The 261,833-nt window shown below is 42.1% G+C and overlaps 6 protein-coding genes and 1 long non-coding RNA gene across 18 annotated transcripts; 3 read left to right on the top strand and 4 right to left on the bottom strand.

Moving 5' to 3' along the window:
• The first annotated feature begins 4,735 nt into the window (after positions 1-4,735).
• SH2D5 (SH2 domain containing 5) lies at positions 4,736-18,400 on the top strand. Its single transcript, XM_074306026.1, has 9 exons — positions 4,736-4,826; positions 6,301-6,381; positions 7,828-7,902; positions 8,540-8,686; positions 9,763-10,011; positions 14,111-14,285; positions 15,068-15,176; positions 15,462-15,621; positions 18,103-18,400. Exons 1-9 carry the CDS (start codon positions 4,740-4,742, stop codon positions 18,286-18,288), a joined length of 1,269 nt encoding a protein of 422 aa, XP_074162127.1. The 5' UTR covers positions 4,736-4,739; the 3' UTR covers positions 18,289-18,400.
• Positions 18,401-20,878: 2,478 nt separating this feature from the next.
• LOC141564045 (uncharacterized) lies at positions 20,879-23,052 on the bottom strand. The gene is made up of 2 exons (XR_012488564.1): positions 22,685-23,052; positions 20,879-21,817 (listed from the first exon to the last, which is right to left on the bottom strand). It is a non-coding gene; the product is annotated as an uncharacterized LOC141564045 (long non-coding RNA).
• Positions 23,053-23,666: 614 nt separating this feature from the next.
• Positions 23,667-94,778, top strand: KIF17 (kinesin family member 17). 9 transcript variants are annotated; one of them, XM_074306005.1, is made up of 16 exons: positions 23,667-24,023; positions 28,666-28,812; positions 30,611-30,712; positions 51,590-51,779; positions 57,892-58,344; positions 63,592-63,701; positions 65,675-65,822; positions 68,477-69,132; positions 70,562-70,636; positions 72,731-72,957; positions 77,148-77,379; positions 85,995-86,253; positions 87,201-87,268; positions 90,814-90,934; positions 93,902-94,066; positions 94,412-94,778. In XM_074306005.1, exons 1-16 carry the CDS (start codon positions 23,793-23,795, stop codon positions 94,414-94,416), a joined length of 3,189 nt encoding a protein of 1,062 aa, XP_074162106.1. In that variant the 5' UTR covers positions 23,667-23,792; the 3' UTR covers positions 94,417-94,778. The 9 variants fall into 9 exon arrangements, with proteins under 9 accessions (XP_074162106.1, XP_074162108.1, XP_074162107.1 ...); XM_074306007.1 differs by having other exon boundaries at positions 90,817-90,934; XM_074306006.1 differs by having other exon boundaries at positions 87,204-87,268.
• A 1,237-nt stretch (positions 94,779-96,015) lies between these two features.
• On the top strand, positions 96,016-101,997 carry DDOST (dolichyl-diphosphooligosaccharide--protein glycosyltransferase non-catalytic subunit). Its single transcript, XM_074306025.1, has 11 exons — positions 96,016-96,307; positions 97,650-97,760; positions 98,160-98,246; positions 99,091-99,194; positions 99,327-99,421; positions 99,706-99,799; positions 100,142-100,290; positions 100,630-100,777; positions 100,985-101,105; positions 101,456-101,562; positions 101,666-101,997. The coding sequence occupies exons 1-11, from the start codon at positions 96,103-96,105 to the stop codon at positions 101,813-101,815; spliced, it is 1,371 nt and encodes a 456-aa protein (XP_074162126.1). The 5' UTR covers positions 96,016-96,102; the 3' UTR covers positions 101,816-101,997.
• A 474-nt stretch (positions 101,998-102,471) lies between these two features.
• PINK1 (PTEN induced kinase 1) lies at positions 102,472-122,394 on the bottom strand. Its single transcript, XM_074306011.1, has 8 exons — positions 121,867-122,394; positions 116,314-116,595; positions 115,518-115,618; positions 112,313-112,495; positions 110,939-111,102; positions 109,884-110,011; positions 109,088-109,324; positions 102,472-103,456 (listed from the first exon to the last, which is right to left on the bottom strand). Exons 1-8 carry the CDS (start codon positions 122,245-122,247, stop codon positions 103,199-103,201), a joined length of 1,734 nt encoding a protein of 577 aa, XP_074162112.1. The 5' UTR covers positions 122,248-122,394; the 3' UTR covers positions 102,472-103,198.
• Positions 122,395-148,479: 26,085 nt separating this feature from the next.
• CDA (cytidine deaminase) lies at positions 148,480-179,836 on the bottom strand. Its single transcript, XM_074306027.1, has 4 exons — positions 179,493-179,836; positions 164,562-164,673; positions 158,231-158,288; positions 148,480-151,471 (listed from the first exon to the last, which is right to left on the bottom strand). Exons 1-4 carry the CDS (start codon positions 179,668-179,670, stop codon positions 151,355-151,357), a joined length of 465 nt encoding a protein of 154 aa, XP_074162128.1. The 5' UTR covers positions 179,671-179,836; the 3' UTR covers positions 148,480-151,354.
• A 41,154-nt stretch (positions 179,837-220,990) lies between these two features.
• On the bottom strand, positions 220,991-233,691 carry FAM43B (family with sequence similarity 43 member B). 4 transcript variants are annotated; one of them, XM_074306029.1, is made up of 7 exons: positions 233,592-233,691; positions 232,557-232,703; positions 231,701-231,824; positions 225,429-225,503; positions 224,934-224,990; positions 224,526-224,709; positions 220,991-223,281 (listed from the first exon to the last, which is right to left on the bottom strand). In XM_074306029.1, the coding sequence occupies exons 6-7, from the start codon at positions 224,534-224,536 to the stop codon at positions 221,964-221,966; spliced, it is 1,329 nt and encodes a 442-aa protein (XP_074162130.1). In that variant the 5' UTR covers positions 224,537-224,709; positions 224,934-224,990; positions 225,429-225,503; positions 231,701-231,824; positions 232,557-232,703; positions 233,592-233,691; the 3' UTR covers positions 220,991-221,963. The 4 variants fall into 4 exon arrangements, with proteins under 4 accessions (XP_074162130.1, XP_074162132.1, XP_074162129.1 ...); XM_074306031.1 differs by having other exon boundaries at positions 220,991-223,278; positions 232,557-232,706; XM_074306028.1 differs by having other exon boundaries at positions 232,557-232,706.
• Positions 233,692-261,833: the final 28,142 nt, after the last annotated feature.

Raw genomic sequence — 261,833 nt, forward strand, 5'->3', positions numbered from 1 at the left:
CTCTGTGACCCACCATGATTTCAGAGGACTCATGTTCCCCACCTCCTGGTCCTTTCCAGCTCTATTTTAAGAACCAATTCAATTTAGGAACCAATTTCCCTTTGCTGAGGCTTCCTTCCCTCTAAACTAGATCAGCCTATAAGCATCTATTAAGTACTCACTATGTGTTGGACACTGGGGATGCAGAGACCAAAAATAAATAAATAAATAAATAGAAATTAAAAAAAATTAAAGAGTCCCTGCCCTCAAGAAACTTACATTCTAACTTAAGAAACAACAAATACACATATGAAGAATTTAGCATAAATAAATATAAGGCAATTTGGGGAATGTGGGCACTAATAAATTTGGGGGAAATCAAGAGTTTCCTATAAAAGGAGGTGCTTGGTTGTAGGGGGTTCTAGGGTATGACTGGTCATGTTAGGAGAACAAGATGTGAATAGCTCTAAATGCCAAACAGAATTTAATATTTGATCCTGAAGGTAAAGGGAAACCCTTGGAGTTTCTGGAGAGGGAGTCTGATGTAGTCAGTCGGGTGCTTCAGAAAAATCAGTTTGACAGGGGCAACTAGTTGATGCAGTGGATAGAGCACCAGCCCTGAAGTGAGGAGGGCCTGAGTTCAAATCTGACCTCAGACATTTAACACTTCCTAGTTGTGTGACCCTGGGCAAGTCACTTAACCCCAATTGCCTCAGGGGGAAAAATCTGTTTGGCAGCTGAGTGGAGAACGGTGGAGTGGAGAAAGAGCCATTAGCAGGCTATTGCAACAGGCCACGTAAAAGGCTATGAGCATTTGAACGAGGATGGTATTTCTGTGAGTGAAGATGAAAGGACATATATGAGACATATGAAAGAAACTGACAAGATTGGGCATTGATTGGCTCTGTGGGATGAGAGTGAAGAGTCAAGGGTGACAGAAAGGCTGGGAGCCTGAATGACTGGAAGGAAGTTGATACCTTCCATGGTGAGAAGGAAATTTGGAAGAAGAGAGGGTCTAGAGAGAAATCAAAAGACTTCTGTTTTAGACACAGTGGATCCCAGATGCCTCCAGGGTATCCAGTTCAAGGTTATCCAGTGGGCAACTGGTGGTGTGAGACCGAAGTTCAGTATTGAGGGTAGGTCTGGGAATCATCCTCATGGACATTATATCTTGGAGAAGAGATAATGACCCAGACTTCCTCCTTCACCCCAGAGAAATAGGGAAACTATAGGCCAAATTATTGTGGACATGACCAGATGAGGTCTCTACATTGTGTTTTTCTTCATCGGTTTTCCATTGTGATAACGGAAGATTCTCATGAGTGACAAATGATACAAAGCAAAAATAGTCACCAAACACATCCAAATAACCTGAAGGGGTGGAGTTTGACTATCTTGAAGATCATCTTTCAGCTCTAAATCTTTGTTTTTATGAGTTTCCTTGGGGAAGGATTCTCCTGCAGGTGGAACTTTTGTGGTCCCCTTTGCCTCCATTGCCAAAAGCCATCATGTCACCTCTTCCCAGGACTCACTGCTCTTTAATCAGCTTCTGGCCCTTGTTGGGGCAGTCCTGCCAGTGGAGGTTGGGATGGGGAGTTAATTATTTTCCCCAGGCTGATAATTACAGATCCCTGGGCATGTAGAGAAATGTGAAAGTCAGCCCCAGCTTCCCTCCTTCTTGGCTCTATTTCCCAAGCCCTGGAATTCTGGAGCTTCCTTCTAGGGATTGTGTGGGTTGGTTTATCCTCTTTTTCCCCAGGACGGAGCCAGCTCATCTCAGGCTGAGCTCTCACCTGATGACAAAGGCACAGGAAAAGGGTGTGTCACTGCTGCACCCACTTCCTTCCCAGGGGGTGAGTAGGTGCCAGCTCTCTCCGGGGTAGGAATTGTAAGACTTTCCAGTTAGATTTTCCCTCCTTAGAAAAAATTGCAGAGCACTCAGAACCTCAGAAGCATCTAGCCCTACTTCTACCTATCTCTGATAGCCAAGCAATTGACAGTAAACATTTAATAAGCCATTACTACCTATCAAGAACTGTTTTAAGTGCTGTGAATACAAGGAAAGGCAAAATCTCTTGCTCTCTGCCCACAAAAAGCTCACATTCTTTTAAAAATTATTTTTCTAATTAAAAAGCATTTTGATTTTCCTTTATCAACAATGAAAAAACCCCAAACGTTTGTGGCAAATATGCTTGGTCAATCAAAACCAATCCCCACACTGATCATGTCCAAAAAAGTTTGTCTTGGGGTAGAGAGAATCCTTCATCACTGGCTGTCTGAAATCTGTTACATGGGTCGGAGCTCTTTCAAAGTCTGCTGTTGTGGTTTTGAACAATGTTGCCATTACTGTATAAATTGTTGCCCTGGTTCTGCCCCCTTCGCTCTTCATCAGTTCATAGGAGTCTTCCCAGATTTCTCTGAAACTGAAGGTCACTGAATTTCCATGGGGGAGACAACATAGGATCATAGAACTGAATCCTACTGCCTTCATTTTACAGATGAAGAAACTGAGGCACAGAGATCTTAAATGATGCATATTGAGTAGAAGTAACTTTAGTGGGGAAAACTCTCCCAGCTCGGGGACGGGAGAAGGCGATGAAGGAATCAAGGATTCTAGGAGAAAAAGATGGAGAGAGAGGGAATCTCAGGTATGGATAGTCTTGGGGGGAAAATCCATTGAGATGGGCTTAAACGAGGGTGCTGGCTGTGTGAGCCATGATTCTCCCGTCCCTTTGTATTTCCTGCTCCTCAAAGTCCAAACTTGAGGCTAAGCAGAAGTGGGTGGGAGTTAGAGTTGATCCCCAAGAAGGAGGTCAAAGGATCCTTTGGGAGGGATCGTTTCAGTCAAACCAATGTGGGTTGTGGTGGGCAGAGAGAGGGAGCCTCTGAGTTTGAAGTCTTGCTCAGCTCTTGCCCAGTCCTTATCACAAAAATCTCGGGCTGGAGAAAGGCCCAGTTTGGGGCAAGAAGACTCTCTTGGGGCAGTAGAGACACTACTAGGTCTGGGCTATCTCCATCCCTGTTGCCCTTGCTTTCCTAAATAGTAGTTTAAATTCCCCACTCATATTTTTCTCTGTCTCAGACCCCTTCAGGGGATCCCTCCAGTCAAGTCAAGTCAGTAAGCATTTATTAAGCACCTACTAAATGACAGGCACTGTATTAAGTGTGGGGAATATGAAAAAAAATCTTTGTTCTCAAGGAGCTGACAGTTTAATGAAGGAGACAACATAACATAACATAAATAGTATACTTTGTACAATTATGTACAAAGATATGTATAAGATGAATTGGAGAACATTAAAAAGAGAGGGCTTAAAGCATACCTTTCACTCTGATTGGGGTGACCTAACTTAAATTCTACCCCAAACATTAGCTGGGGACAGCGAGGCAACATGGTGTATATAGTGTCAGGCCAGGAGTCAGAAAGACTCATCTTTGGGAGTTCAAATGTGGCCTTAGATATATTCTAGCTGTGTGATCCTGGGCAAGTGACTTTACCCTATTTGCCTCAGTTTCCTCATCTGTAAAATGGGCTGGAGAAGGAAATGGCAAAAGACTCCAGTACCTGTGTCAAGAAAATCCCAACTAAGGGCAGCTAGGTGGCACAGTGGATAGAGCACCAGCCCTGGAATCAGGAGGATCTAAATTCAAATTCAACTCAGATACTTGACACATTAGCTGTGGACAAGTCACTTAACCCTGATCGCCTTGCCAAAAAAACCCCCAAAATATAACACATAATGGCATCATGAAGAATCAGACATGATTAGAAACAATTGAACAAGAATATTAGCTATGTAATCTTGGGTGAATCACTTAGTAATTCTGTGCCTCAGTTTCTCCATTTACAAAATGGGAATTATAATGCTTCTTATTCCTTTTCCAGGTGGTGAGGAAAAATGAAACCATGTGCTTTGCAAATATTAAAGGGCTACATGATTATTAGTTAGCATTATTCCCATGCTCTACCTTCTAACAATATTGACCTTTTATCTCTTATTCTTGACCAGATGTCACCATGTTTCTGCTCACACTCGTATCTGAATTAATTCTTTCCCTTCTTTCATGGTCAGTATTCCTTTCAAGATCCAACTCAGGTGCCTCCTCCTTCAGGAAGTCTTCCCTGATAAGGAGTTTCCCCCTACTCCCTCAGCCTTTTCTCTCATTCTGTTCTCACATTCCACTTTGTAGTGGAAAACTTGGGTTCATTTATGTCTGTCTGTCTGTCTGTCCTTGGGCAAAATACTTAAATTCCCTGGACCAGTTTACTCCTCTGTAAAATGAGAGGCTTGGTCTCCTCCAACACTATAACTATGATCTATTGTTATTCCTGTACATGTTTTAAATTAAATTAAAATTAAAATACAAACCTCCAGAGGGGAGAGATTACTTCTTATTTCATCATATATCTCTAGAACCCAGCACAGGGTATTGTATACAATAGACACTAAATAAATGTTTCTTGAATTGAATTTGAGTTTGTTGATTTGATTTGTGTTCCCAGTATGCTTATTGGCTGTGTGAGAAGCTTTTTTGGGACTCAGTTTGCTCAACTATAAAATGGGAATAGCAGCAGTTCTGGCACCACCTCCCTGACAGATCTGTGGAGCTCCCACATTACTTTTCCTGTAGAAATGGGGACCACAGGGAGTTGTGCATCTTCTAGGCCAGGTAAAGTCTAAAAAGTTAATCCATTTAACCTTTGACTTTTGCAGCTTCCTCTCTTCTGGAGCCTTCAAAGATAGGAGTTCCTGGGGGCCATGCAAAAGGTGGGGGCTGCTGGCCGAAGGGCCTCCGACACTGCCCTCATTCCACACAGGTCAAGGGGCATCACCAAATTTGCCCAGGTAGGTGGAGCCAAAATGGAATCTTCCAGAGGCTGAGGGAGAGGGAGGGACATAGGGAAGAGACCCCAGGGGACCAGACACAGGCAGCCTGGCCTGGAAAAGGGCTCTCTTGGCCCCAGAGGCTTTGGGGAGGGGTGGGTGGGAGAGGACAAGGAGTAAGAGGCAGTTCCTTAAAGAGTTCCCGGGCCTCCTCTGATTAGGAATTATTGCGCGCACACACACATACACAGAATTACTGTGTACTGCACACAAATGCACATTCATGGAATTACTGCATATTATACACCCACACATGGAATTACTACATATTGCACATGCATACATGGAATCATTGCATATTGCACCCACAGAATTATTGCATAATGTATATACACACATGGAATTATTGCATATTATACATGTATAAATGGAAGTATATTGCAGACACACACAAGAAATTATTGCATATTGCACCCACAGAGAATTATTGTACATTGCATACAAACATATGCAATTATTGCATATTGCACATGCATACATGTAATATTGCATATTGTACACATATACATGGAATCATTGCATATTGCACCCACAGAATTATTGCATGATGTATATGCATACATGAAATTATATTGCAGACACACATACAAGGAATGATTGCGTATTGCACATGTATACACATAGGATTATTTTATAGACATTGAGGTTGGGGGAAGGGGGTTGTTTGGTGCCTGACCCAGAGGATGGTGGGATTCCCCAAGAGTCCTCCCAGACCTCTCTGTGCCTGTTGCTGCCCCTCCCCACTGTCCCTCCCTGAAGCTATTAAGTGAAAACTTGCTGTCCATGGTTTCCCCAGAAACAAAGTGGGGCCAGTTCAGGCATCCTCATTGGGCACCTGGCTGCAGGATCACCTCTCAGTGCAGACTGGGCCTGGCAAGGGGGTTAAGCTGTTGCTCTGGGCAGTATCAGGGAGAGCCCAGGGTTGATGCCCAGAGCTCTGGCTTTCTCCAAAGGCCAGGGGAATGAGGGCCACTGGTTGTTTTGGTGACTGGTCTTGGAGAAGAGGATGAGGAGAAATCCCAGGCTTCTGGGCCTGCCCTCCACCCCATGTAATCTCACAGACCTCCTCTGCTTCCCTGGGCAAGTTTAGAGACCAGGGCCACCAAAGCACCTGCCACTTACTGTGAGTCCTCCCCCCACAGACCTCATTTTCCTTCTCTAAGTCCACATGACTTCTGGATCCTCCCACTTTGGTCCACCCTGGGCCAGTCCTCCTCCAGCCTACAGTGGCCAGAGCCGGGGCACCTATGTGGGGGCAGGAGGGGAATCTTTGAGGGGAGTTCGGCAGGGCCGAGGCTGACACAGTGGCTTGTGTCTTCCCTGCCCTCCTGGGGCCCCAAGGTCTTTTGAGGGGCCATCAGAGGGGGAAGTTTGGGGTGGTAGGGTAAGGCACTGACCTCTTCTCTGACACTCGCTTCTCCCATCTCCATCACAGTATGTGGGCTCCTTTACGGTAGATGACCTGGGACTTCAGGAGAAAGTGTGGATGGTCCAGCAGCAGCTATGGGCCTTGAAAGTAGGTAAAAAAAAAGTGACTGGGGAGGGAATAAGCACCTACTATGTGTTAGGTTCTTTTTACATATGTTTTCTTTCTGATCTTTACAGCAACCTTGCTAAGGTCGGTGCTATTCCCATTTTATAGCTCTGGAAATTGAGGCAGATGTTGTGACCTGCTCATAGTCACACTGCTAGTGCCCATCTGAGGCGGCATTTGAACTCATATCTTCCTGATGCTGAGGGCTCCATTCATTGTATTACCAGCTGTCTCTCACTAGGAGTAGGGAACTGGAAAATGAGTTCGTGCAGAGGAAAGGAGAGAAGGAGGGAAACAATCAGTGTCACTCCTTGATCCTATTGTTTTTGTTTACTATTCCCATTCTTAGAACATGCAGTGTGATAACTCTGAGAGGGCCTTTAGAACCCAGGAGGTCAGAGCCGGGAGGGCCCTTAGAACCCGGGAGGTCAGAGCCAGGAGGGCCCTTAGAACCCGGGAGGTCAGAGCCGGGAGGGCCCTTAGAACCCGGGAGGTCAGAGCCGGGAGGGCCCTTAGAACCCAGGAGGTCAGGGCCGGGAGGGCCCTTAGAACCCGGGAGGTCAGGGCCGGGAGGGCCCTTAGAACCCGGGAGGTCAGGGCCGGGAGGGCCCTTAGAACCCGGGAGGTCAGGGCCGGGAGGGCCCTTAGAACCCGGGAGGTCAGAGCCGGGAGGGCCCTTAGAACCCGGGAGGTCAGGGCCGGGAGGGCCCTTAGAACCCGGGAGGTCAGGGCCGGGAGGGCCCTTAGAACCCGGGGTGTCAGGGCCGGGAGGGCCCTTAGAACCCGGGGTGTCAGGGCCGGGAGGGCCCTTAGAACCCGGGGTGTCAGGGCCGGGAGGGCCCTTAGAACCCAGGAGGTCAGGGCCGGGAGGGCCCTTAGAACCCGGGAGGTCAGAGCCGGGAGGGCCCTTAGAACCCGGGAGGTCAGAGCCGGGAGGGCCCTTAGAACCCGGGAGGTCAGAGCTGGGAGGGTCCTTAGAACCCAGGAGGTCAGGGCTAGGAGGGGAGGGGGGAAAGGCTTCAGAACAGGCAAGGACCTTGGAAGTTCATCTAGTCCAATCCCTTCATTATTCCAGCAGAGGGGATCTCACATCCCACAGTATCCCCTGTAGACTGAGGCCTGGGAGATTCAGGCATCCTTTGTCCCAGTCCAGGGCTCTGTCCACTTCACCCCACAGCCTTCCTCCGCCTCTCGCTGGGCCCTCAGGTTCAGGAGGAACACTGCCCACCTAGGGCTATGTCTCCAGTAGGGAGCATGGGCATCCTCTCCCCAGGTTGCATAGTGAGCCAGACCTCTCTGACCCCAGAGCCCTCCTGCTCGGGTCTCTCAGCTAATAGGCCGGAGCCCAGCAGGGCCAGGCCAATGGGAGGCTGGGAGAGCCAGGGTTCCTTGCTCCTTGCCACCCCCTCCTTTCTCCTCCTTTGCCAGGATTGCCCCAGGCGAAGAGCTGTGATCCTAAAATTCAGTCTTCAGGGTGTCAAGATCTACAGTGCAGAGGGGGAGGTAGGTGCTCAGCTCTCTGGGTGTGGGCCTATCTTCCCACTCATCCCTTCTCCCCACTCAGTGACTCACCCACAACCCCCGTTCCAGCTGTCTGGCCCCCACACCCTCCCTGCCTATCACCTCCAGCTCTTTCCCACCTTATCCCTCCCCCTGCTTTTTTCTCCTCTCTTCCCAATCCCTCCCTCCAAATCCTTCTCCACCAGAGCTAAAGCTTCTCTTATTTTCCATCACTTGAATGGTTCTATTTTTCTCATTCCTTATTTCCTTCCCCTTAAAAACAATAATTTTCCTAGCCCTCTTCCTTTTTTAAGAGGTGGATTACTTGGTTCTTTCTGACTCAGGGATTCTGGGAGTCATACAGGGAACATCTGCTTTAGCCTTGAGCAATGGGGCTGCCAGGCTTCTTGCTATTGGCTTGGAGGTTCCTGGATCAGGCTCCGTCTAGTGACTCCCTGAAACAGTGGGGGGGGTGCAGACTCCAGGCCTGGTCCACCTACCATGATTGCTTCTCCTCACCCTTACCCCCCACTTACTTGGCTGGCAGAAGGTCCCCCAGGGAAAAGACACTTTAGAACTAGCAGCTGCCGAATGAGAATGGCCTGTGTCAACCTCCCACCTGTGTCCCCTCCTCCCCCAGACTCTCCTGATGGCTCATGCCCTGAAGCGGATCCTGTACTCCACCTGGTGCCCAGCGGAATGCCAGTTTGCCTTCATCTCCCGGAATCCACGGAGCCCAGCCAGCAAGCTCTTCTGTCACTTGTTTGTGGGCAGCCAGACTGGGGAGGTACTGGGGACTGCAGGGTGGGGCACGTCCAAGAATCCCTGTTCTCTGTCAGTCTGGGAGGAATTGTGGGAATGAGGGGAGGCCCTCAGAGCTCTCCAAGACTCAGTGTCAGGCCGGGCCAAGGATGGACAGTGGCTACAATCAAGGTGCCCACCCACCAACGGGTCAGCTCCCAGGTCCTCACTTCCTGATCCCACTGTACCCTAGCTGCTGGCCTTGGGAAGCCCAAGACCCAAGTCTTACTTAAATGTCAAAGCACAAGAACAAAGGGCAGCTCTCCAGTCACTCAAGCCTGCCACGTGGAGGGCTAACGGGACCTCAGCATGTCTGGAGTGGGCAAGATTCTGCTTCGTCCCACTGAGGAGTTGTGCACAGCTGTCAGATATCAGACCCCTGACTATGTGGAGGGGGTGGGGCAGGAAAGTAAAATAGAAAGCCTCCTCTGCCAGCAAGGAGCTTCCACTCCCTGTGGGGAGGGGGAGGGACGGGGCAGTACTTAGAGACATGAGTGAGCAGGAGGGACCAGAGCGTCAGCACGAAAGGCTTCCCTCCAGAGAGGGCCCATGAGCTGACCCTGAAGAGGGGTTCTAAGAGGCAGAGGGGAGGACAGAAAGCATCCTACCAGCAGGGGAAGCCTAAAAGGCATGTAGGAGGGTTCTAAAGCCCTCCCGGCTCTGACATCCTGGGTTCTAAGGCCCTCCCAGCTCCATACACTATATTCTTATGGATCCAGCTGTGACATTCTAAGTTCTAGGGCTTTAGAACTTTCTAACATCATTTCCAGCTCTGACAATTTAGGATGGGATGTTCTATGATTCTCAAATGGGATTGTCTAGGACATGGAGTGAGGGGGAGTGGGCTCAGTAGTAGAGATGATTCCCATGGGTTAGTGACAAAGGGTGATGTGTTCCAAAGATAGCTCCCTAGATCCTCTTTTACTTGTCCCTTGGTGCTTTGGGGCTGGGGACAGGAAAAGGAGCTGGAAGGAAGCCTTGATTGAAGTCTAATCCATCTCCATTCCTCGTCTCCCCATTTCTCCCCACCTCCCCACTCCCATCTCTGTTTTGCCTCCCCAGGTCCAGATCCTACACCTACTGCTTTGCCGTTCCTTTCAGCTGTCATACCTCTTGCAGCACCCCGAGGATCAGGCCCAGCCTGGGCCGGGGCCCCCTGCAGAGGAGCCCCCCAAGCCGCTGCCCAGCCCCGGGGGTCCTGCTGCGGTGGTCAGGGAGCCCTTTGGCCGAGATCAAGTCTCTCAAAATGTCCACGCCCTGGTTTCCTTCCGGCGGCTGCCAGCCCCAACCGATGGCCCAGCAGGAAGCACAGTGAGTTGCTCACCTTCAGTGTGAACTGAGGCAAACAGGATAGATGGGGTGGTAGGGAGCTAAGAGAAGACTTGCTAGGCCTCCTATTCCCAGGCCTCCAGAGCTGCAGACCACCTTTCCTCCTGCCTGCCCAGCTCCAGGCCCAGCCCGGGGCTCCCCACATTAGGGGGAAGCTTGCCAGGACCTGGAGCAGGTGCTCTGACTGCATTTAAGAGCCTCTCCAGCCCAAGGACCTGAGTTCAGATTCCCCTTTTGTTCCTTTTATTTTCAACAGTGACTGGAGCTGTAAGTAGCTTTAAAAATCTGAACTGTTTCCTTCCTGGTGACAAAAGGGAGTTAAAATTTCTGTCCCATTCTACCTTTTCTTTCTTTTAAATAGTATTTCATTTTTTCCAATTACATGTAATGGCAACTTTAACATTCATTTTTAATTTTTTAAATAGCTTTTTATTTGAAAAATATATACAAAGATAGTTTTCAGCGTTTACTCTTGAAAAACCTTGTGTTCCAAATTTTTCTTCCTCTCTTCTCCCCCTCCACTAGATGCAAATAGCTCAATATATGTTAAATATAACATTCATTTTTAAAATAAAATTTTGTGTTCCAAATTTTCTCCTTCCTTTCTAAGGAGTAATTTGCTATAGATGCTATAAATACAATCAGGTAAAAGACATTTCCATGAGTCATGTTATGAGGAATGGCTCACTTTTTTGTAAGAAATTTCAGGAAGCCACCTCCAGGAATTCTGGGGGTACCTGGCCTGAAACTGAGGAGGATGGGACCGAAAAGCAGTGGTCAGCACATAGGAGGGACCCCAAAAGTGCCTACTGACGTTTGACTAGTAGGAGACAAGGTCAAGATTCCAGCTCTCACTCTGACCAGGGCTCTGAGCCTGCTCTGATTTTTTCTTCCTTTCCCTGAGGTTTAAAGGACAGTTTGGGGGTGAAGTTATAGGGGAAGGGAAAGCAATGGCACATGGGAATGGGGAAAATTTGCTTGGATTAAGGAGGTATACTAAAGTGGATAGAACATCAGCTCAGAGGTCAGGGTGACTAGAATCTTGTCTCAGTCACTTGTTCCTGCAGGACATTGGGCAATTTTCTATTTCTTCTGAATAAGCCTCAGTTTCCTTATCTGAAAATGATGGAATTGAACCTCTGAGGGCCTTTCCAATTTTAAACTTTCAGAGTGCAGTAGAAAGAATGCTGAATTCTTTACTTGTAATTGGGGGGGAAAATTCTATTTACATTTAAAAAAAAAAAGAATACTAGACTCACAAGAAGACCTGGGTTCAAATCCTAGTGCTCAGATCCATAGTTCTCTGTTTCCTCAAATGAAAATGATTAGGTTGAGACTTGGTTGCCTCTGAGGTCCCCTGTTTTTCTAAGGGCCAACTGGGGAGCATATGTTGGGGTGGACCTAGGTCCAGACTCCTTCCATGTACTCTGACCCTTTTTTGAAGGATGTGCATAACCTGTGACTCTGGATTTGAAGAATCATAACCTGGATCCTTTTAGACTAATCCTTCACTTAGAAAACTGTGATGTTCTATTTCTCTAGATTATAATCATTCTCTGGGATCTCTTGGGGAGCTTCTGAAGACAGCCTTAGTTTCAGTTCAGTTCAATAATTCCAAAATGTAGCCAGGAGTTAAAGTCCTTTACTGTCTTTTTCCAGATCTTATCTCCTGATCCTTTATTTTCTCCTTCAAGTCTTGTCTCCTTCACTTGGGGCTCAGCTAGCTTTCTGGAGGCCTTCCTCTCTCTTTGGTTCCCAAGAACTCTTGTCCAAATGTCTCCAGATTCTCGTCTTTCCCAATGTCTCCAGCCAGCACCATGGTGGAATCTTGAATGACTCTCTTGACTCTGAATCTCCTAGAATATGGGAATCAGACTCTGCCTCTGAGAGTGGGCTTGTGGGTATTCCCTGGGCTTGTGGGAGCTCCTTAAAAGTATGCTCTCTTAAAGGTGTGAATCTCATGGAATTCTAGTAAATACATTACTGAACTAAAGAACTGTTAATCACCATGCTAAATTAGATAATTATATCCATTCCAATGACTTAGCACCTTGTAAGAATCCTAACATCTCCCCCTTTCTTTTGATATTTAGAACATAGGGTGGTCATGACCTCCCTGATTTCTCAAGGAGGTGAGAACCCCAAAAAAGAAAGTGATCACTATTACACATAAATTACATAAATTACATAAGCACATAGCAATACAACACAGGCTAGAAATGTTAAATAACATAAATCAACATGAAGAATTTATACATGTCCATAAGCCCTAGAAATAGTCCAAAAGGAATCCATTGTTCATTAGTTCATGTGCCAGGAAGCCAATAATTCCTGCAAGCTTTGAAGTCCTGCAATAACAACATCAACATCCTGCATCAACAATTTTTCATCTCAAGGAAGCCAATGATCCCTGCTGGTTTTCAAGTCCTTTAACAGTCTTGTGTTAGGGAATCCAATGATTCCTGCAGATTTTGTTCTTAGGCCTTCTCCTTTGTTTTGAGGTTTTTCTCTTTTTCTGTCTCTCTCTGATGGACAAGGCAAATACAACTAGTTGGGACACATCTGATTCCTTTTCCACCTGTGGAGATACCAGCAAATCCTCTCCCCCAAGCAGTTAACCGATCTGATTCCTTCCATTCACAACTTTCTGGGTCTCTCCACATCACCTGGCAATTATCTAAGGACAGTGGAGCTGCTTGCACTGGACATTGTCCTTCTGGTGGGTTATAAAACCTGTCTGCCGGAGCCAGTGCATCTTTGTCAAAAATTAAAAAAATAATGGTATAGAAAACCAAATTTAGAAGTTCTCTAGGGTTACCTGTGGCTCCCCCTTTCTTTTGTTTTTGGAGGAGTGTCTTAATGTCTCTGTTTCTTCTTTCTAATATTGCCTGACCTTGCGAATTAAAAGGTATGCCAGTGGTGTGTAAAATCTTATACTGTGCACAAAAGTGTGTAAAATGTTTGGACATACATGCAGGCCCATTATCTGTTTTTATTTCTTGTGGCACACCCATAATTCAAACACTTGGATAAGGAATTCAGTGACCACTCGGGCTGTCTCTTTTGCTATTGGCATTGCAAAAGTGAATCCTGAAAAGGTGTCTACCACAACATGGATAAAAGACAGATGATCAAAAGATTTATAATGGGTCACATCTATTTGCCAGAATTCACTGGGTCTCAAACCACAAGAGTTCTTCCCTAGAGGAAGTGTAAGAGCATGGAAAGGAAGGCAAACTGTACAGCTTTTTACTATGCTCCTAGCTTCCTCTCTTGTTATTCCAAATCGTAAACATAAAGCTCGGGCAGCCTGATGATATTTAGAATGAGATTCTTGTGCTTCTTGAAATAAAGGAGTACTGGCTAACATAGTTAAAAGGCCATCTGCCTTTGAATTTCCATCAAAAATAGGACCTGGAAGTCCACTATGTGAGTGGACATGCAAGATATAAATCTTACCTGGATGCTTTCTCACTTTCTCTTGAAGTTCCTTAAAGAGCTGATAAATATTAGAGGCTGCAAATTTTATTTGGGCTGTGGCAATTCTTTGTACCACACCTACTGAATATGCCGAATCAGATATTACATTTATGTCTCCAGGATAATAAGAGCTAGAATGATTGCAAATAATTCATTCTGCTGAGTGGACTGAAAAGGAGTTCTGACTACTCTCTTTATGATTAAATCATGAGAGTATACAGCACAAATGTTACATTTGGATGCATCTGTAAAGATAGTTGGTCCTTTAAGAGGAACTTTAGAAACCTTTTCTTCAAAAATCCATCGCCAATTATGTAGTAACGGGTTATCTTTAACATCAATATTGTGCTTTCTCTTTATTTTGTTAAGCATTACCACTTTACATTTTAATCTGCTTTGCAAACATGGGTCAGAGCAGGGATTTGAACCCCAGGGCAGTCAGTGTCTTCTGCCATGGCTCCAGAGGCTGTGACTGCGGCAGGAAGGGCCTGTGGGTGTTCAGAGCCAGGGCGCTGACTTCATTACAGGAAGATGTTCAATCTGGGATATCTCTGTCTGTGTCTCTCTGCCCTCCCCATCTCATCCCGGTCCCTGTCCATAGAGGGAAATGTCCGAGGCAGAAGGTCGGGGGGCTGGCCGTCACTCCCGCCTTGGGAACCCTTACTGTTCCCCAACTCTGGTGCGAAAGAAGGCGATTCGAAGCAAAGTGATCCGCTCGGGAGCTTATCGCTGCTGTACCTATGAGACCCAGCTGCAGCAGTCTGCCAGGGAGGCCTGTAAGTGTGTGAGTGTGTAAATGTGAGTGTGAGTGTAAGTGGGGGGGAGGGCATTGTGTATGTCTGGCTGGAGGTGGAGGGGAAGGGGGCAGGGCAGGCGTTCCTGGACATGCAGAGGGATGTTGCTTTCTCAGATTCCTGTGAATATAGCCCCAGAATCACGGGGTCTCAGATCTAGAAGAGGCCTTAGGGGCTGTCAGATCTGACCCATTCCACATCTGACTGGGATAGTCTGAGGTTCTGGATCCATTCTACAGAAGAGAAAAGCAAAAGAGTTAATGAAGTGCTCCAAAGGGACAGTGACTCACCTCAGTGACAGAGAAAGGTTTTAAGGTGTCATTTACATGTCCTCATGGAATTTCATAAACGATCACAGCTAAGGAGCTTAGAACCCAGGAGGTCAGAGCTAAGAAGGAGCTTAGAACCCAGGAGGTCAGAGCTAAGAAGGAACTTGGAGCCTAGGATGTCAGAGCTGGGAGCAGAGACCTCATCCAACTCCCTCATTTTCCAGTTGGCAGGGAGGGTCCTCCACAAAGTCCTCCACAGGTGAGTGTCTCTAGCAGGACTTGAGCTAAGGAAGGGGTTTGTGACTCCAGTTCTAGACTGTGACATAGTGGAGAGTGTTGGGCACAGATTCCAGGGCCTGTGTCCATATGTGGATTGCTACTTCTGACCTCATTTGTAAAATGAGTTCCTGGGGCTGTCCTGAGATTCCAGTGAGAGAGTGGGTGCCAGGTTCTTTGTAGAGCACCACCCACATGTCAGCTCTTGTTATCATGCAGTTCCCACTGCCTGGGAGAGCTGGGCTCAGGGGGCCAGTGGCCTGGTTTGCCTGGTGGAGAGTGAGGGGAGCCTGACGGAGAACATCTGGGCCTTTGCTGGCCTCTCCAGGTGAGTCTCTCTCCACACTCACACCTGATGGGCAATTTTCTGGTTGGAAGTACAGCATTCAAAGTAGGGGGTCTTATGCCCAAAGCAGCTTCGGGCTAGGGGGCAGGGTATTCCCAGAGAGGGACCCAGGTTTGCTTAGGGGTTTGGGGAAAGGCCAGATAGGAGCTTCCTCCCCATTTCTGGGAAATGTAGCTGTGAGCCAGCCTTTGGCCAGGGGGTCCCAGAAAAGTGCTCCCCTGGGGGCTGGCAGTCACCAAAAACACCTCTTTGTACCTTCTGCCCCAGGGCCCAGGCACTCTCCCTGCTCCGAAAAGATGTTCTAGGGGCCTTTCTCTTGTGGCCCGAGCCTGGATCCAGTGGCCAGTGGTGTCTGTCCGTGAAGACACAGTGTGGTGTGGTCCCCCATCAGATCTTCAGGACCCATTTGGGCAAATTCAGTGTGGAAGTAAGTGCTTGGGTTCTGATGCCTCTGATCCCTGCTCACCCCTCACCCCCCTCCAACCTCTCCTCTGTTTACATCCCTTGGAACATCTCAAGGTACCCAGAAATCTTGGGTTCTGAGATGCAGACCTGTGCTGGGAGTGTCTGAATTAGGAGACCCCCGTAGTTTCAGGAAGAAAGGAAAAAAGGAAAGGAGGGAGGGAGGAAGGAAGGAAGGGAGGGAGGAAGGGAGGAAGGGAAGGAGGAAGGGAGGAAGGAAGGAGGAAAGGACGGAAGGAAGGAAGGAAGGAAGGAAGGAAGGGAAGGGAAGAAAATAGAAAAGGAGGATGGAAGAACAAGGAGGAAGAGAAGGGGAAAACAAAGGAAAATAGGTAGGGACAGAGGAAAGGAGAGGAGGAGGAATGAAGGAGGATAAGTTCACTGAAGAAAGGAAGGAGTCCTTTACTAGGTTATCCAGTGTGCTAAGCCCTGGTGATACAAATAGGAAAAGAGAGTGTCCACCCCTTCCAGGACCTTCCTTTTGTTAGTGGAGGGTGACCAGACAGGGGTGCTTTGGTCTGGACAGTCCTAGGGACAGTGAATGGAGCCTTCTGGGAGGTGGATAACACCTTATAGAGCACACAGAGGAAAGTCCTTTGGAAACTTGGAAACACGAGAGCAATGTTATCCCAGTCTTGGCTCCCAACCCTCTCCAGGTGATCTTTCCCTCATTTGCACCTTGATGATAATTACATTAGGGCTGACATTGCAGGGCTCTGATAAGGAAAGTGGGTCAACAAGCATTTATTAAATGCCCATTCTGTGCAGGGCAAAAAACTCTGAAGTCATGAAAAGGGCAAAGGCCCGGCCCCAGCTCTCAGTGGGTAGGTAAGGGACCAGAGCAATGGGCCTGGAGTTTGGAGGAGCAGTTTAAAGCCAGCCTCAGACACTTCCTAGATGTGTGACCCTGGGTCATACTTAACCTCTGCTGCTTGGATGTCCCCATCTGTAAAAGGGGATAACAAAAAGCACCTATCTCCCAGGTTTGCTAGGAGGCTCAGGGATCAACTGAGAAAATATCTGTGAAGCATTTAGCACAGTGCCTGGCACATAGTAGGTGTGATAGACATGCTTGTTCCCTTCTCCTTCCCTCATTTATATAAAGCATTTAGCACTGTTAATGGAGGGTGACCTGACAGGGACATGGTACATAAGACACTACTTAATAAATGCTTATTTCCTTTCTTGTCTCATAGAGCTCATTTGCATAATGGGGAGCTCACATTCTAATGGGGGAAACAACCTAAGAACAACCAAAATTTAACTTTAATTTTAATAAAGAACTTTCAAGTTTGCAAAAGTGCTTTACAGCTTATCTCACTTGATCCTCACAACCACCCTATGAGGAAGGTGCTGTTTTATCCCTATTTTACAGCTGAAGGAGCAAGCTGAGTGAGGTTGTGACCTTCCAAGGGTTACATCTCCAGTTCTCTGAGTCAGGGTTTTAATTCAGATTTTCCTGACTCCAACCCAGCATTCTGGTCACTGTACTGCCTCAGTTATGGTTGTAACTAGGTAATCTCTTCCACAGAGCCATTTTCTCCATTTTGGCATGAGAAATTAAAGGGGAATTATTTGGCATAAAAAAATAAAGGGGAATTTATCCAAAACAAATGTGGAATTGTTTGTTCTGCAAACAAAGGGAGTTTGTAGAAAATGCAGATAACACAGAAGTCTAGATGCTCATAAATGTACAAAATATATGTATAGCATTGTAGAATATCGACCTATTTTATCTTTTAATACCTTAATAATTCAGACTCCTTCTCTGGTAGGAAGGGCCAAAATATTTCACAGGGTTTTCCAGACTTGGGGAGGGGTGCCTCAACCCCCTCCATGTGAAAGGGACAAGTGTGCATATAAGATATGGATGGTATAAATTGAAGAAAATCTGAGAGGGAGCACTAGCAGTAGGGGGACCAGCCCCCTTCCCCCCATGCTCATCAGACGGGAATTTGAACTGAGTTAACTTTACAATATAGAAGAAATGGGGGCAGCTAGGTGGCGCAGTGGATAGAGCACCAGCCTTGAATTCAGGAGGACCCGAGTTCAAATGTGACATCAGACACTTAGCACTTCCTAGCTGTGTGACCCTGGGCAAGTCACTTAACCCCAGGCTCAGGAAAAAAGAAAAGAAAAGGGCATCCATAAAGCCTCAAGGAAAAAAAAAAGAACAATATAGAAGGAATGGGGACAAAATTTGGGCTGGGACTCCTTCAAGCTAAGTCACCAAGGCACATGCTTAGCTTCTCTGGGGCCACTTCCTTTTCCGTGAAATGAAAGGTCGGACTAGGTGATCCTGGAGATCTCTTCCCTCTCAGTGTTATACATCTAATCATGTATCCCAGACTCAGACTGAGCCCATCAGTCCACCAGTGGGGGGTGAAGGAGGCGGCTGGAACCCTGGGCCTGAGGATGATTTTGTTTTTCCTGTGCCTTCCCTCAGCATCTGCCTACAGAATTCCCCACCCTGGAGGCCTTGGTGGAGCACCACTCGGGAGCCGAGCGGAGCCTCTTCTGTCCGCTAGACATGGGACGCCTGAACCCCTGCTATGAGGCACAAGACTGTGGCCGGCCTACGTGGTCCCGTGGCCACCCTAAGCATGAACCTCGGCAACAAGAACTGGGCTAAGGCCACCTTTGAATTCCCTGATGCCCTAGCACTGAGAGAGACAGAGACAAAGACAGAGACAGACATACAGAGGACAGAGAGACAGAGTCAGAAAGACACAGAGAGAGAGAGAGAGAGAGAGAGAGAGAGAGGAGAGAGAGAGAGAGAGGAGAGAGAGGAAACAGAGAGAGACAGAGAGAGAGGAGAGAGAGAAACAGAGAGAGACAGAGACAGAGAGAGACAGAGAGAGAGAGAGAGACGAGAGAGAGAAGAGAGAGAGAAGAGACGAGAGAGAGAGAGAGATGAGAGAGAGAGAGAGAGGAGAGAGAGAAGAGATGAAAGAGGAGAGGGAGAAGGAGAGAAGAGAGAGGAGAGAGAGGGAAGAGAGAAGGAGGAAGAGAGAGAGAAGGAGAGGAGAGAGAAAGAGAGAAGAGAGAGAATGAAAGAGAGAGGGAGAGAGAAGAGAAGAGAGAGGAAAGAGAGAGGGAGAGAGGAGAGAGGAGAAAGAAGAGAGAGAGAGAGAGAGAGAGAGAGAGAGAGAGAGAGAGAGAGAGAGAGAGAGAGGGAGAGAGAGAGAGAGGAGAGAGAGAGAGAGAGAAAACAGGAGAGAGACAGAGACAGAGAGATTAGTATGTTTGTGTGTGTATTTCCTCTGGATCTTCCCAACAGGAGCAATGTCTTCCCTTGGTGCTAGGGCTCAAGGAGCATAGGCCCTTGCTAATCTCTTACTGCTGGTGTCTTGACTCTGCACAACGAAACAGTTGCTTCACTAGCCTGGGATGGCTGCCTGGAGTAGACACCCTCATCAGACATGGTCCAGTCCTGGGGGACGGCCTTTTTGTCCAGGCCCAGGACCCTCCCCTTCCTTGGATGGCTTTGCCCCACGCTCTATTTCAAGCTTTCTTATGAACACCTAGTTTTATTGAGAAGATTTTTTTGATGGATCTTGATGGAGAGGAATCCAAACATAGTAACTGAAAGACACTTGGGTTTGAAGCTCTGTTCTACTACTTCTTAGCTCTGTGACCTTCAGCAAAGTTTTCCTTTCTCTAGACTGGTATAATGGATAAGAGCTAAGGAATACCTGAGTTTAAATCCCATTTCAGATATTAGCTCTGTGACCCTGGATAAGTCGCTTCTAACAGCCTCAGTTTCCTCATCCATAAATATGAGGGGGTTGGACTCAATGATCTAGCTTTAAATTGATGATCTATGATAAAGAGATGGGAATCAGACGGTCCCTAATGCCCTATGATTCTGCTCTTTCTGCTAGTCCTGTATCTGGGGCTGAAGGTACAGCAAGGGAAGTCACTGATCAGGGGTTAAGTCCTTGATTAGAGGGATTACAAAGGATACAAGCAGCCCAGGGGAAGGGAAGCTGGAAGAGCCAATTTGGTCTTCAAAAGCTACTTAAAAAACTGCAGTCCCTAGTTAAGGTAGGAGGGGCATAGGGAAGGCTGCTGCAGAAACACAGGGTGGGCAACCATCTCAGGTGCGAACATCCCCAACTGGCCAGGGAATCTCCAGGGTAACTCAGTGCAATCATAGGATTTAGAACCCGAGAGAGTCTAGTCCAACCTCTCATTTCAAGGACAGAGAAGCTAAGGAAGAAAGAGGGAAGCTGATTTATTCAAGGACACAGTGTAGCTGAAACAAAACTGCCATCAGGTCTGGGAAACTTGAAAGAGGTAGGGAGTGAATTCAGCTCATTGAACTAGCTCCTGGATCTCGAGGCTTTGAAGTTTACCGGGTGCTTCCTTTAAAAACAATCCCCTCCACCCCAAGGATAGGATCTGAAGGGTCTTGTCCTCTTTTAACAAATAGGGAATCTGAGGCTTTGTGAAATGACTTGTTCAGGATTAGGCAGCTAACAAGTGTAAGAAGCGCGATTTGAATGTATTTGCTGAATCCACACATCTTCATTTTCTCAGTCCCCATGTTTCCCTTTCTCTGTCTGTCTTCCCCCTCTTCCCTCCTCCAAATGTCTGTCTGTGCCTCCTCTTCCTTTCCTTTCTCCAGCTCCATCTCTTTTTCTCTGTTTCTGATTATCCCAGTCTCCCAATCAGCTTGATATTTCCACTCTCTCTATATATGTATGTATATTTATCTACTTTGTATATGTACATGCATTTGTTTATGTATGGTGGATATGGTTCTCGACTTAAGAATCAGGAAGTCCCAGGTTGAAATACTGCCTTAAGCACTGTGTGATTCTGGGCTAGTCACTTAACATCTCTGGCCGAAGTTTGCTTAGATGTAGGATGAAAAGGCTGAGCGTGACCTCTGGGGCTTTGCTCTCCCTTGGGCAAGCTAGGGCCCAATAAAATCTACAGAGTTATGGGAAAGAATAGCTGAGACCCCCACAGCCCAGGCTCATTTATGTTTTATAGAATTTGTTCCTCCTCACTATTCTATCACCTGGGAAACTGCAAACTCCAATCTCACCCGTATCTTCAATGGTGGAGCATTTAGGCCCTGGGCAGGGACGCAAGGAGAGGCTGGGGGGGGGGGTTGGGCAAGAACCACTGAGAAGGTGAAAGAATGTGGAGGGTGAGTGGGGCAGGCTGGGGAATCTACATTGAAGAGGCCCGATTTCAAGTATGAGAAGTGCTGTCGTGGGAACGAGGTTTATTAGACTCACACTGCTTGACCTCTGAAGGATGAACCAGGAACAAAGGATGGAGTCACACAGAGGCAGATTCCTAACACTTAGAGCTTTCCATAAGAGGAACAGGCTTTGGGAGGAAGTAGTGAGTGAGTGCCAGTGGAGGCTTTAAGACTGCTTGTCAGAAATGTCTGATATGAGATACTTGGCCCCTGTAGCTTCCCCCATCGGGTTTTGGGTTAGGTTAACAATGCAATCATCCTTTCTTTTAGGTAAACATGGTGGGATCTTTCAGACTTAATTGTGAAAAACATTCATTTTCAAGATGCTGAAATCTCACAGGTACTCTCCCTGTTTCAGTTGGCCTGTTCCTTTATAAGGCATCAAACCTCCCAATGTACCTCCCCTACCCCCAGACCAGTACTGGGTTCCATAAACTCCCAAACCTAGGGACACACAAGGGGAAATCGAGGCACTCGGTCACCGTGTGACTTTGGGCATGTTTCCCTTCCGCTTCAGCTTCCTTATCTGTCCAATAAAGGGCTGAGATGAGACCGGCTCTTCTATTTTCATCATGACAGTTAGTTGACAGTTTGAAATTGAAAGCGTCGCTGATGGCCAAAGGCTGATTTCTGAGTCCAGGAATTAGCACCCACGGAGCAGGATGGGGGGGGGGGGAACGACAGTGGGGGTGGAGGTTCCAAGGCTGATTCCTTTGCGGTTTTCTTTTGGGGGACATTTTCTGGAAGGGTCATAGGTTAAATTCTGAGTCCCCGGATGGAAGAGCATGATTATCAATGAAAACATTTCTCTGACTTAATGAAGCTGAATGGGGAAATAGGGTTGACTTCATGTCTTTTGGGTGGAATCCATTTATTCCATCAAACGAAGAATATGGTAGTTAGACCCAACGCTAGTCGAGGATCCCAGGATCAAAGTTTCCCCCTATTGTGAACAACAAATAACAATAACAAAAGTGGGTCAGAATCGGACTACTTAAATGATGGCGCAAATAGGGAAAGAAGGTTTCAAGAGGATCGTTTATTCGATGGAGAGCAACTTTTCCCAAGCACTTTGACATTCAACAAGTGTTAAGTCCAGGCACTAGGCACTTGCCCCATTTGCATACGAACCACGAATGTACTCATTTGAGCCTCACGGTCCCTTACTGTGTAAACTTCCTGGGAATGAAACCCTAGGATTCTTAAAAAACAACAAAACCCCCCAAACCTCACTCGTACGTTTCCCAGAGTCAGGGACCTTTGGGGCGGCCTTTTCTTCTTGAGCAGGGTGGTCTCTTGTCCCCCACCTCCTGATCTTGAGCCCGGACTCTGTTTTCAGTCTTACGCCCCCGCCCCTCACCGGCCGCTTCCACTCCTCCCCCGCCCTCCCGCCCCCCCACCGGCCGCTTCCACTCCACCCCCGCCCTCCCGCCCCCCCACCGGCCGCTTCCACTCCACCCCCGCCCTCCCGCCCCCCACCGCCGCTTGTTCAGGCGGGGGTCCTGAGGACTGACTTCTTTCCTTTCCACGGTTCCCCATCCCAGTCCTTAGAGGAAAGCCCGGGTTAGGGACAAGGAGGAGTGAGACGGGGTCCTTTCTTTGTTCTTGAATTTCTCCCTTACTCGAAGGTCTTTAAAACACGCCTTTATGTGGCCCGCACCCCTGATGTACCCTCGGCCCTGCCTGGGACTCCCGCAGTCTAACCACCCCTCACTTTCCCGTCTCCTTCCCCAGCGGGTTCACATGCACCCAGCCCGGGGCTCTAGGGCCTCCGCGCTACCTCTCCGGGTCATCGGCGGCTCCCACGTACCCGCGGACCGGTTGCTTTGGGGTGCCTGGCAAACCTCCGGCTGGCTGTCGTGTCTCTGAGAACGTACCAGCCCCGTCTCTCCCCGGAGCGACCCCCCACCTGTTGAGAAGTGACTGGGCGAGGCTCGCTGGACGTGGCTTTGCTTGGAACTTGCCGGCCTCCCCGGGCCGCTGCCTGTGACGCCAGAGCCGGTCGCTAAGCAGCCGCGAACGCCGCGACAGGCGGGCGGCAGGGGCGGCTCCCGGGCTCGGGTCCCTGCGGCGGCGGCGGCGGCGCCCGCAGCGCTGAGCCCCCTCCCCCCTCCCCCCCCCCCGGCCCAGCTACAGGGACGGGAGAGCCGGGGCGGAGGAGGAGACGCAGGCGCCGGCTTCGGCCCCCCACCTCCCACGCGCGAGCGTGCCGGGGTCCCCCGGGAGGCTCCGCCCGCCCGGGAGCCCCCTTCCCCCTTCCCTCCCCCCCCCCCGCCCCTTCGAGGCCCCGGTACCGGACCGCTGCTCCTCCCCCAGACCCCTCCCCCCGCCCCTCAATCTACTGTGCATTTATTGCCGAGCCCCTCGAGGCCCTGGCACCTGGCCCTCGCGAGGAGGCCGGGTCGGCCACCCACCTCCTTCCCTAGACCCCTGCGCTGCCCCCAGGCCCTGCTCCCACCCTGAGGAGCCAGGAGGCACCGCGTCTCCCCCAGGCCCTGAGCCCACCCCCGAGGGGCTGGATCCCCGCTGGACCCCAGGCCACTCCTGCACCAGCCCTGAGGAGACAGGCTAAGCGCCCCCCCTTTCCCCATTCCATCCCCCCACCCCAACTCCTTCAAGGAGTGGACCCTCTACCCTCCTCCGCCCCTCCGGCTAAGCCCCGCCCAATCCTGTCGAAGCCCCGCCCCCAGACCGCCGCCCAGGTCCCGGGTCCCTCTCAGGGCCCGCGCCCGTCCAGAGGGAAGGGGGGCCCTCCAGCCCGGGCCAAGTCTGCCCCTCCCCGACCCCCTGTTCGGGTAGCCTGGGCCTCGGGTCCGGCCCCGCCCGTACCCTGCCCCGCCCAGTTCAGTAGGCCCCCCGGCGTGGGCCTGCCCCAGCAGTCCCGGACAGGCCCGCGGGCCTCCCGCCGCGGCAGCAGCATGGCCTCGGAGTCGGTGAAAGTGGTCGTTCGCTGTCGACCCATGAACCAGCGGGAGAGAGACCTGAACTGCCAGTCCGTGGTGACGGTGGACTGCGCCCGGGGCCAGTGCTTCATCCAGAACCCGGGCGCCGCGGACGAGCCGCCCAAGCAGTTCACCTTCGACGGCGCCTACTACCTGGAGCACTACACCGAGCAGATCTACAACGAGATCGCCTACCCCCTTGTGGAGGTGAGGCCGGGGCCCGGGGCCGCCCTCCCCGCCCGCTGCCGCCCCGGCCCGGCCCGGCCCGGCTAAGCGGAGACCCCCGAGGCGGACGATGCCCCGCTTAGCTTCTCCTCTCCCTCCAAGGCATCCCTCCAACTAGGATTCAGGCCCCCCCCCTGGCTCTGGTCTGCAGGAGCCCTCAGCCTCCCCCTGCTGCGGGGGTGCCTCCGGTCACCCCCAGCCTCCTTGCTCGGGCTCTAGCCTGCCGGTCTCCTGCATTCCCTGGTCAAGCTTCAGCTCCGATCCCACCTTCTAAAAAAGCTGTTCCTGGTCACTCCCTGGCCATGAGAGCCGCTCTGCTCCGACATCACCTTCCATTTTCTCGGTCGTAGCTTCTGTACGTATGTAGATTTACAGATATGTACCTGCAGGAGCATGTTCATGGTGATTGGCTTGTTGTCTCCCCCACCCCCCTCCTTAAAATGTGAGCTCTTGGAGGGCAGGTATGGGGTCTGCTTTTGCGTTTTGTTCCCCCTTTGTAGTATCTGCAGCGCTTAGCAATGCCGGTAAACCCCATTGAGCCGTACGCTGGCTGACAGACTGATCCCACATCACACTCCTACCTGTTCAGGCTCCCTTTTCCGCTCAGACGGGCCTTTCCCAGAGCTCCAGTTCTCAGTACCCACCATCATGGCTTCCCCCTTTCTTTGGTGGGGGTCTTCCTCCCAGGAGTGAGGGCTTCAGCTTTCCTTCTCCCCATAGAAAGACCAGACTTCTTCCCCAAACTTGGAGCCCCAGGCTTACTCTGCTGAAACTCTTCCCATGCCTCCAGCCTTTGTTGATCCTGTGATTCCAGATTCTCCTGCCCACTGAGGCCTCAGCCCTAAGGTTGTTTTTTGAATGTATTCTCTCCGGAGGTCTGGGAGTCAGAAAGACCCAGGCCCAAGTCTCATTTGTGATAATACTGTCTCCTGACCCTGGGCAAAGCATGGCCTTCTCAGTACCCCACCAAGCACATTGCAAAACTGGAATAAATTACTGAATAGTGACTGCTTGTTCTTGGTAGAGGGATTTTCCTTGCCAGAAGTTCTCTATGAAATCACAGACCCTGGTGAAATAAGAAATGGGGCCCATAAAAGAATAGCGGAAGGGGGAAGACTTCTACCCAGAGCTCAGTGTGATCCCCGTCCTGATCTACAGACAGCAGGAGATGAGTTTAAATCCTGAAATAACAGGTATGATTAACCTAACTTGAGTCCGGCCAAAGGCTGTCAAAAGAGAAATGTAGCTGACATTTCAATAAGCCATCTCAGAGAGGTCAAAGGGCCCATGTGGTGGTGGTCAGAGGGCTCACATTTGTGGCAGGTGACTTCAAATATATTGATAGCTCCTCCCTCTCACAACTTTAAACTGAAAGGGACCTAAGAAGCCATCTGCTTCAGTTCCCTATTTTACAAAGAATGACACTGACCACCTAGATCATTTGCTCATGGTCCAGTAAGCATCTGTGATGGGATTTGAACTTAGGTCCTTAGATCCCCGACTCATTGCTTTTTGCCCAGCAATACGGTGATGGTCATTAACAAAGGGCCATTCTAAAATGTGGTAGTGCCCTATTCTGTTAGGGGCATTTCGTCCATGTGGGAGTGGTGATTAAGCTTCTTCTGCCTTGGGGTTGTCTACTGACCTCAGAGTTGCCTTTACCGAGGGAAATCTCAAGATGCAGTTGGCCTAGTCTTAGATTGGACAATTGCTGGTCAGTAAGCTTCCATCTCTGATTCTGACATGGAATATCCCTCAATTCTCCCCCTTATTCAGGGATAGGAACTCACTGAAAGCAAGATAAAAGGTTGACCCCTGAGCCTATTTGTGTTTCCCCTTTTTATCCAACTCCATTTTCCTGTTCTCAGGGATCAGCAAAAGAGTTCATCTTTGGGCATTTTTCATGATGGAATGGGTTGGACAGAGAAGTGAACAAGTCTGTCTTTCTCCTGTCCTAACAGTTAACAGCCCAGCCTTATCTTAACCTTGTTAATGCATCTCAGAGTCTCTTAAGTTTCTTTTCCCTTCAAATCCCAAATGAGTGGTCCCATTCCCACTCCACCAATTGCCAGGTTCCTGCTTTCCCTCAGATCTACTAAGGTTTTGGTCATTCCTTGTTCTATCCTTGAATCTCCACTTTACGCTGTTCCTGATATAGCATCCTCAGACAGCAATGGGGGAAGCCTTAGACATTCTTCTTCTTGGAGGAACAGAGTATTAAGTAGAAATTGCAAAAAGACAAATGCAGAGACTTGATGTCAGAGAAAAACTTCCTAACAATTAGATCTATTCCCACGTGGAATAACATGCTTTGAGAGGTTCTGCATTCTTTCTGTCTATCCAGTGCTCTTGTAATCCATCCCAGACTACCTTCTCGGAGAAAGGGTCACCAAACACTGAAATCTTTCTTCCCTGTGACAGTCCTGTAAATACTTGAGGACATTTAGATGCCTCCCCTTGAGCCTTTTCCAACTTAAACATCCACAGTTCCCTCAACCAATCTCTTTCACAGAACAGGTATTTTAAAAGTATTGTATGTAGCACCAAAGATGCCATGGTGAAATTAATCAGTCCCATCCATTAAATAAGCAGCATATGAACTATGAATAAATCAACAATGATGGGACCCTAGAGTCCCTTGTGACCCAGAAACTGATATACCATATGATCCAGCTGGTTTTACCTTTATAAACTGCCCTAACTCTGAGAGGATCATATTACATGCAAGGGTCTAATACCCAGGGGCAAAAAGACACAAAAGAGACTGTCTCTCCTCACAATTAGGGGAAAAACTATACCTACTTTTTTTAATTTTTAACTTTAAAATTTTTTTATTAATTATAGTTTTTATTTACCAGATATATGCAGGGTAATTTTACAGCATTGACAATAAACTATAAATACTTTTAAATAAATTCAATCAATAAGTATTGAGTACTTACATGTGCCAGGCACTGTATTAAAGTCTGGAGGTACAAGATAATTTTGGGGAAGGGATCATTAATATGAGGGAAAATCTGGCAAGGATTCACATAGGGCTTGGTTTAAGCTGAATTTTGAAGGAAATTCAGGATTCTCAGGAATGGGAGCTGAGGGAAACAGAGAAAGATGGCCTATGGAGGCCATGAAGGCTATTGGGGTATGAAGATGGAATGACATGTTTGAAAAAAAGCAGACAAGGCCAATTTGCATGGAAAGTTAGAATGACTGAAGGGGAGGAATATGGACTCTGTCTGGAAGAGCTTTAAATGTCAAGCTGAGAAGCTTGTGCTTTTTACAGAGGTAATAGGGAGCCACTAGACCTCCTTGAGGAAGGGAGTGACATGATCAGGTCTTGGCTTTTAATATCATTTGGCAGCAGTAGGGAGGATGAATAGGAGAAAGAATCTGGATGCAGAACGACTAAGGGAGAAAGGCATATGGTCGTTTGAACTAGAGTGGTGGAGTTGGGAGTCAGAGAGGGGATGAATGTAAGAGATGTTCAATGGACAGGAACAGTGAGCCTTGACAGTTCATTGGATCTGCAGGTAGGACTGACAGATAAAGACACAGAAGGAGAGAGAGAATGTTGTGAGGTTCTGCTGCTTAATAGCTCTACATTTATGTAATTTCTTTTGGTAAAGTGTAATATCAGAGGCCAGGGACCATCTCATTTTTGTCTTTGAATCCTCATCACCTGGCACAGTGGTACATAGTAGTCACTTAATAAATGCTTGTTGAATGAATGAATGAAAGGATGCTCTGAATCTCAGGTTTCTTCTTTGTAAAATTGAGAAGGTAGAGCTGCATCATCTAGAAAATCCTAACATTCTCTGTGTGAACATGTCCCCCTAGAACAGTTCCACTGGCTAGGGAAGCCCAGAAAGTCACATTATTCCATAAACTTCAGTGGCTCCCAACTGCCTCTGGGATAAAATAGAGAATGCTCTGTTTTACATTCAAAGCTCTTCCTAACCCCCTCCTACCTTTCTAGTCTTTGGACACCTTATTCCCCTCCATGTATTCTTCAGTCCCGTAACACTGACCTTGCAGCTGTTCCATTAACAAGATAGACCATCGCTCAGCTCTGGACATTTTTTCTGGCTGACCTCTCTCTCTCTCCTCACTTTTTCCTCTTGGCTTCCCTGGCCACCTTTAAAGTGCTAATTAAAATTCCATCTTCCCCTTCCCTTCCCTCTCTTAATTCTAACTGTTAATTATTTCCCACAATTCTGAATAAAAAAGATGTCATATATATGTCTGTCTCATTAAATTGTAAACTCCAGGAGGCCTTTTGCCTCTCTTTGTGTCCTCAGCACCAGCACAATGCCTGACACATTGTAGATGCTTAATAGATGTTTATTGATCAATTGATTGAGGAATCTATGACTGCTCTCAAATCCTAGGGCTGTTCTAGATCTCCAGGAACTTTTCCCTTTTACCATAAAGGGTTATGAATAGATGGGGAATACTCCCACCCCCCTTATCTCCCCACCACCCTTGACCAAGGGTCATCTAATGGCCCATCATTGTTTTTGCTTTTCCAATGAATTTTTTCTTTTAATTAACAAAGATCAATTTTTCTCTCCTCCCCTATCCCCCCATGCACCATAAATATCTTTGTCTCTGTTGGTTTTGTGTACAGGGTGTCACTGAGGGCTACAATGGCACAATCTTTGCCTACGGCCAGACAGGCAGCGGGAAGTCCTTTACTATGCAAGGCCTGCCAGACCCTCCCACCCAGAGAGGCATTATCCCCAGAGCGTTTGAACATATTTTTGAGAGTGTCCAGGTATGAGGGTCTGGAGGGGGTGGAACTGGGCTGGGCTGGGCTGCTGGTGAGGAGAAACCTGTCCATGGGTTAGAAATCACCTTAAACCTCCCCTTTCCATTGGCTCCCTCCTGGGAATGAGGGCCATCAAGAGGAGAATCTATTTCTTCAAACCAACTCAACAATTTTTAATTTTTAAATCAAAGAATACAAATATTTTCTCTCCCTTTCACCTCCCCACTGGGAAAGAAAGAGAAAAACAAAATAAGTCCCTTGTAACAAATATATAACAAATAACAAATAAGTAAAAACCCTTGTAACAACTATTCAAGCAAAATAAATTCCCACATTGGCCATGTCCAAAAATGTATCCCATTCTGCATATTTAGCCCATCCCCTCTGTGCTGGGAGTTGAGCATCAGGCTTCATCCAATGTCCTCCGTCAGTCTTTACAGAACTTTTGTACTTGTTGTATATATTGCCCTCTTGGTTCTGCTCACTTCATTCCATATCAGTTCCTCCACATCTTGCCAGAAAATTCTAGTTTTGCAATAGTATTCCAGTCCAGGCTTTCTATTATCCCCCATAATTTGTTCAATTCTTCCCCAATAGAGTACAAGGGATAATGTTGTAAAAAAAAAATTACCTACGCATATGTACTGTCAAAGAAAATGTTATAATTATAAAAATTAATGAAAAAAAAACTCTTCCCCAATAAGGTGGGCACCCAATTCTTTGTCACACATAAAAAAGGTTGCTAGGTTCCTTAGTCAAGGTCAAGGTCAAAGTCCTTCACATTAGCCTCCCTTTCCTATCTGGAAAAGAGAGATGTTCTAGGAAGTTGCAAAGGAACATTTTCCAAATTCAATATGATAAAACTATATCAAGTTGCTTGCTGTCTTGGGGAGGGGGGAGGTAAAGGAAGGAGGGAGAAAAATATTTGGAACTCAAAATCTTACAAAAATATTTGTTGATTTTGAAAATAAAAAGCTTCAATAAACTTTGTTGAAAATTATCTTTACATGTACTTGGAAAAATAAAATACTGTTGAGAAAAAAGGTAAATAAAAAACCAAATGTAATACAGTGGAAGAGAATTGTTTAATCTTAGAAGAGAACATAACAGTTAGCTCACATGTATGTGGCACTTTGTGTTTTACAAAGTGCTTTAAAGACATTATTTCCACTGTGTGACTTGTTAGGGGCTATTTTTATCCGCATATTGCTAAGGAACAAACTGAACCTGAGGGAAATTAAGTGAATTGTCCAGAGTGTCAGAGGCTAGATTTGAGGGGCCTTCCTGGCTCCCAGTGTTTTATCTACTTTTCAGGCTGTTTCTCACTGTGAAGCACATCCCACAAGCCAGGGGACCTTTATAGATCTCCGGGCCTGGGGGCAGGAGGGCCTGAGTTCAGACGTGGTATGACACTTACTGGCTGGCTGACTCTGGATAAGTCACTTAGTCCTGTTGATCTCAGTTTCTTCACCTGTAAAAGGATCTGGAGAACCAGAAAGAGGCAAACTATCCCAGTGCCTTTGCCAAGGAATGGCCCCAAATGGGAGTCAGAAGAGTCGAATATGACTGAATAAGAACTGTGTACATTGGTTTTCTGATTCTCTGCTCTTCATTTGATTTCAAGCTCATGTAAATCTTGCTGAACTTGTTTGTATTTGTCTCACTGAGTCCATTTGTAAATTCTGCTCATTAGGTGCAGACACCCTTTGGAGCATCCTTTCTAAGGGAGTCTCTGGGTGCAATCTGGGAGAGCCTTCGGGCCTCTGCTGGAGAATGAAAGGCACTCTCCATTTCTTCCATACAGTGTGCTGAGAATACCAAATTCTTGGTCCGGGCTTCCTATCTAGAGATCTATAATGAGGATATTCGAGACCTTCTGGGAGCTGACACCAAGCAAAAGCTGGAGGTGAGCACAGACAGGCCAGGGATCATCTTTCAAGAACTGCTGGGCAGCCAGCAGACAAAAGGGAATTATGGCCTTCCTGGGGACCTCAGGCTCATCAGCAGGGAGGGGATTGTGTTTAACAAAATGAACAGCAATCCCTATTGCTCACTCGATCCCAAACCAAGCATTTCTCCCCACTAAGAGCCACAGGAGATATGGAGGCAGAGAATGCCCTCATGAAACTTAGATTCTTCTGGGGGGTTGGGGCTGGGAAGGCGGGGTGGGGAGGCTGGTGGTCCACAGGTAAGGCTGTGGGGATGCTGGGGGCAGTTGTAGGTTAGACCAAACTCTGTCCCCAGGAGCACTTGAAGAGGGTGAAACCTTTCAGCTGAGGCTGGGGTAGGCAGAGATACAGAGGAGGCTTTTGGAAGGCCCGAATGGGGGTCTGGAAGGAAGAGAAAGGATCTCAGCAGGTGGTAATGCAGAGGGAGTGGGTTCTAGGTGTTGGTGTTGGGGGAACAGCTTGCAAAAACTGCACAGGGGAGACAAGTGGTCCTTGATGCCAGTCTGTTGAGGCAGAGGTTGGAGGCTAGTGTTGTAAAGGGCCTTGCAAGTCTAGCCAGAGAATTTCACAGTAGGTTTCCAAGGCATTTTCTTTGCAGACCAATTTCTGTTGTATCTGGGCCTGGCTCTGCCCTGTACTTGTTCACATAGCAAGGTTCTGGACAATTTAGTCACAGAGCTTTTCCCATTTCCCAGGGGACGAGCCTTGGTGATGGTTTTGTGGATTTGGCCACCTGCCCTGTCCCTGATGAGTCTGGGCTGTGGAGAGACAGTGGGGAGAGTGGACTCAGGATTTGGACTCAGTCTTAATTTCCTTCAACTGCACATATGTAGATGTAATACCATCTACCTCCAGAGTGGTTGTGAAAACTCAGTGAGATAAGGGATAAAAAAGCACGTTGCTATGTAACTGAGCTATCACGATTCTTTGCCATATGCTTTCTCTACCATCTGGAGGGGGAGGTGGGCACCTGACCCTTTGTTTATTTGCAATGAAAGTTCAGAAGAGACCTGAGCTCTTCCCTGCTCAGGTAGTTTGCCGTGGACCTCCAATAACCCGTTAAACCTTCCTGGGCCCTCTCTGTCTCCAGGGCTGCCATGCTGCCCTCTCTCCGTACAGCTTCTAGGCTGTGAATTTCCATGGTTCCCTGGCCCCAGAGGATGCTGGTGAACAGGTCAAGAACTGGGAGGGCTTTTAAAGACATCCTTCAGACCTTATAGAGGAGAGAAGGAGAAGCCCAGAAGGCTTTGGGGAGACAAATGACCGCCTCAGTGTCAGGACCAGTAGAGTCTGGGAACATAGGTCCATAGCAGGGGATGGAAGAGCTGGGTCAGTTCTCCCCCTCCCACCCACGTGCCATTTCCAAAAGCGCTTAAACATTAGGTTCTGCCTTAGGTCACCTGCCAAGTGAGTTCTCACTACAGTCAAGAGGAGAGAGATAGGAAAAGAAGTGGTTTCTATTGTGCTGTTGTGAATTAACCTAGAAATTACAGGAGAAAAGGCCTGCCCCCGTACTTAGTCACATATAAATATAGTTCCATTCCTCCCCCATTTTTCTTCAGCCACTTTGCACCCTGAAACCAATCCCAGCAGTAGAAGGAGGGCTGGGCCCGATGTAGTCAAAAGGAATAAAATCCCATCTGGAAATGTGTTAGCTATGTGACCCTGAGAAAATGGGCTCCTTCCCTCCTCCCCTCAGTCTTCTGATCTGTAAAATGGGGATAGTAATTCCTGCACCTAGTTATAGGAAGTGTTTTGGGAAGCTTAACATATTACATAAATAACTTTAATTGGTTGTTAATTATTGTTACTTTCCTCTGAGATGTAACTGGGGGAGGAGAGGGGAGTGCCTTCTATAGGAATTCTTTCCTAATAATCTTGGGGGTCAAGTACAAACTTATCCATTTACTGTCTGTTAGAGTAGCCCTGGAGCTCAGTAGATTGGAAGCTCTTGGAGAACAGGGATTATTTCTTTTGTCTTTGCATTCCCAGAGCCTGGCACAGAGTAGTTTTTGGATTGGATTGGAGGAGGAGGTGGGGTCAATGTGATACAGTTTTAGGCTGCTGCACCGGTGAAATGGCACTGCCTGTGAACAGTAACCCCCCACCCTGCCCTTCCGCATTTGGTTTTCTCTGAGTCTCCTCTCCAATAAACGCCTCCCTCTTCACTCCAGCTAAATTGGATGAGGCAAGTGTCTGATTGGCCGTTGGATTGTCCCAAAGCATCCTCTGCTTTTAAAGAGAACCTGCCTCCTTATACCAGGAAGAATTCCTCCTCTTCTCCCTCTGCTCTCTTCTCTTTCCTTTTCCCTGTCCCTGCCCCTTCCTCTCCCAGTCCTCTGACTGTCTCTGTCTCTGTCTGTCTTTCTCTCTCTGACTGTATCTCTGTGTTTGTTTTTCTGTCTCTTTGTATCTGTTTCCACTTTTGTCTCTGCTTCTCTCTGTCTGCCTCTATCTCTGTCTCTATGTGTTTATTTCTGTCCTTCTCTATGTCTGTTTCTATCTCTGTCTTTCTGTCTCTTCTGTTTGTCTCTATGTCTCTGTCTCTGTGTCTGTCTATCTCTGAGTCTGTTTCTCTGTCTCTGTGTCTCTATCTTCCTAAGTGTGTCTGTCTCCTCTCTCTCTCTCTCTGTATCTGTCTCTGTCTCTGCTCCTCTGTTTCTGTCTCTTTGTGTCTGTATCTCTGCTTCTCTCTCTCTCTGTATCTCTGCCTGTCTCATACTCCCCTCCCTCCTCCTCTCCTTTTCTCCTTCCTTCTCTCTCCCCCTCTCTCTCCCTCTTTTCCCCACCTCCCCCCTCTCCTCCCCTGCCTCCTTGCATTCCCCTCTCCTCCACCTCTCCCCTTCTGTCATAATTCAGCCCTGGCAGTTGGGAGGAGGATTTAATGAGGTGCCTTCACACTTCAGTGACACCGGCTCCTCCAGTCATACACTTCCCAGTCTCAGGCTCCTTCATCCTTTTGGAAAATTCATCTCTAAGGGAGGTCTCTCTCCCCATCAACATTGATTTATCCCGCCCAGGTTGTGAGTCAGTGCAGTCAGTTTGCGGCTAGAAGAGGCTCTGGGAGGGCTGTTGGGGAGATGCTGGGGGTGGCTTGTGTCACTGCTCAGCTCTGCAGCTGGGGACTATTTTCCTGCCCTTTGACCTGCCCCTTCTTTCCCTGAGGGAGACAGCAGTTAACCAGCTGCCTCAGAAGCCCCTTCCATTTTATCTGAGCCTCTTGGGGCTGAGATAGTGATAAATTGTGATGCAGGCCATGGATTGGCTTCTCTCCTTCCCAGCTGGGCCTGGGAACCTTGAGCCTGGGGGTGGGGAGCAGGCTACAAAGAACACTTGATTTTTCCTCTTCTCTTGGTAAGAAGGCACCCCCTTGTGCTTTGAGAGCCTCTTTCCTTCCCCTGATTCTTAGTGTCCCCTCATACTTGGGCAAAGGAGGAAAGGGAAGGGAACAGAGGAAAAGAGATCATTTCTTGCATCTGAATCCAGCTTTAACCCAAGAATTCCTGCAGGGATAAAACGGGGGCTGTACCCAGGCTTAGACCCTCCCCCACCTCCTCCTGTTTGGACCAGGCCCATCTTTGTTTTGTTTTTTTTTATTAATTTAATAATTACAACTTTTTTTGACAGTACATATGCATAGGTAATTTTTTTTTATGACATTATCCCTTGTACTCCCTTCTGTTCCAAATTTTCCCCTCCTTCCCTCCACCCCCTCCCCTAGGTGGCAGGCATTCCCGTACATATTAAATATCTTATAGTATATTCTTGGTACAATATATATATGTGCAGAACCGAATTTTTTTGTTGTTGTTGTAAAGGAAGAATTGTATTCGGAAGGTAAAAATAATCAAGGAAAAAAAATGCTCACAGTTTACACTCATTTCCCAGTGTTCCTTTTCTGGGTGTAGCTGATTCTGTCCATCATTGATCAATTGGAATTGGATTAGCTCTTCTCTATGTTGAAGATCTCCACTTCCATCAGAATACATCCTCATAGAAGATGGCTCTTGAACATGCATGTACATATATTGAATTTAATATATATTTCTACCATGATATTGGATTACTTGCCATCTAGGGGAGGGAATGGGTGAGGGGGGGAAACACAAGATTTTGCAAGGGTTAATGTTGAAAAATTATCCATGCATATGTTTTGAAAATAAAGAGCTTTAATTTTAAAAAAAGAATACATCCTCATACAGTATCATTGTTGAAGTGTATAACGATCCCCTAGTTCTGCTCGTTTCACTCAGCATCAGTTCATGTAAGTCTCTCCAAGCCTCTCTGTATTCCTCCTGTTGGTCATTTCTTACAGAAAAATAATATTCCATAACATTCATATACCATAATTTACCCAACCATTGTCCAATTGATGGGCATCCGTTCATCTTCCAGTTTCTAGCCACTACAAAAAGAGCTGCCACAAACATTTGGGCACATACAGGTCCCTTTCCCTTCTTTAGTATTTCTTTGGGATATAATCCCAGTAGTAGCACTGCTGGATCAAAGGGTATGCACAGTTTGATAACTTTTGGGGCATAATTCCAGATTGCTCTCCAGAATGGTTGGATTCTTTTACAACTCCACCAACAATGCATCAGTGTCCCAGTTTCCCCACATCCCCTCCAACATTCATCGTTATTTGTTCCTGTCATCTTAGCCAATCTGACAGGTGTGTAATGATATCTCAGAGTTGTCTTAATTTGCATTTCTCTGATCAATACTGATTTAGAACACTTTTTCATATGAGTGGAACTAGTTTTAATTTCATCATCTGAAAATTGTCTGTTCATATCCTTTGACCATTTATCAATTGGAGAATGGCTTGATTTCTTATAAATTAGAGTCAGTTCTCTATATATTTTGGATATGAGGCCTTCATCAGAACCTTTAACTGTAAAAATGTTTTCTCAATTTGTTACTTCCCTTCTAATCTTGTTTGCATTAGTTTTGTTTGTGTAAAACCTTTTTAATTTGGTGTAATCAAAATTTTCTATTTTGTGATCAATAATGATCTCTAGTTCTCCTTTGGACACAAATTCCTTCCTCCTCCACAAGTCTGAGAGGTAAACCATCCTATGTTCCTCTAATTTATTTATGATTTCGTTCTTTATGCCTAAATCTTGGACCCATTTTGATCTAATCTTAGTATGTGGTGTTCAATGTGGGTCCATGCCTAGTTTCTGCCATCAGACCCATCTTTGTGAAAGGTATCCTGGGGCAACGGGAGATTTGGTTGTTGGGAGACCCAGACCCAGCACCCGCTTTGGCATGAGCTAAGTGGGAGCCTTTTCCCTTGTGAACATCTAGCTGCTCCTCTGTAGGAGGAGGGAACCAGACTGGTCTCTGATACTCTTTGTTCTCAGGTCCCTCCCAGCTCTGACATTTTATCCCCTTCTGGTCCTTTGGCCCTGATCTTCTAGATTTCTTTGGCTAAGCCATAATGGAGACTTGTTATTAAACAAATCTAGGTTTTTAGTGCGGTTTATTCCCTTCGGAGAGGGGGGACAAAATCCCCACAGGCATTTGCCAGTGAATGCCCCTCCTGGGAAGGAATGACTGTTCCTTTTCCCAAAGACACGCCTGAGCCTGGTAGCTTGAGATTTAGAGCAATTTCTTATTCTGGAGATAGAGAATGTCCAAGGGTTCATTAATCTTTCCCTCTTCAACCAAAGCATGAGACTGTGCATTGTGGGTAATGGCCTTTCCCCCTTCCTTGCTCCCCCTTCAGTTAACTCCCCCACCTTCTTGCCACAAACATGTTCTAGGGATGGGGATAGGAGGAGCAGGGAGTCACGAGACCTCAGAGGTGGGTGTGTGTGGGGAGATCTCTAGGCTTGGAAGCTGCCTTCCAGAAACTCTTGCTCTTTGTTCTGCATCCTTATAATGGGTTGTCATGACAACCGTGAGCTGCCAGCTGGTGGAGCAGCAGCTGGGCAGAGTATGGCAGCTGGCTGGGGCACAGAAGAGAGACTGGCTGATACAGACAGTCCAGTCCCATCTCTCAGCCTCCCGGACCAGACCGCCCTCCTCCTTGGGGGAGCCCGTCTTTCCTAACTGTTGCCTCTCAGTCCAGCTGGGCTGAGCTGCAGCTCTGGGAGGGTCTCCTTCCAGTCTGTTGATTTGATATTCAATCAGGCTTGTTTGTGATCACGTCTCAGGGCTCAGGCTTATATTCATATTTGAGGATCTGGATTCTGGAGATCAAGCCTCCTGGAAAGTTTTCCTTGGAAATTGAATGAGTTAATTTGTTAATGAAATGCTTGGCAAATAGTAGGAGCTTAATAAATGATTTCTTCCTGCCCTAAAATAAAAAGAGAGCTGGTAGGAGGCAACAAGAAGGCTGCTCTGGGGCCGCTGTATTCTAGTTGCTTCTCTTTTATTGTTGCCTTTTTAAATTTAATTTTTTATTTAAAAATTTATTTTTCCCCTCCCACTTATTCCTCCCTTGAAACAAAGAAAAACAAAACCCGTAGAACAGCAAGCCTAGTGAGGTAAAGCCCATTTTCACATTGACCATGTCTAAAAATATGTGTCTTATTCTTGACTCTCTCCCTTCTGTGTCAGGAAACAGCAGCAAGCCTCCTTGGCAGTCCTCTGGAATCCTGGCTGGCCATTGTATTGATAGAATTTTTAAATCTTTAGAGCTGTTTTTCTTTATGGTAAATTCTATGTCCTGTTGGCAGTGGATTTCCTGGGTTCCTCCTTATCCATTGGTTGTGGCACTGGAGAATAGCAAATATAGCCCCTGATTCTGGTGCTGACAGGTTATGTGAGGATGACTAGAGGGGATTACTGGTCAACCTCTGAATCCTAAACTTCTTAATAAGATCATAGATGACCTTAGAAGCTGTGTAATCCAACCCCCTCCTCACAACTCCAATTTTGTAGATAAGAAACTGAGTCTCAACTACTCATCCAGTGGGATTTGAACTGAGATCTCCATAATTTCAAATCCCAGCACTCTGTTGCTGGGCTATTTTTGGAATATAGAATGCAAGATTTTGAAGGAACTGGAAAGGCCATTTAGTTCAAACCCTTCCCCCAAATGTAAAGATAAGACTTTAGCTCAGGGAGGTCACAGCAGAGCTGGGACATGAACCCAGTTTTCTGACCACGGAACCAGGGCTTTTTCCAGGGAGCTGATGGGATGGCCTAAAGAGCAAGGAATTGCCTGGGTGCAAATGCATCTCAGACACTTAGTAGCAGGGTGGCCCAAGATAAGTCATTGAATCTCGGTGGGTTTCAGGTCCTCATCTGCAATATGGGGTGTGGGATTAATGGCCCCTAAGAGCCCTTTTATTTGTAAATCTATTCGCCTTGACCTGACAAGTCATTGTTTCCCCATATGTAAAATAGGATAGTATTTTTTAAAAAGAGTTAGTACTATTTTTTTCCAATTACATGTAAAAATACTTTTCATTTTTGTAAGATTTTGAGTTCAACATTTTTCTCCTTTTTTCCCTCCTCCCCAAGAGACCAAGCAATCTGATTTGGTTATACATGTACATTCATGTTGATTGTATTTCCATATTTGTCATGTTGTGAAAGAAAAATCAGAACAAAAGGGGAAAAATCACGAGAAAGAAAAAATAACAAAAAGTAAAAATAGTATGCTTCAGTATACATTCAGTCTCCATAATTCTCTCTCTGGATGCAGATGGTATTTTCCATCCCAAATCTATTGGAACTGTCTTGGATCACTACATTGCTGGGAAGAACTAAGTCTATCATGGTTGATCATTGCACAATGTTTTTTTGTTATTGTTTGCTTTTTTGTTTGTTCAGCTGGGTTTTTTGAGGGGCCAATTAGAGTTAAGTAACTTGCTCAGGGTCACACAGCCAGGAAATTTGAAGTGTCTGAGGCTGGATTTGAACTTAGGGCTGGTGCTGTATCCACTATGCTATCTAGCTGTTCTTATCATTGCACAATGTTGCACTTACTGTGTACAATGATCTCTTGGTTCTGCTCATTTCACTCAGCATCAGTTCAAGTGAGTCTTTCCAGGTCTCTCTGAAATCATCCTGCTAGTCGTTTCTTATAGAACAATAATATTCTATTATATTCATAGACCATAACTTATTCAGCCATTCCCTAACTGATGGATGCAGGATAGATTTTCACTGCTCACCTCACAGTGTTGTTGGGAGAAAGTTTTGTCATCCTGAAAGCAAGAAAGGAGAGGAAATAGTAGTTGTAGTTACTAATACTATTACGAACTAGCTGAGTGACCATAGCCTAGTCCTTTCCTTTCTCCTAGTATCATTTTGCTTCCTTGTAAAATGAGACCATTGGAGGATAGGATCATTAAGGTCTTTTTCAGCTCTGGCAATATTCTTGAGACTCAGATGCAGATGGAATCAGGAAGATCCGTGTCTAATGCTCACAGTCTTCTGAAGATGGGCACATCAACTTAACCCCCCTCATGCCCTCATGGGAACGAGTGAAAAACACTTGGCGCACTTTAAAGCTGTATCTAAATGTTGATTACTATTACTAAGGGCCCTCCTACCTCTGCCATTCCATGTTCCAGAATTGCCATTCTGTGTTCTAAGATCTCTCCCAGGTGATATTCTCTGTTCTGAGGCTCCTCCCAGCTCTGACATCCTGGGGTCTAACATGCTATACTCTTAGGGCTCTTTCACACCTGAAATTCTGTGTCAGAAGCTAGTTTCTTTTAGTTTTTAAATTCTGTGTTCTAAGGCTGTCTTCAGCTTTAAAAATGTTTTATTCTTAGGCCTTATAGCCCTAATGGATCTAGTTTCTGTAATCTCAGTGCCCCCCTTCCTCTTTCACATGCAGGAAAGATTGGGAGGAATCAAGAGTTTGGTTCTTTCAAGTGTCAAGGGGATTGCACTCATTCTCTCCTAAACCTCTTCTTTCCCTTATAAACCTTTAGGTCACAGCTCCTTGAATCTCAAAGGACATAGCTGTTCTTGCTCTCTCTGAACCAAGCTTTTCTTGTGATTCTAGCTTCTTGGAGAAAAAAGTGTGGACTAGCATCTTTCCCAGACAGTTGTCTCCATCCCAGCCATGGTGTAAGGCATTCCTGGTGTGCATCTAATAGTGTAGTCCACAGACGTAACTTACTGACTCTTAGAATTCTGGATTTGGGGGTCATGGTATTTGAGCTTCTTAAACTTTTTCCACTTAAAACCCCTTTTTGCCCAAGAAACTTTTGGTTGACTCTGCCTATGTAGGTATATAAAATAGGTGTACAAATCAAATATTTAAGGATAATCATAAAGAAATTAAAAAAAATAATTCTTTGGTGTATATATTTTAACACTTATTAAAGATGAAATCAAATATGCATACTAATGAGATGTATGTTTATTTTTACATAAAGAATTAAATTAATATTTGAATATTTTTATATCTTTGAGTATTTCCAAATTTTTTTACAACCCCCACATTCAGTTACATGACCCCAAATGGGGTCTCAGCCCACGGTTTGTCAAGCCCTTTATTTTACAGACAGGGAAACTGAATTGCAACGAGAGGAAGTGATTTGCTTAAGCTTATATAGCTCCATGCCTAGACTTCTGCCCTTAAAATCCTTTTACCATCCCCCTGGAAGTTGAAGCTATCTATACAATATTTCTTATATTCACTCCTTCTTTAGATGGAACTAAGACCCTAGAGTCAGGAGCTTAAGTTCAAATCTAGCCACAGGTACTGTTTGGCTTTGTGATCTTAGGCAAATGACCTATCCTCTATTTACTTCAGTATCCCCATCTGCAAAATGAGGTCAATATTAACACTACTTTCTAGAATTCTTATGAAAATCAAATGAGATAAGTTTTATAAAGCACTTGCACAGGACCTGATACATAATAATCCCTTACCTCTTATTATTATTATTAAAATACAAACTCTTAAAATCCCTCACCAGACTGTGGGAACTGAGTGTGGCTCACAACATAGCATTTTCACTCTTTTTGTTGTTGTTTGCTTACATTTTATTTTCTTTCTCATTTTTTTTTCCTTTTTGATCTGATTTTTCTTGTGCAGCAAGATTATTGTATAAGTAAATACATATAAATATGTATAATATATTATATATAATATGTATACATATATTGGATTTAACATATTTTAACATGTTTAACATATTGGATTACTTGCCATCTAGGGAAAAGGGTGGAGGAAGGAGGAGAAAATTTGGAACACAAGGTTTTGCAAGGGTCAATTTTGAAAAATTATCCATGCATATGTTTGTTGGTTCAATGATTGATCTACAAAACTTATGCTATTGGACCTTCATTATGCTGTAGTCCATTCAGTAATATCAGTCTGGCATTCAGTGCTTCTTAAAGTCTAACCCTAACCTACTTTATCTAATTTAAATCTTCAGGATCTAAATTTCTGGTCCTGGATCTGCTGCTTATTACTTCATGACCTCAGTTTTCCCCTCAAAATCTGTAACTTCCATGATTCACTGCATTTGACTATCTATACAACACTGCCTGGCTATGGGCCCCCACCTGTCCAGTGAAAGAAAGGAAGTTCATTTTCTCATGTCTGGGGCCAAGATTAGTCGTAAATACACAGAATTTGTAAATGCAGTCAGTTATTTAATCCGATGATCTTTTCTCAGACCTCATCCTTTTTGCTAACTCTATAGCCATTGATTCGGTTGGCCATCTCCTTCTCCTACACACACTCTCCTTCCATAGCTTCCAAGACCTTGTCCTTCTACTTCTTTCTCCTCCTCCATTTCTGATCATTCTTTCTCAGTCTTCATTGCTGGATCATCATTCACATCATAGCATCTTATGTATGGATGTTCTCCAAGCCTGTCTCATATACTCCTCTCCTCTTTCTCTGGACTCTCCCACCTGGTATCTTCATCATTTCCCATAAACTAAATTATCTGTATACAAAATGGCTCCCAGATCTCCATATATCCACACCCCAATCTTCCTTCTGAGCTCCAGTGACCAGTATACTGCCTTTACCTGCCTAGTAGAAGTCCCCACTTAGACTTTTCTCAAATTCATCATGTCTAGAATGCAATTATTCCCAGCTTCTTCTCCTAGTTCCCTATTTTTGTTAAAAGTATTTCCCCCTCCCAGTTTCCTAGGTTTGGGACTTCAGAGTTATTATGGATTCTTCCCTTTTGCTTACTTCTCTGCAACCAATCAGTTGCCAAGTCTTGCTGAATCTGCCTCTACACCATCCCTTACACCCATTTCTCTGCCCATTCATATGCTTTCCCCATTAATCCTGGCCCTTAAAATATCTCACCTACCTTACTAGAATAAATTCCTCATGGCCCTTTTTCCTTTCAGGCTCCCATTCCAGTTCATCCTGCACATGGCTGCCCAAGGAATATTTCCAATACTCAGATCGCACCATGTCACTTCTAATTAAGCAGGAATTTTCTTTTTAATGTTTTGCTATTCTTATTTTAATATAATTGATTTTCTTTTTAAATCTGATAAGTTACAAAATTTTATGTATTTAAAAATATTATTCTGTGAATGGGTCCACAGGCTTTTGCCATATTGCTCTAGGGGTCTCTGAAAAAAAAGAAAGTTCAAGAATCCTTTCTCTTGGGAAAATGCACATTTCTTGGCTGATTTTGTTTGACCCCAGGCTACTTTTTCACACTTATTTCACATTATTCCCTTCAAGTATTCTGTCTTCCAGCTAGTTTGGTTTATTTGGCATTCTTTGAATTTTGTGATTGCCCACCTCAGTGCCTTTGTATAGGTGATTCCCCCCTGCCTGGAATACATTTCCTTCTAAACCCCATTTCTCAGAAACCTCTAACTTTCTTTAAGACTCAGCTCCCAAAGGAAGCCTTTGCTGATTTCCCCGGTAGACAGTGTCCTTTTCTTCCTCCTCAAATTATCTTGTGTTTACTAATTTGTTTATATGTAGCTAGGAGGCATAGTGGATAGAGTGCTAGACCTGGATTGCAAATTCAGCATCAGATGCATTTCCTAGCTGTGTAGCTCTGGGCAAAGTCACTATTTGCTTCAGTTTCCTTACCTATAAAATGGGGATAATAACCTAATTCCCCAAATTGTTGTGAGGATCAAAAAAGATAATAACTGCAAAGTGTTTAACATAGTGCCTGGCACATAGTAATTGCTATATAAGTGCTAGCTGCTATTATTGTTGCCATTATTTAGTAGAAGTATTATATTCTCTAGTAGGATATAAGCTCCATAGATGCAGAGACAGATTTCAATTTTTGTTATATCCCCAACACCTACCTGGGTGCCAATGACAGAGTGGCTGCCTAAAAAATGCTTATATAAGCTATCAACAATCAAATGAAAGAATTCCCCAAATCATTTATGACAAGAGAAGTGTGAATTTTTTATTATAGCTTTTTATTTACAAGATATGTACATGGGCAATTTTTCAGCATTGACAATTGCAAAACCTTTTGTTCCAGTTTTTCCCCTCCTTCCTCCCATCCCCTCCCCCAGATGGCAGGTAAACCAATACATGTTAAATGTGTTAAAGTATAAGTTAAATACAATATAGGTATACATGTCCATACTTATTTTGCTGTGCATTTGAAATACTGTACAATTAACCTGTGAAGGAAATAAAAAATGCAGGGGGACAAAAATAGAGGGATTAGGAATTCTGTGTAGTGATTCACATTCATTTCCCTGAGTTCTTTCGCTGGGTGTAGCTGGCTCAGTTCATTACTGCTCTATTGGAACTGATTTGGTTCGTCTCATTGTTGAAAATGGCCACGTCCATCAGAATTGATCATTATATAGTATTGTTGAAGTATATAATGATCTCCTGGTCCTGCTCATTTCACTCAGCATCAGTTCATATAAGTCTCTCCAGGCCTTCTGAAATCTTCTTGCTGGTCATTTCTTATATAACAATAATATTCTATAACATTCATATACCACAATTTATTCAGCCATTCTCCATTTGATGGGCATCTACTCAGTTTCCAGTTTCTGGCCACTACAAAAAGAGCTGCCACAACCATTCTTGCACATGCAGGTCCCTTTCCCTTCTTTAAGATCCTCTTTGGGATATAAGCCCAGTAGTAACACTTCTGGATCAAAGGGTATGCACAGTTTGATAACTTTTTGGGTATAGTTCCGAATCATTCTCCAGAATGGCTGGATGTATTCACAATTCCACCACCAATGTATCAGTGTCCCAGTAGTGGAGTGTGAATTTAAGCAATTTTGAGGTTTTACTTTATGCCCATTAGATTGATGGATGAGAGCTATAAATGATTAATTTTGAAGGGGCTGGGAAAAGCAGGCTGTAGGTTAAATTGTGAATTAGTCTAGCTATTCTGGAAAACAATTTGTATATATATTTAAAAGGTCACTAAAGTCTGGTATGTATGCCATCAATATTAGATGTATACTTAGATTCAAAAATAGAAGGAAAAGTTCCTTAAATTAAAAAACACATAGTATCACTTTTTTGTAGGAGCAAAGAATTGGAAGAAAAGTGGGTAGGTATCCCATTTGGGGAGAGGCTAAACAAATTATGGTATGTGAGTATAATGGACTATTATTGGCAATAAGAAATTATAAATAGGAAATATTCAGAAATATTTGAGGAAACTTGTGGGAAGTAAAGTAAAAAGAATCCCGAGAACAGATTACCTGTTTACCACAACATAGAGGAAAATAGCACCAAAAGACTTTAGAATTCTTTCAGTGGGCTGCTGGTGAAGCATGCCTTTTGCTTGTCATCCTAGAAGTGGTGAACTACAGGAATGAAATGAGATATACATTTTCAGACATGGTCATTGCGTTGATTCATTTTGCTATCTTTGTTATAAGGTGTTAGGATTACTAAGTGAGAACTCAGGTTTTCTGGACAATTACAAGGTGAGAACTCAGGTTGACTTGATAGAGGGGGCAAGCTCATTGGCTGGGGTGGTTCTTCCCAGAAGCCCTTGCATTATCCCACGCCCATTCTCTGGGAGAATAAAAGAGAGGACTCCCAGAGATAAAAAGAAGACTCTGAATTGCATCAGGCTTGACGGGGCTCTCTGCAGGAAGGGAAGTCACTTCTTTGGACAAGAGTTAACAGCAACTGCCTGGAGACAACGGTTCACTACAGGAAGAAGAATCTGTCTGAGAGATTTGAGTAGACACAGCAGATCTCTTCCCAGAGAGCGATCCAGCAGCTTCTGGAGACGACAGCTCGCTACAATAAGGGAGTGGAAGAAGAAGTTACAGAGAAGTTATCACTATTGATTAAAGAAATACAAATTAAAACAATTCTGAGGTTCTACTTTATACCTCTTAGATTGGCTAAGATGACAAAAAAATTAATGATAAATGTTGGAGGGGATGTAGGAAAACTGGGACACTAATATATTGTTGGTGGAGTTGTGAAATGATTCACTCATTTTGGAGAACAATCTGGAACTATGTCCAAACTGTGCATCCCCTTTGACTCAGCAGTGCCATTACTGGGTCTGTATCCCAATGAAATTATAAAAGAGGGGAAAGGACCCACATGTGCAAAAATGTTTGTGGAAGCTCTTTCTGTGGCAGCAAAGAATTAGAAAATAAATAGATATCCATGAACTGGAGAGTGGCTAAATAAGCTGTGGTATATGAAGGTAATGGAATATTGTTGCTCTACAAAAAAATGATGAAAAGGCTGATTTTAGAAAGGCCTAGAAAGTTTACAAGAACTGATGCTGAACAAAACAAGCAGAACCAGGCATGCGTTGTATACAATAACATCAAGAATATGCAATGATCAACTTTGAAAAATGTAGTTCTTTTCAATGGTCCGGTAATCCAAAGCAATCCCAATAGATTTGGACAAAAAAATGCCATCTTCATCCAGAAAAATAACTAAGGAGACTGAATGTAAATCAAACACATTATGTTCCCTTCTTTTTCTAGCTTTTTTCCCTCTCTCCCATGATTTTTCTCTTTTGCTCTGGTTTTTTCTCACCCAACATGCTTCATAAAGCAATATGTATTAAAAATAAATAAATGAAGGGGAAAAAAAGAAAACTCCAAATGGGGTCACAGAAAATCATATAGGATTGAATGAAATAACTAAAGAACAAAAATTTTTTTCTGAAATATATCATTATGTCATTATAACCCCTTAGTTTGCTTGTTAAAAGTTCAACTTTTTTTTTCCTTTTGTAACTTCAATGAGGAGTTTTATTATGCAAGCTTTGCCCTTTCCCACTTCCTCTAAGATAACAGTAACCTCTTTTTGTTACTTTTTCTGTTTTATAGAGGCTTTTTCCTTTTTTAAATATTACTGTCATTTTGCAGTGATCTGTCAGGAGAATCTTCCCCTCTAAAGAGTTAGTACAATCAAGCTAAACAATTATTATACTGGCTATGTCTGAAAATATATGCCTCATATACTTAGGGACTTCCACTTCTCTTCAAAAAGGCAAGAGACACTGCTTTGCCATAGGTTCTCCTATCAGTAGTGTCTTCAAGGTCTTTTTCCAGTTAAATTTAGTTGGCAGACTGCTGACTGTGAGCTAATAGCTCTTTTCCAAGGTTGTATGCCAAGGTCAAACTACCCAAAAGTCCATTCATGAATTCAGAAACAGAGTTGAGCTCATTCACTTAAGCTTAGACCAGTCAGCTCTCCTCAAGTTCAAGACCACATCAAAAAGGAGTCTGATAAGCTATGTCTGTTGGGGTTTCTTCTGTATAGAAGCAAGAACCACCCAGTCTCACGTTATGTCTGCTCTACCCTGGCATAGGAGATAAAAGAAGGTAGAACACAGGCTGGCCCAGAAAGAAGGTCAGAGTTGGTCCTATTCTACTATCTCTATCACCTTGCAACTTAACTAAGTGCTCTATGATAAAGCTTATTTTTGATGCACTGAATATATGTTGGGTTCTATTTTCCTTTTTTGCTGCATAATGGTAATGCTTACCGTGTTGTCCATTTAGAGAATATTTGTTGCTAAAAGTTGGGGAATGAGGAGGAAAATCTCCTTTCCAATATCTAAAATTAGTCTGACAAACTGAACATTTCCTTTGCTGGAACCTTTCCTTTAGATCTCTTGATATCATTGTGTATATATCAGTGGTATATGTTGGCTCTCCATCAGTTATCCCCACATTCTTGATATGCTGTGGCCCATAGCTTTTTCTGATCATGGGTGTTCAAAATTTCTTAATCCTGTTTTAAGTATTTATAGCTCTTAGTGCCCTTCAGTTCTGACATTGTGTGTTCTGTAAGTTCTCCCTCACCCCCAGCTCTGGAATATGGTATTCAAATACTGGCTTTAATAGCTTAAATTGCACTAGGAATTTGAAAGTATCTAATTTTTCTCTGTTATTATCCTTTAAGTCATTGATGCTCACTTACGAGGTGGTCAGAAAAAGCAATACAAGGACACCTTCGAGGTCTCTCTTAAAGAACTTTAGAATTGATTGACACTGGCACAGGACCATCCAACATGGCGTGCCCTCATCAGAGAAGGTGCTGTGCCCTACGAGCAGAGAAGAATTGAATTAACCCAGAAGAGATGCTCAAAGTTAGAGAAGCTACCCCGAATGCTCATAGGGACTATTTGTATCCAACCTGTGCCAGAGCTCTTTGAGCTTGGATGGGTCTGATCAGCCACAGTTGGACACACTGTAACTTGACTCTAACAATGATGTCATTTTGCTTCTCTTTGAGAATGAAGGGCAACATACTTACCAATTAAATTCAAATAGAAACATCCCTGCAAACTACATATTGACTTAGAAAAACACAAATTCAAATTCCATTTTTATTTATTTTTGCTAATCATTTCAGCCAGTTTGACATCTCAGCTTCAAAGCACTTTTCCTGTGTTGTTAATATGTTAATTCATGAGCAATGTGTTGTAGTCTGCTAAGGAAATGGCAAACCAGTCCAGTATCTCTGCCAAGAAAACCCAAAAAGATTTATGAAGAATCAAGCATGACTGAAAAATGAATTAATGTATAGTTTCCAGGCTCCTCTTGATGTCTGTTAGGTGACCAGCAGCTCTAATCCTTCAGAGACTTTGGTTTTCCCTGCCTCAGAGTGGGCTCTGTATCATCATTGGGAAAATTTTGTTATTAAACCGTGGGAGAAGTTTGTTTGAGGGCGATGTTTGGCTTCATTACAAATACTTGACAGTTCCCAAAGGTCATCTGGCTCACTCTTCTTCCATTCAATTCTGGACCCAGTTCTTTGTTCAGTTTCAGTATGTATTCTAAATATATTCTATATATATATATGTGTATATATATGTATGTATGTATCATGTTAATTTAGTAGATGGTCTGTATCACTGCACATCACAGTATCTTGTTCAGTAAAAGAGACATTTTTCAGCCACTTGTTTTTTCATTCTGAATTTCATGAAAGTGTTGCTCATCATTTAACATTTTAGTGCCTTAGGGTTTGCTGCATCAGCACTGTATTAACAGCAAATCTAGAGAGATCTCTAGGGAATTGTTCATTTAGATTCCTCACTGGACATCTTCTTAGCAGTAGTGAGCCTCTTTGGTGATCAAATAAAGCTATCTTTTTGTTTCTTGATTGACAGAAATGGTGCTGGAAAGAGGGCATGCACAAAATGAGGTCATCAAGCTAGATGATTTCAAAGGTCCCTTCCAGTCTCTATTTCTAGGTTGTCTTAAAGGTTCACTCCAGCCCAGATAGTCTGTGCTCTAAGACCCCTTCCAGTTCTGATACTTTGTGTTCTAAGGACCCTCCCAGCTTGGATATTTTCTGTTCTAAGGACCCTCCCAGCTTGGATATTTTCTGTTCTAAGGACCCTCCCAGCTTGGATATTTTAAGGGTCCTCACAGCTCTGACATCCTGGGTTCAAAGATCCCTCCCAGCTCTGATATTCTGTATTCTAAAGGCCTTTCTACTTCTGACATCCTATGTTCTAAGATCCATCCAGTTCTGACATTCTCTGTTCTGGAGTCCCTTCTAGCTCTGATATTCTCTGTTCTAAGGACTCTTCAATAACATTATACTCTGTATGCAAATACTGGTTACAGTTATGGGGGTTTAACTCTACTTTCTGAGACAGTGCCTTTAGGATATTTTATCTATTTCACTAGAGGGAAGGAGCAGCTGCTTCTCCTCTTGTATGCAGCCAGCCTTCTTTAGATTCTGGTCACATTGTAGCTGCAATGGCTAAGTGTAGCTGCAGTGGGTGAGAAGTGTACTGGTTTTTGACATTGTAATGATTTCCACGTTGCCAGTGGAAGGAGCCAGCCAACTGGGACCTCTTGGCAGATAATGTACTCTTGCTCTGATCCTTTAGATATCCACTAGAGTGATGCAGGGTCTGGTTTGGGTTTTTTCACACTTAGAAAATATTATATTTCACAGCTTTTAGTTAACAGCTAAACAGCTCTGCAGCTTGGGAAACGGGCTGGCAATCTGATGATTTATTGCTTTTGCCGCCAGCTATCTGGGATGCTGCTCTCCATCAGACTAGGAAGGCAGGCTCTGTGAACAGCGAGTAACTGATGTTTTGGATGGACAGAGTCACACTAGGAGCTCATTACCAGAGAGTTAAGGACTAAATCTGCCACTCAAGAAAACATCCAATCTAGAGGAGCACAGGGAGCTGTGTTAAAGTGATTCAGACTGGAACACCACAGTCCCAGAGTCACAGAATAGCCCATTCTCTTCCAACTGGAGAAAGGGTTTGTTGGACTACTGGTCAAACTGGTGGTAGTAAACTGGGAAGGCTAGCTTACATACTGTATGACAAGACCCAGAACACCATAACAGGCTAGAACATTGACCTTAATTTACCAAAATGAAATTCAGTAGGGATAAATGTAAACTCAGCTTTTGGGGCTCAAAAAATCAACTTCACATATACAAGAGGAATGCTTAGACAGCATTTTGTCTTTTTATTAAAGCTTTTTTATTTTCAAAACATGCATGGATAATTTTTCAACATGCACTCTTGCAAAATCTTGTGTTCCAATTTTCCCTTCCTTCCTCCCACCTTCTCCCCTAGATGGCAAGTAATCCAATATATGTTAAACATGGTAAAAAAAAATATATATATATATATATATATATGTTAAATCCAATATATGCATACATATTTGTAAATTACCTTGCTGCACAAGAAAGATCAAAGGAAAAATTGGGAAAGAAAACAAAATATAAGCAAACAAACAACAGAAAGAATGAAAATACTATGTTGTGATCCACATTCAACATTCTTCTCTCTGGGTGTAGATGGCTCTCTTCATCACAAGATCATTGGAACTGGTCTGAATCATCTCATTGTTGAAGAGAGCCACGTCTGTCAGAATTTTCTTCATATAATCTTGTTTTTCCTGTGTATAATGATCTGGTTCTGTTCATTTCACTTAGCATCAGTTCAAGTAAGTCTCTCCAGGTCTCTCTGTATTCATCCTGCTGATCATTTCTTATAGGACAGCAATATTGCATAGCATTCATATACCATAATTTATTCAGCCATTCTCCAACTGATAGGCATCCATTCAGTTTTCAGTTTCTTGCTGCTATAAAAAGGGTTGCAACAAACATAGCAGTTTGTCTTAAAGAAAAAGATCTAAGGCTCTTAGTAGACAACAATTAGCAGCTAAACAGCTTTGCAAGCTTGGGAAATGGGCTGGCATAGGAGTCAATAAGATGTTATATATGACAGCAACAAAAGGAAGAGTAGTCTTGGATTACATTAAGAGAAGCATGGCTTTTAGGGGTAAGGGGATGATGTTTTTTCTGTGTTTTCCACCACTGGGTTATTGTGTTTCATTCTGAGCTACCACATTTTGGGAAGGAGGTGGATAAACTGAAGAACTTTCATAGGAGAGCATTTGGGGTGGTGAAAGGCCTTGTGTCCATGCCATAGGACTGGCCTAAGGAAATGGAGATGGACCAAGAGAAACCAAGGCTTGAGAGGATGGGGAAGACAGGATACCAGTTTTCAAATCTTTGATGGGCAGTTGTGTAAAAAAAGAATTGGACTCATTCTGTTTAACCTCAGAGAGTAGAGCTGGGGTTCAGCAGAAGAAGCTTTCTAGATGATAAACCATGTAAAGTATAGAGAAAACAAGAAGGATAAGTATGACATGTTTAACCTATATTGGATTGCTTGCTGTCTTGGGGAAGGAGGTGGGAAGGGGGAGGGAGAAAAATTTGGAACACAAGGTTTTGCAAGGGTGAATGTTGAAAACTATCTTTGCATGTATTTGGAAAAATAAAAAGCTATTATAAAAAAATAAAGATTATTAGAAAATATCAAAAATAGAAGACATTTTAAAAGTTTTTTATTTTCAAAACACATGCATAGTTTTCAAACATTCACCCTTGCAAAACCTTGTGTTCCAAATTTTTTTCTCCCTCCCTTCTTCCTCTTCCACTCTCCTAGATGGCAAGTAATCTAATATATATTAAACATGTGCAATTAGAAGAAATTAAAAAAAAAAAAAAAGGATGAGCACTGAGAAAAAGCCATTGAATTTCAATGAATGAATGAAAAAAAAAAAAAAAAAGAAAAAACTTTCTAATTATGAGAGCTGTCCAGAGGTAGAAAGGGCTGCCTTGGGAGGGAGTGGTGCGTTCCCCCCTACTTGGAGGTTTTTAAGTAGAGGCTGAACAGCCACATCTGATGGGTTGTAATGGGTACTCTTTGTTGGGGTGTATGAATTGGACTAGATGGCCCCTGAAGTCCCATCCAATGCTAAAATTGTGTGATCCTGTCCCATTTGGGGGTGGCTACTCCAGCCAAGGAGGGGAGCCCCGGGAAGGATGGAGTTATGGACACATGGCAGAAAATCTCCCGTGGTTAAGGTTAGGAGAAGGTGGGTGGGAGGTTCTGCAGGTTCCCCTGTGACCCAGGCTGTGCTGTCTCCGGCAGCTGAAGGAGCACCCAGAGAAAGGCGTGTACGTGAAGGGGCTGTCCATGCACACAGTCCACAGCGTGGCCCAGTGCGAGCGCATCATGGAGATGGGCTGGAAGAACCGCTCGGTGGGCTACACTCTAATGAACAAGGACTCCTCGCGTTCCCATTCCATCTTCACCATCAGCATCGAGATCTATGCTGTGGGTAGGTGGGGGCAGTCTGGTGGGAGGGGGACCCCCCAGGGGCTCTCTAGTTCAATCCTTTTCTAGACAGAGGGGAAAACTGAGGCCCAGAGAAGTGTTGTGAAACATGCACTGTTCCTGAAAGATAAGATATAAGATTTAGGAGTCTCCGAGGCCATCTAGTCCACCCCCTTCATTTACAGATGGGGAACTGAAGCAGAGAATAGCAAAGATTACTTAGGTAGTGAGTGGCAGAGCTGGGATTCAAACCCAGCCCAGCTAACGTGGCTTTTTTTGAAACATAGAGCTAGTAAAGCACCAGAGCTGAGACTGACCCAGCGTCCTCCAAAATTTGCCATTGCAGAACCTCATCCAACAAACTCGAGTTCCATAAACACGAATGTCCTCTCCTCCTTGCTCCAGTGTCTTCAGTTTTCTTCCAAGTGTTTTCTCTTGTAGGATTTCCCAGCAGTGTGCTCACCCTGCTGAAAGGATTTCTTTTAGCTTTATATTTGCTTATCTGTATCCATGTTATTTCCTCCCAGAAGAACATAAGCTCCTTGAAGGCAGGCGCTAGGGTTTTTTTTTTTTTTTTTTTTTTTTTTTTAATCTTCAGTAGCTAGCATAGTTTCTCTTACAGAGTAAAAGCTCAATAAATGCTTGTTGAGTTGGATTAAACATCTTGTATCTAGTACACTGGGGGTAAGCGATGGGATGGGTGGTGATTCAAAGATTAAATATGCCATAAGCCTGTGTGGGATGTAGAAGACCCTTACCCAAAATGGCTATTCAGAGATCACTCAAACTAGAAAGCAGAAAGGGTGTTTATTAAACCGCCAGAGGATGAGCCATTCTATCATGAGATAAGAGAAAGAGAAAGTTCATGGTAGGAGGGCTAAAGAAGTAGTAAAGATACACAGCTTTTATACAAGAGATTACATCACAAGTAAGAGAGCATTGAGAAGGGAAGGGGGAAGCATCTGATTGGTTGTTGCTATTTGGAGAGAGTGGAATGGAAGGTTTCTGTTTCCCCGAAATCACCTGATTTCTAGGAAACAGAAAATCAGGCCTTCGGGCTTCAGATATAGCTGGCCAAGGCTCAGGTAAATATGGACCTGCACATATTATACAGGTCACAGGGGAAACACAGAAATAATGAACATAAAATACAGAAAAAGAATTCACACATTCCTGTAAGTTCTTCACCTTCTCTCTCTATTCCACACAAACCCTATGCCCCAAGAGCTTAATGAATAGCAGGGGGACGTGATGCACAAATACAAAATGTTTTCTAAGGTTCTTGGGAACCTTAGGTTTATATAGCAGGGAGAAAGGTAATTATTATTACGGAAGAGGGTGAGCAGAGATGGTGCCCTGGAGGAAGTGGTATATGATTTGGCTTTAAAGGATGGAATAGGAATTCAACAAATCCACAGGGAGGTGGGCTTTTCAGGCAGAGAATAACAAATGTTTCAAGGCAGGAAAGGCTAGGGCACATATAGGGAATAAGTAGTCCATTTAGCTACAGTGTATAGATCAGTGGTCCTCAAACTTTTTAAATAGGGGCCAGTTCACTGTCCCTCAGACTGTGGGAGGGTCGGACTATAGTAAAACAAAACCTCACACTCTGTCTCCGCCCCTCAGCCCATTTGCCATAACCCGGAGGGCCGCATAAACGTCCTTAGCGGGGGCATCTGGCCTATGGGCCATAGTTTGAGAACCCCTGGTATAGATGATAGAAAGACATAATGTGAGATGTTTGTTAATGTGAGTTGGTTGCAAATTGTGGGGTTTACAAGCATTTATTAAGCACCAGCTATGTGTCAGGCACTAAACCAAGTGCCAGGGATACAAAGACAGGCCAAAGGACAGTATCTTCCTGCCTTCCAGCCTAGTGGGAGTGGCAACAGAAAGGGTGTAAAATCCAGACAAAGGAGCTGGAACTTTACCCAGGAGATCTTAGGGAGCAGGTTCTGTTCAAAAGGTTTGGCTGGTGGTATGAGGAATGAGTCAGAGAGGAAGAGAGTCTTAAGTGGAAAGATCCATTAGATGGTCATGGCAATGGTCCTGACATCTCAATAAGACCCAGTGGGAGGATTGGGGCAGTGGAAAGGTCCTTTAGAAAGTGAAGAACTAGTCATAAATCCTTCCCCAGCTCCTGTGGGCTCTAATCAGTGCTTAATGGAGGAGACTTGAGTTCAAATTCTTCTTCAGACACATATTAGCTGAGTGACTAGGCAATTCAGTTAATTTCTTAGCCTTAGTTTCCTTGTCTGTAAATTGTGGGGACTGGACTAGATGACCTTCAAGAAAACCCTTCCAGCTCTAGGTCAATGCTCTCATGACCTTATGGCCTGGAGTACCATGATGTGTCCTAAAGTGAGTCTAATTCCTACCACTCTCTAGCAAAGTTTAGTTGTCCCAGTATAAAGGGCCTTCTTTCCATATAGTCTTAGGGGTGGCTTGGTTGTTACAAGAGAGGATCTCAACCCAGAGCCGAGTCTGATTGAGCCAGAGGATGGGTTGAGGGCCATCTCCCTGGTCTTCCTCCTCAAGCTACAGAGTGGCTTTTTTCTAGGGTAGGAGGCACACCCACTCCCTTGATTGTGGCTCTGGAAGAAGTGTGCTACAATATTACAGAGAAAGCTCAGGCCTGGAGCCAGGGGACCTGGTTCAAATTCTTCCTCCCACTTAGTACTTATTAGGTGCCCATAGTGTGCTTTACAAATATTGCCTCACTTGTGTACAACTCTTCAAGGCAGGTGCTATTATTAGCCCCATTTTACAGGATTATATAGCCCAGTGCTCTATCTGCTGTGGTGCTTGCTTGTCATTTTTAGGGCACTTTCAGGGGCTTACTTAACATGAGCAATTTTTTGGATTGTCTGTATTTTATTGGGCTGCTTGGAAGCACTCAAGTACTACCAAGAAGTACCAAATACTTCCCTTTCTTCTCCCATTATCTCATGCATTCATTTGACCTGACACGTGGAATCTTCCAAGATTAAAAGAACTCTTCCACCGAATTTGCTTCCACCCTGCCCGCTCTGGTTTGGAACCATTTTATGATGTGACCCAAGCAGTAATCAGCCTCGTAGAAGCTTGCCTTCTAGGCAGAGTATCCATATTGTGAGGGCAGCCCCTTTCTTCTGTCACCACTAGGCAGAGCTCTAACTAAGGCAGGGCACTGAGGCTTTGCCCCAAAGTGCTGAATTAAGAGGGTGTCATTTTGATAGCCCTGAGTTTGGAGGATGTTGACAATGCATGCAAACAACACTTGGCTCCTCATTAGCAAGAATAATTAGTTAAAATAGGAAGTTATCTGATGGTGCTGCAGAGACACAGTAGTTATTATTAGGGTTTGCTTAAGATGAGTTGTTCTTTTGTTTTTTAGGGGGCGTAATATCTAGATTCATTGAGTCATCTGGGGATATCTAGGTCTTTGTCCCAGATATAAAAGTTCCTAGTCCCAGGTCTGCCACCAAAGAAACTTTCCTTTCTTTTCTCCTGCCTTTCCCCCTCTTCCCTCCACTGTGGTCCATCATAGAACTCGTGGGAGTTTCGGAGAGGTTCTCGGGTTAAGAAAAAGCCATTCTTTCGAAAGTTCAGGCCTAGGCTTGCTGCCTACTTCTTTAGGTTTTTAGCCACCGAGTATCTCTTCAAACACTTCTTCATTCAATAAGCATTTATTAAGTAAATATCATGTTAGATTTTTGGGAGAGATGTAAATTTAGCTCAGTACCTGCCCTCAAAGAGCGCACCATCCAGGATAGGAATAAGACTCAAATATGGATTCCTATAATATTACATTGAAAGTGCTCTAGAGAGGTGTGAACAAAGTGCCCAGTAAGGTTGGAGAGGAAAGTCTATTACTAACTGGGAGGAATCAAGAAAGGCTTCCTGGAGAAAGTAACATTTGAATGGGATTTTAAAGGATAACCAGGAATTCTTTAAGTAAAAAGGAGGGAGAGTGTTCTAGCTAATCAGGAGTGAGATGAACAAAGACCACAAAGAGGAGAGAAAGTTGACAATAGTCTAAATTATGTGTAGGAGAGTGATAGGAAGTAGGAAAGAAAGATGACATGAAGCTTGGAGGGAAAGCTAATATAGTGGGGTCAGAAAGGATTCTGAGGGAACTTCATTGGCTAGAGCATTGGGCTGAATGTAATACAATTTTTAAAAATGAGGGGAGGGGATCTAAATCTATGATTTTATTAGTGTGTAGCATGAAAACTCCTTCCAGAAATCTAGATCAGCTATTCTTCTGGTACCTATAGCTTTAAAGGATTGTTTGGAAGAAAGGGAGTTAGATGACTTGGCCCTTGGTCTCATAGCTAGGTTATATCAGAGAAAGGATTTAAATATGGGATTTTCCACATGTTTAAAAAAATTGCACATATTTAACCATATTAACACATATATGTATGTGTTATATATCTATATTACACATATTTACAATATATATATATATGCACATATATTAACACATATTTCTTGCTGTCTTGGGGAGGGAGGAAGGAAGGAAAGGAGAAAATTTTGAAACACGAAAGTCTTAGTAAAATTAATGTTGAAAACTATTTTTACATGTATTTGGAAAAATAAAATACTATTGAAAATTTTTAAAAGAACAAGAACCAAAAAAATGAAAAACAAACTCCAAGGCCAGCTCTCCAGATATTATTCCATATTCCCTCTCAAGATGTCAAGGGTTAGGGAAAAATGTAAATCTTACATCGGTCCAAAATAGATTTATAAAGTCAACTTTTCAAGTACACGGTGAAGTCAGAGTTTGAGATCAAGTTCTTTGGGGAAGATCTGGAAGTCTTAGTGGACCCACATATTCAATATGAGTCATCAGTGTGATATGGCCACCAAGAAAGCTAATGGGATCTCAAACTGCTGTAAGACAGGCCTAGTGTCCAGAAAGAGGGAGATGAGAGTCCCGTCTGACCTTTTCTCTGGTCAGGGTACATTTGAGATGCTCTGTTCAGTTCTGGGCACCTCAAATTTTTAAGGATGTGGATAACCTGGAGAGCATCCTTCAAGGGATGGTAGCTGGGATGGTTTAGGGTCTTGTGTCCAAAGAAGGTTAAGCTGAAGGAATTGGGTACATTTAGCCTGAGGAAGAGGAGACTTGGGGTGAGAGCTGCCTTGAAGTATCTGAAAAAGATTATCTATTGCAAGGGTACAGAAGCTATCTATCTCATTGTTCTTGTCTTCTCGGGCTCCAGAGGTCAGAATGAGGAGCCGTGGAGAGCCGTATTTAGGCTTGATATCAATTAAAGCCACCCCAGAGGGAAGCAAGATGCTCAGCAAAGGCCCCCTGGCTTCTTGTCCTGGCCTGTTGCCCAGCTAAGGGTCAGATTAGTTCTGGGTCCTTGCCAGCTCGATTCAGTGAGTCTCCAGTCCTCTATTATGAGGATCCTTGAATTTTAGTCTAGGGAATTTTGCTTGCTAGGGAGCTACTGAAGATTTGTGAGCAGAGGAAGAAGGGACAGGGTCGGATTTCTTTGTAAGAAAGGTGATTTACCCAGAATTTGCAGGATGGGCTTCAGTGGGGAAAAAATGGGAGTGGGAGAACTTGTTAGCTAGGTGTTGGAAGAGTCCAGGAGGGGAGAAGGCAGAGGCCACTTGTGATAGGGTGGGATTAGAGGGAGGGGGATGGTATCAAAAGGTGAAATTTGTAAGACTTGGAAACCGATTGGGTAGAAAAGATTGTGGAGGGGAAAGAGTTCAGGTTAAGCCCAGGATTCCAGGTACAACATCAAAGCATTAGAGCAAGAAAGGACCTTAGAAACCATCACATTCAACTGTATTTTACAACTGAGGAAGGTGAGACACAGGGAGAAAAAGAGGCTTGTGGTGGTCTCATCAGAGCACAGATCTAGAGCTGGAAGGGACCACATCCAGTCTCTTGTTTTACAAATAAAGGAATTGTGGTCCAGAGAATTGGAATGACTTGCCCAGGCCATTGGGGCTGGATGTGAGTCCAGGCCTTCTTGATTTCAAGGCCCCTGAGCTATGCTGTCTCTTAGATAAAAGTCTTGGCTGACCGGGGAGGGGGGGTTTCTAAAGAGCCCATCCCTCTCCCTCTCCCTCCCTCTCTGGCCCCAACTTGTTTCTCCCCCCTGCAGATGAACGAGGCAAAGACCACCTGCGGGCAGGGAAGTTGAACCTAGTTGACCTGGCAGGAAGTGAAAGGCAGTCGAAAACCGGGGCCACCGGGGAGCGGCTCAAGGAGGCCACAAAAATCAACCTCTCCCTGTCAGCTTTGGGCAACGTCATCTCGGCCCTGGTGGACGGCCGCTGCAAACACATCCCCTACCGGGACTCGAAGCTGACCCGGTTGCTGCAGGACTCCCTGGGGGGCAATACCAAGACCCTCATGGTGGCCTGCCTGTCCCCAGCCGACAACAACTATGATGAGACTCTCAGCACCCTGCGTTATGCAAACCGAGCCAAGAACATCAAGAACAAGCCTCGCATCAATGAGGATCCCAAGGATGCCCTCCTGAGGGAGTACCAGGAGGAGATCAAGAAGCTGAAGGCCATCTTAGCTCAAACGGTGAACTCAAAGAACTTGACAGGTAGGCTAGTGGGGCCCCCAGGGGTGCGTGGCTCTTCGGCTCCGGGTGGGTACCTGCCAGGGCACACAGGCCCTTGTCGCTTCTCACCTGGATCCATTAGGAATGGATCTCTCTTATTCCAGTCTCTGCCACAGTCTAATCTTCCACCCGTGAAGAAGATGACTTTGATTAGAAAGGGAAGGGAATTTCTATATGAAGGGGTTTCAGAAGGTTCTTGAGGAGAGGAGAGTCTTTTAAGACATCTGACCATGTCACTCCATTCTGGAGTAGGGTAATAATGTGGAATTAGCCTGAACAACTGGAGTGGAACCAGATTGTGAGGCTCTTTAAAGGCTTCCTATAGAGAGGGCCTGAGATAAGCCTTGGATTCTGCGGGACACTGCTGAACTTTGAGTGTTTGGGGAGGATGCCTGCCCCCAAACTGTCCCTCGGTGCCTTGGTTACAGGGGCTGGGGCAGGGTGTTTGCCCCCCACGGGGTTTCCTAATTCCTTCTGTCCTTACAAAATGGAGTTGCCCTCATTGCACCTCATAAGAATGATCGCAGGCCATTTTTTTCCAGACAGGTCTGCTGTTTTGTTATAAACATGGGAAGCTCCCAGTGAGAAAATCCCCTAGACTAATGAACAGGCGCTCTGTAACTTAGCAGACAATGACTTGCTCAGAGCCACCTGGGAGAGACCTGGGGCTGTAATCAAACCCAGGACTTCCTGACAAGCGCTCCCCCCACAGTGAGGTGTCGGGGGTTGCCCGGGGTCTCCAGAGTTAAGCCTAATGTAAAATCCTTCAAGAATTGGCGATTTCCTCAGGAGAAGCACTCCTTCCCTAACCCAATTCTTGACCCCTTTGTGAGAGAGCAGGAAATCTGGGGCTGAAAAAACTCATTTAGAACAGCTGGAATTTTTCTAGCATTTTTATACATTTATGTGTATATATAACACACACGTTTATATACACACTGTACATCAAATACAATGTACTCACCATGCAGCAATACATGTAATACACATGTGCTTGTGGTGTATGTGTCCTCCTATGCACACATCACACACCAAACACACATGTACCCAGCACACACACAGGTAATACAGGTGTGTGCATGTATGTGTGGTGTGTGTTTGTATAACATACCATGCATCAAACACACCGCACCCACCATGCAACACACATGTGCAATACACATCTATATATGTACACATGGCATGTGTTTGCATACACATCACAACCAAACACACACCCATCATACAATTCACATAAACAAGCAATACTCGTGTGTGCATTGTGTGGTGTGTGTTTGTGCACACATCAGATACATCAAACACACATCACACACATGTGATACATAAGTGGACACACATGGATGGTATATGTATGCTTATGCACACACCCACCCAAACACACACCCATCATACATATTCACATACATGTACAATATATATATATATATATGTGTGTGTGTGTGTGTGTGTGTGTGTGTGTGTGGACGGGTATGGTGTAGGTTTATTTGCAAATATCCTGTGTGCACATGTGTGTTTGTACACACACCACAACCGAGCACACACACTTCATGTGTGTATATGCCCATCTCCATCTTTCTGTCTCTTAGCCTCACTTGAGTACTCTGGGGGTACTTTTTTTGTTCCTGAGGCAATTGGGGTTAAGTGATTTGCCCAGGGTCTCACAGCTAGGAAGTGTGAAGTGTCTGAGGCCAGATTTGAACTCGGGTCCTCCAGACTTCAAGGCTGGTGCTCTATCCACTGCGCCCCCTAGCTGCCTCAGGTACTTTTCACTAAATCCTTTTACACATAGTCCAGCTTTGAAGCTGGTGCAGGGCGAGGATGGAGGAGGAGGGGATGGGAGGGTCTTGGTGATGGCTGCCAGTCAGGGGGCCGGTATCTTGGGTCTCTCCCAAGGACTCCCCACCTCACGCTGCGCCCACCTCCTCTGACAGTCCCCATGGCAGCAGCACGGAGTTTCTCATCAGCTGAGGTGACTCACCCATTTCCCCCCCACCGCGCTCATTAGATTGCCTTGCTCATCATGCCCACTGCCAAAGTGCTCTGCTGTCACTGGGGACCACCGTGATATGGGGTGCAAATGACCATGACTCCCAGAAAGCCCGCCCAGTCCTAGGCCCAGGGCCAAAGTCTTCCAGCTTGGGGGTCTGCCACAATGTATGGGAACTGAGCCAGAGAGCCCCCATTCATTTAGAGCTGCTCTCTCATCATATTCACAGATTCACAGATTAGAACAGGAAGGATACTTCAAGTCTATCACCCCCTCATCTCACATAGGAGCAAAATGAGGCTCAGGACTCGAACCCAGGGCTCCTGCCTCCAAGCCTGGTGACCCCAAGGTCACTTGCAGGCTTGCTGCCTCTCAGATGTGACTTGGGTGTAGGGATTTTGATGGATTTTTGGGATTAAGTAGAATGTGAGTTTGAGCTTTAACGCTTTCTTAATTGGTGGCTACTTTAAGGCCTACAATGGAGTCCACCTGCTGTCTTTGGGGGGACAGAACATCATCCTGGCATCCCCAAGGCTTCCGGCCTCACCACTAGTTCCTTGTGTAATTTCAGGGAAGACTTTGGGCAAGCCTTCTCTCTGGGCCTCAGCTTGTCCATTTGTAAAATGGGAATATAACCCTTGCCCTACCAAGGATCAAATAAGATAACTGATGGGAAAACTCTTTGTGAAGCACAAACCCTTTATGAAGGCGAGGTATTATTAAACTTTAATGATGATGTCAAGAGCTCCCCGACCTCATCCCCAGAGGCAGAGCTGCCCAAGGTCCTTACCCCACATGGAGGTGATTCAGACCTTCCCACCCTGGAAGCTCTCTTTGGATAGGCAGCCAGGAGCAGAGAGCATGGCTCAGGCCACAGGAAAACTGAGTTCAAATCTTCCTTCAGATATTTCTTAGCTGGTGGCTCTATACATATGTAGGGCTATGCAAAATACATATAGAGGTATATATAGGACACATATAAAGGAGATACAAGATAACCTTGAAAGGGAAGGTTCTTACTAGGTAGAGGAACCAGGAAATGCCTTCTAGGACAGCAGTTTTCAAAGTTTGGTCTAGGGACTCCTGGGACTTCCTGAGGCCCTTTCAGGAGCTCATGAGGTCAGAATTTATTTTCATAATAATACTAAAATGTTTTAATTTCTAATATAGTAAATTTTGATAGAGACAACGAAGGATGTGCTGGAATGCTTAACAACCAGCTCTCCAGGGAGAAAATATGTTAAAGATACACTTTTAAGTTTAATCTGCAAATTAACATTTTTCCATCACTTTCTTAAATCTAGACAATCAGTAAAACAAATGAATCAAGGTCTGACTCATGGTACTCACCTATTTCCCAAATATAAATGCTCACACAGAAAATTTAACAATCAGCTTTCTCAAGCAGAGATAAACTGGCTCCAGCAAGCCCCTTAATGTAACCCACAGAACAAAAGCTCTTTGAGGATAGATGATCAATTTTAAGAATGTAAATGGGTCCTGAGAGCAAAAAGTTTGAGACCCAATATTCTAGAAGTGGTTGTTAGATCAACCAATCAACACATATTAAGTGCCTACTATGTACCAGATACCGAGGATATAAGTATCATTAATCAGATCAAATCGTCCTCTAACCTGTGGATGGCTAGAGCCAGACAGAACATGTTAAAGACTGGAGAATCAGAAATCAGACAGAAGTTTGATTTCAAGCTGAGAGAAATGGCTTGTAAGCAAGGAGACAGATGAGACACATTGGCTGGGACTCTGCTCCTAGCATCGGGGAAACCCAGGCAATGTTGGAAGATCTCGATACTTATACCTATGAATCTGTCAATGAGGGGTAACAGCAATGAGACAAGTTTGATTTATAGCAGGGCTTTATGAACACAGCATGGATATAGCAGGGATTTTCCAAGCTCAGAGAATGCCTGGGGCTGATCAAAGCAATATAGTAATTATGTGATTTTGCCAAAGGGTGACTTCATCTGGAGAGTGAGCACAAGGGACTGTTATTATTCTAAGCCTTAGTTCTGGAAAACAGGGTGTGTCTTAATATCTTGACAAAGATTAAAGATTCCTACTTGCATTGAACTTGTAGGGAAGAGAATTGCACATAAAATATAGACAGCATCAATATAAAATGAAAAAATACAAATATAAACAAAGTAATAAAGGAGGGTAGAAAGGAGAGTAATACTAGGAACTGGGGAAATTAGGAAAAGATTCATGTAAAAAGATGGTTTTGGAGTTTCTCTAGGATCAATGAAGTAAGTCAATTACAATTGCTTGCACTAAGAATTTAAAATTTTTTAAAAATAATTTTATTATAAATTCTCTTATCTATGCAAATGCATTTTAAATACAAATAATTACAAGCACATTTTATAATTTTTCTTTGAAATACAAATTTTTATCCTACTCTATTCTCTTTGACTTACTGATAAAAAAACAAAAATGTACTATGGTGTCAATTATTGCAATTTGTTCCTTCAAAGTATTCTTAAATTCTGGCTCTTCTAATGTTGGAAGAGAGGGAGAAGTGAGCAGAGAGAAGGTTTCAGATATGGCAATGAGAGACATTGCACTAACCAGGGGACCTGGGTTCTAGATGAGAGGTCTTGATTGAGGAACAGAAAGAACAGTTGAATTGGATCATGGAATGTAGAGTGAGATCCATGGAAACTCGGAGAGAGAGGTTGGGGGGAGGTCATTTGGAGCTTCAAAAACTAAACAAAAGCATCTATATTTGATTCTAAAGGCAGTAGGTAGGAACCACTAGAGCTGGTTGAGCAGGAGAGTCCCATGTTCAGATATGTGCTTCAGGAAAATCATTTATAGAGCAGCTGTTGATATGGAGGAGAGAATTTCCTCCTCAGGAATGTCCAATACCAGTGTGTCAGACTTGAACAAGACACCCTGCTGAAGCAGATTAAAATGCATTTTGAAAAATGTTTAAGAAAATAAATAAAAATTGGATACAACCTGAATAATGTTAATTTGTACTTTTCTAAGTCAATATGACCACCTGCAGGGGTCTGTTTTTATTTGAGTTTGACATTCCATACCAATGGCTTAGAATTCCAAATAAATATGCTTAATGTAATTCTGTGATGTGTTTAAGTGAAAACTTTTATAATAGCTTGTTATCAATGGGATTATAAAAATTCCTTTCTAAGCATGGTTTCTAAATCACGTGTGTGCTTTGGATTACATATTGACCCCTGTGATTTACTTGCTGCCAGCCTTATTGTCGAACCAGATGCTTGCTAAAGCTGAGCAAACTGAAGAGAAGCCGCCACCCCCGCCACCTCCTCAACCAGATACTGAAGCAGAGAAGCAACTGATTCGGGAGGTAAGAACTAGGGAGGACTTGGACCTAGGCAATGAGGTAACTAATTCCCCATCTGGAGCCCACAAGGTGAAGTGACTTCCTGTATAAGGGTCATAGAGATTGTAAGATTAAGAAGACGCATTTGAACTCAGACCCACTGCTGTCAAATCCAATGCTTTTCCCATCTTGCTATGTGGCCCACCTTTGTGTTGTAAGCTCTGTGATTGGAGTCTTTTTCACGAGGCCTGATCTTGGCTTTGATTTTACTCTCCCTCTACTCCGTGGCACTGTAAGGCACCCTAAAGGCCTGTTTCTTGGGGAATGATTGGCAGTTAGGGCTTGTTCCCACAAGGTTAGGGAGCCTGGGCACTTTTCCCAACAATTTCTGGGAAGCTATTTTTATAAACAAGAAAAAACAAGCTTACCCACTCTGTTTGCCTCTGTTTTCATCAGTAAAATGAGGATAATAGTAGCATCTACTTCTTTTGGTTGTGAGAATCAAATGATTCTTGTAAACCCCAAAATACTTATTAAAGCGATTATTATCATCATTATTGTTAATCCTGTGCCAGACGTAATGAGAGACTCAGAAATCCCAGGATCACAGAGACTATGACTTCAGAGTTAATCTAATCCAATCCCTTCCTTTTACAAAATGAGGAAACTGAGGTCCTAAGAAATTAAACTATTTCCCCAGTGCCTTATTGGTAGGAAATGACAAAAGGTCTCTGAGGTTTTTGGTTTCCCTTTAGGTTGGCTATGCCTAAGCTATTTGAAGGACTGTATGACAAGGCTATTCAAAGTTCTGAATTCTTTCTTTAGTGAGGGAAAAAGCCAGAGGACTTGGATGCTAAAGCAGCTCTGCTGGTTTAATACATTGGCTAGCTTTGAGAATAAACTTTGTCTCTCTGAACCTCAGTTTCCCCTTGTGCAAAATAATGATAATAACTATTTCTTTTTATATAAAGTCCTTCTTCAAAACCTCATCCCAGTGTGGATAGTACTTTGAGTTTTCAAAGCTTATGGCATTATGAGAAAAGGCCTCCAGCCTGGTCCCACTGAGTGAAGAGACAGTCATTATTACCAGGGCCTCTAATGAGAAATTATTTAAGTAAAAGTAATTTATTATCATTGTGATTATGATTACCAAGCTCGGTCTCAAAGAAGTAGTGAGAAGATGCGCCTGTCTTGCTCTCTTCTTAATGGAAGATGCCATTGACACAGTAGTGTTTCTTGCCCTCCCCAACTTTTTATTCTTTGTTACAAGAGATGATTTGTGAGGTAGGAAAAAGATCTGTTTAGAAATTAAGGTGATATTAAAACAAAAAGTGTACATATAAATTAAAATTTTTTTAAAAATTATGAACCCAATCTGCCAGATCTTAATGACTACTGCCAGAATCCAGTGAAACTGGATATGAAGGAGTCCCTTCATTAGATAGCAGGTATTCCACCAGGCCTGTTTGCTCCTAGTTGAGCCCCAGGGAAGCCTGTGATAGAGAAAAAAAGCACTGGATTTGAATTTGAATCCTTGCTCTTCCAGGATGTTTACCTTATTTTTTTATATTTATCTTACTTTACTTATTTTTTATATGATCTTGGACAAGTCTCATTCATAAGGAAAAAGAAGGGATGGGGATAATCATTTACATGGCACCCACTATTGTGCCAAGCATTGTGCTAAGTGCCTTACACATATTATTTCATTTGATCCTAACAGCGTCTCTGGAAGAGAGGTGTTATTATTATCACCCCCATTTCCCAAAGAGGAAACTGAGGCAGACAGAGGTGAAATGACTTACCCGGAGTCACACAACTTGTGACTGAGGCTGGATTTGCACTTAACATTTTTCTGACAATTTTTGTCCAGTGCTTTATCTAGTGCACTAGCAGTTGCCTTGTAATTGAATTGGCTGGTCTAAATGATTTCGAGGTCCTTCTCAGCTGTTAATATTTTGATCTTCTGATTCTGGACATGCTACCCTGTCTTGTAGGAGTATGAGGAACGGCTGGCCCGGCTAAAGGCTGATTATGAAGCAGAACAGGAGTCAAGAGCCAAGCTGGAAGAGGACATCACTGCCATGCGTAATTCTTATGATGTGAAGCTGTCCACTTTGGAAGAGAACCTCAGGAGAGAGGCTGGTGGGTACTGCCCAAGGGGGGGTGGGGGGGTGATGATAAAAAGGTTTGGGGCTCCATGATAGTGTTCTGGTTGGTTTTCTGGAGGTCTTTGGACCAGCCTTTATTTCAGTAGAGTAATCACCACAAGAATAGTCAGGGATAAAGTCCAAATTCTTTATTGTCTCCTTCACAGTCTGTTTCCTTGCCTGGGTCCCGACTAACTTTGTGGAGGTCCTTCAGAATGTGTCTTGGTTTCTGTAAGGGGGGCAGGAGGACCACCACGATGGTCTCTGTCTTGAAGTCTGTCTCAGTCTGAGAGCTTGTGCTCCAGCCACTGTCTTCTCCCAGTCTGTTCCAGACTGCCCTTCCGAGTCTTTCTGTGGCTGAGTTTGTCCCAGTTTATATGCAGTATACTGAGTATAAACCAGTCATTATATTACTAGGGAACCATTATTTGTTGTAAGATTAAATCAATCATACTGAACTAGAGAACTGGTTACCCATCTCTGTCTTGTGAACCATTCAGTTCGGTGGCTTAAGCTTAGTTTTCATAAGCTGCCTTGGGTTTGATTCTAATGGAAGCTGGGGATCTTTCCTCTGTTTAATAACTATATATAATATCTAGTAGGTCAAGTCTGCCATTGATCCCTTAGAAAAGCAGACCAGGATGGTTTGATGTGGTGCATCTCTAAGGCTAGGGAAACACTCTAAAGGGCTTGTCCTCCTAACGATGAGCCAGGAGGCTTCTCTGTTCCTTCATAAAGGATATGACATTGCATTGTTTTTAAAATTCTGCCTGTCCCCTTTTTTATCTTTTTCAGTGCTTTATGGGTGCCCTTTTCTTTTCTTTTCTCTTCTCTTCTTTTCTTTTCTTTTCTTTTTTTCCTGAGGCTGGGGTTAAGTGACTTGCCCAGAGCCACACAGCTAGGCCGTGTCTGAGACCAGATTTGAACTTGGGTCCTCCTGAATTCAGGGATGGTGCTCCATCCACTGCGCCACCTAGCTGCCCCTGGATGCCCTTTTCTTGTCAATGAATTCTCTGCCCGTGTAGAATTTCTTGGTAATGAATAATTGCAATCAAGCAAAACAAATGAACTATGTTTGAATATATATGTCTCTAGTTTTGCACGACTTCATATGTCTAATGTGTATCATATTTCTTGCCTTTTCAATGGATGGGAATGGAGGGAACAGAAATTGGGACTGAAAAAGATTTTTTTAAAGAAAAAATATTTGCCTTATGTAGTCTACTATCTTTTAACAGTGTATGGTAACGCTCTGTAGAAGGCCAAATGCTATATGCACTGGTGATTTTTTTAAAAAAGTTAACTAATACCTCACTCTTGCTAATAATTTCATAGGGGAGAGGAATAATACTTACACTGAAAATTCAATTCAGTAAATGTTTATTGGGTACGTAATGTGTGCATGATTTTGTGTGCTAGGCCCTAGTGGCTGTGCTCCAAGGTAGAATGGGAGAACAGCCAGAGAGAGGGCCCACTAATTTGAATAGAGTGGCATTTTCTCTCAGATACCTGGAACATACATGATTTATATTTACATTTATGAAACCCAGGATTTCTGTATTTTGTAGATTACAATAGACAAAATGCCTAATGGTAGTGAAAAGGTTTCCCTCCCTGGAAATCTCCAAGTGAAGACTGGGTAACCATTTGTTATACTGTAGAAATCATGTTGGATAGGATGCTCTTTCCATTTTAGGATATCATGGGGTCACACAAATTTAGAACTAGAAGTTGAAAGACCATCCAGGCCAGCCCCCTACCCCCTTCCTCGTTTTATGGTTGTAGAAACAGAATCACAGAGGGATAGAAGATCACATAGTGCATCAATGTCTGAGGCAGCTTTTGAACCCAGATCTTCTGGCACCCTCTCTCTGAGACTACCCTGCTCATCTGTGATTTTGTGAGACATTAGACCTGAGTCCTGGCTTATTACCAGTGTGATTTGGGACAAATTATTTAACCTCTGGTCTTTTTTCTCATCTGTAAGATTATAAACCATAAAGCATGTTAGGGAGTGTGAGTTATTTTTGTGATCATTATTCTTGGAATGGCATTATTGAGTCCTTGTTATGCATCCCTAGAGGCCCTGATTCGGACTCAATAATACTTGGATCTGGCTGAGCTCTGACACAAGGTTGGACCCTGAGACCCTGGGCAGGCTATTTAATTTCTCATTTTCTAAGACCATAATTTGCAGGTGAATTTGCAAGTGGATATATACTTGGGCAACTTGGTACCTACAGTAATATCACAGATGCCATGACATGGGCAGAGTGATCTCATTGCACTGGGCTGGGCAGGAAAACCTTTCTGAAAGTGGGCATCCGGCTGACTCTGAAAGGATGGGAAGGGTTTGGATGAGGGGAGAGGGGTAGGAGTGAAAAGATTGGCCATTCTATTTGGGGAAATGACATGAACAAAACACAAAGGTGGGGATATCCAGGTGTAATGGGGGGACTTATGAAAAAGCTCTTGGGCTGAAGCTTGACCACTCGGTCTTGAATGTAAATCAGCCCCTTAGAGAGTGTGCTTTGGGATAATTTGGGACAAACTTCCTGTTAGTGGAATGATTCTGGGTTTGGGGAAGTCACCTGAACTCAGCGCTCTCTTTACCTCTTAAAAAAAAAAGATAAAATTATCATTTTCCAGAGGCTGCCCTGAAGGCTGAGGCCCAATCCAGAGCTGAGGCCCAAGCCAAAGCAGAGGCCCTGGCCAAGGCTGAGGAGCTGCTCAGGGCTGAGACCCTGTCTCTGTCCAAGGCTGAAGCCATCCTCAAGGGTGAAGACTTCCAGATATCTGATACCCATTTGGAGTTACCCCCTGAAGTCCCAGTATTGGAAGTCGCATTGTCGGAGGAATCCAATAAACCTGAGGCACCCTGCCAGCCCGAGGTCCCGGTCCTGGAACCTGAGGCTCCCTTCCTACCCGAAGAACCTCCCAAGGCCGAGGCCCCACTTTTACTGGAGGAGCCCTTTCCTTCAGACATCCCCACTGAGCCAGAGGCCCCGCTGCCACCTGAAGTTGCTGCATCTGACGCTCCCCTGAAGCCCGACGGGTTGTCCAAGGATGAGCTCCCAACCAAGCCTGAAGCCTTCCTTGGGGGTGAAGACATGTCTGAGCAGACTGTGCATTACCCCCTGGAGCAGACATTTGAGGAGCTGCAGCCTCTTATGCTGGACATCATATCTCCAGAAGCGGAGCAAATTGCAGGGCAGCTAGCCATTTTTGATGAACTGGAGGTAAAGCTAGCCAAGATTTCCACTGGGGTTATCCACAAGATTGATGTCTCAGAAATCCCACTACAGGTATCTTTTGCTTTATCTTCATAAAAAGAAGTTTGCTGTCCCTGAATTTATTAAGCATAAGCTGCCTCTGGATACAGTAGTTGGAAGGGCACGGCTAGAATCTGTAATCATGGTGCCTCTCACTCCATCTTGATGACTGGGGTGGGCACAGAAGCATTCAGGGATCCTGGAGGGGGAGGACAAATCTAGTTCCTAAGAAAACTGGGGTTACAGAGACTGGACTTTGCAAAATGGTAGGTGCTTGTTCTGGGCCATCTGGGAAAAGTGCTGCTGGTGGCTTGATTAAAGCAGGAGGTGGTTATTTCAGTCATTTAGAGGACCTGCAGGAAGTGGAGGGAGGGAAGGACCCAGGGGCTTAGTTAAGGTGCCCTAGTCTGAGCCGTGGGCAGCAGAGGTGGGGGCACTGGGAGGGATCAAGAACACTGATCCTTCTCTCATGGAGAGAAGTCGGACCCAGCCTTTCACCTCCAGACTATCTTTGGATATTTCTCCTCTTCTTTTCTCTAACTTAGAGCTCTCTTTCCCCCATTTTTCCTCTCTCCCCTTCTAGTATTCACTTCCTTTCTTCCTTCTCTTTTTTCCTTCTCCCATGTCTCTTCTCTCTCTTTCCCTTCTCTTATCTGATCTCCTTCCTCCTTTTTCTCTGCTCTTTTTTCTTCCTTTTTCTCTTCCTCTTCCCTTTTCTCCTAATTTCAGTTACTCCTTTTCTCTTGTCTCCTTCCTTCAATAACCTCTGTAAGCCTTGTAACTTTTCTGGATTCATCTGTAAAATGAGGGGGCTGGATTCATTGCCTTGGAAGACTCTTTCCATCTATGAACTTCTGATCTATCCTTTTTACGTCTTTTTCTCTTCCTCTGTGTTCTTCCTTCTCCTTTCCGCTTTGTCTTTTTTCTTCACCTCCCTTTTCTTTCCTTTTCCCCCTCTTCCTCTCCTCCTTTTTCCCTTTCCTTTTTTCCCCTTTTCTCTTCTTCTTTTTATCACTCTCTTCTTCTCACCTCCTCCACCTTCCTCCTTCTCCTTTCTCCTTTCTCTTTTTCTTCTCCCTTCTATTTTCCCTTTCTTCCTCCCTCTCCTTCTCCTCCCCTCTCCTTGCTTCCTCTCTCTTCTTCACTCTTTTCCTCCTCTATCCTTCTCTCTCCATTTCCCTTCCTTCTTCTCTTATATCTCTCTCCTCCCCCTTCTTTTCTCTCTTTCTCCTTTCTTCTCCACTCTTTTCCCTTTCACCTCTCCTCCTCCTTCCTTCTCTTTTTCCCCCTTCCTTTCTTCTTCTCCTCTCCTCTCCCCCCTTCTCCTTTCCCCTTCTCTCCTCTCCTCAATGCAGGAGAGAAAGTGTTGGATGCCAGTGTTAAGGGAGGAGGTAAGTAGTTGGAAGAGGGCAGTTGCCACTCAGATCACCCCATTCCCTTTTTCATCCCTTCCCATTTCAAGTATTCCATGGCCGACCTGCTGCAGCCTGACGTGAAGCCTGAAATTGATCCTGGCTTTGAGATAGTGCCCAAAATTGTGAGTATCTACACAGAATGTCAGAACTGGGAGGGCATTTAGGACACAGGATGTCATCCTCCAACTAGTTCTATATTATCCAGGAACTGGATTCATCCTATTGATTAAGCCTCTATTGTGTGCAAAGCATGGGGAAATAGGGACTAGAATTAAATGGTCCCTGTCCTCAGGGAGCATCTATTCTGCTGGAGAGACTCAGTACACATACAGAGGAGCAGATACAGACTACAGTAAATACAAGGTAGTTTCCAGAGGAAGAGAGGGCTGCTACCTGGGGCCATGGGGGAAGGCCCACTGGGGGAAGGCCCACCTGCTCTGTGCTTAGATGGCAGGCCAGAACTGCCTTATGGGGGAATACCAGGCAAAAATACTCAAGTTTCCTGAACTCAGCTCCTTTGAAATAAGACATCGCTCTTCAAAGAATCCTTGATTTAGATCTGGGAGAATGCTTGGAGGCCATCCAGCTCACCCCAATTATTTGGAGGAATAGAAAATACATCTTTTAGGTACTAAGTGTCAGGTGCAAGTCTTGAATCTAGGCCCCTGGACCTTGTAATAAAGCAAGAAACAATTTTTCATTTTTCTATATATTCACTTTGACTTCCTGGGGTTTGAGGAATCCCATTTATTAATTTTCACTCAATGTATTTGAGTGAAATACAAGTCTTATGTTGGGTTTGGTGTGGGGGAGAGACAAGGCTTAGTTAAGTCACTCACCCCATCTATATGGAGCTTAGAGTTTGGCAGGCAGAAAGTCAGAAATAAAGAAAGGATACGGTATCATGCTGGGGGTCTGAATGAAGGAGTGAAAATGAAGTGTTTGTTGGGTACCAGGCATTGTGCTAAGGTACAAAGACAGAAGCCCGTTTTACCATATCACAAAGGGGTAAATTGAGGCCAGGAAAAGGACCTTAGTGTTCACTCTTATCCCCCACCCTACCCCCATCTTGCATATGTGGAAACAGAGGCACAGAGACACTCACCCAGTGTCCCACAGCTAGTGTCTAAGGGATTTGAACCCATCTTCTGATTTCCAAGTCTCACACTCTCTCTACCATTCTGCACTAGATTTAGCTCTAGAAAGGAGAATAAGCAACGGTAGAATTGGTTTGATTGCTGTTCCCAGAGTAATCACAGGACCTTAGGTTTTGGGCTGAACAAGACTAGAGGCAATGGAGTCGAGTCTGCTAAATGGATGAATTGATCCACAAGCACTTAGCAAATGACTTCTGTTTGCTAGTCCCTGTGCTGGGTAGTGGGAGACAACAGCAAAAGGAAAATAGATCCTGCCCTCAAGGAGCTTTCCTGAGTAAAAGTGGGTGGCAGGAGACTGTTAGAATGGATAGGATTTCTCACCTCTGGGGCCAGCTAGATATACTGGACCATGTACAGCAGTGCTGATTGCCAATCAGAACTGTACACCCTAAAGCAAAGGTTTGTATCAACATGGGGGGGTGGGGATCTAGGAGAAGTTTCCTGGTTGCAGAGCTGGCATTTGAGTTGATTGAGAATGGGCAGAAATTCAACAGGTGATTTTTTGTTGTTGTTTTTCTTTCTCGTTTTTCCCCTTTTGATCTGATTTTTAATTGTAGACAAATGTGGAAATAATGTATAAAATTATCTATATTGGATAACTTACTGTCTAGGGGAGGGGCTGGGGAAAAGGGAGGGAGAAAAACTTGGAACACAAGGTTTGACAAGGGTGAATGTTGAAAACTGTCTTTGCATGTATTTTGAAAGATATAGAGCTATTATTATAAAAAAAAGAAAAGAAAAGAAGAGAAAAGAAAAGGGAAGAAAAAAGAAAAGAAAAGAAAAGAAAAGAGTGGGTGAAAAGAAGAGGTAGACAATTCTAGGTAGAGGGCACAGTGTAAGCAAAGGTGCGGAGATGGGCTCCTGGGGACAGAAAAGAGTCCACTTTGGTTGGAGCATAGGACTCATAGACTCACAGAGCAGCAGAGTGAGAGGAAAAAGTCCATTGTCCCTCTTCTCTCCATTCCCTCCAGTGCCTGACTTGCTGGTCATCCCCGTCCCTTCTCCAGCTCTACCTTTCTAACCTGCACAAGTCTCACTGTTTTCTCCTTTCCTGTGCAGGAGGTGGAGCAGCCACAGCTGCTGCAGCCGCCACTGCCGCCCCCACCGCCACCGCCACCACCGCCGCCACCGCCATTGCAACAGCCACCATCACAGCCACAGCCTCAGCCACCACTGCAGATAGCCCAGCCAGTGGCGGCCGTCAAAAAGGAAAGCATAGGAGTGGAAGTGGCCGTGGTGACGGATGAAATCCCTGCAGCTCTGAACCAGGAGCAGGTGCTGGCCAGGTGAGAGCCAAGGGGGAGTGCTGAAGGTTATGGAGGGCAGACCACAACTGGAACTTCAATTAAGGAAGGACATTGATGAGCTTTGACAAGCTGGAATATATCTGGAAGAGAGGAACTTGCTTGGGTGAGTAGGGGAGGAGGCACAGGGGAGGAGGCTTAAAAACCCACTTGTAGGTACTTCCTTTCCCCTCCTACCCCTTTTGCCTACTTCGCTTCCCATTTCAAATATGTTCCCCACCAAAAGGCCGAACTTTCCTGAGTTAAGATGTCATATCTCCAGAAGGCCCCTGTGAAAATGAATGGACTAACATTAACTCAGTATTTATTATGATCGCTCCAATAGGGAATGATTTATCATATTAATTTGAAATGAGATAGGGCAGGTCAATGCCTTTTTTAAAAATTAAATTTCATTTTTTTCAATAAAAGATGATTGATTTTTCTCTCCCTTCTTCCCACCTCCAGGGAAAAGGAAAAAGAAAATTTAAGCCCTTTTAACAAAATATGTGCAGTCAAGCCAAACAAAATTTCCACATTGATGCTATCCAACAAATACAAGTCTCGTTACCCAGGAGCTGGGTGACATGCTTCATTGTAAACTGGTCTTCTGGAATCATTGGTAACTGCAAATCTTATAGGTCAATTTGAGAAAGGTTCTTGGGCTGTTTTTTGTTCTAAGTATCTTTCTGGGTTTCCTGGCCTTTCTCCCAATCTAGCCTCCAGGGTGAAAAAGAGCAAATATCAAAGTCATCCCCACTTTGGGACCCTTCATCTGCACAGAACTGGAACTAAGGCTGTGTATCAGGAGCCTTGTGCAGGGCATCAAACTTTAATAGCTCTCAATTATTTTTTCCACTTCACTTTCTACTTCTGGCACCTAATTAGCAAGAATAATGAGTTTAATGTAAGAAGTTATCAGATGAGACCTTCTTTTTGTCCCTGGGGCTGGACTCGACGGGTATTTCTCATATTCTTACTTTCTTCTTGGGATCTTGCTGCGTCCCAGGGTCTTTGGGGACCCATCAGTGTCCTAGAATATCTCCCACAATTGCATTTGTCTGAAACAGATGATTAGAGGATGCTTTTGTATCATTTGTCTCAAGCTTAGTATATATCTGGAACTCGTCTCTCAAGGTCAGGGACCTTTTGGAATGGCTCAGAGCTCTGCCTCAAGCTGGCTTCCTTGGTGCTAAGGTTTGCTGGGGTGTGTGTGTGTGTGTGTGTGTGTGTGTGTGTGTGTGTGATCACACTTAGCTCTAGGAAGACAGAGATGGGCACAGAACTCTGCAAACAACAGGCCCAGAAAGATGAATGGAGGCTTTGTGACAAGTCTTCCTGGAAAGTCAGTCCCCCGACTTGATCTCAAGTTGCCTTGCTGAGCCCCGAATTCCCCATTGTGTCTCCTGTCTTAGCCGTATTTGGGGAGAGTTTTCCAGTCCATTTTTTAAGGTTTTATCGGTAGCTATCTTGACATCATATTCATCTCTCCATATTCCCCTCAAGCCTCCCACATTCAGGGAGCCAAGCCCTGTAACAAGCATAGCCCAGATCCCAATTTGGCAAAACCAGCCAATTTAAAGCTGTGTGGCAAGTATACAACACTCCATATCCATAGTCCCTCACCTTTCAAAAAAAGGAGGGAGCTAAATTTTTTTCTTCCTTCTCCAGGGCCAGGCTTGGTCATTAACATTATGAAGCTCACCACAAAGTCTTACCAAAATGAATGTTGAAAAACTATCCTTACATGTATTTGAAAAAAGAAATTTTTTTAATTTTAAAATAAATAAAAAATAAGTTATAGGAAAATAATTAGGGGGTTCAGGTTCCCACTTACATAAGGGGGCATGTTCTTTAATCTGGGAGTCAGGAGATCAGAGTTGGAATTCTGGCTAGGCTCTTGGCTTTGTGACCTCAGGCAGACACTTCTTTTCTCCAAGTTTGGGCTTTGCATCACTGACCTTCTAGGGCTATTGGGAGAATATATGGATATGGTGTAAGCCTTGAAGTCTTAGGACAGAGTGAGTGAAGTCACCCTCATTATTATTCTAACATGAGGGAGAAAGGAACCCCACAGGATGGGCTGAGCTCTCCCAGAATAAGCGGGAGCGAGCTGCTGAGGCCTTCTGCTGTCTCAGGCATGTGGTAATCAGCACCTAGAGAAGAGCTTGGGTTGTGCTGGGTGTCTGGAGGTGGGGGAGCTCCCTGGCTGCTTAGCCAAGCAGGATTCCATTTGGTAGCCAACAAAGGCTGCTGATTTAAGCAATTTAAAATCAAACACCAGCTGTGGGAAAGGAGGTCTGAGGAAGAGGACAGAAAGGAAGGACAAGGGCCTCTCAGAGATACCCTCCCAGCTCTGACTTCCTGGGTTCTAAGGGCCCTCCCAGGTCTGACCTCCTGGGTTCTAGGGCCCTTCCAGCTCTGACCTCCTGGGTTCTAAGGGCCCTCCCAGCTCTGACATCCTGTGTTCTAAGGGCCCTCCCAGCTCTGACATCCTGTGTTCTAAGGGCCCTCCCAGCTCTGACCTCCTGTGTTCTAAGGGCCCTCCCAGCTCTGACATCCTGTGTTCTAAGGGCCCTCCTAGCTGTGACATTCTATGTTTGAGAGACTCTTTCAAATCATTCCCATATATTTGCAACCAAATGGAAGCTTTTATGGGAAAAGTGTCTTGGAGAAGACACACCCCTGTGTTCTCTAGTCCTGAGGAACTCTTCCTTTTTTTTTTTTTTTTTTCCCCTGAGGCTGGGGTTAAGTGACTTGCCCAGGGTCACACACCCAGGAAGTGTTAAGTGTCTGAGGTCACATTTGAACTCGGGTCCTCCTGAATTCAGGGCTGGTGCTCTATCCACTGCGCCACCTAGCTGCCCCGTGAGGAACTCTTTTTTTTTTTAAATTTTATAATTATAACTTTTTTTTTTTTGACAGTACATATGCATGGGTAATTTTTTACAACATTATCCCTTGCACTTACTTCTATTCAGATTTTTTCCCTTCCTTCCCCAACCCCCTCCCCCAGATGGCAGGCAGTCTTATACATGTTAAATATATTACAGTATATTCTAGATACAATATATGTGTGTAGAACCGAATTTCTTGTTGCACAGGAAGAATTGGATTCAGAAGGTAAAAATAACAGTTTACACTCATTTCCCACCGTGAGGAACTCTTAATACAACACAACTTCTTTTTATTGAGAGATACATTAAGATACATTAAAAACTTCACTTCTTTTGCACATCCTCCTGATTGTCATCTTTTTCCCCCCTTCCTCTTCCACTAATGAAAAGCAGAGTATGTCAAGAACTTTAGATTACAAACTCAAAAAATGAAGTTGGACTATGTTATCTCATTTGACCCACTAACAGTATTCTAAGGCAGATTGGGTTGGTGCTGTTAGCCCCATTTTGTAGATAAGAGAAACTCAGTGAAATGAAGACTGATTCAATATTGAAAAAGCAGTGGGAATCCCTACTAGATCACTGGGATAAATGTTCACAATGTTTTTGAAATTTCTGACTTATGAATATGAAAAATTCTCCATCAGAGGAAAAGGATGTATGTGACCAGAAATGAGAATGGAGCTTGGAGGGAGAGAGTGTAGTGAATATTGTCAGAACTAAGGAAAAGTACCGGGATGTGATGATTCTTGCTAGATTTCTGGAGGTCACCTATAAGATAGTCATGACTTTAAAACATAGAATGTTTAAAAAAAAAAAAAAAGGCGGGGGGGTTAAGAGATTGGAAGGTCCTTAGAACCCAGGATGTCAGAGCTGGGGAAGCCCTTAGAATATCGAATATCAGAGGTGGGAGGGCCCTTAGAACCCAGGATGCCAGAGCTGGAAGGGCCTTAGAACCCAGGTTGGTGAAGCCAGGGGGTTCCTTAGAGCTCAGCTAGTCCAATTCTTTTATTTTGTGAAAAAGGAAATAGTTCCAGAGAGATAAAATGAGTTGCTCCCCAATCCCAAAACGAGTTCATGGAAGGGCTCAAGGCTCTGCCTTTGCTGTCTGCCTTCCCAGCCCTCTCTATTCCTTTTTCCTAGCTGTCTTGCCCATAGCTTGGTTATGCCTTCCCTTGGCGGCCCTGGCCATGATGGGAGATGTAGACATGGCTAGGGGAGGCAGTCTGGGTCCTGGCAGCAGGCTCTCCCAGTCTCTTTGCCCCAGCCAGCAATCTTTCTTCTTACCTGTCTCAGGTTGCACATGCTGGAGCAACAAGTGGTGGGAGGAGAACAAGCAAAGAACAAGGACCTGAAGGAGAAGCTGAGACGGCGCAAAAGGTACGCGGATGAGAGGAAGAAACAACTGGTGGCTGCCCTGCAGAACTCTGATGAAGACAGTGGCGACTGGGTGCTCCTGAATGTCTACGACTCCATTCAGGAGGAAGTGAGAGCCAAGAGCAAACTGCTGGAGAAGATGCAGAGGAAGGTAAAGGCCAGGGGGCCGGGGGAGGGAGGGTGCTCAGGGGCCCAGGTGTCGACTTTCCTCCCCCCTTTTCTGCCTCTGGCTTCTCCAGCCCTCCTCTGCCCCCAAGGTGCCTGTGCCTTCCCCTTCCTGTGCCCACCCACCTTGTACTATGAGTTTCTCTGTGTCCCCAGAGCTCAGCAGGGTCTCCTAACCAGGACCTTTACTCATCACTTTTCTCCTCAGCAACAGTTTCTCCATCAGTGAAATCAGGGAGTTAATCTCTGAGATCTCTTCCCTTAGATAAGAATTATGCACATCAGAATGCACAGGTCAATAAAGGAAGATGCTGTAAGCAGATTGGGAGTACCAGGGATAGTCTTCCTCTCAGGTCTGTGGAGAAGGAAGGCATTTATGGCCAAAGAACTAGAGAATAGTATGAAATTCAAATGGATAATTTTGGATATATTAAATTAAAAAGCTTTTATACAAACAAAACAATGCAGCCAAAATTAAAATGAAAGCTGAAAGCTGAGGAAATTTTTTTTTACATCCAGAGATAAGGCCTTATTTCTAAAATATATAGAGAATTGACTTAAATTTATAAGAATAAAAGCCATTCCCCAACTGATAATCAAAGGATATGAACAGATGATGAAATTAAAGCCATTTCTAATCAAATGCTCTAAATCACTATTGGTTAAAAATGCAGATTAAGACAATTCTGAGGTACCATTTCACACCTCTCAGATTGACTAAAATGACAGGAAAAGATAATGATAATTATTGGAAGGGATGTAGGAAAACTGGAATACTCATGAATTGTTGGTGGAGTTGTGAATCAATCCAACCATTCTGCAGAGCAATTTGGAACTATGGCAGGCAGCCTTTTGGTAATGGCAAGAAACTGGAAACTGAGTGGATGTGCACCAGTTGAAGAATAGTTGAATAATTTATGGCATATGAATGTGATGGGATATTATTGTTCTGTAAGAAACAACTAGCAGGAAGGTTTCAGAGAGGCCTAGAGAGACTTACATGAACTGATACTGAATGAAGTGAGTAGAACCAGGAGATCATTGTACACGGCAACAAGATTATGTGGTAATCAACTCTGACAGACATGGCTCTTTTCAACAATGAGATGACTCAGGTAAGTTCCAATGATATTATGATGGAGAGAGCCATCTGCACCCAAAGACAGGACTGGGGGGACTGACTGTGGCTCACAATGTAGCATTTTCATCTTTATTGTTGTTGTTTGTTTGTTTTCAACTTATCATTGTTGTGGTGGTTTGTTTGCTTGTGGTTTTTTTTTTCTTTCACCTTTTGATCTGATTTTTCTTGTGCAGCATAACTAATATAAAAATATGTTTAGAAGAATTGCAGGTAAATGTTGAAAACTATCTCTACATGTATTTCATTTGATAAAATAAAAAGCTATTAAAAATGGGGGAAAGGACGTACAGGACACACAAAAAAAGAATGAATAGATCAGCATTAGGGTCAAAAAGACCTGAATCCAGGACAAGTGACTGAACCTTTCAGTGCCCCAGCCCTGCAGATCGCAAACAAAGGTGTGTTTAAAAAAATAACACAATAAAACAATGCTCTCTACCAAAAGGTTTCCTATCCTCCAGCAATTACAACTCTTATTGACAGCCCACCCCAAATATGCTGTATCTACCAATGTCTCTAAGTCTGACAGTGACCCCACAATGTCTCATGGAACAGTAGAAAGGGCAATGGGTTTGGAAAAAGAGGACCTAGATTCAGATCTGCCACTTAGTACCAGCGTGACCTTGGACAGGCCTATATTCCTGAACCCCAGACTCCTCAGCTCCCAAATGACAGTTAAAAGATGTCTTTTGCCTGACCCTTTCCTCTCCCTTACCTCTCAAAGCTAATTGGTTACCAGTTACCAATCAGAGGGAGTAGAAGCAAATTCGGGGGAATCCTGAATAAGAAGTTAGCCTTGATTGATAATAGCGCCTACCTCCCAGGGTTGTTGTGAGGATAAAAAGAGGATAAAAAGAACTTAGTGCTATCTAGGATCATAAAGGAAACTGATTATGGTGAAATTTAGTTATCAAAAAGTTGGGTTTTTAAAAAATCAAGTTCATTTTCCTCAGGTTTAAGAACTCTTGAGTTATAGACCAGCTTCTTAAATGTGGATTGGGACCCCATAGAAGGTCTCATAATTGAATGTGGATGTTGTGAAATTATGATTTCTTATCAATAAATGTTTAATTTGTATACCTATTTTATATATACTCAGGGTCATGTAAAATTTTTCTCTCGTGATAAGGGGTTGTGAGTTTAAGACATATAAAATTCTTATGCGATCTAAGAATCTGATAACCTGAAGGGGAAAATGGAAATGAGTTTAATTCAGCATGACCTCTTTAAAAAATGTTTTTTTCATCAGTGAACTCATGTCACTCTCTAGAGACTGAGTACTTCCTTGTAACAAAGCAAAACTACTTGCTACATTGACTGTATCTGTAAATATTAGTATATGCTACTGTGTCCTAGTGGCATCCCATTTTAATGCCTTTGGGACATGTTGTTTCATTATTTGTCATCAAGAAAAAATATGTTAAACCACAGCGTTCTTTGTGAACACAGCTTACTTTTCCAAATATTAGCTACCTGTTGCTTTCTAAAATTCTGCCAGGGATTGAAGTCATGATTATTAACCTATAGTTTGTGAATTCCATTTTCTAAATACTCCTTTATTTCTGGAAAATAGGAACTTTGTTGACTTTTTTTCCAATCCTCAGGCACCTCTCCTCCTCCTTCTCCATGATTTTTAAGAGATCACTAAAAAATTGCCTCTGTATTCCACATATATCCATTTTCAGTGCCCTAAAAAGAAATTTACTGAGGTTTGATAACTTGAATACATCTCAGACAGCTGAGCAATATCTCTGATTACCTATTAACTGGTCAACTTCCTCTTAGCCAACTGTCAAAGATTAACAATTCATATAAGGAGGGAAAACGAGAATTATCTGGAGAGACCGATTGAAATGGGTGTATTGGGAATGCACCAACCAATTTTGAGGTTAAAAAGGAATGTACAGAGGATGAAAGTGAGGGCAGGTGACAAAGAGTGAGTGCAAAGTGCAGCACAATCTTATAATAATAGTCTTGGGAATGCTAAAGCCCACAATGAGCTGACGTTTGCAGCGGAAGCAAAGAATGATACAAAAATTATTTTAAAAATCTGTTTAGAGGAAAAGATGAGGATCAAAATAGGAATGGATGAGATGTTGATAACAGAGAGGAGGCAAGGCTTACTTAGCATGGATCCTGAAACAGTACGCCGTAATGGAAAATACTAATTGAATCCTCCTATTTTAAATTTCTGCCCCCCCCCCCAAAAAAAAAAAAACAATCCAAAAAACAAAACAAAACTTTGGGTCCCAGAAATGAAAGGATAAAAATGGTTATTTTTTTTTTCTTTTAAATAATGGCCTGAAAGGACTCCATGATTCTCTGACCAGCCCATTGTGTTCCAAATGGAGCTCCTTGAACTTCACTCAAATTCCTCTGGTTTTGATTGAATGACCAGTAATACCTCCAGACCAACCAAAAACCTTAGATCAGGATATGTCAAGAGAGCACTTAGCTACCCTCGATGACTTCAAGTTACCTGGATTTCATAAACTACATCCTTAGATACCATAAAAATTAGTTGGATCACTCTGAGTAATATTTGAAAGATCACAGAGAAGTGGAAAGTTGTCACAGCATCAGAGAAATGTCCTGATTACTTAAAAAGGGAAGAGAATCAAGTCTGCAAATCATAGATGAGTGAATTTGACCTATTCCTGTCAATTTTTAGAATAGATGATTAAAGAGAAGGTTTGTGATTATCAATAAGTGATTCCGAAAGTCCTACATGGTTCTAACCAAAACAGATGTTGCTAGACAGTTCTTTCTTTTTTCTTTTCTTTTCTTTTCTTTTTTTTTTTTTTTGACAAGGTTGCTACACCGATAGGTTTAGAGAATGCTATAGTTTCCCTTGATTTTATCCAAGTGTTCAGTAAAATATCTTTCATGGTTCTTGTAGAAAACAAAACAGTGGAGTACATAGATGATAGTCTAATTAGATGGATTCATAAGTGGTTGAATAGCTGGACTCACTGATTTGATAAAATCTCAGGGTGTCTTACTCAAGTAGATAACAATTATTGCAAGAATGTAAAATAAGTCTTTCCTGCATTCATCAGTGAGTCAATGGAGTTCTTGTTTACTGTTGGTTGTTGTTAAAAGACTTAAAAGATTCTAAAGTTGACTTGGGTAGCCTTCTTGACTTGGAGCTGACAAGTGTTTAATTGCTGCAAGTAAAGACAAAAGCCCTTTGATTAACATTTCTGTACCTTCACTGCTGGATGTGTATAGAATCATCATTCCATTGACACCAGAAAGAAAAGAAACTTTTATGAAGGTTATTTAAGTAAAGAACCCATAGTTTGAAGAGGTCATCTAAGCCAGCTCATTTCTGGACAAGAATTCCTTCTCCAACATTTCTAAGAAGTTAGTATCTAAGCACCTCTCTGGACTCAAAGCAGGCCACCTATATCTTCTATTTTTACTGCAGTTATCTCTGCAGCCCTTTCTGTAGTGAAATCTAATGAGAAGATACAAATCAGTGACTCCTTCTACCTGACTACAAAAAAAACAAAATCCCCGAAAAAAACACACACAAAAACCCCCTGAAAACAAAAGTAAAACCTACATCTTTCACTCCATCCAAGGAGTTTGTATAGATTGTAGCCTGCAAAAGTAAAAACATATTTTCCATTGCAAAAGTCCTAGAATGAAGAACTTGGAAGTGTTAGAAGAGTGATGAGGAAGTAGGTACTCAAACCCAGGGCCAGGGTCTCTGAGCTTCCTGACAACTGTCCTGAGACATCAGAGAGAATCCTGAAGATTCTTCTTGACCCCTCTAAAATCAAAGAGGCCTAATCTCAGGATATAGAAATCAGATCCAGGGCAAAATCCTGCCTGGTCAGTCCACTCACCCAGAAAATTCTTTTCTTTTTTTTTTTAATTTAATTTTATTTATAAATACCCAGAAAATTCTTAAAGGACATAACCTGACTCTTGCACAAGACATCAATTCAGAAACTAAACCTGGAGAGATGAGTACATTAAAGATAACATCAATCAGTATCAAATCTAGGGATCCTCCAAAAGAAAGGAGTAAGCAACTCTGTAGCAATTGTAAATAGGGATTTCCAGTAAGGATTAGGTGAATTTCTAGAAGAAATGGAGAAAAGAAAAATGAAATAAAAAACCTAGAGGAAATAATTGAAAGCAGAATAAGTAACTTGGAAAAGAAAGTGATAAACTTTACCCAAGAAGTGGAATCCTTGAAAATGAAAAGTCAAACAGAAATCAATGACTCCATGAGAGCAAGAAATATTAGAACAAAATGAAAAGATTTAAAAATTCAAAGAAGAAAATGTAAGATATCTGATAACATAAACAACTGATTTGGAAAACTGGTCAACAATAGAGAATATAAAAATTATTGGACTCCCTGAAAATACTGATATAGTAAAAAACTTGGATAATATATTTTAAGAAATCATAAATGAAGACTGCTTAGATTTATTGAGATCAGAAGGCATATAGAAAGAATCCATAGGTCACCTCCTCTAATAAATCCCCAAATAAAAATTCCCAGGAATGCTATAGTCAAAATCCAGAATCCCTATGTGAAACAGAAAATATTACAAGCATCTAGAATGAAACAGTTCAAGTATCAAGGAGTTACAGTTAGGATCATACAAGACCTAGCTGCTTCAATGATAAATGAGAGAAAATCCTGGAATATAATATTTAGAAAGACAAGAGAGATGGGTTTACAGCCAAAAATAATCTATCCTGCAAAACTTGACATAATCCTACATGGGAAAAATGGATATTTAATACAATAGAAGACTTTGAGGAATTTTTGATTGAAAGACCAGAGCTGAGAAAGAAGTCTGGAATATAAGCACAGGAGTTCAGAGAAATCTAGACAAGAAATTATGAAAAGTGATTTCATAGAATCCTGTGTAGTATGAACAGATACAAAATAAGTAGAACCAGAAGAATTTAAAGCAGTGTTACAAAAAATAGAAAAAAAAAAAAAAAAACAACTTTGAAATTAATGAATGCAGTTAAACCATCATGTCTTCAGAAGACCTCTAGAGGCATGATGTTTCTTCAGACACAAGATGGAAAAGGGAACATACATTTTTAGATATGGCCACTGTGTGGATTAATTTTGATTGTGTTAAGCTGCTTCATTCCCCTGTCTCTTTGTGTTTTTAATTAGAAGGAAGAAAGGAAAGTTAATGGAAGATGGAATTCATTTAAAATATAATAATGATGATGATGATGATGAATTTTTTAAAGGGCTATTGTGATATTTTAAATTTATATAAGGAAAGTTGTTATTTAGCTGATAACATGACAAGCAGAACTTCTTTGAAGTAAAAGTAGAATTATATATTTAAAACAAGGGATAAGAAGAAAAATTCAAAGTTTTATTTGCAGTCCTATTTTTGGGGGGCATGTTTTGATTTACATATGAAAGTTTTCTTTCTGTTTAAACTTAATGATAACTAAATATTTATTTATCTTGTTTTTTATTTATGTGTTTATTTTTTTTTATTAAAACCTTTTATTTTCAAAACATATGTTTTTCAACATTAACCCTTGCAAAATCTTGTGTTCCAATTTTCCTCCTGCTTCCTTTCACCCCCTCCTCTATATGGCAAGTTATACAATATATGTTAAACATGGTAAAATATATATGTTAAGTCCAATATATGTATACTTATATATACAATTACCTTGCTGCACAAGAAAAATCAAATCAAAAGGAAAAAATGAGAAAGTAAAATGCAAACAACAAAAAAAAAATGAAAATGTTTGTTGTGAACCACACTCAGTTCCCATAGTCCTCTCTCTGCGTATATATGACTCTCTTTAACACAAGATCAATGGAACTGGCCTGAATCATCTCATTGTCATAAAGAGCCACTTTCTTAAGAATGGATCATTATATAATCTTCTGGTTGCCCTGTACAATGATCTCCTAGTTCTGCTCATTTCACTCAGCATCAGTTCATGTAAGCCTCTCCAGGCCTCTCTGAAATCATCCTGCTGATCATTTCTTACAGAACACTAATATTCCATAACATTCATTTATCATAACTTATTCGGCCATCTTCAACTGATAAGCATCCACTCAGTTTCCAGTTTCTTGTCTCTCCAAAAAGTACTGCCACAAACATTTTTGCACATATAAATTCAATAGAAACACTGCTAGATCAAAGGGTAAGGACATTTTAATATTCCTTTGGGGATAGTTCCAAATTGCTCTCCAGAATGGTTGCATTAGTTCACAACTCCACCAACAATGTATTAGTGTCCCAATTTTCCCACATCCCCTCCAACATAAATAAATATTTTTAAAAATAAAATCTTAGATATCTGCAAGGGAATATCTCAGTTCCATCTGCTGTTTTATCAATGAGTTGGATAAAGGCACAGGTGGGATCTTGCACATGCATTAAATAAGCTTCCTTCACATGAGTTATAGTGATGATAATTGTGAGTTTAATGTTAATGAATCAGCAAAATGAAGGGAAAATGCCCTGGTTTGTAGGCTTCTCTGTGACATAATAAAGTAAATATGATCAAAGACTCACAGGAACTTAACCTTGTATTTTCCCTAGGAGTAATGATTTAATAATTATTTATTTAGTGTTCAGGATAAATTTATAAAACAAAACTACTGTGAATGATGAGAATTGATTTTTCTTTCCCACCTCCCCTCCCCCAAATTAAAAGAAACAAAAGCCAAAAACAAAGTCACCAATTTCCTATGGCCATGTCCTAAAACTATATATGTCTTATTCTACATGTTTAGTCCATCATCTCCCTGCCTGAGTTGGGTAGCGTGCTCTGTCTTCATGATTGATCATTTTGCTGGCCAGAGTTCTTAATTCTTTCAAAGCTCTTTATCATTTTCAATGTTATCATTATATAAATTATTCTCCTGGTACTTATTGCTTATGTCGCTCTGCATCAAGTCATGCAAGTCTTCACAGTTTCTCTGAAACTTTGGGGGTAACTAGGTGATACAGTGGAGAGAGCATCAGCCCTAGGGTCTTCCTGACCTGAGTTAAAATCTGGCCTTAGACATTTGATATAGTTATGTAACTTTGGGCAAGTCATTTAACCTCGATTGCCTCATCAAATAATAATAATAATAATAAAATAAATGAAAACAGTACCTTTTGTCATTTCCAACGGCAGTATAATATTCCATTACATTCATGCATTCACATATATACCATGAATTTGCTCAGCCATTCTCTATGAAAGGATTAACTCCCTTTATATTCCTATTCTTTGCTACTACAAAAAGAGCTGATATAAATTATTTTGTACATATGGTTCTTCAGGAAATGCCCTTTACTCAGTTACTGACAGATATCTTTGTCTTTCAGGCTACAGGCAGAAGAGGAAGGGAAATGTCATTGAATGAATGAGTGAATGAGTGAATGAATGAAACAAACCATGAAATCCCCTTTCCCATCTCATGCAGCCTCTTCCTTGCATTTTAGCTTCGGGCTGCAGAAGTGGAGATTAAAGATCTACAGTCAGAATTTGAGCTGGAGAAGATTGATTACTTGGCTACCATCCGCAGACAAGAGCGAGACTTCCTGCTCTTCCAGCAGCTTCTCGAACAGATGCAGCCACTGATTCGCCGGGACTGTAACTATAGCAACCTTGATAAGATCAAGCGGGAGTCCTCCTGGGACGAAGAGAATGGCTTCTGGAAAGTGCCAGAGCCTGTCATTGTGAAAACCAGTCTCCCTGTAGGTAAAGAGTTTGGCTGTGTCTGACCCAAAAGGCACCTAGAAATTTTCTCACTCACCTTTGTCTGAGTGCCTTCCATTCCTCCTCCTAGCCTCACAGAATAAGAGAATGTCAGAGCTGGGAGACCCTGAGAACCCAGGATGCTAGAGATGGGAGGGCCCTTAGAGCACAGGATGTCAGAGCTGGGAGGGCCCTTAGAACCCAGGAAGTCAGAGCTGGGAGGGCCTGTGAATCTAGGATGTCAAAGCTGGAAGGGCCTTTAGAATACAGGATGTCAGAATTGGGAGGTATAATGATCTAGTGTAAATATTTCATTTTACACTAAATTAATATAAAGCTATTGGCTAGTTGGGATTCAAATCCATTTTTTCTAGTGCCTGATCCAGTTAGCTTTCTAATATAAAATGCTATTTCCTTTCTCCTACACTCTACCTAATTCTGTCTTCAACATCTTGCCCCTTCCCCCTGCTCCATCTCATCACTTTTTCTCTGACTCCTTTGAGCTTTCAAACAAATCTTAAAATTTGCCCTTTGAATGAAACCAGTTTGTCCTGGAGTTGGTCATTTATCATTTTTCCTGGCCTCAGTTTCATCCTTTTACCATCAAGGATTAAAGTAGATGATCTATAAATTTATTTCTAACTCTAACAGTAAATGGTCTAAGATACCTTCTATATCTGACATGATGTGCTCCTACTGTACCCTCAGAGGCAGAGGGATGGTCTCAATGGCCTTCTTGTGAGTTCGTGTTTTCCTGAGACACTTTGTCATCTACTTCCTTAGAAGTAGGATGTTCTTTTCCTTCTTCCTTAGACAAGTTTTCCCAACTTACTCCCAAGCCACCACTCAATGTAGTAGAAAGGCCCCTGGGTTTGACATCAGAAAAGCCTGACCTTTTGCCCATAGGACTGTTTGTGTAAGGAGTGACTCCAATTTCTCTTTTCTCATAGCAGTTTCAACATTACCACAGAATAAGCCTCCAAGAAAAACCTGTTCTGCTGAGAATGGAGAACCATCGGTAGGTCTCGATATCTCATGATTTTGCTTGAACTGATTTTGGTAGAATATAGGGTAAATGAAGACATGGGAGTGAAGAATGTCAAAGTTAGGCAGGTACTTAGAACACAAATGTCAGAGCTGGAGGACCCTTAGAACACAGAATGGACTGGGAGCTTAGAAAACAAAATGTCAGTGCTGGGAGGAACCCTAGAACAGAAAATGTAAGAACTGGGAGGGTTCTTTTACAATGGAGAATATTGGAGCTGGGAAGGAACTTAAAACAAAGAATATTAAAACTTTAGAGTAATGTTAGATTATATAGAATATATAAGTTATTAAGGGGACATAAAAGATAATAAGCCTTTAGATTCAGTCTTTCCATCTGGAGGAGCTTGAAGATTGCCATCTTTACATCCCAGTACTCCCACCTCTTACCTCCTACACGAATGAGTAAGGACTATATTTGGGTTGACCTAACTTTATATTCTTATCCTTCACATTAATTTACAGTTATATTAACATGGAATTTATGAAGCTAAAGTTGACCATTCTTCCTATTAGCTCCTCTGAACCATGTTTGAAGGATGATTCATTTTCAATAATTTGTTGTTAATTGGCACCCTTAATGGATCCATGATTTTATCAGCATTGGGATTTTCTCCCTCAGTACAGATGGCAACCTGTCCATTCCAACAAGATTCTTGTATTCATTTTAACATTGAAAATTTCCACAGAGGGCCAACCCATTTAGCCAGAAGACTTCTTCTGGCTTTTAAAAACCTCTGGGGCTGGGGGCCCATTCCTTGTATCAGTTCTGAGCCTTGGTGAGTTATATAGTGACTGGGATTTTCCATCAAGTTTGGTATTATTATGGTGATCCTGAGCTTGTCTAAGAGAGGTAAACTAGCCCATATCATAAACAGAGCAGATCAAGGCTCTCATGCCCATCAGTAGTGAGGTGATTTGAACTCATCCCTGGACTTCCCTGAGGAACATGAAGAGAATCAGTTTAAAAATATTAAAAAATGAGTCAGCTAGGCAGTGCAGTATATAGAGCACCAGACCTGAAGTCAGGACAATCTGAGTTCAAATATGACTCAGACCTTTAATTACTTCCTAGCTGTGTGACCCTGGGAAAGTCACTTAACCCCAATTGCCTCAGGGGAAATATATATAGATACAAAATAAAACAAACCCCTCAAGGTACTATTGCTACACTTAAGCTGATCTTTTGTTGCTGTTAATTTTCACTATATTACCTGCCTATCTTCCTTTCTAGTCATATTTGCCCTTTGGATTGTCTATTACAGAATTTCTTAAGCATATAACACCATGGGTAACATGTATATATGGATCTTTAAAGACACGTTTTAGTCAGTGCAACTCACAGACCCTAAGATGTCTTAGTAATTAATCACTTAGTCAATAATCCATTTTGTGAAATGAAAAAATTAAATAAACCTGGCATTTGAGTCTCTTCTCCCTTAGCTAAATTTTAAGTCAACAGATATAAAGTCACTCTTATCAATGAACTGAAAACTTTAAAGAGCTGCACATAAATGTTAGCAATAATTATTGTTGTTAGCATCTCACAAAACTCCAGAATCTTAATTGTAGGGGGGAACTCATCAGGTCCTACCCATTCCTGCACAAAAATCCCTTCCATATCATCCCCCCCATGTGACCATCCAATTGCTGCTTGAAGACTTCTGGGGAGGAGGAGCTGCCACCTTCCAAGCAACTCATTCCACTTTGGGACAGCTCTGGCCACTAGGCATCCATTTCAGGGAAAACTTCCTGAAAACCTAAAAATACTTCTTTCTAACTTCTACCCACTGTTCCCAGAACTATCCTCTGGCGCAAGTCTTCCTCCCATTTAACAGACCTTGAAATACTTGATCACAGCTATCACCTTCTGAGTTTTCTCTTCTTCAGGCAAAACGTCTGCAGTTCCTTCAACCTTTCTTCACGTGGCGTGGGTTCCAGGCCTCTCACCAATCGAGCTGCCCTTATTTGGATGCTCTCTACCTTATGAATGGGAGCACAGAACTGAACCTGACACCCCATGTGTGGTCTGTTGAGGGCAGAGAACAGAGGCTCTCTCTCCTCCTTATTTTGGGGAGCAATGCCTTTCTTATCGCAGCCCGAGATTGCATTAGATTTTTGGGCTGTTGCATCCTCCTGCTGATGCATATTGACCTGGGCTTGGGGCACCCGGCATGTGTGGACAGCTTTCTCAGCTTCCCTGTTTAGTGTTGGCCTCATGCCCAGATGGAGATGTGCGTCCAGCTGGGGCCTCTTGGGGCAGTGGAGCCTGGCATTGTTATTTTGGCTAGAGATGGGACAGCAGAGAAGAAATGAACCCTGCCCTCTTCCCAGATCCTAGGGCAGTTTACTTTGCTTGGGTATTAGGACTTGATACAAAAAGAAAAAGATAACTGGCAGTTTAAAGCAATCTAAGGCGAACCCGGATTGGACCAGCATCATAGGAGTTAGGGGAAGTGAGTCAGAGGACAGCATGGGTAAGAAAGACTAGGATAAGAGGAGGTGGGACTGAGATGAATCTTGGAATTATGTGGAGAAGGGGACATGGAGAGGATCGGGGGAGGGGGTGTATATGTAAAGACAAGACAGTATCAAGTGTGCATAGATTGTAGCCAATGTACCTGCCAGAACATGAGGAGGAGGGAACAGAGCTAGAGAGTGTAAGTCCCATGTTCAGGGCAGGTGAAGACTGCTTGAAACCCTTGCTGGAGAGCCCCAGGAACTGTCTGAAAACTGCTGAGGAGGTCAGAGGAGCATAGCTAATGTTCCACATTAGATCTCAGGGGCTGAAGGGGGGCCAGAGGCTCCCAGGGCTGGGCTGGAACACATATTCTTCAGCTGGAGAGATGAGGAAGAACCTGGTACAGCAAAAGTATATAGGGGACAGTGGAGAGAAAAGATGGGAGCAGTGGATCCACTACTGGGCCTGGAGTCTGGAAGGCTTGAGTTTAGATGTGGGCTCAGGCACAGATTGTGATTCTGGGCAAGTCACTTACCCTGTCTGTCTCAATTTCCTCAAATATAAAATAGAATAGCACTCATCTCTGAAGGTGGTTGTGGGGATCAAATGAGATATAGGTAAAGCACTTAACATGGTGCCTGGCACATAATAGCTGCCACGTATGCTAGCAATTATTATTATTGTTGTTGTTGCTGTTACTGGATGGACAGTGATTGGAGTTGGTAGCTGCAGGAGCAGAGGTGGATTTGGGATGGGAGAAACTAGTATTGGTATAAAGTACAAAGACTGGGGAAGCCTTAGGAGTGACCAGACTTGTATCTTACACCTATTTATGGCCCTTAATAGCTGCATGAAACAACTCTTCTGGGACTCAGTTTCCTCATCTCTAAAATAGGATTAATAATTCCTGCCCTAACTACATAAGGAAAATGCTTTGTAAAGGCTACAGCGATAGAGCAAGGAGAGCTTTGTAGGTGGACATTGGTGAGAATGGGATGGGGGTGGGGTGAGATTAGAACCTCCAAGGAGTTTGGCCTTATGGGCTTTGGTTATCCCAGCAGGAAGAAGATCGCTATAAGCTCATGCTGAACAGGAGTGACAGTGAAAATATTGCCAGCAACTATTTCCGATCTAAACGGGCCAGCCAGATCCTCAGCACAGATCCAATGAAGAGCCTGGGTAAGTGCTGCCTTTCATTTTCTTCTGCTCCTCAATTCACAGCCCAGCTGAAAAGGTCCAGCTAGAACTGACAGACTATCCTGACATCCTTGGAGGGCAGAGAGGAGGGGAAGAAAAGGCAGTTCTCCATGGAATCTTGCTCCCTTATCTTGGAAGTTCACTCTTGGTTTGTGTTTATGAATGCATCTATAAGCCAGACATTGAAGTTACAGAGGCTAAAATGAAATAACCCCTGCTCTCAAGGAACTTACATTCTGTGGTGAGGGAAAGAACATACACATACATACAAAGACACCAATTGGTCAATCAGCAAGCATTTCTTAAGCATCTACTAGGGGCCTGGCACTGTCCAAGGTTCCAAGGATAAAGACAAATGAAGCAAATGACAAAGGAGGGTTCTTGCCCTCAGGGAGCTTACATGCTCTTGGTGAAATAACAAATATGCATATAAATATGTGTAAAATAATTGCAAGTTAATTTGGAAGTAAGAACACTTAACAGGTTGGGGAAAGCAGGGAAATTTTCATGTACAAAGGGATTGGGGCTGAGTCTTGACAGAAGTAAAGGATTCTCCAAAGCAGAAAGGAGGATCTTGCATTTCAGGCAAAGGAGATGCCAATGGCAAAGTCACAGAGATGGAGATGGAATGACATGTCTTTCCTGAAACGGTCTAGAGCTAAAAGAGGCTTTGGTGACCAACTGGCCCAAGCATCTTGTACAGAGGCAGAAATGGATACCCTAAGAGGACAGGTCACAATGGCCACAGGATCTTTAAATGGCATTTCTGGAATGCAAACCCAAATCTTAGTTCAGTAGGGGAGAATCAAAAGTTACTGTGACCAGAAGCTCTTTAATTTCATGTTTCTATAATGAGGAAAATGCTTTGGCAACCCTCAGATACTACAGAAATGGAGATAACAATGATCATTAAGTTATAGTCACCAGGGACAGAGAAACTTAATTTCTTGAGGGCCAGTAATCAAGAGAAAAAAAATATTTATAAAGGGATGGTACAGATGGGTCTTTTAGCTCTGTGGGCAGCTAGGGGGTACAGTGGATAGAGTGCCAAGCCTATAGTCAAGAAACCTCACATTCCTGAGTTCATAGTTGCCTTCAGATACATACAATTGTGTAGCCTTGGCAAGTCCCTTCACCCTGTTTGCCTCAGTTTCCTCAACTATAAAATGAGCAGGAGAAAGAATTGGCAACCCCCTCTGGTATCTTTGCCAAGAAAACCTTAAATAGGGCCATGAAGAGTCAGGCGTGACGGAAATGTGCCTGAACAGCTGCCTGGTTGTGTGACCCCATTGACATGGCTGTTCCTGGCAGTGATGGAGATCACAGCCAACTGCCCACTCCTCTTTTCAAAATCCTTCCATAATATGATCCCTGGTGTTTGCCCCAACATGTGGAGGGCCTTCCTCTTGTCGTTTTAATGTGGTATGGATGCCACTGGAGGGCACAAGCTTTCTGTTATCCCTTGCTCTCCCTCCCTATTCAGTCCACATTCATCTTTTTCTCCAGTCCTACTTTTTTTAGGTGACATTCATTAAACCAGACGTGTCAAATTTGTAGCCCAGCTGTCTGGTATAGCCAGGAACCAGATTAAAAAGGAAATGGGAAATGTTAAAACAAAACAAATAAAAACACAATGTAACAGATAAGTGTTAATTTGTGGTTTTCAAAGTCAACATGTTGTCTATAGGGAGGTGTTTCTACTTGATCTTGATCTTGGTGCTTTAACCTTTTCCTTGCATAATTTCTCACTCCCAATGTTTGTGGAAGCCTTCTCACACCCACTATGCATCTCTTCATTGCCCTATGAGGATTCATCAATGGCAGTTCTTTAGTGTACAAAATAACCCAATGGTTTAAAAGCAAGCAACGTGCATTCTGTTTGTCCATAGCAAGAGGTTAGGAGGGAGAGCAATCTTGGACTTGCATGAGACTGTAGAGGAGTCACCCAACCTCTTTGGGCACATTTCCTCTTATATAAAATGGGCAGATACCAAGGCCAGAAACCCAAATAATCTGGTCTATTACTTTCTGTAATGAGCACCACCTTTCAGTTAGGATATTAACAAACTGAAGTAAAAACCCGGGGGATGTTGAGCCAGTGACAAGTGAATAGACGCCTATGGTCCATGTTGAAGGAACTGGAGAGGTTTGTTTCAGAGAAGAGACCACTGGGAGGAGTTTCTCCACCTCTTGGCTTCTCTGGCTTCCTCCTTCATGCCCAGGAAAAATCCCCTTTCGAGAAAAAGCCTTTGTGGATCCCCCTCAGGTGCTCCATGATGTGCTCCTTGAGAGCAGGCTACCTTTGGCCTTCCGGTCTCCTGGCTGCTTGCTGTGTGCCTGGCACACAGCACATGCTTAATAAATGCTTGCTGACTGACCAAAAATCTATAAATGGCTCTTTCCAGGGGAGTTCTCATTAAGGAGACAAAACCGGGCTGGAGTCTGATTACTTCCCCAACAATGCGGATCACATTGTGGCCCTTGTCCGTGCCCTCCCCGGTGTATCCTGGGGGTCCATCCAGGGCACTGAGGGGCAGGACCCGGCCTTCCTTCCTTTTCCTGGACCTTGTGGAAATGTGTGACTAACAGTAACTATGGTCACACAGGCAAGCGTCTGGCAGCCGCTCGGGTGTGAGCTGTCAGTCAGCATTCCTCCTCGGTCCCAGACCCGGTTAGCTAGGGGACCTGGAAGGAGACGCCGCCATGCTCCCACGCCTGCGTTTCCCATCGGCAGGCTGGGGTGCGCGCCAGTGCCCTGGATGGCAGCCATTTGGCTTGGAGCATTTAGGCTGCGGCAGACTGCTCCGCCCCCCCCCCCCCCCAGCTGAGGACCGCCCCGGGATCTCGGGCTCGGGTCCCAGCAGCAGCGTAGTTTGCGCGGGGAGGCAGGGCCCGAGGGCCACTCCGGGATCCTCATTGGTTTCTTTGTGTCTTCCCCTGTGTCCGCAGCTTACCATAACTCGCCGCCCGGGCTCAACTCCCCCCTCAACAGCGCCTCCTCCATCCTGACACCCATCTCGCCCACCCAGGCCACGGACATGCCCCAGCCTCGGCCCTTCCGCCTCGAGTCCCTGGACATCCCCTTTGCCAAGGCCAAGCGCAAGAAAAGCAAAAGTAACTTTGGCAACGAGCCCCTCTGAGCACCGCCCCCGCCCCACCCTGCCCCGCCCCGCCCCGGGCTGGCTGGCCCCGTCCTGGCCCGGCTGGACTCGGCCTCCCCTCCCCTCCGGGGGGGAGGGGCGGCGAGGGGTGCCAGCCGGCCCCGGGCCGGGGACAGCGCCCGCGGCCTGCGCGCAGCCTGCCCGGCTGGCAGCACTGGGGCCAGAAAGGACTCCTTTGGCTTCATGATACGGATACCTCTCCGCTAACTTAAACAGCACTGTTCTCGCTCCTAAAAAAGGACCCAGCAGTAGCTGTTTTCCTGCCCCCCACTCTCCCCCATTTTGTTTGCACCTGCAGCCTGAGCCCCCCTGAGCACCTGCCAGCCAGTGGTGATCCTGACGGAACTTACCGGACGCCCCTCCCCAAACGCACCACCGCCAAGGGTTTTCTGGGGGGCCACCCTGCAGACCGAGGGCACCCTGGCCCTTTGCACGGATGAGACTGGAAAGCTATTTGACCAGAGGGAGGGAGAGGGTCCTCCTTGGGACTCTCCTGTTGATTGAGCTTTGGATCCCGATGAGAAAAATAAATGGCGCCTACAGATCGATGGTGGGACGAGCCTGGCCTCCCCGGGAGCCGCCCGCTCCGGGTGGGAGCCGGCCCTCCCCGGAGCACACCTGGGAGCTTTCCCATGGAGCTGGCACATTAAACTGCCTCTTTCTGATGAGCTCCCCTGGAGCGACTCCCGTCTCTTTTTGGAGACCCTCTGGGCTCTGCTTTCTCTGGGGCCCGGGGTCTCCGCCCGCCGGGCCTGGAGGCCGGGAGGGGATGGGGGAAGGAGGCTGGACTTGGAGGGCCCGGCTCCAGACCCAGATCTGCCTCCACATCAGCGGTGTGACCTTGACCCGCGCTCGGTGTCGGCAACGTGACCCCTGGGGCCCTGAGCAGCGCTGCGCCTCCCGGGGGGCTCTTCCGGACTCCCACCTCTGCCCCCTCCCGCCTCTCCGTCCCCCTGGTGACCCGGGCGAGGATGCTCTAGCATTTGCATGTCGTCCCCTGCAATGTCGGCTCGCTGCAATGAGAGGGCGAGGGCCCGCGGGCTGCCTCGGGGACTAGGAGTCTTCCCCCTTCACCCGCGCCCTGCGTGGCCCTGGGCAAAAGCCGGGAGGGAGTGACCCTGAGAGCTCCGGGGCTGTGCGTGCCCGGAGTTTCCTCCTGGGAGGAGAGCAGCGGCTGGTATTTCACTTGAAGCACTTGTCGCTCAGTAAAGTCCTGGGCGAGCGTCTCAGTTCTTAGCCTCAAGCCTGGGAACGGGGGCTTTTACTCAAATTCCAAAAGGGGAAACTGAGGTTAAGCGACTCGGAGCAGTTTCTTTCCCCTCTGAGCGGGGGCTGACGGGTCACTTTGGCCTGGGATTGATTCGGGGGATGATGGAGCGGGGGCTGGGAGCGGGAAAACCGGGATCAGGGAATGAAGCCGACCTTGCCCCGAGGCAGGAGGCGACGGCCTGGAAGCCTCCGAGCCGGGGCCCCCAGGCCGCTGACAGCGTGTGACGTCCCGCTCGGGGCCTCGGCCTTCCCGTCTAAAAAGCAGGAACGGCCCGAGCTGGGCTGCGCTCCACGATCCCTGTCAGTACGGAGGTCCGGTAGCGCCCTCGCCCGGGAATGGGGTAGTAGCGCTCAGGCGGGAAGGCTTGGGGGGGGGGGGGGCCGAGGACGCACGGTGTGATGGGAAAGAAAGCTGCTGCCCTTCTGGGGTGGGGCCAAGAGAGAGGCGAGCGTCACTGATTGGTGGTCTCTGTAGAGCTGGCTCATTGGGATTGACGAGTTCGCTAGGAGGCCGGGGCGGGATGTCGTTCGTCCTACCCAATAGGCTTCGAGAATCTTTGTCTTCCCCTTTCGGGAGCGTTCGCTTGCACTGCCAATACACTTCCACCCGGACTTCCGGGAAGCCAAACTGCTTCCGGTGGCCGCTCATGGCGATTGGACGGCTGCAGTCAGAGCACTTCCGGAGCGGCATTCTAGGGGTACTGTAGCGGCAGGAGGAAGATGGAGGCCGGCCCCATGTCAGCCGCTCGCTGGCCCCGCAGAGCCCTCCCCTGCAGGAGGGCTCCGAGTCTGCTGCTCCTGCTCCTGCTGCAGCTGCTGAGCCTCGACAGCGCCAGCGCCAGCGCCGGATCCCGCCGCACTCTCGTGCTGCTGGAGAACGTCAACTTGCGCGAGACCCACTCGCTGTTCTTCCGGAGCTTAGCGGGTGAGAGGGCGGAGGGCGTGTGCTGGGGGGCTGGGGGGGCTGGGGGGACAGGAGGCCTTGGGGCGGGCCGAGCAGAGTCCTGCCTTAGGGGCGGGGAGAGGCGGTTTGGGAGGGGCTGGGGGAGTGAAAGGGTTGGGGGGGAGTCTCAGGGCTGGCGGGGTTGGGGCCGGCCCGGGGCGAGGGGAGGACCACTTGTGGAGTGCTCCCCCGCTCTCCTTCAGGGCGGCTCAGTGGGTAGAGGCCGGAGTTCCCATGCGCCTCAGAGCCTGACTAGCGGAGAGACCCCGGGCAAGTCCCCTAGCCCCGCCTGCCGCGGCTTCTTCCTCTGTAGAAGGGCTGGGGGAGAGATGGCCGGCGCTCCAGGATCAGCCTAGAAAGCCCCGGACGGGCTCGCGAAGCCTCGTCATCCCTCTGTGTCCCTTTCGCGGGCCGGAGCCTGTAGGGCCAGTCATCCTGTTCTTGGCCCGCGCCCTGCGCTTGGCGGGAACTTGCCCGGTCGTAGGGGGGTCTGACCCTCCAGCCACCTGGGGCTCTCCTGGCGGAGAACTTGGAGGCTTTTGCCTTTTCCTTCTCCAGAGCATTTTACGGACGGGCAAGTGACTTACCGGGGTGACCCCCCCTCCCCCGTGAGTGTCCGAGGAGGGTCTCCGCTGGGGTCCATGGGGGCGTGCTGACTGCGGCCTGGGCGCCCCGGGACTTGGGACTGAGCCAGACCTCAAAGGGAGCCGGCCCAGCGGTTTTTTATGGAGAGGGAACCGGGCCTGAGGCTGGAACCAGAGGGCATCCCCACCCACTCCTGTGCCCAGGATGCGTGGGCGCCGGCTGTGTGTGAAGTGGGCACGGGCTGCGCTGGGGGGCACCTGCCTGGCGGTGACCTGGCAGGCCTCAAACCTCTTCCCTCCCCTCCCCCTAGACCCTGCAGCCTGACCCTGTGGGAATCTGTGTCGTTCTGTGTCTGTCCTTAGCTTCTGTTAACGAATGCTGTGGCAAGATAAAAAAACGAGAGTGTGCTGTGAGGCACGGCAGAGGAAGGCCTTGGTTAACTCAGAGAGGTCGTGTCTGTGGGGAATGGAGGCCTTTCAATAACGAAGCACCCACAGGGGCTTCGAGGAGGAAAGCATAGTGACCATCCTGGTGGCATGGCTGTCCGGAAGGGGGAGGGCAGTAACGAGTTACTGCCATAAATGCACTTGTGCCATCCGAGGCCTGGGTGCCCCCCCCCATCGGGGAGTGGCGGTGGTGGCCTTTAAGTGCCTCAGGCCAGAGGAGCCCGCCCCCTCCCCCTGCTCTTGGTGCTCCCTGTGGCTGCCGTGGCCTCAGCCGGCACCTCCTCCTCTTGCAGACCGAGGCTTTGACCTCACCTACAGGACTGCCGATGACCCCAGCCTTTCCCTCATTAAGTACGGGGAGTTCCTGTATGACAATCTGATCATCTTCTCTCCTTCTGTGGAAGGTAAGTGTGGCCTTGGAGACAGGCCCAGGCGGCCCAGGCTGCCGCTCCCTCCGAGGAGCCTTCTCACCTGCTGTGGGGAGGCCGGGATCCAGAGCCAGGGCGGGCGTACGCCGTGTGTTCTCGTGACCTCCCACATTCGCCATCACGTTGCCGTGCGTGGCGATGCCCTGTGTGTAATGTCAGGGATGGAAGCAGGTTGGACCACGTGGGGGGCGAGGTGGGAAAAGAAGGGAAAGGGCTGCAGGGAGGGGAAGGTGTTTAGTTTGCTTCCGAGGTAGAGTGGGGTTAGATAGCACTTCCTGGAGTAGCTGGTGCCCAGGCTGGGCCCTCCACATTTCCAGTCTTCTTTGTGGGGCAGAAGCCTTGAGTGACTCGTTGTCCCTTGGTGATTTCTTTCAGATTTTGGAGGCAACATTAATGTAGAGACCATCAGTTCTTTTATTGATGGAGGTGGCAGTGTCCTGGTAGCTGCCAGCTCAGACATCGGTGAGTACAGCCTTTCCTTGAATTCAAGGCAAGAATACTTTTCACTTTCTCCCCTCACAAATACAGACTGCTTTGGCAGCATTGGAGGCGGGGAGGGCCCTTCAACGGGGAAGCTGTGGAAAGACTCCGCTGAGATGGGTTTGATCTCAAGGTGGGTGTGTAGATAGTGGGGTCAGATGCCCAGGAAGGAAAAGGAGCAAGATTTGACAGCAAGTTGCATATGAGGATGGAGGAAAATGAATCAGGAAAGTTTCTGAGGTTGTGAACTTTGGTAACTAAAAGAAGTGGATTTAGGGAGACACCTAATGATTTCACCCAGGAGGAGGAAATCTTACTGGGAGATGCTTCAGGTCACTAGAAAGATAAGGACTAAGAGAAGGTCATTGGTGACCTCAGAGAAAAAACATGAAATGTTGGGGACAGAGTATCATGCGAGAAATGAGAAAAGGCCACTTTTTCTAGGAGTTTGGCTGTGAGAAGGAGCAATACACACCAGCAGCTTGAAGGGAGGGATAGGGTCAAGAATGGGAGAGATAGAGGAGGCAGTGGATAAAAATGAGGAAGTATGATCAAAGACTAAGCTCCAGAGGAAAGAGGGATGAAATGCACAGGTGAAAGGGTTGGCTTTTGCAAGAAGTCGGGAGTCATTATCTGTTTGAGCCTGGAGCAAAGGTAGCGATGTGGAGGGGATTGAAACCTTGACTTTTAAACTTTTGGGCCCTTCATTGTGATGTTGGGGCTGACAGGCAGACAGTGGAAAATGCCACACAAAACTTGTTTCCTTTTGGTCCCCATCCTTACTTGTAGTAAAGGCAACGCTGGGAATTTCCTGGTCTGTTTGCAGGTGACCCACTGAGGGAGCTGGGCAGTGAGTGTGGGATTGAATTTGATGAGGAGAAAACAGCTGTTATTGACCATCATAATTATGACATCTCTGACCCTGGAGAGGTAAGAACTGAGCCTTCCTGATTCACCGACAAGAAGGCAGAGCTAGGGTGGAGGAGGGTTGTGGGGGGAGCATCACTGCCCAGGAGGCGCCTTCTCTTTATGGTCTCTGCCTTTGGCCTCTGTTCCTTGCAGCACACACTCATTGTGGCGGACACCGAAAATCTCCTCAAGGCCCCGACCATTGTAGGAAGAACATCCCTTAATCCTATTCTGTTTCGGGGTGTTGGGTAAGTGATCCAGCAAAAGCCAGCAGAGACCTCCATGAATTGGAAGGCCAGGTGTTACTTTTTCCTTCCCACAGGAAAATGGCAGGCATTTTCCCTGGGTACAAAACAAAATTCAATTTTTTTGGCCACTGGTTTGCCCCATGAGCATGAGAATGTTTATTATTGGGAATTAAACTTTTTCCTAGGAGAGAAAGTGGCTTAATTGTTTAATTATTCCAGATGCTACCTGCTTACCTCAGCATTGGGGCACATCTAAATGCCAGGCTTCTTTTTTACTTCTACAGGATGGTTGCTGACCCTGATAACCCTCTGGTGCTGGATATTCTGACAGGCTCTTCTGCTTCATATTCCTTTTTCCCTGATAAACCCATCACACAGGTGAGTGCCCCCAGGAACATTTCTGATTCTAATGCTGTCCTTAGGAGGCTTCACAATAACAGCCCTTGGGTCTGGTGACAGGTGACATGACTTTCCAGGGGCAGAATTTGGATGAGGACATAAGACCTCGAGGATGGTGAACTTCAAAAGCTGGGGTGCTGGGTACAAGTGGGAGGACCTGTCAGGAAGTTAGGGTCAACTTGGGTTTCGAGGTAGGCCATGCTGTGAATGCATCCACATGTAGGAACTTAAGATCTGCATACTCAGAATGAACTAATAGCAGCCCAGTGTTTGGGCCAGGGCTCAAGATAACAAGACGCTGACTTGATCCTGTTTTGTTAGTATCCCCATGCCGTGGGGAAGAACACCCTCCTGATTGCAGGACTCCAGGCTCGGAATAACGCCCGAGTCATCTTCAGCGGCTCCTTGGACTTCTTCAGTGATGCTTTTTTTAATTCTGCAGTGCAGAAAGCCAGCCCTGGCTCCCAGAGGTAAGGCCCAGGATGGGAGGGGAGGCTCGACTGTTCTGAGATTGGCCCATGGATCATTAAGTAATTTTCTTTCATGTGATATAGAACTAGCAACATCAAAAGTTTATTCCTGGTTTTAAAAGATGCCAGTGGGAGAGAGTAGATGGCAACCTCTCGGTGGGTCTTTTTCTCTTCCAAATATGGCTGGTTAGGTCTTCAGTGAAACCTTTGAGGTTTCACTGTTTGACTCTGCTAAGTCATTCCACCTTCACTGAGAGTTGTCCAGATGTCTCTGGAAAAGCTGGGCCTTGGGGCTGCCTGGTCATACTATTTCTCATCTCTCTCGTCTTTCTTACCCAGGTACTCCCAAACAGGCAACTATGAGTTGGCAGTTGCCTTGTCCAGATGGGTGTTCAAGGAGGAGGGTGTCCTTCGGGTAGGGGCTGTGTCTCATCATCGAGTAGGAGAGAAAGCCCCACCCAATGCTTATACTGTCACAGACCTGGTGGTAAGGACTTCCTGGGGCCAGGGGGCAAACTTGGGGATGGGGAAAGAGGAAATCTCAATATGCTTGAGAGATGTCCTTTGTAGGAGAGGGCTGACTTATCTGGACATGACTATTTGTAGGCGTTTTCAATAGACGTCATGGGGGAAGGAGGGAGGTTAGACCAGTGACCTGCTAAATGACTGTGGCCTTTTATGTCTTGTACCTTAGGAGTACAGCATTGTGATTGAGAAACTTTCAGAAGGCAAATGGGTCCCCTTTGATGGGGATGACATTCAGCTGGAGTTTGTCCGGATTGATCCATTTGTGAGGACTTTCTTGAAGAGGAAGGGTAAGTCTCCATGGCAGAGACAAGCCTGACTTCCTCTCCCTTGTCAAGCAGGATTGGTGCCAGAGGTTTTATCAGCTCTGCAGTTGTTATTTTTTATTTAGCCATAGTCACTTTGACACCCTATCTGGATCCCAAAATGCTGAAATAATGTGGGAAGGGAAATGCAGACAACAGGACTAGTACCTATCCCCAATAGGTAATCTAAGTACTCTAGAAACATATTAAGATTTAGGAGTGAGATTAGGTTCAAATTCTGGCTCTGACCCTCCCTAATTGGGTGGGCTGCCTTGTCTTGGGATTAGTAGGATGTCCTTTTGAGTTCTCCTCTTGATATAGTTGGACTTTCCTAGGTGGCAAATACAGTGTCCAATTCAAGCTACCAGATGTCTATGGAGTATTCCAGTTCAAAGTGGATTATAACCGATTGGGCTACACTCACTTATACTCCTCTACTCAGGTGAGCATTCGAGGGCTCAGGGAGGGGAAGCGGTTTGTTTGCTGAGCATATCTGCTCATCTAGCCAAGGGGCCTGGACTACCTGTTCCCTCTCTCTCTTACAGGTCTCTGTGCGCCCACTCCAGCACACACAGTATGAGCGATTCATCCCCTCAGCTTTCCCTTATTACGCAAGTGCTTTCTCCATGATGGTTGGGCTCTTCCTCTTTAGCGCTGTCTTTTTACACATGAAGGAGAAAGAAAAATCTGATTGATGGAGGCTTGGAGCCCTATGGGCTGTAGGTTTGGCAGCTGTGGGTGGCCTGGACCAGCCTCACTTCTCTGAGAGACAGTTATTAGGGTGGAGGGATTCTTCTCTGGCATCTCTGCTCCAGGGTCTTTAGTGGCTGCAGCCACCCATTCCCACTTGTGAAATAAAAAATGGTTATTGCCCCAACTGGTTACTCATCCATGTTAAAAAACAAAACAAAACAAGCCAGTCACTCAGTAAGAACCTAAGAGCCTATACTCAGGACAATCTTGCCCAGTTGGCCTGTACCAGATCACTAAAAATCTTATTAGGGCAATGATTTCTTTAAGTATCATTTAAATGATACAAGTTAGTAGCTACTTCAGATACATGTTTACATGTTTAATTATAGTAGCTAATTCAGATACATGGGTTGCATACAGATTTTTTCTATCTAAAAGTTTTGGCTCTTGTTCCTGGGTATTATAACTGTTCTTGCTCCCGTTTTATGCTTAAAGTTAAAGGGTTTTTGTAGCGTGTCAAAAATCATCAAAACCAAGTCCCCTTAGAGCCAGGGCTACCCTTAGAGAAGTAATTTAAGGTAACTGGGTCTGAATTTAATTAACCTGAGATGTTTGTGAAAAGGTATTTTTGTTCCCCGACATAAAACCACACCAAGTCCCCATTTCAAGGCATATATTGATTGTACCTTTGTTAAACATGCATTTAATTCTTGAAAGTAGTGCCTATAAAAGTCAGCGGGAAGTTCCACAGCACTTGTTAGGCTTTGGGAAAGTTGCTCCGAGCCAAATTTTTGGTTTTTACTCCCAGAAATATGCCAGGACCATATTGCATGCTTAACCATACATATTGCATGTAACCGTACACCACCTTTTTATGATCCTAGAATCACAGGGCTTTTAACTTGGATCTTCTCCATCATAGCCAGCCTCTTCCCCATGGTGCAAATTGTTCATGCCCCAAGTTTCTTGTGAAATAAAAGAATTTCATTTGTTGGAATTGGGGATCAGATTTTTTTAGTTTGCCTGCTCCCCTCAAGTGTCTGGGCAAACGAAATTTTTTTTTTTTTTTGGTGATCTTAGTCTGATCCTCCTCATTAGTCGACCTCATATAACTTGCCCATTGCTGTGTAACTAAAGTTAATAGCTACAACCTGATCATGAAGTGACCCCTTTCACAAAATCCTTCCAACAGCTACCCAGGCTGAGGCTTCTGCATCTCCCTTGCTTGGACTCAGGGCTGGGAGCCCAGAGGTCCCCCTCACTCCACTCCCACCTCTTATTTTCCTGACTCCACGCACAAACCTCCTGCACCTACAAATACTGTTAAGACACAAAAAATGCTGCTAACTAAATACTTTTAGTAAGTTTTGGGTGATGTGGGGCCATCAAGGTGCTACCCTCCAGGAACGGAGAAGGAATGCAGCTTGACAAAGGGCTTCATACTCCAGGTTAGCCAAGAAGCACATCTTCATTTTGTTTTCTATCCGGTTTCCTTCAATCAACCGGTCAGTCAGCAGAGTGGCAGCTGATTGGTGAAGGAGCCAGCCAATCATCTTGTCTGATTTCAGATTCTTCATGGCTAAAATACTTTCACCCCAGAGGCTTAAGTGAAGCACATTTGCTGCTACTCGGGCAGATGGTCTCTGAAAGAGAAGATGTAATGAGTCACTGACTATAATTAATAGTCTGCAACCCACCTTATACTAACATGGAGACCACCTCACTCATCAGCCTCATGTCTACTTTACCCTTCACAGTCCTATGAGGCAGATGGTCTGGATGTTTCTCATAAAGAAGCATCATGGAGCAGCTAGGTGGCACAGTGGGTAGAGCACCAGCCCTGAAGTCAGGAGGGTCTTAGACATTTAACATTAACATTTCTTAGTCGTGTGACTCTGGGCAAGTCACTTAACCCCAACTGCCTCAGCAAAAAACAAATCATTAGCTAAAGTACTAATATACCTTTTCCTTAATGAATTAATCGAATAATTGGGTTTTTTTAAAAAATTACCACCCCCTACCATGAGGCAATTGGAGTTGATTTGCCCAGGATTAAATAGGTATTAAGTGTTTAAGTATCTGAGGCCATACTTGAACTCATATTGTTCTGACTCTAGAGGTAGGCCCAGTGGCTGCCCTGATAATTTATTCTTTTGCCTTTAGCACAATCCAAAATGTTTATCTCGCCTCCTGGCCAACCTATTATCCGCTTAAGGTAAGCAATGTGCTACACATGTGCTATCATGTAAAATGTGTTCATGTTAGCCTTGCAAAAAAAAGGAAAAAATTATCCTTTGATCTGCACTCTTCAGTTCATCAATTCTCTGAAGCTGGATAGCATTTTTTATCACTAGTCCTGTGGTGTCTCAGATCACTATTCAGAGTAGTGAAGTCTTAAGTTAACCATTACTATAATGTGGCTGTTACTCTTTTAAGTATATTGTGGTTCTGATCACTTCTATGTTATTACTTCATATATATATATACTTTCAAATTTTTCTGAAACCATTCCCCTCATTTCTTATAGCACAAAAGTATTCCATTGTAGTCATATACTGCAACTCGATTCGGTCATTCCTTAGTTGATGGGCATACCCTCAGTTCCCAATTCTCTGCCACTACAAGAAGGGTTACTATTTAATATTTCTATACAAAAGCATTTTTTTAAAAAAATCTATCTGATAACAAATAGTAGTGGTGTTGCTGGGTCAAAGAATTTTTAAAGCCCTTGAAGGGGCATGGTTCCAAATGGTTTTCCAGAATGGGTGGTCCAGTTCACTACTCAACCAATAATATAGCAGGTCCCTATTTTTCCACATTCCTCTCCAGTTGTCATTTTTCTGTCATATTAGCCAGCTTAATGGATATGTAGTAGCACCTTAGGTTTGCTCTAATTTGCATTTCTTAATGATTTATATAATTTTTTCACATGATCATTAATAACTTTTATTCTATAAACTGCCTGTTGTTTATCAACTGGAGAATGGTTCTTATTTTTGTAAATTTGATTCAGTACTCTACGTATTTGAGAAATGAAGTCTTTATTAGAAAAACTAGTTGTAAAAAATTTTGGTTATTATGTCATTATCTGTGGTGCCTTTTAGCAAAATAGTGTCCCTGATAACCTGTTTTAATTAAGTCTCTTTGCTTTTGTCTTGTCTGAGATCATTCTTGCTACTATCCCTGCCTTTTTTTTTTTTTTTTTTTTAATAATAGATTCAGTTCCAGTCCTTATTTCAAGTATGTGTGTATGTTTCTCTGTTCCAGGTATCTAATTCATTCTGCAATTTTATGAGTAAATTCATCCCATTTCGGTGTTACTACCATGCATTTCTCTACATCCTATTGCACTATCCTCTTTGTACCCTCCCCTCCCTCAAGTCTTTTGCTTCTGATCACCACCTCCCTAAATCTGCCTTCTTTTATCCCTCCTCCCCCTTTCTCTTATCCCCTTCCCTAACCTTCTGAATCTGTATTTTGATCTTCCTGTCACTACAGTAACTTTATGGTCTTATTCTTTTTATTGTTTGCTCATTTTTCCAGGCTATTTTTAACTTTTAACTTTGTTAAAAGTCTTGGGATGGAGGGGGTAGTGTCCCAAACCTCAAGTTTTTCATGCTATTGTTTTCAGAGGTAGTTCTGAGGTTTGTGGGTTTCTAATTTTTCCAAGGCATTATGATCCAAGGAGGGGTGGTCACTGCTCTCCTGGCCTGTGCTCTGGTCTGTGCGAGCCCACTTTTCTACTATCTAACTGACCGGGGTCTCCTTCCCTGTGGCTGCTTCCTAGTGCTAGTGGCTCTTCCTCATCCTGGAGTCCTTGTACCAGTGCCAGTAAAGGATTCTGTATAACCTTCTGACCAGCTGGACAACCTCCTTAACACTTAGGGGCTGGAAGCTGCCTTTTCTACCACTGTCTTAAGTTGTCTCAGGATAGAAAACGTGTTTCACCCTGTCCCTTTATTGGTTTTTGCCACTTCAGAATTCATCTTAAGCTGTTCCTTTAAAGTTGTTTGGGAGAGAATTTGGGAGTCTCTGCCTTTATTCCACCATCTTGGCTGTTATTTTCAACTTGCCTCTCTTCCTAATCTGACAATTCTCTTTTTACAATTTGCTTACATCACTTTTATTCCCCAATTTTTCCTCTCCCACTTTTCTCTGTAACTCTTCCCAGAATTCTTGTTGGACTTGTGAACAATTTACATGGCAGATGACATGATGGCATACTTAGAGAACTCCAAAGACTCTGCTAAAAAGCTATTAGAAATAATTCAGAATTTTAGCAAAGTTGCAGGATACAAAATAAATCCACATAAATCCTCAGCATTTTTATACATTACCAACACATTCCAACAGCAAGAGATACAAAGAGAAATTCCATTCAAAATAACGGTCGATAGTATAAAATATTTGGGAATATATCTACCAAAGGAAAGTCAGGAATTACATGAGCAAAATTACGAAATACTTGCCACAAAAATAAAGTCAGATTTAAATAATTGGAAAGACATTCAGTGCTCTTGGATAGGCCTAGCGAATATAATTAAGATGACAATACTCCCTAAACTAATCTATTTATTTAGTGCTATACCAATCAGACTCGCAAGAAACTATTTTATAATGACCTAGAAAAAATAACAAAATTCATATGGAAGAACAAAAAATAGAGAATTTCAAGGGAAGTAATGAAAAAAAAATTAAATGAAGGTGGTCTAGCTGTACCTGATCTGGAACTATATTATAAAGCAATAGTCACCAAAACCATTTGGTATTGGCTAAGAAATAGACTAGTTGATCAGTGGAATAGGTTAGGTTCACAGGGCAAGATAGTGAATAAAAATAGCAATCTAGTGTTTGACAAACCCAAAGATCCCAACTTTTGGCATAAGAATTCATTATTTGATAAAAACTGCTGGGAAAACTGGAAATTAGGCATGGACCCACATTTAACACTACATACTAAGATAAGATCAAAATGGGTCCAAGATTTAGGCATAAAGAACGAAATCATAAATAAATTGGAGGAATATGGGATGGTTTACTTCTCGGACTTGTGGAGGAGGAAGGAATTTGTGTCCAAAGGAGAGGTAGAGATCATTATTGATCACAAAATAGAAAATTTTGATTACATCAAATTAAAAAGCTTTTGCACAAACAAAACTAATGCAAATAAGATTAGAAGGGAAGTAACAAATTGAGAAACATTTTTACAGTTAAAGGTTCTGATAAAAGCCTCATTTCCAAAATATAGAGAGTACTGACTCTATTTTATAAGAAATCAAGCCATTCTCCAATTGATTAATGGTCAAAGGATATGAACAGACAATTTTCAGATGATGAAATTAAAACTATTTGCACTCATATGAAAGTGTTCCAAATCACTATTGATCAGAGAAATGCAAATTAAGACAACTCTGAGATACCACTACACACCTGTCAGATTGGCTAAGATGACAGGAACAAATAATGATGAATGTTGGAGGGGATGTGGAAAAACTGGGACACTGATGCATTGTTGGTGGAGTTGTAAAAGAATCCAACCATTCTGGAGAGCAATCTGGAATTATGCCCCAAAAGTTATCAAACTATGCATACCCTTTGATCCAGCAGTGCTACTCCTGGGCTTATATCCCAGGGAAATATTAAAGATGAGAAAGGGACCTGTATGTGCCAAAATGTTTGTGGCAGCCCTTTTTGTAGTGGCTAGAAACTGGAAAATGAATGGATGCCCATCAATTGGAGAATGGTTGGGTAAATTATGGTATATGAATGTTATGGAATATTGTTCTGTAAGAAATGACCAGCAGGATGAATACAGAGACGTTTGGAAAGACATCAACTGATGCTGAGTGAAATGAGCAGAACTAAGATATCATTATATACTTCAACAGTGATACTGTATGAGGATGTATTCTGATGGAAGTGGATATCTTCAACATAGAGAGGAGCTAATCCAATTCCAATTGATCAATGATGGACAGAATCAGCTACACCCAGAAAAAGGAACACTGGGAAATGAGTGTAAACTGTGAGCATTTTTTTGTTTTTCTTCTCGGACTATTTTTACCTTCCGAATACAATTCTTCCTTTGCAGCAACAACAACAAAATTCGGTTCTGCACATATATATTGTACCTAGGATATACTATAAGATATTTAATATGTATGGGAATGCCTACCATCTAGGGGAGGGGGTGGAGGAAAGGAGGGGAAAAACTCGGAACAGAAGGGAATACAAGGGATAATGTAAAAAAAAAAAATACCTATGCATATGTACTGTCAAAGAAAATGTTTTAATTATAAAAATTAATAAAAAAGAAAAAAAAAGAAACAATTTACATGACCTTCCCACCCTCTGCCTCCCTTCAGGGCTTTGCTGTTTTCTCACTGTTGTCTTGTTTGTGTCTTGGTCTTCCCTGCCACCATAGAGGATGTTTATGGTTCTTTTTGTTTATTTTCTCATTTTTCTAGTCTATTTCTTGACTCTGCGTTTGATGTTAAAGTTGGGCTCTGCTCATCTTGGGGAGGGAAAGGGGGTACTGTCTTAAGCTTCAGCCTTTTTCCTGCTCTTCTTTCCAGTTACTTGGGGGAGGGGGCCCCTACAAATTTTCACTGCTTTCCAGGTGGTGTGCTCTAGGGAGAGGTGTGGGTTACTCCTCTCCTGTGTGCCCCAATTTCTGCTGGTGCTCCCCTCTGCCCCAGAACTGAGACCAAGAACTGGTTGGGGTTGGTAGTCGCCATACAGTACCTTGTCCTCCACCCAGTGTTAGCTCAGGGTCCTCTATGAACTCCTGACCAACTATCCAGTCAATCCTTCACCATCTCTGGGCCACAGAGGCCCTAGGCTGCCACCATAGCCACCTCCAAGTCCCAGTGCTATGTCCAGACCTCTCTTATGGACCTCCTAACTTGTCCTGGGATAGAGGTCTCATCCAGTCCTTTTCTTGGCTCCCCTCCAAAATCTGATGTGAGATGTTATAAAGTAGGAAGGGGAAGCTGAGAGTTTGGCTCTCCTGAATGACCTCTAACAAGAGAGGAAAAAAATTCCCAGGATCCTGACTAACCATCTGCCTGGCTGGCCCCTGCTCACTAGAAATCCTAAACACGTTCTGAGCTTCTCAGGAGTAGCCTTCAGCTTGGGGAAACAGACTGAGCACTTGGCTCACGGTGCTCCCTGCCAAGTTCTGGCAGCCCCTGTGGATGAACTGGCTTTTCAGGCCTTGTCCCAGGTCCCTACCAACTGCAAGTGACAGAAGCAGGGATGGCCCCGGTTCTCACCTTGCTGGCGTCTCTCTGGAGCAGCGCCTTCACCAGCTGCCTCACATCCAAGGGCACGCTCTCGGGCAGCTCGGGAAGCTGAGACTCACAGTAACTGCGGCTGTCCAGCTGGGCCCCTCCATGTCCATAGAAGGGATTGGGGAGTCCAAAGATCTCATAGGCGATCGCTCCCACTGCCCAGGCGTCAGCTTTGCTGTAGTTGATCACCACCCCGGGACCAGGAGAAGCTGTCGACACCTGCATGGGAAAAGGAAGCAGTGGACACCTACCACCTTTGTGCTACGGCATTCCCATCAAGACTGTGTGTGGACAGCTTCTGTCACTCACAAGTCGCCCTGAATGGGCATCTGCTGGCCCTGCCTGGTATGATAATCCTATGTCCTTCTTAAGTTCACAGAGAACTTACAAAAGATTAAATATTTTCCTAATAAGGGTTAGAAAAAGGTCCTTACTGAATGTTGAAAGCTAGATCACATAACTTTTATTTACATTAACACTCCAAAGATTTACAAAGCATTTCCATCCTAAGGATGATCTTCATTTTAGAGAAGAAAACAGGCTCTGAGTAAAGTGAATTGCCTCTAGTCTCACCAGATGTGAATGAGCCTGGATTTAAACCCCGCTCCCCCTCCAAATCTAGTGCTCTTTATACCCACCACGTGCATGCAAAGATCAAGGGATCCTAGAGAATAAAAGGGTGTCAGGTCTTGGATCCACATTGTAAAGGGGGAAAAACCCCAACCATTAAATCCCGGGAGGGGTTCTTCCCTAGTGACACACACATAGCAAGAATTACCTCAGGAGCCATCAAGCAGCTATTTCCTCCCCGATCCACGTACCAGTTGGTGAAAGGCAATTGTAGGCCAATGCTCTCATCAGCCAGACAGCAACCGAAATCTGTTATTACCAGCCAGGGGCAGCCAGCTGGTAAGGCAACAGGTAGGGGCCAATGAACAATCAATAGAGAGCGCCCTTCACTCTCCCCTCTTGGATCCCTGCTGGCTTCAGGACTAAAGCTACAGGTCTCCAACCAGGCAGGAACCTAGGGGAACCCCCTAGTCCAACCTCTCCTTTAACAGATGAGGAAGCTGAGGCTCAATAGGGGGAAGGAGCTCCCCAAATCACTGGTTATTAAAAATCATTTCTGTCACTGGCAGATCAGAAGACTGGAAACTAGGTGTGATAAACACAGGTGTGCAGTGATTTAAGAAAATCCAAGTTGCAAATATTCAAAATTAAGGGACACACAAAGATTTACTATTTATCAATAGTATTTAAAAGGAAAAAAAAAAAAAAGCCACTGTTAAGTGTTGGATTTGGAGCTCTGAGATCTTGGACTTAGTGAAAAGGTATCTAGAGAAAGCATGGTACTGAAAGAAAGAGCCGGGCTCAGGTCTCACTGCTAACACTAAGACTAGCTGCATGATCCCAGCTGAATCAGCTGGCCCTTCTCTTCTGCCAGTTTCCTTTCCTGTAAAATAAGGTAGATAGACTTAGGTGGTCTCTAAATGCCCTTCCAGCTCTAAATCTGACCTTGACTTATGCAATGGACACCTTTGCTCATTTCAGAGAGAATACTGACCTCTCCAAGGCCTCATAGAGAATCAAAGCACAATCAAGATTTGGACCCAATGGTGTGATCCTCTGACCTCCAAATCCAGGCTCTGACTAATTGCACAAACTGCCTGTGCCCAGTCAAGGACAAAGGCAGTTCTGGGACGAGCTAGAGCTCTGCCCCCTCCCCCATCAAGTGCCCCTTATCTCTGCCCCACACCCTGAGCAAAGGCGGCCGACTTCCTCACTGGTCTGGGAGAGGCTCTTCTCCATGAGCACCATTGCCAGGACACCCACCTGAGTCAAATTCCACAAGGACATTGTCCGACTTTAAGTCCCTATGTGCGATGCCCTGCTGAACCAGGTGATCCACTCCTTCCAACAGCTGCAGGAGCATCATGGTGGCGAGGCGAGGGCTTGGAGGGCTCGCCTGCAGGTACTGGTGCAGCGTCCAGGGGTAGCTGGGCACAGAGCGAGAGCGCACATTTGACTTCTACCTCCTACAGCTTGGACCAGTATTTTCCTTTGCCTACACCTGGGACCTACCTCTTGTTTCCTCCTTCACCTGCTCTGAAACCCAAGGGAGGGCACATGATGGCCCCACAGCCCACACACCCCTCCCCAATAGAGCCACAGGGCCCAAGGCAGGGAATAACCCAGCTTAGCTGGTGAGTACACGTGCCCAGCAGGGCTGGAAGGGCCCCAGCAGCCATCCCGCCTGAACTCTCAAAATGACTTTGTTTTACTGTCTGGCCTCTGCAGTAGGTGTCTGTAAGGGCCCTTTAAATGGGCGGACACAGTGCATTGGGATTGAGGCCCAGAAGTAATTTCTGTGGATATTAGGACTGCCCTTGGGCGGGATCCTGGCCATATTGAGATAGTTTTGTAATGGGTGACTCTCTCGCTGATTGGCTGTGTGTGTGACCTCACAGGCCCTATATAAGCCCACTGCAGGCAGCAACCGCCCTCTTTAACCTCGTGCTGTTCACCCTGGCTCCTAGCCTGGGTGGCCAAGCCAAGATGGGTAGCCGAAAGAGGTAAGGGTTTTGGTAGTGAACACATGGGTCTTCTGACCAGGTGTTCACCAGGGAACCAACAAGTCAGGGCATCAGTTAGGGCATTATGTGAGTAGGTATAATAAAGGCTTTTAAGATTACACGTGGCTGTTCTTGAGTGTGCTACCGGTTATTAAGCTATAGATTCAAGAGATTGTGGCCAGAGACCTTAGAAGGCCTCAGAGGAGGCGAGCCGGGTAGAGCTCACACTGCAAAGGACAGTGGTCAAAGGTGCTCTGGTGGGTCTAGGACAGACTAGTAATTGTAACTGCCAGGAGAGCACGTTACAGGTGTCTAATATTGAACAGAACTTGTTCTTACAACTGTTGAAGGTTTACAAACGCTTTCCTGAGAACGCCTCGTGGGGCAGCTGCTGGGTGTCCTGTCCCATCACCCCCACATCCCCAAGTAGGGAGGCAAGCCCAGGTTTCCAGTCCCCAAGCCCATACTTTCTCCCTATTCCCGCAGGAGCCCCTTCTTGAGCTTTGACATGTCCCATCTGGACAACTCTTGACATCTCACTTGGTGATTCCCATGCAGTTGTTCATGACTAGCTCTTCCACTACAAAAATGGCCCCGACAAGGTCCTGGTTCCCCAGGTCTCACCAGCACTTACTTCTTCATAACCAGGAACAGCGTCCGCCCATGGCCCAGGCCGGAGGGGTAGAGCTTTGGAGGCAGAACATCAGGGTAGTCCACCAGGGCCCCAGGCAGGAGGGGCACCGAGGAGGTGAAGGCCCGGAGCACTCGGATAATGTTGGGGTGGGGGGCCAGCTTTTTGGAACCTCTCTCCTGTCTCCTGTTTCAGTCAAAGTGACAGAACACATCAGGCCACATCTTGGACATATAAAATGGAATGAACTACTCCAATTGGATAAGGAATGCTAACATGGCCGAGACAGGTTTTCACAGTTGCTTCTTCCAAAGCACAGGGTCAGTGCCAGTGCATGCAGGCTGCCAAATGCTGGGTCATATACAATGGTCTAGAAGAACACTTCTACCCTATAAGCAGCCTGCACGTTAGGTCTGTGAGGAAAAGCCGAATATACATTCACTGATCAAAACTGATTAAGTGCCTCTGACATACAAGGGCCAGCCAGAGCTATCTTAAGTCTATTAGGAGCCTCAGTTCATATTGCTGGTATTATATCTTATCCCTCTGGTACTACTAATAAGACTTATCTGCTCAAAATTCTTCTTGGCAGAGCCCCCAAGCCCATTCATACTTTCAGAGCTGGAAGAGATCCCCTGGTCCCATTTTCGCATCTTTTAGACCAGCAAACTAAGGGCCAATGACATTAACTGACTTGCCTGAGATCACCAAGGCAGCTCGGCCCAACAGAAAGGACGCTCTCTTGGAGTGAAAAGAGCCGAGCCCAAGGTTGGAGCTGAAACCCCCGGACAGAAGCTCCTTAAAGGCAGGGACCGTCTGTGGGAGTGACTTTCTAGTGCAGAGCTCATCAGTGGTGGTGGCACTGGCCGGGTCGGGCCTTCAGGACCTGGACGCTGCTGCAGCCACGGCCCCTTACCACATTCCTTCGGGTTCCACTACTCTTCTCCACATGTGAAATTCTCGTGACTATCTGAACTTTCTGGCCTCCTCACCTTTGCTAACACCAGTCTTCATTTGGGGAGGCGCTGATCTCAATCTCTGCTGAAAATGCACTCCCTTCCAGGCCCACCTCAACCGCCTCCTGGATGATGGCCCTGCTGAGCCCTAATGATCCCCTTCTCTAATTCTTCTGTGCCTCTCCTTTGTTCTTAAGACTTGGATCTTGAGAGGAGGAGCCAAGATGGTGGAGTACAGGCAGGGACTCACCCAAGCTCTCCCCCCAAGCCCTCTAAATACCTTCAAATGATGCTAAAAAAATTCAAGAGCAGCAGAACCTGCAAAAAGACAGAGGGAAGCAATTTTCCAGACCATGACACTTTGGGTGCAGGCCCTGGCAGCCAGCCCCAGGCCCAACAAACCAGGAGCCACTGAATCAGAAGTAGCAATGGCGGCTTTCAGAGCTCTCAGCCCTCAGACAATAGGGGTTAAAAAACTGGTCAGAAGATTACAGGTCTCTTCGCTAGTAGTGAGGAAGTCTCTATTGCTTTGCTCATACATTCAAGTCTCAGTCCTGGGTGGCAATCTCCCTGCAAGAAGTGTTCAGTGCACCACAGCTCAGAGCTTCAGTGGAACATGGACCTCATCCCGGTTCCAGGGCAGAAAAGAGTAGTTGAGTCATTCATGGACCAGAGCCCAGACCAGGAGAGTACTAAACATACCTTTCCTTAGATTATTTTGAAAGAACTGAAAACTTTTAAGTCCCTAGAAATATCTCTGAAAACAGCTGTACAAAACCCTTGAAGTTTAGGACAATGTACCCTCCACCCTGAAGCAAAAACTCACTTTAACAAACAGTTAAAAGTGAAGTGATAAGACCTGGAAAATGAACAAATAGGAAAAAAAAAATTCTGACCTCCTAAAAGAGATCCCCAAATGAAAACCCTCCAGAACACTATAGCCAAATACTACAGCTCTCAGGTCAAGGTGAATATACTGCATGCAGACAAAGAAAAAACTCAAATATCTTGGCACTACAGTCTGGATAACACAAGCAGATTCTACATTCAGGACCAGATGTCTTGTAATGTGATATTCTAGAGGGCAAAGGAAGTAGTTACATTACAACCAAAAATCACCTACCCAGCAAAACTGAGTATAATCCTTCAGGGGAAAAAAATGGGCATTCAGTAAAATAGAACATTTCCAAATTTTCAAATAACTCTTGATGAAGAGCTGAATAAAAAGCCTGACTTTCAAATAAAAGACTGAAGAGAAGCATAAAAAAAGTAAACCAGGGAAATCATAAAGTACTTAATAAGGTTAAACTGTTTACATCCCTACATGAGAAGATGCTTGTAATTCTTAAGAACTTTCTTGTTGTACATTAAGAAGGAATATAAGGGGGCAGCTAGGGGGCGCAGTGGAGAGAACACCAGCCCTGAATTCAGGAGGACCTGAGTTTAAATGTGATCTCAAGACACTTAACACTTCCTAGCTGTGTGACCCTGGGCAAGTCACTTAACCCCAGCCTCAGAAAAAAGGGGAAAAAAAAGAAAAAAAAAAAAAAAAAGAAGGAATATATATAGAAAAGGGGCACAGATGTGAATTGAACATGAAAGCATGATATCTAAATCTAAATAAATAAAATGATGGGGAGAAAGGAAAAGTGAGACATTGAATGGGGTGTATTAAGAGAGACAAGAAAAAGCCTTTAGAGTGGAGGGGAAGAGGAAAAAATACCAAATTAAAAAAAAAAAAAAGACTGAATTGTATGTAACTATGCATATAACACACATGTGTGCACCTCTCACTCTCCTGCTCCATCAGGAGGATCACCTGTGTTTATCTTACATGTCTCATAGGTTTCCTGCCATAGCTGGGAGGTGGGTGCTGGTTAGAGTCAGCTCTGCGGGCATTGTACCTGTGAGCACCGCTAGAGGGAGCCCTGCCCTTGCTCTTTGTCAGCAGCTGCCAGCTCCGCTGGGGCCATCAGAGGGGCCTGACCTCGGCTTCTCCAAGCATAGAGGGCCGGCTGATTCCTCTCTGGCCTGGGAGGGGGCCAGGCCGAGGTGAGTCTGGGAAACATGCTCAGGGGCCTGCCTTTGCTGGGAGATGGAAGTGAGGGGGAAGGGAGGGCTGCTTCCATCCTCAGGGGGCCGAGGCCACGACTTTGGTGCCCCTGCCAAGTCCAGGCCAGGTGTCCCTCCACTACGGCCCATGGTTCCCTTGTCCCCAGCCCCCGTGTCCACCAGGGGCTGCAGACTCTTACCTGAGAACAGCGGCCCCATACTCCCCAGACAGGGCCATGCGGCTGGCCGGAACCAGTTCCTGGCTCATGGTGCTGAAGATGGCTTCACTGGAGGAGCCTGCCTATGAGGAAGACCCAACAAACAGCATTACCCCAGAGGCAGCAGGCAGGGGACAGAACCCTCATTCCCTCAGGGGGAGCAGGGGGAAGGGTACCAGGAGCCCTCTCTAGAGGGAGGAGAAAGCCACCGCTGGAGCTAGCCTCAGCCTCGGACTCCCAGCAACCCAAGCCCCAGTAACCCTCAGGGAACATGGTGGGGAGGCAAACGGACTCCCCTCCCTTGCTCCAGTGGCTGGGACACATGTGTGTCACCAGCTGCTGAGCCCTGGTTATGATTGTGGGACCCTCACGCTCTCCTGAGAGGACTGCATTAACCATGAGACTCACTGATCCCGTCGGGACAAATCTTGTCTCTCATTCACAAGCTGTTTCCCACTTCTCCTTTCTGACTCAAAATCTAATCAGTGCACATGCCCAGACCACCTGACATCTTCTAACACGGGCACCCTGTCCCCAAGATGCTGGCAGGCGGCCCGACAAAGGGCACGCTCCTCCCAGGCGACACCCTCTGAGGCTCTGAGGACTCCCCAAGCCGAGGCTCGGGATCAGTCTGCTTACTGGGACGGACCGGTTAGGGTCCTGACCTGGAATCTCTCCTGAGGTAGTGTTTCACCCTTTGGGATGAGTCTATCACTGAGCAGCTTCCAGACCAGACTTTCTCCAGAGGCCGAGGGTTGGGAGGTGGTGAGGTACTCACCGAGATGTTCCACATCATCTTGATGGCCAAGGGAAAGGCTGTGGCCGTGGGCCCGGTGCTCTGCTCGCCTTCCGGCGGGGGGGCCGTGGCTGGACTTGGCCCCAGGAGGAGTCCGGGGCCTTGCTGCTGCTGGGGCCAGGCGGGCATGGTGGCCTCATACACCGCAGCACTGCATCCCTTGCCAAGGAACTGTCCGATGAGGTATTCCTCCAGCCGGAAGCCCTGCCAACGCCTCCTTGCCAGAGGGTCAGGAAGAAGCTTGTTTTTCTGGGTAAAAATTTCCTATGAGAGGAGAAAAAAGGCCCGGTGAAGCAAGGGGCTACCTGAGGCCTGTATGCCCCTGGACTTATGGATGGAGCAAGGTTAGGTTCAAGGTCACTCAAGCAAGGTCAGGTCAGGAGCTGGAACAGAAACCTCTGTCCTTTGTTCCCAGGCCAAAAGAAGCAGGTCATCTACGAATGATTTAGCACCAGGTGCCCCACAAACATGCGCTACGCTCTGGGTGAGAGGCGGCCCCCCTTCATGGCCGCTCTCCAGCCCCCGGTGCGAATGGCCCTCCGCACCGGGTCCCAACCCCCTGAGCCCAGGCTATAAGCCGTCCAGACCTTTGTTGTCCAAAGCAACTTTGCAACAAATGCCTTTTTTTCCCCACTTACAGCAGAGCACAGGGTTGGTCGGCAGTCAGAATTTCTGGACTCTGCAGCTAGCACACTCACTGCCGAGCTGCCCATCTGTCTGTGCTACAGAGATAGCTCTCTTAACAAAGACCTCAGAGGACAAGCATCAGACAGGTAGTGGGCACAGTGAGGATAAAGGGCAGTGTGCCCCACCAGGTTATTAATGCTGCACACAACCAAGGTCTTGTGAACTGCAGACAGACCGACATCCCTAAATAAGGCTTCCAGTGAAGCTGATTCTCCCTCTCAGTTTGGGGCAGGTCTTGATGAGTGAAATCTTTTTTGGGATTTCTTGGAAAAGAATCCCCCTAAAACTGGCTTTCCTCTTTTTGCTAAAGGAATCATCTTTCCCTAGCTTTTCCTGCTATCTTGGTCCAAACCCTCATAGCCCTTTCTTCAGCCCCCGGCAGTTTGGGGAACTTTTGTGGACTCCTCCTGTTACCTTCTCTCAATCATCCTTCTTCATCACCTCCTTCACTACCCTCTTTACTTGTCTCTATACAGTTTATGCCTCCCCAGCCTCCCAGAAAACCTGATCCACACCAATTACTCGGCGCTTCCCCTTTATTCCCGATCTCATTAGCACGGCATGGTGGTAAGAGCCAGGCGATCTGGGTTTGCATCCTGGTTCTGACATTTCCCATCTCCTCTGTAAAACGGGAATAACATCAGCACCTCCACCTCCCGGGGCTGCCACAAGCAAGTGCTTTGCTCCCTTGGGACTAATAAGAGGAAGAGCTGACATGGTGCTCTCTGGGCTTCAAAGCCCTTGACCCGTTATCTCCTTTGGCCCCTACATTCATCTTGTGGGCAGGCACAGGTAGAAGGTGAGGCACAGGCAGCTAACAGACAGGCCCAAATGGCAGACCCCGGCCCAAGTACACAGCTTTCCCCTGGGTCATCAGGGTCTTGTGTAGAGTACTTTACATGGGTCTCTTCTTGCCAAAAACTGCAGGCTCTTTGGCCAGAGGCCCCAAAGGCACAAGAGCTGAGGGCCTGAAACAAGACTTTGGCCTCCTGGCCCATCTGTCAGGAGGACAATGCCAAGCAAGCATGGAAGCCACAGCTAAGTGGGACGTTATCACACTGTATCTCTCATCAAATCCAGCAGAGTAAGTTGGGCCTGGGAAAGCCCCCAGAATATGTGCAGCAGACTAAAAATGACCAAGGGGAGCCCGCCTTCTAGTCCCTTAGCACCAGCCTGCCAGCAGGCAGGCCGGCGGCCCCAGCTCCTCACAACCACTTACTCTATGTAAACAAAGTCGATAGGGACCTGTGGGTGAAGGGATGGAGAAGAGCACGTGGGAGAGAGGTGTGGGAGCCCGAGGGGTTCTGCTTGCAGGAAGAGCCAAACCTGAGACCAGGGCAACCAAGAGCTGGCAGTGACATGGCCATGAGTCAAGGGAGGAGTCCTGGGAGTCAGGAGTCAGAAGACTTAAGTTCCCATCCCTGGCTGGGCCGTGGCATGCTCAACGTCCAGAAGTCATCTTAAACTCAACAGACTCACAGTGGCAGCCTGCCCACTCCTCCTGCCTTCCTTATTACATAGGGGGCACCAACCTCCCAGACCTTAGGCTTCTCCAACCTAAATGGACCCTTCACACACCCTCTGCATCTAAGCTGGGGTCAGGGACTGTCGGTTTTCCTTTGCACCACCTCTGCTTCGACACTGCTCCAATTCTGGGGCAGACCCTCATTATCTCATTCTATTCTCTAGTGGCAGCCTGCTTTGGGGGAAATAGGGGGCCGTGCCCCACTTCCCACAAAGCTCCTAAAGCTCAGGTCCGAAGGTCACACCTAGGCAATAAACTCCAGTGGCTCCCTCTTCCCTCTAGCCTCCAGGATGTAATGTAAAACACCCTTTGACATTCAATGGCCTTCTCAACATGGCCCCCTCCAACCTTCTCAGTCTTCTACCTTAAGCCCAGTGACATTGGGCTCCCTGTTCTTCCATAGAGAACTCCGCTGGAATATTTTGCCCACTCTTCTCTGCCTCCTGACCTCTTTAGCTTCCCTTTAAGTTTCAACTACAATCCTACTGTCTAGGAAGCTTCTTAATTTTGGTACCGTTCCTCTCAGTTGTTGATTTATCCTATATATATCTTGCTCAAGGCTGTCTTTTGCCTTTTTAAAAGCTGTTCTTAAACAATGGTTGTTTGAATGTTTGTTGATCTTTTGGTCTTGACCAAACAGTGGATAGCGTACTGGTCCTGGAGCCAGGAGGGTCCAAGTTCAAATCCAGGCTCAGATACTTCCTAGCTATGTGACCCTGGGCAAGTCACTTAATCCCAATTGCCTCACAGGAAAAAACAAAACAAGTTTGGAACTGCTGTGATAGAGTTTTATCATCTGGGAAAATCACTTAAACTTTTTTTGGGATGCAGGATTCTCCTCTAAATATTCAAGGATGTTAGGCCAGATCAAATGTATGGATTAAAGGTTTTTCAGGGATGGGCCACTGGGTTAAAGTTTCTACCTGTGAGCGTACTACCTGAGTTTGAATATAGATTTCAAGACTTTTGGTGTCAATTACCATTTCATTTTAATCCCTAGAACAGTAGTCAGCATCAGTAAATTCCATATGAGATCATGTGTACCAGCTAAAACAAATTTTTTGCTTAAAATCACAGGCTGCAGACTGAATACTAAGGGGATATAAAGCCACCTAACTCTCTCTTATCCTTGACATTCTGTGAATTAAAGTCCCAAAGATGAGGAGACCCAAATAAAAAGTCTCAGTCCTCAAGGAACGTACTGGGAAGATCCTACTGCCAGTGTGTCTCTCCTTACCCCCTCAAACCACTGTTTGAGATGTAGGATGCCTTAAAACCTAGATGCTTCAGGTCATAAGTGAGGTAACAACATCTTCGTCATCCAGATTAAAATCTAGAACTTTGTGCCACATAATATTGCTTTAAAGGATTAGGAAATGGAAGATGCTCTCATCCAACCCCCTCCTTTTACAGATTGGATTGAGAGGAACAAGCATCTATTAAGCATTTACTATATGCCAGGCATACAGAGTTTCCAGTTGTATCTGGCTTTCGATGACCCCACTGGGGTTTTCCTAGCAGAAATTTTGGAGTCATTTGCTATTTCCTTCTCCAGCACATTTTACTGATGAGGAAACTGAGGCAAACTGGGGGAAGTGACTTGTCCCGGGTAACACAGCTAGGAAGTGTCTGAGGCCAGACTTGACTCTGGAAAATGAGTCCTCCAGGCTCCAGGACTGAACACCATGAATTATGTCACCTCCTAGCAGTCCCTCAGCTAAGTGATAGGTGCTAGTATTCTCATTTTATATTTGAGAAAACAAAGGCAGACACACTGGATTTGAACGCAGAGCTTCCTGATCCAAGTCCCAGTGCTCTCTGTACAGTACTGCTCAGGGTCAGATAGGTAATAAATGGCATAATCTCTCAGCTATGATGTTCTAAGTTCTCTTCTAGTTCATTCAAGGTTCCTTTCAGTCCAGGCTTTGTGTTTTAGCCCTGTTATTTCTATGTCCTAAGGTCCTTTCTAATTGTGACTTATGTGTGATGTTCTAAGGGCCCTCCCAGCTCTGACCTCCCGGGTTCTAAGGGCCCTCCCAGCTCTGACCTCCCGGGTTCTAAGGGCCCTCCCAGCTCTAACCTCCTGGGTTCTAGATCCCTTCCAGCTCTGACCTCCTGGGTTCTAAGGGCCCTCCCAGCTTTGACCTCCTGGGTTCTAAGGGCCCTCCCAGCTCTGACCTCCTGGGTTCTAAGGGCCCTCCCAGCTTTGACCTCCTGGGTTCTAAGGGCCCTCCCAGCTCTGACCTCCTGGGTTCTAAGGGCCCTCCCAGCTCTGACCTCCTGGGTTCTAAGGGCCCTCCCAGCTCTAACCTCCTGGGTTCTAGATCCCTTCCAGCTCTGACCTCCTGGGTTCTAAGGGCCCTCCCAGCTTTGACCTCCCGGGTTCTAAGGGCCCTCCCAGCTCTGACCTCCCGGGTTCTAAGGGCCCTCCCAGCTCTGACCTCCCGGGTTCTAAGGGCCCTCCCAGCTCTGACCTCCCGGGTTCTAAGGGCCCTCCCAGCTCTGACCTCCCGGGTTCTAAGGGCCCTCCCAGCTCTGACCTCCCGGGTTCTAAGGGCCCTCCCAGCTCTGACCTCCCGGGTTCTAAGGGCCCTCCCAGCTCTGACTTCCCAGGTTCTAAGGGCCCTCCCAGCTCTAACCTCCTGGGTTCTAGATCCCTTCCAGTTCTGACCTCCTGGGTTCTAAGGGCCCTCCCAGCTTTGACCTCCTGGGTTCTAAGGGCCCTCCCAGCTCTGACCTCCCGGGTTCTAAGGCCTCTCCCAGCTCTAACCTCCTGGGTTCTAAGGGCCCTTTCAGCTCTAACCTCCTGGGTTCTAGATCCCTTCCAGCTCTGACCTCCCGGGTTCTAAGGGCCCTCCCAGCTCTGACCTCCCGGGTTCTAAGGGCCCTCCCAGCTCTGACCTCCTGGGTTCTAAGGGCCCTCCCAGCTCTGACCTCCTGGGTTCTAGATCCCTTCCAGCTCTGACCTCCCGGGTTCTAAGGGCCCTCCCAGCTCTGACCTCCTGGGTTCTAAGGGCCCTCTCAGCTCTGACCTCCCGGGTTCTAAGGTTCCTCACAAGGTTAGGTCCCATGTGCTCACATTCCCTCCCGGGGATGACCTTGCCACATGCTGTCTCCCTCACTAGTGGCTCTAAGGCGGTTCTGAGACCACACTGGGGGTCTTCACCAGCTCTAGTTCTAAGAGGTTCTAGGTCCACTTCCTCGAGCTCTGATACCAGTACCGGTGCCCCCGGGCCGGTCCACTCCTCCCCACCGGGTTTGACCTTGCCGTGTCCCCGGGCTGTGCGAGGAGCCGGCTCCCAGAGCCCGACCCCGGCATTCACCTGGATGTCCTGGCAGGCCGAGGCCGCCCGCTGGCCCTCCGCCTGCTTCTCCTCGACGAGCCCCAGGCCCAGGCCGAAGGCCAGGAAGACCGCGCGGCCGCAGGGGGGCCCGGCGCCCCGGGCCCGCAGCACCAGCTGACGCTGCAGGCGCGCCGCCAGCCCGGCCACCGACTCTCGGAAGAAGCGGTAGCGACTGGGAAGGCCCAGCCCCGGCCCCGGCCCCGGCCCCGGAGCCGGCGCCCGTCGGACCCCGAGGCTCCAAGCCGGCCCCGGCCGCTCGGCTCGTCCTAGGCCTCCCGCCGGGCCCGGCTTGGCCGAGAAGCGTAGCAGCAGCGCCCGGCCCAGATGCAGGCCCCGACCCAGCGCCTGCCGCAGAGCCATGGCCGTGGCCTTGTCCGCGACCCCGACAACACCAACCAGCACCTACGCCACCGGCCACCGGCCGCCCCGCCCCGCGCCCTCTCCGGCACCGCGCAGGCGCACAGCTCTGGGGCGGGGAGCGCTGCCCACGAGGAGATTGTTTACAGACACTGCGGGCCAGGGGTGGGCGTCGCCTCCCAGGTCCCGCGCCGGCGCAGTGCACGGAGAATGTCTGGTTTGTTCTGCTCGGCTGTGTGCTGCGAGTTGGGAGCTCCGGCCCCCGCGTTCACCGCGCTTTGAATACAACCCGCGACTGCGAGCCCTTAGTCATGCCGCAGCCCAGGGACGGCTGGGATTGTTAGAAAGCACTTTGTTGCCGTTCGATTGCCGAGCTCCTTTTACAGGGCAGGAAATTGACTTGCCCTGGGTCTCAGCTAGTAAATGTCCGAGGCAGGATCGGGGAGATGAGCCTCCTGACTCAGCGCTCCATCCTCCTCTTCGGGCTGCTCCCCAATTTCTCCATTCATCCGGCCTAAAACTGCCTCTCCGACTCCCTTCCCCCCCCCCATGGGGAGGGGCATGCCGATCCACGTGCAGAGCTCTCCGCTGTGACAGTGTCAGCCAGCCGAGGTTACCACGTGCTGAACTCCCCCTAAATCCAGCCTGTTTCATGCTGACGTCATCCAGTCTGAATCCTTTCCCTGACCCTGCAACCTCCAGGTACTGTTCTGGGGTGTCCGGTCTGCCTCTGACAGTCCGCTCTAAGAGCCCTTCCATCCGAGACACCTCCCCGCTCTGTTCCGGGGTGCTCCCAGCTCCGACACCGACTGACGGATACCGCGATTAACACTCTCTCGTGTCAGGATAAAATATCAGTGCTTCGGCTTTCTAATATTTTTACTTACGACTCTTCAAGAGCTGTTTCTTTTTTAAAAATTAATTTAATTTTTACAAAAAATTTTATGCCTGGGTAATTTTTCAGCATTGACAACTGCTAAACTTTTTGTTCCAACTTTTCCCCTCCTTCCCCCCCCCCCCCCCATGGCAGGTTGAACAATACATGTTAAATATGTTAGAGTATAAATTAAATACAATCTATGTATACATGTCCAAACATTGTTTTGCTGTCCAAAAAGAACCGGACTTTGAAACAGTTACAATTAGCCTGTGAAGGAAATCCAAAATGCAGGCGGACAAAAATAGAGAGATTGGAAATTCTATGTAGTGGTTCACACTCATTTCCCAGAGTTCTATTGCTGGGTGTAACTGGCTCAGTTCGTTAACTGCTCTATTGGAACTGATCTGGTTCATCTCATTGTTGGAGAGGCCACGTCCATCAGAATTAATCATCATACGGTATTGTTGTTGAAATATACAATGATCTCCTGGTCCTGCTCATTTCACTCAGCATCAGTTGATGTAAGTCTCTCCAGGCCTCTCTGTATTCATCCTGCTGGTCATTTCTTACAGAACAATAATTAATATTCCATAACATTCATATACTATAACTTATTCAGCCATTCTCCAATTGATGGGCATATACCCAGTTTCCAGTTTCTGGCCACTACAAAGAGGGTGCCACAAACATTCTTGCACATACAGGTCCCTTTCCCTCCTTTAAAATCCAAGAGCTGTTTCTAATCAGTCTTTCCACACTTATCTCACATTGCTCCCTCTAATGCACTCTCTGTTCCAGCTACATTGACTTCCTTACTTTTCCAGGATCACAAAGTTGCAGCTTCTCCTTTACACAAGCCTTCCCTCGAGCTCTTTCACCTTCACCTTGAGGCTTTTAAAATTCTAAATTTCCTTTAAGGTTGAATTTAGATGACCTTTGTTCAACAGAGATCTTTCCCGATTCCATGTCCTAGCCTGAAATTGCTTTGCAGTTACTTATTTTTATATATGCACCGTGCTTCGGTAATAATAATAAAAGTGGGTAGCTAGGGTACCAGGTGGTGCAGTCCGTTTGATGAAGTCCTGGGTCACTAAGTGAGAGTCAGCAGAGAAAGCGTGAGGCACAGACAGGTTTATAATATCCCTGAGATAAGCAGAGTAGCCAAAAGCTGAGAAAGCTAAATCACTGAGGGGATCATCTTAGCCGTAAGCGAGCTTTTGGTTAAGTAGGTCTTTTGTTCAGTGGATGGAAGCTCCCTGGGGCAGGGACTGGATTGTGTGGGGGACACTCTGGTAAACATTTGATAGCCTCAGGCTGCTTACCTCACATTTCAAAAAACTGTATTTTAAAAACTCCAGCCAATGGAGGAAAGAGCCTGGGGGATGGGGAGGGGAGTTTGTGTTAGGAAATAAAAAAAGGGACCGCCCTTTGCTTGGTGTATGTTTCTTTCTCAAACTACTCTGTCAGAGGCTATGCACACTTTCTCATGAGAAAGAACTAAACTTTTTCCTAGACTCATAGAACTTCTGATTATTTTAGTTGTCCCTACCATTCCTTTATTATTGCATTTATATCATAAAATTGAAAATTGATTTTAATTCTGTTTTTAAGACAACCAAGCTGACATGGGTTTCACTCACAGTGTAAATCCAAATAAATACCTTACCTTTGTAAATCGACTTCCAGAATGGTTGCACCAGTTCACAAATTCAACAATGTATTAGTCCCAGTTTCCCACATCCCCTTCAACATTTCTCATTATCTTTCCTATCATCTTAGCCAATCTGACAGGTGTGTAGTGGTAACTTAGAGTTGTCTTAATTTGCATTTTTCTGTTCAATGGTAATTTAGAGCACCTTTTCATAAGATTAGAAATGATTTCAATTTCTTCATCTGAAAATTGTTCATATCCTTTGACCATTTATCAACTGGAGAATAGCTTGAATACTTATAAATTTAAGTCAATTCTCTATATATTTTAGAAATGAGGCCTTTATCAGAACCTTTGAATGTAAAGATGTTTTCCCTTCTAATCTTGTCTGCATTAGTTTTGTTTGTACACAAACTTTTAAACTTAATATTATCAAAATTATCTATTTTGTGTTCTCTGGTGAACTTCACTTCTTCCTTGGCCACAAATTCCTTCCTTCTCCAGGAATCTGAGAGGTAAACTATCCTTTGAGCTTCTAATTTGCTAAGCATTGTTATTAATTAAAAAAAAACAAACAAACAAAAAACAAAACAAAGGAGTGGACACAGTGGCAAGTATCTAGGATTTGGATTTGGAAGATGAGAGTTCAATTGTTGGCTCTGTTATTTAGCAGCTATATTGGTTTGGGAAAATTATTTCCATTTTCTTGGCCTTTGTAGTTAATTTGTCAATAAGATTTTAAATCCTTACTGTGCGCTAGGCACTATTAAAATATGTACTATATAAGTATGGAGTAGAGTAAATAAATCAATTAAATCACCCCATCCCATGTAAAGTAAATGCCACTTTAATGATGTGAAATGATATCTCAATCAGTCAAAAACTTTAAGCACTTTAGAAAAAATCCTTAGGTGATCTGAAGTGACATTGACAGGAGTAGTTTTCAGATTGACTAAGGAAACTTGCTCACACTCTGTGCGTCATTTATAAAATAAAAGATAAACCCAGAACCCAAGTTATTCAAGCATTTGGTGGAAGAGAGATTGAAAGCAACATCAGTTTTGGAAATCAAGAGCACACTGGATGAAATACAAGAAGGCAGATTCGTGTTGAGAGGTACTCCCTTTGCCACATAACTCTCTAAGCTTGCTCTCATTTCCCCAGGATTCTATATATTCTTGAGATAAAAATGGAGAATTTATTGGAAGTTGACTGACTACAAGAGATTTCTAACCAAAGCACAAGGCTCCGAACAAAGGGGACATTTGGGCCTTTTATAGCCTTCTGTGTAAGCAGGGTTGACAGAAGCCAAATAAGCTGTTAGCCTACTTCCTTATCTAATATCTTTGTAGCTATTGTTATCTTTAAGGAAATACTTCAAAGACAAGGGCAGGGAGGCAGGGGTCTTGCATATATGTGTGCAGATTCAATTTTTGTTGCATAGGAAGAATTGGATTCAGAAGATAAAGATAATCAGGGCCGAAAAACAAAAATGCAAATAGTTTACACTCATTTCCCAGTGTTCCTTCTCTGGGTGTGCTGATTCTGTCCATCATTGATCAATTGGAACTGAATTAGATCTTCTCTTTGTTGAAGATTTCCACTTCCATCAGAATACATCCTCATACAGTATTGTTGTTGAAGTGTACAGTGATCTCCTAGTTCTGCTCATTTCACTCAGCATCAGTTGATGTAAGTCTCCAAATCTCTCTGTATTCCTCCTGTTGGTCATTTCTTACACAGCAATAATATTCCATAACCTTCATATACCATAATTTACCCAACCATTCTCCAGTTGATGGACATCCATTCATTTTCCAGTTTCTGGCCACTACAAAAAGGGCTGCCACAAACATTCTTACACAAACAGATTCCTTTTCCTTCTTTAGTATTTCCTTGGGATATAAGCCCAGTAGTAGCACTGCTGGGTCAAAGGGTATGCACAGTTTGATAATTTTTTGGGCATAATTCCAGATTGTTCTCCAGAATGGTTGGATTCTTTCACAACTCCACTAACAATGCATCAGTGTCCTAGTTTTCCCACATCCCCTCCAACATTCATAATTATTTGTTCCTGTCATCTTAGCCAATCTGACAGGTGTGTAGTGGTATCTCAGAGTTGTCTTAATTTGCATTTCTCTGATCAGTAGTGATTTGGAACACTTTCATATGAGTAGAAATAGTTTCAATTTCATCATCTGAAAATTGTTCATATCCTTTGACTATCAATTGGAGAATGGCTTGATTTCTTATAAATTAGAGTCAGTTCTCTATATATTTTGGAAATGAGTCTTTTATCAGAACCTTTATCTGTAAAAAATGTTTTTCCAGTTTGTTACTTCCCTTGAAATCTTGTTTGCATTAGTTTTGTTTGTACAAAAGCTTTTTAATTTGATGTAATCAAAATTTTCTATTTTGTGATCAATAATGGTCTCTAGTTCTCCTTTGGTCACAAATTCCTTCCTTTTCCACAAGTCTGAAAGGTAAACTATCCTGTGTTCCTCTAATTTATTTATGATCTCGTTCTTTATGCCTAAATCTTGGACCCATTTTGATCTTATCTTAGTATGTGGTGTTAAGTGTGAGTCCATGCCTAATTTCTGCCATACTAATTTGCAGTTTTCTTAGAAGTTTTTGTCAAATAATGAATTCTTATCCCAAAAGTTGGGCCTAATGACATATTAAACTTAGTTGTTCCCATTGCATGAAGAGGTTCTGTCAGCTCTCGCTAAAGTTTGGTGCCATAGAGTAAAGGCCCAGTTTGCCCTGGCCTAGTTACATCTCTGAAAACAATTTACAAGAATGGAATCCTAGAGGAAAACAATTGTGACACTTATGTGAGTGTTGGAGGAGGAATTGCTAAGAAGTCCGGAATTATACACAGTTCTATATATTTCTTTGGGATCTGAGATGCTAAATTTGTTGGGGTTTTTTCAGTAGTGCTGGAATCACAGCATGTGCTACTCTGAAAACAATTTGCAGCTTGTATATTTAGGCAAAGCAACCATGAGGTGAAGATTTTGTTTTAATAGGCCCAAACATCTATGAATAAATGCTTGTTGGATTTGGTTGGTTTGGATGAAGTGAGCTTCTCAAGGAAGTCAGGGACTCTCATCCCAGAAGGACTTCCAAAGACTTGTGGGTGGGGGTGACTTTCTAGAATGGACTTCTCAGCTACTCATAGAAATCTATTTAATTCCCCTAGGGATGAACCATGTTTTGAACCCCCAAAGGGATTTTTTAGCTTGCTTCTCCATCTCATTTGCCACTAGGCTAGGCTCTGAAGGGCTGATGCTTTTTCCATATATCAGACTGACCTCATGGGATAAAGATTTTAGATTATCCCAAAGAATGTGGTAGAGCAGATAGGTAGTACAGTGGATAGAACATTAGGCCTGAAGTCAGAAAAACTTCTCTTTGTGAATTCAAATCCAGCCTCAGATGCTTACTAGCTTTGTGTGATCCTGAATAAGTCACAAAAAAAACAAACAAACCCTGTTTTGCCTCAGTTTCCCCATCTGTAAAATAAGCTAGAGAAGAAAATGGCAAATTATTCTAATATCTCTGCCAAGAAAGTCCCAAGTAATCTCATGAAAAGTTGGATACAACTGAAATGACTGAATAATAAAGGAATATGGTGAGGGGTAATGGAAATATTACTTAATCCCTTCCCAGAATCACAGAATCTCTGAGTTAGAAGGAAACTCAGAGGTTATCTAGTCAGACTACATAGGATTGTGACAAGGATCAAGCCGTTCCCCCTTTCTAAATTTTGGTATAAGCCTGATCTGTAAAATGGGTATATTACTTATTGCTGTTGAGTTGTTCAATTGTCTCTGACTCTTAGTGATCCCATGGATCACAGACTACATGGATCTTCTACTATCTCTTGAAGCATATTCATTGTTTCCATGACACTTTATCCATCTCATCTCTGCCATTCCCTTCTCCATTTATCTTTGGTCTTTCCCAACATCAGGGTCTCATTTCTCAATATGTGAACAAAGTACTTAAGTTTCATCTTCACTATTTCACCTTCCAGGGAATAGCTTAAGTTTAATTTCTTTAAGTATTGACTGATTTGATTTCCTTATTGCTGTTCAAGGGACTCTCAAAAGTCTTCTCCAGCACCATAATCCCAAAGCATTGATTTTGCAGCACTCAGCCTTTCTTACCGTCCAACTCTCACAGCCATATGTTAGAAAAACCACAGCTTTGACTATGCAGACATTTGTCACCAAAGTGACGTTTCTGCTTTTTAGTAGATTTAGGAGTAATTTCCTTCCAAGGAACAAGCGCCTTTTAATTTCAATCACCATCTGCAATGATCTTTGAGCCCAAGATTATAAAATCAGACTCTGCTTCTATTTCTTTTCCCTCTATTTGCCTGGAAGTGATGACACTGGTTGTCACGATCTTAGTTTTTATTTATGTTAAGCTCTAAGTTAGCTTTTATACTCTTTCATCCTCATTAAGAGGCTTCTTAATCTTTCTTTACTTTCTACCCTCAGAGTGGTGTCATCTTATTCATATTATTTGTTTCTGAGTGAATTTTAACCCTCAAATTGCTATAGAAATTGGACTTTTAGTACTTTTAGTAAACATTTAGTAAAATGCTTCAATTTTAAAGAGATAAGATTCTCTTTAAGGTCTCTTTTTAGCTCCAAATCCTATGAAATCCTATTTAGAAGACATGATCCTCTCTATTGAGGTAGTAAAAGGAACAGGCTTTTATTCTGGTTCTGAATGGTGTGGATGTCCCTATTAATGTATAGAGATAACGGAGTTATAGTTATTTGGAGAGATGATTAGATCAGGGTTATTGGAGTTGTAAATCTTCCCTGGGGTAATACCCTATATAATAGGTAACCTATATAATATTTTTATAGTAATATAGACAAAGAAACAATCAGATTTGGGCAGAGCTGAACTGACCTGGGCATATATCTCAAATGTACTCTTGCCCTTAGAGCAAGATGAGCGTGAATGCCATGAAGACTGTGCCTCCAAACACTCCTTCAGGAGAAATCCCAGAAATAATAGCTGTGAAGAGTCAATGGACAAGCAGCCAAGGAGTTTCTGGAGTCAGGAAACCATATGACCCCAGGAAAAGAGGGAATCATATGGCCTGAGAGATGGTAGTAATCAGGGGCAATAGAAAAATAGTGAGAATTCTTGAACTGTTTTTAAGCACCAGTGAGTTCTTGGTGTTTTTGACTTCTTCCTGTATAGGGAAATAAAGGCTATCTTTGGTCAGTATATATTGTTAGCCTCAATGCTTGCATAGGAGCAGAGAACTGGACAAATCTCTGGAGCTCTAAATACTAGATTTATTGTGCTATTCCCAGGGGAGACCCTGGCTGGGGACAAAATGAACCAAATTCTGAGTTCCTAGGGCAAACACTGCTTGGCGACCCAGGCCAAAGCAGGATCTGTGGGAAGCCCCCGAGACTGAACCTGCTCCATCCACATCCAGAGGGGGAGGTATTAGACCAAGGATTAATGATTATTAACTTGCTGCTATCCCTGATGTTCCTACCCAAAGAGAAGTTCTTTTAGCATTTTGAGCAGCAGCCATGGCCTTGGAATAAGTTTGGAACTTCCCAAGGTGACTCCTTTAAGAGAGCAGTGTTCAATGGGATATAAAAATGTTGGCAAGTTATTAAAAAAAAAAAATCATTCTCATTATGCGGCAGATTCCAGAAATACCTTTGAGACCCATGATTTACATATTATTACCTGCAGATTCATTTACTTTCTCTCTTTGAAATGAATGTGGCTTTGGAGATGCACAAAAGACTGTTTTATCTGCCAAACCATTGAGCCATATCTGCCTTAAACACTCCTGAAAGGGAACACTGTCCCTGGGCTGTCAGCTGTCTCTTTCCTGCAGTGTGAGGCAAGGACCTTCTTTAGTACCAGCAATTTCTGTCCCTGTAGATGGACACATAGACCAGTGTGGGAGATGTGGGCCAGCTGGTTCAGCCTCCAGATTTTAGAGGCCCAGGGAGAGGAAGCAGCTTTCCCGAAGTCAGACAGACTAATTTGCTGAGATGCCAGAGTCTGGAGATCTGGGTTCTGGATTATACATGTAACCTGTGATCCAGAACGGAAACTCTGGGACTACATGCGTTGTATCTAACTTTGAAACAATCAAGCAACAAACATTTATTAAATCCCTATGTGCCAGGCATTGTGCTATGTCCTGGGAGCACAAAGACAAAAATGAAATAGTTCTTGTCCACAAGGAGCTTATGTTCTAAAGGGGGAGACAACGTCTACACATAAGCGTATTCAAATTGTCATTCATTCATTTCAGATTCCCCATGGGGAAAATAAACTCCCTAATAGGGAGTGAACTTGTCCTGCCATTCTGGAAAGCAAGTTAGGATTTGTTGTTCAGTCATTTCAATTATGTACAATTCTTCGTGCCCTGTTTGAGGTTTTCTTGGCAAAGACATTGGGGTGACTTGCCAATTCTTTGTCCTGTTCACTTTACAGATGAGGAAACTGAGGCAGACAGGGGTTAAATGACATGCAGAGGGTCGTACAATAAGGAAGTTTGCCATTTCTTTCTCCAGCTCATTTTACATGAGGAAACTGAAGCAGACAGGGTGAATTGACTTGCCCAGTGTCACACAGCTAGTAAGTTTGCCATTTCTTTTTTCCACTCATTTTACAGATGAGAAAACTGAGGCAGCAGGGTGAAATGACTTGCCATGGGGTCACATAGCTAGTCAGTGTATGAAGCCACATTTGAACTCAGGTCCTCCTGATGCTCCAGGCCCAGTGCTCTATCCATTGTGACACTTCCCTGCCATATTAAAGTGTAAAGTATATGCAAGGCAATTTGGGAAGGGGAGGTATAGATAGTTAGGGAGATCAGGAAGGGCATATGTAGGACATGAAATTTGAAGTTGGATCTTGAAGGAATCTAGAGATTCTAAGAAGTAATACTGAGCAGAGAGGGACTTCTAGGCAGGGGAAAGTCTGTGCAAATGCATGGTGGTGGGAGATAGGATGCCATGTGTCAAGAGGGGCAGGAAGGGAAGTTTAGTTAGACTGAAAAGTATATAAAGGGAGAGAAAGTATAAGGGTGGAAAGTAGGTTGGGGACAGGTAACGAGGCCTCTGGTCAATAATGATCCATAGTGTTGCCACTCAGAGCACAGGTCCCGGGAACATCTGAATCTGGTTCGTTTTTAGCTGTCATCCATTCTTCGATTCTTTGCAAGCACCATGGAACTTGTTTATTGCACAGGGATGTAGAAAGGACATTTATTAGTCATACTCTCCCCAGCGTCTGTACAGTCATTTCAACTACAAATATTTTGATTGCTCTAGATAAGCTCTCTTACCTTGGCAGTATATTTTCCCAGGGATGTCCATATAGATGATGAGATTGACAGACACATTGCCAGAGTGTTTGGCAGGCTCCAAACTGAAGGTCTACAGAGCCATTGTGCTGATCTCATCATCCACGGCCTGTGAAACCTGGACAGTGAACCAGCCCCATGCCAGGAAACTGAATGGCTTCCATTTGACTTGTCTTGGGAAGATTGTGCAGATCACCTGGCAGGATAAGATACCAAACATTGAGGTTCTTTCTTGAATTAAACTGCCAAGCATTCAAATGACTGCAGAGATCACAACTCCAATGGGCTGACTCCTTTGTACAAATGCCAAACGTACATTTGCCAAAAAGACTATTTTATGGAGAATTCATCCAAAACAAGCACTCACATGGTGGTCAGAAGAAAAGACATTTTCAAGGTCTCTCTGAAGAACTTATGTGACATGGGATGCACTAGCAAAGGGTAGCCTAGCACGGTGTGCCCTCATAAGAGAAGGCTCTGTGCTCTATAAGCAAAGCAGAACTGAAGTAGCCCAGGAGAAACGTGAAATACGTAGATTTAGACAGTCTACCCCACATGTTCACATGGGCTATTTGTGTCCAACCTGTGGTAGAATATTTAGAGATCATATTGATCTGATCATTCTTATTTGGACCCACTGTAACCTAACTCTAACCTAGTAATTTTGTTGTAGTCTTCTTCGAAAACAAAGGACAACAACCAATCAATCTCATAGGATGTTTCCTATACCCATATCTGTCTCCCTGAGCTAGAAACTAATAACAATTATATAGTTATTTATTTTTAAAGTGCTTTAATGCAAAAAATTTATATATATTACCTTACTTGGGGGCAGCTAGGTGGCGCAGTGGATAGAGCACCAGCCTTGAATTCAGGAGGATACTAGTTCAAATCTGGTCTCAGACACTTAACACTTCCTGGCTGTGTGACCCTGGGCAAGTCACTTAACCCCAGCCTCGGGGGGAGGGGGAATATATATATACATATATGTATTTCCTTACTTGAACCTCACAACAATCCTGTGAAATAAGTACAATTATTCCCATTTAACAATAAAATTTTATTTAAAAATCTCTCAGGTCATGCAAAACTAAGTAGCAGGTTGGATTTGACCTATAGTCCTAGTTTACCAACTTCAATTTATATCATTTTGCCTATATCTATGTCTATGTCAATGTCTCTGACTGCTCTAGTGTGTAACGGGGGGGGGGGTAAGTCACAGGGACCTCGGTGGCCATCTCATCCAAGCCACACCTGACAAGTGGTCATATAGGGTTGAAGGTTTCCAGTGAGGGGGAACCCACCTGAGGCAACCCATTCTACCTTTCAATCACTGTCATTATTAGGAAGCTTTTCTTGAATCAAACTTAGCTTTGCCTCTTTGCAGTTTCTTGGTCATTCAGCACCTTCAGTTTATCTATAAAGTGAACATAATTGTACCTCATTTGCCTCCAAGAGGCTCAAAAGATGGGAGAGGCTCTTTAGCTTTAAAGAGCCGGATAAATGCATGTTCTCATGATTATCTTTCATGTTGGAATTACATAGTGCCTCATAACATGTGTGGCTCACAGGAAGACAAGAGTAGACCTCTTTGACACTCAGAAATACATTAGAGTTATTTCTTAAATGCCGGGATGATAATCGAGAGTCCCCATAATATGACAGAAGCAATGTTGCCCTCATTGCCATGAAACCAGGGTTCAATTCCGGCTCTGACACTTACTGATTGTGGGAGAGTGGGCACGTTGGTTCCCTCTCTGAAGTTCAGTTTCATCATCAAATGGGACCGGGTAGATGAAGGGTCAGTCCTGGAGGCAAGAAAACCTGGATTTAAGCCCTGTCTTTAATTCATACTAGCTGTTTTTTACTAGCGTGACCATGGCTAGCCAGGCCCTCTAGGCAAGTCTTCAAGAACTGAATTTATAGATAAATTATCGTTCTACATTGATGGAGGCAGTTTCCCACTAGGAGTTATTCATATTAATGAAATCACAGATTCAGACTAAAAAAAAAAAACAAAAAAAAACGAGGGATGGGGTGAGGGTGGGCAGTGAGATTGGGAGAGATACTTTCTTCCTTGTGGAAAGTGCTACAGACCAGGATCAGAGACCAGGGAATGGAATAATGGATAAGCATTTATTAAGTACCTACTATGTGCTAAACTCATTGCAATTATTATCTCATTTGATCTTCATTAACAACCTTAAAAAAAAATTCAGGCAAACAGGGATCACATGAGTTGCCCATGAACGCCCAGCTAATAGGTATCTTAGCTTTGGATTTGAACTTGGCCCAGTCTCCGTGCACTGTGCTACCTAGTGAACCTCATTTTACAAGTAAAGGCAGGGAATTTGACTTGACCATGATCACAGAACCAGTAAGTGAAAAAAAATAAGGATTCAAACCTGGGTTTTCTGAGTCCCGATCTATTTGCTCTCTCCTCCCCCCTCAAGCGCCTGCTCTGTGCTTGGTACTGTGCTCAGGGATGGGAAACAAAGATAGGAGTGGTCTAGAGTAGGGATTTTTTTCCACTCGTAATCCCTTTTTGCCCAAGAAAATTTTTTATGACCCTGCATATATACATATATACATATATACATATATATATATATATATATATATACATATATATATATATATATATACAAATCAAATATTTACTGATAATAAATTATAATTTCACCACTCCCGTATTCAGTTACCTGACCCATATTGGGTCACAACCCACAATTTAAGAAGCTTTGGTCTGGACAGATCCTCCCCTCAAGAAGTTTACATTCTCCTGGAGGAGGACTGGGTGGCTCCTAAGAACCAGGTAAGCAAGCCCAAATTGTCTTCTTGTCAAGGATAGAGAAGAGCGAGAGCACAAGCCTAAAAGCCTGAAAGTTCAGCTCGTAATGTGGACCAAGAGTCCGAGGGATCTAAAGATCTAGAAAGCAAGAGGAGTTAACCAGCCCTGCTGAAGTGCCCAGTTCTTTCTACAGAGACAAATAACAGTAGCTCTCCCAAGAACTCAAAATGGAAATCCAAACTGGTGGAAATAAGTTAGAGCCCAGTGTCTGTAAGACAGGATGTACTGAGAGGTTTATAATTAGAAAGGCTCTCAGAATAGGCCTAAATATATGGAATAATGATGAGGAAACCTAGGCACAAACACAAAGGGGGGGAATTCTGAAACAGGGCAAGTAGAAAGTAGTCTGTCCTCCCCCCACCCCACACTCCCTACTGCCTCCCCAAAGGGAGGAATTCTCAACATTGCTGCTGCTCTGATTCAGATCTCATTATCTCTCACCTGGACTCTTTTTTTTTTTTTTTTTTTTTTTTGCTGAAGCAATTGGGGTTAAGTGACTTGACCAGGGTCACACAGCGAGGAAGTGTTCCGTGTCTGAAGTCACATTTGAACTCAGGGCTGGTGCTCTATCCACTGTACCACCTAGCTGTCCCCTCTTACCTGGACTCTTACAGTGGCTTTCTGATCTCGTCTTTCCCTATTCCACATCTAAGACGTACATCTGACCAGAACACTCTTCTGCTCAGAAAGCTTCCTATTCCCAAATCCCTATTCCCATCCGGGTAAGCTATAAAGTCCTTAGATATCCGATACTGAAAGTTCTCAGTAATCACCTTTCCAGTCTTTATTTAAAATTTCTCCGTTTCATGAACTCAGCATTTCAGGCAAAAGGGCTCACCTGTGAACTTGATACTCCATTATCTGTCCCCAGGCCTTTGCAAAGGTTATTATTCTATGCTTAGAACATACTCCTTCACTTCTGCCTCTTAGGCAGTATCCTTCCAAGGATGGGCTCTGGTCCCCCAAGGCATTAGGGCTCTCCCTTCTGTGATTGTGGAGTAGAGACACACCTTATCTGGCTCTCCCTTCCATGGCTATATTGTAGGGTGAAGACACATCTTCCTGAGGTGAGGTTTTGGAGTCTGTGTATAGAGTGAAAATTAAGGGTCCTGGCTTCTCAGGAGTCCCCTGAATCACCTGTGTAAATCACCTTTTCAGAAGCCCTCAACACTATTGTTGCAATTCCTTCCACCTCAGTGTACCTAACTATAACCTTAGTTCAAGGGAACCAGAGGGAAGGAGGCTAGAAGATGGGAATCACTTGGGCAAACACAGAGCACCATTTATAGGATGGGACACTTCATTTACCTTAGCTCCAGCGATTCAACCCTTACTGTTGATTCTTCCTTATTCCAAAGATTGAAATTTGGCTTAGCAGCTTCACTTTCCTATGGCATTATGATATACTGCTGGCTGTCCACCTTGGAGGCTTGAAGATCTTGGATATGATATGGAGTGTGGAAGAGAGCAAGATGGCACATAGGGGACTGGTAGGGGTGAGGGATTGTGTTGGATAGAGTGAAAGTAAAGTGTTAAAAAGAAGTCCTTATGCATAGTCTCCCCTCTTCTCTCCTTCCCTCCTTTCTGTCTGACTCTCTGCATCTCTCTATGTGTGTGTCTGTGTCTGTCTTTGTCTCTCTCCCTGACTCTATATCTATCTCTCTTTATCTCTTTGTCTCTGTCAGTGTCTGACTCTGCTTATTTTTCCCATTCTCTTCTTCCTCTTTCTCTCCTCTCCTCCCTCCCTTTCTTTCTCTGTGTCCTCCCCCTTTCTTCTCCCCTTCTCCCTCTTCTTCTTCCTCCCACTCCTCCTCCTCTTTTTTCTCTTTCTTTTCCCACCTCCCACCCAAATGCATAGTTGAATTCCCATAAGTTTTTTTTATTTTTTAAATTTAATTTAATTTAAATTTTTAATTTAATTTTTTTTAATTCCCATAAGTTAAATGTGCTTGTGACATGACTCCATTATATTTTCAGTGAAGTCTGCTTTCAGAGATCTCTAAGATTACGTAATTCTGTGGCTCAGTGCTCCCAGTAGGCATTTACAAGTTTGTGCTCATCTCTCAAAACCTTTTATCTTAATGCCTTCCTTCCATCCAACATGTGTCCTTGAACTCTCTGAAGTCTCCATTATATATAGTCTCCATTCCCTCAGCATCTTTGGGATGCCCCTTAGGAAGACTTCACCAGATGGAGGGGAAGCAGTTACATGGTTATCTTTGTACATGGTCTATCCTTCTGGTAAGACACAGGCTTATTGAGGACAGAGGCTGCTTAATTTTTCTTTGTATCTCCAGTACTGAGCAAAATACCTTGCAAAGTGAAGTGTTTACTAAATTCACAGAACTGGTAGGGATCTCAAAGGCCACCATACCCCATCCCTCTTATTTTACAAAAGAGGAAACTGAGGCTGACAGATTAACGGACCTGTTCAGGACTACTAAGTCATTCAGAGCATGTGCTTAAACCCTCAATAAGTATCAGAGACAGAATTTGAATTTTGGACTTCCTGACTCCAAATCCAACTTTCTATCCACTTTGTCAACCAGTTGCCTTGAACCAAGTCACACTCTGAGAGCAGAAAGGAACTGTTAAAGTGGTCAAAATAGGGGTTAAAGTGGCTAGGGGCTGAGGCATATAAGGCCTGAGCAGGGGCTGACTTGGATTTAGACTTGAAAGTAGTGGGTCCTTCCCAGTAAACTTATTATATTTATATTGTTATTAAATATTATTATATTTATCTTTAAGGATATATCATCTCAAGGATGCAAGAGCAGAAGGGACATATGGAAGAGATGAAGATTCTTTGTCCTTGGGACTGACATGTAGGATTTGTCAGTTAATAAACCCAAGAACACAAAATCAACAGAAACCAGGTCAAAATAGCTAGATGATCAACTAAGGCACCAATAGCTTTTAAAGGACCATTGCCAGGATAATGGATGCTCTCTTCCTCCTCCTTCCCCCTTAGCTGGAGCTTGGACTAATCATATAAGATTGTGTAACTCACAGGAAACAAAGTGGGGTAGATGGGCCTAATGTTTGAATGCCATTTGGGGAGGGGTCAGGAAGGAGGAGGGGTAACACAATTCTAGGGGAAGGAGATGAGATTTGCAAATTTTTAGCTACCGAATCAAGAGGGGAAGTTGGACAGGGTTATGTTTGCACAGTACATTTGTTCCCCGTGGTTTTTAGCTGGAACTTTGCAGGCTTAATAAAACTGCTTGGATAATTCTGGGTCTCCTCGACATGATTTCGTGACTCCAGTGACTATGATGGAAGAGAGTGTCTGAGAACAAGCTTCTGGTGTAATCAGCAGGCTCCCTGAGTGGCAGCTGTGCTCGGCGATGGTGACACTTTCTGGGCCAACCTGACCGCTCTGCTTAGGAAGACTTTGAACAAGATGTTTGAGACTGTCACAAAATCACCATCCTAGATTAAAAAGCAAGACAAAGCATGAAGCGTTTATGACCATGTTCCAGGTGCTGTGGTAAGTGCTGGAGGTACAAATATAAGAAAAAAGAAAGCCAGTTTTTCTGACCTCAATTTCTGGCCTCCATTAAGGAGCCTATAATCTAATAGGAAAGATAAGACATAAAGAAAGAGGGAGGGGAAGGGACCCACACAGGAGCATGACATTGGAGACCGAAAAGTCAGAAGCACAAGAAAAGGGAAAATGAATGTTTGCTGGCCTGGGCCCCCCTCCAAAATGGAGGCTCCAAGCAATGTGGAACTGTGCCCAAAGGACTGTCAAACAGTGCTTACCCTTTGACCCAGCAGTGTTTCTACTGGGCCTGTATCCCAGAGAGATCTTAAAGGAGGGAAAGGGACCCACGTGTGCAAAAATGTTTGTGGCAGCCCTCTTTGTAGTGGCTAGAAACTGGAAATTGAATGGATGCCCATCAATTGGAGAATGGCTGAATAAGTTATGGTATATGAATATTATGGAATATTATTGTTCTGTAAGAAATGACCAGAAGAATGATTTCAGAAAGGCCTGGAGAGACTTACAGGAACTGATGCTGAGTGAAGTGAGCAGAACCAGAGATCGTTGTACACGGCAACAACAAGACTAGATGATGATCAATTCTGATGGACGTGGCCCTCTTCAACAATGAGATGATTGAGACCAGTTCCAATGATTTTTGTGATGAAGAGAGCCATCTACACCCAGAGAGAGGACAATGGGAACTGTCTGTGGACCACAACACATCATTCTCACTCTTTTTGTTATTGTTTGCTTGCATTTTATTTTCTTTCTCATGTTTTTTTTTTCCTTTTTGATTTGATTTTTCTTGTGCAGCAAGATAATTGTATAAATATGTATGTATATATTGGGCTTAACACATATTTTTACCATTTTCAACATATATTGCATTATTTGCTATCTAGAGGAGGGGGGAAGATTGGAACACAAGGTTTTGTAAGGGTTAATGTTGAAAAATTATTTATGGATATCTTTTGAAAATTAAAAAGCTTTAATAAAAAAAAGTTGAAAAACAAACAAAATGAGGCTCGAGGAGGAACTCACCCATGAAGGGAGAACAGCATAGAAGGGATATTCAGGTGAGAAGTGACTTTGATGACTTGGGAGTCCTTTCAAAGAGTTCAGAAAGGTTTAAGAGGAACTGAGAGGGCGTAAGGGGGACAATTTAACTCTGTGTTCTCTGACACTGACTTCCCTTGGTGGAATGTAAGCTCTTTGAAGACAGGGATCCCCCCACCATTTTTCTTTGTTTTTTCAGTATCTTGGACAGTGACTGGCACTTAGAAGGAACTTGATAAATGTTTGTGGGTTGATTGATGATGCTGAAGGGTGATCCTCTAAATGGTGAACCTATTTCTTTTCTCCTCCTGGATCTTGCTCCATTGATCATTCTTTTTCTTCATCTTCAATCTCTTCCTTTCTAATGGTTCTTTTTCCTGTTATTTATAAATATGCTCAGTTGTTCCTGAGCATAAATATGTTCAGGTCAGATCTGACCTGCTCTCCCTTCAAACTATGGTTAGTTGGTTATCCTTTGTGCTCAGAGGAGTAAAATGACCCATACATTGGGGTCAGATTGTGGGGGATTAGACCAATATGATCTTGAAAGGCTCCACCATGGGTCAAACAGAAATAGTCCATAAGAACACTTAGAATGGAGATATTTCTAAATTGCTCAAATCTTGTTTCTTTCATGCTTCAGCCATATAATTGATCTCCTTTTCATTGATAAACCATGGTAGAGTGCAAAGAGTGGTGGATTTGGAGTCAGGAGATCTTCCAGTTTTTAACCATACTGCTTGGAACATAGCAGGTGCTTAATTGATGTTTATTTTATTAATTGGTCTCTTATCACATCAAGGTCACTTATTGACCTTGGGACTTTTAGCAAGACACTTCATCTTTCTGGGCTTGTTTTGTTATTTGCAAAATGAAGGGATTGGACTAAACAGTCTCCAAGTCTCAGGTTTAAATCTATGATTTTAAGACTCAGCCCTTCACTTCTCTGTTCAGAATCACAGACTCTAAGATCTGAGAAGCCACTTTATCCACCTGTACCTAAGAATTCCACAAAATCCCCTACAAGTCATTATCCATCCTTAGACCAATAGTGTTAAATGGAGAAAAACCCATTTCTTCTTGAGTAGTACATTAACCTTAACACAGCTCCAACTGTTAGGCAGCTTATTATCCTTACAAATCTGCTTCTTTGCATTTCCCATCTATTGTTTTTAGTCTCCAAGTAGAATGGAAAACAGGTGGCAAGCTCTGGATCTTAGAGTTAAGAAGACCTAAATTCATATCTGAACTTGGACATTTACAAGCTGCATGATCCATGGCAAGTCATTTTTCCTCTCTTTGACCTAGTTTCTTTAATGGCAAACTAGGGGTAATAACTACCTACCTTGTGGGGTATCAAATGAGATATTTGTAAAGCACTTTGCAAATTTCAAAGTACCATAGACATACTAATTGTTGTTTTATATATATATATATATATATATATTTTAGAACAGACCTTCAAAAGCTTGAAGACAGTTACCATGTTATCTCTAAATCTTTTTCTTCACATTAAATCACTATTTCTTCAGCCAATCTTCTATGGCATTTTCTATTATTTCATTGAATAGTAGTGCTTCTGGTAGTGCTCTGGCTTCTATTCTAATTCTCTCCAGAACCCTAGTCACTCCTTAATTTATTTATTTTCTTGCAAAGCAACTGGGGTTAAGTGACTCCAGCAGGGTCATATAGCTAGGAAGTCTTAAGTGTCTGAGGTGGGATTTGAACTCAGGTCCTCCCGATTTCACAGTCTGTCTCTATCCACTGTGCCACTAGCTTCTCCCTAGCTTCCCTACATTTTGAGAAAAACTAGTCCATTTTACACAGGAGAGACCCTAGTGGATGGTGTTTCCACAATGCCAGGCTATTCTACTGCGCAAAGAATCCTCAGTGGCTCTCTATTACCTTTTGACTAAAATACAGACTCCTCAATCTAGCACTCAAGACCCTCTTTAGCCTGGCTCTATTTCAATTTTTTAGCTTTATTTACCATTGCTCTCCATTCACACACTCAGAGGACACAAAGGACAGAGCCTGTCCTTTTGGGAATTCTTCTCAGCTTGAATCTTTTAAGGGCAAAACCCTGCAGAGATGAAATTGAATGAAATATATCATTGGAGTCATTTGTGGCAAAGCATCCAAGTCCTGAGTGATTTGGGATTTTGATAACTGTTGAAAACAGCCATCATAACCTCTCTAATTTTTTTTGTACTAAGCATTCCCAGTTTCTTCAACCAGTTCTCCTATGGTATATTCTTCAGTCCTTTCATTGGCTTGTTCATTTTCTTCTGGGGCTTATCTATGTGATACCCAGAACCTAGCACTCAGTACTCTGGGGCAGAAGATAAAAGAGCCCCCATTTATCTCTTTCTGAAGGCCATACACTATTCCAGGGACAAAGAGTTTAGGAAATTATTTTGACTAATTCCTTAGTGTCAATAGTGTCAGTCCTCTAAAGAACGGTAGAGAGGAGTGGTTGGGCAGTGAAGTGGTGGCTGAATGAACTCATGATAGGGAGAGGAGGGGAAATGAATCCAAGCCATCTATTGGCAGCAGAGCTAGCATGGCCTTCTTGAAATAAAAAACGGATTATGGGCCCTCCAACTTTCTAACAAATAAGGGGTCCCAGGTGCTCCTAGTTATCATGCTGAAATAGGAATCTCCTCATCTAAAGGAAAAAGAGATGCATGTAAATAAAGCTTTTATTTTTTGAATGTCTTTCTCAAAAAAATGTATTTTAGGCAGCTTTATTGCTGAATATTTTTTAAACATTTCCTTTCCTTTCAACAGTTCCTTCCTTCATGACATTTGTAGTGAACCTTCATTAGGATATTTCTTGAAAACATTTCCATATATATAAAGAGCATTTTTCTCCAAGTTCAAAGTCATAGCTTCAAACATCAGAATGTTTCTACCAGCTTATGGTCAAAATTCTGGGCCTCCTGAAAAATCTTCCTGTGATGCTATTTTCAGACCAGTAGCCATTAATAATTGGGCAATCTTCAGCCACATTCCAATAAGGAAGATGGCTATAATTATCCACATTTCACAGATGAAGAATCTGAAGCACTGGAACATTATATATTCTGAACCTGATACTGTATAGCCTAAAAAGGGCAGTGCTGAGGTTGATTTGCTCTTTTAGCTGTCATGTTTCTAACTTCTTTTTCATTTTTTTCAATTAATGAAAATTTTCCACTCTTCCACCTACCCATCCTTCTCCCTGGAAAAAGAAAAATAATACACTTAAAATAATATTCATAGTTAGGCAAAATAAAGCCCTGAATTGGTCTTATACAGAAAAAGATTTGTCTCAGTCTGCACTCTTGAGTCTGTCACCTCTCTGTTAGGGAGTAGGTAGCAGGTTTCATCATCATTCCTCTGGAATTATAGTTAGTCATTCTATTGATCAGAGTTCTTAAGTCTTTCAAAATATTTTGTCTTTATAAGATAAATAGTTATTCTGGTTTTCCTCATTTTATTCTACATCAATTCATGGAAGTCTCACAAAGAACTGGATGTGACTGAAATGACTGAACAACAAAAAAATTACAAATTGGTTTCCAGAAATGTAGGACCAGTTTCCTACCCCATTGTGTATTAGTGAGTTCATTTTCCCATGAGGGACTTCTCTACCAATAGAACACTAAAAGTAATTATGGGAAACATAAAAATGTAAGGATCTGCTGGACTGGGGAATCTTCGTCCCTTAGAGCTGGGCTTATATGCTTTGACTCCGTTGGGGAAGACATGCTATTGCCCCTTGCTGAAGGACATGGTTGGCCAGTTGCTCCTGGATGGTTGAGAGTTCTATGAAGTTGGAGTGAGTAATTAGACCCTTCAGAAAAGATACAAATTAAATGGTGCCCTCCTTCAAAATGAAGAAAGTACCTTCTGACAATAGTGGACTTGTAGCTGGTAGAGGCAATCCTGTCAGCCAAAGATGTAGAAATTCTTTGCTGAATTCTCACTAAAAGGTTTTGTTTCTTAGAATTCTGGGAGTGGTAGAGTAAGATTGGAAGCATTCTTTCTATCCTATTATGGCCAGAAAACTCACAAGTGCTGAAGTTCAAATGGAGGCTTCCTAAAGCCTAAGAACCATCAAATCTGGTGGAGAAATGGATGCTTTAAATGTCCTATTCTTGGTGCTGCTAGTACCTGCTCTTCCAGTTTCTCCTCTACAAAATCTGAATCCACGAGCTCTTCACTCAATGAAATTAGTGGACACCACTGTTGGCAAAGATACTGGAGCGGTTTTTTGCGTTTCCTTCTCTAGCGCATTTCACATGAAGAGTTGGTGATGACTGAAATGACTGAATAGCAACAACAACCATATATCCATCTGGGAGACCCTCCCCCAGTGAGCTCCATTTATGGGTTCCCAGATATAGAAATGGGACAAGGAGATTAATAGTCCATTTGGATTCTCTCTTGAGTGTCAAAACTCAGCCTTGCTCAGTTTCAATTGAACTGAATTGAGGTGAATTCATTTATTTTTTAATTACTTTTTTTGAACTATTAAGCGTTTATTCCTTCTCCCTTGGAAAAAAGAAAAACAAAACACCTTTAACAAATAAGTGCAGTTAAACAAAATGCATTCTCATATTATCCGGATCTAAAAAATGTATCTCATCAGGTTATATATGTGCAATTATGTAAAACATTTCCCTATTAGTGAGGTCAAAACAAAAATGGAAACCGGCCAAAAGAAAACATATACACACACATGCAAATGTATCACTGCTTTAGTAGGTGGTGGAGAGCATTTTTTCACCATTGGTCCTCTGGAATCAGGGTTACATTGATCATATTCAATAAGCATCCATTAAGCCCTTTCCTAAGGTACTGTGCAAGCCCGCCTTCAAGGAGCTTATACTCTACTGGGAGTTATGACGTGAGCAAGATAGTACATGATGATACAGATAAGAAAATACAAATAGGGAGACCAGGAAAGTCTTCCTGTAGGAGGGGACATGTGAGCTAGAGCAAACATGATTGAAGGGAATGATTGGTCCTTCTCTCATCATCCTTTCCATACCTTCAAAAACTGTTTCCCTCATCAGTGAACCAAAGTTCAAGGCGTCCCAGCTGAGAGTTGTTTCATTGGTTTAAAGTGATGTGTCTCCAGAAGGCTTCCATTAAAATGCCCCTTGAGCACTCAGCATTTTTTGTAATTGTCAATAGTTCATTATATTAACTGGCTATCGGGTGCACAGTTAGATCAGTTCTGGAAGGGAGAGAGCATGAGTAGAAAACTTATTAAATCCTCTTTAGCCCTAAAGCAACGGGATGCTGTGGTAGATAGACTTTTGGCTCTTCATCATCTGTATTTACCTTGGGCAAGCTGTGCCTCAATTCAGCCCAATAAGCATTTATTAAGGGTCTACAGTATGTAGAGCCCCATGCTAAGTGCTGGGAATATTAAAAAACAAAGCAAACCAATCTCTGTCCAGGGAACTTATATTTTATTAAGCCTGAAGGCATTCTTAGTTTGGAATCTGTAAGCTTGTTTTTAAAAGAATATGTTGATAATTGCATTTCAATTTAATTGATTCCCTTTGTGAGTCTTTGTATTTTGTTTTATGTATTTAAAGACAGTCTTCTGAGAAGAATCCACAGGGTCATCAGAATGGCTGAGGTGGGGCAGGACATTATTAAGGTTAAAAATCCCCCGATTAGGAGCATGTAATATGAAAACAGTTCATACTATGCATGATAAATTGGGGAAAGGGAGACAGGAAATGGGAGGGAGAGAGAAAAACAGAGAGAGAGACAGAGAGTCACACAGAAAGACAGACAGATAGACAAAGGGAGATAGAGACAGAGACAGAGAGATAAAGAGACAGAGATAGCAAGACAGAGAGAAAGAGACAGAGAGAGAGAGAGACAGAGAGACACAGAGACACAGAGAGACAAAGAGACAGAGACAGACAGAGGGAGAAGAGAGACAGAGAGACCAAGAGAAAGAAAAAAAGTTGGAGAGAGGGAGATTAGGAGACAGAGTCAGAGAAGACAGGGAGACAGAGAAAAATACAGATAGGCAGAATGAGGAAAAAAGACAAAAATAGAGGCAGATAGAGAAAGAGAGCATCCTTAAATAGTTCATATTTTAACATTTATGCAATTTTAAGCCTATACAAGAATGATGAATTTTGTTCTGGGAGTAAGGGGATAGAAAAAGGGACAGTGGTATGTAGAGCTAGTGATGAGTCCAGGCTGGATGAGTTCTTAAAATAGATGTTTTAGCTGCCAGTAGATAAACTGAGTTAAATGGACTAGCCTAGGCATCTATGGCACATCTCCCATTACGCTACATCTAAAGCTAGGTCCTAGTTAGTGCAACAATGAATCTCCCGAGGTGATCACATTATTGAATTCATGCTTCGTATTTCCATTGGGTTAGAACCAAGAACCGTATTTTACTTATGACTTCAAATAACACAAATTTGAATACAGATAGGTTCTAATCATGACCTAGTGTCATGGTAGAGGTATGACACATTGCTATGATGAATTGTACTTGCATTAATGTTATAAGCATCTTTAAATACCCTATGTTACAATAAATTATTATACCTTGATAGTTAAAATAATAAACACAAGTAAGCTCTTTCCACAGGGCTTCCCACCTCAAACGTTTCAGCTCCTGATTAATCATTTCATCTCCCTGGTTCTCAGTTTCTTTATCTATAAACTGTACAGGTTGGGTTAGATGCCTTGGAGGTTCCCCCCAACTCTCCGTATATTATTCTGTGTTGTTCATAGAAAATGTTCAATAGGTAGTGGTTGAATAAATTAAGAAAGAGAAAGTGAAGAGTGTGTGTATGAGAAAGAGAGAGAGAGGAAGAAAAGACAGACAGACAGAGACAGAGGAGAGAGAGAGAAAGAAAGAGAAAGAGAAAGAAGGAGAGAGAGAGAAGACAGAGACAGAGACAGGAGAGAGAGAAACAGACAGAGACAGAGAGAGAGACAGAGACAGACAGAGACAGAGAGATAGATAGAGACAGAGAGAGAGAGAAATACTTGAAGGAAGTGGAGATGAAAAAGGAGAGGCAAAGGAGGGCCACGGGACTGGGGGTGGGTAATGGAATGCCAAGTTTGGGCATCAGCATGCAGTAGTTTGGCAGGAATGTAGAGTACACAAAGCTTCCAGATGGTTTTATGCTTCAGTCTAGCACTTGGTTGATGTCTGGGAACCCAAAGGAAAACTTGCCTCTTATAGAGCACTCTATGCTGTTATGGCTAAGATCTCAGTAGATTCCTTCCTTTATCTCAGTCCCATGTTCATAGTCCCATATGAAAACTTAGACACCTGTTAATGGACTGCAAAATGGAGAAGGGGATCAGAAATCCTCCTGGGGTTTGTAAAGTATCTGCAGCCTGGCTGGGTGATATAATGGTTCAAAGGCTCAACCTAGAACAAACAGCCCCTTCGATTCACCCTGGTGCAAGAATGATGGATTCCCTTTTGATACAAATGGTTTCTGGAGCATGTCCAGAAGGGGTTGGGCTTACACTTGGTCAGAATTACCTCCTAAGACAAAGGCAAAATACCTCCTGTCAGAAGGGGACAAAGGCCTGGGAAGTCACACTGTATCATTATCTTGTGGTACCCTCTGGAATGCCAATGGTGCCCTCATGTTCTTAGGGTTGGATATGCATGTACTTACCTAATAATAGAGACCCAATAACACTCATAAAAATAGTATTTTATTTTTCAAATTATGTATAAAGACAATTTTTTATGTTTTTTTTTTTTTTTACAAAATATTGAGTTCCAAACTTTTCTCCCTCCCTCCTTCCTAAATGGCAAGCAATTCAATGTTATATATGTGCAATTATGTAAAACATTTCCTTATTAGTGAGGTCAAAACGAAAAAGGAAACTGGCCAAAAGAAAACACATACACACACATGCAAAAAATAGTGAAAATAATATGCTTCAATCTGCATTAGAAATCTATCTATTCTTTTTTCTGGATGTTATTAACATTTGTCCATCATGAGTCCTTCAAAATTATCTTGGATCATTGTATTGATGAGAATAGTTAAGTCATTTACAGCTAATAACATAATGATGCTATTAATGTGTCCAATGCTCTCCTGCATCTACTCATTCTACTTTGCATCAGTGCATGCTAAGTCTTTTTTTCCCCCCTGAGGCAATTGGGGTTAAGTAACTTGCCCAGGGTCCCACATTTAGGAAGTGTTAAGTGTCTGGGATCAAATTTGAACTCAGGTTCTCCTGACTTCAGGGCCCGTGCTCCATCCACTGTGCCACCTCCCTGCCCCTGCATGTAAATCTTTCTGAGTATTTCTGAAATCGACCCTCTCATCATTTCTTATAGCACAACAGTATTTTATTACACTCGTATATCACAGCTCGCTCAGTCATTGATGGGCATCCCCTCAATTTCCAATTCTTTGCCATCACAAAAAAGAGCTGCTATAAGCATTTTTGCATATGTACCCTTTCCCATTTTTATGATTTCCTTAGGACACAGACCCAATACCCCAGAATCCAGTGGTATTGCTGGATCAAAGGGTATGTATAGTTTGATTGCCCTTTGGGCATAACTATCAAGAATCTTTGTAGCATTATTTGTTCGGAGAGGCCAGGACATGTGACTCGTCTTCTCTCTTTTTTTTTTTTTTTTTAACATTTTCAGTTAATAGAAAATTACTGAATAATTCAAGCCCTTAAGGAACTAACATCACTATCTTGAGATAGTTTTTAAAGAAGCCCTAGTGAAGAAAAAGAGCTTGTCTTACATCAGAAAGATTCCAATCTTTCTTCTGACATATCCTAGCTCTTTAACCCTGGGTTGATTTCTCGAATGCAAGACTAAAGGTTGCAGAGTGCATCCCAATCTGCACTGGGAGGAGGAGCTCCTCACTCAAAGAACCCTTCACCAATGAAATCACAACAGACATTATTTTCTGAATTTTATTTAGTATTAAAGCTTTTTGTTTTCAAAACATATGCATAAGTAAAATTCAACATTTACCCTTGCAAAACATTGTGTTCCTCTCTCTTCCCTTATCCCCTTACTGTCCATTACTTACTGGATGGCAAGTTATCCAATATGTTAAATATGTGCAATTTTTCTATACATATTTCTACAATTATCATGTTGCACAATAAAAATCAAATCAAAAAGGAAAAAAAAGAAAACAAAATGCAAGCAAACAACAAGAAAAAAGTTAAAATACTATATTGAGATCCACACTTAGTTCCCAAAGTCCTCTCTTTGGGTGCAGATGGCTTTGTCCATCACAAATCTATTGGAATTGGCCTGAAATCACCTCACTGTTGATAATCATATAATCTTGCTATTGCAGTGTACAATGTTCTCCTGGTTCTACTTCATTTAGCATCAGTTCATGTAGGTCTTTCCAGGGCACTCCAAAATCATCCTGCTGAATGTTTTTTATACAGTATGTAATATTCCATAACATTCATATACCATAACTTATTCAGCCATTCTCCAATTGATGGGCATCCACTCAGTTTCCAGTTCCTTGCCACTACACAAAGAGCTGTCACAAACATTTTTGCATATGTGGGTACTTTTTCCGTTTTTATATTCTTTGGGACACAAGCCCAGTAGAGACACTGCTGGTATGCACAGTTTGATAGCCCTTTGAGCATTGTTCCAAATTGCTCTCCAGAATGGTTGGATCAATTCATAACTCTAACAATAAATCATTGTCCCAGTTCTCCCACATTGCCTCCAACATTCATCATTATCTTTCCCTGTCACCTTAGTCAACATGAGAGGTGTGTCATGGTACCTCAGAGTTGTCTTAATTTACATTTCTCTGTTCAAGTGATTCACAGCATTTTTTCATGACTAGAAATGCTCTTAATTTCTCCATCTCCATCTGTTCATATCCTTTGATTGTTTAGCAATAGGAGAATGGCTTGAATTCTTACAAATTTGAGCCGATTCTCAATATATCTTAAAAATGAGGCATTTATTAGAATATTTGGATGTAAAATTTTTTTCCAGTTTATTTCTTCATTTCTAATCGTGATTGCAAAACTTTTTAACTTAAATATAATCAGGGGCAGCTAGGTGGCTCAGTGGATAGAGCACCAGCCCTGAATTCAGGAGGACCCGAGTTCAAATTTGGTCTCAGACACTTAACACTTCCTGGCTGTGTGACCCTGGGCAAGTCACTTACCCCCAGCCTCAGGAAAAAAAAAAACAAACAAACTTAAATATAATCAAAATTATATACTTTGTGGCCAAAGAAAAACTAAAGTACATTATGAAATACAAATTTGTTATTATTAGATTATTTGTTTTTCTAATTTGCTTTTGGTATCACTCTTTATGTCTAAATCATGACCTCATTTCAACCTTATCTTGGTATTGGGTATTAGATATAGATCTTGGTTGGCTGGATGTCATTTCACTATGGATAGGGGTTCAACTGACCTATGCTGTGTGCCAGTGGACAGAGCACCAGTCCTGGACTCAGAGGACCAGAGTTCAAATTAAGCCTCACATACTTACCAGCTGTGTGATCCTGGGTAAGTCACAACCTCTGATTGCCTCTCAAAAATAAACAAAAAAAATCAAGTATATGAAGGTAGCTTTGTGGTATCCACAGGAAAAGAAATGACTGTGACATAATACATTGGAAGAAGATGATGAAGGCCAATAATCAGGCTTTTCTTATTGGTTATCCTTGTTCTATTGGATTTATGAATAAATTGGTTAAATTAGGTTTGGATTGGGGTGAGCAAGGCCTGGGCCTTGCTAGTTGAGGGTGTCTATCATATTTATAGTAACTTCATTAACTTTAATAATTTAATACCCCAAGAATATTGTATCAAGGATTCAGGAAAAGAAATGATAGGACCATGGAGGATCATCTTCCTCTTAAGTCTGAGATTGGATGGCACCGATACCATGCAAATTATACAGCAACCCAGAAAGAACATTTGTCACTTAAACATCAGAGGTCTATGTCCTTTCTTAGTTGTTATGACATTTTGGGTTGTTTGAGTGACATTTGGGGAGGAGTCACACCTTTTGGTTTGGGCTGGGAGCCCATGGAGTATGAGGTAAAGCATCCAGAGAGGAAGTTGGACTTAAATCATGAATACACAGTGACTTTGGCCCCCATGGCTCCAGCCACAATTATCAGAACGTTGGCCACCAAAGGGTGATTATTTTGGTTCCAGCTATGGAGAATTAAAATAGGATTTGGATAATTTTTTAAATAGACCTTAAATCACAGAATGTTTGAGTTGGAAAACTGTGATTACCTAGGTCAAAGGTTCTTAACCTGGACTCCGTGAACTCGTTTTTTTGTTGTTTTTGAAAAAGAAAAAAAAATTTGTTATTATTATTTCAATATAATCAGTTCTATGTATTTTATTTTGTGTATTTAAAAACATTCTCCAGACTGTCTAGGCTACAAACTTAAGAATCCCTGATTTAGGCCAACATTCTGATTTGATAATAAAAGAAACTGAAGTTTGCAGAGTCTAAATGATTACTCTGAGGTCACGTAGGAAGTTAGAGGCAGAGCTGGAAACACAACACAGGTCTCTGGACTTCCAGATTGCTGTACTTTCCATTATTACTAGGCAGTATATTCAAGGCACTTCAAATATAAATAGTAAAGAGGTCTCTAGATTGAAAGGAGATGCAGTCATTGCTTCCGACCTAGGCAGCATTGGGATTAAGTCATATCATGTTGCAGTGGGGATGAGGATATGGCAAAATTCTAAGAGGGAATCTGCACAGGTGCTTGAAAAGGCTCTCCGTTGGACACCTCCATTGTCAGGCTTTACTTGGGCTTCTTCAGATCATCTGGTCCAAAAGATCTAGGCAGGAGTTCATGGACGGTGCTGACATCATACGTACCATCTGCTTTTGTCATGTAGACATACCAGTGTTTTCCAAACTAAAAAAGATTTTTAAAAAGAACAAAAAGGCCACTTAGTATAGATTTTAGACAAATGACATCTGTTACCTTGGGATTATTCCTCATCCAAAGGATGAGTAGGATTAGGGGTTTATCTAATCCTAGAGGAGAGTGTTTGATCACCTCCCATAGAGGTGACATTGGGTTCCAAGCAGAGCCATGACACCAATCCCGATCCCATCTCTGACACTAGCTGCATGATCCAGGACCATGCCTCAGTTTCCCCATTTATAAAATTAACTGTTTGGACTCAAGAGCCTCTATGATTGTATGATCTAGGGGGTCAGCAGACATAGATACCCTCCACTCCATCCTTGCCCTCCATCACCTCTAGCAAGTCAGCATCCTGACAAAGCACCCAAAATACCCAGGAAAGGGAAAATCCAGGCTCTTCACAGAGCTTCTATGACAATACTGATTTAGTTCCTTTCTTCCGTATACAACAGGCAGAGTTAACCATCCTCCCTCATTCTTTAGTAAACTAGCTAAATACCCTGACTGGAGGAATGATGGCACAATTACTCCAGGAGCATTTTCCTTAAACAATATAGAGGAAAGAGTTTGGGACTTGAAATCAAATCCTAGTTTTAACTTACTAGCTATGTGACCTTTAGAATTGGCTTTTTGGGCTTCAGTTTCCTTAGCAGTAAAATAAGGGGGCTGGATTAGATGGTCTTAAGATCTCTTCTAACTCTGAATCTAGGATCCTCAGACCAACTTCCTTCACTTTGGCGGCCATCAGTCCCTCCACCTTACCATGATACCATGTCATAGAATTCACCTCTTCTAGAGGAATGGGGCTCTAGTTGAGAAATTTGTACTGACGTGGTCCTCAGAAGCAGTTACAGGGAACATAAAAACATAAGAAACTCCCAGCCTACATCTGGGTGACCCCAGAGCAATGTCTTCCAATATCCCATGGCAGTCACAGATGAGTCACCATCCCAGGGTTGGAGGGGCTTCCTAGCTACTTCTCTTGACAGACTAAGCTGGATCTAATGAGATGAAATTCAGAAGAATATGGTACTATTGCATTAATAACTAATTATTAATTGCAATCTACCTTTTTCCTTTCTATTTTTTGTAAAGGCTCAACTTCTGTTAAGGTCAGTCATTGTCTGAAGGGTACGGCTGACTAATGGGAATGCTCCGAGTCCTCAAAGAACATTCTCATCAATTTTGAATATAAACAAAATCCATTGTGGGAGAACCTTCACTCTGAAGGAAGGGAACCCGTGTGCCCTCCATTAGACCACATTTGGTCATCAATCAACAAAGGTTGATTTTCATTATCAGGGGAATCCTCTTTTAGAAGGTATTCCAGGATCTCCCTTAGGTTCTTTGGTTACAGAGAAACTACTGACTATGATTGCTAATTAATACATTGATTATTAATTACCCAGGAATGCTGTATCTCAGGATTTTAATTTGTGGCAAATTCAACAAAAGAAATAAATGCAAAATGCTTTGCAAAGCTTAGCGTATCAGATAAACGACTACAATTATTCATATTATTCTTCCTATATGCATATTTCTCTCTGCTCCCTAGCACTACCTGGCCCTCCCCACTTACAGGTTTAGCAGGAACCAGAGTCATCCATACTGGCATTTTTAGACAGCCACTGTGCTTTTGGAAGCTCCATGACCCTGGCAAGCCCTGCCTGCTCCTGGAAATGCTGATTTCCCTTTTGTTTCATCTGAACTGATCTCAGTGTCAGCTGAACTGATGTACAGATGTCAGCTGTTCTGATCTCGGTGCTCAGATTCATTCAAATTGGAGAACAAAATTTCACAGGCCAAGGACATTCATTACACTCATTAAATGCTAGAATGAAAACATAGAATGTCTGAGTTGAAAGGGGCAGCGGAACACAAAACATTAATGCAAAAGGGCTCTTGGAACATAGAATGTCAGAGCTGGAAGTGACTGTAAAGCTCATAGCTTTGGGAAAAAATGAGTCCTTTCTCTTCTGCTAGGTTTCCATCCTCCTAAATCGCCTCCCAGCGATACAGGACAGGTGGTCTCATCTCTCCTGTGGACCAGTGGAGGGGCAGATAGATTGCCAATCTGCAGTAAGCATTTCAGCCATGCTGCTGTCCAAATCACAGAATTACTGTCAGGCCAAATCTGCCACCTGGGCTTTTATGGATCACTTTCAGGAAGGGAATTTTTCCACTTTGCAGACTGTGTCCTAGGGCCAGGGCCAATCCCAAGCACAGCAAGAGCCAAGATTGAAATGTCAAGTCCCTGGCTTAGAATTCGCATTGTTTTTTTATTTGAATTATTTTTTTTCCTGAAGCCTATTCATCCAAACTTTTCTCCTCTGCCAACAATTAATGGGTTTGGAGGGCACAAAATGCTAATCATACCTCCTTATTTGACCTCAGGTTCATAACATTGTTATGCCTCAGTTTCTCCCTCTTTAAAAGGAAAAACAGAAGTGCTGGAAGCAACCTGGAAGCATAAGGCACGGAGACCAACCCCAACCTAAACAGAGTGGAGGACGGAGAGGGATCATGAGCAAGGTTTTGTCCCAGTATGTAGCATCAAGCATTTGCTTTGGGTTCTGTCCTTTCTGTGTAAGCCTCCAGACTACTGTCCTCTTATCTCACAATCCACCACCAGTCTGATCCCCTGCTTGGCCCCATTCCAGGGTCCCCTCACCATAGTGTCACTTTCTTGGGACTCCCAGTGAGGATGGAGGGGAAGGGGAAAATCTGTGAGGGCCACTCCTTTCTGGCCACGATCCCACCTTTGGGAGCTCTTTCTTCTGCATCTGTACTGCTGCCACCTCTTCCTCTACCTCCAACCCTCTTTCCAAGGTAAAAGAATTCACACAAGCTATGGTATCTGAGACAACACTCTTGACAAGTGAGCCCCTGGTCTCTGAAGCTCTCAGGATGCATTGCCTACTATCTCCCCAGTCACAGGTCCCACTCCATTTCTGCACAGCTCTGATAATGAGGAACATTCTCTTAGGTTAAGCTTAAATCCAGCTCTTATGACTTCTATTTATTGTTTCGTCTTCTATCTTCTGGGGAAAACAGAATTTCTCTTCCCCTTGACTATATGTCACAAGTTTTAAAATGAGGATCATGTGCCTCAAAATCTTTTTCTCTTTTCAAGTTAGCCATATTTAGACCTTTCAAACAATCCTCACTGCCCAACATCACGCAGGTCAAAAGTATCAGAGGAGCATTTTGAACCCAAGTCCTTTGCCTCCATTATGCATTACATTTATTTTTAAAGTTTTAGGTTTTACTGGAACCTTTCCCTGTAAGATCAGGAGTGAAACAAGGTTGCCCACTATCACCATTACTATTCAATATAGTACTAGAAACTCTAGCCTTGGCAATAAGAGCCGAGAAAGAGATTCAAGGAATTAGAGTAGGAAAAGAGGAAATCAAACTGTCACTCTTTGCAGATGACATGATGGTATACTTAGAGAACCCCAAAGACTCTGCTAAAAAGCTATTAGAAATAATTCAGAACTTTAGCAAAGTTGCAGGATACAAAATAAATCCACACAAATCCTCAGCATTTTTATACATTACCAACACAATCCAACAGCAAGAGATACAAAGAGAAATTCCATTCAAAATAACAGTCGATAGCATAAATATTTGGGAATCTATCTACCAAAGGAAAGTCAGGAATTATATGAGCAAAATTACAAAACACTTGCCACAAAAATAAAGTCAGATTTAAATAATTGGAAAGACATTAAGTGCTCTTGGATAGGCCCAGCAAATATAAAGATGACAATACTCCTTAAACTAATCTATTTATTTAGTGCTATATCAATCAGACTCCCAAGAAATTATTTTAATGACCTAGAAAAAATAATAACAAAATTCATATGGAAGAACAAAAGGTAGAGAATTTTAAGGGAAGTAATGAAAAAAAAAATTAAATGAAGGTGGTCTAGTTGTACCTGACCTAGAACTATATTATAAAGCAGCAGTCACCAAAACCATTTGGTATTGGCTAAGAAATAGACTAGTTGATCAGTGGCATAGGTTAGGTTCACAGGGCAAGATAGTGAATAAAAATAGCAATCTAGTGTTTGACAAACCCAAAGATCCCAACTTTTGGGATAAGAATTCATTATTTGACAAAAACTGCTGGGAAAACTGGAAATTAGTATTGGCAGAAACTAGGCATGGACCCACATTTAACACCACATACTAAGATAAGATCAAAATGGGTCCAAGACTTAGGCATAAAGAATGAGATCATAAATAAATTAGAGGAATATAGGATAGTTTACCTCTCAGACTTGTGGAGGAGGAAGGAATTTGTGTCCAAAGGAGAACTAGAGACCATTATTGATCACAAAATAGAAAATTTTGATTACATCAAATTAAAAAGCTTTTGCACAAACAAAACTAATGCAAATAAGATTAGAAGGGAAGTAACAAATTGAGAAAACATTTTTACAGTTAAAGGTTCTGATAAAGGCCTCATCTCCAAAATATACAAAGAATTAACTTTAATTTATAAGAAATCAAGCCATTCTCCAATTGATAAATGGTCAAAGGATATGAACAGACAATTTTCAGATGATGAATAAAACTATTTCCACTCATATGAAAGAGTGTTCCAAATCACTATTGATCAGAGAAATGCAAATTAAGACAACTCTGAGATACCACTACACACCTGTCAGATTGGCTAAGATTACAGGAACAAATAATGATGAATGTTGGAGGGGATGTGGAAAAACTGGGACACTGATGCATTGTTGGTGGAGTTGTGAAAGAATCCAACCATTCTGGAGAGCAATCTGGAATTATGCCCAAAAAGTTATCAAACTGTGCATAACCTTTGACCCAGCAGTTCTACTACTGGGCTTATATCCCAGGGAAATATTAAAGAAGGGAAAGGGACCTGTATGTGCCAAAATGTTTGTGGCATCCCTTTTTGTAGTGAGAAACTGGAAAATGAACGGATGCCCATCGATTGGAGAATGGTTAGGTAAATTATGGTATATGAAGGTTATGGAATATTATTGTTCTGTAAGAAATGACCAGCAGGAGGAATACAGAGAGGCTTGAAGAGACTTACATCAACTGATGCTGAGTGAAACGAGCAGAACCAGGAGATCATTATACACTTCAACAATGATACTGTATGAGGATGTATTGTGATGGAAGTGGATATCTTCAACATAGAGAGGAGCTAATCCAATTCCAACTGATCAATGATGGACAGAATCAGCTACACCCAGAAAAAGGAACACTGGGAAGTGAGTGTAAACTGAACATTTTTTTGTTTTTCTTCTCAGATTATTTTTTTACCTTCCGAATACAATTCTTCCTTTGCAACAACAACAAAATTCAGTTCTGCACATATATATATATTGTATCTAGGATATACTATAACATATTTAATATGTATGGGAATGCCTGCCATCTAGGGGAGGGGGTGGAGGGAAGGAGGGGAAAATTTTGGAACAGAAGGGAGTACAAGGGATAATGTTGTAAAAAAATTACCTATCCATATGTACTGTCAAAAAAATGTTATAATTATAAAATTAATTTTTAAAAATGTTTAAGGAAAGGACTTTTGAGGTCAGATCCTGGTTTTTTTGCATGGATAATAAAAAAAATCTTAGTAGGAAGTACTAAGAATTGAAAAAAAAAGTTTTAGGTTTTATTGGAGAGCTGACATTTGGCACGTTGAATTTTTAACATGGTTTTCTTGGCATGTTGAGTTTTTGATGGGGATTTTAAGTCCTTTTCCATTCTTATTGTCCTTCCATGGATTTAATCCACTTTATCAATATTCTTTCCTTCTCCCTCCACTCAATACAACTTAATTTTTTTCCCAGTTTCATATAAAGACAATTTTCAATATTTACTTATAGTATTTCGAATTCTAATTTTTTCTCCCTCCCTTCCCTTCTCCCCAAAATGGCATGATGTGGATTATATATGTACAATCATATTAAACATATTTCCACATATCAATGTCCTTTCTAAAATATATCTCCGAGACCTGAACACAGTCCTAAAGTTGAGGTCTGGCCATAGTAGTGGATAGTAGACTTCCATAGCCACTGCCTAACATGCTATTAACTATTTTGGTTACCATGTCTAATTTTTGAAAATGAAGACAGATGGTGATATAAGTACTATCATTACACCAATTTATAGAAAAGGAAACTGAGGCAGTTAGAGGTGAAGGGCCTTGCCCAGAGTCACAAAGCTAGTTAAGACCTAGTACTCTATCCACTGTGTTACCTAGAAGCTAAGGTTTTGGAGAAGTAAGGAGGGAATGCTGTCCACCCAAGGGGGCAATGGAAGAAATGAAGGTAGCAGACAGAGTGCCACAGTGGGGAACGGCAAACATAAGGTGCACGTGGGGTGTCTGGGAAGGTTTGGATGGCACCAGATGGTGCCAGGCTTCAATAAAGATAGCAGCTATTGTTATAATTTTTCTCTTTCTGTCTTGTTCTCAGCTCTGGCTTACTAGGCTGCTGCTACCTAAGTCAGCAGGTACATCATGTAACCAGTGATTCAGAGCCACCATGATTGTGGAGGAGAACAGACAGATGCTTTAAGAATCTAAACTCCTTAGGGCAGGAATTATTTACTTCAGTGTTTAGCAACAGTACCTGGCACATAGCAGAACCTCAATAAATATTTGCTGAATTGAAGTGAATTTGTTGAATTGGAAGGCAGAAGAGCAATCATTCACTCAGTCTGGAAGATTCAAAAATAGATAAAACTCACCTCTCTCATTACTTGTCTACAGGCTCCACATGGTGCGATAAAGTCATTCGTCAAGTTACTGGGAAAGCAAAGCACAGAATCCATCAATTAAGTAATTATCTAACAGTTAACTCAATAATGAGATCATTGAACTAGACCAAGGGGCTCAGGTGATGCTACCCACATGTCATTCTATCTTTTAACATTATACCTTTGCACATGGGTCCTCAACACTGAGAATGTTCTCCTTTCTTTGAAATTTTCCACTCCCCACTAGAGACCTGAATTTCTACTTAATGGGCCTTTTCCACAAGACTTTTTCTGTCTATGCTCCTTCTGGAAATAATTTTGTATATGAGACAGCTGGCTGACACAGAAGTAAAACATGAAGCCTGGAGTTCAAATCTGGATTCAGACAATTACTAGCTATGTGACTCTGGTCAAGTCACTTAACCTGTTTCCTCATCTATAAAATAGGGAAAATAATGGCATCTACTTCATAGGATTGTTATGAGGATTAATTGAGGTACTATTTGTGAAGCACTTAGTACAGTGTCTGGAACATTAATTATTATATGGCACTGTTAGTTATTATATACTTTGGACCCACTTTCCCATTAGAATAGAAAGAAACAGCAGAGATGATTTCCTTTTTTGTTTGTTTTTGTTTTTTGGAGAGGTGGTGATTCCTAGAACCTGAGCATAGTATCTTGTACATAGTAGATGCTTAATAAATGCTTGCTTTTAAAATGATGAAACAAAAGTAATTCAATTAAATAGCAAAATAAAGATCAAGGGGAAATCTTCCCAAATATACTTAGGGATACATCCTCTTCATAGATTCCCACACTGCCAATGGAAAAGGGAAAATGCATAAGGAATATAATAACTAGAGAACACTGGTGAGAGATTTCCTTGCTAAATTTAGTTAAATAAACGAGTATTAATTAAACCTTTATTTTGTGATCAGCCCAAAAGGAAGCACAAAAATTAAACAAGACAGCCCTTGCCTTCACAGAGCTTATAATTTAACCATAAGATTATAGCTTTAGAACTAAAAGAGCTTTTAGGAATTATTTAATCCATCCTCCTCATTTCATAGCTGAGAAATTTAGGGCTCAGAAAGATTAAATAATTTGTTCTGAGTCACAAAAGGAGGAAGATGTTGAACAAAACCTAGTACTTGTACTCCAAAACTGCCTTTCATCAGAGATATTAGATATAAACCCAAATTAATAATACAAAATGGATGGGGATTCATGTATGAGCAGAGTATGAAATATTGTAAAGTCAGAACTGTGGCATCTCAGAGCAAGACAGGCCCTTAGAAGGCTTTGGGTCTAGACCCGGACTGAGCTGAAACTCACTACAGCTTCCTTGACAGCTTTCCTTTTGGTCAGAAAAGCCTCTGCTTGAAGACCCTGGTTAGGAAGATCTGGCTACTTTGGATACCCTTTGATCATTAGGAAGTGCCTCAATAGCAAACTTAAACTTGTCCCTTTGCAACTTCCATCCACTTCTTTTAGGGAGAGATCATAACCTTGGAGGTTGAAAGGGAAGGGTTTTTGGGGTAGACTTGAGGGAAGAGTGACTTCAAAGAAAGACAGACCTTGAAGGGCAGAATGCCAAGAGATTGAGTTAAGGGATCCAAAAGATAAGATTATGGGACACAATCCAGTTTGCCCTGAGTTCCATACCCTTTAAGAAGGAAGTGAATCACTCTGCTAAACAATTCACGAATCACAAGGAAGTGAGGCAGATGATGGGCAAATCAATAAAGAGGCAAATGTAGGATTGACATCAGGGAACACTTCTTAATAATCAGAGCTGTCTAAGAGTGGAATAGGATGCTTGGGAGGTAGTGAGTTGTCCCTTACTGGAGGTCAGTAAGCAAAGGCTGAATGACTACTTGTCGGGTATCTTTTGAAAGGTGGTATGGCCTATCAATCAGAATTCTAATACTACTATTATCTGTGTCCTTGGGCTAGTCACAGCTCCAGTTTTCTCATCTATAAAAGGGGGACAATGACAACTGTAATATCCTTGTCATAGAATTAATGTATTCTTCCAGTGAGGATGAAGCATTTTATAAACCTCAAAGGGATGTAATGATATAGAGGCAATTCTGGAGTTGCAGATTAGACTAAATGGCTTCTAGGGTTCTTCAAATTTCCTTTCACATTTTATGAAACTGCAGATCTACTTTGATATGAATGAATGAACTAGAGAGGCAAGTTCTTTACTCATATGGCAACCACCCTGAGTTCACAACTTCATCACCATTTGTCAGAACTATTAAAATAGCCTCCTAATTGGCTCTTTGCCTCAAGTCTCTCCCTATGTTTTCCTTCTCCAGTCATCCTCCACATAGCTGTTAAGTGATCTCTCTGGCTATGCCTTTCTTCTACTCCATAAACTCCAGAGATTCCTATTACCTCCATGATCAAATATAAACTCCTCTGTCTTTTAAAGCCTTTTATAACCCAGGCCATTCCTGTTTTAAAATCATCTTTATTTTATATACATCTATTTCCCTTGAATAGAACCTAAGCTTCCTGAAATTTTTCATGATCTTTTTACCTTTAGTGCCTAGCACAGAAGATCAGAGGAACCATGGATAGAGCACTGGGTTTTGGGTCAGGAAAACCTGAGTTCAAATCCAGCTACAGACACTTGTTAGGTGTATGACCCTGCATAAGTCACCTAACCTCAGTTGCCTCATGTGTAAAATAGGGATAATAATAGCACCTGTCTTCCGGGGTTGTTGTGAGGCTCAAATGAGATAACAGTTGTAAAGTGCTTGTCATTGGGCCTGGCACAAGGTAAGGGGCAATATGAATATAAAACTACTATTAGTAGTGGTAATTTTCTACTAAGTGACGATTGATTGTTACACAGGAATATTCCAAATGAATCAGCTTATTGAGACTGATTGCTCACATTTATAAAATTTTAAAAGCATATGTGCCTGTAAATTCCTTGGCATAGAAAACTAAAGGCATTATGAACATGCAAAATTCAGAGACTAAGGGTCTCTGTAGACAGAACTGTTGTACCAATTTGTCTCTGCATAGCATAGTGTTTCCAAAAACCTTATTTGATAATTTTCACCCTTGAAATAGTGGCCTGAAATAGTGGAAAGAACCTGAATTTGTAGTTAAAAGATTTGTGTTTGAGTCCTGATTTTACAAATGAGGAATCTGTCAGAGAGAAGTGATTGGCTCCTCCAAAAATTATCCTTGCAATTACTGCACATACAATGATTGTCTCCCTTAGACTCTAAGCTCTTTAAGGACAAGGACCACTTTATTTTTAATGCCTGGCATACAGTAGACATTTAATAAATGCATGTTGTTTAATAGCTTTTATTGGTAGATCTTGAGAGACAATGGAAGAGCTACATGGCACAATGGGCCTGGAGTCAGGAAGATTCCTCTTCCTGAGTTCAAATCTGGCCTCAAGCATTGACCCTGGACAAGTCATTTCATCCTATTTGCCTCAGTTTTCACATCTGTAAAATGAACTAGAGAAGGAAATGGCAGTGTCTTTGCTGGGGTCAGGAAGAGTCAGACTAACTGAAATAACTGAACAACAACAGCATGAGAGACATCAAAGCATGGAGGAAAGGTATCAGAATCAGGATGACTTGGGTTCAACATCTGCCTCTGATAAAAACTGACTGTGTGACCTTGGACAAGTCACTAAATGGCAAGGTGAATGGAGTGTGTTGAGTTTGGATTCAGGAAGATCTACGTTTAAATACTCAAATATAACCTCAGATATTTGGCAGTTGTGGGACCTTCACTAAATTACTTAACCACTTTCAAGACTAAATTTCTTTCTTTATTTATTTTTGGGGGGTGAAGGGAAGGGGTAAGGCAATTGGATTATGTGACTTACCCAGGGTCACACAAGTGTTTGAGACTGGATTTGAACTCAGGTCCTCCTCACTCTAAGGCTGGTGCTCTATCCACTGAACTAGCTAGCTACCCCTTAAGTTTCCTAATCTGTAACATGACAGCTTCGAATTTTATAATCCTATGATTTAACCTCTCAAAATCATGCCTCTGGCCCCAGACAATCCAGAATAATCAATACAGGGGGAACGGTGATCTGCATTGGTGAAGAGACTTTCCTCACTGAAAGCTCCTTGTACCAGGGACAAGGCAAAGTCATATTGCCAGTAAGTGGCAGAGCTGGGCCTTGAACACGGGCTTTCTAACTCCTAAGCCAAGACTTCTTTCACTCCTCTACTCCCCAATTTTCCAGAGGTGAATTCTAATAAGAAGGGCATTCTGCATTCTCTTTGCAATATGTGCAAGTCAGAATGGAATAAATGACTAGAGCAATCAGAGCGGAATTCTGGCTCTGGGAAGCGGGCAGATAATAAGCAGCATGGCTGGATCCTGGAGATGTGTGTGGGCTTTGTTTAAATAAGATAGATTTGCTAATCATGGCTAAGACCTCTTTCTTGGAGGTCAATAATAACCTAGAGCAAACACCCATGGGGAGGTGAGCAGTGGGTGGAGGAGAACGGGAGATGTAAACAACTCAGCCTGCCACATCATTAGCCTTTCCCTGGCTCTGGCCTTATTTCCCCAAATATGATTAATTTCTTGGATTCGGCTCTGAAATTGTCATTTTTTTTTTACTCTACTCTCCTACCTTCTGTGAAATGTAATTTGCATCCTAATTCCAGCTCCCTGAGACAAAATGTTCCTGGCAAGTCATTATTTGCTCTGGCCCGAGTTAGTGAGGACCTGAAATCACCACAGCAATGTGGCCTAGAGGAGGGGTGTTCACAGCGGAGAGGAAGAAGGCCACTTAGATCCCCCCAGCCACTGTCTCGAGGCACTGCAGATGGACAGAACCTGCTCCCTCGGTCTGAACTTGTTAGTGTTGGGGGGTGATGATGGAAGGAGAGGAAAAAGCCAGAGAATATTTTTCAAGAAATATACTTTTATTTCTTTAAAAAAACAAACAACCGTGTAGATTCATGGCCTTTTGGAAGCTTGAAAGGGACCACAAGATCATTCAGTCCCTCTCATTTTGCAGAATAAGGATCAGAAGAAGTTACTTGTTTAGGGTCATAGAACAAGGACAAAAACCTATCTCACTCCCAGTGAGTGACTCTTTCCTCCCTGCCTTCCTCTTTTCTTTCTTCCCTCCCTACTTTTTGCCTTTTCCTTCTCTCTCCTTTTCTCTCCCCTTCCTTTCTCTCTTTCTTCCTCTTTCCCTTTCTTCATTATTTCCTTTTTCCCTCTTTTCTTCTCTCCTTCATTCTTCCCTTCCTCCTTTCCTTTCTTTTTTCTCTCATTGCCTTCCTCTTTTCCTCCATCCCTTCCTCTCCTTTTTCCTTTTCCTCTCACTCTTCTTTTCTCTTTCTATTCCTTTCTCTCTTCCTTTTTCCCTTTCTTCCTCCCTCTTTTCCTTTCTCCCTTTCTTCATTTTTCCCTTCCTCCTAATCTTCCACTCTCTTTTTTCCTTCCCCCTTCCTGTCTTCTCTCCTCTTTTCTTCCCTCCCTCCCTTCCTCTCTCTTTTCCCCTCTCTTCCTCATTCTTCCCTTTCTTCCTCTCTTCCTTTTTTTTTCCTTCCCCTCTCCCTTATTGAAAACAATTGATGTCTTTCATATTTTTAAACAAAAGTCATTTCCTAAACATACTGCCCTCATCCCCATTGGATCCTCATTGATAAGCATGAAAAAGTTAAGCCAACATATCAACAGAGCAAATAATCAACAAACCAACCAGATAAGACCCTTGACGTTTCAGATCTCTCTGTGGAGAAAAGGGCACGGGCTTCATTATATCACTAATTTTTAGGAGCAAAGGGCTTAGAGAAGGAAGGGACTTTAAAAACAATCAATTCCATCATAAAAGCTGAAAGAGACATCATCTAATTCGACCCTTTAGTTGTTATTGTTTGTTGCTGATGTTTTTATAGATGGGAAAACTGAACCCAAGGAGGTTGAATGATTTGCCCCAATTTTAGCAAGTAGCAGAACTGCAGGATTCAAATTAAAATCTTCAGTCTTCTAACTCCACATCCATTGGTTTGTTTTCTTACTAAGTCATATGACTTATTGTTTATACTAGTCCATGCTTTGACCCTGTTAGTAATGCTGGCTTATATTATCAGTGAGGTCTTTTCAGGTATCCTCTACTGAATAAAAAAGAATAATTGATTGTATATGACATTCTGGGTTTTAAGGCACCTTCCCAGCTATAATATTCTGCTTTAACAGTCTGCCTTCTAAGGTTCTTTCTCTCAACATTGGCATTCTATGCTCTAAGGTCCCCTCCAGTTTTAACCATCAACCTATTACTCTGAGAATTAGTCTTGGATACTTACCTGGTAATAGCGATAGCCCGGAACTCTTTGTGTCCTTCCGAGATGGCCTTCTGAATGGCAGTGCGCTCTGCACAGATGCCTAATGGGTAGGCGGCATTTTCTATGTTGCATCCTGGGGACATGAGAATACAATCGAACAAATAGCTGGGTGAGGAAATACCTCAAAGAGTCCAAGTCAGAAAGAAAGATGATTCTTGAAAGATATGTGTGTGAGCATACATACATATGCACCTATCTATATATGAATACATAAATATATCTTCGCTTAACTATAGTTTGCTTCAGGAAGATGGGACATAAAAGGAGGGAAAAAGAGTAAAGTAAAAAAAAGTGTGCAGCAGAAAATAGAAGAATAACCTACCAGGAAGTAAAGAAAAGATGGACACTCGTATATAATTTCTTCTACTATTATTCCTTTCTTGAATTGGAAATTTATTGTTATATATTTTGAATTTTCTCTAATGTTCTGCTGGACACATGGCAATGTCTTGTTTTGTTTTGTCTTGTTTTGTTTTCCTTTTTAAAACATTATGTTTTTAAATATGTATATTTTTAAAACATAATTTATATATATATGTATATATATAAGAAAAAAAGCAAAAATAAATAAAATTGCATTTTTGGGGAAAAATTTTTTTTGGAAAAAAAAAAGATTATATCAATACAAACGATTCAGATTCTAAAATATTGGCAAGGGATTATCACAGATCCTGGTGCAATGAGCATACAGATTTAAACCAAGGGAAGGGAATCTGAATATTGAGGGAACTGGAAACCATGTCATAAAAGGAAAAGTTAAAGGGGCTGAAAACATTTAACTTGGAAAAGCAAAGATTTAAGGGATACATGATAGCTCTCTCCAGATATCTAAGGGCTGTTAGGAACAATGGGGGGGGGGGGAGGTAGTTGCAAAGGCAGATTTCAGTTTGAAAAGGAAAGCCTTCCTAATGATTGGAGCTTTTCAGCAATGAGATGGCCTGTCTGGGGATGGGGTGGATGGAATAGTTTTCCTAACACTGAAAGTTTTCAACCAGAGGCTGCACCACCACTTCTCAAGGAGGGAACAACACCTCCAAAGACAAAAAAAATTGTGCAAATATATGGAGGGAGATAATAACAATGGGAGATATCAGAGGAGGCCTCTTATAGAAGGAGGTGACACTGGAGCTTGGAGGGAACTAGAGATTCTAAGCATGACCTCTTAGAATATGAAGAGGAAGCACATTCTAGGTACGAAGAACAACCTGTGTAAAGATGTGGAGGTGGGAGAAGGCATGTCCCTTATGGGGAGCATCATGAATACCATCATGTAAGAGGAGAAGTAACTTGAAATCAGTCTAAATTCATAAGCTTGAGCCATACAGTAAAGAGATTTAAATTCCAAACAGAAGAGTTTGTACTTTATCCTGGAAACACTGAAGTGTTTTGAGCAGGGCATTGATATGTGTCCTTTTGGAACACAAAATTGGCAGCTATATGGAGGATATATTGGAGAAGGGAGATACTGGAGGCAGAGACACCAGCTGGTGAATGGGAAATGTACTGAAGCCTGGAAGGAAATGCTGCACTGCCAATAAAAATGATATTTAAATACGGGGAACTTCTGTGATTCTGGTAGTGAGGGAAGTGCCAGAGGGATACTCTTTACATGGAAGCAGATCATCACTATCTCTTAGTAAATAAATATATTTGAGAGAATTTCAAGGGCCACATAGAGTTTACGTGATTTGACCAGGATCACATACTAGATAGTGAGAAGAGGCAGGAATGACCTTTGTGATGGCTAGCCTGGCACTGTCTCACTTTTGCCACATCAGTTAAAAATGCAAAACAGGAAAATGTTTTAAAAAGTAAGAAATTATAATGTAATTAATCATAATGTAATCCAATGACCATTTATTAAGCATCAGCTTCAGTTTCAGCATCTATAAAATGGGGATAATAGCAATACATACCTCTCAGAATTGTTCAGAGGATCAAATGAGATAAAATGTACAACTGCAAACAAAGTGCACTATTAGAGCTGCCTGATGTTATTTTTATTAAGCATTTACTATATTACTGACATTGTAATCAATCTCAATATAGAGATTAAGGAATAAAGAGAATAAAATAGGACAGGGAGGACAAGCAATAAATTGTTAAGCTGTCAATAAAAATGTATTAAGCTCCTACCATAACCAAACATTGTGTAAAGTACCGAGGGTACAAAGATAGGCAAAAGATAATATATTAAGACATTGAATATGTGTAAAGGGCAGGAACTTTGGAGAAATATACTTAAGGCTCAGTATGATTGATGTAGTCCTACAACAAGGTGTTAATTCAGTGGAATTGATATGACAATGGTTATCTAGTTTAGCATGGTGATTAACAGTTCTCTAGTTCAGTATGATTGAATTAATCTTACAACAAATAATGGTTCCCTAGTGATATAATGACTGGTTTATACTCAGTATACTGTAAAGATGTAAGTGTGATAGAGTATATAAGCTGGAGCTCAAGCTCTCAAACTCAGACTTCAAGACAGAGACTGTTGTGATAACTCTTCTGCTTTTTCCACTAAGACCAAGTCCTATCTGAAGGCCCTCCAGAAAGCTAAAAATAAAAAAAAATAATCCCCCTCCAAAATACAATATTTATTTCAGGAGAATGCAGTCTTATTTTGGGGGAAAAGGTAGAATAGAGGCAGCTAGGTGGCACAGTGGATAGAGCTGGTGCCTTAAAGTCAGGAGGACCTGAGTTCAAATCTGATCTCAGACACTTAATACTTCCTAGCTATGTGACCCTGGGCAAGTCACTTAACCTCAATTACCTCAGCAAAAAAAAGAAAGAAAGAAAGAAAGAAAGAAAGAAAGAAAGAAAGAAAGAAAGAAAGAAAGAAAGAAAGAAAGAAAGAAAGAAAGGTAGAATAAAGAGATTTCAAACTTCTGATTTCAAGGATGTAGAAAACTTCTTGTCAACAACTCTTCTATACCTTACAATTTTTGAGTGTTGACTAGGAACCCTGAATGATTGAGAGTATCTTATCAATAGTTATATAGCTTTTATATATCAGAGACAGAACTTGAACCTGTTAAACAGTACTCCAAGAAATCTTTCATAGTTATAAACATATATATTTAACTGATTTTAATGGAATATTAAGCTCCTAGAGGGAAGGGATGTGTCTCACTTTTGATTTTCTATCATTAGTGCTCAGGTCAGTGCCTGGCACATAAAAGGAGCTTAATAAATGTTTGTTGAGTGTGTTTTTGTTTTTTGTGGGTAAGAAAGAGACAATTAGAATTAAGTGACTTGCCTACAGCAATACAGCTAGTAATTGTTAAGTGTCTGAGGCCAAATTCGAACTCAGGTCCTTTTGATTTTAGAGGTAGTGCTCTGTCCACTGTGCCATTTAGCTACCTCAACTATGTTGTTGTTTAGATGAAGTATATAGAAACCTCTTACTATTGGGTTTTTCCCCCCTTATATAAGAGAGTTCAAGCTGACTAACTTTCTTCCATAAACTTTTAATAAGTATCTACTTACTCTATGCAAAGCTCTGCTGGATTCAGCAAAAACAGAGATAAATAAACAAGAAGTGGTTCCTAACCACAGTATAATATTTAGACAGTTTCATCATTACACCATCATTTTTACAGACTGTCCCTTAGAATACACAAAGAACAGAATGGCTTGCAAAACTCAAGTTTCCTACTGATGGGGAAGGTTATACAAAGGAAAGGAAGTAACTGAAAAACACTCTTCTGAGTCACAAGCTGAGCCCTGCTATGACTCAGCCTGAATAACTATAAAAAGCTAATCCCAGAATTTTCCCCCAATACTTAGTGCTGTTCTTCAGTTTTTACTCAAACTTGGACTTGGCAGTATAATGGGGTGGAAAAAAGTCTTGGTTTGGCACTCAGAAACTCGGGTTTCAATTCCAATTTGACTGTTTACCTCTGGGATGATGAGAGCCTCAGTTTCTACTCTTGTATAATGGGGACAATAATCCTCATACTATGTACCTCATAAGGATATTATGACAAAAGGATACAATAGGAATTAGCATCGTTATTCATAAAAATTATTATGTTGTCTTGACAAACAGGAATCTGGAAGGTTTTTTTTTTATTTTAAGCAGAATGCTTCTTTGATTTTTGCTATTGCCAATGACTGCTTTGTACCCCACTCCTATGTATCTCTACTTCCCCAGGTTGATCTATTTTGAGTAGTCTGTCACTTGTGAATATTAGGAAACCCAAATCTTTGGCTCACCATCAAACTTTATTCATGGATAGATCAAATCTTAGGACACAGAAAATCAGAACATGGAATATCTGAACAGAGAGGAAATTTTAGATCACCTAGTACAATTCCTTTATTTTACAGATGGAATCCTAGAGAACAATTATCCTTTGCTTTTAAGGGTGAAGAAACTGAGACTCAGAGAGAAGTTCATGCCTCAGGTCACACAGCTAGTTAATAGCAGATATATGGGGAAGAAAAAGGAAAACCTTCACCCTTCTTTTCCTCCTACTAGAGTGGACAGAGCACTAGATTTGGAGTCAGGAAGATCATTTTCTTGAGTTCAAATATGGCCTCAGGCACTTACTAGCTGTGTGAACCTGGGCAAATCAGCCAATCCCTATTTGCCTCAGTTCCTCATGAATGGGTTAAATTGAGTGAAGGCCTCTTGTGGGAATATGATCCTGAACTATACTCTAATTGTGACTTGAGACTTTACAATAACAAAGTGAGGGGCAGCTAGGTGGCGCAGTGGATAGAGCACCAGCCCTGAATTCAGGAGGACCCAAGTTCAAATCTGGTCTCAGACACTTCCTAACTGTGTGACCCTGGGCAAGTCACTTAACCCCAGCCTCAGGGAAAAAAAAGAAGTGTACAATAACAAGGTGAACTATAGGTAAAAAGCTGCAGGTGTTGGATTGTCTTGGGGAATATTTCCCCTCCTGTTTCCCCCACCTTTTAATTAGCATTTAAGTGCTTCTTTTAAAGGAGATGAAGGCTTTGGGAATTCAGCTAACAGAATTCTCATCCAAGAATGTCTGCTTGTATAGCAGTTCTTGAGAGAAATTTAAATTGAGTTTGTTATTTACTAACATTCTTTGGGATAGATTTCTGTATTTAGAATGTAAGCCTAGACTCCCCCAGACAATAAGATGTGGGAGTGGGGGACTTCCTGCATTTGTGTCTATTTAATCTTGTGTTTTGTAGTTTGTGCTTTGTACTTCTCTACTGATACCTTGTCTGTTGGGAGTTGCCCTTTCTCCAGAGAGCATAATAAATCCCCTTTTTGCTTTTTTTTTTTTTTTTTTTTTTTTTTTTTGAGAGCTTAAGATTTTAATTTGGGTAAGGGTCCTACAGTTTTGGGGGCTTGTCCGGGATATTTCCTATTCGTGAAGGGTCTCTTCCATATTGAATTCTTAGGCAAGGGCCTTCCAGAGAGTTCTCTGGTGGTCCTTTAATTCACCTGTGAAACTCCCTCTCTGATTAGGTAAACTCCCAAAGAGAAATACTTGGAGAAAGCAAAAACAGATGTGGGCTAGCAAAGATAGAGGATTAATTCAACTTAGGAGACAAACCAGCAGAGAAAGTTTGGAACTGATCAAGTAAATTGTGCACAATCCAGGTGGGAAATAGACTCTAAGCTGTTCAAGTCCATAAGAGAACTTTCCCTTTTGCCAAGAATTGGTGAGCTGCCTGGGTGACTGGAATTAGTAGAAACTTAAATGGTTAAAGTGTATAAAGTACTCTCATTTCCCTTTGGTAAGATCTGATGATTAAGGAGGATAAGAAACTGTGAACCTTGGACAATCTAGCTGACTCTAAAAACCTATCTACTGTCCTGGGAAGATAGCCTTTTAGGAAGAATTGGGATGAAGTACCAAAATGTATAGAGATCAAATACTATTGTTTTGTTTGGACAGGTATCCCACTCACTTGGAGGAACTATCCATTCTTCCCCACCCCTATAAGAGATGAATGTAAATTCAAAGGAGCCTTCAATATTCAGCCTGCCACCTCTCACTTCCACCCTAAGGTGTGGCCAAGAATAGGAGCTTGATTGATTTAGAAAAGCAGTTTGTGTTTCTTTGTGTAAGAGCCTGTGTTTTGTCTTCTGCATTTCTCTCAGTCAGCCATCTGGCTATTTGGAATTTTAAAATGCTTGTTTTGTACATAGACTTGTGCAAAAAAATTTTAGCTGGAGAGAGGAAGGGCTTGTTCTGAGATAGGGAAAATTTTAAACTGCCATAACAAAAATAATCCCCCCCCTCACAACCTGACATATTTCTAATGGACCTAGAACTGGCCAATTTGAGTCTGCAGCATTATCTCTCAGTCTAACTGGAGTTAGTTTATTGAACATCTTTGACATGCCCCTCTGGCATTTCTGGCATAGAGGATGAATTAGTCACTGGACCATAGACCTGCAGCCAGATACCTAGATCCAAATTGCTCTGGCTCTCTCTCCTGGGGTCCTAAAAGTCTGCCAATTTTGTAAAGCCCTGTAGACAGACTTCAAGGGGTAGTTTTCTGCCAACTTAAATTTTGGGGCTGTGCATGTTTAAATTGAAATTCTGATTCTGAAATTGTATGAGATAATTACTATTAACTAGTGTGTGCTAAAATTGTGATTTTAAGATTTTAGAAATGTAAATAATAATATTGAAGAATTGCTATTAGAAATTTAAATCTGTATTTGGTTTGATTTTAAGTGAAAAAAAAATTTTTGGTTCTTTGGTACAGCCTAAAGAGGCTGTATGTTTGCATCTCCTAATAAGATGAAATATATTTAAACTACTAGGTTGCTTGCTAAATCATATATTGGGTAATTTGTGAAAACTGTTTGAACTGTGCTTTAACATTTTGTCAGCCCAGCTGTATATGTAGTATGAATTTTGTGAAATTTGGTCCAAATTAATTTAGATATTCTGAATATTAAGATTTGTCTTGCTAAAGTAAAAGCAAGAAAATTTGGTGTATAGGGATATATGTAATTACAAAACAAATTGTGTCTGAAAAGTGTGTAATATAAATATAAATATAAAATAAAAAGGTATTGAGGAAGTGCTCCTGTGGAGGGAGGGTGCTTGATTCCAACACATTCAAATAGTTTTAATGCTTTAAGAGGGGTTAGTGGAATAACATTGGAACAAATTGTGCCTAAGTATGGATGATTAAAGAACATATTTTACTTCTAAGATTTTATAAGAAATAATGGGGAGGGATTGTAAATTGAGTGGCAATTCCATAAACCGGGATATTTGCTCTCATCAAGAAAAGTGGAAGGAATGAATCTGAATCTTAAGACAGAAATAACTACACTGATGTTAGAGACTAAATCTGCTTGGACCAAATGTTTGCCTATTGCTTTGTTAAAGAATTACTGTCCCCAGAAGTGATCTGGAACTTTCCCCATATGATATTGGCTTATTTTATTTGGGAGGAAATTTTAAAACAAAGGATAAGTTTTAAAGGAATTATACACTGGCAGTGTCTTCATCCCTTTTAACCCTTAGGAGGCAAGAATTGCTGACCCAGACAACACCTTTAGAGTGTTCAGTTCCAGGAGAGTGGGTGCTTACTAAGTCCTGGAAGAAGCAGAATGGGAAGGACCTTACCAGATGCTACAGATGACTGAGACTGCTATCTGTAAGCTGAGAACAGCAGGCTTAAAGGACCTGTTGAAGAACCTCAAGAATGGATAATTTATAACCTCCAAAATTGACTTTGCAGTTAGGAACATTTTTGTGTGAGGGGAGGTTAATTGTGCTTAGAGGAATAATATTAATATTGGTGTAGTACCTATTATTTATATTTCTAGAAAACTTTATGGAGACTCCTTGATTGGAGGAAGTTGAATTAACATTTTTTACAATTAATAAATTATTTATATTAATTCTGATAGGGTTCTTTAATGTGAAATTAGGACAGTATGTTTTATATTCTGTTTGAGTTTTAATTGGTTGTATTGAGTCATTTTAAAGCTGTTCCCTTATTTAAGGAGATTCTGAAAACAGTGGTCTATGTCTTTGTCCCTCTGAACATAGTTAATACTTGAACATGTTTCAATATGGATTGTTATTGAGCATCTTAAAGTAAAATAATTTGTGTAATGTTGAATTTAAAACCCATATTTGGGCATCGGGCTCCTATGGACCCTGACTTCTCCCATCTACTTAGATGTGAAGATAAACTGTGAACTGCTGAGGATGAATCTCTGTTATTAATATAAGTAGGCACAGGCAATACTTATTTAGGATATGTAATCCTTGAGAGCTAAATTTACCTGAAGTTTTGATTAACCAGATTTGCTATTTGAGATAAAATCTCTTGGGACTGTAGCTGATATTATTTGGAGTTTTGAATTCGGGTATGATTTTCTGATGAATCATCAAGAAGTAATCCACCATCTGAAAGGAATATGCCATAAGCTACAAGAGGAATGTGATCCTGAATTCTTAGAGGTGGAGTTTAATATCTGGGCAAGAGTTGGGAGGACAACCTTGGCCTCCACTTAAGGTGAGATCCTTCTGACTCAGTTTCCCAGTGATGTTCATTTGAATAAGAACCCACCTGATTTTTCCTGAGTCTAGCTATAAGGTGGAATTGTTATTGCATACAATTAGCTAAGGATGCTTTATCCTGTATCCATATATATGCTCTCAGAATGAGGCCTGCAGAGCCAGTTTTTGATTATAATCATGTCCCTGCATTTTCCTCTTATAGCAAATTTCTATAATCAGGGCAAGTGTTCAGTAGAAGCTATGAGCATAATTCAAGTGGGTAAGATCTTGCAGTTTCCTGTCTGAAAATATGTGATCATTATATACTAAATAAGTAACTGAGTTATTTGTCCTAGTCATCAGTTTGTTACTAGATGCATATCTGTCTTGTTTCAGCATTTCTATTGTTGCGGAAACATTTTTATTTGTGAAGAGTTACTTACTCTAAATTACTGGGGACACAAATGGTTGGGATGATAGATGACTCCAGATGGAAGTTGGGGGTACAGAACCCCAATTTGTATGCTGAATAAACTCATTAAACTCCAGGTCATGGTCGAAATAATTATTAACCAAGTGACAAAGGCACTGGATGTATTAGTAGACCAGTCCATTCAGACTAGAGAAGCATGACTCCAGCATAGATTAGTAATAGACCACTTGTTAGCTGAAGAAAGTAGGGTTGGGAAATACAATTTTTGCTGTGTGAAAATTGATGATAATGGACAGGTAGTGAAGGAAATTACCAAAGACTTCAGAAAATTGGCCCACGTCCCACTTTGGACCTGATCCTCACATAGATATGATCTATGGTGAAGTTTGCCACCAAATGATGGCAGTCTCCAAAAGTTGGGGTTCAGTCATGTGAAGAATTCACAATTCTTTGGCAATAGGTAGGTTTATTTGGGGGAATAGGTTATAGACAAAATGAAGGAATGGCAAATATGAAATAAAGTTGGGAGAATATATGAAAGACAAGTTTCTCAGTGGAACAAACAATTTCTAAGTAGAAATGGAATATCCCATGAGGTTGGGGCATGCCCTTAGCTGACAGGTTAAATCCTGAAAGGGACTTAGCACCCTCAAAAGAGTGAGTTAGCTGTAAGGAGGGGAAGTAGGGTTGGGAAGTATAGTGGAGTTAAGGGAGATGCCACATGGTATGGAAGAAGGGAAAAGACACCATAATGCAGAATGCTATGGTGGGCTGGTCCAAAGAAGATAGTAGCCATGGGAAAACAAGTAGGTTTTATATGGAAAATTTAACCTCAGGGACATGACTGGGATTTCCAGAGGGAAAAGTTGAACAACCTGGAGGGGGAGATTCTGTTAGACTTGAACTTTTAGAATGTGGGACCAAGGAATCAAACTGCAAAAAAGGTCTTTGTTTCCTGATGAAGATGGACTCCAGTAGAAAAAAAGGACAGACCCAGAGGGATTGGAGATTGAGAATAAGATGGTTGAGAAAAAATATCTAGGGTGTGAGAGTTTTCAAAGATTAATAAAGAGGAGGGACTGAATGGCATAAACTAAGTGAAGACTTGTTATGGAAATGTGACCCTGAACTATGCCCTAATTATGACTTGAGACTTTACAATAACAAGTTGAGCTATAGGTAAAAACCTGCAAGTACTCGATCCTCTAGGCCAAATATTTTCTCTCCAGTTTCCCCTCTCTTCTTAATTAGCATTTAAGTACTTATTTTAAAGGTGAAGATGACTTTGGGAATTCAGGCAACAGAATTCTCTCATCCAAGAGTATCTGCTTGTGTAGCAGTTCTTGAGGAAAATTTAAACTAAGAGTTTGTTATTTACTACATGTATTGGACTACCTGTCATCTAGGGGAAGAGGTGGGAGGAAGGAGGGGAAAATTTGGAACAGAAGGTTTTGTAAGGGTCCATGCTGAAAAATTACCCATGCATATGTTTTGTAAATAAAAAGTTATAGTAATAATAAAATAAAATAAAATAGTTTGTTATTTACTAATATTCTTTTGTTTCTCAGATATATTTCTTCATTTAGAATGTAAGCCTGGATTCCCCCAGAAAATGGGAGAAAAAGCCTGACGGAAGGGGAGACTTCTGTGTTTAAGATTTATTTAATCTTGCCTTTTGCAGTTTGTGCTTTGCACTCCTCTATTGATAATTGATACCTTATCTATTGGGAATTACTCTTTCTTTGGAGATAATAATAAATCCCTTTTTTGGCTTTTTTTTTTTTTTGTACTTTGAAGAGTCCTTGATTTTTATTTGAGTAAGGGTCGCTGTCCCATACACTCATCTGTAAAATAATAGGACATGCAACTGGCAAACTACTCCAGTGTCTTTGCCAGGAAAACCCTATGGACAAAAATCCATGAGATCACATAGATTTGAACATGACAAAACAAAAATACCAACAAATATAGATGACACATCCATGTATGTGTATACAAACATATATATGTAACTAATAGCCATTTTCCAATACATAAGTAGTCAGTGGATATGAACAAGCAGTTCTCAAAAGAATTGCAAATTATTCACAATAACATGAAAGAATGTTCCAAATTGATAATAAGAAAAGGCAAATCAAAAGAAGCCTGAGATTCTGTCACCCTGAAAATTAGCCAAGATGACAAAAATGATAAAAATGGAGGGATTTTGAGATGATACATATTTTAATACATTTTTATGAAGTGGTATAACCATTTTGGAAAGCAATTTGAAAATTGTGCACATAAAATGACTAAAATATCCAAACCCTTTGAACCAGGGACTAAATCACTAAATTTAAACTTTGAGGATTAAACCTGTTGATAAGAAAAAAGCCTTCATATGCCACACTATTTATAGCAGCATTTTTTATGACATTTAAGAACTAGAAGCAAAGTAGATAACTGTCAGTTGGGGAATGGCTAGAGAAATAGTGGAGAGAGTGATTTGATAAAGAGGACAAACTTCTGGGTGATGACAGTTGATTCATCTATGTACCTGTAAAAATGACTCACTTTGACACAGGATCATAAAATTTAGAGTCCAAAGACACTTAGAGAACATTCACTTCTGGATGAGTACTCCTAAAATATTTTATGGACTCCCATTCCCCAGACAAATAATAGTGGTGCTATTGGTAATCACTGGTTGAAAAAATACAGGGTGGCAAAGTATTAATTGAATAGGACTTTAAAATTATAAAGCAGTTATATTAATTACGGAAATATATTTCATAAACAAATGATTTAGATCTGAAAAGGAACTCAGAGGTTACTACTTAGTCTTACCTCTTTACTTTACAAATAAAGAAACTGAGACATAAATGACAGCCCAAGATTTTACTGCTAGTAAAGGGTAGAGACAGAATTAAAATTTGGGCCCTCTCAACCCTCCAAATCAAACACTTTATCATAATTTTAAAAAATGTTACAAAACACACTATTTATCCAGACTATAGAAGACATATTTGCTTATTTATTGTACTGAGTCATTTAATGACTCAGCAGCTCTTTGGAATCAATGGATTCTCAGACCCCCTGCAATGACTCCCTGACCTCCCTCATGGGTCTGAGAATCACAGGCAGTCATTAATCTACTTTTACCTCCTGGATCTGGCAACTTCAGCAGGTGTTACAGTCTCTGCCTTCTCAGTAGCCCCAGAAAAGAAAGTTCTACCCATCAAAGTTCTTGGCACTGTCAGCCGATTAGTAACAGAAATTGATAACGATATTATTAATAGTAATATTAAAGAAGATACATTGCCATGCTGCACTTCAGGACCATGCAAGTCCATCTCACTTATAGTTTTAAAACTTCCTGTATAAGTTGTCACTTTCTATTAGAATCTTAAGCTCCTTGGGAACTGGGAATGATTCACTTTCCTATTTATATCTCCAGCACTTTGGACAGTGCTTTGCACATAACAAGTGGGAAACAAAAGCTTGTGGACTGATTGATTGATTGGCTCTTTCCAGGTGAGGAAATTGGATCATAACATTTAGAGTTAGAAGGGATGCTAGCTATCACCTCCTCACCACGATTTTACAGAGGAGGAAACTGAGGCCCAGGAATCTTAAGTCACTTGCTCAAGGTCACACAGATACAAGTTTGTCTCCATCCCCTAGCCACACTTTCCCCCCAGACCTGACAGACTAAAAGACAATGGACTTAAATCCAGCAATTCACCTAACTTTACCTTTTAAAGAAATTTGAATTCTTCCTCTCAGCAGGAGCCCTGCATTTCAAAGGTTGCCTGAGTAACTTAGACAGGAGCAGATTTCTGAATGAGGAAGCAGAAAAGGGGAAACCCTAGACCTTAATTCAATAATTAGTTATTAAATACAGGAAAGAAATAATCATTTCTTTCAACAACTATTATCTCGTATTAAGTAACCATCTGTGTGCTAGGCACTGTGATAAGCATTTTATAAATATATTTTATTTGATCCTTAAATCTTGGGAGAGAAGTCCAATTCAGTGAGGTGTAATGTAATGGAGTTATTTGAGTATTAATTACTTGAGTATATGACCCATATGTTTGAGGACTAGAATATGGGAATTATAGAGGAAATGATTGTTATAATCTAGTCATAACAGTACAGCTGTCATCAGCACCCCTGCTGTCTCTCAGATTAATGGGAGCATGCAACTGCTCTTCAGGGTCTATCTAATACAAGGGAGACCAGGCCATCATGGAGTCTCACAGAACTGTGTTCAATGGGGCCATGAGGTTATCCAAGCTCTGGATGATATTAAAAACAACTGGCATTTATATAGAGTACTTGGGATTTATCATCTTCCTTACTGGGGAATTCAGCATGGTGTAGTGAAAAGAATACTGCTCAAAACTAGGCACTGACCAGCACCTAATATCCTATAGCAAGATAAGGTTGAAATAGGTTCATGATTTAGACATAAAGGATGATTCTATAAGTAAATTAGAACAGGGATAGTCTCCCTCTAGGATCTGTGGAGAAGGAAGGAATTTATGATCAAAGAACTGGAGAATATCATGAGAAGCAAAATGGATGATTCTGATTATATTAAATTAAATTTTTTCTTACAAACAAAACCAATGCAGCCAAGATTGAAAGGGAAGCAGAAAATGGGGAGAAATGTTTATATCTGAGGTTTCTGATGAAGCCTTCCTTTCTAAAATATAGAGAAATGACTCAAATTTATAAGAATACAAGCCATTCTCCAATTAACAAGTGGTTCATCAGTTAGGGAATGGCTGAATATGTTATAGTATATGAATGTAATGGAATATTATTATTCTATAAGAAATCATCAGCAGGATGACTTTAGAAAGAGCTGGAGAAATTTTCATGAACTAATGCTAAGTAAAGTGGGAAGAACCAGGAGAACAGTATACACAGTAATAGCAACATGGTGTGATGATCAGCTATGATAGACTTAACTCTTCTCAGGAATATAGTGATTCAAGATAATTTCAATAGTCTTGAGATGGAAAATGCCATCCACATCCAGAGAGACTGGAGACTGAATGAGGATAGAAGCAGAGTATTTCATCTTTTTTTTTTCTTTTTCTTTCTCACGGCTTTTCCCTTTTGTTCTGGTTTTCCTTTCACAACATGAGTAATATAGACTCATATTATAGCTTTGCTCTTATACTCTATGTTCTTTTATGCAACAACTACTCTTTGGACCTCTGTCATTTCTTTTATAAAATTACATTGATTGGAATTGAAGAGGTAAGTTTCCTTGTAGCTGTAAATGCTGAGTCTTCGCTTCAAAGGACTCATCCCATCCTAATCTCTAAGAGAACTTGGTCTCTCTCCAATATCTTCAGTCTTTCAAATGAGTACAGAATCCTTTTTCTATTATCCCAACTCCCATCAGCTGAAATACCTAGGTTCTGGATGACGTCCACTCCTTCCCAGACAGATGCCAAGGAAAAGTTCCTGAATATGGGAGATGAGCAACTTTGCTTTGGTAGTAATGGGGGATAGAGGGGGAAGGAATGAGGGTGGTTCAAAGAGGTTCGAAGCAAACCTTTTTGAAGTGCTCTGTGCCAAGACTGTGAGGACATAACTGTCAGAGAGTAAAATGTTGGGTTTTTAATCTATGATTTAATGTTTTTTTAGGGAATCTATTTTTAAAAACAAAGCACTTTTAACAGCACAAAGCTATCCTACTGAAATGCAATTTTATTTATAAATTGGTTTTAATTGATCTTCTAAGATTTAAGAGAAACCAAAAGAATTTCCAGGAGCAGGCAATGCTCACAGGATTACAGATTTAGAGCTGGAAGAGACCTTAGGGACCATCCTGCCCAAACCCCTAATTTTACAGATGAGAAAACTGAGATTCAGAGAAGTTAGGTAGGATTTGAATCCAAGTCTCCATCCTTCCAAGTCTAGCTCTCTTTCTGTCCTTTTCTATATACAAGGGCAGGAGATGGAGGAAAGGATGAACTTTGGACTTACCTGAATAAATCTTTCCATCCAGGGTCAGGAGAGCTGCCCCCACTGGGAAGTTACTGTAGGGACAGTAGGCAAACTTCTTGGCTTCTTGGCCCTTGCAAATGAGCTTCTGAATCTGAGTTGGCTCCAAAGGCTCCCAGGTATTTGGGTGCAGATCCAGATTAACGGGTACTTGGGCCATGGCCTTGACCTGGAGGAATTCTTCTCTCAGGTCAGCTGTAGGCAAGGAGCCGGCAGAAAGGCAGCTGTGGCTGTCTAGTCGGGGATGGGAGTTAGGAACCAAAAGGGTGGTGGCTGGAGCAACTAACAGGAGCCCGGGCTTGAGGCCATAGCTCCACCCTCCCGCTCCCCCTCTTCCTCCCCTCCTCCTCCTGGGTGTGTCCTGGGCCGTCTGAATGAGCATTCGTGTAGTAGGTGTGCCTCAGATGGGCGTGTTTGGATGGAAGTTGGAGTGACCAGTCTCCTCTGACCCAGAAAAAAGGCCGAGGTCTCCCATTGCATGATGGGGCCATCTCCAGTTGTCCTGATCTATGGCTTGCCATTGGATCCAATTGGCTCTGGAGGAAAGGGAGACTAGGGGCTTTGCAAAGCCCTCCCTCATTTAAATCCACCCCCCTTGCAAAATCAGTTGGGCTTTGAGAACCCAAGGCAAACAACTCCTAGGCTGGGGAGTGAAAGGAAATCGTCTATGCTCCTAGAGCCCAAAGGTGAACTACCTTGAGTCCAGGTCTCCCTCTCACGTTGTGCTCTGGAGTTGGGAATCAGTAGCCACCCCAAATGAGAGGAGGAGGGGGAAAGGAAAGCCTCCCACTCTAAAACTCCAAAGAAGCCCATTTCATTTCACAAACATTTGGAAAATACTATTGCTAGCTTTTGTTTTTATAGCATCTTTGTACCCAGAGTCATTTCTTGCACGACAGAATTTTTAAAAGGGGAGAAGGGGGAGAACAGCTCAGTAAAACCAGCAATATCAATTAAAAGAAACTGCTAATATGAAATTCCAAGCCTGAAGTCCCTTGTCTCTGCAAAGAGATGAAGGTGCATTTTCTCCACCCCCGGGCCAAGTTTCTCAGTCAAGATAATTACACAGCTGTTGGTTTGGGATTTTTGTTGTTTTTTCCACTGGCATCAGGGATTTTTAACTTAGGATCTTTTAAATAAAAAATGACAACTATTTCAATATAATCAGGTTTTTGTTTTTGTTTTTTTGCAATCCAATAAATTTTGTTTTATTTATTGAAAAACATCATTCTGAGATGGGATTCACAGACCGGCATTGCCCAACGGGTCTAGAATTCTAAAAAGGTGAAGAACCCCTGGTTAGGTTGTAACAGTCCTTTTGTACTTTGTTTCCTTTCTTAAAGTTCTGCTTATTTTGTTTTGCATCAGTTTCGACACACTTCTCTGAATTCCTTTTGTTCTTTATTTCATAAACTACAGAAATGCTCCATCATATTCACATACCTCAATTCTACAAGTGTTTATAAATCACCCTCTAGGTGCCAGGTACTGTGCCTTAGAATCTTGGGATGATGCAGTTTATAAGTGACAGACAACTTGGAGCCCTAGAGAAAGGATGTGAGTTGCTGTGGGGATGGGAGGGTAGGAGTATGGATGAAACATGTGCTGTCCAGCATTTCCAGGACTCTTGGTTAGGGTTAAACTACATTTATGCTCAAGCTGGTGTTTATTCAGCTTAAGTTATAATTATCAATGTGTATGTATGTATAAGTGTAAATGGTGTGGCAGATAGAATGCTGGCTTGAGTTGGCAACCTGGGCTCAAATTTGGCTTTTGATTTATAGGAGATGCTCAACCTTCAGCAGGTTCATTGGAGAGCTTTCCATGCCAATGAAATCAAAGGTCTAGCTCAGGAAAATAAAAAGTGTTTGAGAAACAGTACTAGGAAAACAAAAGTGGAAAAGTGACACAGTTCTTCTTCAGGAAATCTAATGAATGTGGGGAAATTGGGGGAATCTGTGTATATAAGGCTCCTGGCAATTTAAAAAAATTCAAGAGTGACTTGGGAGATGATAGGTTTTCTCTGTCAGACTCTGTCTTTTGTTGTGCCACAGTTCTCTTTTAATGTCCTGACTCATTTTCCCTAATTGTCCTATTCAGTTACTCTGCCTCGAGGTTATAACCATTCTCTCTCTCGTCTCTCTCTTTTTTTTTTTTTTTTTTTTTTTTTTTTGAGGCTGGGGTTAAGTGACTTGCCCAGGGTCACACAGCTAGGAAGTGTTAAGTGTCTGAGGCCAGATTTGAACTCCAATCCTCCTGAATTCAAGGCTGGTGCTCTATCCACTGAGCCACCTAGCTGTCCCAACCATTCTCTCTTAATGTTTGATAGGACAAAAATCTTTATCCATTTTAGACATCATTACAATATCAGGAGCCTCTCCAGTACCTCCCATTATGTCATAATAGGTGCCTCCCTCCATTAGGTCATCCCCATCCAGGTATCTCCCCCATTATGTTATTGTTCTTGTTAACTTATAAAAGAATCTTGTATCTCATATTCATGGCTGGATTCTTTGAGACGATAATCTTCTTCAGCCCTGGGACCAAACCATGGATCCATTTGGTCCCAGTAAATCTCTCCATTTAATAAATTCTGAATACTCTCTAATCTTGCTCAATTTCTCTGGCATTACACTTTGTCCCTGTCTGAGTCTGTCTCTGTCTCTTTCAGTCTCTCCCTTGTTTTCTCCTCCCTTTTCTTATCCCTTTCCCTCTCCCTCAGTCCCCCTCTCTCCTTTTCTTTCCTCTACTCTTCTCCCCCTTCCCCCTACCTCAGTCTTTCAAGAGAGGATGAATGATCACTTCTCTGGTACTTTACAGAGTAGATTTTTGCATAAGTATGGGTTGGTATGGGTGGCCCAGGAAGTTCCTTCTAGATCTGGAATTCTCAGGCGCCTATCTTTAATCTCCCACTGATACCCACAAAGACAATGTTAAAAAGGTATCCCTTTCTTTTAGCTAGCTCTTATCCCTAGGATCCCCATTTTAAATGCAAATACTAAAAAAGAGAGCAACATTTCAAATCTCAAACACTATTGGAAGAGGAAGGAGCTGGGACACTGAAAGGGATGGGGGTACCAAAGGATTTTAGACCTGGCCTGGACAAATGATTTCAATTTGTATGGTGAATGCCAATGCAGATTAGCACCTTTTCTGCAGTTGCTATACAGACTTAAAGTAGGGAGCCCTGCTTTGAATCGTTTTTGTGTTCTGGATGTCCTTGGCAGTCTAGTGAAGCCCATGAGCTTCCTTCTCAGAATAATGTTTTTAAATGCACAAAATAAAATGTACAAGAATATACTCACTGAGAAAACTGGAAAACAGTCTGGCAAAACTAGGTATGGATTAATATCTTGTGCTGTTTACTAATAAAGTCAAAATGAATACATGACCTAGACATAAGGGAGAGAGCATAAATATATTAGAAGAGGAATGGAATATATAATCTATCAGAATTATGGATAAGAGAAGAATTCATGAATAAACAAGAGATAGTCTTCTGGGATGTGAAATGGACAGTTCTAATTATATTCAATTTAAAAAAGATTTTGCATGTAATGCTGAAAAAACTGAGGCAAGATAGATTAGAGAGTATTTAATAATTTATTTAAAAGAGAGAGATTTCCTAGGACCAAATGGATCCATGGCTCAGTCCCAGGGCTTAATGAGACTATTGTCTCTAAGAATCCGGCAAACAGTGTGAATTCTCAATAACATATGTACATGTGGCTCAGCCTCTGGGGTAGACTGAGGCAGAGATGGAATCAGGGTGCAGAGAGAGAGAACGGGACTCTGACAGGGTGGGGTGAGCCTTGGAGATGGGATGACATAATGGGGAGAGATACCACAGAGATGGGGAGAGGCATCTTGATAAGATGGTATCTGATATTCTGATAGCTTGGGATGGGGAGAAGCATTCTGATATTCTAAAATATGAGATCTTTTATTCTTGTCGAACAATCTGATTAAGAGGAAGGGGTGGAAGGAAATACTAAAGAAGGGAAAGGGACCTGTATGTGCCAAAATGTTTGTGGCAGCCCTTTTCATAGTGGCTAGAAGCTGGAAAATGAATGGATGTCCATCAACTGGAGAATGGTTGGTTAAATTATGGTATATGAATGTTATGGAATATTATTGTTCTGTAAGAAATGACCAACAGGAGGAATACAGAGAGGCTTGGAGAGATTTACATCAACTGATGCTGAGTGTAATGAGCAGAACTAGGGGATCATTATACACTTCAACAATGATACTGTACGAGGATGTATGTTGATGGAAGTGGATATCTTCAACATAGAGAAGAGCTAATCCAATTCCAATTGATCAATGATGGACAGAATCAGCTGCACCCAGAAAAGGAACACTGGGAAATGAGTGTAAACTGAGAGCATTGTTTTTTTTTTGTTTTGTTTGGTTTGGTTTGGTTTGGTTTGGTTTGGTTTCTCTTCCTAGATTATTTTTATCTTGCTAATACAATCCTTCCTTTGCAACAACAACAACAAATTTCGGTTCTGCACATATATATTGTACCTAGGATATACTATAAGATATTTAATATGTATGGGAATGCCTGCCATCTAGGGGAGAGGGTGGAGGGAAGGAAGGGAAAAACTAGGAACAGAAGGGAGTACAAGGGATAATGTTGTAAAAAAAAAAATTACCTATGCATATATACTGTCAAAGAAAATGTTATAATGATAAAAATTAATAAAAAAAATTAAAAAAAAAGAGGAAGGGGTGGTTTCACAGGACTGAGCAGAACAATTAGGGAAACTGAGTCAGGATAATTAGGAAACTGAGTCAGGACAATAAAAGAGAACAGTTACATGCACAAATAAAACCAATGTAGCTAAAATTAGAAGGAAACCAGAAAATTGAGAAAAATAATTTATAGCCAGTTTCTCAAATAAAGGCATCATATGTCAAATACATCTAGAATTGAATCAATTTATAAGAATGTGTGTCATTTTCCAACTGATAAATGATCAAAGCATAAGATCAGACAGTTTTTGAAAGAAGATAAATCAAGGCTATATAGAATCAAATTGGAGGGGGGGATGATCTAAATCATTGTTGATTACAGAAATGCAAATTAAAATAACTCTGATGAACTACCTCATACCAATCAGGTTGACTAAAATGATGGAAATAGAAAATGACAAATACTAGAGGTTATATTGGGGGGAGAGGAGAGAAGAGGAAAGGATATTGGTATACTGTTGGTAAAACTGTGAACTGGTCCAACCATTTTGGAGAGCAATTTGGAATTATGCTCAATTGACCCAACAATACTACCCTATTTCCCAAGGTGTTCAGGGAAAAAGGTGAAATGGGCCAGAACTCTGTACTTGAAACAAGGATTCTTACAATGTGTTAAATCAGTGGAATTGATAAGACAATAGTTATCTAGTTTAGCATGGTGATTAATAATTCTCTAGTTCAGTATGATTGAATTAATTTTACAATACATAATGGTTCCCTAGTAATATAATGATTGGCTTATAGTTAGTATTATGAATGGATTTAAGAGATCAGAGTCAGACCTAGAGAGGACTTGTAGACAGATTCAGAGAAGAAAGAGGACTGGAGGCTAGAGCTCAAGGTCTTGGAGCCAATGAAAGACATTCATTTCATCTCCCACCACTGTGGTAGCTGGCCTGACCTCTTTCACTTCTCCACTGAGACCAAGGCCCATCTGAAGGGCCTCTAGAAAGCTAGCCTCAGCCTCAGGCAAGGAGACAGACTGTGAAGGAGACAATAAAGACTTTTGGACTTTATCACCTGGCTATTCTTGTGATTGCTCTGCTGAAATGAAGGCTGGTCCCAAGACCTCCAGAAAGCAAACCAGAACATTACAAAAAGGAAAAGGATCTATGTATTCTTAAAGATTTATAGAAGCTTTTTTTTTTTTTGGTGGTGGCAAAGAACTTGACATTGAGGGAATGCCCATCTATTGGGAATGGCTGAATAAGTTATGATAAATGATTGTGAAGAAATACTACTATGCTGTAAGAAATGACAAGTGGTTTTAGAAAAACATGGAAGGACTTGCATGAAATAATGCAGAGAGAAATGATCAATAACAAGAGAACATTGTGTGCAGTGACAGCAAAATTGTTTGAAGAGTAACTGTGAATTACTAAGCTATTCTGAATAATATGATCATTCAAATCAATTAGGAAGGACTTATGAAGAAAAATGCCATCCACTTCCAAAGAACTGATAAATGGAAGTATGTATTGTATTTCTCTCTATATATATATCTCAATCTCTGTCTCTTTCCATTTAGATGTAAGTATGTATGTGTATCTATATCTATATACATATGAATATATCTATCTATACATATAAAGGTATGATGTTGACCTCCTGGAAAGGAGACAATGTGGAACTTAAAATTTAACCAAAAAACCAAATAATTAATAAACAAATGAAAATCCATAGAATTACAAATGAAATCAATTATATTAAAATAGTTATTGATTAAAAGTATATTCACAAATGACCCAAACATTCTGGAGAGAAATTAGGAAATATATCCGAAAGGTTATCAAAATGTGCATTCTCTTTGATCCTACAGGGTCTCTATTGGGTCTGTATTCCAAAGAGATCTTTTATAAAAGAGAGAAAAGGACCACGTGTGCAGAAATGTTTATGGGAGCCCTTTTTGTAATGTCAAGGAACTGGAAACTAAGTGGATGCCCATCAATTGCGGAATGGCTGAGTAAGTTGTGGTATATGAATGTTATGGAAGATTATTGTTCTGTAAGAAATAACCAGCAGGATGATTTCAGAGAGGCCTAGAGAGACTTACATGAACTGATGCTAAGTGAGCAGAACCAAAAGATCATTGTACACAGTAACAACAAGATTATGTGATGATCAGCTCTAGTGGACATGGCTCTTTTTAACAATGAGGTGATTCAAAACACTTCTAATAGACTTGTGATGGAGGGTGCCATCTGCATCCAGAAAGAGGACTATGGAGACTAATGTAGATCAAAGCATAATATTTTCACCTTTTTTTCTTTTCTTTTTCCTTTTTTTCTCCCTTTTTCTTTCTTGTGGTTTTTCCCCTTTTAGCTCTGATTTTTCTTGCACTACATGACAAATAAGAAAATCTGTTTAAAAGGATTGCTCATGTTTAACCTACATCAGATTGCTTTCTTTCTTGGGGAGGGCAAAGGAGGAAGGGAGAACAATTTGGAACACAAAGCCTTACAAAAATGAATATTGAAAACTATTTTACATGTATTTGGAAAAATAAAATACTATTAAGAAAAACATTAACAAAATTTAGAACTCATAATTTTATTTAAAAAACATCAAAATTGTCTTTTCATGTAATTAAAAAATGCAATATTATTTTTAAAAGTAAATATTTTACATGTATAAATACATACATGTACATGCTTTTATAGGTGTACATACTACATATTTCTATATCTTCATCTGTGTATCTCTGTATCTATTATATATCCATAGACTCTAGGTTAAAAAAATCCATTTTAAGGAGTTGCTTAGAGCAATAAGAGATAAGGAACTTGTACAAGATTACACACAGATAATCTGTGACCAGCCAAAAGTGAGACTCAACCCCAGACCTTCTTGGCTGGATATCTATTTATGTCATGTTGTCTCTTGAACTTAGAGGTGGAAGGGATCTTAAAACAGAGTGGAGCCAGTATTCAAATCTGTGCCTCCTAATCTAATTCTTTCCTCTACCCACCCAGCTTGGTGAGGGGTAAAAGAGGAGGGAGAAGAAGGAAAGGTAGAAGAGCTGGAATTGACCTTAGAAACAAAGAATTCTAGAACTCATTTAATAGATGAGGAAAGGGAGGGCCTGAGGAAGCAGATTACTTACCCAAAGTCTCACAGTGAGTCTGGGACAGAATAAAAACTAAATCCCCCAAACCTTGACAAAGTTGTTTTCTTAAAGTCACAGTTTGGTGCAAATGGCTCAAGAGCTGGGGTTGGCTTCCAGCTGTTGCCACCAGTTGGCTAGCTGTTCTTGTAACCAGTTAGGTTATTATGTAGTTAGTGGGAAAAGGAAGTATTGAAACATAACTTGTTCCTGTAACTACCCCACCCTTCATTCCCCAATGACTTGATTTAGTTATATTTCAAAACATGTTTTTAAAGTATTGCTTAAAAGTTCTCTCTTTACCCTCCCTTTCCATTAAAAAAAATTAAGGAGACCTGCCTAGTGAACTTAAATGTCTTTTTAAGAAATATTTATTCCCTCTCTTCCCCCCTTACACGTTAAAGCCATTAAAAAAAATTTTTTTTTTTTAAGTTTTGAGTTTCAATTTCTATCCCTCTTTCCCTCCCCTGAGATGGTAAGGGTATCTGACAAAGGTTGTACGTGTACAATATAACATTTCTGTATTAGTTATTTTGTACAAGAAGTCTTGAATAAAAGAAAAAGAAAGAAAGCAGTATGCTTCAGTCTATATTCAAACAATGTCAATTCTTTCTCTGGAGGTGGATAATATGTTTCATTCTTAGTTCTTTGGAATCCTTTTGGAGCTCTGTGTTGCTGAGAAAAGCCAAGTCAATTGTGGTTGATCATCACACAATGTTGCTGTTACTGTGTAAATGTTCTCCTGGTTCTGCTCACTTCACTTTGTCTCAGCTCACGTTAAGTCTTTCCAGGTAATTCTAAAATTATCCTCTTTGTCATTTTTTAGCACAATAATAGTACATCACAAACCTAAGTCACAGCTTGTTCAGCCATTCCTTAATTGAAGGGCATTCTTTAGAGTCAGTGAACTTAATTTCTGTTTTCTTATTCAATTCTGTTTGAGTTCATGAATAATTGGGTGAGATAGGAAGTGGGGAGGGAAGAGAGGGGAGTAGGGAGAAGGAAGAAAGGTGTGGTTTTGGGGGCAGGACTAGGATTGGGAAGCCATCCTTTCTGTTGTGCCTGACCTTCACGTCAGAGAGGCAGTATGGTTTACCGGTTAGAACTCCAGATATCATATCATGAGAACTTAGTGTTCATAATAGCATTTATTCAAACACCATATAAATAAGTTATTGTCATGTCAAGTTTCCCACCCCTGAGAATGTTAAATAACTATTTTGTCAGTGATTAATCCTGAGAGAAGAGGGAGTTTCCACCCAAAGCCATAGTACTGTAAAAAGAAGCAACCTGGTATTCCAGCTAGAGGAGGGCCTGACTGACTAAGGGTGTAACTTAACTTCTTTCTTCCCCTCAGTTTCTTCATCTGTAAAATGAGTATAAAGACCCCACCCTCACAGAGTTTTTGTGAGAATCAAATGAGACAATTAGGTAAAGTATTTTGCAAACCTTTTATTAGCTCTTATTACAATGGAAAGGGGGCATTGTGTAGATGGAGAGAAATTTTGCCAGGAAGACCTGGGTTCAAGTCCATCCTTTCACAGGTAGAGGCTGTGTCCCTCTGATTGCTCTAAGACCCTAGATTAGTAGGATCAGATTGAAATAGGGGCCATTAATCCATTCATAACAATCCCTGTGGTTGTATGTTTGACGAGGGGAGCCCTGAAACTCTGAAAATTCCATCAAGGAGAAATTCTCTTTGAATCCTGTCTCTGAGACCTGCCCCAGGGAACCAAGAAAAAATGGTCTCATCTAAGCCTGGGGGCAGTGACAGCATTGAGGGAATCTCATTCAATTGAAAGTTCTGTCTCAGATTTCTTTATAAAAAAAAAAAACGGCAACTTGGAGTTCAGTCCTTGCAGAGGATCTAACATGCTATGCTATTCCAAGGAAATCTCTGCCTGATGAAATAATATTCTCTTTCAGTGTTACCCTCTCTTTATCTCCTTCACCTATTTCCATAATAAGACTTTATGCCTCTCTGTCAGGATTTCTCTACTAGAAACTTTACTTCTCTGCTGGGACCTTGCCACTAAGGAATTCAGTCTTTCTATTCATGTACAGCAAAGGCTGACTTCCCAATGCCAATAATAAATTTCTTTTTTTATAAGTTTAGCTTTTTGGGTTCATAAATTCCTTTACGAAGGACCTCTGCACTCCTGGAATAGGGGTCAATCTAAATCTAGATGTCCAGCTAAATGAGATTACTTCAACTATGCCCCCCAAGATAAACCACTTTATCTTGGTTCCCTGGGGCAGATCTCAGAGATAGGGTTCAAAGAGAATTTCTCCTTGAAGGAGTTTTCAGAGTTTTGGGACTCCCTTTGTCACATTTACTTAGTTTTAATCTATTTTTCCTATGTTTAATTGTATTTTTATTTTGTTAAATATGTCCCAATTACATTTTACTCTGGTTCAGCCTCTGAATTTGACATCTCTATTCCAGGGAATACTTTAACACTATCAGTTACTGAGAAGATACTGACCTGCATAGGTGAAAAGAGTTTCTTCATCTGGGAGTTCCCTATAGCAATGAAATCACAGATCTGGTCCTTGTCTTATTATATGAGAGAAATTAATATTATAATATTATATTGGTAACTTGTAGTGTCCAGACTAGCTCTCTGGAGGATCTTGGGACCAGTCTTGGTCTTAGTGGAGGAGTGAAGGAGGCAAGAGACCCACCAGATGGTCAAAGATGGAGTGTTCTTATTTCAAATCTTCTCGGGCCTTAAATACCCTGATATGACTACATTGTTACAGGTCACTAAGTATGTGCTAACTAGAGAACCATTATATCAACAGCACGCTGTGCAAGTGCTAACTATAAGTACTCTGCTATTGATAAGTAAATGCATCTCTTTACTGTAAGTATCCCCTTGCTTCAAGCAGAACACAGGTGGCCATGCCCTCTTTGGCTTCTCAGGAAGGGTAAAAGCACCAAAGGGAGGTGGGAAGCAAAACCAGACATTGTCAGCAAGTTCCCTCTGGACTAAAGGGTCTTATACCTTACCCAGAGTTCCCCCATTGTCTGTAGCTCTCTACAATAACTATTTATTAATTTGGGGTGCATCCTTTTCCTCTTATTTGTCAAGACCCCACTCCTGAAAAGGCAAGACAGTGATAATTACTCTTTTTTTAATAGTTTTTATTTACCAGATATATTCATGGGGTAATTTTACAACATTGACAATTGGCAAACCTTTTGTTCTAATTTTTCCCCTTCTCCTCTACCCCCCTACCCCCCGCCAGATGGCAGGTTGACCAATACATGTTAAATATGTGAAAGTATAAATTAAATACAATATATGTATACATGTCCAAACAGTTATTTTGCTTTACAAAAAGAAACAGACTTTGAAATAATGTACAATTAGTCTGAGAAGGAAATCAAAAATGCAGGCGAACAAAAATAGAGGGAATGGGAATTCTATGTAGTGGTTCATAGTCGTCTCCCAGAGTTCTTTCGTAGCTGGTTCAGTTCATTACTGCTCTATTGGAACTGATTTGGTTCATCTCATAGTTAAAAATGGCCACATCAGAATTGATCATCATAGTATTGTTGTTGAAGTATACAACTATCTTCTGGTCCTGCTCATTTCACTCAGCATCAATTCATGTAAGTCTCTCCAGGACTTTCTGAAATCATCCTGGGGTCATTTCTTACAGAACAATAATATTCCATAATATTCATATACCACAATTTATTCAGCCATTCTCCAATTGATGGGTATCCACGTGGTTTTCAGTTTCTGGCCACTACAAACAGGGCTGCCACAAGTGATAATTACTCTTACTTGTAGCCCCCAAGGCATATGTTCAAACTAGTTTGAGTGACATCTTACACTACTGGCATGTGCTCAAACTAGTTTGAGTGGTACCTTGCCCTACTGAGAAACCAGATTTCTGTAGTATAAACAAATGCAGTCTGGAGGAATTCTCTCTCTGGGGGAAAGAATCCCTATCCTGGATACCCTCCATAAGAGTTTAGGGTGACTCTGATTCATGAAGGAGAAAATAGTCAGAGATGTCCAGTGGAAATGACTTCTTCAGCCCAGATGCCTTGAGAGTGCTGAGTTTCTTGATAAGCCATATTTTCAGCAGTTTCCTGTTCAATAAAGTGAGGGAGTGAGATTAAATAATCTCTAAGGTATCGTCCTGCTTTTAATATGTGATCCCCACAATGTGGAGAGGACTTTTATGCAGTTACAGATTCTAGATCAGCTGACTTCCTAGGCCTTTTCCAGCGATTATGAAAATATATGAACCCTTAAATAAACTTATGAAGCTCATATAGTATCTTATAGTACTCTATAATAGCTTATAATATCCTTTAATATCTATAATACTCTAAAATATTCTATAATAATTTATAATTAGTAGCATTGAACAGTAGTTTAGGTAAGTTTAAGGTAAGCTAATTACTATTACATGCATGTTTGTACCTATATACCATAGGGAGAGCAAAGGAGAAAGAATGGATGGCCCAATACCATTGGTATCCATCAAATGTTGAAAAACCCAACAAATCTAGGAGATGGATATTAGCTGTACGTCCATGAGCAAATCAACTGACTGCACAATCTCCTTGCTTGACAGCATTGGGGTCCTGGGCTGGTGTTGCGAAGTGCCTCAAAAGAATCTGTAGGCTTAGACCTTCTCCAAATCAATGCCATTGCCGTTGTAACACCATTGACAATGGCCTATATGGTCCAAAAAGGAGTTAGTGAAGAAGTGGGAGGATAAATAGATAGTTGTATGGGTGTTCAGCAGTGAACCAGTGCTTCATGTCACTGATCTACCTCTAAAAGTAGAGTTGGTATTTCACTATATTATTCATTAACTTCAGGATGTCACTGAGAGGCTAAATTTATGGCTTAGAGGTGGAGTCTGGAAATGCCTACATTAGGCATTTCACTCTTGACACCCCGTCATAGCTCTCCATAAAATCTAAACTAAGACACGATAATCTAAAGGAAGAGATACAGTATTCTTAAAGCAGACAACTTGGAGCCTACACTCTATCCCCAAGGGCTGTATTCCTAAGGTCATTATTTCCCAGGCCAAGTTGCCTGGTGGTTACAACCCTATCAGTGGTATTGCTGTACTTAGAAATACAAGTTATAATTTTCCCACTTTTCATATGCTTCTCATTTCATATGCTACTTAATCCTCATAGTCTTGGCCCTTGAGATAGGGAGGCTGGAAATTATTACCTGTAGTGGACAGATGAGAAAACTGAAATTCAGGGATCTGAGATTGGCTTGTCCTGACTTATATACCTAGAGATGTATAAAGTGTCTCCTTGGTATAACTATTAAGCTCCAGGAAAACTCCTCTGCCTGCAGAATACTTTCCCCTCACTCAGTGCTGGAAAAGTTATCTTTCAAAATTAATCCAATTAGACAAAGCATTGACTCCCCACATTCCCAGTTTAAGGTGCAGATCATCAGGGGAAGGCTTGCCTGTTAAGGGCAGTATGGCTTAGTGTGAAAATAAATTTATGTAAGTTTCTTCCTAGACTTGGGTGAGACTGCCAGCTTGCCAGTGATACTGCCTGGAGATTGAGAAAAGAACCAGTATTGAATTACAGAATGTGGAAGAACTACAGAATATTAGGACTGAAAAGAAGCTTAGAGCAAAGAATATTAGAACTGGGAATGGTCTTGTAATGTTCAATATTTGAGCTGGGAGGGCTCTTAGAACACAAGATGTCAGAGCTGGGAAGGACCTTAGAACAAAGTCCTTGGAACTGAAGAGGATCAGACATGAGAGACTATGAGGGTATAGATTCCTTGAGTCTTCTTTGTCTTGACATGAATAATGACTCCATACCCAAAGAGTAAATCTCCCCATAAACACCACATTGAAGGCTGATTGATCCAGGGTTAGTCATACAGCTGAACCATACCCTTGGACTTAATTTTTCAAAAGGAGAGCAAAAACAGAGAGAACTAGAAAAAACCTGGGCAGAGAGGAAGGGAATACAAGCCCTCTTGCTCATTCTTCTAGAGGAAAAGCCTACACATCTCTGAGACCTTCCAGGGACCACCCTGAGCACCCCAGAGACATCAGTGGCTAGAGGTAAGGATAGTGAGAGGAGGGGAATTCCTAGGTCAGTCCAGGAGCTGCAGGAATTGGAGTTAATAGCCATAGAGTGACAATGAGCTTCTGGACAAAGGGAGAAATTCTAGGATCAGGCCTCCTTGTAAATAAGGAGAAAGTCACTTGGAATGACCCCTGGGTCAAGACTCTCAGAGAAAAGAGGAAAACTTCCTGGGTCATACCCAGGTCTCTCCAGGAGAGGTGAGGAAGGATTTCTACTCAATACCAACTTCAAGGATCAAGCAGAAGTTTACAAAACCAAGAAGGAAACAGAGCTGCTGAGCAGCATGGTATAGAGTCGCCATATGGAGAAATAAACCCAGACTTTGATCTCCATTTATTCTGTGAGTAATGCAGAATGTGCACTTCAGAGGGAAAGGAGGCAATTCTCTAATGACCTCAGTTAGCTTCTTATAGGTTTAATCTTCTCTGTTTCATGACTTATCTTGTATTAAATACAACCTGTTTTGTCTTTGATCTTGTATTAACCAGAATGCTTGTATGGTAACTGAGGATGCTTTCATTTTTTCCATGGAGAATCAGTATGGGAAAGACTGAATGGCAGTATGATCCAATGAGAGAAATTGTAGAGTGATACACTCCAGCTTATTCCTGATTGAATGTGATCACTACAAACTCAGAGCCACAGGAGCAGCTAAGTGGCGCAGTGGAGAGAGCACCAGCCTTGAAGTCAGGAAGACCCGAGTTCAAATTTGGTCTCAAACATTTAACACTTCTGGCTGTGTGACCCTGGGCATGTCACTTAACCCCAATTGCCTCAGAAAAACAAACAAACAAACAAACAAACAAACAAACAAACAAACCCAAAACCAAAAAAACTCAGAGCCACAGTTTATATGAACTTTGAAATGTAAAATAATCAAGCTGAAAGGGGTTGTAAGACAAAGAATGTTAGAATGATTGAACTGGAAGGGTCCTTAGACCTTTTTTTAAAAAAAATTATAACTATATTTCAATATAATTAGTTTCTTTTGTAAATCTATGTGTTTAATTTTATTCGTTTAAAAATATTATTCCAAAAAGTACTGCATAGATTTTATTAGACTGCCCAAGCTGTCGATGATGTAGAAAAAAGTAACAAAACCTTATTCAATTTAATATCATAATTTTACAAAGGGAAAACTAAAACTCAGGGAGATAGAAAATGTCCCAGGCCTCCTCGAGTGCACATTCTTCACTGTCCCTGACCATGAACAATGTTGTTTGTCTCACAGAGATTGAGATAAACTCAGAGCTACCTCTCCCATTAATCACTGACAATCTGATCCAGCCAATGACTAGCCTTTGGACCTCCTAGCTGAGCCAGCTAATTATCACTTTGGCCTCTTCAACCCCAGGGACTAATAAACAGGTTTACCTGTAACAACATCTACTGTACCAGCAGATGGTCATTACTTTGTCCTGAGCTTCCCATTTCAGAGACCAGATAAACTGATGTCAGACTAAACTAATCCCTGATTAATTAATTAATTAATTCCTCTTTTTTTCATCTTTTATCCTGTTCCAAACTTCCACTACTATCCCTACCAGGAAAATTCTATATACTTATTTTCTTTAAAAAAACAAACAAGTAAACAAACAACACCTGCTACCTTTCACTTTTTTCTTTCAAATTATAATCCTCCCCTAAAAAGAGACAGGTCAGCAAAACTAACCAAGACATTATTTAAGCTTGTAAGTACATGCAATGTTCCACTCTGGGTAGTGTAGTGGGCAGAACACTAGTCCTGACTAGTGCCCATAGCCCCTCACAAGTATTCACTCATGTCATTTCTAGATGATGACTTGGTAGAAAGTCCTCCACTTAGAGTCAGGAAGAATTGTCCTTTGGGTCAACGTCCTCCCCTGGCCACCCTAGTCCCTCCAGGACTGGCCTCAGTAACCTCCAGAAGGGAGGGAAAGGAATAGAAGGAACAGCCCTTTGGACTCACTCTGCTGGTATCCCATTAAAGATTAATCTGAAAGGATTGACAGGTCTTTGGGAGCTGGTGAGGGGACATTCTGACTATGCAAGCCCCAAGATCTCCCTGGATTTTGTCTAAGGCTCTCTATGGGGAACAAGTTCCCATAATGCTCCCCGACCCCAATGTGGTCCTGGATCTTCCTTTAGCTGATGACACAAAGCATTCATTGAGCCCTGCCAGACAGCAGTAATGACTCAGAGAGGCTAAGGCAAGGGGAGGGAAAAGGAAAGGATTTCACCAGTTTATGACCCAGCACCTGAGGCTCATGGGCACACCACACTAAGAAGTTCCCCACACTGATGAAATCATAAGCCTAGACTAAACAACCCTTTCCCCCCCACGTACTTCTGAAAAATTAGTACACATGGCTATTGGCCCCCTCACTGCTCTGGAACACTGTGACCTGTGCTCTGGAAGATTCTCCCATGGATTATTGAAGGCCTAGGGGAAATTGAGTGAAAAAGGCTAAGAGAGATGTGTTTGTTGTGTGTAAGGAATAGCAATTAGACCAGCAGAGCTGGATTGTAAAATGCTTGGAGGAGAGAAAAGCATAAGAATACTGGAAATACTGAAAAGGTAGGAAAGGGTTAAGTTAAAAAGAGTTTTAAACACCAAAGAGACATCTTAATATTTGATTCTAGTGTTGATAAGAAGCCATGTTTGGAATATTGTGCTTAGCAGGTGTCCTTAAATGGCACCATAGTAAATAGAAAGCCAGGTCTGGCATTGATAGAAAGACTCATCTTAAACTCAAATCTGGGCTCAGACAATTAGTATCTGAGTTACACTGGGCAAGTCACTTAACTCTGTTTGCCTCAGTTTCCTTCTCTGTAAAATGAGCTGGAGAAGGAAATGGCAAACAACTCCTGTATCTTTGCCAAGAAAACTCCAGATAGGGTGATGAAGAGTTGGACATGACTGAAAAAATGACTAAACCACAACAATTTATTACCTGAGCAATTGTTAGGTTTCTTGTAGTAGAGATAAGGAGGAGATGAGAGCCCTTCCAACTCTGGGATTCTGTGATTTTGATGATTCTATCATTGAAAGTACTCCAAATCATCTTAATAACAGCTAATATTTATTAGAAACTTAAGATTTACAAAGAATTATATATAATGTGTATATATATATATATATATATATATACAAAAAAATCCCATGAGTATGCATATATACGTATATGTATAAACACATACAATCACATTTATGTGTATGTATGTAATCACATTTAAGCTTCACAATAACCTTGTGAGATAAGTACATATAAGGAAACTGAGGCACAGAAAGGAACTTGCCCTTTCTTTGAGGCAGAATTTGAGCCTGGATTTTCCTGACTCCAAGTGCATCTTTCTAACTACTGGATCATTTATATTTTATTTTTTTTTCTAACTTTTATATAGTTAGAAGAGCATAACCAGATCAACATCTATTTTTGTTGTTATGCCTGCGTCTTCATTGGGCGGGAAGTGAGATACACTAGAAATATACTAGAAAATATGATTTAGGATTGAGAAATGAAAGAGATCAGAAAATTGTAGATGTCTTAGATTTCTCACATGTACATATAATGACTGGTTAGGTGATAGTGGATAGAGTGCTGAACTTGGAGCCCTAAGTCCTGAGTTCTAATTCTGATAACTGAATCTGAACAAGTCACTTAAACACTCAGCCTCTGCTTCCTCATCTGTAAAGTGGACATAAAAACAGTATTTATCTCACAAGGTTGTTCTGATGATCAAATGACATGCAATAGGTGAAGTTTTATATAAATGTTATCTCTTATTATTATTATTAGAAGTGAATTGGGAAAGTATGCATGTTGCTATACATCTGTAATCCCTCAATAAGGTTGAAACTGGTGTAACTCTTGAGCTCAGAAGTTCTGAGCTTCAGTAGGCCAAGGGAATAAGGAGGCTGCCTAAGCTTGATATTAATATAGGAAGCTTCTGGAAATGAGGTGGGGCACCAGGTTGCCTAGGGTGGGGCAGATCATTATTAAGGGCAGAAAAATGGAGGTCAGAGGCAACTAGATTGAGCACCCACCCTGGAGTCAGGAATATCTGAATTCAAGTTCTATGATAGACAATGTGATCCTGGGCAAATCACTTAACCCCAGTTGCCTCCAAAAAAGCCAAAACTCAGACAAAACAAGAAAAACAGAGATCAAATCTCTGGTGCCAATCAGAGTAAGTGAACTCCTGAACTTGCAACTTTGGCAAGATAGGGAGCCCTGGTCTTTAAAAATAAGTAAATAGAAAAGAGTTGGTGATTCAATCATTCTGGAGAGCAGTTTGAAACTATGCCTAAAGGGCTATAAAACTGTACACGGCAGTGTCTCTACTGGGTCTGCATCCCAAAGAAATCAAAAGAGCAAAAAGGACCCACATGTGCATAAATGTTTATACCAGCCTTTTGTGTGTGTGTGGTGGCAAAGAATTGGAAAACCAGTAAATGCCCATTAACTGGGGAATGACTGAATAAGTTATGGCATATGAAAGTAATAGAATGTTATTGTTTTATAAAAAATGATGAACAGGCTGATTCTAGAAAAACCTGGAAAGATTTACATGAATTGATGCTGAATGAAGCAAATAGAATCAGGAAAATACAGCAACAAGATTGTACGATGATATGATAGAGTTGGTTCTTCTCAGCAATTCAGGGCTCCAAGGCAATCCCAATAAACTTTGGACAGAAAATTCCATCTACATCCAGAGAGAGAACTATGGAGACTGAATGTGGATCAATGCATACTATTTTCACTTTTTTTCTTTCTTTTTTTTTCTCCTGGTTTTCCCCATTTATTCTGATTTTTCTCTCCCACTGTGATTTATATGGAAATAGGTTTAAAAAAAGTATAACCTAAAAAATACTAAAAACAAATAAAAATTTCAAAAATAGAAGAGAATTTGAAGGTGTAAAACACAGAGAGAATGAAACAGCATCACAAAACATCAAATTATCTTTAGATTGTGGCAGTCTGGCCATGTTAGAGTAAGGTCAAAATCAACATTAAGTCAAAAGCCCTATAAGAAAAGGTAAAGATGAGAAGACATTAAAAACAACTGCAAAAGCTTCCAGTTGACCTATTTAAAGGAGCTTTCAATATGAGCAACAGAAGAAGACAATGGTAATTGACTTCATTTATCATCCTTTCCTTCAAATATTTCAAAGACTTGAATCAGTCACTACAAAAAAAGACAAAATAGCCCAGTGAGCATTTTCTGTAGCAAATACTTCACTCTCTTTGCCAGGTGGTAAGACATGGCAGCTAAGAGTGAAACAGATTTGAAATTCAACCACAGTTATAAAACAATACATAATAGTATGGTGGAAGATTATTAAGCAGTATCAGCTTACAGGGAAAAGTAGCAGAGTAATTGGAGCTGTTAAATCTTAAGAGCATTGATAGTTGGAATTGGTAGTAGGACAACAGAGATAAATTACAAGAGTAATGTAGCATAGTAAATAGAGGGATGGTCTAAAAATTAGAAAGATCTGAATTCAATATTGACACTATCACCCAATGTTTATGTGGACTTTAGGGAAGTTCCTTAACTGCTGAACACTAGGGACGGGCGTGGATGAGTATAAGGTGTTTCTTCACTTGAGATGCCCTATAATAGTGAAATCACAGATCTAGTTCCTATATCTGGTCAAATGGAACAAAAGTGTATTTTCTATAATCTATTTTAAATACAGAGGAATCATCATATTTGATCACTGTCATTCCATCCCCAAAATGCTATACTAAGAAACAGAAATCGCATTTATAGGGCTGAACCAACTATATAATATCATATCCATAATGGAAGTGACATCATCTTGAGAATATTGAGGTATCTCTTTTAAAAAAATATCTTAGGGATGGCAAAATAGTAAAAAATGGAGAAATCATAGATAATAATGTTATTCCAAAATGAAGAAGTGGTGCTCAAGAAAATGTTAGTAAGTACTGACATACATGTCTATCTATGCTAGTCAGATTCCTTCAGTAATGGACCCTTTTTAATCTGATAAGCCAGAAGACACATTGGTTCAAACTGAGTTAAACAAAATAGCAAAATAAATGCTAAAAAAAATAAATGGTATATTGAGAGGAGAAGCAGATTGTAAAATAGAGGCAACTTAGCTGAATTTTCTCAACATTTCTCTTCCAAACTACTTTAAAATAATACTTCAAATTAAATTTTGGAAAAGTAGAACCAACAAAAGCTTGGGGTGAGATATTTTTCCAGCTTAAGAAAACAGGAGATTGCAGAAAAAGTTTGTGACACTGGGGATAGAGGTCTGACTACAATCCACACATACAGGATAGTAAGGGCGGGGTGGTCAATGATTGGTTAGAAAGAGATCGAAGGGGACCCTTTGCTGATTCTGGATATATAGCTAGTGCTGATTGGCAAATGTGTCACTCATATGTAGTTCTGGGTGGAGAGGAGTGCTGGGAGTTGGTCACAAGGGAGCAGAGGTCCTGATTGTAACTCCAGGGCAAAGAGGAGCACTGGCACTTATAGCTTCAGGAAAGCAGAAGCCATTCATGGGTAAAGACCAGAGTACAAACCAGGAGGTCAATGACTACACCTCTTTCTAGATCATACTACTTTGGAAGTATGATGAAAAGACCAGAGCTAACTTTGGAACCTCCAAAACTAGTTCTGAAAACAGGGTGCATGAAAAAGCCTAAAGCTTGGGACAGTACTTTTTCCTCCCAGGCAGGCAAAATCCAACTTTATCATAAAGTTAAATCAAGAAATAGGCTGGAAAATGAGCACAACAACATAAGAATTTTACCAGAAAAAGCTATTGGGGGGCAGAGGGGGAAAGAGGAGGGAAGGGGCAGCTAGGTGGCACAGTGGATAGAGCATCAGCTCTGAAATCAGGAGGATCTGAATTCAAATTTGACCTCAGACACTTAACATTTCTTAGCTATGTGACCCTGGGCAAGTCACTTAATCCCAATTGCTTCAGCACCAAAAAAAAAAAAAAAAAAAAAAAAAAAAGCTATTACAGGGGCAGGAAAGACCAAAACATAAACCCAGAAAAAGACAACAATGTGAAAATAGTTACAAAAAAAGCTTAAAAATGCTAATTGGACACAAGCTCAATAAGAATTCCTGGAAGAGTTAAAGATATAAGAGTAGTTGAGGAAAAATCTGGGGGGGGGAAATAAGAATTATGTAAGAAAATTATGAAAAGAGAAATAGAAGATTGGTGAAAGAGATGAAAAATATTGAAGAAAATAACACTTTAAAAAATAGACTTGGCTTAATGGCAAAAAAAAAAAAAGGCACAAAAATTCACTGAAGAAAATTCCTTTAAAAACAGTGTTAAGCCAAATAGAAAAAGATACAAAGTCTCACCGAAGAAAATAATTTCTTAAAAATCAGAATTGGGCATAAGAAACAATTAAAGTCAAAAGATAAAAAAAAAAACCGAAGAAGAAACTGTGAAAGAAACAAGCAATTTTCATGTAAAAGGGAGTAAAGGCATATAAGGAAGGAATATAATGTTCTGGAAGGCAAGGGATCTAAGCTTCCACCTAAGAATAACTTATCCAGAAAAATTGAGGATAATCCTTCAGGGAAAAAAATTAATAGTTAATGAAATAGAAGACTTTAAAAACTCCCTGATGAAAAGACCAGAGCTAAATAGAAAATTTGACATTCAAACACAAGACTAAAAAGAAATATAAAAAAGTAAACATGAAAGAGTAATCATAAGGGTCTCAATAAAATTAAACTTTATATATCTATATAAGATGATATGTATAACTCCTAAGATCTTTATCATTATTAGTTCACTTAAAAAGAGTATATGTAGACAGAAGGCATGGATGTGAGTTGATTATGTTGGAATGATAGAAAAAGAAGAAGAAAAAGTAAGAGGAGGAAGAGGAGGAAGAGGAAGAGGAGGAGGAGGAGGTGAGAAAAGAGTGATGCTCTTGGAGAAGGGGGAAAAGAGAAGTAAAAGGGGGAAATTTTTCTCTTGTAAAAGAGATGAACTAGAAAGAGATTTTACAATAAAAGGAGAAGTGGGTAGTGGTGGTGGCTGGCACTGCTAGAACCTTACTCTCATTGGAATTGGTTCCAAGACAGAAGAATATATACATACATACATATGCCTATATGCATATGTACACATATACATATTCAGTTGTATATAGAAATGTAATTTACCCACTAGGGAGACAGAAGGGGAAAGAGATAAGAGAAATGATAAAAGGAAGTTCAGATTAAGAGAAGCAATGGTCTGAAGCAAAATAGACTTTTTGAAGAGAGACAAGATAGGAAGAGAAAAAGAAGAAATAGAATAAAATGAAATGGAGGAAAATGCACATTAGTAATCATAACTGTGAATGCGAATGAGATAAGCTCACCCATAAAACAGAAGTCAAAGCAGAATGGATTAGAAATCAGAATCCAGCAGCATATCATTTATAAGAGAGAAACTTGAAGCAGAAGGACACATGCAAAGTTAAAATAAAGGGCTGGAGCAGAATCTAATATGCTTCAGCTGAGGTAAAAAGGGTAGAGGTGGCAATCAGGAGAGACCTGGCAGCTCTCATCAGTACAATGATCCACGACAATTCCGAAGTGATGAGGTCCTGAATGATGAGTAACTGGCAGAGAGAAAATGAAGAATTGATAAAAAAAATTATTCTCTGGGGCAGGTAAGAAGAGGGTTCTGATAATAGAGATCAATTTAGTTCCATGGTCCCACCTTCTGGAGGTAATACAGTCAGAAATCTAAGTTATATCAAGTCCCTGAGACTAAATTTTCCCTGTAAAACAACTTATTGCCCATGGCTTCCATACTGCCTTCCTTTGGGTCAGTTCACCAGGGCACTCTGTCTTGTGGCATTTACCCTCCCCCACACCACATGCCATCTCTCCTAAACCCCCACTATATCCCATTAGGTAACTAACTCTTTTAGAGTCCTAAATTTCCTTCAAAAGCCAGCTAAGGGCATGCTCCAATCTCATTACCTTTTCTACTGGGTAATGTGAGTTCCACTGAGGAACTTATCTTTATATGCTCTCCCACTCTACTTCATATTCACCATTCCTTCTTTCTATTATATTTCTGCATTTTGTCTGTAATCTCTTCTCCTAAATAAACCTACCTTTTGTCAAAGAGAATGGCCACTGTGAATCTTTCACATGACCAGACCTAACATTTGATACCTACTGTCCTCTGGTATCTATATCAGCCATATCAGAAGGTTGAAAAAGTGCTGTTCATCTCCAGAGATAGAACTGATGACTCTGAATGCAAATTAAAACAACATTTTCTCATTCTCTTTATTTTTCTTTTTTGTGGAATGTGGCTAATATTGAAATTGTATGATTTCTCATGTATAATTGATATCGTATTGCTTGCCTTCTCAGTAGGTGGGAGAAAGTGGGAGTGAGGGAGAGAATTTGGAACTAAAAATTTGAAAAGGAAAGAATGTTTAAAATAAGTAAATTTTTTTATTATAGCTTTTTATTTATAAGATATATGCATGGGTAATTTTACAGCATTGGCAATTGCTAAGCCTTTTGTTCCAATTTTTCCCCTCCTTCCCTCATTCCCTCCCTCAGATGGCAGGTTGACCAATACATGTTACATATGTTAAAGTATAAATTAAATACAATATATGTATACATGTCCAAATAGTTGTTTTGCTGTACAAAAAGAACCGGACTTTGAAATAGTGTACAATTAGCCTGTGAAGGAAATAAAAAATGCAGGTAGACAAAAATAGGGGTATTGGGAATTCCATGTAGTGGTTCATAGTCATCTCCCAGAGTTCTTTCGCTGGGTGTAGCTGGTTCAGTTCATTACTGCTCTATTGGAACTGATTTGGTTCATCTCATTGTTGAAGAGGGCCACGTCCATCAGAATTGATCATCATATAGTGTTGATGTTGAAGTATCTAATGATCTCCTGGTCCTGCTCATTTCACTCAGCATCTTAAATATTTTTTAAAGGGAAAAAGAATATGCACTTCCTCAGATTTGCATACCAATAATGGCAAAAGGAACTATATGACCAGGAATTATGCATGACAAAGAGCATATGTATAAGAAACTTTGATTATTCATGCCTAAAGGAAAGCCTAAAACAGCATGATGCTTGCTTTGCAAAGCTATTTTCCCTCCCTTACCAGGGGGGTTATCTTATTAAGATACCAAACAGAAAAAAATTCTTTGTAAATCCAAGCTTCTTAAACTTTTTTCACTAGCAACCCCTTTTTGCTTAAGAAATTTTTATGTAACCCCAGGGATATAGATATGTAAAACAGGTGTACAAAACAAACATTTACTGATAATAAATCATAAAGCCCCAATAAAGCTTTGTACTCCAGCTGCTTTTCTCTATGAATCAGAAATACAGGTTGCATCAAGCAATTTGGGGTTAAGTGACTTGCCCAGGGTTACACAGCTAGAAAGTGTTAAATGTCTGAGACCAAATTTGAACTCAGGTCCTCCTAACTTCAAGGCTGGCACTCTTATCTACTGCACCACCTAGTTTCCCCCAAAGCTATGATTTTTCAAGAGATTAGCCTAACTGGGCACATAAGGAAAATGAAGTGGATAAAAAATGTCTACTGTCCATATTATGACTTAATAGAAATCTAAATTCACAACAAAATAAAGAAGAAAATAAATAGGATAAATAGGCCTTAAAGCTCTGTCATTCAAGCAGATACCCTTGAAGGTCTGGAGACTAGCTCAATAGTTTCCTGTCCCTTTTCTTTTATTTTTCAGCTCCAGAATGGCATCAGGGAGACCACTGGGTCCATAATTCTGTACCTCTTTGCTCAGTTACTTATCCTTTAGCAGACATCAGTACCCATTAACCTTCCCTTCTCACAGGATCAATTCAACAAATATTAATACAAAATTCAGAGCAAGCCCTCATTTTCTATTACTTCCTTCAAACTTTGGTCACCCTAATTTGACATGTGTAAATGCCCACAACCCAATTTAGGAAACTTGTGATCCTAAATGCAAATATTCAGGAAACAACTAGGTTAATGAAAATCTTCTGACCAGCTTGGGAGCCATTTGTCTTGGTCAGAGTTTAAAACCTTTTCCTTGAGGAATGATTGCTATTTTCTCTCAGTGTCATTAGCTGCAATACAATTGTACATCAGGGAAATCAGTCATCTCTAACCTGGACAGGGATGAGATAACTATAAAAGAATCCACCTTTTTTGTGGTCCTTGCTTGGAAACTTTTTAATGTAATGCAATCTTTAGTATTTCCATTTGAGGAGAATCTAGGCTAAGAAAATAAGGCCATGTGCTTGGATGGGAGTTAATTCTTTGAAATAATCTAATTTAAATAGTAGTTGCTATACTTTTGACTAACCATTTTTTTTTTGAGGCTGGGGTTAAGTGACTTGTTCAGGGTCACACAATTAGGAAGTGTTAAGTGTCTGAGATCAGATTTGAACTCGGGTCCTCCTGAATTCAAGGCTGGTGCTCTATCCACTGCCTCACCTAGCTGCCCCTGACTAACCATTCTTTTTATCTTCATATCTATGCAAAAGATAGTAAAAATAAGTGGTTAACAAATGTTTTAAAAGTTATAATTGGCTCTTTATCATGAGTGACTGTCTGACTTCCACTGGTAACCCCAAAAATGTTAAAATTTCTAGGGAAAGATGTCTAGGATATTGGGAAGGGGGGAAGGGTATCCTCTGTGGAAGCCTGTGGACAAAAATAAAAATATGGACAAAAAAAGAGAGAGAGAGATAAAAACACTGGCTTGGTCCATTAAGCAATAAGCCCTGATCTTAGATGAAAAGGCCTAGATGGATTTCAGTCTGCACTTAGGGATAAGATAAGCTTCCATTAAAGTATTAGCATAAATCCTACAGTTTTCCCTTCCCCACACCCTACCTTTTGTTATCTAGGCTACGAGGTTCTTGATTTTGGAGGTGATAATAGTTCCCCATCTCCCTAAACTGCCCTTTGCTGGTTTCTTAAGCTCTGAAGATGGGAAGAAACCTTAAAGATTCTCTTTCAGGATTTCTTTTGTTAGTATCTGATGAAGCTTAAGTTCTCCCCAGAATCATGTTTTTAGATACATACAAAACAATTACAAATTGACCTGAAAGGTTGATATAAGTTGAATAACAAAGGAATCCAATTATATTTAAATGCTGTTAGCAATTTTAAAAAATTCATGGACTTTAGGTTAAAAACCCTTGAACAGTCTAATATTCTGATTTGAAAACAGAGGAAATTGAGGTCTAGAAATAGGAAACAGCTTGCCCAATGTCAGATCTTGGGCCAGTTACTTAAACTTTTCAGCTCAGGCCTTAGTTTTCTTCTTTTTGAAATGGTCTCTTAAGTCTCAGGGTATGATAGAATGGATTTGGATTGATGCTTGAGAACCAACTTAAATTTTCAGCATGGACATTTATACCTTGGCAAACAGTGACTGTTTTGAATCAGGGCTTGATTTATTGTTTTATTGATCATCTAAGTTTTAAAAAATGATAGAGGGAATTTTAATAATGCAGACTAAATTTACAAGTGCACCCTGACTACATTTTCCTCCCAGGAGGCCTGGTTGTTAAATACTTACAAGCACACCCTTGCTAATATCCCTTATGGCTCTAGAACTCAGATCCTGTAAATAGCAGAGTTGGGATTTTGCACTGGGTTTTCTGATTTCTTTTTTTCATTCTACTTTTCCTTCTTCAAGGCTGGCTAATGCTGGAGGCAACCTGATAATATGTACTATGAGTATCCTCCACTGATATTTTTCATGGATTGCTTCAGTGGATTCTGGAGGTGACCTTGATCTCAAACACTCTGATAGGAACACTCAAGCTCTAGAAGTGCCTACCAATCGGGAAGGGTTCTATGCCAGGATCTGCCATCTAATGACTAGCCTAAGTGCCAATTAGCTCATCACCAGAAGTTTGACTCAGGAAATTTGGGGAGAGGGTTGGATTTATTTTGGTTTCTAACAACTCATGAAGATCTCTACTTTAATACAGAAAAGCTGACTGCCAAGCATTTTGAGAGGGCTTACCCTATATTAATCTGAGAGAATGGTTTTATCTGGATTTGGGAAAAAGAAGTATTTGGCACATTTACAACAAAGTAAAGAAGAAAATAGAGAAAGGATAAATAGACCTTAAAGCTCTATCATTCTAGCAGCTACCCTTGAAGATCTGGAGACTATCTCCATAGTTTCCTGTCCCTTATCTTTTTATTTTTTTATTTTTATTCCTTTATTTTCACTCACATGTCAATCAAGTACTTAGATAATTAGTTAAACAGGTCCTTAGAAACATAAGTTTAGATATGTTGCTTACTAGCTATTTGACCTTAACTTTCCCTTTCCCCATACCAGACCAGTTTCCTTATTTATAAATGAGAAAATATTGGACAAATGATCTTTTTCTTCTAGTTCCTATGATTTAAATCTTATCAAATGCCCACAGGGTGAATCACTAACTCTTGTACTAGAGACAAAAGAGTATATATAGCTTAGGATACTTCTGGTCTTGGCCCTGAGGAGCTTGAAAATTGAATGGAAGTTTCATCACCACATAGCAAATCAGCAAAGATGACAAAAGATGGTATCAGTCAATGTCAGAGAGATTGTGGAAAAATGGACAAATAGTGAGTCTATGAATTAATATACCTATTTTTGAAAGCAATTTGGAATTGTTCAAATAAATTAAAATATTCGTGCTCTTGAAGACCAAGAGATTTCACTATTGGTATCCCTAAAAGATTTATAAAAAGAAAATCTCCATATACACCAAAATATTTATGGTAGCACTTTTTGCAATAGCAAAGAATTAGAAACAAAACAGATTCCTATCCATTGGGAAATGACTAAACAAAAATTGCGAAACATGAACATAATGTTAATGGAATATTACTATGCTTTAAGAAACAATAACTATGATTAATGTAAAGAAGTATGGAAAGACTTACATGAAGTGATACATTAAAAATAAGCAGAACAAAGGAGACTATATTTATAATGACTGCAATAATACAAATGTATTGTTGTTTCCCCCCCAACACAGGCTATTGGGGTTAAGTGACTTGCCCAGTGTCACACACCTGGAAAGTGTTAAGTGTCTGAGACCAGATTTGAATTCAGGTGCTCCTAACTTCAGGGCTGGTGCTCTACCAACTGTGCCATCTAGCTGCCCCCACAAAATAGTTTTTAAAATAATGTTGGAAAATTACAAAGAACATACATGGCTCCAAAGAAGAGACTTCCTCTTTCTTCTTGCACAGAGATGGCAAGTCCATGAATATGGAACATTGCATATGTATTCAAAAAATTTTTTGATGTACTGATCAATTTTTATTTTCTCCCTCTTCTTTCTCTTTTTATTTCAAGAATTCTTCTTTTATAGGATGGCTCTGTGGAAGAAGAAAGAGGGGGGAATACAGGGGAAATTTTTGATGTTATAACATCAAAAGATAACAATAAATTTTAAATTTTTAAAAAAAGAAAATCTAATGGAAAGGTAAGGCATCTGAAGGCTAATGCAAGCAAAAAGTCTGCTCTTTCCCTGGGTCATATTAAATCATAGAATTCAATCTAGAAGGGATCTTCAAGGTCATCTGAAGACCCAAACTGCTGGCTATTGTTATGCCATTTAAACATTTAACTGGGATTTTTCAATTTAAGAATAAAATAGCACAATTATCAATCTCAGCAAACTTGAAAGTTTTAAGGAAAAAGGAAATAGCTATTACAAACAGGATAGTGTATAGGGGTCATAGACTTTAAAGTGGAAAAGACTTTAGTGGTCAGTTAGTCCAACCTATTTCACTTTATAGGCCAGTGGAGATGAGTAGCAAGAGTTTTCCAGGCATGGGGGATGCTGTACAACAGGACATGTAATATAAGTGGGTGTGTTTGGCTGGAAAGTAGGATGTCAGAGGGAGAGTAATGTGTAATCATTCTAGAATCAGCTAGGTTGGAGCCAAATCAGCTAGGTTGAAGCTAAAATGTGGAAGGCTTTGAATGCCAGATAATTTGTCTTTGATCTTAGAGACAATTAAGTTAGCAGGGGAGACATGTGGTCTTCTTTCTTCAGTGAGACCCTAAAAAGGATGCTCAACAGTGAGACTCTGAAAAGGATACTGACCTTTGGCTCTGAATATACTGGATTGAACAGGCTCTTAGCAATATCAATTCATCTTCTCAGTGGAGGTTAGATTGGAGAGGAGAGGGACTCATACATGAAAGCTATAGTCAGAGAATAACAAAATTGGAGAATTAAAACTGACTACCTAGTCCTGCTATTCACCAAAGGAATTTATATCATAATGTATCTACTAAGTGTTGTCCACCCTCTGTGTGAGGGGTGGGACATTAAGCCCTCCCAAAGAGAAAGTCTCATAATAAAGGGCTTTGGAACTGAGATTTCACATAAAAAGTAACTTCAAGGGATGAATCTCAGGTTGTAATCTTGGGTGAAACTCTGAGATTGCAATTCCTGATGCTTTTAGTATCACAAGTTTATTCAATTACAGTCTTTTTTGGCCCTTGGAGGCTTCTTAGAAGGAGCAGACTAGCCAGTTTTAAATGCTAAAAAAATATATATGTAGTTTTATTTGTGATTTTTTTTTCACATAAGGAAGGAATAGACTATGGCTTCATTTGAGACATCCAGGGATGGAAGAAGAGGACAAGGGAAGGGGTCAATGACACATCTGGATTACATTTTGCTGGAGAACACACAGCACAGTAGGTAGAATTATCTTTCAGATATGGTAACAAGAGAAAGGGGTCTACAGGCCTGATTATCCAGCCTGAGGTGGATTCCATTCAGGCACTGAGGGATGACAGGGTCTCAAACCACCTTCTGAGCTGATGTAGGAACATGAGGGTACTTTTAGGGATGCTTATTATTCCTACAAGATTCCTACAAGGTTGGAGTGTCTTGCAGAAAGCCACATACTTTATTGCACATAAATTATTTCTTTGTAAAGTTTGTCGATTTAAGTGTGTCTTTAGTTAATGATTATGAGATTTTTCAAAACAGCTCCCTGTTGCTCAAGGATAAAACACAAATCTGTCACTCAAGGCCTTCTGCCATGTGGCTTTCTATCTTAATAACTCCCCTTTATCCCCTGGACATGTCAGCCAAACTGGACTGTTACTTTTTCTCTCAACTCAATAATCCATCTTCCATCTTCATGCATTTATTTGCATAAACTGTCTCCTGTGTTTGGAAGGCATTCCTGTTTTACTTCTGCCTTCCAGTATTCTTAGCTGGTGACATAGAGGATAGAGCCTTGGGCCTAGAGTCAAAAGACCTGAGTTCAAATGTGGTTTCAAATATTTTACTAATTGATTGATCTTGGGCAAATCAATTACCCACTCTTTGATCCTCTGTCAGTTTCCTCAATGGTAAAATGGGAAAATAATAACATCTACCTTGTAGGATTGTTGTGAAGATGAAAATGAGATAATATTTGTAAAAAACATTAAGCACAGGGCCTGGCCCATAGAAAATATTATGTATTTGTTTATTACTTTCCTTTATCTTTGTAAAGATAAAGACTGAGCTCAGAGGTCAGCATTTATGAAAAGTCTTTCCTGTTTTGTGTATCCTCACATTTCACTATAATAATCTTATTTGTGAATGGTCTATCTCCTGAGTAAATCCTCACATTTCACTGTAATAGTCTTATTTGTGAATAATATATCTCCTAAGTAAATCATAAGCTTCTTGAGGGCAAAGACCATTTTGTGAAATTTGGAATGGGGAGTCTCTATATCTCCAGTGCCTAGAACATAGTAGGTGATTTAATAAATGCTTGTTGGATCAAATTGAATGGAACTTAGTAATGACTCTCTTTTGGTTTGCTTAGTCTTATCTCCAGAAGATAGAAATGCAGGGGTTTTTTTTGTTTTGTTTTTTTGCTAAGCGTGTACTTTAAACCTAAATAGAATACCAACCAATCAGTCAATTAGCCATTATTAAGCATTTATTATGTCAGAATTTTGCTTTTTGTTGGTCTAACCATTGAGAAATTTGCATACATATACAAACATGTACATATGTGCATGTGCACAACATAATGTGTATATATACACATATACAGATATACTTGTATATAGACACATTCATAAGTACACATATGCAAATACACTTTTGTGAACATATGAATATATATAGGCATTTGTGTGTGTTCATGCAGACATAATATCTTAGCAAGTCACTTAACCACCTTGGTTTAAATTTTTTTTATTATTTTATTTTTAAATGTATTATTGTTATTGTAATAAAATTTTAAATAATTTTATTAATTAATAATTTATCATTATTTTGTTAATTATAATAACTAGTAAAATTAATTAATTATTTTATTTATTAATAAAATTTAAAATTTTATTTTCAAAAATTTTTATAAGAGAGTTGAACTACATGACCTCTGAGATTCTTTCCAATTCTAGACCTAATGCATATCTTCCATTCAAGTCATCCTCTGATATCTGATCCTCAGAGGCAACTCCAACTTTGGCTTCTCAGTGATTATAACTGTGGAGTGAGAACTTTAGCAGGTTCTGCTCATTTTGCTCCTTGTTATTTCATGGAAGTCATTCCATGCTTTTCTAACATCATTGAGTTCATCCTTTCTTATAGCAGAATAATATTCCATCATGAATTTGTCTAGCATTCCCTAATTGACAAATAACTCCACAATTTCCATTTCTTTGCCACTACAGAGAGAGCTGCTTAGAAATATTTTAGAGTGTAGATTCTTTTCCTTTTCCCCTAATCATCTTGGGAAACAGACTTAATAGTGGTAGGGTATAGGCAGTTTAATAACTCTTTGGTTATAATTCCACAGTTGGGATTGATGTAAGAGGGAAAGCTCACAGTGATAAAACTCTGAAACTTGGAATTACTGTATAAATATTGGGATACTCCAATGCAGCTGTGACATCATCAGCAAATCCCTTCAGCTAAAGAGATATTGTTCCTTCTTCTCAAGGAAAACTCTTACCCATGTTTTCTTGTAAAATCTTCTACAGGGGACCCAGTCAGGGAAGAGGATGGAGAAGTTTTCTCTGAAATCCTTGAGATTATAAGAATACTGATGATCCATTAATTATAATAATAATAATATTAAATACTAGCTAGTATTTATGTAACACTTTAAGATTCACAAAATACTTTACAAATATTATCTTAAATATGGAACTATGGATAGAAGAATCACACATATTTAACATATAGTGGGTTACTTGCTGTCTAAGGGAGATGAAGGAAAGGGAGAAAAATTTGAAACACAAGCTTTTGCAAAGGTAAATATTGAAAACTATCTTTGCATATACATATTTTTCCCCTTTATTAAAACTTTTTATTTTTTCAAAACATATGTATGGATAATTATTCAACATTAGCCTTTGTAAAACCTTGTGTTCCAATTCCCCCCTCCCCTTTCCCCTATCTCCTCCCCAGATGGCAATACAATATATGTTAAACATGGTAGAAATATATGTTAAATCCAATATATGCATACATATTTCTACAATTATCTTGCCACACAAGAAAAATCAAATCAAACCAGGAAAAAAGTGAGAAGCAAAGTAAAACTCTGCATATATCTTGAAAATAAAAAAGCTGTTATTAAAAAAACAAAACAAAACCAAAAACAAATCCCAAGCCAAATTTTATCTTATTTCATCCTCACCACAACCCTGGAAAATAGGTGATAATATTTTGCCCATTTTTTCAGATGGGAAAACCGAAGTTAAAAGAGTTTAAATTATTTGCCCAGGGTCACTCAGCGTGGAAGTCCTTGAGGGAGTCTGTGAGTCCTGAACTCACATCTAACACTCCCACTGTGTTACCTAGCTGCTCAATTTTCTCTCACTCTGTATGATTGACCCATTATTTTGTCTGTTTTTTGAGGATTAGTCTGGCTAAGTGTAGAAAAACCCATCACCATCAGTTTGGACATGTTAAAATTTTTTAGCCATGGCAACTCAGAATGTGTGTGCCTACTGCAACTGCATACATATATACATGCATATATATATATATATATATATATATATATATATATATATATATATATATATGTATACATATATATATATATATATGTTCATGTGTTGTATATATAGTATACAATGTATAATTATTTACACATATATATGTATGTATGTACACATATTTATATATGTCAGAACCTGTGGTTTCATTAATTTAAGGAACAGACTTTAAAAACTTCTATCAATGAAGAACTTAAACTTTTTATATTACTTCTTTTTAAAATTAAATTAATTGTTTAAGGTTATACATGTAAATTCTTCTTTTTTTTTTTTTAACATTTTCACATGAGTCATTTTGGGAGAGAACAATCAGAACAAAAGAAGAAAAATATGAGGAGGGAAAAAAAAAAGAAGAAAAAAGGTAAAAATAATCTGTATTCAGTTTTCATAGTTCTCTCTCAGGAGGCAGATGACATTTTCCATCTAAAGTTTATTGGAATTGCCTTGGATCACTGAATCGCTTAAAAGAGCCAAATCCATCATAGCTGATCATCACACAATCTTGTTGTTATGTATGATGTTTTCCTGGTTCTGTTTGCTTCCCTCAGCATTAGAAGGACAGCAACTTTGTACAGGACACTTAGAGGTCAAATGGCTTATGCAGAGTTAGGTCCAGAACTTAAATGAGCCCTTCTGGATTTCAAGACTGCTAGTATAGATTATCAGACCTGGTTTCAGGAACTTACCAGCTATGGGTCTCTGGGCAATCTCTACCTGCCTCATCTGTACAAAGAAGATATAAATTGCATGTATCTTCTAGAGTTGTTATAAGGATCAAAAGAGATCATAATTATTAAGAATTTAGCATAGGACCTGGCACATAGTGAATGCTATATAAATATTATCATTAAGATTGACTCTGATCATTATGATAAATTGTAATAAAATTTTTTCAAATATAATCTCTCTGTGTCTCTTTCTCTATTTCTCTTTTTCACTTTCTCCTTCTTCCTTTTTCTTCTCCCTCTGGTTCTATGATCTCATCAATATATACACTGCCTATAACAATACAGAGGCCATACCTTCTCATCCTGTGCAACTCCTAGCAGTGTCTCCCTCCCCCAACTTCTCCCTCATTCTTCCTTAAGAGAAATCTCTCAATATGTAAGGGACATTCCCCTAGCATTCTTGACATTTTTGGAGTGTGGAGTATGTAGGCTATTTATTGCTTGTCTTTTGCTCTAAACTAGAGATTATGGGGACTGAATGGGGATCACAACCTAATATTTTCACTTTGTTGTTTGCTTTTTTTTTTTTTCTCCCTAGTATTTTTTTTTTCTTTCACCATTTAATCTGATTTTTTTTTTTGTATTGCATGACAAATATGGCAATAGGTCTAGAAGACTTGCACGTGTTTAACCTTTATTGGATTGCTTGCTATCTTTGGGAGGGAGTGGGGGAGAGGAAGGGAGAAAAATTTGGAACACAAGGGTTTATAAGGGTGGAACACAGGGGCCGGTGAATGTTGAAAATTATCTTTGCATTAATTTGGAAAAATAAAAAGCAATTTAAAAAAAAAGAAGCTGTGCTGGAGATGGTCAATGAATCAACTCTTAAGCACTTGTTGGGCTTGTGGACCACACAGTGGCCTTCTGTTGAGATCCCCTGCATCCTTGTGGGCCTGATCTGATCTCTGGCCTTTCCCCTCCTCCCCACAAGCAGGGCCAATGGGAAAGCGCTGGTTCACAGGAAGACATCTCCACCACTGTGCCTGGTGGGATGACATCACCAGTTTAGTTTAGATATGGCCATTCACATGACAGCCTCCAAGTCTTAGAAAAAAAGATGGGGGAGGGGGGGGATCTGCCCTCCTATTCTAAAACTATTGGGGATTATAAGCCTAGGATGAAGACCTTTTGCAAAACTCTGGAGGGTGGAGGAATGAGTGGCAAGAAGGGGTTTATGTATATTCCTGGGGGGGGAAAGACCCATAAGGTGAGTGTAAAGACCCGAGGCAGACACTAGATGTCACCATTGGGTCAAGCTTCAAGGGCACACACATTTCTAATCTACCTAGAGGAAGAATGGGTGTGGGTCCCTTAGTCTGGGGAGAGAAATAGCTATTTCTATCTATTTCTTCCCTTCATGCATATTATAATCCAGACCAATCGTCCCACTTACTGTTCTTCTTATCTAGCTCAATGGGTTCTCCAGGTTGGTGAGAGCACAGAACACACTCAGTTGGTGTGGGTGTCAAAGACCTGAGGCTCCTGGGATGGCTGGTTCCTCTCACCCCTACACATGTTGTTTTTGTTCAAGACTCCCTTGGATATGCATGCAGCCTGATTTCCATCTATAAGAAGAAGGGTGGATGGGGATAAGGGTAGCTTCCCCTACTCCCTCCCTCCCCCATCCTAGTATTGCTGTCTGGGAAAAAATATTGTAATGAAGGATTCTTGGTAGTCTCATCCCTTGGGACTAGGGAAGAGGGAGGGAGGAGAAGGGAAGCGTTTGCCTTGTTCTGATTCGAAAGTTGCTTCTCCCACCCCCAATCCCACTTCAAAGGGCTGGTAGAGGGAATCACTTCTGAGGTTGGAAGATGTAGCTGGGCGAAGAACGGAACGAGAGGCCTGATAATTATTGGAGAAGCTGTCAAACAGAGCTCCCTGCTCCACGGGGCTGTACAGAAGCCGCTTTGATGTTCTTGCTTTCAAACATCAGAAGATCTGCAGTTGCAAGGGAGCTCTCAACATCTAGTCCATTCCCTCCCTCTCCCTCTCCCCCATCCACATCTCTGCTTCCCAGCTCTCTCTGACTGGGGTTGGGGGAGGGGAGGGGATCTAAACTAGCAAGGACATCCTTCAGCCTTCCTCTGGAAGCTGTGTGAAATGTCTCAGCTTCTCTTCTTAGAAATTCATTTTGGGACTGCTGCACTGAGGGGAGGGCAATGTTCAGAATGAAGGGAGCGATAGGGTGCCCTGGACAGAGTGCAACAAGCACCTTGTGCACAATTCTGGCTCTCAATTTTTAGGAAAAACACTGGCAGTGATGAAGAGAGCCATCTACACCCAGAGAGGACTGTGGGAACTGAGTTTGGTTCACAACATAGCATTTTCATTCTTTTTTTGTTTGCTTGCGTTTTATTTTGCTTCTCATTTCTGGTTTGATTTGATTTTTTTTTGTGTGGCAAGATAATTATATAAATAGATATTGGATTTTAAAAATGATAATACAAAAGAAAAACTCTGGCAAACTGGAGGGCATTCTGAGCAGGGAGTGGATTGGAGGTCAATTAATTAATCAAGTGATTAGCATTTGTTGAGTGCTTATATGAACCAGACTTTAAGGAAACACTAGAGTAAATGAGAGTCCCTGACATTATGAAGCTTCAGAGACAGAACGACAAACTGAGGCAGAGATAAAAACTCAGAGAAACAGACAATATACATGCTTAATAGAAGATACAAACTAACACAAGGAAACTTTATATGTGTGTGGGGGGGGTGGGTTGGTATATGTGGTAGTAATTGGGGTGATCAGGAGAGGTGTTATGCAGAAGGCAATGACTGAGCTGGGTTTGGAAGGAAACCCTGAAGTTGAAGAGGAAGCTCAAGAGGGGAGGAGAGAGTACATTTCAGGAATTACCAGTGCAGAGGCTTGGGGGGGAGGGGAAAGAAATATTGGGATGGTAAGAAAGCCAGTTTGGCTAGACCTAAGAAAACATGAGAAGGAATAAAATGGACGATAAGGTCAAAAAGGTGGGTCCAAGCCAGCTTGATTGGAGCCAGATTGTGTAGGGCCCTAGATTCTGCCAGACAAAGGAGATTGTATTTGATCCTGGAAGTTATAGGAAACATTGGAGTTTGTTGAATGGAGGGAGTAATATGGTTAGATCTTTTTTAGGACCATGATTTTTGGCAGCTGAGTGGAGAAGAGTGAACTAATACAGGGAGATCAGTTAGGGGGCTGTTGTAATAGTTCAGGTATCCCAAGATGGCTAGAAGGAATTATTTAGCCTGAAGAAAAAATACTTTAGGAAGGATATCTTACATCTGCTCCTCCCTGGCTAACATATCTTTATGTATCTCCCCTGGTTAGAATGTTAGCTCCTTGAGGGTAAACTTTTTCTCCTTTTTATATTTGTATCTTTAACACTTAGTACTTAGCATTCAGTAAATACTTAATGTTTTTCCATTTAGCCACCTTTCCATCCATCCATCAAAGGGTTATGTGGAAAAGATACAAAATTTGTTTTGTCTCACTTCAGAAAATAGGACCAGGACATTACAAAGAGGAAGATTTAAGTTCAACATAAGGAAAATGCTTATAATAGAGCTGTGTCAGTGTAGAATGAGTTATCTTAGAAAGAAGTGAGTTTTCATCACTAAAAGTCTCCAGGGAAAGGATGACCAGTTGTAAAGGAATTTGTAGAGGTTCTTATTCAGGTTACGTACGTAGTGAAGAGTTGCTGAAGTCCCTCCCTGTTCTAAATCCTGGTTCTTACAATTTCTTATTTTTTCTGTGAAGATAGAGGACTCTGGAGCTCCCTCATTTAAATAATTTTCTTCCAGACCAAGGAATTATCAAACCATAAATCCTTACCTTCTATTCCTAATCTTATCTTCAGGAAGATGGAAATCCAATTCCTTTCACATCTCTCCTAAGAATTTATTTCCTCCAAAGAGATGTTGGCAAGACCTGGATTTGGAGAATGTTTAGAACTAGAATCCCTATTCCTCTGAAGTGGGCTAGGTCTTGAGTTTAGAGTGAATTCTTGGGTGAATTTTGAAGAGTATTTGAACCCTGAGGTCCTGTGATTCCACAGAAAATATCCCTGTCCAGAAAACTCACCCTGGATTTGAACCTTCAACCACTATTACTGTTAGCTCTTTAAGGGCAGTGCTTGTTTCATTTCTGTTTGTATATTTGACACTCAGCCCAATGGCATGCACTCAGTAGGTGCTTAATGTTTGTTGATTCCCAGAAGAGCATTCCTTTTCTTGGGGAATCTTTTTCAACAACTATGAATAGACACTAAGCACACATTATTCAAGCCCCTCTGGATATGGAGTAGGAACTGAGGAGGATTTAACTCTGAAACAAGACCTTGTCTCTTAGGTTCCTTGATCAATTGAGGAGAGACTCCCCTCAATGACTACCATTAATCAATGTATTTTTGGAAAGCCTTTCATTATTCTCAAGGCCCTGGTCAATGGGATTTGCTAAGTACAATAAAGAGGTGGAGATAATCATGACCCGAGACAGGGGGGAACTGTATCCAGTGGCTCAGTACCAGATAAAGTATGGCATAGTGGAGGGATCATTGCAGCTATAGTTGGAATCAGAGGGCCTCAGCTTAAATCAGGGTTCAGTTATTGTCTGTGTGAATGCAGAAAAAAGTTCTTAATTTCCTGAGTTTCATTTTTTTAAATCTGAAAAATGACTCATTTGACCTCAGAAATCCTAGGATCCTTTGAAGCAGCTAGGTGACACAGTGGATACAGTGCTGATCCCAGAGTAGAGAACACTCCCTCTCTTACAGTCCTGCAGGCCTGTTATCATAAAGAAATTGAAACAGAAATTGAACTTCAATTCCATCTCACATAGTCATTTAAATCTGTAAAATGGGAATAAAATGGGAATAATAGTACCTGCTTCTCAGAGTCATGAGTATTTATAAAGAGCTAAGCAGAGAATCTGGCACATAAGTGCTTCTTTTCATTCCTTGTTTGCCTCATATGACATAAGAAGGGGACCCTGGTCACAGTAGGGTCTCGCTTTGGAGGAGTGAATTGGATCTGCCACTCAGTGAGCCCAGGGCCCAGGAATTCTGTCCAGAGGGGAACCATGCTCAGTAAGGACACAGGGAAAGCCAAAGAGAGCAAACAAGGACTCACATTATAGCATTTTAAAGTTTGTAAAGCACTGCCTTCATAACAATTCTGTGGAGCTAAAGTGAAAGCATACCTTTTCCCATTTTTCAGATAAGTTAGTTGAAGCCCATAGAGAAGAGGCTGTTCATTGTCACACATCTAGAAGCCTCAAGAGATAGACATGGATCCAATGCTATACCCCTGCAAGCCTGTTATTATGAGGGGGAAATCAAAGCAGGGATAATTTAGAACACCTGGGTCCTAGTTCTAAATCAGCCACTAAATCCTGTGTGACCTTTAGCACCATCCACTTGTCTGTATTTCTGTTTGTTTCTCATCTATAACATTAGAAGATAGGAAAAGATGATCTTTAAGGTTCTTACAATTCAAAGACTCCATGTTCTGGGCTAACATTCAAAGACTAAGAGCTGAGAAAGGGATCTTAAAGTCAAGCTCTCATGAAAAAACAAAACAAAACAAGGCCTCTCATTCTACAGAAGAGGAAACCAAGTCCCCCAGAGCTCTGCTATCAAATGTTCTGAGGTCCCTTCCAGCTCTGATACTGTTTTTCTAAGGCTTCTTCCAGCCCTGCCACTCCGTGATCTAAGGGCCCTGCAGCTTCTGTCATTCTGTGTTCTAAGGGCCCTCCCAGCTCTGACATTCTGTATTCCAAGATCACTTCCAGTCACTCACAAGATCTAGAGTTGGAAGCAATTTTAGAGATCTAATCCAACCCTTTTATTTTTATTTTTTTAATTTTTATTTTTGCTGAAGCAATTGGGGTTAAGTGACTTGCTTGGGGTCACACAGCTAGGAAATGTTAAGTGTCTGAGGCCAGATTTGAACTCAAGTCCTCCGATGCTCTATCCATTATGCCACCTTGCCACCCTCCAACCCTCCAACCCTTTTATTTTACAGAGAAGGAAACCAAGGCCTTTTCCAGCTGACATTCCATGTTTTATACCCCAATGAGGGAGAATTGAGGTATTTGAACTGAGAAAGCAGCTGTCTGAGCACATGGTACACAACAAACAATATGGAGTCCTAGCTTTTCATCTCCTGTCTGATGCTAGCTACAGATCATGGTATCTCACCTTATCCATCTGCAAAATGGGGCTAGTACCAGACACAGGGTTCCAAGGCAACAAGTGCATTTTCTCTACCCTGCTGCCCAATCCAGCAAGCAGACAATGCTTGCTTGGCAGCCTGGCAGACTCCCCTCCCAAAGCCTCTGGCCTGACCTGGTCCATTGCAGGGCCAGCGTGACACAGCAATATGACTCTTGGCTCCCAGCACCACCCATTTATCTCTTCTCTGGGGAACTGCAGATGCCTGCGTGAGCCACCCGGAGAAGTCTGCTCACTGGAGGCTGCAGATGCTTTTCCTCTGGATACTAGATCCTCTGGGATCAGATCCCAGCAGGAAACTAGGATTGAGAAAATAGTGGATCTGAAGATTGCAGTGTTGGGAAAGGCTTGGCCACATTTCCACAGCTTTTGAATGAGAACTCAAATGTCTTCAGCTCATCTGCCAACTTGTTTTCCTCCTACTCCTACATCCTTTGGACAGACACTCAGTGGTATATGCAGGTGCCTCTCCAGACAGACTAATGTCCCCACCCCGAACCCCCTGACCTGGAGCGGAACTCTATCTGAATGAATATTTTTGAAGATGGCTAATTCTTGAAGGCAGAGACAAAAAGACAATCATATCCCTTGTTTGTAGTATCCTGCAAGTCCATGAACATTTTCCCAGAAGCACATCTCTCATTGCCCCATACCTGGCCCTCACCTGCTATTCTGTATGATCCAGGGCACTGACAACTCTTATAGTCACTTTTTTTCCCTGAGGCAATTCAGGTTAAATGACTTGCCCAGGGTCACACAGCTAGGAAATATTAAGTATTTGAGGTCATATTTTAACTCAGGTCCTCCTGACTTCAGGGCTGGTGCTCTATCTACTGAGCCACCCAGCTGACAGCTCTTTCCCCAGAACAGGTAGATTCAGGTAGGGAAAGGGGTCATGTCTTTTGCACTCCAGGAGTTTGAATGAACCCCAGTCAAAGAAGCAGGCTGATGGAGTGCTGAGTAGTGGAAAGGTTTGGAATCGGAGAACTAGTGCTCAAATCCCAGTGCTTCTTATATCTGCATAACTCTGAATATGTCTTTTAACCTCTGGGGCCTCAGTTTCCTCATCTGTAAAATCAGGGAGTTAGACTAGGTGGCCCTTCCAACCTTTAAATCTATGATCTCACTAACTTACATTCATAGAGCCCTTTAATGCAAAGTGGGAACCTCTAGCACTTAGCACAGCACCTGGCAGAAGTGCGCTCTTATTGTTTAGTGACTCACTGGCTCATGTACATTATCCTGGGAGTTGAGAAAAATGATCAATAAGTCAAATACATGCCAGGCATTGGAGAGACTGCAGCTGTTATTAACCCCGTGTTTTAGATAAGGAAACTGAACTCCGGGAGAGGTGAACGGCCCATGATCACACAACCAATCAGTGTCAAAAGAGAGAATTTGAACCCGGGTATTCATGATGCTGTATTGACTGAACAAGCTCCAAGATTTTTTTCTGACTCTAAATTCCATTCTGCTCGATATAAACTGGCGCTTCTGACAAAGACCATCAGGGAGCTTGACAATGCTGAAAAGGCAAATCCACTTTATTTATCAGTGATCAGTTGGTGACATCTTAATCTTTGGGCTTTTTGTGACCTCAGCAAGTAGAGAGGCCTGTGAGCAATTGCCCATCCCCTGTTTGGGTTCACATACCCATTTGTTTCGTCCTCAGAGCTGAGAAGGCTGCTCTATGATGCTCCCTTTGGGACAGTCTTCATTTTAGGGACTCAGCCCCCAAGTAACACCAGTGCCTGGAGCACCTGCCCTGTAGTCACCTTACCTCCTGCAGTGCCTCATCCTGGTCCAGGGTGATTGGGGGTGGGGTGGGGGGGTCTCCTAAATAGATCCACCTACACCTGAATCTGCAGAGGAGAGAGCCCTGGTGGGGATCAGCAGTCCTGGAGGGATGGCAAGGGGCTGCTGGGCCCAGAAGGTGGTGCCCCTACAATAGGCCTGGTTTTCTGTCCAACTGCCAGGATATGTCCTAGTCTCTCCTCCAGTGGCAGGGCTAAGAAGGGTGAAAAGTAAAGACAGAAGAGTAGCCCCCGACCTTTGGAGAGGTGATGGGGTGGGGAGGGTCTTAGGGGCCATTCGCCCCCTCCAGTCCGTGGGGGTGCTGAGTCATCTTGGAGGCAAGTCCTGAGCAGAGAAGTAGGGGCCCAGTTGTCCCCTTCCAATTCCTCTGGTTCACAGTACTATCCTCATGTTAAGCACCCCCAGGTCCCCTAGGGGTAAGAGAAGAGGGACTTCTAAAACAGAGTTCTAACCCTCCCGGTTGCAGCCACATCTCCATTGCCTGGGTCCGGGGGAGAAACCATCCCAGACCCTCCATCCCTTCTCATGAGGTGCTGGGGAAGGGAAGGGCGGGGGTCCGATGGCTCGGGACAGGCTTGTTCGGAGAGGGCCAGAGCAAGGGAAGGAAGGAGCTCCTGAGTTGGGGAAGTGCTGGAGTGCAAGGAAGGTCTCTGAGGGGCCTCTACGCTAGCCAGCAGGCGCCAACTACCACCCCCCTACAACACACAGGGCCTGGCGGGGGGGCAGGGGGCCGGGAAGGGGCTGCCGAGCCGCAGAATCCAAGGTGGGGCGCTTTAGGGCGGGCAGGCAGCCCTTGTGGGGAGGGGTCGGGGCTGGGGCCCGGGAAGTGGCGGCTGCGGAGCCCCTCAGGCTGCACGTCCTCAGCTCCCGGGCCAAGCTCAGCACCTCGGGGCGCTCGCGCGGCGGGCCCCGGACCTCACGGCGCTCTGAGCTTCGCTCCCGCTCGGGCTCCTCCTCCTCCTCCTCCTCTTCTTCCTCCTGCTCCTCCTCGTCCTCCTCCTGGATGCTGCTGAGGCGAGGCGCGCCGCGGCCGCGCTCCGCGGCGGGCGGCCGGTAGGCGCACTTGGCGTTGAGCAGGCGGCGCAGGGGCGCTCGGGGCACCGAGGCGGCCGCGGCCCCCGCGGCCGCCCGGAGGTGCTGCTGGCGCACGTGGCGCGCGTCGCTCTGCCTCTGCAGCCGTTTGAAGTCGGTGAAGGCGGCCAGGGCGGTCTGGCGCAGCAGGCGCGCCAGGGCCCGCGCCTTGTGCGCCCGCGCCAGCAGCACTGCGTGGCAGCGCAGGACCACGGCCTTGTGGCGCGCCTGGTGGCGGTACACCCAGGCGAAGACGCGCGGGTGGCGGCGGTCGGCCGCGCAGTAGGTGATGCGCGGCAGCAGGTAGGCGTGCGCCGGCCGCCGCGCCCCCGAGCCCCCGCCGCGCTCGCAGGGCTGCATGCGGATGCCGTGCGGTCCCAGCGTCAGCTTCATCTTGGTGCCCCCCGCCGGCCCGCTGCGCGCCCAGATCTTGCCCACGGCGTCATCGGTGCAGCCGTCGCCCTTGGCGTGCAGGGTCACGGCGTTGCCCAGGTACCACACGGTGTAGGTGGGGTCCTCCTTGTTGAGCTCCACTTTTTGGCGCCGGCTGCGGAAGACCCGGCCCAGGCGCTCCAGGGGCCAGTCGGGCAGCAGGTCCGGGCACGAGCGCAGGAAGGTGGAGAGCAGCGACGTGTAGGCGAGCCGGGGGCTCAGGCTCTTCCCCTTGCGCTTGGACTCGTCCTCCACCAACACGAACTTGCTGCGCCTCCAGGGCAGCATCGTGGCGGCGGCGGCGGCGGGCGCGGAGCTGCTCGGGAGCGCCCTGCTCCGCAGGGCTGGCCCCGAAGTGCCCCGAGGGGCCGGGGGCAGAAGCGGCGGCGCCCGGCAAGGCCCAGGCTGCGGATGCCCGTAGATCCGTTGGAGCTGGCTCCCGAGCTGCCCGACCGGCAGCGGAGATGCCCGGTGCTGCCTGGCACAGCGGCGGCTTCTGCTGGGGCCGAGAGGAGAGAACCGATGAGCTCTGGCCACCCTCCCGCCTGGGAAAGACGACGGGAGGGGGGGCGGCGCACAGACTGCTGCTTTCGTCCCGAGGCTGGGTCGGGGGAGGGGGAGCCCTGCGCGCTCCTCGGCTGCCACCGACACTGCGGCGGCGGGAGGCGAGACGGCCGGGAGCTGGGCTGCGGCGGCGGCGGCGGCGGCTGGGACTCCTCCTGGCTCGGCTGCTCCACCTCCCCAGGCTGCCTGCATCAGCGGGCGGAACCGCCGGCTCCGGCGCTCCCTCCCCCTTCCCCGCTCCCTGGTTCCCTCCCACCCCAGCCAGGGCGCCGGGCTCTGCTCTCGCGCAGGACTCAGTGCACCCCTCTCCCCCCCACCAGTGGAGGGCGAATTTAATTTTAGAAACTCGGGGTGCCTTCCCTGCTCTTCTTGGGAAGGTCATCTCGAGGGGTCTCCCCGTTTTATCTCGGTATCTTCTTCTAAAGCATCCTTGATCTCCCTCACAGGAGGATTCCCCCTCCCCCCTCTCCAAAAAGCCTCCCCTCCCCCAGTCATGATCGCTGCACCTCGAGGTGGGAGAGATTTCCCTGGTAGTAGTGGAGGGTGGGAGGGAATGCACGGTCTCATTTTGTTTCCTGCCAGCACCGTAGAAAGGGGTGGGATGGGGACAAAGTAAGAAAGTACCTCAGGACAAGGGCGTGGGGTGGCCTTGGTAAAGCCACAGCTGAAGATTGACCAGGCTGGCAGAAGAGCTGACGTCACACCAGCCGCTCCACCCGCCCAGGGGGCCCATCACCTCAGAATCAGGCAGACTGGGAATGGGGGTGGGATGGGGGTCCCAGTCAGCTGTCTCTCAGTTCTAACCCTGAGGGTCCTTTCTCTGCACGAGTTGGGGCTGTGATGGCGATGGGGAGTTTATGCAGAAGAAGATTGGTTCCTGATCTTGGAGAGCTTCTAATCTAATGGAGGACTCTGTTTTAATGGAGGAGGGTTTTAGGATTATACGATTTAGAGCTGGAAGGGACCTTCTAGGTCAGCCAGCAAAATCCCATTATTTATAAAGAAGAAATTGGAGCCAATTAAATTTCCAAGGTCACACAGGCAATAAATAAGAGTCGGGACTAGAGCGGAGGTCCTCTGATTCCATGTCCATCCAGTTTTCCATTACATCACAGAGACTCCAAGCTAAGGGGGTGATGTGAAGGAGAGATGTAGTTCCGGACCCGTAAGAATACTTACAAAGTTGGCATCTACAATGAAGCTGGAATTTCACGACCAGCTGCTGGGGCATCAGGGTCTAGTTTAGTTCTGGGCTTCCAAGTCCTTCCCAGAGCTAGTTGATGAGTTCTCTTATTAGACATGGGTCTTCCCACTAAGTCTGGGATGGATTCAGGTCCTGAGGATGAGCCACAAGCAGGTATACCTCTGGAAGGGGAGGAAGATCACAGAATCAAGAAGTGGAAAAGTTCTTAGATCATCATCTAGTCTCCTTACCTCATTTTGCAAATGAAGAGACAGACCCAGAGAAAAAAATTACATCCAGTCCAAGTTAGAACAGCCAATAAGTAATAGAATTGAGACGATTGAGGGTCCCAGCTATTAGTATAGATGATTCAAAAAGGCAGAGGACCAGGATTCCAATCTCACCTGTGTTTATTATTTGGGAAATAATCACTTCCCTTCTTTGGATCTAGATTTTCTTGCCTGTAGGATGAAGGGGGTGGATTAGATGATTTTTACTGACTCTACCAATCCAAGTCCTATGACAATCAGATCTTACTGAGAGGAGGGGTGTAAATGGCTGTCTATGGCACCTTCTGGGAAATGAAAAATTTGAGTAACTTTATAATGACGACAGCCTGCTGGCAGCTCCTTTTAGATGTCTTGTCATTATCCCTAACTCTGCTTGGCTAAGATTGGACTGGCTATATTCTCTAGATTTTTTCCCTCCATCTTCCTTCCCTGCTCAAGAAACTGCAGTGGTTCACTTGTGCCAACTATCTTGTACCCAAGCTTCTCCGACTGGGTTTTTATGGCCCTCATGAAATGGCTTTACCATTTTCATCTACTGCTCCCTATTATGCACCCTTCTGCTTCAGTCCGGCCAATTTTCTCATGGTTCTATAGAAACAAGAGACTCACATCCAGCTTCATGCTTGCATGTTTTCTTCCTTCTTGGAAAAATCACTTGCCCTTTCTAAGACCCAGTTTCTTCATCTAAAAGGAAAAAAAGGAAAGGGTTGGACTAGATTGTCTCTAAGCCCCTTTTAGCTCTAATATTCTATGTTCTGTGGCCTTTTAAAGCTCTGGTTTTGAGTCCCTCCTAGCTCTGAAAATCTATGGCTTGACATTCTATGTTTAAGATCTCTTCCTTTCTAAGGTTTTGTTTGGCTCTAACTTAATGTCTCTCAATTCTTCTGTTCTCTTTGTTAAGACCCTTTCCAGCTCTGACATTCTGTGTTCTAAGGTTCCCTCTAGTTCTAAGATCTCTCCCAATCTATGTTCTAATATTTTGAGTTCTAAAGGCCATTTCTAGCTCTGTTCTAAGGATTTACAGATCTATATAACCAAGTCTGAATATAACCATCTGAATTTTATGTACATGTGTGTGTGTATGCATATAAAATCTGATTCGGTTCTCACAGCAACACTGTGAAGCAACTGCTATTATTCCCATTTTATAGATGAAAGAACTTCATATTAAGTAACTGAAATGGGGTTCTATCTCAGATTCCCCTAATTCATAAGTCCAGCATGCTATTGATCCACTGTGGTGTCTTGTGGAGATGGCAGATGGGGAGAAAGCCAGATACCCAAATATTCACAAGCTAAGTGCTTTTGGAGAGGTTCAGACAGGGATTCACAAGAGATCTGAGATCCATTTCTGTCTAGTATAACTGATTGGTCACATCCACAGACTGCTTTGAATTCACCATGATGAGAATTGTCTGGAAATGAATCCTCTAGAGACAAGTATTTCTTTCTGAAACTTGAAAGCCAGCTGTGGTTAAATGAGAGGCTTAGATGAAGGAGAAAATGCCCCCTCTCCCCCATTTCATATAATGCTTTAGAGAGATAAAAGGCACACATTTCTTCATTTGAGCATCACAAATTTCTTAGAACTGAAAGGAGCCTCAGAAACTAATTTACCAACCCTGAGCCTAAACAGGAATCTATCTCCTCTGCAACATTTCCTGAAGGTTGTTATCCAACCATTTCTTGAAGACCTCCAGTAATATTGAACTCACGACCTTCAGAGGAAGCCCCTTCTTTATTTCCTCTTAATAGTATTTTATTTTCCCAAATAATTGTAAAGAAAGTTTTCAACATTCATTTCTATAAGACTTTGTGTTCCAAATTTTTTTTCCTCCTCCCTCCCCAAGGCAGTGAACAATATAATTTAAACATGCACAATCCTAAAAACATTTGTGCAAGGAAAATAAAACCAAAAAGGGGAAAAAAAGCCATGAGAAAGAAAAAGCAAACAAAAAATGTGTAAATACTATGCTTCCATCCACATTCAGTCTCTATAGTTCTCTCTGTGGAAGCAGATGGCATTTTTCATCTCAAATCTATTGAAATTGCCTTGGATCACTGTATTGCTGAGAAAAGATGAGTCTATCATAGTTGATCATCATATAATCTTGTTCTTATTTGTGCAGTGATCTAGTTCCAGGATCAGTTCATATAAGTCTTTCCAGGTTTTCTGAAATCAGCCAGCTCATTGTTTTTTATAGAACATAATATTCCATTACATTCAAATACCATAACTTATTCAGCCATTCCCAATTGATGGGCATCCACTCAATTTCTAATTTCTTGCCACCACAAAAAGGGATGTTACAAATATTTTTGCATATGTGAATTCATTTTCCTCCTTTTTGATCTCTTTGGGATATAGACCTAGTAATGATATTGCTAGACCAAAAGTTAGGCACATTTTGATAGCCCTTTGGGCATAGTTCCAAATTGCTCTCCAGAATGGCTGGATTGTCTCACAACTCCACCAACAATGCATCAGTGTCCTACTTTTCCCGCATCCCCTCCAACATTCATCATTATTTGTTCCTGTCATCTCAGCCAATCTGAGAGGTGTGAAATGGTACCCCAGAGTTGACTTAAATTGAGGAAGCCCCTTCTACTTGAGGATAGCAAGAACCTTCCTGAAATCTTCACCCTACCTCTCTAGCATCTTATCCCTTGTTTCTAGCTCAGCTCTCTGTGGCCAAGCCGAACAAGCCTGTTCCCTCTAGGATGTTGCTGTTGAGTAGTTTCACTTGTCTGACTCTTGTCTCTGACATTTGTTAAGTGACTTGCCCATTGTCATCCAGCTAATTAATTGTCTGAGCCAGATTTGAATTTAGCTCCTCCTGACTCCAGGCCCGGCTCTATCCCATTTTGCCATCTCTTCCACATGACAGCTTTTTATCATCTATCATAGTTCTCTTAGGCCTTCTCTCCTCTATGCTAAACTTTCCCTCAGTTAGTATTTGAATACCATGGTCTCCATAGTTCTGGCTATCCTAAGCCTATCTTTTGGACTTGACTTTGGATGTGCTCTATCTAGCTTGTCAATGACCTACCTAAAATGTGACAGCAGCAATGAATATTACACTCCAGTTTGTGACAGTCTATCCATCACAGGGGTTAGAGTGCTGAGTCCAGAGTTAGGTAGATTTGAGTTCAAATCTTTCCTCAAGTACTTGATCATTGTGTGACAGTGGACAACTTAACTGTATATGTTTAGCCTATATCAGATGGCTTGCTGTCTTGGGGTGGGGTAGGGAGGAGGAGAGGGAGAAAAAATAGGTAAAAATATAAAATAAATAAAATATATAATAAATAATATTATGTATATATATATAATAAAAATATAAAATAAAAAAATAGGAAAAAATAAATGCTTATTTTCTTTCCTCCACCTTCATTCTGAATATTATGCTTCTTTTCATTATTGCAGTATAAGAGTTTAATCAGTTGTGCAGATGAAGGTATGCTTGTCCCATCTGAATATAATATAAAACTGACAGATAACTAATACTTTCATTTACAGTCACAATACACACTTTAAACAATGGTCTCACTAGGCTGGAAGGAGAGACCTAAAACAATGAGATAGGATTTGATAGAATTACATGTTTACCCATATTAAGCTTGAAGTCTACTGAGATCCCCTGACCTTCTTCTCAGGAACCAATTTACAGATCCACTTCCCCTGCTCTATACTTGAATATTTGTTTTGCTAAAGTCAGACCAGGATTTTATATGCAACTCTATCAAATTTTACCTCATTGATTTAGGCTCCTCCTTTCAACCCAATGAGAATATTGTTTAATGTGTTTATTGTAACTGTAAATGGAAGTATTTGTTATTCGACCCAGCTTTATGTTTTACTCAGATGGAACAAATATACCGTTATCTGAAGTGTTGATTAAAATACTGGCATGTTTTACTAGAGAATTTCCTCCATGTCTATTAATCATCACTCTTTGGGCCTGGTCATTCAACCAATTCTAAATTCATCTATCAGTATTAATTAATCCCATCTTTTTGTCTCCTTTTTGTAGGCTCCTTCCCTCCTCTATCTTCCTTTCTTCCTTTTTCCTTTCCTTCTTTCCTTATGCACATAGGCCACATTTTTCCATCTTAACCCTGAAGATAGCATGACAGATCCCTATATACTTTCCTGAAATCCTATAAGCTGGGCAGTACAAAGATGATCCTTATTTTACTGAAGAGGAGACAGAGGATCTGGAGCATGATCTAACATGATCCCTTCTAGAGTCAGGAAGACCTGAGTTTGGACCCTGGCTCTTCCACTTCCTGTTTGTGTGATCTTGAGTGTGGACCCTTCTCTTTGGGGCTCCATTTTTATTTCTATAAAGTGAAGATATTGGATTAGGTAATCACCAAACTTTCTCTAGATTTCAGATTTGTGGTTCTAAAGTTGCCTGGCTTGGTCTGGTTTCCCATTACTCTTTCCATTGCACTAACTGTCCTCTTGGTAAGGAAAATAGGAGTGGGTCAGTAGCATTCTTTTTGTTTTATTTTTTGTGGGAGATAGTGTTAAGTGACTTGCCTAGGGTCACACAGTTAGTCAGAATCAGTGGTCAGATTTAAACTCAGATCCTCTTGACTCCCGGGCTGCTGCCTTAGGTACTGTACTACCTTATCTGCTCTAGTAGCATTCTTTTTAAAGGACATGATATGCATTTTAATTCTGTATTGTAAAATCAAAGTCAGTTCTGGGCCTTATTTGGTGACCTTGAACAGATTGCTTTTGGCTAAACTACCTCAGTGCAGGCTAATCTTTTCAGAAAGATCTTGCCAGAGTTTCCGGTATTTTGAGAATACAATTTTCTCTGAATCCAGGTGGCTGGGCATGATAACATAAATGATGGTAGAGAAATGATTCACTCTGTTCATTGGACATATCCTGTGGGGTAAATGTGTAGAACAGGATATATTTGTTCACAGAATCAATTTAGAATGAATGGGTCCTTCAAAAGTCCTCTGAACCAATCTCTCCAATTTGTAAATGGGAAAATCAAGGTTCAGACAGTGGAAGTCAAGGCTTATCAATTCTACCTCCATACTTGTTCCACCTCTCTGCTTCTAATCACATAATTTCATCAGTGGCTCCCTATTGTCTCTCTGAAAAATACAGACACATAACACATAATCAAAGTATATATCTAATCATCTATGTATGTATGTATCTATGTTTGCATGTAGCATCTGTATATGTATTATCTTTTATTTATGCATGCATCTACCATCTATCTGCACCATCTATACGAATCTATGTACCATCCATCCCTATATCACCTGTCATCTATCGATATGGATCTATCATCTTTGTATGTGTGTATGATTTATGTGTATCTATCATCTATGTATCACCTATTATCTATCTATATGATCTATCACCTATGCCTCTTTGTCACATATGTGTGCCTGTATCATTTATATGTCACTGGTCATCTAGATGTAGCTATCATTTATATATGTTGTATCAGCTTTACATGTGTGTATGTATCATCTGTTATCTATATGTATCTATTATCGATCTATGTATGTATATGTGTATCATCTAGGTATGTATCTAATGTATCATCTATCTTTTTGTATCATTCAGGTGTCTCTCTCATCTTTGTATTGTCTGTTATCTATGTATGTATATTATCTTTAATCTAAATATGGTTCACCTGCCATATGTAGCTGTTATCTATATATCTATATATATATAGATAGATATCTATATATCTGTGTATAGATATATAGATATCTATCTATATATATATGTATCTATCATCTGTTATCTATCTATATGTATCAACTAGGTATGTATCTATATCTTACCTGTATGTATCTATGTATGTACCTGTCATTTATGTGTCTATCTTTGTATGTATCATCTATTATCTATGTATGTATATTATCTGTCTATAGACAGATAATATATAGATGTTATCTATGTATGTATATTATCTGTTTATACATAGATGTTATCTATGTATATATATTATCTGTCTGTAGCTATTATCTATGTATGTATCATCTAAGTGTGTATATGTGTCATCCATCTTTTTCTATCATTTCTCTATATGTATCTATCATCTTTGTATGTATCATCTAGGTATGGATAATCTGTATCTACATATGTATATTATCGATTTATATCTATTATCTATATATGTAACTATATCAACTATTATCTATCATTTCTCTCTTTGTAGCTATTATTTAGTTAGGTATATGTATCTATTCTTTATATGTATCATTTATATATGTATCTATCATTTCTCTATATGTGTCTATTATCTATATATGTATCATCTCTGTGTATCTATAGTCTATGTATCATCTATTGTCTATGTAACTATTATCTATCTTTGTATTATCTAGGTATATGTATATATCATTTATTCTTTATCTATATGTATCTACCATTTCTCTCTCTCTCTCTCTCTCTCTCTCTCTCTCTCTCTCTCTCTCTCTCTCTCTCTCTCTCTCTCTCTCTCTCTGTCTCTTTGCTGAGGCAATAGGGGTTAAGTGACTTGCCCAGGGACACACAGCTAGAAAGTGTTAAGTGTCTGAGACCAGATTTGAACTCGGGTCCTCCTGACCTCAGGGCTGGTGCTCTATCTACTGCGCCACCTAGCTGCCCCCTATCATTTCTCTATCATCTATGTGTATCTTTCACCTATGAATCAAATATCATCTCTCTGGGTATCCATATGTGGATATATCTATCATCTATGCATCTTTGTATGAATGTGTCATCTACCTCAGTCATGGATCTGTGGATCTAGCCATCTATCTGCCTACTTGTCTAATGATCACCTCCCTCCCAACCAATGATATCCTTTCCAGTAGCTGTAAGCTCTGTGGGGGTGGAGGGTTTTGGTTACCTTTGTACTCCTAGCCCGTGGCCCACGGGGTACTGGAATCGAACTTTAAGTGGTCGAGCTGGGCTTAGACTCAGCTTTCTTGCCTCTTCTTCCACAGTCCCTCTGCATTACATTTTGCTGATCTCTTGAAGAGAGATTTGTAGAAGAGACAGGGCATGTGCACATGTGGTCGTCTTGTATACTGGGGCTGGGAACATTCAGGTGGATTTACACATCCACAGGAGGTGGTACTTGTGTCTAGTACTGTGCCCACATGGGTTTTGTGTGTTGGTGCAGGATCTCTGGGAATTTTGGAGTCAGGAGGCCTGGTTTCATATTATGTGGAGTCTATTCTATCTGAGCCTCAGTTTCCTTAACTCTAAAATGAGGGGGCTGGTCTAATGAATCTGTAAGGTCACTCCTGGCTCTGATGGTCTGTGTTTAAGATTGTATGAGATTAGGAAAAGGGTAGACTTTAATGGTTTTTCTAGCCCTAAGGTTCTAGATCTAGTTTTTGCCATTTATTACTGGGTTTTGTATGAGCCATTTAATGTCAATGGGCTTTCTCACCCATAAAATGAATTTGGTGACCTCTAAAAAAAAAGTAACATAAGAGCAAGAATGGGAGAGGATCTTCAAGGTCTTCTAACAGGGAAATGATGTGATATAGTGGACAGGGCATTGACTGTGGAATCAGAGGGCCTGGGTTCAGATCTTACCTCTGATGCCTCAGTTTCCACATCTATAAAATGAGGCAGTTATTATTAAATTACTTTTGAGTTTCCATCCAGTTCTAGGGTCACCCCCTTTCATATTACAAATAAGGAAATTAAAAATAAAGGACTTGCTTAAAGTTATATAGAAAATAGTGACATACCTGGTATTTGGGACAGCCAGGTGGTCGGGACAGTGGATAGAATTCTAGGTCTGGAGTCAGGTAGACCCGAGTTTTGTAATACAGCTTCAGACACTTTGTGGCTGTGTAACCCCGGCAAGTCACTTAACCTGTGTTTGCTTGGTTCTTCTGCTGTGAACAGGGATAATGACAGCATCTACCTCCCAGAACCCAGATAAGGATCAAATGAGATTATATTTGTAAAGTGCTTAGCACTGTGCCTGGCACTTAGTAGATGCTTAATAAATGCTTGCTTTCTTCCTTCTTTGAACTCAGATTCTCAGAATTCAGATCTAGTGCTCTCTTCATTGTATCATGTCCTTCCCACCTCTAAATTTATGATGTTATGACATTAAAATGATGTCACATTTCTGCAGTGGTGCAGATACTTCCCTTACTACAGCCTTGTGAGGTCAGGAGTGCCAAAATTCTCCACATTTTGCTCATATCAAGAAACTAAGATACAGATTTGAAGATGATCCTCCCATCCCTCTTATATATATCTTGCATCCCTCTTCCCTTTCTCCTGATCACTCTGCTGGTATTATTATTGCCCCCTTGGAACTAATGTTTGAAAGCATTTGACACTGACACCTGTTTCCGAGAGTACTGTCTGTTTGGGTGTCTATGTGAAAAGAAAGCTGGGTAGCCATGACACCCTGGTGGCAGAGTATAACTGGGTCGTGGCATCTAGGGCTTTGCCCCAGGATGCCAAATTTAAAGAGCACTGTCAGACAAGTAATCCTTCAGTGACAAAAAACCCCAACATAGCTTAACACCTCATTAGTAAGAATAAAAAATTAAAAGAAAGCTTCCGTATGGCCTAGTTGAGGTGAACTGCACCTCCCTTTCTACTCTGTTCTCCCTACTATGTATACAAAGGCTGAGCAGCCATGTCTGTGATTGTCTCTGTTCCTAGGAGCTCTGGGAGAGAGGGGAGGGGTAGGTATGGTTTGTGGTCCTTGCCCTGCACACTATGATCCCTAGTTATAGTGTCTCTTAGTGGACTCCACTGACCTGGATAGTCTTGCCAGTGATTAATTATATTCTTTCACCCTTTCTCAGGGCTTCTTCTTCACTGTGTCACCTTACCCTGTCCCGGCCTGCCCTTCTAGGAGACCTCAAGAAAGAGCAACCTCTTCTTTGGTACTCGAACCCAGAGATACATCCTCGGTCTCAAGAACCAGCATTCTGTTACTATGGCAACGGAACACTTCAGGAAATGATATCAAATAAAGTGCCGTTGTGTGCTCATGGCAACCATCATTTGGGGCACATTTGAGGCGAGAATATTCTGTATTTTTCTCCTGCCTTTGAGCTGGGGAAGGACAGGAAGTGGCAGGGGGTGCTGCTGTGCTTTGGGAATGGGAACAGTTTTTCTTTTTTAGAAAATGAGAGGAGCTTAAGGCAATTTGATACAGAGGAAATGGTAATAGCTGGTGTGTCTTTCTGGCTCTACAGCTGGCAAAGCATTTCACAGACCACAGATTTAAGGCTACCTAGTCTGTCCCCTCTATTTACATATGGGGAAATTGAGATCCAGAAAAGGGAGATACACAATTAAGAGCTAAAGCTGGAAGGAACCTCAGAGACAATCTAGTCTATCCCCATTTAACAGTTAAGGAAACTGAGACATCATGGTATATGAGATCTTAGAAGTCATCAGATCTAAAGCTTCACTTTACAGGTGAAGTTCAGAAGGTGGGATGACTTGCCTCAGTTATACAACTAGTGACTTTCTGAAGTCTTTCTGACACCAAGTCCAGTGGCCTACCACTTATACTTGGCCAGTCGCATAGGGGGAATTCTAAGCCAGCTTCTCAGAATACAAATCCATGATATTTCTACTGTACCATCTGACTTCCCAGTTAGGTCTAGGTTCTACAAGCATTATTTTATTTTCCCCATTTTACAGATGAACAAATAGAGGCTCAGAGATGAAGTGACCAGCCTATGTTCAAAACAGTCATTATGTCTTTATAAAATCCTTGCTATTTGTCAGGCACTGTGCTAAGCATTGGGGCACCCCTGCCTTCAAGAAGCTTACACTGTCATGGTGGAGACAATTAAAATTATTGGTATAAGATATAAAGTACCTGAGTCATGGGTTGAGTTTAGGTCTTCCGGATTCCACATATATCAGTTCTCCTCTGGTGGGAAGAGAAGAACTGGATTTGGCTTCTAGGACCTGGGTTCACATTCTATTTCTCTGCTACTTAATGCTTGGCTGTCAGATTCTTTTCCTCTTTTAAGAAAGGAGGGAATTGGATGATATGTATTTATTTTAATTATTAAGCTGGATAATTTTTCAACATTAATCCTTGCATAGATTTTTGTTCCAAATGTTCCCCCCCTTTCCCCCAACCTCTCTCTAGATGTCAAATAATCCAATATATGTTATACATGTTAAAACATATGTTAAATCCAATATATGTAAAGATATTTGTACAATTACCTTGCTGCACAAGAAAGATCAGATCAAAAAGGAAAGAAAATGAGGAAGAAAACAAAATGCAAGTGAGCAACAACAAAAAGAGTGAAAATGCTGTGTTGTAATCCACACTCAACAGTCTTCTCTCTGGGTGTAGATGGCTGTCTTCATCACAAAATCATTAGAACTGGCATCTCATTGTTGGAAAGTCATGTCCATCAAAATTGATCGCCGTATAATCTTGGATGATGTTTATTTCTAAGAACCTTGTCTAGTTTTAAATCCTAAGAGATTTCAGCCTATGACATTTAGGAAAGGCAGCATTGGATCAAGTCTGGGAGTGGGATGATTGAGACTGTTACTGCTCACCTGGCTCATACCTGTCTAGGTCAGTGGACCTCTCTAGGACTACCACAAGAAGGATTTCAGAGGCCATCTAAGTCATAAGTTTATGACTTTTAAAGCCTCTTCATTTTACAGATGAGGAAACTAGGGCCCATGTAGACCAAATAAGCTGTCCAGAGTTAGTCAGTCCAATCAACAAATATTTATTAGTGTACCAGAGCACTGGACTAAGAGAGGCAAAAGACAGACCACATTCTTGTTGAACTCAGTCTAATGGAGTAGCCCAGGTAGTGAGTCACAGAGCCTAGTTTTGAACACCAGATCTTGCATTTCAAATCTAGAACCTTTCCTACTACGTGACAAGTGACAAGTCTCAAAGGAACTTCCTACTTCCTTTGTCACCTGTACTCCTATACAATGAGACCATTGGGATCATCAAGCCTAGAAGCAGGGAATGGGAAGGGTCTCGGCCTCTTGGCTTCATAAAACTAGGGGAGATCTTTAGAATCTACATATTCCTTCCAACCCTATTATGATAAAAAAAAATTAACATTTGCTTTTTTTTTTTTTTTTTTTTTTTAAGTTTTGAGTTTCAAATTCTATCCCTGCTTCCTTAGATGGAAAGCAACCAGGTATAGGATATATATAAGCAGTCATGAAAAACATTTGCATAGTGGTCATTTTGTAGAAGAAAGCTTGAATAAAAGAAAGAATGTAAAATAGGATATATATGAGCAGTCATGAAAAACATTTCCATACTGGTCATTTTGTAGAAAAAGTCTTGAATAAAAGAAAGAAAATAAAAAATAGTATGCAAAGAATTGAAAAATGAGTAGATGTCCAACAATTGGGGAATGGCTGAACAAGTTGTGATATATGAAGATAATGAAATAATATTGTTCTATAAAAAATGATGAACAAGCTGATTTTACAAAGGCCTGAAAATATTTACAAGAACTGATGCTGAGTAAGACAAACAGAACCAGGAATACATTGTACACAATAACAGCAAGATTGTGTTATGATCAACTATGAGAGACTTGGTCCTTCTCAATGGTTCATTGATCCAAAGCCATCCCAATAGACTTTGGACAAAAAAAAGCCATGTGCATCCAGAAAAAAGAACTAAAGAGACTAAATGTAAATCAACGCATGCTATGTTCATTTTTTTAAATCTCTTCCATGATTTTTTCCTTTTGCTCTGATTCTTCTCTCTCAACATGATTCATAAAGCAATGTGCATTAAAAATAAATTAATTTAATTGAAAAAAAAAAACCAAACTCAAAAGAAGACAACAAACAACAAGAAAGAAAAATAGCATGCTTCAGTCTGTAGTCAAACATTAGTCCTTTGGAAGTTATCTTGGATCATTGTGTGGCTGAGAATAGCTAAGTGGTTCGAAGTTCTTCATCAAACAGTATTGCTGATTCTGTTCACTTAGCATCAGTTCATGTCAATTTTTTTAATATTTTCTGAAATTATTCTGCTTGTCATTTTTTTATAGCACAAAAATATTCCATTCCAGTCATATATCACAACTTGCTTAACCATTCCCCAATTGATGGGCATCCTTTTGATTATAATAGAATAGAATCTGTATTTTGAAGAACAGTAACGCAGATTTCCAAAGCTCTTTAGGGCTTACCCTATGATTCTGGAGATTTAGTTGTATTTTGGGGACAAATGGATGCTCATATATTGCCCAAGATGTAGATGTAATCAGTAGAGGAATAAGTCGGCTCTTCTCTCACAACTACTCCATCGGAGGGCATCTTAATGGAATCAAATCAACCTGAAGTGTTCCAGCTTAAGTGTGAAAAGGCTCAATCAATTTAGATGTCTCTGGTGAGCACTGGGAGAGCTGAAGCGCATGGGCAGAATGTTAGGATTGGCTGATGAAATTTGGTCGTGAAATGAAAGACCAGTGCAAAACTAATAGAGATGAGATAAGTGAGAGGCAAAGTAGGAGAAAGCACTTCAGCTAAACCCTTGAGAAAGGGTTTAGGGGATGGAGGAAGAGAGGAAGGAAAGGCAAAGTCTGTTAGGGAAAGGCTCAGCTAGAAAAGCCCTAACTGGGTTTTCTAAATTGACACATAGAAACTTTCCACATCAGACCAGGGCAGAGTCGGAAAATCCTAGAGCTTGGAAATATGTATTGAAAGCCCTCAAAATGAGATGGACCAAAACTGAATTTAAGATACCTACAATCTGTAGCAGTTGCATCACTTTGACCCCCCCCCCCCTTATCCTCCCCTCCCACACCAGAGCTGGGAACCTGTAACCCTCTGTTGAAGATGGCAGTGCAAGATTTTTCCCAGTGTAAGATCAAACCTCTTAGGATGTGCAAAGTTCACAGTTCATTGATCTGAGCCACCCCTGAGGTCATTGAGGATTTAGTAAAACCCCTGGAAAATATGGATTAGGGCCAAATAATGCTTCACAATTCCATCTGGAAATTGTGCAGAGCTTGGCTCTGACCCAAATTAAGAAACTTAGAATGGAAAAATTAGTACATTAATGATTGCTCACTTAAGTTTTGTGTTTTACTTTCCTCCTTTAAGTAAAACTTATTCAGTGATCTATATGGTCTATAGACCATATTCTTATATTTGAAATGGAGGCAAATTGAGAAATAATGGTCTGCTCTTGATTGATTTATTAGTAAGGCTAGTAGTATCCAAAAAATGCAGTTAATGGCCTCTTTCAAAGACCCAAAACCCTGAATAAGGACAGAGAGTCTTCTAAACCTAGGCATATCTTCCCTCTGATCAGTCTGACAGAACATCATTTGAACTTCCCCTCTCAAAGGTAAAATAAACTCACCTATTTGTTGTTTGTCCTTCGTTTTCAAAAAGGTCCAATGACATCACAGGATGATGTCTTAAGTTGTGAGTCAGTTGGATTTAAGTGAGGCAGTCTTGCCTCAAATCATCAACCTTTTTCTTCCAGAGTCATTAAAATCCAATGACAGAACTGGCAATGACCCAGGATGCAGTGGATGACCTTGACCAAGCTCTCAGCAATCCATAGCCCCTGCTTCAGCTGCCTTCATGACCATTGGAATAAATGATTCTCACCTGCCATTGGAATCAATGGGGGAAATCTTCACATGCTTGGGTTAGACCGTTTCCTCACTCACCAACAGTCTGAAGTCTGCTTACCACAACCTGATTTAGCTACTTTGTCCAAAGAGTTGACCAAAGTGTGGCAGCTGTGCAAGCCACATGGGAGAGTTGGGTGACCAGATAGACACCAAAGATGCTCTGAGAAACCCTGAAAGGGTCTTAGCGGCCCTTACACCAGAGGTGCTATACCTTCTGGACACCCCAAGGATATGGTAGGTAATATTAAGAGGCAATTTGCATTTGAGTGAGTGATGGGTGAATTATCTATACCAAGTGGAGAAATAAATGAAAATAATGGAATTGGGACTCAAAGGACTGGAGGGTATCTGAGGAAAGGGTAGAGTTGTCCTTGTTTGTTCTGAACCATGACATTGGAGAGATGATGCTATGACAAGCAAGTGAATTGGATTTAAGTGAGAGAGGGCTGTGCAAGGTCACCTCCCTCCTTCCTCCTCTGGAGCAATCTGGGTCTCTTGACAAGAAATAGATCTAGACTACTGAAGATGACCCTAGATAAAGGGAGGGGGTAGAGGTAATTACAAGACAAAAACTTGATCTTATGCACATTTTTCCTTAATGTGGGAGAAGTGAAGTTATAAAAATATAGAGTTTGGACTTAACATTGTATTGGAGACTATTAAAACCATCACCACCTTTATTATATTTTATAAATCAAAATCAATTTTCAATTTTACATGCTTGTGTAAGGGGGAAAAGAACATGTCAATTGATAGATGAAATTATTGAGTAAATAAATGACATCATTCCCAGTGTAAAAATATCTTACCAAGAACTCTACTGGCTCACTGATGAATGCAAGAAAGATTTATTTTATATTTTTGTAAGAATGAAAACTCCAAAGACTGTATTTTATTTCCTATCCTGAAGTACAAGTCCCTGTCCCATTCTCCATTAATTGGATGTTTCAGAAGTTACAGGAAGTGAATCTCTACCCCTCATTACTTAGCCAGTCCTGACCCCCAAGAAATTTACATTCTAGATGGGAGGAAGATAACAGTGGAAAGCTAGGGGCAAAGAACAAAATATTCTTTTCAAATCTCTGGTCTCCAGCCCAGATTACAAAACTCCATCCCTGCCCCCAGGGAATTTACATTCTGTTGGAGAAAGATAACCTCCACCCTAGATTCTTCTTTGCTGTCCTTGTGGGTTCCAATTTTCTAATTTGTTTCATTTCTCCAATTTAAATTTAATTGTGGAAATCAAATAAATGCCCATCCATTTCTCACCCTTCTTTCCCCTCTTCCCTCCTTCTTCCCTTTTTTTGAGCAGGTGAAAAAGACCAATCAATTTCTACCTAACTGAATGGGTATTCCGTGGGACAGGTGCTAAACCCCCTACTTCCTCAAATTAGCTGATCAGAGACATTTTCAGGTACAGAGAAAGTATTTATTTACTCCCTACTGGGAGAGACCTTGGCACACCTGGGAGAGATCCCAGCACCCACCATATGGTCCACTTGACAAGAGCCAGAAACTTGTCAGGGGTTAAATAGCAAAAGACCAGAGCCTTTTCATTGGATAGACTGAAAGGACGTAACCATACTTGACCAATGGTCACCAAAATTGTCTGCTTCCTGTTGCTGACCTGGGTCTTGGTCTCTAGAGACCACTGGGCCTAGAGATCATGTGACCCATCTCCCAGCCCTTTAGACCTGGGAATAGGGATCAGGTAACCTAGGCCTAGTCACACAGACTTTGAGAAAACTTTGCCCAGTCAGTATGACCTCAAACGGTGACCTGCTGAAGTCCTTAGCTTTAAAAGGTCAAGGTCTCCTCTGGTATCCTGTGCTGTCTGAGACGTGGCTGAATGAATAGATGAACATCTCTATGTGATGAGGATTTATCCAGCACCTGCTCTACCCAAAGGCTGCCTGGTAATGCAGTAAGTAGAGGTTGTTGTGGACCCCCACATCAGAGAATTGGATTTGAGAGAGGAGGGCTGGGTGTGGTCCCCTGCCTCTCATTCCCCTCCAGAGCCACTGGGGATCCAGGGGGCCAGATTTGGATCAGGCCAACTAGAGATATAATGGGAGACCTTTGACCTTTGTAAGGTAAGGTTTCAGTTTGGCTAAGGCAGCACCCATTCAGTGATAAAGGTGAGGTAACAATTGAGCAAAGAATGTCCTCTTTCACCTAGTCCAAAAAAATCTAAATAAATGAATGAATGAATCTGGAGAGGAGAGTTTCTGGCTAAAGCAGAAATGGCTGCTATTTACTTTCAGTCTGAGTCAGTCAGGACTCAAATGGAGCTTGACCTAGGACCTATTGGTGGCCAATTAGAAGCTCTTAAACCAAACCCATCTGAGTAGATAGAACTCCAGACCTGGAGTCAGGAAAATTTCCTGAGTTCAAATGTGGCCTCAGACACTTACTAGCTGTGTGACCTTGGGCAACTCATTTCACCCTGTTTGCCTCAGTTTTCTCATCTGTAAAATCAGTTGGAGAAGCAAATAGCAAATCTCTCCAGTATCTCCACCAAGAAGATCCCAGTTGGGGTCAGGAAGAGTCAGATATGACTGAAACAACTAAATAACAGCATCGTGTCCAAATCACTGTCGTAGAATTATGGGACATTAGAATCTGTTTAGTCCACCCCTGTGGTTTTATAGAGGAGAAATTTTGGTCCAAAATGGTTATGTGACTTGCCCAGTGTCACCTAGATAGTTAGTGGCTGAGGCAGAATTTGAACTCAGGTTCTCCTGACTTCAGGGCTGGTGCTCTATCCACTGTGCCACCTAGCTGCCCTGACCATCTTCTTGAGGGGAGTCAAAGGACATGAATTTGGAGACTACAAGCAAAAGATGGGTTAATCATGATCCCCTTAAACTGTGGCTCCCAGATCTGAGCACAGCCCTCTAGAGGAGACTGTTCTGGCCCCTCTGGCAGAGTCCTGAGCTCAAGAAAGGCTCTCCTATCCTGCCTGCTGCCTCTGCTTATTAGAATGAGACTGTGGGCTGGCAGTGACCCTGAGCTCAGCAAGGCCCTTGTCAGCTAGAGCCGTCGCTGGCTGGCAGTGAAGAGGCTCATCCTGTCATCCCAAAGATGGTGAAATGTTGGGCACAGAGACCTCATTGATTGAGTGCTGGGGGAAAGAACTCAGAGATTCATATATAAGCATGAATCCCTCTGCAGTATCATGTAGCTTCCACTTGAATGGCTCTGGAGATATGGATATTATTACATAATAAGACAGATTATCCCATTCTTGGTCTGCCCTCATTTTGAGGAGAGTTTTCTTCATATTTAACTATTTGCTTTTCTGTGAGTAGTAGGAGCTGCCCTCCTCAGGAACCAACTGGCCAGTTCCTATTGAGCAATACAATTCCCTCCCTCCCTCCCCTTTTTCTTTCCCTCCTTCCTTTGTCCACATAAGATACCACACCCTTACCTGCTTTGCCCAAAGGAATCTAAATTTTGATCCCTGAAACCATGCTAGATATCTAGTGACTTATGAACTAGATTACTTTCCTATGAACCTTGTCTTAAACCCAAATCACTCTAGCTCTCAGTGCCTGATCAACAATTAGTCCCAGCCCAAGCCTCATTTGGTCATTGTTTGGGTCCTGATGGGCCAGAGTGAGTATAAGTGATGGGATCTTCCCCTCCCAAATTGATTTTTAAATTTTAAACCAGATTGATTTTTCAAAACTAGGTAAAAGAGGCCATTCTTTGCCTCATTTCTTACCTAGCCTTAATTACCGATTGGGCATTGTTTCAGCGAAAATGAGACCTGGCAGAGACCTTAACTTTAAAAGACCAAGATCTCCCACTGTGTCAGGGCCATTTCTAGTTGTCCAGATCTTGCCACTGGACCCAGATGGCCTTGGAGGGAAAAGTGGGGCTGGTGACTTCCCTCCGTCATTTAATATCCAATTCACTTGCAAGTCATACCATCACCTTCCTGATGTCATGGTCCTTATTGAGAGTGAAGGACAGACAATAATGGCTTCCCTTTGACTTCCACACATTGGTCTTAGTGCTGATCAGACAAGTCTCATCCTCTTACTGCATGATTTATTAGCTGTATGACCAAGGCCAAGGTACTGCCCCTCTCTAGGCTTTATATAGGGACTTCAGAGGTCATCTAGTCCAACCCCCTTGTTTTATAGACCAGGAAACAGATGCTCAGAAATATTAAGTTACTTGCCCAAGATCACACAGGTGTAGACAGCTGTGTAGATAGACCAGGATTTATAACTCATACTGGCTCATGACAATCCCTTGTGAAATTTTCAGTGTGAGCATTTATACTTCAGAACTCATCAAAAGACTATAAATCAGCTTGAATTCTTGTATTGTTGGTTGTCTAGACTTAAGAGAATGATGGGGAAAATGTTAATAATGTAGATTAAACTTAAAACATGTCATGTATACCTTTTTTATTTAAAGATAGGTGAACTCTGATTCCAGAGTCAGTGCTTTTATGTCACTAAATCATGTTGCTTCTCAGTGTCCTCATCTAAATAATGACATAGTTGGCTTAGACTTAGGCCCATTTCTAGCTCTAAATTCTAACATCATCCTCTGATAGCCTTTCGGATATCTGGAGACGATCATGTTCTCTCTTAAGTCTTTTCACAAGTTTAAACATTCTTAATCCTGTCAAATTCTTTTAATGTTGAAAAGCTTGTGTCCTCTCATCATCTTTCATAGAGAGCAGGAGCACTGAAAAGGTATACTTAAAGCTCAGTATGATTGATTCAACCCTTCAACAAGTGTTAAGTCAGTGGAATTGATGAGACGATGGTTATGTAGTTTACATATATTTAGTATTTAGCATGGTGATGTAATAGTTCTACAGTTGATGTAATTGTAATAAGGTACTTAAACTCAGGACAAAGTCAGCCAGGGAGATTCCATCTTTTATTAGCTTTCTGGAGGCCGTCTGAGGGCCTCCAGAAAACTAGCCAGGCTCTAGGCAAAGGAGACAGACTGTGAAGGAAATAATAAAGACTGAGGACTTTATTCCTGGCTATTCTCCTGGTGATTATTTTGCTGAGACCAAGGCTGGTCCAAAGGCCATCCAGAACAGGTCTTGGTTTCAGTGGAAGAATGCAGGAGGCAGGAGAGCCACCAGGATGGTAGTTATGTAGGGGTGAGGTAGGGAGAGTACTATGCCTTATTATTAATGATGACTAATACTACTAGGGATATGTATTAGAAAATGTAGGTGATATAAAAACAAAAGAAATTAGCATAAATATAAAAACAGAACAAAAAATTAACATAAATAGTTCCTACAAGTGAATGCGATTTTTTCCCCCTGAGGCAATTGGGGTTAAGTGACTTGCCCTGGGTCACACAGCTAGAAAGTGTTAAGTGTCTGAGGTCAGATTTGACTCAGGTCCTCCTGACTTCAGGGCTGGTGCTCTATCCACTGTGCAACCTAGCTGCCTCGAATGTGGTTCTTAAGATCTGATCTGATCAGAGCAGGGTGCTGTAACTCTGTTAGCATAGCCTTGATTCTCATTCTTGGCCTTCATGTCATACTCACATTGAGCTTCAACCCCTGGACAAATTGTTGTCTAGCCAAACTCCTCCTAAGTTATACTTATGAGGTTGCTTAAAAAACAAAAACAAAAACACAAAATTCCCCAAATGGGAATATTCTGTTTGTCTCTATTAAATTTCCTCGTATTTGATTTGGTCCAATGTTCTAGCCTGCTGTGATCTCTCTGGATCCTCACTCTCTTCTTCATTGGGTTTGCTGTCATCTGAAAATTGGATAAACCAGCCATCTATGCCATTATCCATGTCACGGCTAAAAAGGTTCAATAGCATGTGGCCAAGGCCAGAGCTGTGGTTCATTCTTCTATGGTGGGGGTCTCCTCCTGAAGTTTGAACATTCATTTAGCTCAGAATGAGCCTAATCTGGACCATCCACAAGTCATGCTGCTTCTACTTTGGCCATAAAACAGATCCATCTCCCTCCCACCAGAGGGAGGACTTTATTTTGGCCTTGGGCACATTAGGCTAGCTTTAGCTTTAACCTTATCTCATCTAGCACAAAGCTTCCCCATCATTCCCTGGCTATCTCTATCCCATGCTCCTTCCTCTTCTACCCCCTTTCATATCTTGTCTCTCCTTCCTCTTTCCATCTCCTTCCTAGCTGTGTGACCCTGGGCAAGTCACTTCACTCTGTCTGCCTCAGTTTCTTCATCTGTAAAATGAACTGGAGAAGTAAATGGCAAACCATTCCAATATCTGCCAAGGAAACCTCAAATGGAGTCATGAAGACTTTGGTCTGACAGAGCAACAATAAAAAACTAGCAGTCATGTTGATCATTAGGCTTTTTGGATGAGCAGGATCATTCATTCAATCTTGCTCTCATTGTTGTGTGGGCTTGGCTATTCCTCCCTGGCTATCCCCTGGCTTTTTCCTCTGGGAGCAGTTTTTCCTTTTGAACGATGTCTGGGGAATAGGGAAGAAAAACAGTTGACATCTTTAACTCTAATACAGTCCAGGTAGTCAAAGCTCTCTCAGGCAGATTGCTGACTTTTTGCTAGAGAAAGATCCTGGCATAAATGTTTCCTTTGCTTTGAGAAATTGAAAAAATGAATCAGCAATTCTCCCTCTCTCTGTCTCTCTCTTTCTCCATCCTTTACTCCTTTCTTCCCTTTTCCTTCTCTCTCTCTCTCTCTCTCTCTCTCTCTCTCTCTCTCTCTCTCTCTCTCTCTCTCTCTCTCTCTCTCTCTCTCTGTCCCTTTATCTCTCACTGTCTCTTTCCCTTCCCCTCCCTCCTCTTCTCCCTCTTTCTTTAATTTTTTGCTCTCTCTTGCTCTTCTCTGTCTTTCTCACCTCCTTCCCCTATCTCTCTCTCAACCACCATCTTGCAGCATCCTTCTCCCCGACTTTCTTCAGTTCTGAACTTCTAGCCAGTGGAACCATATTAAAATACCCCAATCTCTCTCTTTCCCTGCTAGGGTACTCCCTTATGGAATCTCTCAGCTTCATTTGATCAAGGACACACACATTAGCTATAAAATAGTTAACTACATTTATCATAAAAATCAAATTAAAAAACAAAATAAACTCAAAAAGGAGACACTATTAATTAAAAGAGACAAGTTTGGGAAGTAGGCTTTGTGGAGAGAAAGGGAAGAATGGGGGTAAGGTAAATGGAGAGCTCCCTGCCTTGGGTCTTTGTAGTCCACAGGGGTTTACAATCTCCATCCAAAATGTTTCCCACAATCTGCTCCCAGACTTGGAGTCTGGTACCAAGGATTTCAAGGCTGGCACTGCTTCCCTATGTGGCTGAGTGCTTTGATCTTCCATCTCAGCATCTCTAGCTCCACTGCTTTTTCATGGTGGCTGCTTTCCCTCCCCCTTTTTCACTTTGTGCAATTACTTGGGGTTGGTATTCTTGCAGACCTGGTGTCTGTTGCCCACAGTCCCTCAGGAGAGAGTGCTAGCTTGTCAAGATCTAGCCCTGTAAATCACAAGATTAAGGCAATTCTCCAGGGGACTGAGAGAAATGCTGGTATGATTTCTGGCATCTGTCTGCAGCATTTTGATCGCCTTGGTAATGCTAAGACAATGTTCCAATAAGATTTTGTAGCATTAATGCACCACATTTTGTTTAGTGATTCCCCTATCATTGGACAAATTGAGCATTCCATAATAATAAACATTAAACAACTTTTAACAATGTGGAATTCATCTGGGAATCAGCTGTTTGTGCTGTCAGATGATCATTAATGGGCTCCAACAAAATTGAAATTAACATAAAACTAGAAGTAAAGATAAAGGTGGGAAGACGTTTCATGCAACAGCAGTTTTAGCAGAACCTATTTAAAATGGGCTGTTGATACTAAAAAATGGGAAATGGAAAAGTGTAGACTTTTGCACTGATTGTCACTATTTCTAATTTTAAAAAGTTATCGGTGCATTTTTTAAAATACCACAATCATTTCCCAGCATCCTCCAACAGAACCTACCCTTGAGACAATGAAAAACAAAGAAGCAAAACTGACACCATGATTATGTCTGATAGCTAATACAACATTCTGTACCTGCATTCCCCCACATCTCCCTGAGGAAAAAATGTGCTACATAATCTGTTCTCCAAGACTAATGTGGGACTTGAGCTGTATTTGATAAAGCCATGCTGAATTTTCTTGATTACTGTTTCCCTTTATTAATAATAAAATGGGGACTACCACCTGAGCAGAGATCCTTTGCTAACATCTTCACATATAGATTGGCAGATTAGGGAACCTCTTTTTGTCAATCTTGATAATGGGTGAGGGCCTTGTCTTGGAGAATTTGAGCATGTGCAGACATTTCATAAATGGTTCCAGTCTGCTAACTAAATAACCAGGAGGAGCTTTTCTATTGTCTGCATAGGTGAAACAGGGGACACCTTAAAAAGGGCATAGTCATCCTTGGCTATTCTCTCTAGTTGCTGTCTCTTGGTTTGATTTCTTTCACTAGCAGTGTCTAAGATGAGAGGTCTTGGGATTTCTCCTCTCTGAAAAGAGCTTTTGGTTGATAAAATAGACCCTAGACCTTGGCCTTTGTGTATTTTCCTTTTTGGTTTATGTGAAGGAACTGGGGATTCCAATTGTGCATTTTGAAAGGTAAGGGAGTGAGCCTCTGAAGTTCTAGGTTTCCAAAAATCCTAGCATCCACATCCCCATATTTGGGTTTTGCAGCCTACTCAATTTCAGGTCCTTTCAGGAACCATTAGAAGTAATCTTCAGAATTTAATCCTGAAATAGTAGAGGTAAGGACATATCTTGTCATAGCACATCTGGAAGTAAATGGTAATGACTCCAATGTTATAGACCAAGAGAACATTGTACCCAGCAACAACAAGATTATGTGATGATCTAAATAGTTTCCCTCTAAGAGAATGAGTCTGGAGCATATTCACTACACTAACAATCTCCTTAATAATTTATTCTAGACTTTTGTTAAGAATCAGCATGAAACAACAATACTGTATGAGGATGTATTCTGATGGAAGTGGATATCTTCAACCAAGAGAAGATCTAATTCAGATCCAATTGATCCATGATGGACAGAATCAGCCACACCCAGAGAAGGAACACTGGGAAATGAATGTAAACTGTTTGCATTTTTATTTTTCTTCCCAGGTTATTTTTACCTTCTGAATCCAATTCTTCCTGTGCAACAAGAAATTCAGTTCTGCACACATATATTGTATCTAGGATATACTATAACACATTTAACATGTATGGGACTGCCTGCCATCTAGGGGAGGGGGTGAAGGGAAGGAGGGAAAATTTGGAATAGAATTGAGTTCAAGGGACAATGTTGTAAAAAAAATTACCCATGCATATGTACTGTCAAAAAAAAAGTTAAAATTAATAAAAGAAATGTAAAGAAAATTAAGCAAAGGGGAAAAAAAAAGAATCAGCATGAAATTACTGATCTAAACTTTATAGATTCTCCACCACCCCCCTTTCGAAATTGGGGCTTCATTTGTCTATTTCTCTTCTTTGTAAATCCTTCCTTCAAAATTTTTTCTTGTTCTATCAACTACGAACTGACATTTTCTCAGCAGTCATTTCTGCTGTCATTTCAGTCCCTGAGGATATAGTTCACTTGGACTTGGTAACCTCAACTCATCAAGGCAGCTGGGTGCATCTTCTTTATTGGATGTTTCCCCCACTTTCTATCTTTGGTCTGTCCTTTCCGGTCTAAAAGTTAATTCTCTGTGGCAGAGGAGATAAAAGGATATAACAAAGTGAGGAGCTCTGTATTCTCTCTATTGTCAATTTTTGTCGTCCTGTCTTTTTCAGGCAGAGCTTATGTTCCTTTTCTCCCCAACATAGCCAAAGAAATTAAATAACCACTAGCCCCTTTTTTTTGTGTGTTCCTTGATTTTCCTTGACAATGTCACCTCAATCTGAGATTTAACATCTTGATCTTTATTTCAGGATTGTGTCTGAACTTTTGTATTCAGCTGCTCTTCCTTCCTTCCTCTTTTTAATATTGATTTGATAATCCCACTATCCTCTGTCCTAATAAGATCTCATCTGAGTATTACTGTTCAGTCTTGGGCACCACAGTTGAAAGAGAATATTGGTAAATTAGAATGTCAAGGGGAGGGGAGCCAGGATGGTGAAGGACTTGACTCCATGTCACTTCGAACTTTACAAATCTTCACAACAGTCCTGGGAGGTGGGTGTTAATATTATCCCCATTTTATAGTTGAAGAAGGCAGACATATGTCATATGAAAACCAGTTGAAGAAATTGAGGCAAGAAAGATTTAGCCTGGAGAAGAGAAGGAGGGGAGTGATGAGGTGATGATGTAGAGTTTGGTAATTGTCTTAGTGTATTTGTTTGTTTGTTTTTGGGTGAGGCCATTGGGGTAGAGTGATATGCCCAGAATGACACACCTAGAGTCAAGTGTCTGAGTCTGGATTTGAATTCAGGTCCTCCTTACTCCAGGGCTGGTACTCTATCCACTGCACCACTTAGCTACAACCTTGTCTTCCGTCAAAAACCATCAAAAAAGTTCTACTGCAACCAGGGCCATCTCCAGTCTCCTGATCTATAATCTGGCCACTAGACCCAGATGACTCTGGAGGGAAAGTAAGGCAGGTGACCTTGCCCAGCCCTCCTTCCACTTCACTTGCATTTCATGGCTTCATCTCTCTGATGTTATGGTCCTTTTCATGAAAAAGGAAAAATTACAACTACAGTTTAGTGGAAGGATTAGGTTTGTTCATCTTGGCTCCATGAAGTAGAGCTAGGAATAATAAGGATTCTTTAAGAATCAGAAAAAACTTCCTAATAGTGAGAACTATTCCAAAGTGCAATAGACTGTCTTGGGACCCTGAAGATCAAGAAGAAATTAAATGACCACTTGATGGCTGTGTTATAATGGGGATTCCCTTGGTATATGGATTGGATTAGTCACTGAAGTCCTGCTAAGAAAAACTCAGGTCCTCCTGACTTCTGGGCTGGTGTCTATTCACTGCACCATCTAGCTGCCCCTGGGAAATTTTCTGTAGCTCAGACTATATGTAAATACTGTATTCCAGCACAAGGTCCCTCCCAAAGATTGAGAAATGCCATTTTTCTTGGAAGATGGTGGGAAGCATTCAAGTGAGACCTCTAGAACGACCAGTCCACATGTGTTTCAAGGGAAGTCGAATGGGAAATTTGATTACAGTCATCATGGTTTTATCAAGAACAGGTCATGAGGGACTAACTGTATTTCTTTTTCCTTCCTTTTTTTTAAAATAAATTTACTAAATTGGTAGATGAGGAAGATGTTGGAATTATAGTTTACTGAGATTTTAGCCAAGTATTTTACATGATCTGAGTCAAAAAGTTAGAGGAATGTAGCTTAAAATCTGGCTAAGAAACAGCCAGATTCTGGGTTCAGGCAGGGGCAAGACTCAAATGTAATGTCCAGGCTCAAAGAATAATCCTTAGTAGTTCAAGATTAGCATGGAAGAGATCTCTGGTGAAAGTCGCAGATCTATGCTGAACATTTTTATCAACTGTCCAAGAGGCCTATGGTGGAATATCAACTGCTCATCACATTTACAAATAACATTAATCTGGAAGGGATACCCAACATACTGGATGACAGAGTTAGGATCCAAAGAGATGATGACTCTTTAGATCCCTGAGCAGAATAGAATAATTCAACTAGAGGAATAAATATAAGCACTTACACCGGGATTCAAAAAGTCAATCTCTTCAATACAGGATGGAGGAAGCAGGAGGGGACAGCAGTGGATCTGAAAAAGTTGCAATACATCATCAATGTAATGTAGTAAGCAAAAAAATTAATGTAATTATGAACTACGGTAAGATATTCTGCTGTAGTCAGGTTACTTCTGGGGTCTTTGCTTCAGTTCTGGGTGCCAATGTTTAAGAAGAACATCGACGAGACCGAGCATCCAGAAATATCCAGGATGGTGAAGAGCCTTGATCCTGGGCTAGATAGAATTGATTGAACCAGCTGGGTATATTTAGCCTGAAGAAGAGAAGACAGGACAGCTGTCTTCAAGTAGATTAATGACCATCCTGTACAGAAGAGATGAGCTTTTTTCTATTTGATTCCAGAGGACAGAATCAGAAACAATGATGGTTAGAAATTGAAAAGATGTAGATTTAGGCTTAAAAGAAAAACTTTCACGTAATTATAGAGTTTTCTAAACATAGTTTGGGCTCCATCAAGAAGGGATAGGCTTTTTTTCCTTCCAATGGAGGTTTTCAAACATTTAAAGATAAGAGATCATCATTATCATGGTGTGTAACCTAATTTCATCCTGACATTCCCTAGTGATTTGACTCCTCTTTGGGAGAAGGGACTCAGGCAGAAATGCAGTGTGGGTCTGAGATAGCTATTGAATAACATCTGCTCTTCAGACCAAAGGAAAGCTTTTAGGTTTGTTAGATTTGTGTTAAATCCCTGGGGACTTGCCAGCTTAACAAGTGAGGGAAGAGGTCTCCAAGTGTAAGCGAGTTTCATTCCATCTCCAGAAGTGAGTCCCTGTTGTCCCATTTATGGCCACATCACCCATCTCCCTTAGACAGAACCATGAGACTGATAAGTTGCAGTGTGTCTGTGGGGAGGATCAAGTCTCAACCTCCAACTGTTACTATTCAGCCTCTCTCTCCCAAATTAGGATCCCTAAAATCTACTTCCAGCCCCAGATATCAGACCTAAGGACATGAGGAAGAAGATATTCCAAAAGCCCCTTCTCTGCCTCAGAGGCTAAATTCTAGGCTCTTGCTGCTTGGGATATCAAAATTTCCACTCTTTCTATATAGAAGTTGGGCTTCAGAAACATTTTCCATGGACACCCAGCTCTGGCCACCTGGGCAAGCACATGTCTGCTCTTGTCATGTGCTTCTTCAGAAACTCTTCATGCTCCATCACAGGACCGACATTGCTCTTTCTCTTGAGATAGGAAGAGGGCAAACTTGCTCCCCCTATTCAACTTTATTCTGATCTGCTTTTTGAATAGGAAACAAGCAAAAAAAAGAAAAAAAAAAAAAAAAGACTAAGAGATCTATTGGCTTACCTTTATAGGTCAATTGAAAAGGATAACTCTTCCTTTTTTTTTTTTTTTTTCTGAGACAATTGGGGTTAAATGACTTGCCCAGGGTCACATAGCTAGGAAGTGTTAAGTGTCTGAGACCAGATTTGAACTTAAGTTCTCCTGACTTCAGGGCTGGTCATGGCTCTACTCACTGTACCACCTAGCTACCCCAAGGATAACTTTTTCAATAAAGGTTTGTCTTCCTAATAGAGCCAGATAATCAAATCATCCTGAGGCAATTCCAGTCCCTGAAAACAAGCAGCTCTTAACCTTTTTATTTTACTGAAGTATCACTGGGCATGTCCATACTTTATAAGGGGAAAAAATTTACTCATCCTATCAATAAAGGGAATTTATTAGGATCAACTCCTCTTAAATAAGGAAGGAGTTTCTGACAAAAGATTCGTCTAACAGGTGAGTTGGCTCCTTTGTGAAGGGTGAGCCCTTTCACTGATAGAACTCAAACAGGTTAAATGACCACCTATCAGGGATATTGTAGGAGAAATTCTGGTGGTGGATAGATTACACTCAGTGAGCTCTGTGGATGGGCCCTTTGGGACCTGATATCGATGGTTATCCTCCCTGCCAACCCGTTGCCCATGCAGATTCTACTCATATGTGGACAAGAGTCCTTATGTCTTCTCTGGCTGTGCTAGAAAAACTCATATATCCCTTCTCTGAATTTCTATAGCACTTTGCTGTTAAACCCATTTGATATACAGACATATCCTGTGTTATTGTTTAACTTTTGTAATTTTGAGCAATGATGATTTCTTAGTCTTCTTTGTCTATGATTACTCTATGTGTTACTATTGTTCTTTTTATGTAGATTGTTAGAACCAGAAGAAAATTTAGAGTTCATCTGGGTTCATTGTTTTTTTTTTTTTTCAATGTTTAATAAATGCTTGTTGAACTTAGATAATGCTAATCATACTTTGTAGGGATATTCAACATCTGGTTACTTTGGACTCTGGCACTGTGTTTTTATCATGAGTGACTGGGTCATTATGAGAGTGAGTTACTGTGACTACAACAAATATTCTTGGAGAACCTGGAGTTTTTTATCAGCTCTTCAAGGCTGAGCACCTACAACCCAATTCAACTGTGGCTCAAATTCATTAATGTATTGGGTGTTTTTGCAAGTGAAGAAAGAGTCTTTTCTTCTGTGGATCCATGATTCTTGTGGAGTTCAGTTCTCTGCCCGCAAGTACAATTCATACCCTCCTCATTTTTTCTCATTGAGCAGTTTTCATCTATATTTTGTCCATTAGTTTTTTAAAGAGAATGAAGCTAATTAATTAATCACTCCACAAGCATTATTTATAGGTTCTGTGGTAGGCACATGGGTTTCAAGTGCCATAGTAGCTACTTGGGATACAAATATAAAGATTAAAATAATTGTTACTCATAAAGCTCAGAAAGAGCTTAACTTATTTATTTATTTGTTTATTATTAATATCATTTATTTATATTTATATTATAGTCATTATTTATTTATTGTTATTAATTATACACATTGCTTTATGAATTATATTGGGAGAGAAAAATCAGAGCCAAAAGGAAAAACCATGGGAGAGGGAAAAAAACAGAAAAAAGAAATGAACATAACATGTGTTGATTTACATTCAATCTCCATCATTCTTTTTCTGGATGCAGATGGCATTTTCTATTGGTTTTGCTTTGGATCACTGAACCACTGAGAAGAACCAAGTCTTTCACAGTTGATCATTGTACATTCTTGTTTTTTATTTATTTTTTTTTTTATTGTGTACAATGTATTCTTGGTTCTGCTTCTTTCGCTCAGCATCAGTTCATGTGAATCTTTCCAGGCCTTTCTAAAATCAGCTCATTCCTCATTTTTTAATAAAACAATAATATTCTATTACCTTCATATACCACAATTTAGTCAGTCATTCTCCTAAAACTAAGGGGAGTTGATAGAGACCCCAGAGAAGGGGCTGAACTTGCTGTTGCCCACTCCAACTATTATTAGTGTTTTCATGGGCTGTGATGCAGCTCCCCATTCTGTGAAGGGGGAAAAAGCGTTGCGTACCTAGTACTTTGAGCTAAATTGAAAAAACTTTCACTTTATCCCTCTTGTTCCAACACAGTAATTACCAATTTTAGGTTAACATGATGACAATAACTCCAAATAACTTAGTTGGCAATTTTATAATTTTCCTAAGTAATAGCCAAATAGTTTTAGCTGTAATTTCCTCTTAATTTTATAGCAAAGGTGAAAATACCTAATTCCCTAAATTACAGAAGTCTGACTTGTTGATAACTCAAAAGCAGCATGCTTGTTGCCAGAGTTTTTCAAGAAGCACAGAACTGCTTTAATCTGTGAGCCAGGAAAAGGTTAAAATGCCATTTTTTTTTTTTTTTTTTTTTTTTACTGGTACTACCCTCAGAAGTCTGACTCTCAATAACTCAAAAGCAGGCTGTTTGTTGCTGAAGTTTTTAAAGTAGTAGTAAACTGCTTTTCTGTTTTCCTAAAGTTCTCCAAACTCTTAAATCTTCTGTTAATATTATCAGTGCAAATAGATTATAATTTACACATATCCATTTAGTGGGCTTTAATTAGAGCTTCTTTAAAATTGCTTTTACTATGATATTTCAAATAACAAAATTCACTGAACTGAGTGTATTTTCTTTCTCTCCCTCTCATCCCTTCCATCCATATATTGCTGCTGTAGTCAGGGAAGTAGGGAAGGGGGAACAAAGAGACTCTCTTTGCTCTGTGCATTATAGAATTCATTTATCTCAACACATAGAGATCATTTGTCTCAACAATGACATTGTATGTTGGTCACATCTACAAACCCATAGTTATCCAATAGGAAGCAATTATATCCAGTAAAGCAGTTAACATTCATTTAGCTTGTTTTATGCTAAGTACTTCTGCAATCATGTGATTTTCTTTCTTTTTTTTTTTTATTTAGAATTTTTTTTCACAGTATATATGCATGAATAATTTTTTTAATAATATTATCCCTTGTATTCATTTTTCCAAATTTATCCCCTCCCTCCCTCCATTCCCTTCCCCCGATGACAGGCAATCCCATACATTTTACATGTGTTACAATAAAACCTAGATATAATATATGTGTGTAAATACCATTTTCTTGTTGCACATTAAGTATTAGATTCCGAAGGTATAAGTAACCTGGGTAGATAGACAGTAGTGCTAACAATTTACATTCACTTCCCAGTGTTCCTTCTCTGGGTGTAGTTAATTCTGTCCATCATTGATCAACTGGAAGTGAGTTGGATCTTCTTTATGTTGAAGATATCCACTTCCATCAGAATACATCCTCATACAGTATTGTTGTTGAAGTGTACAGTGATCTTCTGGTTCTATTCATTTCACTCAGCATCAGTTGATGTAAGTCTCTCCAAGCCTCTCTGTATTCCTCCTGCTGGTCATTTCTTACAGAGCAATAATATTCCATAACCTTCATATACCATAATTTATTCAGCCATTCTCCAATTGATGGACATCCATTCATCTTCCAGTGTCCAGCCACTACAAAAAGGGCTGCCACAAACATTTTGGCACATACAGGTCCCTTTCCCTTCTTTAGTATTTCTTTGGGATATAAGCCTAGTACTAGTATGGCTGGCTCAAAGGGTATGCACAGGTTGATAACTTTTTGGGCATAGCTCCAAATTGCTCTCCAGAATGGCCGGATTCTTTCACAACTCCACCAACAATGCATCAGTGTCCCAGTTTTCCCACATCCCCTCCAACATTCATCATTATTTGTTCCTGTCATCTTGGCCAATCTGACAGGTGTAGTGGTATCTCAGAGTTGTCTTAATTTGCATTTCTCTGATCAGTAGTGATTTGGAACACTCTTTCATATGAGTGGAAATAGTTTCAATTTCATCATCTGAGAATTGTCTGTTCATATCCTTTGACCATTTATCAATTGGAGAATGGTTTGATTTCTTATAAATTAGGGTCAGTTCTCTATATATTTTGGAAATGAGACCTTTGTCAGAACCTTTAACTTTAAAAATATTTTCCCAATTTGTTACTTCCCTTCTAATCTTGTTTGCATTAGTATTGTTTGTACAGAAACTTTTTAGTTTGATGTAATCAAAATTTTCTATTTTGTGATCAATAATGGTCTCTAGTTCTCCTCTGGTCATAAATTCCTTCCTCCTCCACAGGTCTGAGAGGTAGACTATCCTCTGTTCCTCTAATCTATTTATTATCTCATTCTTTATGCCTAAATCATGGACCCATTTTGATCTTATCTTGGTATATGGTGTTAAGTGTGGGTCCATATCTAATTTCTGCCATACAAATTTCCAGTTTTCCCAACAGTTTTTTCCAAATAATGAATTTTTATCCCTAATGTTGGTATCTTTGGGTTTGTCAAAGATTAGATTGCTATAGATGTACCCTTTTTTGTCTTTTGTATCTAATCTGTTCCACTGATCTACCGGTCTATTTCTTAGCCAATACCAAATGGTTTTGGTGACTGCTGCTATATAATATAGCTTTAGATCAGGTACACTTAGACCACCTTCCTCTGACTTTTTTTTCATTAGTTCCCTTGCAATTCTCGACCTTTTATTCTTCCATATGAATTTTGTTGTTATTTTTTCTAGGTCATTAAAATAGTTTCTTGGGAGTCTGATTGGTATAGCACTAAATAAATAGATTAGTTTGGGGAGTATTGTCATCTTTATTATATTCGCTCGGCCTATCCAAACACACTCAATGTCTTTCCAATTATTTAAATCTGACTTTATTTTTGTGGCAAGTGTTTTGTAATTTTGCTCGTATAATTCCTGACTTTCCTTTGGTAGATGGATTCCCAAATATTTTATACTCTCAACATTTGTTTGGAATGGAATTTCTCTTTGTATCTCTTGCTGTTGCATTTTGTTGGTGATATATAAAAATGCTGAGGATTTATTTTGTATCCTGCCACTTTGCTAAAATTCTGAGTTATTTCTAATAGCTTTTTAGCAGAGTCTTTGAGGTTCTCTAAGTATACCATCATGTCATCTGCAAAGAGTGATAGTTTGATTTCCTCATTTCCTACTCTAATTCCTTGAATCTATTTCTCGGCTCTTATTGCCGAGGCTAGCGTTTCTAGTACTATGCAATCATGTGATTTTCAACAATAATTATTATTTCTCTTTACAAATCAGAAAACTGGGCAGAGATAAAATAATTTGCCATATATTTCTGCACATTTCTGCAACTGAAACAGAGAATGATGGTCTTACCGAATGCAGAGGCTGACTGTTTTCTCACCTCTCACTGCCACGCTGGGTAGTGCCAGGGGCATTTGGATTCTTCTAAGGCAGTTCCTAGACAGAACCTGCTGAAGGCTGGGGTAGCTGCTGCCAGCATCTCCCTTTGATGATAGTTTCAGGTGCCAGGGCTCAGGAAATGCTGACCATTGGAGCCTGACCCCCACTCATCCTCATTACCCCAAACTGGGTTGGGGAGGTGTTTGGCCAAGGTTGTGTGGGGTCCCCACAGCTATTTCTGCTTCCCCGAATTTTTTAGGTGAGTCAGAATTTGAGCTTCCCTATAGTTCCTTAGCATTCTTTTTTCTTAATCTGCTCTGAGAGGAGAGGAATTAGTAAACTGAGGGACTTGGGCTATACTGATTTTGTTATCAATCCCCACAACTGAGATACACTCAGGACTCCAGGGAGGGGGGTAGAGAGCGTCCCTTAATATCTTCTGAGGTGATTTCCCAAAGGAGCAGAAGGGGACTATGGACAAGATAGGAGTCAAGGAAGGGTTGGCAAAGTTGTTATTTACCTAGTTTGTTTTATTCTTTTTCTTTTCTTTCAGATTGGGGTAAATTCCTAGAATTATCCCCAGTGTCTCAGGAATTTTTCTTGTAATCTTAAAATGACTAATTGCCAAACTTCTTAATTATTGCTCTCAAAACTTGCTTACTTCCAAAACTTTGAAAAACTGCTAAGATGTTATTTCCATTTTAATTACCTTGGTCAGAGCAAAGGTCTACAGGAAAAAAATTACGCTTTTTCCCTTTTTAAGGTAGGAGTCAAGGATGTTAAATCTTCCCAGCATCTAACTACAGCAAGGAAGTTTTTTTCTTTCTGGTTGCATTTCAAATCTTTCCAGGTAACAAAATCTAGCTTACAGAACAAACATGACACAGATATTCTGCATAGAGATGCAGACACAGATAAACATGACCAAGGACTGTCCCATCTTTGCCAAAAGCCATAAAATTTCTTTGCCTAAAGGCATCCTATAGCACCTTATTTCCTTTGGCTTCCCAGAGAAGCTAGAAAGGTAGCAAAGGTTCCCTGAGAATTTTGCTGAAAATTGCAAGAATTTCCAAGTCTGGATGTCCCCACTCAAGGAAAACTTCCTGAGCATGAAAGCTCATGATGACCCAGACAAGCCTTCTCCCAATTTTTTGGGGTGTCCCAGTTATAGGATTGAGGGAGGAAAAAATGGGAAGCTTACCTTGACAAGGAGGGAATCAAGCCTCTCATTACTGGGCCATCAAATATTGAGGTTCAGAAGGGACTCCAAAAGGTTGGGGTCGCAGACCAGCGTCACAAAGTGTCTCAAAAGAATTTGCAGGCTTGAACCCATATCCAAGTCAAAGGGCAAAGTTTATTATAATTGTGAGGCCAACTGAAGTAGACTCAGTTCCCAAAGAATTTAGCAAGGAACCAGAGAAAGAAGATATAGGACAGAGTTGGATCAGAGCTTCCTTATTTGCTAATTTTATGGCTTTCAGATAGGTTTGAGGAATCACTATTGTCTTAGGAACTTGGTTATCACTGACCAACAGATTATCTGTCTGTCAGTCAGCCATGTTTGTAGGACTGTTGTAAGGCCAGAATGTTGACATTGAGAAGGGGTACCCCAAAATTCCCAGACTGGTGTCCCCAGAGTCTCAAAATAATTTGCAGGCTTATTCTCCAATTGATAAATGGTCAAAGGATATGAAGACAATTCTCAGATGATGAAATTGAAACTATTTCCACTCATATGAAAGAATGTTCCAAATCACTGTTGATCAGAGAAATGCAAATTAAGACAACTCTGAGATACCACTACACACCTGTCAGATTGGCTAAGATGACAAGAAAAGATAATGATGAATGTTGGAGGGGATGTGGGAAAACTGGGACACTGATGCATTGTTGGTGGAGTTGTGAAAGAATCCAACCATTCTGGAGAGCAATCTGGAATTATGCCCAAAAAGTTATCAAACTGTGCATACCCTTTGAACCAGCAGTGCTAATGATAAGGAGTAAATGATGAATAAATTGAGGTCTAAACCGAGATGGGTCAGTTCCTTTTCTCTCTCTCCTTTCTTCCCCAAAGTAACCAAGGGCGGGTTCGGCAGCAAATGAATTTGCTACTTAATGCTGTATGGAAACATAGTCTTTATTGATTAGAATGGAAACACTGGAGAGCCGGTGGGCAAAATGGCTGCATGGTACAAGGCCAATTTTGCAAAGAGTAGATTTTTGAGGACTCTTTTATACCAGAGCACAATCATTCAGATGCAGTGATGTAAGGAGGTTCAGGAGAGTGATGTAAATAAGATAAGGATTCTCTTGTTATCTTTTGGGGACAGACAGAAGTCTCTTCCCAAAAAGGAATTTCCTGATGCCATTTGGTCTATCTGAGCAGATTAGAATGGGGGCTGTAAAACCCTGGCCAGGTCAGATAGCCCAAACTAGTTTGACCAAATCTTGTACCAAAGGTCCAAGTCCCAAAAAAAGTTGGAGATCAAACAAGAAATACCAAAAGGCTACCGCCTTCAACACTACTACTGGGCTTATATCCCAAGGAAATACTAAAGAAGGGAAAGGGACCTGTATGTGCCAAAATGTTTGTGGCAACCCTTTTCATAGTGGCTAGAAACTGGAAAATGAATGGATGTCCATCAATTGGAGAATGATTGGGTAAATTATGGTATATGAATGTTATGGAATATTATTGCTCTGTAAGAAATGACCAGCAGGATGAATACAGAGAGGTTTGGAGAGACTTACATCAACTGATGCTGAGTGAAATGAATAGAACCAGAAGATCACTGTACACTTCAACAACAATACTGTATGAGGATGTATTCTGATGGAAGTGGAGATCTTCAACATAAAGAAGATCCAACTCACTTCTAGTTGATCAATGATGGACAGAAATAACTACACCCAGAGAAAGAACACTGGGAATTGAATATGGACTATTTGCATTTTTCTTTTTCTTCCCAGGTTATTTTTTACCTTCTGAATCCAATTCTTCCTGTGCAATAAGAGAACTATTCGGTTCTGCACACATATATTGTATCTAGGATATTCTATAACATAATTAACATGTATAAGACCACTTGCCATCTAGGGAGGGGGACGGAGGGAGGGAAGGGAAAAGTTGGAACAGAAGTGCAAGGGATAATGTAAAAAATTACCCAGGCATATGTTCTGTCAATAAAAAGTTATAATAATAAAAGAAACTCCCCCCCCCCCAAAAAAAAAGAATTTGCAATCTTGAACCCATCCCCTAGTCAAGAGGCAAAGTTTATTAAAAGCAATATGCCACTTTTATGGAGCAGACTGAATTCTAAGAATCCAGTAAAGAGACTTAATTCTATAGCCTGAGGCTAAGTCTAGGAAGTAATCTCCAGGTGAATTAAAAGTGGTCTGCAGATAGATTGGGTGGCTCAGTTTCCTGAGATAGATTCTGAAGCCAGAGGACCAAGGATTCATTTGAACAGAAGCCCCAAAGTCAGGGGACCTTAAAAATCACATTACATTAAGAAGACTTGAGAATCATTGGCAGAAAGGTTGTCAGAACAATAATAGCACTCTAAAGTCAGAGGGTCTCAGGATCAGTAATATATCTTCCCTAAAATCTAAGGGAAGAAATATTATATTGCTAGGCCAGAAGATTTTTATAATTATCGATGGACAAGATTGTTAGAACAACAGCACTCTAAGGCCCGGGGAGGGGGTGTAGCAAGGTTGGGAAGTAGGGTCTGGGGTAACTTCTGGATTACTGATTCTAAAGCCAGAAGACTTTAGAATCATTGATTGATTGTTGGACCCGAAAAACTCACTCTAAGGTGTATGGGGGGAGAAACTCCTTACTGTTGTTTCCCCTAAAAGCTATACCCTACCACCTTGATAGGGCAAAATAATTTTGGTTCTCTTGGAGCACAAAGTGACTGTCACAGAGCATGGAGGTAGCTGATGTGCCAAATATTGTATTATTAGATAAATTGTGAGATTTCCTCCAGAAGGTCAATTCCTAGACAAACTATAACTTCTCCTTACTCAAAATCTTTGTTTCCTTTCTTGATGAGATTTTTTCCCCCACCCAGATCTTGCTGATATCTTCCAACTCTATGCACCACTCCCTTTGGAGAGTGCATTTTATATATCAATAGAATATAAGCTCCTTGGGGGCAAGAATTGTCTTTCTACTTTTATTTGTGTTCCCAAAGCTTAGCACTGTGCTGGGTATATAGTAAATTCTTATTTGATGATTGTTGACTAACTGATAGCTCTGTGATGATGTTTTATGAGTGGTCCTCAAACTTTTTAAATAGGGACCAGTTCCCTATCCCTCAGACTGCTGGAGGGCGGACTATAGTAAAAACAAAAGCTCACTGTGTCTCTGCCTGTAACCTGGCAGGCCGAATAAATGTCCTCAGGGGTCCGCATCTGGCCCACAGGCTGTAGTTTGAGAACCTCGAGAAGATGGTTGCTTTGGGGCTAGTTCCTATGCCTGAGCCACATCTTTAGGTTTAATCTTTATTTATTTAATATCTGTAGCCACTCTTTTTTTTAGTTTATTGTTTTATTTTTTCTGATTTTACAAGTATATTAACTTTTTAATACACATTTCAAAAATTATAGCCTTTTATTTTCAAAAGATATACATGGATAATTTTCGACACTCCTACAAATCCAGTGTTCTAATTTTTTCTCCTCCCTCCCACCCAAGTTGGCAAGTGATCCAATATATGTTGAACATGTGCAATTCCTCTATACATATTTCCACAGATATCATGCTGCACAAGAAAAATCAGATCCAAAAGGGAAATAAGACAGAAAGAAAACAAAATGCAAACAAACAACAAAAAGAGTGAAAATACTCTGTTGTGGTCCACCTTTGTTCCCACAGCCTCTCTGGGTGTAGATGGCTCTCTTCAACACAAGATCAGTGGAGCTGGTCTGAATCACCTCATTGTTGAAGAGGGCCGGGACTGTCAGAATTGATCATCGTATAGTCTCATTATTCACGTACAATGCTCTCCTGGTTCTGCTC

Source organism: Sminthopsis crassicaudata, chromosome 3, assembly GCF_048593235.1.
Source record: "Sminthopsis crassicaudata isolate SCR6 chromosome 3, ASM4859323v1, whole genome shotgun sequence".
Lineage (NCBI taxonomy): Eukaryota > Metazoa > Chordata > Mammalia > Dasyuromorphia > Dasyuridae > Sminthopsis > Sminthopsis crassicaudata.

What these genes read in the sequence shown, in the direction of transcription:
- CDA (XM_074306027.1), bottom strand. Translation starts at nt 179,670, where the DNA reads ATGGCCCAAGTACCCGTTAATCTGGATCTGCACCCAAATACCTGGGAG. An exon ending in CGGGCTATCGCTATTACCAG is followed by an intron (nt 158,289 to 164,561) that starts GTAAGTATCCAA and finishes TTGCTTTCCCAG; the next exon opens with TAACTTGACGAATGACTTTA. An exon ending in GTAGACAAGTAATGAGAGAG is followed by an intron (nt 151,472 to 158,230) that starts GTGAGTTTTATC and finishes AATCTTTTTTAG; the next exon opens with TTTGGAAAACACTGGTATGT.
- SH2D5 (XM_074306026.1), top strand. Translation starts at nt 4,740, where the DNA reads ATGCAAAAGGTGGGGGCTGCTGGCCGAAGGGCCTCCGACACTGCCCTC. An exon ending in GCCTTTGCTGGCCTCTCCAG is followed by an intron (nt 15,177 to 15,461) that starts GTGAGTCTCTCT and finishes CTTCTGCCCCAG; the next exon opens with GGCCCAGGCACTCTCCCTGC. An exon ending in TGGGCAAATTCAGTGTGGAA is followed by an intron (nt 15,622 to 18,102) that starts GTAAGTGCTTGG and finishes GCCTTCCCTCAG; the next exon opens with CATCTGCCTACAGAATTCCC.
- PINK1 (XM_074306011.1), bottom strand. Translation starts at nt 122,247, where the DNA reads ATGGCTCTGCGGCAGGCGCTGGGTCGGGGCCTGCATCTGGGCCGGGCG. An exon ending in CGGCCTGCCAGGACATCCAG is followed by an intron (nt 116,596 to 121,866) that starts GTGAATGCCGGG and finishes CTCCTCTCATAG; the next exon opens with GAAATTTTTACCCAGAAAAA. An exon ending in CCTTGTGGAATTTGACTCAG is followed by an intron (nt 110,012 to 110,938) that starts GTGGGTGTCCTG and finishes TTGCCTTACCAG; the next exon opens with CTGGCTGCCCCTGGCTGGTA.
- KIF17 (XM_074306001.1), top strand. Translation starts at nt 23,793, where the DNA reads ATGGCCTCGGAGTCGGTGAAAGTGGTCGTTCGCTGTCGACCCATGAAC. An exon ending in CATCGAGATCTATGCTGTGG is followed by an intron (nt 51,780 to 57,891) that starts GTAGGTGGGGGC and finishes TCCCCCCTGCAG; the next exon opens with ATGAACGAGGCAAAGACCAC. An exon ending in CAGGAGCAGGTGCTGGCCAG is followed by an intron (nt 72,958 to 77,147) that starts GTGAGAGCCAAG and finishes TACCTGTCTCAG; the next exon opens with GTTGCACATGCTGGAGCAAC.
- DDOST (XM_074306025.1), top strand. Translation starts at nt 96,103, where the DNA reads ATGGAGGCCGGCCCCATGTCAGCCGCTCGCTGGCCCCGCAGAGCCCTC. An exon ending in GACTTTCTTGAAGAGGAAGG is followed by an intron (nt 101,106 to 101,455) that starts GTAAGTCTCCAT and finishes GGACTTTCCTAG; the next exon opens with GTGGCAAATACAGTGTCCAA. An exon ending in ACTTATACTCCTCTACTCAG is followed by an intron (nt 101,563 to 101,665) that starts GTGAGCATTCGA and finishes TCTCTCTTACAG; the next exon opens with GTCTCTGTGCGCCCACTCCA.